We start from the raw sequence: 288,358 nt of genomic DNA on the forward strand, positions 1-288,358 counted from the left end.
GAACTCACCATTTTTGGCAGCTGCTGTAGAATCCCAACCACCCCTCCCACCCCCACATCAGTAATCGATCAGGTTCCCATGCATTTGCTTCAAGTGCTATTCTTTTCTGTTTGGCCCACTGAATGGAGACCAACACTGTACAGAGACACCAGATGAGGTCTCACAAAGGTCTCACAAACTTGAACGGAAAAGATTTGAATGAAAAATCACCAGTAGCCTGGTTTTAAGCGGATGTCACAGTGTTCAAGACACCTCACCCGAAAATAGGTTCCTCTACTGTGATGTTCCTTATTAACAAAATTATACTGTCCATGTTGGGGGAAGGGAATGCTTGACGGAAGTGTTCTGGAGAGTGGATTATTCAATGGAGTTCATTCAGAAGGTCTTCTGGCCACACAAATGGCATAGATTACAAAAATAAACTCTTTATATCAATTTTCCAGCATGTAGCAATATGGGGCAAGTCGATCTTACTAATCACCAATATAGCAAAATGTCTGCAAACTTCCAATGGTTGTGAAAGAATCTATATTTGCTGGAAAGGTCACCCTTCAGTTGACAACCTAATCTATCTCCCATTTCGCTTTCCGACCTCAGCCTTAATTTTTATATTGATAGTACTATTTAATGTTCTCCCTCACATATCAAGTTAACCATGGGTTTGACTGGGAGATAATTGTTGGCTTGTTAAGAGCAATTTCCAATTAGCAATGTAAATAGCAGGTACACAGCGTGGAGAAATCTAATCTATACTCAAACTTTGATTAATGAGCCCCTTCCAAGTATGTGATTAAGTTTGGGAGGACTCTGCTCAAGCCATATGTTTCACTAAACTGCAACAGGCATTTGCACATCACACACAAACTCAGGGACGTGTAATGTCCTAAGCTGCATTCAGCCAAGAGACAATAAAAATATCTGGAAGTAAACCTTGACCTCGAGTAGCAACAAGAGAAACGTTGTGAACTCTGTGGTCTGGGATTGTTTTCATCGCTGGAGGAGCAAGGAAGGGAGGAAGGGGCTGGAATCAAAGGATGAAGATTTATAGTAATGGCCTTTTACACTTTGTCTACCTCAGTTAACATTGGGGAAGTTGAAATTCGTTACTATTGTAATCCTAATACTTTTACACCTCTCTGAGATTTTTCTGTCTCTAGATGATTGTGTGGGGATCTATTTTACATTTCCTACAATGTAAATGCCCCTTTTTGTCTTTAAGTTCAATTTATAAGGCCTCATTTGAGGAACCTTTTAAGATACCATCCCTCCTGCTGCAGTAGTGACTCCTTCATCAATATTGTGACATCACTTTTTTTATAACTCCTCCATATCGTGCCTGAAGTCTGGTTACACTGGAATATTGAACTTCTAGTTCTGTCCCTCCCTTGACCATGTCTTTGTGACTATAATCATATCACATTCCCATGCACTAATCAACATTCACACACATCTACCTAATTTGTTAGACGCTTTGCAATAAAATGACACCCTGCCTTGCCTTGCTTCTTTGTGCCAGAAATTGATCACATACATTCGGTCTTCCAAATTGATTTGTGCTCTTGTTTGTGCATTACCCCTTGCTGCACCTCTATTCTGCAACCCATTCCACTATCAAATTTAGTTATACCCCATCAACCAAATTAGCGAACCACTCCATGACGGTGTTAGTCCTATTCAAGTTCAAGTGTAACCTGTTGAACTTGTACAGGTCCCATACTTTTCCCAGAAATGAACCCAATGATCCAGGAATCTAAAGCCCTTCTCATCGCCCCAACTCCTCAGCCACACATCTACTCACCGAATCTGACACTCACTCACATGCATTGGGAATAATCCAGAGATTACAGTCTTTGAGATCCTGCTTTTTAATCTGTTTCCCAGCTCCCTAGTTTCTTGTTGCATCCCTCTTTCTACCTATGTCATTAGTCCCAGTGTGAACCACGATCTCTGTATATTCGCTCTCTCCCTTCAGAATGCCCTACAGCCATTCAGTGAGATCCTTGACCCTGGTCCCAGGGAGGTAACACACCCTCTGGAGTCACACCTGTAGCCATAGAAATAATCTTACAAACCCTTTGTATTTACCCATAGATAGATACTTGGCTGCCAAATTAAAATGGAGTTTGTGACTTAGATATTGTGGAGCTCAATTCTGTGAACATAAGGTTATCAAGTGCTGTGTAGTTTAGCAAGATATTGCCTTACTCTCAGTTCATTATTGGAATGTGCATAGGACATATGCACCAATTTGTCAGTAAATACTTCAAAATTTTCAATCAGCTTGAATCTGAATGAAGAGGGACTGTTCAGAATGGGGTTGTTTTCCTTGAGGCAGAGAAGGCTGGGGTTGGGGCTGTGGTTGATATCTAAATGAGGTTTCACTTTACAAATTGTCACAAAGTTATCATGCCTCAAAGGGAAGTCATTTGGTCCATTAAATCTATCTTGGCTTTTGTAGAGGAGTCAAAAAGTGTGGCATTGGAAAAACACAGCAGTTCAGGCAGCATCCTAGGAGCAGGAGAGTCGACATTTTGGGCATACGCCCTTCCAATGGCTCTCCTTCTCCTCAGATGCTGCCTGACCTGCTGCACTTTTCCAGCGCCACACTTTTCAACTCTGACTCTCCAGCATCTGCAGTTTTCACTTGTTCTCAGTCTCTTTGTAGAGGTGTCTAGTCTGTTTCATTATCCTACTCTACCCCTGTAGATGGAAGTTTATTTCCCTCATGTTTGTCTGATTTTCCTTTGTAAACATTCAAATCTTTCATCTTCTCTCCATCCAATGTCCCAAACCTCCCACCCCAAAGTTGAAGGCAGCAAGATCTAGATTATTCCTTCTTAAAAGTTAGTACACATGAATGAACAGATTCATGAACACCTTCTTCATTGCTGTTATTAATGAACACCTCAAATTTTAAATTTAATGTTGATCTCACACTATGTGCATCTTCTCTGCAGCAGTAACAATGTATTCTTTGTTCTGTTCTATTACCCTACACTTTGTATAGTATAATCTGCCCATACTGCATGCAAAACAAAACTGTACTTAGGTATATATGGTAATAATAAATCGAATTAAAACTCACTGCATAAGGTTCTTTATCACAAGCCCCCTATTTCTCTGCCTTAAATCAGTAAAACTGAGTGCCACAGTAATTTACTGATGAGTTAATGGGAGCATATTCATTTTGGCTATTCTAACCTGTCATAACCTGGTGGGCGGCACGGTGGTACAGTGGTTAGCACTGCTGCCTCACAGCACCAGAGACCTGGGTTCAATTCCCGCCTCAGGCGACTGACTGTGTGGAGTTTGCATGTTCTCCCTGTGCCTGCGTGGGTTTCCTCCAGGTGCTCCGGTTTCCTCCCACAGTCCAAAGATGTGCAGGTCAGGTGAATTGGCCATGCTAAATTGCCCGTAGTGTTAGGTAAGGGGTAAATGTAGGGGTATGGGTGGGTTGCGCTTCGGCGGGTCGGTATGGACTTGTTGGGCCGAAGGGCCTGTTTCCACACTCTAATGTAATCTAATCTAAACTTGTACATCTCTATAAAAACCTCCTTTGCTCCAGGAAGGACTCCAGCTTCTCCGGCCTAACCTTGTGGTTAAAATAACCCATCCCTGGGAACATTCTGGTCAATCTCTTCGACACCTTTTCCAAGGCTCTCATAATGGATGCAATATTCCCACTGTCACCTAACCAGAGCTTGATAATGTTTAGCCTAGCATCCTTGCTTTTTTCCTCTGTTTATGAAGCCCAAGATTACAAGTGCTTTGCTCACAACTCTCTCAATATGTCCTGCCACCATCAAAGATCAATACTTATGCACTGTCAGGTTCCTCTAACCCAGCACTTTCTTTAGAATCGTACCACTAAATATACATTGCCTGTCCTATCCCTTTTGCCAAATGCATCACCTCACAATTTATGTATTAAATACTATCTGCCACATGCCCACCCATTTTGCACTGTTGCAATTGACAAGCATCATCTTCCCTGTCTGCTATGTTTCCAAGTTTGGTATCATCAGCACCTTTCCCAATTCCACAGGATGTCTTAAAATAACATACTGCCAATGAATTGGTTTTGAAAATGCTGTCAGTGTTAATATGTTGGCAGAGAATACTGGTTAAAATTATGGTAATGACAAATAATTGTCAGTGGATTAGTGGTTAGCACTGCTGCCTAACAGCACCAGGGACCCATGTTTCCAGCAGGCATTCTGTTTTCTTCACAGTCCAATGATGTACAGGTTAGATGAATTGGCCATGTTAAATTGCACCATAACATCCAAGGATGTGCAGTTTAGGTGGATTAGCAATGGGAAATGCAGAGTTACAGGGATGGGATGGATCAGTGCAGACTCATGGAGTCATAGAGTTATACAGCATGGAAACAGACTTTTCAATCCAACCAATCCACACTGATCATGTTCCCAAACTAAACTAACCCTGCATGATCACTTTTTGCACTGTGGGGATTCTGTGTTTCTATAGCCTCCTATAAAAAAAGTCACATTCATTCCAAGATGAATGGTAGAAGGATATTTAATTTCAGCCTTGAAAAAGAAACTGGACACACATTTGGAACATTTGAATAGCTGTGAGGCTACATTTTTTCCTAGCTGCTGTGCAGGCCTCTGACTTCCATGCACAGCAGCAGGTTCTGGAATTGGACATCATTGTGTTGGCATGTTGAGTAGTATGCACAGAATCTCTGAGCACCTGTATGGCCGCAGGGGCAGGAGGGTCAATTGAATAGCTGTTTCCCAAAGCACAGGCACAGTGAATGGCCACCTTCTGAACTGCATGATGTTACAGTCCAAATAAATCTTGATTCCTGCCATTTCAGTTAATGGTTCCACTCTGTTATACTGACGATGTTTAGCCTTAGTGATTGGCAATCACGAATATCTTAAACAATATTAGAGTTATGAGAAACACATTCTCCACGAGAGATGTGAGTGCTATTACATTCGTCCCCACCACCATCTAGAAAGTGAGGTACCAAAACATTAGTATCAAATACATAATAATTACACGCAATGCCAACTGAAGAATTGTCATTGGGTAACATTAGGATTGATGAGATTTAACTGCTTCTCAAAACATTGCCATATTATCTTTACTTATTTTCTGTCTGTACAAACACTACACACACTTGGTAGTGAATGAGGACTGGCCCTATGAAAACAGAAGCAAATGTACAGTTTGCTCAGAAATTAAGTGAAAAACTGAAAAGCTGCCAATATAAATGTCCTAAAGTTCAAACATAGAGAAAGCAGGTAAAACCACTGGCTATTTCATATCCAGCTGGAGGCTCACATTTTTCTTCTCACATTTCGGAGAACTTGCAAACATTTTAGGATTGAAATAAAACGTTCCTTCAAGACTGATTGCTTCAATTAGAATGGGAACCAACAGATTGTCAAAGCAAAGATTACATAAACTGTCCATGTTCAGTGACATACACCCATGTTCGACCTAATGAGAGTGAAAATTAGCATGTCTGTGGAACGTACAATAAATTAACCTAAGAATGTGCTAAAGTCATTGCTGTAGTAATGCTGACTTGGGCCTATTTTCACACTGATGATTAATGAAACTTCTTGATCCAGAATTTGCACCATCGATATATCAATAAACATAAATTAAGTTGGAACTTTAAACTGTGCTTTGAAACAGGAGGATACCCATATGAAAAGCTTTAGTTTTACATTGTTAAATATTTTTTTAAAAAATTGCTATAATCATGGCTACACCTAATTCAGTAATTGGTTTTCTGCAGATCATGTTCAAATAGAGTAAGCAAGTACTAAATTTAGTTTTTACTGCTTTAAGTGCTTAAGCTGTGAATTTGCAAAATTAAAAGAATTTAAACTACTCTTGAAAAACATTCTCCATTTCCAAAAGACAAAGCACCTCCTTTGATTATTTTTGATACCACAGAAATTAGAATGGTGCTCTAATCCTTTGCAGCTGTAAATACAACTGTGCGAGTGACAGATCAGATAGCCTGGCTAAACTGGCTAGATTTTGTTTTATTATTTTTGTTTGCTGTTCCTACATTATTTCTGAAATTACTTTATGATGTTCATATGTTCATATGAACACACATAACCACTTCGAACGACAAGGAGTTAAACATAGAATTTTGTTTTTCTCAGAACACTATAAACACAGGGGAGATGCATATACAGTGGTAATGTGACTGGGCTCGTAATCCAAAGGCGGTTAATGCTCTGGGAATACGGGTTCATATCCCATCATTACAGATGATAAAATTTGAATTCAACACAAACTTGGAATTAATAGCTACCCTATTGGTGATGAGGTTGATTGGCATCGATGTCTGCCTGGTTCACAAACGCCCATTAGGGAAAGAAATCTGCCATTCCTACCTGGTCTGGCCTACATGTGACTCCAGATGCACAGTAATGTGACTGACTCCTATCTGCCTTCTGGTAATTTGCACTCTATAGACAAACAGAATGAATCAATATAATTTACTCGCCCTTTGAAACCTTTTCATTCATTCGTCTGCCCAATTTAATCCTGAAATGACAGCATACACTGCTAGAAAGTAAGGAAGATATTGCAATTCTGAAGATGTCATCATAGTTTCTGCCTCAACCAAAGGTCTGAAATGTGAGTTGACACAATGACAAAATTCGATGCTGCTCCTCCCAGGATTGGGAAATGAGATGATGAAGGCATGTCATTGTACAAGAGGTGAAAAGTCATCTTCCTGAATTTGGACAGTGAAAGTGATGCAAATATGAAGAGATGGAAGTGTGTAGGCAAGTGATGATTGAAAGTGAAGAGAAGCTGAAATGGGCATGTAGGTAATATGGCTGCAATTGTTCTGGTTTCAGAAGAGAGTAATTAAGGTGACAAGAATTAAAGTAATTAAACTTCTTCAGCATTACCATCATTCTGGGAGCAAAGCCCCTACCACTGATCTTCTGTTCGACATCTTCCCATTGCCAGTGGCTGTGGTACTAGAATTACTTGCTGACCTTGAATACAATCAGATCATCGTCCTCCTGTCCACCACCTAGACCAGGCTATCCTGCAATGAATCATTGCTCTTAATATGACTGCTTGCCTTTTTCAGAGGAAATTGCCTCATGGTATTTGCCCTATTAAATCTCTTCACATTTTAAATCCCTTAATCTTTTATATTCAAAGGAATTCTGGCCAATTGCTTTTGAAAAGCAGTTCAAGATTGGCCACATCCAATCAATAAAGAAAAAAAAAAATCATCATCATGTCATGCCTCACTGGGGAAGCCTGCTGGAAATCGAGTCCTACTATTTATCCTCAGTGTCATCACAAAAATTAAATATTTTATAAAGGCACACAAAATTTTACAATTTACCTGATCTTCAGATGCAGATTGATAGAAAGCATGGACCAGCTTTCTGTACTGAACAAGTATTCCCATTTATTGCAGCTAAGTAGATCCTACCGAGAAGTAAACAATTATGAACCTTTAGCAAATCAATGTTCTTATTAAAACTTTTGCTTATAATCTCACCCTTACACAACACACACATGAAACAAAAGAGTGTTATGGACAAATGGAAAACTAGAAAAGTAGTTCAATGGTGTCTTCACAGATTTGCTGAAACAGTTTTAGTGCTAATCAGAACATTGTTTCTTGATCTTCCTTCACTGGATGTTATCACTTGTTGCAGATGGCACAAGGCTGGTTCATACTTAAAAACATTCTCTGACTGATTCATTAAAAGTCCCTGTTTGCAGAAATGGCAGAAGGAAAATTAAATTTATTCCCTTCAGACTTCAAGTGGCTTTTACTGCGGAGAACAGAGACACCTTCCAAGCTGGTGGAGGTCTGAGTGGTCACATTATCTTATTCATAGCCTCAAGCTGTTCTGCTACCTTAGAACCAATCACAAAGCTGTTTACAGGCAAAAGGGCTTTGCCATCATAACTGGTCATCTATCCACAGACCAATCAGGTACTTGTTATTGGCTGAATCTCAATTTTAACACAATCCTTCAGCTCCAGCTCAGCTGCAAACTACACTGGCTACTGCTGGAGCCAGGATCTGTGAATTTTTTTATTCATTCTGTGACATGGGCCAGAATTCATTGCCTGTCTTTGGTGGTCCTTTAGAAAGTGGTGGTGAGCTGCCTCCTTGCTGCAGTCCATGTGCTGTAGGCATACCCACAACGCCATTAGAGAGCTCCTGGATATTTACCCAGTCACAGTGAAGGGAATATATTTCCAAGTCAGGATGGTGAGTTACTTGGAGGTAACTTGAAGATAGTAGTGTCCTAGATGAAAGTGGCCGTAGGCTTGGAATGAGCTGCCTTTGAGGGCTTGGTGAATTTCTGCAGTGCAGCTTGTGAGTAGCATGCATTATGCCACTGAGTGCAGTTGGTGAAAGGAATGAATGTTTGCAGATTTGGTGTCAATCAGCAGGCTGCTTTATGCCATATGGTGTGGTGTCTACAGTTGTGCTACAGTCATTCAGGCAAGTGGATTTCACTGGCCTTAGAAGTTGGGTCAGGTGACTCTGGGGATATAGAGTCATAGAGTCATAGAGATGTACAGCATGGAAACAGACCCTTCGGTCCAACCCATCCATGCCGACCAGATATCCCAATCCAATCTAGTCCCACCTGCCAGCACTCGGCCCATATCCCTCCAAACCCTTCCTATTCATATACCCATCCAAATGCCTCTTAAATGTTGCAATTGTACCAGCCTCCACCATATCCTCTGGCATATCTTGATGATTCAGACATGCTGAGGGACTCGTGCCAGAGACAAATGATTCGTCCTTGGTTTGAACTTCGAAGAGGGACAGGGATTTTAACTTCCTCTATACTAATTGGGACAGAGGCTTGGATCGGAGAGGGAGGTGGATTTGTAAATTGGGTCCAGGATTGTTTTTTTTTAAACTATATGCAAGTACTCCAATTAGGCAAGGAGCCAAACTATTGGGCAATGAGCCTGGCCAGGTGATTGAAACCTCAGTGGGGGAGCATTTCAGAAACAGTAATTCTGTAAAATTTTAAGTTACTTGTGGATCAAGACAAGAGTAGTTCTCGGCTGAAAGTTTTAAACTGGGGGAAGGCTCACTATCACAATATTAGACAGGAACCGGGGAACATAGATTAAGTGCAGCTGTTTGAGGGTAAATCCTTACCTGGCACGTGAGAATCTTTTAAAGATCAGTTCATTAGACCAGCATGTTCCAGTCAAAATATTAGAAGTATAGCAAGATTTGGGAACCTTGAATGACGAGAAATTGACAGCCCAGGCAAAAAGAAAAAGGGAGGCATCTGTAAGGTTTAAGAAACTGAAGGCAAATAGAACCTTCGAAGAGTGCAAAGATAGCAGGAAAGAACTCAAACAAGGAATTAGGATGGCTAAAAGGGGGCATGAAATGTCATTGGCAAATAGGATTTAAAAAAATTCAAGATATTTTGTACATACATAAGGAGCAAGAGGGTAGCCAGGGAAAGGGTAGGTCCATTAAGGACAAAGGAGGGAATTTATGCATACATCTGAGGAAGTTGGTGAAGCCTTTAATTAATACTTTGCGTCAGTATTCACAAAGAAGGAGGACATGGTGTGTGTGTGTGTGTGTGTGTATGTGTGTGTGTGTGTGTGGGGGGGGGGGGGGGGGGGGTGAGTCTCAGGAGGGATAGCGTTAATCCTGTAAGGCATGTCAACATAAAAAATGTGTTTGGTGTACAAAAAAGCATTAAGGTGGACAAGTCTCCAGAATCTGATAGATCTGTCCCAGAATGCTGAGGGAAGCAGGTGAGGAAATTGCTCAGACCTTGTGCAAAATCTTTGTATCATCTTTAGTCATAGAGAATGTCCCAGAGGACTGGAAGATAGCCAGCATTGTTCTTTTGTTTAAGAAGAACACCAAGGGTAATCCAGGAAATTACAGGCTAGTGAGTCTTATGTCAGTAGTAGGGAAATCATTGGAGAAGAATCTTAGGGATAAAATTTACTCACACTTGGAAAAATATGGATTTATTAGCAATAGGCAGCATGGCTTTGTGCAGGGAAGGTCATGTCTCACAAACTTGAGTTTTTTGAGCAAGTGACAAAATGATTAATGAGGCCAGGGCAGATGTTGTCAATTTGGACTTTAGTAAGGTTCTTGACAGGGTCCCTCAAGGTGAGCTGATCATGGAATCCACGGTGATCTGATAACTGGCTTAGCTATGAAAGACAGACAGTAGTGGTGGAAGGTTGTTTTTCAGACTGTAGATCTGTGATCAGTGGTGTTCTGCAGGTTTCACTGCTGGGATCCATGTTGTTTGTAATGCACATAAATGATTTGGAGGAGAATGGAGGTGGCTTCATTAGTAGATTTGTGGACAACACAAAGATTGGTGGACCTGAAGACAGTGAGGAGGTTTACTAGAGAACATAATAGGATATAGGTCGGTTGCAGACTTGGGCATTAATCCAGATAAATGCAAGGAAGATCTAATGCAGGAGGGAAGAGTACAGTAAATAGCAGAACCCTTAGTAGTATCAACATACAGAATGATCTAGGCATACAGGTCCACAGTTTCCAGAAAGTGGCAACATAAATGGATAAGGTTGTCAAGAAGGTGTATGGTATACTTAACTTCATTGTTTGGGTATAGAGTATAAACATTGGAAAAGCATGTTGCAGTCGAACCAATCTTTAATTCGGCCGCATTTGGAATATTGTGTATAATTCTGGTCACTTCTCTACCAGAAGGATGTTGAGGCTTTGGAGAATGTAAGGAAATAATTTACCTGGATGTTGCCTGGATTGGAGGGTATGAGCTATGAGGAGCTTTGTTTGTTTGTTTTCACTTGAACATGAAAGGATGTGGGGCAACCTGCAAGAATCATAGAGGAAAGAATCATGGAATCCCTTCAGTGTGAAAACAGGCCATTTGGCCCAAAAAGCCCACACCAGCCCTCCGAAGAGTAATCCACCCAGACTCATTTCCCTACCCCATTATTCTACATTTCCCCTGACTAATGCACCTAACTAGAAGTTTACAAAGTTATGAGAGACAACAGATAGAATGGATAGCCAGAGTCTTTTTTTCCCAGAGTAGAAATGTCAATTACTCGGGAACACAGGTTTAAGATAATAGGGTGTAAGTTTAAAGAAGGCCTGAGTGGCAGTTGTTTTATACAGAGGGTGGTAAGTATTTGAATCTGCTGCCAGAGGAGGTAGTGGAGGTGGATACAATAGCAACGTTTAAGAGGAACCTTGACATATATAAGAATATGAAATAGAGGGATACGGACCACAGAGAGGCAAAATGTTTTCAGTTTAGAAAAGCGCATTGGAGATTGGGTGCAGACGTGATGAGCTAAATGATCACCTTCTGTGCCATATAAATTTTATAACTTTAATCTAACTTAAACATTTGATCTTACAACTCTGCATTAATGTATATACTCTCTTTCTTTGAATTTACTATCTGAATAATTTTGTTTATCTTTTGGATCAAACATTTTGCTTCGGACTTGAGAAATAAAAGCAGTTCCTGGTTAAATGGATTAATTTGAATTGGGCATCTACATAGGAAAAGCTAACATCTGCTTCCTGAACAAAACATGCAACACCATTTTGATACTGTTATAGAGTCAAAATAAAAAGAAATTTCACACAGATCCATCACTTGAGAATTTTGATGTATAGTTTAGGATGACCATCACTTGCAGTGCTATAGGATACCAGCATAATTAAAATCACATTTGAAATAATTCCAAACAGACTGGTGTTCTGTCACCAAATGACCCTTTATTTACATTTGGAGAGTTTTTGAACTGATCCAGCTCCATTAGAGGCAGTCTCAGAGTGAACAGCACCTTTGACACTCTTGTTTGTATCTATCAGCCAGGGCTCTCTGATTGGACTAGGTTAACAGCCTGAATCAGGGAACTCATATTCTATGACATCCATCTGGCTGACTTCCTTACAATCGCTATATCTCTGCCCCTCTGAGTCTGATGACTTAGGATGGTTCATTTTTTCATAGCTCCTCTTCAGGTGTTTTAGCATCGGGTCAGGTTCCTCAACACTACCTCAGGCAGTGTGAAACGTGCAGTATCTCTCCTCTTGCACCCTGAGTGTCTCAGAAGAAATTAATTCTCTTCATCAGATGGCGACATCCGCTGTGTCCATTTCAGATTCTGAGATATTTCCAACACTTGATGGAGTTGCAGAAGCCATGGGCTCCAGGACAGCCAGGGCGGCATGGTGGTTCAGTGGTTAGCACTACTGCCTCACAATGCCAGGGACCCGGGTTTGATTCCCACCTTGGGTGTCTGTGTGGAGTTTGCATGTTGTCCCTGTGTCTGTGTGGGTTTCCTCCGGGTGCTCTGGTCTCCTCCCACAATCCAAAGATGTGAAGGTTAGGTGAATTGGCCATGCTAAATTACCCATTGTGTCAGGTACATTAGTCAGGGGTAAATGGGTCTGGGTGGTTTCTTTTTGGAGGGTCAGTGTGGACTTGTTGGGCTGAAGGGCCTGTTTCCACACTACAGGGAATCTAATCTAAATACCATCAAGGAGCCAGGCACATTTTGCACTCGCACCTTTTTGTGAGTTTGCGGCTTCCATATGGTCCACTTGTTCATTCAGGACCATCGCAGCTACCTGAACTTCATATGTCACTGGACCTGACCTGGCATCAACCATACCTCTTACCCATGCAGAGCTATTCCCATGGTTCCAACATCAAATTTCATCCTTGAAATAAACTTCCCCACTCACTTAAATGAATTTTGTGCCTGGCATTCATGTTCCGAATGCTGTTTCACCCTCTCCCCACCAGGTCAGGGAAGATCAGATTTAACCTTGTGCAGGGACTTCTCCCTGTTAGTAATTCTGCTGGAGCCAACTCTGTAGTTGCATGAGGAGTGGTCCGATAATCAAATCGGAACCGGAACAGTTTGGTATCTAGTGAAGCTCTAGACTGTTTGTTTAAACCTGCCCTCAAAGTTTGGATTGCTTTATCTCCCATATAATTGGATGATGGATGGTATGGAGCTCTCCTTATAAGTCGAATACCATTTAAATTTAGGAAATACTCAAATTCCCTGCTAGTAAACGATGGCCGATTATTTGTGACAACACTTCAGGGAGTCTGTGAATTGCAAAAGATGCGGACAGTTTTTCTATCGTTTCCCATGTTTGACAAATAAATTCTATGCACGTCCAGCCACTTTGAGTGGGCATCCACAATGATGAAGAACATTGGGCACATGAAAGGACCTACATAGTTAATGTGTAACTAAGTCCAGGGTTTACCTTGTCATTCCCATGAATGTGGGGTCAGTAATTTTTTATCTTGTTTGCACTCTGGGCACTGCCCAACCTATGTGGGGACATCTGCATTCAATCCTGGCCACCAGTCATTTCTTCATTTTGGAAACCCCTGGATGACTCCCGTGGTGCTTAGTCTGTATCTGGTTCAGGACAATCACTCTTGCTCTCCATTTTAATATGCCATCTTCACCTATGATCTGGTCTGTCAGGGACCAAAAAGATTTCAATTCTGGTTGTAACTGCCCTTTCATAGAATCCCTACCATGTGGAAACAGGACATTTGGCCCAAATTCACACCGACCCTCCAAAGAGTAACACACCCAGACCCATTCTCCTTCCCTATTACTCTACATTTCCCCTGACTAATGCACCTAATCTACACACCCCTGAACACTATGGGCAATTTAGCTTAGCCAATCCACCTAACCTGCACGTCTCTGGATTGTGAGAGGAAACCGGAGCACCCGACGAAAACCCACACAGACATGGGGACAATGTGCAAACTCCACACAGACAATCACCCAAGACTGGAATCAAAGCCAGGTCCCTGGCACTGTGAGGCAGCAGTGCTAACCAGAGAGCCACTGTGCCACCCCTTTGGTTTCCCCAATCACCCCCAGCTGTTTGTTTTGCCAGAACCAAACCTTTCTGCACCCAAAGTCTGGTGTTGTCAGATGTGATTGGAAGTGTGTCCAAAAAATGTAAAACCATTACGGATTCTTCCAGCAGCAGTACCACTGGCTCTGTATTGGCCGGCGGGAGGGAACTCAATGCATCCACATTTGCTACTTGGCCTCCTGGACAGTATTGCAACTTGTAATTATATGCATTTAGCATTACAGCTCACCACTAAATTCAGCCTGAAGTTACAGGCGGCACTACCTTGTCCTCTTTAAGTAAACCTAACAGAGTTTGTGGTCCGTTATTAATACAAATTTATGTCCGTAAAGGTTTTAGTGAAACTTCCTGATTCTGAATATGACTGCCAAATCTTCCTTCTCTATCTTGGTGTATTTATGCTCGACATTAATCAAAGTCCTGGAGGCATACATTACTCTCCATTGGGCCACCTGTGAGGTAATACAATCCTGATGCCATAATGGGAGGCATCGCATAGCAATACCAGATATTATTTGGGATCACAGTATGTCAGCACTTAGAGGATGATAGCTGGTTCTTCACTTCCAATAAGGCTATGGCTTGGCTACGCAACAATTTCCAAGGCTGACCCTTTTTTAAGGGTTGAGGCAAAGATGCCAGGATGGAGGCCAGGTTGTGTATGAACATTCTTTAATAATTCATGTGGGAGCCAGGGCACCTTTGATTGCCCTTACTTTATCTTCCGATCGGTGTCACCCAGTCTCTGTAGCCTACTTAGGTCACTCTATGGTGCCCAGAACACATATTTCCACCTTCTAAGGCATACACCTGTCTGAGAGAAACATTTAAGGATTGTGTCCAAGTTCTCTAAGTGCTCCTTATTGGTCTTCCCTGTTATTAGGACATCATCTAGATAAATAATTAACTTGGGTAGACCTTGTTAAATGACCTCCACCGTCCACTAAAAAAAATTGCATCGGCTGACGATACCCTAAATCGCAGTCTAATATATTGGCACAAACCTTTATGGGTATTAATTGTAGCATACTCCTGGGAATCCTCATCTATTCACAATTACAGGTATGCATGGTGCATGTCCAGCTTCGTGAAGGACAGCCCCTCTATTATCTTTGCATATATATCAACTATGTGAGGGATTGGGTATATAATCCAGCAGTGAAAAACAGTTTACTGGTGTTTAAAATACCCACGAATGCAAATCAACTCTGCAGGCCTTGCAATTTGTATGACAGATGCTGCCCATTCTGCAAATTGAATCTGTTTGACGATTCCTTCACTTTCCAGCCTTCTTATTTCTGCCTCTACTTTTACCCATAAGGCAAATGGCACTAGACAAGTCTTGCAGAATTGCTTTCTGGCCAACATGCAAGGTGGCCTACAGTCCTTCAACTTTCCTGAAAAACTTCCAGGTATTTAATTAGGACTTCACTCAGGCAGCCATTTTCTAAATAGAAATATTGAATCAATGTAGGTGAATCTTTCTCAATCAATTTCATCCCATCAAGTCTGGGACTAAATCTTTCACTACAATCAGTGGGAACTCAACATAGAACATAGAACATAGAACAATACAGCACAGAACAGGCCCTTCGGCCCACGATGTTGTGCCGAACTTCTAACCTAGATTAAGTACCCATCCATGTACCTATCCAAATGCCGCTTAAAGGTCGCCAATGATTCCGACTCTACCACTCCCACGGGCAGCGCATTCCATGCCCCCACCACTCTCTGGGTAAAGAACCCACCCCTGACATCTCCCCTATACCTTCCACCCTTCACCTTAAATTTATGTCCCCTTGTAACACTCTGTTGTACCCGGGGAAAAAGTTTCTGACTGTCTACTCTATCTATTCCTCTGATCATCTTATAAACCTCTATCAAGTCACCCCTCATCCTTCGCCGTTCCAACGAGAAAAGGCCGAGAACTCTCAACCTATCCTCGTACGACTTCCTCTCCATTCCAGGCAACATCCTGGTAAATCTTCTCTGCACCCTCTCCAAAGCTTCCACATCTTTCCTAAAGTGAGGCGACCAGAACTGCACACAGTACTCCAACTGTGGCCTAACCAAAGTCCTGTACAGCTGCAACATCACTTCACGACTCTTGAATTCAATCCCTCTGCTAATGAACGATAATACTCCATAGGCCTTCTTACAAACTCTATCCACCTGAGTGGCAACCTTCAAAGATCTATGTACATAGACCCCAAGATCCCTCTGTTCCTCCACCTGACTAAGAACCCTACCATTAACCCTGTATTCCGCATTCTTATTTGTTCTTCCAAAATGGACAACCTCACACTTGGCAGGGTTGAACTCCATCTGCCACTCCTCAGCCCAGCTCTGCATCATATCTAAGTCCCTCTGCAGCCGACAACAGCCCTCCTCACTGTCCACAACTCCACCTATCTTCATATCATCTGCAACTAGCTACTTCTCATAAGAGACAGGAACCAAAGTTGTACTCTTAATCTCTAAAGGTTCCCTGGTATGGTTCTGTCCAGCTGAGGTCTTGCGCAAAAATAGGGCTGGAGTCCCTAGGGACTTTTGTTAAATACTGGTTCTACAATCACTGAAACGATCACATCAATATCGACCTCCATTAGAGCCAGGTGACCATTTAACCAGATACTTATGTTGATTGGCTCAGACTTGGATGTTGCTGAGCAATTTAACTGTTCCAAACCAGATGTAGGTGGACTTTTCAGAGTGTATTCTCCCAGGTACAGGCCGATGAGTTATCTTATGCAATTTAGGTCTAATGGGACTCTTCTGTATACTAGCAGCAGGTACAATGGCTTGTTGACCTGGATCCTGAAGAAAATCTTAACCGTTTGGCTGAGGCTTGGCTTTATTTTAGGGTTTTGCTGTGGGCTGTCCTAGAGTCCCTCTGTTCAGGATATGTCCTGAGTGAAGTTATGCAATTGCCTTTAAATGGTGTTCCCCAGTTTCAGTCAGACTGGCGAGGGTGTCTACTTTTATCAGAATACTTTACAACTCATATATTCCACTTGCTGCATTTTCTAATGATAAATGCCAATTGTATTGCCTGTTTGAAGTTCAGTTGCGCTTCAGCTAGTAGACATTTTTGCATCATTACATCATTAATCCTACATACCAAAGTCTCTCTCTCTCTCTCTCTCATCCTCTCATTAAGGGTTAAACCACAGTCACATGCCTCTGCCAATCATTTTAACCTAGTACCAAATCCCAATACGAATTCTCTTAGTTCTCAAATTGCTGAGTAAAACTGACAGCATCTCAGAATTAGAGGCGGATTGGAGTCATAATATTCCTTAACTAAATCCATCAACTCTTGAAAAGTTTTAGTATTTGGTGCCTCGGGAAAGTTTGGTGCCTAATAACCGAAAAAGCTGTGGGTCCACAAGCTGTCAGGAGAATTACTCATTGAATTGCTTTTCATCTGCCCCAATATTATTTGCCTGGAAAAAAAAGTGTTCTTTCCACATACTGTGCCCAGTCTTCAACAACAGGATCAAACAAGTCAAACTTCTCAAATAACGGCATGATGCCAGAAATACATACCGAACTCAAAGATAGGCTGATAGGTGTAGGGAATGCTGGACGACTAGAGAAACTCAGGTTTTGATCAAGGAAAAGGAGGAAGCATATGTCAGGTATAGACAGCACAGTTCGAGTGAATCCTTAGAAGAGTATAAAGGAATAGGAGTATACTTAAGAAGGAAATCAGGAGGTCAAAAATGGGACATGAGATAGCTTTGGCAATAGAGTTAAGCAGAATCCAAAGGGATTTTATAAATATATTAAGGACAAATGGTAACTAGGGATAGAATAGGGCCCCTCAAAGACCAGCAAGGCAGCCAATGTCAGGAAACACAGGAGATGGGGGAGATACTAAACGTGTATTTTGCATCGGTATTTACTGTGGAGAAAGACATGGAAAGTACAGAATGTGGGGAATAGATGGTACATCTTGAAAAATGTCCATAATCACAGAGGAGGTGGTGCTGGATGTCTTAAAACACATAAAAGTGGATAAATCCCCAGGACCTGATCAGGTGTACCCTCGACCCGCGAACTCTGTGGAAAGCTAGGGAAATGATTGCTGTGTCACTTGCTGAGGTATTTGTATCAACGATAGTCACAGGTGAGGTGCCGGAAGATTGGAGGTTGGCTAACATGGTGCTACTATTTAAGAAAGGTCATAAGGAAAAGCCTGGGAACTACAGACCAGTGAGCCTGACATTTGTGGTGGGCAAGTTGTTGGAGGGAATCCGAAGGGACAGGATTTACATGCATTTGGAAAGGCAAGAACTGATTAGGCTTTGTGCGTGGGAAATCACGTCTCACGAACTTGATATAATTGTTTTAAGAAATAATGAAGAGGATTGCTGAGGGCAGTGGGGTGGATGTGACCTATATGGACTTCAGTAAGGAGTTCAAAAAGGGTCCTCATGATAGACTAGTTAGCAAAGTGAGATTTCACAGAATACAAGGAGAACTAGCCATTTGGTTACAGAACTGGCTTGAAGGTAGAAGACAGAGGGTGGTGATGGAGGTTTGACTTTCAGACTGGACACCTGTGACCAGTGGAGTGCCTCAAGGATCGGTGCTGGATCCACTGCCTCTTGTCATTTATATGCGTGATTTGGATGTGAATATAGGAGATATAGTTAGTAAGTTTGCAGATGACACCAAAATTGGAGGAATAGTGGACAGCGAAGAAAGTTACCTCAGAGTACAATGGGATTTGATCAGATGGGCCAATGGGCTGAGGAGTGGCAGATGGAGTTTACTTTAGATAAATGAGGTGCTGCATTTTAGAAAAGCAAATCAGAGAAGGACTTATATACTTAATGGCCAGGTCCTGGGGAAGTGTTGGTGAATAAAGGGACCTGGGAATGCAGGTCCATGGTTCCTTGAAAGTGGAGTCGCAGGTAGATAGGAGAGTGAAGGAGGCATTTGGTATGCTTTCCTTTATTGGACAGAGCATTGAGTATAGGAATTTGGAGGTCCTGTTGCAGTTGTACAGGACATTAGGCCACTTTTGGAATACTGTGTGCAATTCTGGTCTCCCTCTGGATGTTGCCAGGATTGGAGGATTTGAGCTATAGAGAGAAGCTGAATAGGCTGCGGCTGTTTTCCCTGGAGTGTCAGAGGCTGAGGGGTGACCTTATAGAGGTTTATAACATCATGAGGGTCATGGATAGCGTAAATAGACAAGGTCTTTTCCCTGGGGTGGGGGAGTCCAGAACTAGAGGGCATAGGTTTCGGGTGAGAGGGGTAAAATTTAAAAGGGACCTAACAGGCAACTTTTTCCCGCAGAGGGTGGTGTGTATATGGAAGAACTGCCAGAGGAAGTGGTGGAGGCTGGTACACTTACTACATTTAAAAGGAATCTGGATGGGTATATGAATAGGAAGGGTTTAGAGTGATAGGGGCCAAGGGATGGCAAATAGGACTCGATTAATTCTGGATATCTCAGCATGGATGAGTTGGTCCAAAGGGTCTATTTCCCTGCTGTACATCTCTATGACGTTGTGAACAAATTTCTTCAAGAGCATGCTTTCCTCTCATTGTCACTGAAACAATTCCACAGAGGCTGGTACTCTGTCACCAAATCACCCTTTATTTACATGTGGAGAGTCTTTGACACTGATTCAGCTCCCTCAGAGCCAGCTCTCAGAGTGAACAGAATGTCTGATACTTATCTGTCAGCCAGGGAACTCATATTCTATGAGGTCCACCTGGCTGGCCTCATTACAATCACTACAGCAATCATGATGAAGTGACTGTTTTCTTTAATAGGTATAGCTTCTATGATACTGTAGTTCACTAATTTGCTAGTAGCTAAAGTGTTGCCTGTGTGTTCTGCCAACTTTTTATCTTTCCTGCAACAGTTGCAAGCTATGACTTTTAATTGATTGGGCAGTCTTTTATAAGTGAACTGGCCACCTTGTGTCACTTACCAACCAGTGGAAATATCTGGAGAAAGATGCCAAGGTTGGAGGATTTGAGCTATAGGGAGAGGCTGAATATGCTAGGGGTTTTTTCCCTGGAGGGTCAGAGGCTGAGGAGTGATTTTATAAAATCATGATGGGTATGGATAGGGTAAGTAGATATAGTATTTTCCCTGGACTGGGGGAGTCCAGAATGAGAGGGCATAGGGTTAGAGGGGAAAAATTTTAAAGGGACCTAAGGGGCAAATGTTTCCCGCAGAGGCTGGTGTGAGTATGGAATGAGCTGCCAGAGGAAGTGGCAGAGGCTGGTAAAATTTACAACATTTAAAAGGCATCTGGATGGGTATATGAATAGAAAGGGTTCAGAGAGATATGGGCCAAGTGCTGGCAAATGGACTAGATTACATTAGGATATCTAGTTGGCATGGACGATTGGACCAAAGGGTCTGTCTCTGTGTTGTGCATCTCTAAAACAAGGAACAATTCTCATGGTACCCTCAGGATAGATATAGCAGCCTGCTCGAGAAGACTCAAGCCTGGCTGGACCTTATCATTGGGCCTCTAAGAGTTAACTACTTCAGAGCCACAAAACCAAAAACACTGCACAAACTCAGTAAGCAGCATTTGAGGAGATGGTGGTATACTGATAATGTAACTGGACTGGTAATGCAGAGATTTAGAGTAATGCCCTAGGGGCACAGATTCAAATCACACATAGCAGCTCATGGGAGATATATTCACTTAGCAAATCTGGAATACTAAACTAGCCTCGGTCATGGTGACCATGATAACTATATCATCAATTGTTATAATAACCTAGAAGTGGGGTTCATTAGGTTAGGAAAGGAAATTCTACTCTACTTACCTGCTTGTGATTTCAGAGCCACAGCAATATGGTTGACTCTGAACAATCTTCTGATATGGTCTCACCAGCTTTTCTCTGTATAATAACCTACAGCTTTATACCACTACTAATCTCACCTCTTCTGTAACTCAGTGTGGTCTCCTCTACATCAGGGAGACAGGATGGCTTCTTGCAGATCATTTCAGAGACCATCTCTGGGTCACCTGCACCCACCAACCCCACCGCCCCTGGCTGAACACTTCAACTCCCCCTCCAACTCAGTCAAGGACATGCAGGTTCTGGGCCGCCTCCTTGCCAAATCGTTATCACCTGACGCCTGGAGGAGGAATGCCTCATATTCCACCTTGGGACCCTGCAACCGCACGGGATAAATGTGGATTTCAACAGCTTCCTCATTTCCCCTCCTCCCACATTATCCCAGTCCCAAGCCTCCAACTAAGTACTGCCCTCAAAGACCCATCCATCACTGCCCCCTCTGACCTATCACCTTCTCCCTCACCTTCATCCACCTATCACTGTCCTAGCTACCTCCCCACAAACCCACCCCCTCCCATTTATCTCTCAGCCTGGACCCACAAGCCTCATTTCTGATGAAGGGCTTATGCCTGAAACGTCAATTCTCCTGCTTCTCGGATGCTGCCTGACCTGCTGTGCTTTTCCAACACCACACTCTTGACTCTTCTGTAACCTACTCTCCTTTTTTTCTTACCATTGGCTGCTGTATCACAATCCCACAATTTGAATTTTCTTACAAATGCTTCCACCAGTTTTATAAAAACTCTTAAAATCCACCTTCTTGACTATGGTTTCGGTCACACCCTGCTGCTTTGGTCTGGTATTCATTTTTGTCTGATTACATTTCGTTGATGCGACTTATTGTACTTTTCTCTGCATTAACGATGCTGTGCAAATTCAAGCTTTTAATTACTGATATGATCGATCATTCATTTCCGAATCATCCTCCCCCTTTAAACTTACCGTTTGCTTCACTTTAAAACTAAATCTAACAATGCTTCAATCGGTAAGTTCTAGTGACTTGAAGAACAGACTCAGTCATTTCATAAAAAAAGGTTTCCTTTGTCGCTTCCAATAACAATTCAATAATATACTAAGACAGGAGTAAAGAGAAATTATGACCTTTTCATTCCTGCATAAAGTTTTCCATCCAAGGGTTTGCATAGACAATATTTAAAAAAATATTTGTTGGTGGTGCAACTATTCATTTTTAAACTAGCAGCACATTATGTTTAAACTCATTAATTGTTTTCTTTGATAATAATAGAAACTAACAATATGATATCAATTGAGTAGCAACTCTTACACCACCAGGCTATTCCAAATAATTCCTGTTTTGAAATGTCGTCAACTGTCATTACATAGCAGCAAACTTGTGAGCCCAGTAGTGAGATAAACAAATTTACTGATGTTGGTTGAGGGATCAATGTTAGCTAGGGCACCAGATCAATTTGAAATACAGTTATGGGGTCTTTCACACCCACCTGAAAAGGCAAGTACAGCCTCCTTTTTAAGATCAAATGCTGCACAGAGAGCATTACCACTGAGCAAAGGCTGAAACTAATTAAGTGAAAAAAAAATTGTTTGAGTTTCTTAATGGTTAAGGTTAAATTTGTTTGTTTCCACTTCTGTATGTTGCTAGCAGATAAGACTACTGTAAAGTCTTCCATTTGATCAATAGTTAATCAAAACTTCTAATGCAAATATCAAGCAAAGAGGAGACAACACAAAAGGGGAAATAAAAGGCAACACTACATTGTGAAGGAAAAAAAGTTAATCTGTAGTTCATTACTTCTGGTTGTGTAATAATTGAATACCAAATGGTGCCAGCTATACATGATGTTCATGGTACAAAAACATAACCTACACATATTGAAATATAATCTTTATTCATATCAGATAATTTTGAAAAGTTTAAACATTTAATCTCTTCACATTGCTTGTCCTTAACACAGACATAAGCTGTTGCAACTTCTGATAGTTTGGAATTACCCCTCTACAACAGTATTACAAATACTTAGTTCATAAGAATTTCAGTGTTGGTGAAGAAGCTAAACATTCAACTACATTAAAATATTGCAAAAATATACTCTCATTTTTATCACTACAAATACTATAATTTATAAACAAAACTGACAAAACAGTGATCGGCACCATTATTGATGAAAACTCATGGACCTGAAACTTGAATCTTTATCTTTTTTGACAGATGTTGCCGGGGCCTGCCGATCCTTTTCAACTTTCATCTTTATTACAGATTTCCAGCATCTGCAGTACTTTGTCTTTGTGATAGAAAACAACCTGGCATATTAGTGTCAGCTGAACCTTCCGTACACTTAAGTAATTCTGTAGTTTCTTCAATCCTGAAGGATAATAAATATGATCAATTATTAACTTTTATCTGCTACTCTTGAGATTCTGGATACTTTAAAATATGATGAGCTCAAATTATTTTTGAAACAAACAAAACTACAAGTATTTAACAAGGAATGACGGAAGGAATGAACAAGTTGCATCTATACAAAGCATTCACAATCTCAGAATGTCCCAAAGCACTTTAAAGTAATGGAAGCAGTTTTAAAATTTACGGGCTGTTGCCATGTAGGAAACACAACAGTATAATAATCTCTCACAAACAGCAAGGTGATAACAACAAGATCATTTGTTTCTGTAATGCTGGTTGTGGGATAATTCCCTGCTCTTTATAAGTGTGTCGTGAGATCTGTTACTTCCATCTGAAGGGGCAGATAGGGCCTTTGTTTAATTTATCATCTGAGAGAACGCAGTCCTGACAGTGGATTGCTCCCATTACTGGATGTCACCTCAATTTTTGTGGTAGACAAGCAGGATGCTGAAAGAACTCAGCAAGCCAGACAGCATCAGAAGGTGGAGAAGTCAACGTTTTGGGTGTAACCCTTCTTCAGCAATTTTTGTGCTCAAACTCTGGAGTGGGATTTGAACACACAACCAATTGACTTATAGGCAACAATACCATGTTGACACTTATTTACTACTATTTTTAACAAATAGCTCATAAGTCAGCAAGAATCAAATTCTGTAGTTATAGAACATTATTTATCTTGAAGGTTCCAAAACGTACATCGTTCAAATTTTATCACAAAAGTCTAGGAAAATGGTTGACGATTATCCTGGGTGCTATAAAAGGTCAATCGTTAATGCAGTTGCACGATTTTACAATGCCAATTCTTTCTTCTCATAACCACTCACTTAATCAATGACCCATCCATAAACTGATCAAAAACTGCACTCAGTTTACTCAAGTTACAAACAATTACTGTTGTAGTTTTCAGTTTCTTCCACAGTGCGGTGCTGTGCTGAAACAAATCATGCAGTAACATCACATGTCAATCTGGAAATCTGTGCCACCCGGTAGCTGGAAACAGATTTACAAAATTGTACCTGACATTTTCTATATGCTTCAAAGTAATTTTATTTACATTGAAAATACAAAAAGAAAGAAAAGTGGAAAAAAACAAAAGTGCCCTTTTTTTGTTAAAGTGATATACCTTGGAACATTTTTGTCTGTTAGATTAGATTAGATACCTACAGTGTGGAAGCAGGCCCTTCGACCCAACAAGTCCACACCGACCCTCTGAAGAGAAACCCACCCCCTTTATTTACCCCTGACTAATCCATCTAACACTACGGACAATTTAGCATGGCCACTTCGCCTAACCTGCCCATCTTTGGACTATGGGAGGAAACCGGAGGAAACCCACGCAGACACGGGGAGAATGTGCAAACTCCACACAGACAGTTGCCCGAAGTGGGAATTGAACACAGGTCCTTGGTGCTGTGAGGCAGTGAGCCACCGTGCCACCCACTGTTAAAAGTATTGTTTAACAGTACGTCATATATGATTACAGACATTGGCTAGCCAGGTTTCTCTGATACCCAGATGATATAGTTAGCAACTCCCTGAATTCAGGATTACATGACGTGTGGTTGTATTCATGGTGAGAGTTAAACTGCTGGAGTTAATTCTACTAAAACAGGTTAGCAGTCAAATGGCACCATTGAAAAGGAATGAGAAATTTGTGGAATAAGAGCAAAGAAAATGCTGAAAAAAGTTTGTTATAACCTATTTCATAAATCCCCAGAGAAGGATTTCAAATCTGTAACAACACATCTGATCAAAAATGACCACTTTTTTATTGATGTGAGATTTGAGAGCAATAATTACCAATTAGAAAAATGGAGAAGATGCCCCAGAAAATAAACTCAGCAATCAGGCTTCTCCCACAAATCACTGCAATAAGGGGCAGTGACGTAAATAATCTTCCCTGATGGAATGACTATCATTTATTTATCCATTAAAGCTAAGAATTTGATTTTAACTCAATACACTTTTTGATAGAAAGGCAGAGAAGAAACAAAATAAAGAAAGGAGGTAGAGTGAAAAAAAAAGTTGGGAACATAAGGAAATAACAAAGTAGAAAGAAATAAGTTACATTTATATAGTTTGGCCTCAAAAAATCCCAAAAACTAATTCAGCCTTTCGAAGTGTGGCTTTTATAATATAGGGAAAATATGATGATAACATTTCATAATTGCTATAATATTTTCTAAAATATGTGAACAAACTTATGATGGTATAGATGTTGAATACAATATAAAATCAGCGTCTTTAATTATTTCAGTAACAAAAGGAAAACACTCACATTTTGCTTATCCTTTCAACCTTATGTTTCATTGTCTGTGTCTGTAAAATGCAAGATATCCTCAAATAATTAAATGCAAATATTTGTCATAAACATATATAAATGACAGACACAAATAGATCAAACAAATATCGTGTGTTTTATGGTGATACAAAATTAGCTTTATCATGTTCAATAATATATAACATATTAGAATTAGAAATAGAGGTAAGCAGGGATTAGACACTTTAGCAAGACGCCTGAGTGTTATATATCAGGAGAGTGCCTGCATTGCTCAATTCCCAATTGTATGATAGTGCAACACAGAGATATAAAAATAGGAGACTTTCACCTTACCCACCACTCCCCCACAACCTTACTTGTGATCAGAACTTGATATCCCTTTTGTATATGCTCTCATATGTACATTTCCATTTTTGGGAGCTAAACAGAAATATTTGGTGAGGCAAGGTCATTAAGCAGTTTTACTTCACTGATAGAAAATAAAAGTAAACATCAAAGCAATTCCACTTACTGGCCTAAAATTCCCTTTCCTTCTTGAAAACATAGGAAAATAATAATAAATTATATGCCTCATCCCTTTCATAGACTAACTCACTTGCTTTTGTAATTATCTTTTCTTCAGACTACTTATAACTGCTTTTTGAGCTATCAGTTCATGGCCTTAAGCTCACAGCTAAACAGTATCGCCTTTAAAATATGACCGTACCCCAAAAAATCCTCCAGGTTTCCATTCCTTTTACTAATAACTTTGATACATAAAAGGAGGAATGGTTCTAATACTTTTCTATGCAGAGATTCTCCAGCATGCCTTGCAACAAAATCCAAGTCTCCCAGGATTGCATTCTCTTGAGGAATCTCCTGTTGTTTTTGAGTGAATAGAACTTTCCATTTCACAATGGGTGTGTTCATTTGTTGGTCATTAGGGATGAGATGATGAACTAGTTAATGTTCCTTGACATCCTCTATACATATCTGAATTAGGTTGAATTACAATAATCAAAGAGGTTAAATGCTGGAGGCAGCATTTACACTGCTGGTCACCTCCTCCCAAGCCCTCAATAAGGCAGCCCTCTAGATCATGTGGAATTGCCTCCATTACTACATCAACAGAAATGGAAACTTTTATTTGAGGGCTCCATATATTAGAAAAACAGAAAATTGCTTTCACCTACTGTAGCTTATTTTCCAGTAAAACTCTATTCCATTTTGAAAATGTAATAGGGCCTGGAAATTCTTCTCAGGTTAATGAAGCTCTCAAAGGCAGTTTACTGGGTAGCGCAACAAATCAATTGCAAAAGTGTTAGCTCAAGCAGAAATACCCAAATGAGTTTACTAATGTGCATTTTCCATCTAGAGGTTGCATAGATTGACATACATCTGAAGATTCTTGTTTATAACAACTTTCCATTTGGTGCAACAACAAAAGCATCTGCAATTGATAGGAACCCTTTGATATTGGTAGGGATTGAGACAGAGAATAGGATAACTGGAGTGTATTCAAATTGACTCGTTGTGTCTATTAATGTCCTCTAGGAATGTGTATTGGAGTCCCAGCCTTTCAATGTATTTTTATACGAATTATTAAGGGACAGAGATACAGGTTTGTTAATTATACTAAGGTGGCAGAGTAGTGTAGCAAGAAAGAGAAAATTGTAAAGGAACACTGCTACATAGGAGCATGCAAAGCAATGCCAGGTAAACTTCAACGTGGAGAAATGTAAGTTCATCCACTTTGGGCCTAATATTGAATGGATTATTATCTAAACTATGAGAAATAGGAAGTGTAAAGGGTCAGAGAGATTTAGAGGAAATCACTAAGAGTTGGTGGCAAAGTATTAACTGCTTGAGGAGAGTGCAAATGATACGTTTGTAATGTTCTTCATAACATGTAGGAGCAGAACAAGGCCGTTCGGCCTATTTGGTTTGCTCCCCCATTCAATAAAATCATGGCTGATTTGATAATCCTCAAATCACTTTCCTGCCTTTTCTCTAAACTATTGATTCCCTTACTTATTAAAAGTGCATCTATATTTTAATGTGTTTAATGATCCTGTTTTAACAGCTCTCTCAGTTCTTTGTGGTTTTCGTGCACATTACAAACAGTCTTCTTTAAACCGAGATGAGATAAGCATGAAAAGATGGCCTTTCAAAGGCTGATTGAGTCATATCTTGAACGTATTGAGAATTTTTAAAACAGGGATAAGTAAGTTGTTCATATCAAATAAATAACTTTTCTTTTTCTTTGCCAGAGAAATACTGCTGAAAGCTGATACACTGTAACTTGGAATGAGACAGGCCACTTTGACTTTGAAGTAGCACTTAACACTCAATATGGAATACACAATAAATAAACAACATCTGACATACTGCATTACAAAGAATGTCCAGTTTTTTAATAATTATAACATGAGATTCACTTAAGGTTGAGGGTGTTTAGAGAAATAAAAAGGGAAGGCTAAAAACAGCCAAAGAACATGTACTTAACATCTGTCAGGATTATCGTCTCCAACTATTACACATCAACCAATGTGACGCTCACTTGAGAAAGGCCAACTACCAGTAAGAATTGTGATGTAATAGTTCTCACTAACACATTCAACACAGAAATTTCACTGTTAAACCTCATGTTACTTTACTTGAAACAATCTGTGAAACTCAAACATGCACACAAACATAGGAAGATTTTTTTTTACTATCTGTCAATCAGCAGTTGAACTACTTTATGTAGGTCAAAGTAACAGAACAAGGAAGTCAAGTTCGGGGCTTTCTATCCAGACTTAATTTCTGACGTGGCTGATATCGACCCAGTGGCAACCCAATCAAATCTCCCCCCCCTCCTGCCACCTTCCCTTCTGGTTCTTGGGATGGAAAGATTTGATCGCAAGTGTATGGTGCTGTAAGAATTTTCCTAAATTCTGCTCCTAGAAAACTACGATTCAAAAAGGTACCAAAGAGAAGAAAAAGATGCAAAGTTCAAATCTCTCCCTCTATCACAGGCATGAGATATCCTGGTGTGAACACAGCAGTGGTGGCACAGGACAGTTAGGTAATCAGACAATTATATTGAACTGACGTCATAAGGGACTGTCTGAGCTTGATGTGAAAACATATTAAGAGCCCAAAATCAGAAATACTGACAATTCTGGTAACTGCAAATCAAGAGTATGGGCACAAGACTGTTTCAGCAGTGCAAGGGTGATCAAGTCAGGATCTTTCTCAACAGCTTTGGCAACAAGAAGTGGCAGTAGGAGTGGGGAAGATCCAGCTTTATCGGGCTAAGGGATTGCTCCTGCCAGCTCTGAGGAAAGGATTTGAGAGACATTTGTAGTTAGAACCGGAAAGGTTCAGAGTACAGCAAACAGCTTTAATTTAACTATGACAAAGATTATTGATATATGAAGATGTTGTGACATTTACAACAAACCTACATTGCAACACTATTTGGGCCCTTGCAAAGCACGTACACTGGACATAAACATCACTTTTTAACTAATCCAAGGCTCCAACCATTCTAGTCCCTTAGAGCCATTGAGATATACAAGGAAATGGACTCTTCGGTCCAACTTGTCCACGCCGTACAAATATCCTAAATAAATCTCGTCCCATTTGCCAGTCTTAGGCCCACATCACTCCAATCCTTTCCTATTCATATACCCATTCAGATGCCTTTTAATGCTGTAATTGTACCAGTCTCCACCACTTCCTCTGGTAGCTCATTCCATACACACACCATCCTGTGAGAAAAAGTTGCCCTCTTTTAAAACTTTCCCCTTCACCTCAAATCTATGCCCTTTAGTTTTGGACTCCCTTACCCCAGGAAAAAGACCTTGCCTATTTACCCTATCCATGCCCCTCATGATTTTATAAACCTTTTTCAGGTCACCCCTTCGCCTCCAATACTCCATTCCCATTTCACTTATTAATCATTAATCCTCTCTAATTTTTCCCCTTGATGTTTTTTCCTCTTCCTTTTCTATCTTCATTTTTCATGCATTCTCTGTGCATTCTTTATCTCAGTGTTACTCCTTTCCGTTCTTCACTTTACTATCTCCTGTTCCCTCATCCCATTCAGTCTACCTCCTTCCTCTCCAAACTACTTACCCTGTTATTCTTCCTGTCTGTCCTCCTAACTGTCTTCTCTTCTCTCCACCACCTTGGTTCAATTATCTTGCTGTACTTTAACCCTTACTGACCTAAACGTGTCCTTGGTCTTGACTACTTGTGTGCAGTGTCACAGGAAATGATATTTTACCTTTATTTATGTCTGTGTCAAACTGAGCTGTCAAATTGAATTGTCCAGCAACTTCTTTCCCTTTATGTTGAAAAGGCAAGGCTGAATGAAAATGCATTAAGCACTTTTCTCACCCTTCTCATCCTGATCATTCATTTTAGGCTCTTGTATCTTAGTGCTGGTTGCACTTAGAACATAACTGCCTGAATTAAAGTGCATGTAATATTAGCATGTTTCCCAGACCTTATAAAGATTTGAAGGAAACCTTTGCCAATCTTTCTTACCTTCGTAACTTCTGTCAGATATAATGAATTGCTACTCATTGCTTTGGGCGATTCGTCTGCTGATAGCAGTGAGTTGTATCCAGATGACTGATGGCTAAGACTCTCTGGCGTCTCAACTCTCGTTTCTTTATCTGCAAAGACGTATTCATCCTTGGTCAACCTCTGTCTTTCGGCATGCTATGCAAGGTCAGATACCAGACATTGTGATTTACAGTGCACAGAAAAAAGTGTGGCAGGCATTGTTTAGAACTCCAGACGTTGCTGGTTCAGCTCCAAAATGGGATGCCTTATTCCTCTTGCCAATATTTACAGGAAAACTTTGGTTGACAACTCCTGAACAGTAATGTAAAATAGGATTACCTCCAGAATTCTAACTTTATCATGGTTTGACAAATGAATGACACTTCAAAGTAGTATGAATATCTAAATATGTTGGTACAATGCAAACAAGTACTGCAAGCAGGAGGACAACTATTATAATTACAAATGCATCTTTTGATGTAAACCACAATTCTTTCCATACATTGTGTAGAAATTGATAATGACTATTTTTAGGATAAAATCAAATTATTCTTGCAATTACTAGCTAAAAACTGAACTTAATGATAACAAGTTTATATTTCCTTAAGCTTCAGGTTAAAAAAAATTCAATAAGAGATGCAAAATTTTAATAAGCTATAATCACCTTCAACTTAGATGTGAAAAAATGTGAATTACGATATTGATGGCATTCTTATTGTATGTGGTTAACGTTCTCCTGGCGATCAGAGACGGCAGCAGCAAGGACACTCCCCAGGCAATAAGAGGCTGGAGGCTGCGAGTGCATTTCTCCTGCCATTTGGGGCCTGTGGCAGCAAAAGCAAGGTTATTCTCCCAGCGCTTGCGCAGTGGTAGCAGCAGAGAGGTCGTTCAGGGCTTGATGCAGCAGCGCTCCTTCAGTGATCAGAGACGGCAACCTCTTCAGGATGACAGTGCTGACAAGATGACATCTGCAACCAAGATGGGACTCGAGGCCCGGTGGTGGTCTGGCCTGCCAGTGTAGCCAGGAACTCTTGGTTGTGAGGTGAGTATTTGTTCAGCAGCGTCAGCAAAGTGGGCCCAGTGGTGAAGAGATAGTGCCTAAAGTGAGGTGACTCCTACGTTGGTGGGTTCAGTGCAGGTGGCAGCCTCCCTTGAGGCTAGCTGCCAGCAGGGATTGGGTCGGATATTCTATACTTTTTCACTTTTTTATTTTTCCAATTTATTCCTTTGACGTATAATGCTGAACTAATTATTTCTTTACGTTTCTAATTTTTTTCTGGTTTCCTAAGTATTTGATCATATGTATCTGTACCAAGGTACCTTTGTACCCAAAATGGCACTGTAATGCAGTGAATATAAACTTTTCACTGTAGGTACATGTGACAATAAAGCTAATTCGATTCAATTCAGTAAGTGTATTACATGGAGTGATTGTAAACACAGATGTTCAGGAAATTCCAAGTCCATTGCTTAAACCTATATAATACTTGTGGACCTCAGCATATCTAAAGGGAGAGAGGATAGGTCCCACTAGGCACATCGACCATTATTAGCTTTAAGGCTCGGAAAAGAAGAGAAAAACTAATAAGGGTCACCACTCCTAGTTTGCCTCTTGGTAGAACTGCAGTTGAGGTGAGGTTTGGATAAAAACACAATTAGACTTAAATCCTGAATGTTCTACTCTCGTACTTCTTTTCTGCTTCTCTGCACATGCTCAGTTTTACCTCCTGTTTTATTTTCAATATTGCAAATCAGCATAGCAAGGAACACACGAACAATACCAAATGCAACAGTGAGTATTGTGTCCTGATTTTGGATTCAGTGAAACACACTACTATAATTTGTATGCACATTGCCATTTATTTCTATATTTTATTTTGTACTTGGTACTTCCCATTTTCAGCCACTATATTCAATAAAAAGGGGAAGAAAATCAAAACCAGATGCCAGACAACATTCCATTGGATTTGACTTACGGAAGATGTATAAGAATCTTCTTTCTGAAGGGGAACAATATCCTCTACTCAGTGACTCCTAATACAACATCCTTTGCACAGCATTATATAGTACAACTTCTAAAACAATAATGTATTGTGAAAAACAACCGGGTGCAAAGTTAATTGCACACTTCAAACTAGAACGAGTTTACCTGAAGAATTGCAACTTGTCTTTGGGCAGAAGGTATATTCTTCGTTCCTACTGATGGAATCAGAAGACATATCGTTCTAAAGATGAAAAGCATGGGATATAAAAAGCATTGTGTATCGCATATATCACAACATTTCATTCACTTTATGGTTTTCCATTATATAGATTCATAAAGCACACAAGGAGGCCATTCAGTCAATTGGGCATGTCAATTCTCGAAAGAGCCATGAATTAGTCTCATCCTTCTCAAATAATGCATATTATTTGATAATCTCTGAAAAAGGTGAGGAACAGAGAGTGAGTAGAGAGGAGCCCCAGCTGAACACCCTCGGTGAAAGTGCAGAATCACGGATATCAACCTTCAGATTCCCACATTTAACAACTTATTAGCTTAAAAAAAGGTATTGGTGGGTGAAAACAGATTAATTTTTGCTCATAGTAGCAGTTGTTTTAAAATACATCATCACAACTCCATTAAGTCCCCTCAACAAAAGTAAATACAATTATTACCATATCAATGTACCAGGAAAAAGATAGCCTCTTATTTCATCAGTGCTTCAACTCAGATAGCTGCTACAATAATAGTGCATGTCAAAAATCATATCTTACAACTATTACAGCCAGTATAATTCATATTGACATTGTTAATGTGGAAAAACGACGACGCCAGAGGCGTAATGATGGCAATCTGGATAAATGGTGCTGGAAGGGCACAGCAGTTCAGGAAGCATCCAAGGACCAGCGAAATCGACGTTTCGGGCAAAAGCCCTTCATCAGGTATAAAGGCAGAGAGCCTGAAGCGTGGAGAGATAAGCTAGAGGAGGGTGGGGGGTGGGGAGAAAGTAGCATAGAGTACAATAGGTGAGTGGGGGAGGGGATGAAGGTGACCGGTCAGGGAGGAGAGGGTGGAGTGGATAGGTGGAAAAGGAGATAGGCAGGTAGGACAAGTCCGGACAAGTCATGGGGACAGTGCTGAGCTGGAAATTTGGAACTAGGGTGAGGTGGGGGAAGGGGAAATGAGGAAACTGTTGAAGTCCACATTGATGCCCGGGGGTTGACATGTTCCGAGGCGGAAGATGAGGCGTTGTTCCTCCAGCATCTGTTGGTGAGGGAGTGGCGGTGAAGGAGGCCCAGGACCTCCATGTCATTGGCAGAGTGGGAGGGGGAGTTGAAATGTTGGGCCACGGGGTGGTGTGGTTGATTGGTGCGGGTGTCCCGGAGATGTTCCCTAAAGTGCTCTGCTAGGAGGCGCCCAGTCTCCCCAATGTAGAGGAGACCGCTTCAGGAGCAACGGATACAATAAATGATATTAATGGATGTGCAGGTAAACCTTTGATGGATGTGGAAGGCTCCTTTAGGGCCTTGGATAGAAGTGAGGGAGGAGGTGTGGGCGCAGGTTTTACAGTTCCTGCAGTGGCAGGGGAAGGTGCCAGGATGGGAGGGTGGGTTGTAGTGGGGCATGGTCCTGACGAGGTAGTCAAGGAGAGAACGGTCTTTGCGGAAAGGGGTGGAGAGAGAAATATATCCCTGGTGGTGGGGTCTTTTTGGAGGTGGCAGAAATGTCAGCGGATGATTTGGTTTATGCGAAGGTTGCTAGGGTGGAAGGTGAGCACCAGGGCATTCTGTCCTTGTTACGGTTGGAGGGGTGGGGTCTGAGGACAGAGGTGCGGGATGTGGACGAGATGCGTTGGAGGGCATCTTTAACCACGTAGAAGGGAAATTGCGGTCTCTAAAGAAGGAGGTCATCTGGTGTGTTCTGTGGTGGAACTGGTCCTCCTGGGAGCAGATACGGCGGAGGCGGAGGAATTGGGAATACAGGATGGCATTTTTGCAAGAGGTAGGGTGGGAAGAGGTGTAATCCAGGTAGCTGTGGGAGTCGGTGAGTTTGTAAAAAATGTCAGTGTCAAGTCGGTCGTCATTAATGGAGATGGAGAGGTCCAGGAAGGGGAGGGAGATGTAAGAGATGGTCCAGGTAAATTTAAGGTCAGTGTGGAATGTGTTGGTGAAGTTGATGAATTGCTCAACCTCCTCGCGGGAGCACGAGATGGCGCCAATGCAGTCGTCAATGTAGCGGAGGAAGAGGTGGGAATGGTGCCGGTGTAATTATGGAAGATCAACTGTTCTACGTAGAGACAGGCATAGCTGGGGCCCATATGTGTGCCCATGGCTACCCCTTTGGTCTGGAGGAAGTGGGATGATTCAAAGGAGAAAATGTTAAGGGTGAGGACCAGTTCGGCCAAACGAATGAGAGGGTCGGTGGAAGGGTACTGTTGGGGACGTCTGGAGAAGAAAAAACGGAGTGCTTGGAGATCCTGGTCATGGCGGATGGGGGTGTAGAGGGATTGGATGTCCATGGTGAAGATGAGGCGTTGGGGGCCGGGGAAACGGAAGTCTTGGAGGAGGTGAAGGGTGTGGGTGGTGTCTCGAACGTATGTGGGGAGTTCCTGGACTAGGGGGGATAGGACAGTGTCGAGGTAGGTAGAGATGAGTTCAGTGGGGCAGGAGCATGCTGAGACAATGGGTCGGCCAGGGTGGTCAGGCTTGTGGATCTTGGGAAGGAGGTAGAACCGGGCAGTTACCCCATAATGATGGTAATGTTGACTGTTTTACTGCTATTGCTACCATAAAATCTGAGTCATTACTTAATCTGAAATGAATTGAACATTGGTTTGAAAAGCCATACTAAAGTAGTAAATACATCAGATTGCTTTCCCTTAATAAATACTTTATTCCAGAAAATTATACTGCATATTTAATGTCAGTGTTGACATTTAGTGGTTCGTTTTATTTGCCCTTTAAAAAAAGCTGTTTGTTCTATTCCAAGAAAAAGTGAAGAAATTTGTAACAAGAACATACAAAAGAAGCAGCAGTTGTAATGAATAACAGCAACAGCACACAGTGCTGATCTTCCTGAATCTGTATGGTGAGTACAGGATTCCTCCATTCAAAATTTAGAACAACAAACTTCAGAGATGCTGGTGGAAGAGGGGCTACAGTAACAGTACAAAGTGGGATACAAGAGGATTGAAATTCAATGGAAATATTTTGAAAAAAGGAAAGAAATTGTAAGGTCAGAAATAACTATTTTAAGGAGGCCTCTTGGTGTGGCTTAATTTGCTTCCACAGGGAGAAGTGAAACCATAGCCGATGCTTCCTAGGTTTGATTTTTTGGTCGCTGTTCAGCAAGCTTAATTCATCGGGCCTCAATGAGTCTATGACTCAGTCCCGAAGGACTAGGAAAGGTGGGGTGAGGATGGGAGACTAGAGATTCTCACGCCTGATTATGAACCATTAAGCACTGTTAGAGTATTCACGCAGGAAAAGAACAGGATCAGGCTTGCTTCTGATGCTGCCTGTAATTGAGTCGTGAGTTTATTGTTTAGCAAACTAAGTACGTCAAAAAAAACTCTAGCTTACCTTTCTGGAATGAAGCAACAGCTGAGTTTCTAGCAGCACAACACGGCTCAGCAGGTTATTCCAGTCCTTCTCATCTATAATTACTTTTCCAGCTGTCGCACATTCTAAAGCGTGCAACCTACTCTGTACTACATCCAGTTCCAGGAGCTTCTCTTGACATTTGGCAATCTGACTCTTAAGCATTTTCATCTCTTCTGTCTGTGACTGTAAAGCAATAAACAACTCTTTAGCTTAAAAAAAGTTCTTGGTGGGTGAAAACAGATTAATCTTTGCTCATAGTAGCAATTGTTTTAAAATACATCATCACAACTCCATTAAGTCCCCTCAACAAAAGTAAATACAATTATTACCATATCACAAATGTACCAGCAAAAAGATAGCCTCTTATTTCACCTGTGCTTCAACTCAGATAGCTGCTACAATAATAGTGCATGTCAAAAATCACAGATTTGAATAAGTTTCATATCTTACAACTATTACAGCCAGTATAATTCATATTGACATTGTTAATGTGGAAAAACATTCAATGGTCTATCTGAAGGGAAAAAATGTTGAGTCAAAGAATAAGATATTAGAAGGACATCAAAAATGGTCACAAATCAAAGACATTCACACCAAATTACGTGGATTATACGAAAAACCATGTATTTTGATGTTTGGAAAAAGGACTGCTTTGTTGAAAAATTGTTGCACTTTTTAAAATTGTAACTTTATTGTAAATGTTGTTACACATATGCTTGTTCATGCAATAATGAAAGCCTAGTTCTCGATCAGTTAGAGCCAAGGAATTATGAACAAATGGAGTTTTGGCTGGCGACAAGTAGCTGATTGATCTATGAACTATTAACCAGATAGTAATGACAAAAGCCTTCTGCCAACCAACAACTATGCGATTGACTCCCAGATAACTGAACAGCTTGGGGTGTGAACAAGATAGGCAAAAGCAATTGGATCTCTGAAATGGAGCTATATTTCTGCTCTGCATTAAAAATCACTTTAAGCCTCTGCAGTTGCTGTAAGCTGTGGTCTTAACCAGAGACTATATAATTGTGAACCAGCCATCCTAAGCGTTCTACAAGCAAGTGAAAGCATCTGGAGAGGGAGAATCAAGGACCACCATGTCCTCCCGGTCCAAAAGGACCATTTGACTTTCTTCCCAGTCTTCCCCTCTGCCCATTACACTCCTGATTTTCTTCCTGTCAGTGTCTGTCTGTACATGTGTGTATGGGTGAGCTTGATTTCCAGTGCACTACCACAGTGGGGGGAAGCAACGTATCATGGGAACAGGCTGACCAGTCCAACCACCCGATGTTAGTGGTTGCGTTCAACATAAGTAGCTCAGGTCCATGCTGTTTATGTATCCCTTTGTTTATCTTTCCTTCAAGTACTTGTCTAACCTATTGTTGGATGTCGATGTTTAAGTCAATCATTTACTCCAATATAAACCTTCCACATGAAGACAATACTCCTATTCACTGTGCTAAATCTCTTACACTTTCTCTCATGCCCATGTTCTTTCATTCCTTCTAGTCCTATCCATATACTCCCATTTCCTATTTTATGTTTTGATGTTTCATCAAACTACCATGTAATTGTCCCTCTTGAAAAAAATCACAAGCCCAAGCTTAGAACATTTATTATTCTTGACATCAGGCAGCATCTTCATAAAAGCATTTAAATACTGTGGCCAGAAGATCGGAGTCAGAGATTTGGAATTCTACAGTCAGTAACTCACTTCCTATCTTCTGTTCACCATCTACAAGGCACAAGTCAGGAATGTGATTGAATACTCTTCTTGCCTGAAGGAACACAGCTCCAGCAACACTCATGAGGCTTGACAACATGGGGACAAAGTTGCCAATTTGATGCTGCAAATTGAGTTCCTCCACTATTGTGCACCGAAAGCAGTAGGCACTATCTACACAATAGAATATAGAACATTACAGCGCAGAACAGGTCTTTCGGCCTTCGATGTTATGCTGACCTGTGGAACCAATCTGAAGCCCATTAACTCGGAGAAAGTGAGGACTACAGATGCTGGAGATCAGAGCTGAAAAATGTGTTGCTGGAAAAGCGCAGCAGGTCAGGCAGCGTCCAAGGAACAGGAGAATCGACGTTTCGGACATAAGCCTGAAGAAGGGCTTATGCCCGAAACGTCGATTCTCCTGCTCCTTGGATGCTGTCTGACCTGCTGCGCTTTTCCAGCAACACATTTTTCAGCTCTGAAGCCCATCAAACCTATACTATTCCATTTTCATCTATATGTTTATCCAATGACCATTTAAATGCCCTTAAAGTTGCCTACTACTATTGCAGGCAGTGTGTTCCACGCCCCTACTATTCTCCAACTAAAGAAACTACCTCTGACATCTATCCTATATCTATCACCCCTCAATTTAAAGCTATGTCTCCTCAGGCTAGCCGTCACCATCCGAAGAAAACGTCTCTCATTGTCCACTCTAGCTAACCCTCTGATTATCTTATATGACTCAATAAGTCACCTCTCAACCTTCTCTCTAATGAAAACAGCCTCAAGTCCCTCAGCCTTTCCTCATAAGACCTTCCCTCCATATCAGGTAACATCTTACTAAATTACCTCTGAACTCTTTCCAAAGCTTTCACATCCTTATACTGCAGTGATCAGAACTGTACACAATACTCCAAGTGCAGACGCACCAGAGTTTTGTACAGCTGTAGCTCCGAAACTCAATCCCCCTACCAATAAAAGCTAACACACCATATGCCTTCTTAACAACCTATCAATCTGGGTGGCAACTTTCAGGGATCTATGAACATGGACACCTCTCTGCTCATCTACACTACCAAGAAACTTTTAGTTCCAAAACTAGAATAGTTAAATCATTTTACAAATAACCTTCTTTGTGCTTAGGATATTGACGTACTCACAAAATGATCAACTAGGATTGTAAACACCAACATTTGTTGCCTTCTCCTTCTGAATTAAGTTCTGAGAGGGAAGGTCCATTGTCAGCCTTGCTTTCAATGCCAATTGAAGTTCTTAGGTGGCCACTTAAGAACAACTTTAGTGATTCAGCCCACAACTGCTGGGATTAACCTAGCTGCAAGCAGGACTGTCGCCATGATAAATGCCCAATAGGTCAAATTCTGCAGACCAACTGTCACTTCAGAGAGAGGATTGAGGTGGATGAAACTGGACAGAGACAGGGATGTGTTTGCTGACAGCTCCCACCCTACCCCTTGCTCTGAACCCTCTTCCTGTACATGGGTTATTTGTGAATAGAAGATTGCTACTACCATTTCCCTTTCTTTCACTGTGTTTAAAGGCTTATTTGGTTTAGAAGTGTAGAAAAACAACTATTCATGAGTCATAATAAGAGGTTCTTATCACATACAATTTACTACATGAAAGCAACTACACATAAATTTCACAAGCATGTTAGATGATTAATAATCATAATTTTCGGGGTCTTCTGGAATTGTGGTATTGTTGTTATGTAAAGTTGAGCAAAAGTCTCGATCATTTTGAGAAGATTCCCTACCATCTAAAATTACTGGACTTCTATCAGAATTAAAAATCACACAACACCAGGTTATATTCCAACAGGTTTACATGGAAGCACTAGCAGCGCTCCGAAAGCTAATGCTTCCAAATAAACCTGTTGGACTATAACCTGGTGTTGTGTGATTTTTAACTTTGTACCACAATACCACAGGGATGTGTTTGCTGACAGCTCCCACCCTACCCCTTGCTCTGAACCCTCTTCCTGTACATGGGTTATTTGTGAATAGAAGATTGCTACTACCATTTCCCTTTCTTTCACTGTGTTTAAAGGCTTATTTGGTTTAGAAGTGTAGAAAAACAACTATTCATGAGTCATAATAAGAGGTTCTTATCACATACAATTTACTACATGAAAGCAACTACACATAAATTTCACAAGCATGTTAGATGATTAATAATCATAATTTTCGGGGTCTTCTGGAATTGTGGTATTGTTGTTATGTAAAGTTGAGCAAAAGTCTCGATCATTTTGAGAAGATTCCCTACCATCTAAAATTACTGGACTTCTATCAGAATTAAAAATCACACAACACCAGGTTATATTCCAACAGGTTTACATGGAAGCACTAGCAGCGCTCCGAAAGCTAATGCTTCCAAATAAACCTGTTGGACTATAACCTGGTGTTGTGTGATTTTTAACTTTGTACACCCCAGTCCAACACCGACACCTCCAAATCATTCTATCAGAATGTTGGAGTTTCCTTTCGAAGTAATGGGCTTGGATGCAGTGTCTCCAGCAGCTGAGCTATGCTGGAATGTACAGTCACAGGGACAGTTTGTCTGGAAGCTGGGGAAACCTTTTCAAACCTGAGCCCTACAAGAACAAAGTACCCGTCTGCACAAGTTCCAAGAACTTCAACTTCAATCACATAAACACAGGACATTTGCTCCTACTTTAATAATCAGGAAGACCAATTCATCTCGAAAGAAACAACAAAGAGACTATTGTAGGAACAACAGATTTTGCGTCAAGATAAGGAACCAGTGATCAGTGTAATTACAGGCCCTCATCTCAGCAGAGTTAAAGTATCCTTGCAGCTACCCCAAGGAGAGGGATCTGAAAGAGTGTTAATTCTCCCAGAGAGTTATTCCCCAGAGCTTTCATCCGGAGAAGAATCCCAGATAGTTTTCGACCACCAGAAGAGGGATCCCAGAAAGCTACCACCCAGAGAGTGTGTGTTTAGTTTTAATAGTGTATTTAATCATGGTCCTGTACAACTGTATAATTCACTGCTTGTTGCCTTTCATTTCTTGCAATATACTTACTTCTTTTTGTATTTGATAAATGCAGAGATTCTTCTGCTCCTGAAACACCTATCTACTGCCTTCTTCTGTTCACATTCCTAAATAAGTCGTGTCAGAACCAGGGATCTGGGGGTGATTCAAACCACCTAAATATCAGCAAATTACTGATCGCAAAACAGATACCCTACAGCTACTTGTAAGTCAGAAGGTTCAGTTTCAAGTCCCACCTACCCTACCTGTGTTATAAAATGCCTTAACAGGTTGTATAAAAATAATTTACATTAGCTGGCAGGACACTGTTATAAGACTACAAGGAAACAGTGATGACATGTCTGTTCCCTCAGAGCTTTCTTGTGATTTGCCCACTGAAGATTGAATATCATCACATTGTATGTAGCTTAATTCAATCTTCAACATTAACTCTTTTAGGACCATGACCATGTATCATACCCCTTCTTCTGTGATCCCCAATCCAAGAACCCTCATTAATTTTGTGACTAAGCTGTCGCAGGCCACTCATCCTCTCCCAGGAGTTGTTAACCCAACCTGCAGGCCGGCAAGTCAGGAGGCTAGGAATGGTGGTGAATTTTGAGACAGAGTCTGGGAGACTGTCTGCAGCCTGCACTCATCTGGTGCAGTGTGGAATTGGGGGCTGGGGAGGGATGCAGTTTGATTCAGGCTTACCAAAAATGCCAATGGCATAATGAAATGAGCCTTAATAGGACAGCATTTATCATGTAGTAGATTCAACATGCCCCCATTTCCACTCTCCCACCACCCTCTTCAAATTTGCCATTCTATCTCATACAGGCTGAGAAAATTCATCCCAAAGTCTAACTCACTGTGCTGTAATTTTAAGGAACTAATGAAGTTGCCTAAGGATTACTTGCAATCATCTCCAATACCATTTACAAACAAAAAGAAAAGATTTAAATGAGGTTACAGCAATCATACATTATGTGCTTGTTATACTTCCAAGTCAAATATTCCCGTTCAAGTTATCCAGATTTCTTACAACCTACAGTCTTTTAAAAACGCAGGTTTGGCATGAGTTAAGCATGACTAACTGGACTTTCTTACTTATTAATTTTTTCCTGGATGTTGCATCAGATTACTTTTAGGTTCAATAGAAACAACACTTACTTCATAGGAAGTGGGCAGTTCTGTATATTCTTTAACAGGTTTATCTTCTATAAATTCATTTTCAGGACTGGATGAAATGTAAATTATTTTCATATCATCTTTGGGTAAATGCCGTTCTACGAAAGGTTTCATCTGGAAAGAAAATTGAGAAACTTATTCCTGTTCATTTTCTTTTGAATACAAGCATGGAAATGCATACACACACAAACACACACACACACACATTATTGCGCTACTTCAAAAGGCTGATCCATTGATGGATACTCTCAGTGTAGAACAGCACTTGCAGTGAGTGCTTTTAGAGAAATCACAGGCCTGCATAGCCGGAGTTATTTGTTCACTAATTTAAGCTGATGGAAAATCAGGCATTTCAGCACACAATTTCCTGAGCTGCCCATCTTCAGAGCAGCTTTCTGAACTGGAAACAGCCATAAATGAAACCTACCCTAGTGTTCTTGAGTAATATGCAATTGAAATATAGTTATTTATTTAAAATTCAATAGTTTGCTACAGAATTTGGTTTACTTTTCCTAATTTGAGCAGAAATTATTTCATCCTAAAACATTATGTTAAAAGCATCCGCGAAAGACCTGAAGAATGAATGTGAGTACAGGACATCAGAATAAAAAGACTGATGACTGATTCTTATGAATATAAGAGACAATATATGAACTAAGATCATCTATACATGTATAAAAAGTTTCGCATCTGGCATGTGTCTGTCATATATCTTTCAAATGAGACCAACCATAAGGACATTGAGGGTAGATTTATAGCTGCTTCCTGATTTTAAAATGACCTTTTCTGTCAAGGTCATGTCCCATAGGAATGTAAGAATTGAGTGGAGTAGGCCATTTGGCCCCTCCAGCCACCTTTCATGGTTGATCACACTGTTCCCATATAACCCTTGATTCCCAGATCTGTTCCCAAAAATTGAGTCAGTCCTTATGAAGTCTAACTTGTTCTCCACTCAATGTGTACTGATTGAACCCTACTGTGTAGTGTGGACTGCTTTTTTTTACTAATCTAACCAGAAATATTATCTTAATAATTTTAGTATAGAAATGGATTAGCTTTAACTGAGGAAACAGTCTCATTAACAAACACAATTGGCTCAAAGGTAGAAGACAGAGGGTGATGGTGGAGGGTTGTTTTTCCAGACTGGAGGCCTGTGACCAGTGGAGTGCCACAAGGATCGGTGCTGGGCCTTCTACTTTTTGTCATTTACATAAATAATTTGGATGCGAGCATAAGAGGTACAGTTAGTAACTTTGCAGATGACACCAAAATTGGAGGTGTAGTGGACAGCGAAGAGGGTTACCTCAGATTACAACAGGATCTGGACCAGATGGGCCAATGGGCTGAGAAGTGGCAGATGGAGTTTAATTCTGATAAATGCGAGGTGCTGCATTTTGGGAAAGCAAATCTTAGCAGGACCTATACACTTAATAGTAAGGTCCTAGGGAGTGTTGCTGAACAAAGAGACCTTGGAGCGCAGGTTCATTGCTCCTTGAAAGTAGAGTTGCAGGTAGATAGGATAGTGAAGAAGGCATTTGATATGCTTTCCTTTATTGGTCAGAATATTGAGTACGGGAGTTGGGAGGTCATGTTGTGGCTGGACAGGACATTGGTTAGGCCCCTGTTGGAATATTGCGTGCAATTCTGGTCTCCTTCCTTTTGGAAAGATGTTGTGAAACTTGAAAGGGTTCAGAAAAGATTTACAAGGATGTTGCCAGAGTTGGAGGATCTGAGCTACAGGGAGAGGCTGAACAGACTGGGGCTGTTTTCCCTAGAGCGTCAGAGGCTGAAGGGTGATCTTATAGAAGTTTACAAAATTATGAGGGGCATAGATAGGATAAATAGACAAAGTCTTTTCCCTGGGGTCGGGGAGTCCAGAACTAGAGGGCATAGTTTTAGGGTGAGAGGGGAAAGATATAAAAGAGACCTAAGGGGCAACCTTTTCACACAGAGGGTAGTACGTGTATGGAATGAGCTGCCAGAGGATGTGGTGGAGGCTGGTACAACTGCAACATTTAAGAGGCACTTGGATGGGTATATGAATAGGAAGGGTTTGGAGGGATATGGGCCGGGTGCTGGCAGGTGGGACTAGATTGGGTTGGGATATCTGGTCGACATGGATGGGTTGGACCGAAGGGTCTGCTTCCATGCTGTACATCTCTATGACTCTATGACTGATGAAGATAGGGCAATGAATGTTTCTGCATAGATTTTACTAAAGCATTTGACAAGGGCCCCCATGGTAGGTTAGTCTAGAAGATTATGTCACATGGGATTTACAGTGAGTTTGTAAATTGGATACAAAAAAATTGGCTTGGCCATTAAAATAGTTGTGGAAGAGTGCTTTTCTGACTCAAGAGTCTGTGACCGGTGGTGTTCTTTAAGGATCAGAGCTGGGACCCATATTATGTGTAATTTATATAAATTATTTTATATAAATCTCTTCATGTACAGGCATAACAATGGCATCTATCCAACAATGTGGAAAATTGCCCAGCTTTGCCCTGTGCATAAAAAGCAGGACAAATCCAAACTGGTCAATTATTGCCCCATCAGTTTACTCTCAATCATCAGTAAAGGTTTGGAGGTGTAAACAAGCCGCACATGCTCAGCTCACTCATGCCTAATTTGGCTTCCCCAGGGCCACACATCTCCTGACCTCATTACAGCCTTGGTTCAAACATGGACAAAAAAGTGGAATTATAGAGGGGAGGTAAGAATGACAGCCCTTGACATCAAGGCTGCATTCACCAAAGTGTGGCATCAAGGAGCACCATCAAAACTGGAATCAATGGGTACCAGAGCGCAAACTTGGAATCATACCAGCACGCAGGAAAATGGTTAAGGTTGTCAGTCATTTCAGCTCCTTCACATCTCTGCAGGCTGTCTTCAGGGTAGTATCTTAGGCCTAAGCATCTCATGCTGCTTCATTCAATGACCTTCCCTCCATCATAAGGTTAGAATTGGGGATATTTGCTGATGATTGCACAATGTTCCTCCTCAGATATTGAAGCAGTCCAGGTTCAAATGGACAATATCCAGGCTGGTAATACTTGCACCACAGAAATGCCAGGCTATGACCATCACCAATAAGAAACAATCTAACGACCACTCTTTGACATTCAATAGTGTTACCATCACTGAATCCTTCACTATCAACATTGTTGGGGTTACCATTGATTAGAAACTCAGCTGGATCCATCAAATAAACACAGTGGCTCCAAGAGGAAGTCAGAGACTAAGAATACTGTGGTGAGTAACTCATCTTCTGACTCCCCAAAGCCTTTCCATCATCTACAAGCCACAAAGTCGAGAGTGTGATGGAATACTGCCCACATACTCGAGGGGTGTAGCTCCAACAATACTCAAGAAGTTTGACACCATCCAAGACAAAGCAGCCAGCTTGACTTGCACCACATTCATAAACACCTACTCCCTCCACCAGTAGTAGCAGTGTGTACTATTTATAAGATGCACTGCAGAACTTCACCAAAGATCCTCAGACAGAACCTTCCAAACACACATCCAGTTCCATCTAGAAGGACAAGGGCAGCAGATACATGGAGTGATCCAGCCTTGAAAATATATTGCCGCTCCTTCACTTGCGCTGGGTCAAAGTACTGGAATTCCTTCCTGAACAGCACTGTGGATCAACACAGCAATTCAACACAACCTGTTTGAGGGCAACTCGGAATAGGCAATAAATTGGACAAGCATATGGATATACATGGAATAGTGTAGGTTAGATGGGCTTCAGATTGGTATGACAGGTCGGCGCAACATTGAGGGTCGAAGGGCCTGTACTGCGCTATAATGTTCTATGTTCTAAATCCTGGCCAGCCAGTGGTGCCCATAGTACACAATTGAACTTTTAAATATTTGCATGAAAATATAGATGGTCTGATTAATAAGTCTGCAGACATAAAAATTGGTGGAATTATGGACAGCGGGTAAGGTTGTCAAATGATACAGCAGGTGATAGATCAATTGGAAAGTTGGGTGAAGAAATGACAAATGGAGTTAAATCCGGACAATTGTGAAGTAACGTTTTTTGGGAGGTTAAATGCATGAGGAAAGTATACCGTAAATGTCAGGAGCCATAGAATCATTGATTTACAAAGAGATCTTCAGCTCCCTCATAGCAGCAATAGAAGAGCATAATGTGGTAAAGAAGGACTATGGCATACTCATCTTCATTGGTCAGGACACTGAAAATAAAAAATAAGAAGTCATGTTGCAGATGTATAAAACTTTAGTTTGGCCATCCTGGATTATTATGTGCTGTTATGATCACCTCACTAAAGGAAGGAAGTGGAGGCTTTGGAGAGGGTGCAAAAGAGTTTTACCATGAAATTGCCTAGACTGGAGTGTATTAGCTATAAGGAGAAAGTTAGGACTGCAGATGCTGAAGATCAGAGTCTAGAATGTGGTGCTGGAAAATCACAGCAGGTCAGGCAGCATCCAAGGAGCAAGAGAATTGACGTTTCTGGCAAGAGCCATTCATCAGGAATTCCTGATGAAGGGCTCTTGCCCGAAACGTCGATTCTCCTACTCCTCGGATGCTGCCTGACCTGTTTTGCGTTTCCAGCACCACACTCGCGACTCTGTATTAGCTATAAGGAGAGGTTGGACAAACTTGGATTGGTTTTGCGAGAGCTCCAAAAGCTAAGGAATGACCTAACAGAAGTATATCAAACTACGAAAGGCAAGTATTTTTCGCCAGTGTGGAAGTGTCAAATATTAGGGGGCATAGGTTTAAAGTGAAAGGGGTGAAGTTTAAAGGAAATAGGAGAGGCACATACAGATACAAAGAGGGTGGTAGGCATATGGAATGTGCTGCCAAGGGAGGTGGTTGAAGCAAGTACAGTAGCAAAGTTTAAGAGCCATTTAGAGAAACACAGGAACAGGCAGGGAATAGAGGGATATGGGGCATGTGCAGGTGGATTAGATTAGTTTGAAATGGCATCATGGTCACTATAGACAGGGTAGGCTGAAAGGCCTATTCCCGTGCTGTTGCACGTTCTAGTTCTATGTTTTCAATATCCTGTTCCCATTTCTTTCCTTTAGCCTTAAGAACTATATCTAACTTTTTCTTGAAAATATTCAGTGTTTTGCCTCAATTGCTTTCTGTAACTGAGAATTCCAGAGGCTCACCAGTCTTTTCATAAATAAATTTTCCTTGAGCTTAGCAGTAAATGGACAACCCTACAACCATAAACTGTGACCCCTGGTTCTGGACTCTCTGATTATTGGGAGCATGCATCCTGTGTTTATCCTATCTAGTCCTGTTAGAATTTTATAAGTTTCTATGAAACTCTCCTCTCATTCTGCTAAAGTCCATTGAATATAGTCCTAATGATCAAACTCTTGTCATACAGCTGGTCAATTCTACCTTGATGTCACTGGCAGTCATTTTCACCTCACCTCGAGAATCCACCCCTTGTATCCATGTTGGAATCAAAGTTGTACTAAAGTCAGGCCCTGGTGGAACCCAAACTGAGCAACTGTGAACAGATTAATGCTAAACAAGTGTTGCTTAATAACACTACCCTACATCGTTGTACTGATGCTTGAGATTAGACAGATGGGGCAGTAAATGGCCAGATTAGAATTGTCATAAGAGTCATAGAGATATACAGCATGGAAATAGACCCTTCGGTCCAACTCACCCATGTCGATCAGATATCCTAAATTAATCTAGTCCCATTTGCCAGCACTCAGTCCACATCCCTCTAAACTTTCCTACTCATGTACCCATCCAGATATCTTTTAAATGCTGTAATTGTACCAGCCTCCACCATTTCTGCTGACAAGTCATTCCACACCACTATTTGGAGTGAAAAAGTTTTCCTTTAGCTCCTTCTTAAATCTTTGCACTCTCACGCTAAACCTATGCCCTCTAGTTTTGGACTCCTCTAACCCAGGGAAAAAAACTTTGTCTATTTACCCTATCCATGCCCCTCATGATTTTATACACCTCTAGAAGGTCACCCCTCAGCCAATGTCGCTTCAGGAAAAACAGCCCCAGCCTATTCAGCCTTTCCCTATAGCTCAAGCCCTCCAAACTTGGCACCATCCTTGTAAATCTTTTCTGAATACTTTCAAGTTTCATAACATCCTTCCAACAGGAAGGAGACCAGAATTGCACACAGCATTCCAAAAGTGGCCTAAACCAATGTCCTGTACAGCCCCAACATGACCTCCAAACTCCTATTCTCAATGCTCTGACCAATAAAGGAAAGCATACTAAACTCCTTCTTCACTATCCTATCTACTGGAGACTCAAGAAACTATGAACCTGCACTCCAAGGTCTCTTTCTTTAGCAACACTCTCCAGGACCTTACCATTATGTGTATAAGTGCTGCCCTGATTTGCCTTTCCAAAATGCAGCATCGCACATTTATCTAAATTAAACTCCATGTGCCACTCCTCAGCCCATTAGCCCATCTGATCAAGATCCTGTTGTAGTCTTGTCCATGCTATATGTGAATGGAAAACAACTGGACAATTTCCCAAATTGTTGGATCAATGCCAGTGTTGCCACTCTACTGGAAACGTTTGACAGGAGCAGGATAATTCTGGAGAACATGTCCTCAGTACAATGTTAACAGGGCATTGCAGTATCCCATGCCTCCAGCCATTTCTTGTTATGACATGGAGTTAATTGCACTGGCTTTGATGCTGAGGAGCTCTGTAGGTGGCCGACATGGATCGTCCCACTTGGCTTGTCTGCTTTAAGATTGGTGCAAAAGTTCAGCTTCTGTGATTCTGTCTATTGATCATTGTTTTCTTTGCAATACCGAGGTGTTTTCTGCTGGATCAGAACAAACTTAATACTGCTAATTTATAAGCATTAATTGCTCATTTTCTGTGTACTTAGGCATTCCTCTATGTGTAAAAATTTAATATACTTTGAATAATACATTATCAATTAAAATTTTATTCAAAAATATGTTTTATATATGCTCTGATAATCTGTTCCTCAGTCATTCAAGTTCTGAATAGCAAGATTATACAGTGATGTTTATGAATTGATTTTAGTGCTGAATTGTGATTTCGAGCTGTGATACAATTATCAGCCACAGCTCTACTTTGCCTGCAGATTGCACTTGGTCTTAATTCTCTTTGTGCAACACCACAGGAGATTAATTATTATAATATTTTGGGTAATACAAGTTGGATCGGATTTCTGATACAAGCAGGCCAACAAAGCATTTGGAAACACTTTGGCTCTCACACTTCCCCAGTAGGCAGCACTCAGTGCTTTTTAACTTTCATGGTGTCTGTCCTTGACATAGCCACAACAAATGCATTGCAAAAAGGAAAAATCAATGGCAAAGAAAAAAAAAAGCCAGCAGCAATTTCAGCAGAATTTACCTTACTTGGTCAGCTTTCGTGATTTGGAATGCATTACACAAAAAGGTGAATGCAGGCAATTTGAAAGCAACTTACAAAAAGGAAACCTATATAAATATAATATACATATAGGAAAAATGTGCAGGCTACAAGGAACAGCAGTGGAATGAATTTAATTGCTGATTCTTTTAAAAAAACCTGTCCAACGAACTGATAGGCAAATTGCCACCCTGTATGTTGAATGAATGGCCACCCTCTGTCAACAAAGGATGCTGGTGAAAAGCAACTGAACAGGATTCTGGAAGAAATCGGTTCAGTCACCATGATTGAGAAGGAGATCGCAGAGAACCTGATGCTCTTCAGGAGGTGGCACATTCAACAGAGGGTGCTGGTGAGAAGTGACTGCGGAGATTCTGGGAAAAGTCTGCTCAGTCACAACTGAAATGGGGATCATAAACATAGGCTTGACTGCTCAGGAAACAGGTTTTCATGCTGAGTGAATAGTGCCTGAAAAGATACTTACTTGGCAGGGGATATCAGTGGTCAGCATATAGCGTTCTCGAGACCCTGTGGGAAAAGGAGAAGATAGATCCTGTCGCATGGTTCCCTTATAGAAGCAAAGATTTATACTTCCAATATATAAATTTAGCATGGCCAATCCACCTAACCTCCACACCTTTGTGACTGTGGGAGGAAACCCATACAGACATAGGGAGAATGTGCACATTCCACACAGATAGTCACCTGAGGCTGGAACTGAACTTAAGTCACTGGCGCTGTGAAGCAGCAGTTCTAACCACTGAGCCACTGTGCTGCCTTCTAGAGCCACAGATTGTCAAAGTCATTTGGCAGAATGCCTCATCACCAGAGCTTTCCAACAAGCACCAAGAGATTGCCTAGCTGGTGGTGAGAAAGGAACTACCTATGAGATCCTTTCTGTATGCCCAGTCAGTCTGTGCCATCGCATGCTGACCTCGAAGCGGCTGCAGAGGGGATGAGAATGTCACACATCTCCTTCTGGAATGTGCCTTTGCAAAGGAAGTCTGAAGAAAGTTAAGGTTGGCTCGAGCAGCTATATGACGCAGGACTTTGTGCTCTGTGGTTTGTTCTTTGGGATGCACACGGAGACAAACATCAACTGCGTCTGGAGGACCATCCACTTAGTGAAAGACACTCTTTGGTTTGCCCGAAATCTGCTGGACTAGGGTGGACAAAGTTAAAAATCATACAACACCAGATTATAGTCAATTTGGAAGTACAAGCTTTTGGAGTGTGGCTCCTTCACTAGGTAGCTAGTAGGCAGGATCACAGGACACAGAATTTATAGTAAAAGGTCAAAGTGCCATATAACTGATGCAATGTATTGAACAAACCTAGATGGTTGTTAAGTCTTTAAACACTTAGAATGGGTTGCAGGTTTTGATTCATTAATATGTAATTGCATCTGCAGTCCTCACTTTCAACCAGGGAAAAAGCCAAAGTAGACCTGATATTAGGGAATGAGTCTGGCCAGGTGATCAAAATTTCAATGGAGGAGCAGTTTGGGAACAGTGACCATAATTACAAAAGTTTTAAGTTACTTAGAGATAAGTACAAGAGTCGTCTTCGGCCGACCTTATTAAATTGAGGAAGGCTAACTGCGACAATATTAAGCAGGAACTTAGGAATGTAGGTTGGGAGCAGTTATTTGAGGGAAAATTCATACCTGGCATGTGAGGATCTTTTAAAGGCCAATTGATAAGAGTCCAAAAATATGCAGGTTAGGTTGATTGGCCATGCTAAATTATCCATAGCATTCAAGGATGTGTAGGTTAGGTGCATTAGCCATGGGAAATGCAAGGTGGGGTCTGGGTGTACTGCTCTTCAGTGTCAGTGTGAACTTGTTCAGCGGAATGGCCTGTTTCCACATTGTAGGGATTCCATGGCGTTCACGACCAACATGTTCCTGTGAAAATGAAGGATAAGGATGGCAAGATTCAGGAACCTTAGATGACAAAAGAAATTGAGAGTCCAGTCAAAAAGAAAAAGGAGGCATTGGAGAAGAATGTAGGTGAACTCATTAGTATGTTTGCAGATGATTCAAAGATCAGGACAGTTGCAGACAGCAAGGATGACTGCCAGAGGATATAGACAGGCTGGAGACTTGGATGGAGAAATGGCAAATGGAGTTTCATCCAAACAAATGTTAGGTGATGCATTTTGAGAGATGTAATCCAAGAGAGAAGTATACAATAAATGGCAGAACCCTTAGTAGAAATCAACATGGATAGGGATTGAGGCGTATAGATCCACAGATCCCTGGAAGCAGCAACACAAGTTCCATCTGCCATGACCAGGGCCTCCAAGCCCTCAGTTTCTTCCTCTCCAGACGTCCCCAACAGTACCCTTCCACCGACACTCTCATTCGTTTGGCCGAACTGGTCCTCACCCTTAACAATTTCTCCTTTGAATCCTCCCACCTCCTCCAGACCAAAGGGGTAGCCATGGGCACACGTATGGGCCCCAACTATGCCTGTCTCTTTGTTGGCTATGTAGAACAGTTGATCTTCCATAATTACACTGGCACCACTCCCCACCTCTTCCTCATCGACATTGATGACTGCATTGGCGCCACCTCGTGCTCCTGCGAGGAGGTTGAGCAATTCATCAACTTCACCAGCACATTCCACCCTGACCTTAAATTTACCTGGACCATCTCTGACACCTCCCACCCCTTCATGGACCTCTCTATCTCCATTAATGACGACCAACTTGACACTGACATTTTTTACAGACCCACCGACTCCCACAGCTACCTGGATTACACCTCTTCCCACCCTACCTCTTGCAAAAATGCCATCCCCTATTCCCAATTCCTCCGCCTCTGCCGTATCTGCTCCCAGGAGGACCAGTTCCACCACAGAACACACCAGATGGCCTCCTTCTTTAGAGACTGCAATTTCCCTTCCCACGTGGTTAAAGATGCACTCCAACGCATCTCGTCCACATCCCGCACCTCCGCCCTCAGACCCCACCCCTCCAACCGTAACAAGGACAGAATGCCCCGGTCCTCACCTTCCACTCTACTAACCTTCGCATAAACCAAATCATCCGCTGACATTTCCGCCACCTCCAAAAAGACCCCACCACCAGGGATATATTTCCCTCCCCACCCCTTTCCGCAAAGACCGTTCCCTCCGTGACTACCTGGTCAGGTCCACTCCCCACTACAACCCACCCTCCCATCCTGGCACCTTCCCCTGCCACCGCAGGAACTGTAAAACCTGCGCCCACACCTCCTCCCTCACCTCTATCCAAGACCCTAAAGGAGCCTTCCACATCCATCAAATTTTACCTGCATATCCATCCATATCATTTATTGTAACTGTTGCTCCTGATGCGGTCTCCTTTACATTGGGGAGACTGGGCGCCTCCTAGCAGAGCGCTTTAGGGAACATCTCCTGGACACCCGCACCAATCAACCACACCGCCCCGTGGCCCAACATTTCAACTCCCCCTCCCATTCTGCCGAGGATATGGAGGTCCTGGGTCTGCTTCACCGCCGCTCCCTCACCACCAGATGTCTGGAGGAACAACCCCTCATCTTCCGCCTCAGAACACTTCAACCCCAGGGCATCAATGTAGACTTCAACAGTTTCCTCATTTCCCCTTCCCACACCTCACCCTCGTTCCAAACTTCCAGCTCAGAACTGTCCCCATGACTTGTCCGGACTTGTCCTACCTATCTATCTCCTTTTTCACCTATCCACTCCACCCTCTCCTCCCTGACCTATCACCTTCATCCCCTCCCCCACTCACCCATTGTACTCCATGCTACTTTCTCCCCATCCCCACCCTCCTCTAGTTTATCTCTCCACGCTTCAGGCTCTCTGTCTTTATTCCTGATGAAAGGCTTTTGCCCGAAACGTCGATTTCGCTGGTCCTTGGATGCTGCCTGAACTGCTGTGCTCTTCCAGCACCACTAATTCAGAATCTGGTTTCCAGCATCTGCAGTCATTGTTTTTACCTAAATATGAATTGGCAGGAAATAGAGGGAGACAGATACCGTACACGCAAAGGGTTTTTAGTTTAGAAAGGCGTGTGTCCACACAGACTTGGTGGGCTGAAAGGTCAGTTCCTGCACTGTACTGTTCTTTCTTTTTCATATGATTCTATATCTTAAATACAATGAAGCAAATTTCTACTAAAAAGTTTGATTTTCGTGAACCTGTCTTTATAAAATTATTTAATGTGAATAATGCTACTTATATTTTAAAATATATACAGTACATTACATGCACTGAAAGAAAATCAGATTATTTGCCTACATTTCATTTTTCATAGCATGCATTGCAAAGTACAATAGCAAGAAACAGATTTAAATAGACTGGGGCTGTAAGAATAAAAAGCAAGAAAGTCTAGAAATCACCAGTAAGATTTATTAAGGGCTGTAAACAAAGTGTTCATGAGGTTAAACAGCATTTGTGAAAGGAGAAACAGAGTTAACATTTTAGGTTGTGACATTTCATCAGAACTGTTGTAAATGCTACAAATATAACTTGGTAGTTTGCACTGCTGCCTCATAGCGCCAGAGACCCGGGTTCAATTCCCGACTCAGGCGACTGATTGTGTGAAGTTTGCACATTCTCCCCGTGTCTGCATGGGTTTCCTCCGGGTGCTCCAGTTTCCTCCCACAGTCCAAAGCTGTGCAGGTCAGGTGAATTGGCCATGCTAAATTGTCCGTAGTGTTAGGTAAAAAGGGGTACATGTAGGGGTATGGGTGGGTTGCGCTTCGGCGGGTCGGTGTGGACTTGTTGGGCCGAAGGGCCTGTTTCCACACTGTAAGTAATCTAATCTTTAACTGGTTTTAAATGAATCAAGAGAGACGGGAAGAATGAAGGAGAGGAAAGAAACAAGAGAATTGAAGAGTTTTAATAGGTCTTGTGAAGAAACAGAAGATGTATTTAACAGAAGCACTATTAGTACTTTACCTGTTGCCTGAAAACAAAGGGGAAACAGGTAATGATCTGAAAATGTCGATGTTGAATTCAGAAAACTAAAGTAAGTGCAAAGAAAGTTGCTGTTCCTCCAGCTTCATTGGAACAATGTGGAAGGTCAAATAAAGAGAAATCAGAGTGAGACTGAGGCAGAAAATTAAAATTAAAAAATAACCTGAAGCTCATGCTTCCAGACTCAGTAGAAATGTTCAATAAAACAAACAATCACACAATCTGCATTTGATCTCCACAAGGCATGGGAGTCCCCAAGATGTAAAGTGAATATCTTATGCTATCAACTGAAAGGAATACAAGTAAATTAATGTCTAATCTAAAATGTTTTTGCAGCCCTGTAAGGTGGAAAGGGACAAGATGAAAGGACTATTGATGGACTTAAATAGAAAGGGACTATAGGAATGGAACTAGGTGCTTGGGTGATGGAAGAGTGGATAATGATTTTGTGAATTTTTACAATGGTATTTTACAAAAAGATTAAACAGTCCAGGAAAACATAATATGATAGAAATGATAAGGTGCACCATCCAGAAGCATGCAAAATACTTCGCAAAAATAGTGTGCTAGCTGTTTACTGTCTATGCCCTAACCCACCTCAAGTCTGTCGCCTATACACTCTAATTAGAGTTCATAACATTAAATAAAGTAAAAATTACACATTTTCTTACAGTGATCAAACAAACACAAAAGTTTTTATGTCCAAGTATTTTTTGTCACCGAGGTCTTAAACTTCCAAAAATGCACTGACTCATAAATTTATCCAAAACAGTTCTGTTGCTAAACTGAGGTGACAGGATGATCAGAATATTTTTCAGTATGTGTGGCATTCTGTCATTCTCACTTATGAGATTTTGTTTTAAAAATAATTTGAAAATAACTAAAATACAAATTTAGCATGTTTGCACTGTAAGGATCACAAAAACTATATTCAACTTTGAACTTTTCATAATATACAAGTCTCGCAAAAGGGAGGCACAGATTGTCTACGCTTTGGGGGTGTAGACTTGACATTCTAAAATGTTTATAGTTAATGTAAATATTTAATTAGATGGCTGTACTAGCTACTTCATCCCATTCTACATCTCCTTCTTTTGAATATTATTGTCTGCTAAAACATTATAACAATTTTTCAGTGTTGACACATCAAACTGCGCTAACAAGATCAATACTGGCGGAATTTACAATCTACCTAACATCATGCATTTATAAAGTACCTTTAAAGTAGTTCATCACAGGGACTTCAATCAACAAAATTTAACAGCAAGGCCACAGAGAATAAGGTTTTTTTTTCACCATGCATTTGCTCCTTTTGTCAAACACTTTAAATGTGTCTGACAGTATGGTGGTGGAAAAGCACCATTCCTGCTGAAGGGCTTATGTCCGAAATGTTGATTTTCCTGCTCCTGTTCCCCAACTGGGGGGGAACACTCCTGTCTGTTGATTGTTGTGCAGTGCCCATTCATCCACTGTCATAGCCTTTGCTCAGTTTCCCCAACGTACCATGCCTCAGGACATCCTTGCCTACAACGTATAAGATAGACAACGTTGGCTGAGTCACATGAGTACCTGCCATGTACAAGGTGGGAGGTGTCCCCTTGCGTAATGGTGGTATCTACGTCCACACTCTGACACGTCTTGCAGCGCCTACCATGACAGGATTGTATGGAGTTGTCCTGAGAGCTGGGCAGCTTGCTACGAACAATGATCTGTTTGAGGTTTGGCAGTTGTTTAAAGGCAAGTAGTGGAGGTCTGGGGAAGGTCTTGGTGAGGTGCTCATCCTCATTGATAATATGTTGCAGGTTACGAAGAACATGGCGCAGTTTTCAGCTCCTGGGAAATACTGAACAACGAAGGGTACCCTGTCGGTTGCAGCACGTGTCTGTCTCATGAGGAAGTCATTACGGTTCATTGCTGTGGCACATCGGAACCAGCAGTTGATGAGTTGGGCATCGTACCCTGTTCTTGTGAGGGCATCCCTGAGTACTTCCAGGTGTCCGTCACGTTTCTCCTCATCTGAGCAGATCCGGTATACACGTAGGGTTTGTACATAGGGGATGGCTGTTTTAATATGTTTTGGGTGGAAGCTGGAGAAGTGTAGCATTGTGAGGTTGTCTGTGGGTTTGCGGTAGAGTGTGGTGCTGAGGTGTCCATCCTTGATGGAGATGCAGGTGTCCAAGAATGAGACAGATAGTCGAGAGTAGTCCATGGTGAGCTTGATGGTGGGATGAAACTTGTTGATGTCACTGTGTAGTTTTATCAGTGACTCCTCACCATGGGTCCAGAGGAAGAAAATGTCGTCAATGTACCTGGTGCATAATGTTGGTTGGAGATCCTGCAGAGACAAGAAGTCTTGTTTGAACCTGTGCATAAAAATGTTGGCATATTGGGGTGCAAATTTGGTCCACATGGCTGTTCCCTGTGTCTGGATGAAGAACTGGTTGTCAAAGGTGAAGATGTTGTGATCAAGGATAAAGCGGATCAGTTGTAGGATGGTGTTTGGAGAGTGGCAGTTGTTGATGTTGAGTACTGAGGCTGTTGCCGTGATGCCATCATTGTGGGGGGATGCTGGTGTAGAGTGCGGAAATGTCCATTGTGACGAGGAATGCTCCCGTTTCGACTGGTCCGTGGGTGCTGAGTTTCTGTAAGAAATCCGTAGTGTCGCGACAGAAGATGGGGTTCCCCTGTACAATAGGTTTCAAGATGCCTTCAACATAGCTAGAGAGATTCTCACATAGGGTCCCACGTCCTGGTGTGTTGGCTTTGTGTACCTTTGGAAGGCAGTAAAAGTCACCTACACGAGAAGTACATGGGATGAGGGCATGTAGGGAACTCTGAAGGATTGGATTCAAAGTTCTGATCAATGTGTTTAATTCACAGGCGTGTTCTTTGGTCGGTTCAGCTGGTAGTTGCCTGTAGTGTTCCTGGTTGTTCAGTTGTCGGTACACTTCCTTGCAGTAATCTGTTCTATTTTGAATGACAATGGCTCCTCCTTTATCTGCTAGTTTGGTGACAATGTTGTGATTGGTTTTGAGAGCCTGGATGGCATTGCGTTGTGAAGAGATGATGTTTTGCTCTACCTTGTGGTTATGGCTGATGAATCTGGCATTTATATATCTCCTGACAGTTTGAGCATATATGTTAAGCCCAGGGCAAAGGCCCTCCTGTGGGGTCCAAGTTGACACCTTCTTTGGTCGCTCCTCTACAGATCCCTGTGATGACTGTTCCAGTTCATCAGTGGACTCATTGGGATCACTGCTGGCACCTTGAAAGAATTCCCACAGTCTCATTCACCTGATGAACTCCTCCATGTCTGTTGCCAGAACCAACGGGTCCTTTTTGGTGGTGGGGCAGAAGTTGAGACCCCTACTCAGGACTTCAGTCTCTTCCGGTCGAAGGGTATGGTCCGATAAGTTGAGTAGTTGGTTAGGCTGACATTCATTGCCTGTTCTAATTGCCCAGAGGGCAGTTGAGAGTGAACCACATTACTACAGGACTGGAGTCACATGGAGTTCAGACCAGGTATGGATGGCAGTTTCCTTCTCAAAAGGACATTAGTGAACCAGATGGTTTTTCCTGGTATTCAACAATGGTTTCATGGTCATCATGAGACTTCCAGATTAAAATTTCAGATTTGTAATGAATTCAAATTCCACCATGGTAGGATTTGAACCCAGATCCCCAGAACATTACCTGTGTCTCCAGAATATTACTCTAGCAGTAATACCACTAGGCCATCACCTCCCCTTTATTCTTACTGTACAAAATTGTTCATTGTCATTTTTCACCATCATCCTAAACCTTGTGACACATTTCTCCATGGACACTTGTTCTGCCTTGACCCATCTCATTCCCAAGAATCAGGTCAACAGCATCTTATTTCTTGCTGGAATTGACAAATACTACAGGAGAAAATTCTCCTGAACACAATCTAAGAATGTTTGTCCTAAGCTGTTGTTTATACTACCATCATTTCAGTCTGTATTCAGGTAATTAAAATCCCCTATTATAACTATTTTAAGATGGGTGCACCTAATTATACTTTTATTGTAGATTCGTTCCGCTCTATCGTTTCCACTAACAGATGGTCTATGGATTACATAGAGTAATTTAATTGCACCCTTTGTGTTCTTTCACTCCAGCCAATTTGATTTTGTCCTTGGAACCTTTGGGACACCCTCATTGTCCATCACTGTTATGCTCTCCTTACCCAAAGGCACCATCCCTCCTTCTTTCTTCCCTTATCTTTTTGAGCACCTTATAACCAGGATTAATTGAAGCTCTTCCTTGAGCCAGATTTCTGTTATATCCATAATATTATAATTCCACAGGGCAATCTGAGCCGGTAACTCATCAATCGCATTAACTGTAATTTATGCATTCACATAAATGCAGCCCTAGTTTTATTCTCCAATATTATTCCTGGGTTCCCACACCCCTGCTGAGCTACCTTAAATGCACTTTCTGAGCTGAGATGGCACCTTTTGTTAGAAAACCTTGAAGTATCTTGAGGATGTGACTTATAAGTAGTTCTGGGATTTACATATTAAAGAACCGAAACGAACAAACCCATTCTAAAAGATGAAAGACTTTACCTAAGTTTCTTCAATATATCATTTCAGCTGCATAACACTGTCATCTTTTGCTATAAATTCTCGTTTTGAGAAGCAGCGCTTCAGAAGCTGGAGTCTCCAACTAAACCTGTTGAACTATAACCTGGTGTGTGATTTTTAACTTTGTTCACATATATAACTCAGTGATTCCAGCTGCTGAAACAAGTTCTGAAACTTGTAGCTCCTGGGAGCTGCTGACACTTCCTGCACAGCAATATGTCTAGGACAGCCAAGTGTTCACAATTCTCAAATGCCACAGGATATGCATTCTGTCAAGATGCCCTGCCTACTTTTAACTTAGCTGACATTAACCTTTTGTATTGTTTACTATAAACTAAAAGTTAGTAGAAAATGGATATTTCTCACTCTTAACACTGATCAGCTCGTTCTCAAGTGTCTAAATTGCCAGCATAGTTCAGCAAATATGGAGGCAAAAGGTGAAGAGGGTCTTGACATAAATTAGTTATGAGCTCTCTGGATGAATTTAAGTTGATAAATTGTAAAAGGTGAAAGACCAGCAAAGAATACAAAACTCTGGAGGTAACAAAAGCATGCTATGAAGTTCCTTCATTTTCAGTTTCAAAATCCCCAAAATCCTCTTCCACAATGTTGCTAAAACATAATGTAATGCTACTGTTTTATTGTAACTTCTAACTCACAACTAGCAAGACCACTGAATGTGTGCATGAAAAATCATATAGAGAAAGTTCAATTTGCATTGATTTAAAGAAGACCACAAAACACAGGATTCTGCTTTTCAATGTCATCTATACTCATTGACAGATCAAAAAGGCTGTACCAATACAAATAAAGTATGTCAAAAAATGTTTGGTCTTATTTATTTTAATGCAATAAAATAAAGTAAAAAGCTATGAATTAAATTGGCTATAAATTATTATAAATCTGTTAAAATCATGCTTTTCTTCAAGCTGGTAGTTTCAAAACCCTAAAACTAGAATTTCAATTTTTAATCATATCTCAAACATTCTGTCACATGTACTAGTAAGCTTATTTTTTTGTTTGAACAATCATTGCCTCAGACCCATCTTCAACAATGCCTAGATTTATTTATATAGTTTAATAACTGTTCTTAAATGTAAAATAAAACATTATAAATGCAAACAATGTAATTATGCCACAAATAATTGATAAAATTATTAGACATACTAATTACAGACAAGGTGAGGCGCTTTCAGATGAAGACTGAAAATCAAGGACTCTGAATATATCAGTACCAAATAAGTGGAAACCAATATTTGTACTACATAATTGGTGATTTCCCCTTATATTAATGTTCTTCTGAATTGTCCTCTTCAGTGATAAGCAAAAAGTTTTAAGAAAATGTAATTATTTTTCAGCAATACTTATGTTCAGTACTATAATTCAAGTTACATTCATTCTATTAGGTACAGAGATAATAAAGGGAGCACATAAGTTTCAGTTAACAAAAAGACTTAAAGGGAAGGATTGAAATAGTTTCTTTCCAGTGTAATAAAGATATGAAATTCCCTGGCACAAATCATTGCTGAAACAGTCCATGAACTGTTTTTAAGGAAAGTGTATTGCTAGAAAAAAAAACTGTGAAAATAGATAAGATTCTTCATGTTTCATTAAGCACAAAATGGATTTGAAGGAACAAATGCTATTTCCATACTGTAGAGTTGTTTGCCTCTAAGTAAAATGCTGGCTTTGCCTACACTCTATGAAAGGATACATTTAAAAATGCAGTTAGGTACTTACTGGTACACTTGATTCAGATGGTAAGTTTTCAGGAATAAGTGATGCACATTTAAATCGTGACTGAATTTTTACAGGATAATTTGAATTCTTATTTGGTTCTGCCTTGATCTGAATTCAACAAAATAAGAAAATCAAATTACTTTCTAATGGTTATCATCATGCTATTGTAAAATTACTGCTCCACATATAAATGCATTTATATTTTAACAGGATTGTTAATATTATAAAATTAAACTGAAACTGAAGTACTTGCTAAATAAAATTATTGGCTTAATCTTGATTTGACCCATCCTGATCTTCCTCCAGAAACTGAGAACAATTCTTCAGCGCAAGAAAAATTGTTGGTTATATAACACATTCTATTTCCTAATAGGCCACAACATGGTTATGTTTTCAGAACAGCTCAGTCATAATTGAAGAGTTCAAACTATTTTGTTCAAACTGTCACTAAATGCAGCAAAGTTTCACATGTTAGTCTGCTGAACACATGATATGTGCTCATCTTATCTCCAAGCAAAACAATCATCTAATACAAATGTTGAAGATGATGGCCACAATTTTAAATCCTCTGGTTGCCAGAAATGAGATAAAGGGACAAGTATACAATCAAACAGGAAAAATATTTTTTCACTAAAATATATTTTATTCATAAAAATTATACAAGTACAATATCGGGTTGGGGGCGGAATAGGACCAGGTTGGGGGAGATGATGGGGGGGGGGGGGGGGGGGGGGCGGGGCGGGGCAGAGTCCCAGAGGAAAGGCATTTAATCGATTTTCCAAATAATTGATTATCCGAACAAAATAGTACCCGCCCATCTCGTTCAGATTATCAAGTTTGCACTGTATACATATTACCTATCAGGCATATAGCCCAAGTTTCCAGTCCTCCAGCACATAATAGGTGAAAGACCTTACACAGTGACCTTTCCCTATTGCATCTCTATAGTGGCTGTCTCAAGCTTCACTTCACGCCGCAGCATGTAGTCTGACCTTGGAATGTGCCAGTGTGCAAGACTCAGTTCAGGACAACTCTTTGGACTGGAAAGTTAGCAAGTATTACACAATCCAAAGGGCATATTTCACTAAATTGATGGTCCTCCAGAGGTGCAGTATTAAGTCCCACATCACGAATATGCTCAAGACATAGCCACTCCTTCCTCAGCCCAATCTAACTATATTGCGCACATAAATTACTGGCTACAAATACACCCAGCCCAAGCCTGGAAAATCCCCTTTAAATACACATCAGTTTCAGATTACACCATCAGAAACCAATCTACTATTTTAAGCAAGAGCCCAATTAGGGAAGCAGTGATGGTTTCCCTGTCAGGCCCCATTTGTCCTTTCTCATCTAGGAGGAGCCAGAATTAATTCTGCATACTTTAGGGAGATTTTGTTATCAGCCAGTGCAACTCTATTGCGAAATAAATGACATTTAGCTACACCAACAATGTAAGAGAAAATTAAATACAAATCTTGAAATGTTATCCTGTACAGCACAGCAGATAAAACAAGGACTTTGCCACTACTACTTAGTTCAACAATTTCCACTTCCTGACACAAATTTTGTAATTTACTTAAATACCTTCTTCAATGACAGTTCAGCTGCTTAAAAAAATGAGCAGATGAGCTGTACAGACCAGGATGTCTCCGGCTTGTTCCTCAGTTTATCATAAATAAAACAAAATCAGTTAGGGTGGTGATCAAGATGTTCATATTGGCTTCAGTCTGCATTGGTTAAAGAATGAGCAAAATAAACACCTAGAACTTCTGCTCCTCATGGCAAAAACAATAACTTGCATACATATGTACATTTTAAAAATTCATTACTTTGAAATTCTTGCTTGCCAAATACCTTGTTGAGGCTGCTCAGCTCCTTATGCCTTTTCATTACCAAGTTTATTATATCGCAGGAAAACTGCATCTTTCTTTCTGCAAACCCATAGTGAAGAAACTGATCCTTTAACAGTAATGGTTTATACTGGAACTGGTCTCGTAGAACCTATAAAAAGGCATAATAACAACAGATGGTAAGCACCACACATTGAAGTAAATTATTATCCAGTTTGCTATTTTCAACAGAGAATGGGGGCTTAAATTAGAATTTTAGGACTTCATTCAGCTATATTTATGCATGTTAAAGAAATAAATTTAAAATCCTTGCAGTTTAAACTTGTTATTCAAGTATTTTTTTAAATACACCAGCATTAATCTAAGCCACGAAAATGCATATGAAAGACTGCAATTCTAAAACTAAATGTGATTAAGTAATTGTTCCAGATTACATATTTAATGCCTTTGGCGCATAATTTCAATCATTAGATTTCATGTTTTACAAACATGCATTTAGGACTTACATGAGATATTTATCAGAACAAGGCTATTCTATTTTTAAAAAATGTTTAATGTCAAACATCCATTCTGACAAAAACAGATTAGTTTCTGGAAATATGCATCAGAAAAGTGAAGTACTACTTTACTCTGCAAACGTTAGATATATTTTGCAAAATAGTTCAAATGACCTGATACTAAAGAAATTTAATTTTAGTTTGAAAAATAATATGCAGTTTTATCATTCTAGACTGTAGAATCTGCTACTGTGGCATGACATCAACATTTTGTTTCCATTTAGGAATACTTAAAAGAGATAAATCTTTACAATAAATGCAAGCTATTATACAGGTTGATTTAGAGTTATTTAATAAAAAGACCACAAATCAAAAATAAATGCAAATGAAATATTTTGACTAAATCTGTAATTGAACGAAAGATAGTACTTCTTGACTTACATACTGTAGACATTGGATCCTGTACCAGCTCAGTGGTGTATGCTTTCAACCACCATTTAAAGCTTATAATTCATGCTTGAACTGAAGCTACAGAACTCAAAAAGACGGAACTCAATGGAAGATTATGTTCACCTTGCCACGGAGCCTTTTATCACAATTTAATAAAGATAATTTGAACATAGAGAAAATGTAATATATGCTGATTGATAGTAAATTTAAAATCATTGAAAACTAAGAAGTAAATACATAGCAGATGCAGTTTAATGTACATATGATGGAGGAAAGCAAAATATGAAAATGTGTTCTAGAGGATAGACAAAAATGTGGAGGAAGAAATATGTAAAGTTAGGGATATGGATGAATCCATTTTAACTTTGGGTTGCAATCAAAATAAGGCTGTTTCTTCAACCAGTAGAAACATTTATCTTAATTGTTTACAATCTAAGTCTCTCATAATTTTTAAATCTTATGTTAGATTCACCTTGTGAGCTTCTCCGTTACTGCGTAAAACAGCCAAAAAGTTGTAACCTGATTGCAGGAGGATAGGTAACTTGAGGACAATTAGGAAAAGAAGCTGAGGGGAGATGAGAGTATTTTACACAGCAAGTCATGATGCACTGTTTGAAAAGGATAGTAGAAGTAATGGTAATCTTCAAAGGGAATTGAACAAGTACTTGAGGGGGACAATTTACAAGCTGTTATGGATCAGACCAGACCCATCAAAATATTTTAAGAAGGTAGCCGAGACCCTATTTTATCTTATTTTAAAAGTAAATGTGAAGTGCTATGTTCCACATGCAATGCAACTGGCCAAACTACTCGACAAAGCAAAATACAATTTATTTAAACACTACAGTTAAAGTGCAATGAAAGAAAGGAATTTAGATTAACAACTCTATTGGAAAATTTAACTGAGCAATACTTACAGTAAGTATTATTAACTGTTCCAATAAAGTAACACTCCATAAACACACCACTTGGAAAAAAGGCAAATTCCCAAAAAAGCACCAAGAGAAAATTCAGAGGGTAGCAGCCAGGAGACATTTATAGAAACCCCCAACTCTATTATGACTCCAACAGCTTCTGATGCTACTGAAAATACAAAATCCAGAGACTTTGATCTGTGAGAGCTGGCCACACCCATTCAGGCTGTTTAATATTTTTTAAATGACCTATCAAGTTGTTTACTCAAGTGATCCTCACTAACCAGCTCAGCACCTCACGTTCAATCTCTCTCTTAAAAGATACCAGGACAAAATAACCTCTCAAAGACACAGCATCATCACAAAGGCCACAGAGAAAAGTAGGGGAGTGGGACTATTTGGATTGCTGTTTCAAATGGCTGAATGGCTTCTTTTTGCATTGTCTGTATTCTACAATCTGAGGATGAAACCAAATCAAGCTAGTTTAGAGTACATAGAAGGGGCTGAGATTTCTACAACTAATTTTCTTGACTGTTGTTTGATTTTCAGATTGGGCAATGAATCAAAAGTATTGTTGAAGATTGATGTCAACATTCATAATTAGTTGGATAATTGCATGGAGAAAAATGTTTAAAGGAGTAAGGGGATGGTTTGGATAAATGTGATGAAAACTACTTTCAATTAAATGGTCAACATAAACACAAACTAATAAGTCTAAATAGCCAATTAACATGTTATAGTTTTTATATATTTTTGCACATTTGTAACAAGGTATAAACTGCAAGCAGTCTATTTCTGAGATGTTTTCATATAATATGTAATTTAAAAAAAACAAAAGAACAGTGGATGCTGGAAATCTGAAGCAAAAGCAGATATCACTGGGAAAAACTCAGTAGTTCTGGCGATACCTGCAGAAAAATCAGAGTTAACATTTCAGATCCAGTGATCCTTCTTCAGAACAAAACAGACCTCCTTCTGAAGGAGGGTCAATGGTCCCAGTACATTAATTCTGATTTCTCTCCACAGATGTTGGCAGAACTGCTGAGATTTTCCAGCATTCTCTGTTTTTGTTATAGAATATTTAGCCATTGGTCATGAAGGAACTTCACTGAGCTTTTTGAAGTTGTAATGAAGAGGACTGATGAGGGCAGAGCGAAGGACGTGGTCTATATGGACTACAGTAAGGCTACCAACAAGGATCCTCATGGTAGACTGGTCAGCAAAGTGAGATCTCACTGAATACAGGGAGAACTAGCCATTTGGATACAGAACTGGCTCAAAGATAGAAGACAGAGGACAGTGGTGGAGGGTTGACTTTCAGACTGGAGACCTGTGACCAGTGGTGTGCCACAAGGATCAGTGTTGGGTCCACTGCTTTTCGTCATTTATATAGATGATTTGGATGTGAACATAGGAGGCATATCTACCAATCCTGGTAAGCATTGCTGAACAAAAAGATCTTGGAGTGCAGGTTCATAGTTCCTTGAAAGTAGAGTTGCAGGTAGATAGAGTAGTGAAGGCGGCATTTGGTATGCCTTCCTTTATTGGTCAGAGCACTGAGTGTAGGAGTTTGGAGGTCATGCTGCAGCTGTACAGGATATTGGTTAGGCCCCTGTTGGAATGTTGTGTGCAATTGTGGTCTCCCTTCTATGAGAAAGAAGTTGTGAATCTTGGAAGGGTTCAGACAATATTTACAAGGATGTTGCCAGGGTTGGAGAATTTGAGCTGTAGGGAGAGGCTGAATAGGCTGGGGGTGTTTTTCCTTGAGCATCGAAGACTGAGGGGTGACCTTGTAGAGGATTATAAAACCATGAGGGTTTTGGATTGGATAAACAGACAAGGTCTTTTCCCTGGGGTGGGGGAGTCCACAACTAGAGGGTATAGGTTCAGGTTGAAAGGGGAAAGATATAAAAAGGATATAAGGGGCAACCTTTTCCCGCAGAGGGTGGTCCGTGTATGGAATGAGCTGCCAGAGGAAGTGATGGAAACTGGTATAATTACACCATTTAAAAGGCATCTAGATGGGTTAATGAATAGGAAGGGTTTAAAGGCATATGAGCCATGTAACAACAAATGGAACTAGATTAGGTTCGGATATCTGGTCGAAGGTGAGGGAAGAGGTGTGGGCGCAGGTTTTGCACTTCCTGCAATGGCAGGGGAAGGTGCCGGGGGTTAGGTGAGGGCTGGTGGGAATGGACAATTCCCTTTGTGACTCCCTTGTCAGATCCATGCCTCCCACCAGCCCTCACCCCTTTCCCGGCATCTTCCCCTGCAAAACCTGCAGCCACATCTACCCCCTCACCTCTGTCCAAGGCCCCAAAGGATCCTTCCACATCCAACAGAAATTTACCTGTACCTTCACAAATGTCAGCTTCTGTTTCCAATGCATCCAATGTGGTCTCCTCTACACTTGGGAGATGGGACACCAACTTGCAGATCGTTTCAGAGAACATCTCTGGGACACCCATACAAACCAATCCCACTGCTCCATGGCTAAACACTTCAACTCCCCCTGCACTCCACCAAGGACATGCAGGTCCTGGGCCTCCTCCATCGCCAAATCCTAACCACCCAACGCCTCGAGGAAGAATGCCTCATCTTCTGCCTTGGGACCCTGCAACCACACAGGATTAATGTGGATTTCACCAATTTCCCCATTTCCCCTCCCCTACCTTATCCAGGTCCCAAGCCTCCCACTCGGCACCACCCTCTTGACCTGTCCATCGTCTTTACCATCTATCCGCTCAACCCTCCTCTCCGATCTATCACCTTCTCCCCCTCTCTCATCTACCTATTGTATTCTCACCTCCCTTTTCCCCAGCCCCATCCCCTTCCCATTTAGCTCACAGCTCCCCAGCCCAGAAGCTTCATTCCAGATGAAGGGCTTATGCCCAAAATGTCGATTCTTCTGTTCCTCGGACTGATTGACCTGCTGTGCTTTTCCAGCACCACACTCTCGACTAAGATGAGAAGACAGGCAACCATGAATCACGACAGCCCATTGATTTCACAATATGTAAATACAAGATATGTGCAGCTGCAAGAGCAGGTCAGGAATCATGCAGTGAGGAACTCACCTCCTGACTCCCCAAAGCTGGTCCACCATCTACAAGGCAAAAGTCAGGAGTGTGATGGAATATTCCCCACTTGCCTGGATGGGTGCAGCTCCAATAACACTCAAGAAGCTTGATATCATCCAGGACATATCTTCAAGAAATGCCTCCCTCCACAAGCAAAGGACACAAGCAGCAGTGTAAACCACCTACAAGATGCACTGCATAAATTCATCAAGGCTCCTTCCAAACAGACAACTACTACCATCTACAAGGGGAAGGCAACAGATATATGGGAACACTATCACAAGTATTCCCAAGCTACTCACCATTCTGACTTGGAAGTATATCACCATTTCTTCATTGTTACCAGATCAAAATCATTGAACTCCCCTCTCTAACAGCATTGTGGGCATAGCAGTATCAAATGGACTGCAGCAGTTCAGAAAGGTAGCTCACCATCAAATTCTCAAGGACAACTAAGGCTGGCTCAGCGAGTAAAGCTTACATCCCATGAATGAATACTTTTTAAAAAAGTATGAAAACTAACTGATTAAAAAAAATCACAGATTACATTTATATAACATCTTTATCATAATGAATTATTCCAAAGAATTTACTAGGAGCACTAGTGTATCACCAAACAGCTCTCAAAGGCTCCATGACAACACTTAAACACCACTTCCAAACCCACAACCATTAACCTACGTCAAAGTCCTGAAACTTCCTCCTAATACATGGACTGCAGCAGTTCAAGATGGCTCACCATCAACCACTCGAGCGCATTTCGTGATGGCAATAATTTATGGCCTTGCCAATTATACTCATATTACAAGAATGAATAAAATAAAAAAAACTGAGTCTTAACACTGAAGAGATACCAGAGTAGATGAATGAAAACCTGGTCAAAGATGGGTTTCAAGTACTGTGTTAAACATGGGTGATATAGTAATACTGTCACTTGACTAGGAGACCAGAGACCCAGAATAGTTCTCTTGGATCACCAGATTAAATCCCAATTTGGAATTTGAATTCACGTAATTAAATCTGAAATTGAAAAGTGAATCTCAGTATGTTGCCATGAGACAATTGTTGTAAAACCTCATTTCATTCACAAATCCTTTAGTCAAGGAAACCTGCCATTCTTATCCAGTCTGACCGACATGTGATTCCATACCCACAGCAATGTGATTCACTCTTTTCTGCCCTTTGAAATTGCCTAGCAAGCCACCTACTTCAAGGGAAATTAGGTATGGATTGACAACCATATTCCATCAAAGTTGAATAGTTGAACTATTTCTAATATTAATTATTTTTTATTTTGTACATCAATTAATGACTTGCATTTAGTTCTAAGACAAATACATATTCAATAGGGCAGAAACATTGAAAGAAAGAAAGCTGTTTTATGTAACTCTGTGTAAATTGAAGAACCCTGAGAGGAACCATTCTGCATAAATGACCCTTCACAACTGAAAGTTTAAAAGCTTGCACTGGTGGCAGCACAATTTTGTCATTTCATATTAAAGTAATGGATGACTCAAAGTTAAAAGCAATACAGTATCTTACTAATTCAGCATGTTTTGACAAATTGCTCTGTATTACTCTGAGAAATAGCTTTCCTTGGAAGGGATAAATGCAATAGCCTTTGTAAATGTATTTAACTTAAACAAGAGTCTCAGACTTGGACACTCATAAGAGCATTCTGTTCTGAAACAGCATTCATTACTAATCAAAAGAAAAACATTTGCATTCAGTTCAACGCAAATACATGAAACATGCAAGAAAGATGAAAGCATGCTTCTCCCAAGGATGCTGTTCATCTTATTGAAATATTCAATGTTTGTTTACAACTATTCCCGAATCAAATTAAAAGAAATATAAAATGATATTGATTTGGTCAGATGGTACTAATTCCAAAATACTCAAATGCTAAATTACAGCAGAATTAGAAACTCTAAACAACTACTGAATTATCAGCTGATTCTTGACATTCCATCAGCTAAAAAACTGCATTCTACCAGCACAGCACTACAGATTAGCTCTGCATAATTTACTATTTCAACCCATTTAACCTGCTTACTTGATCCACTTTGATAAAAAAAGTGACTTTAGAACAAGATACACAACAGAAATAAGTAGCTTCTATTTAGTAAAGCTGTCACAATCCTCCAGTACCCTGGAAAGTCTTAGATGATTTATTGAAGTAGTTATACAGGATGTTAATGATGAAAGGGATTAATTCACATGCAACTCATACTCTATATTTAACAACAAGTACAGCAGGGGAAATAGTTCAATAAACAAGGCAGTTTAACTCTGTGAATTTACAGCATTCTAAAATTATGAAAATAATTTTTTGTCAAATAAAAATACAAGTGACAATTTGCAGAAAGTTATGACAGAAAAACATCTAATTCTTACTTATAATTTAGTAAAAACCTTAGAACTGCGCATGCCCCATCATTACAAATCCCTATGTCTACTTGTGTAATGAAACAGCCTTTATAAACAGCCACATCATATTTGCACCTTCCTCTAAGTGGTGATTCTACAACACAGTTAACAGGAAGACGGAATTATAGTGGAACAGGTTAGTAGAATCTGTTCCCATTATAAATGTAAACAGAGGAATTTATTATGGTATTATAAAAAGAGATGACATGATCGTAAAATTTAAACTGTACAATATCTGCATGCCCTTGTTATCATCCTCCAGCTTTACTTCCCTTGAAAACTGAATTCAACTATGGACAAGAGATAAAATAGCTTGCTCATCCAGTCCCAAAGGCATGTCCAAAGTGAATTGAGCCATCAGCTTATTTCAATACAGGTCATTCTGCTATAATGTGCTTTTCATTACTGCAAAGTTGCTCTCATGCAATTGACGAATTGGAAACATCGTTTCTAAAGCACCTAACTTTTAAGGCATGCATTGGTTATAATGCAATTCTGACCCCATTAGTTTAAACAGTGCTGCTATTACATGATTTTTTTTAATAACACTTGGTTGCACAAGAACGGAACTACTGTGTTATAGTAGAAACAACTGTATCCTGATCAGGAGCCAAAATAGTTTCAGTTTAAGCTGTTAATCAGGATTATTTTAAGGCAATAAACTTGTACTGTTTAGTGGGATTGTTTCAGTGGGATGCTAAATCAAGATCTGCTTTCTGTGATTTGAGTAAACTTAATAATTTGAAGGAGGACCAACAGTAACCCAGATTAACTGTCTATGCATCTGACTATTTGTGTAACGTTGTTGTTGCATGTACAAAATGGCTGCCACATTTGTCTACAAAATCTTCAAAGGAATTAATTATACAAAGTACCTCACAAGAGTTCCAGAAAACAGGATACTATGTAAAGATAAAATATGTTGCATTTACCCAGCTTCACATAATCTGATTGCCATGAACCATATATGGATAATTTGAGTCATGTTATATTCACCTCTACTGTTAGATTGACATTTCACGCTTTGTATACAATGTGTTTGGCAAGCGACTTCAGAGACAATTAACTTCTTGCCCCAGCAAGTGGATAGCTCACCAGATTCTGAACCACTTAAAAACTTCAGTTCTATCCGATGATTTTCTTGTCTAACCAGGAAGCTTGGCACTGAAATCCCACCCGACCAGAGGCTGCCAACTAATTACAGGTTGAAGAGCCTTACTGGAGATTCAGGCTGTTCAGCTGTGAAGAACTTCTAAGTGTTTCTTGGCCTCTGGCAGCTCATTCCATACACGTACCACCCTCTGCGTGAAAACGTTGCCTTTTAGGTCTCTTTTATATTTTTCCCCTCTCACCCTAAACCTATGCCCTCTAGTTCTGCACTCCCCGACCCCAGGGAAAAGACTTTGCCTATTTATCCTATCCATGCCCCTCATAATTTTGTAAACCTCTATAAGGTCACCCCTCAGCCTTCGACGCTCCAGGGAAAACAGACCCAGGCTGTTCAGCCTCTCTCTGTAGCTCAGATCCTCCAACTCTGGCAACATCCTTGTAAATCTTTTCTGAACGCTTTCAAGTTTCACAACATCGTTCCGATAGGAAGGAGACCAGAATTGCGCACAATATTCCAACAGTGGCCTAACCAATGTCTATACAGCCGTAACATGACCTCCCAACACCTGTACTCAATACTCAATACCAATAAAGGAAAGCATACCAAACGCCTTCTTCACTATCCTATCTACGTGTGACTCCACTTTCAAGGAGCTATGAACCTGCACCCCAAGGTCTCTTTGTTCAGCAACACTACCTAGGACCTTACCATTAAGTGTATAAGTCCTGCTAAAATTTGCTTTCTCAAAATGCGGCACCTCGCATTTATCTGAATTAAACTCCCATCTGCCACTTCTCAGCCCATTGGCCCATCTGGTCCAGATCCTGTTGTAATCTGAGGTAACCTCTTCGCTGTCCACTACACCTCCAATTTTGGTGTCATCTGCAAACTTACTAACTGTACCTCTTATGCTTGCATCCAAATCATTTATGTAAATGACAAAAAGTAGAGGACCCAGCACCGATCCTTGTGGCACTCACTGGTCACAGGCCTCCAGTCTGAAAAACAACCCTCCACCACCACCACCCGCTGTCTTCTACCTTTGAGCCAGTTCTGTATCCAAATGGCTAGTTCTCCCTGTATTCCGTGAGATCTAACCTTGCTCATCAGTCTCCCATGGGGAACCTTGTCGAACGCCTTACTGAAGTCCATATAGATCACATCTACTGCTCTGCCCTCATCAATCTTCTTTGTTACTTCTTCAAAAAACATAATCAAGTTTGTGAGACATGATTTCCCATGCACAAAGCAATGTTGAATATCCCGAATCAGTCCTTGCCTTTCTAAATACATGTACATCTTGTCCCTCAGGATTCCCTCCAACAACTTGCCCACCACCGAGGTCAGGCTCACCGGTCTATAGTTCCCTGGCTTGTCTTTACCGCCCTTCTTAAACAGTGGCACCATGTTTGCCAACCTCCAGTCTTCCGGTACCTCACCTGTGACTAGCGATGATACAAATATCTCAGCAAGAGGCCCAGTAATCCCTTCTCTAGCTTCCCACAGAGTTCTCGGGTACTCCTGATCAGGTCCTGGGGATTTATCCACCTTTAACCGTTTCAAGATATCCAGTACTTCCTCCTCTGTAATCTGGACATTTTGCAAGATGTCACCATCTATTTCCCTACAGTCTATATCTTCCATATCCTTTTCCACAGTAAATACTGATGCAAAATGGCTAGTATCATTTAGTATCTCCCCCATTTTCTGTGGCTCCACGCAAAGGCCGCTTTGCTGATCTTTGAGGGGCCCTATTCTCTCCCTAGTTACCCTTTTGTCCTTAATATATTTGTAAAAACCCTTTGGATTCTCCTTAATTCTATTTGCCAAAGCTATCTCATGTCCCCATTTTGCCCTCCTGATTTCCCTCTTAAGTATACTCCTACTTCCTTTATACTCTTCTAAGGATTCACTTGATCTATCCTGTCTATACCTGACATATGCTTCCTTTTTCTTAACCAAACCCTCAATTTCTTTAGTCATCCAGCATTCCCTATACCTACGAGCCTTCCCTTTCACCCTGACGGGAATATACTTTCTCTGGATTCTTGTTATCTCATTTCTGAAGGCTTCCCATTTTCCAGCCGTCCCTTTACCTGCGAACATCTGCCTCCACTCAGCTTTCGAAAGTTCTTGCCTAATACTGTCAAAATTGGCCTTTCTCCAATTTAGAACTTCAACTTTTAGATCTGGTCTATCCTTTTCCATCACTATTTTAAAACGAATAGAATTATGTTCGTTGGCCCCAAAGTGCTCCCCCACTGACACCTCAGTCACCTGCCCTGCCTTATTTCCCAAGAGTAGGTATAGAAGCAAAGAGGTCTTTCTGCAGCTGTACAGGGCCCTGAGACCTCACCTGGAATATTGTGCGCAGTTTTGGTCTCCAAATTTGAGGAAAGACATTCTGGCTATTGAGGGAGTGTCGCGTAGGTTCACGAGGTCAATTCCCGGAATGGCGAGACTATCTTATGCTGAAAGATTGGAGTGACTGGGCTTGTATACCCTTGAGTTTAGAAGGCTGAGAGGGGACCTGATTGAGACGTATAAGATTATTAGAGGATTGGACACTCTGGAGGCAGGAAGCATGTTTCTGCTGATGGGTGAGTCCCGAACCAGAGGACACAGTTTAAAAATAAGGGGTAGGCCACTTAGAACAGAGTTGAGGAGAAACTTCTTCACCCAGAGAGTGGTGGTGTATGGAATGCTCTGCCCCAGAGGGCTGTGGGAGGCCAAGTCTCTGGATACTTGCAAGAAGGAGTTGGATGGAGCTCTTAAGGATAGTGGAATCAAGGGTTATGGGGATAAGGCAGGAACATGATATTGATTGAGGATGATCAGCCATGATCATAATGAATGGTGGCGCTGGCTCGAAGGGCAGAATGGCCTACTCCTGCACGTATTGTCTATTAATTGCTGTTATAGCGGATATGGTAGCTCCCCATAGTCCACCCATGCAATTATTTGCCTTCCACATAACCTTCCTTGCCATTTCTAAAGAAGGAAAATCATAACAGAAGTAGACCATCAGCCAATTGAAGATAAAAAGTTTATGAATGATCATATTCATGAATGACAATAATGATAAAACACACTCAAGGCACGTTTTAGGAGATAAAATGTGACGCTAAATTTTTCACTTCCAAACTATACTAATTTATGCTTTTCAAGAAGTGACAGATAAGATGGGAGTAAAGGGAAGAAGTAGTGAAGGAATGAAAGAGAAAGACAGTATGAGTGTCCATCGAAAATCATTTAAATGAACTTGTGAACAGTTCATTTGGGAGAACTCCCACTAACTCAGTGAAAGCGTGCACAAGCCAGGAAGATCACAGGTTTGCTCCTGGATTTGGACACTATATTAAGCTTAAATTTAAATGTTTTAAGCCAAGGTTGCAGTACAGATATTTTAAAACTAAATTAGTATTACCAAGCTAGGGAAGGATCAAAATAAAATAAAATAAAATTGGATGCATTCATTCACTGAACCTTTAGGATTCAGGACACCTTTGGTCACACAGGACAAAAGACTATTTGGAAGGAAATAACATAGACTGCAGATGACTTACTGACAAAAGAAGCAAGGTAAAGAAAAGAAAATCAAAGGAGTAAAGTCAAGAGTAAACAAAAATTACTGGATGTAATGTACACTTGTACATCTCGCCACATGAAGTTTCAACTTATCTCAATAACTTAAGCTTAGAAATTTACAGGCTAAACATACAGACAAAAGTTAATTTACAAAAAGACGAAACAAATTGTATTTCTTCCACTTTTTAAATCTAGCATGCAGAAGCTTCAGTGTTTAGCATGGCTCACCAACAAAAACAGTTGTACCTTATAAATGGCATCGAGAAAGCGTGAGTCATTCTTTCCCGTAAGTTCTACTCCAGATGTTAGTAGCTGCTCGGTCACATATGTGGAGTATGAGGTGAAGGCAAAACTGATGATTGGCAGAAAGGCAGCAGGATCACCCTTAGCAAGACTACAAAACATAAAATTAAATCTTAAACTGTTTAGTCCTACTATCATCATTAGCTAACTTCCTACATTAAGCTTACTAAATGCAACCAACAGCTGGACCTAAACTGTCTATTAATTTGCACTTTATTTAGAAATGACAATTTACATAATCTGGTGTTGTAGCTATATTGAGCCAAAGGTCTGTGTACTCAAATGCACTGAGTGAGTCTGGACCTGATCATGTTAAAGCATTCAGGTCTGGAGAGAAAATGTACATGACTACTCATTAAATATCAAGTCAGATTTCTGCCACTGTTGTCATTTACTATGTCTTATAAATTTACATTAGAGACATGTACATTTTTCTCATTGTAGATTTATATTAATAGAATGCTTTTCTGTATTTGGATATTGGTTCGAAAATAACACTGCAACTACGCAAATTAGTAAAGGTGCAAATTGTTTCTTTTTACACTTTTTTCTTTTCAGCATAGATCTGTCTCATCATATTATCTCAAGACTCAAGAATTCAAGCTCAAGACAGTACAAGTTAGAGTTTTGAAGCATCTTCATTAGTATTACACCAGAAAAAAATAATTTTATAAAGGCAAAATACTGCAGATGCTGGAAATCTGAAATAAAAGAATGCTGGAGAAACTCAGCAAGTATGTAGCATTTGTGGAGAGAGAAAAACAGAGTTAACGGAGCCCGTTATGACTCTTTTTCAATAAAAATAAAAGATTAATTTTATCTTAGGGAACTAAATTTTAATTGGAATAGAACAATTTTGGGCATTAATAAAAGACCATGCACGCTGTTCAAAAAATAATCTAAATTGACGTACAATTATAGCTCAATGCCTCAACATAAACAGAAAGCAAACCATAACAGGTTGACCAGAATGGATGATAATCCAAAAGGTTATACTCTAGTTCAGTTGAATTTATTTTGTTGTTGGATATCTTGACATTTTAATATAATTGTTCCCATACATTGGCAATGGTTGTCTTATAAACCTGGTCTCCAATTAAAAAATTACCAACTCTTTTCCTGAAGTCCAACATTTGCTACTGTGGTTGGCCTTTCGTTCAATCTGAAGATCCTGTTATTGAGCAATAAATTTCTACTCTGCAGTCATTAACTATGCGTATAAAAGCAAAATCAACTTCAAATGATATGAACTTCAAAAGCATTTGATAGTTGATGTTTAATTCTGTCTATTTTATTTGTAGTGCTGGTTAATGTAATCCTGAACTTATTTACAAAATCTACCCAATAATTATCAGTGGCCGTAATCCTTCCCCCTTCCTCAACCAAAACATTCTGGGGCTAAGCGATGAAAGTTGTCAGCGAAGTTTTGGCTTTGTCTAGCTTGAATGATACCAGCTGACATTTTCCTTACTGGAGCCAAACAGAAAGCATCTGCCATAAATAGGCTACAGGGACATATCTTTAACAGAACAAGCCAGGACTCAAATGATTAACCCATTATTGTCCAGTCTCTACATCTGCTCCAGCTGCTAAGTAATAACATGCAACAGCAAGATGTTTTCAAAAAATAAAATTAAAAGCTCTCTGTTCTGGCTAAATGCATTGATTCTACTAATGAAACCACGCAGAGCAGGAAATCGGAGGTTTGATCTGTCAACATTCACTGTCTATACACATGAATCTAGGTTGGGTTTCTAGATGACCTACTGGAAGCTGTCAGCACAGATTATTGGCTTCAAAAGATGATGGGAAAAAAACTGGAATAAGAAATGTTTCTGATTTATCTAAGAGCTGATACATAAAGGGTTAGCACATTTTCCATCAGCAACTATGGTATCAGAATCTTAACACAGGCTATACAACCAGTGAAGACTTACTTTTTATGGGCCACATATCTCAGACGTGTACAAATGCTTTTTGTTGCAAAGATGGTTGACAAAAACTACACATATATAACTACCATCATTATTTAAGCCTAACTGGTTGGCTTTCAGAGATGAAAATTTAATCACAAATATTTTATGACCTCAAACATCTTTACAACCTTCCAAGCACATAAGGAGAGCGATATAAAACTAAACCAAATTAACAACGACAAATTTGATCAATACATTGACTAGATTTGAGTTAGAGCACGGAGGTTTTTTGGCAGTCGCAATATAGAAGCACATAAAAACTGTACCAGAGTGAAAGTTATAATTGTAAGGAGTAGTGGAATATTACTATTAGTTTTAGTGGAACAAAGGCTTCAAAGAAAGTTAACAAGAAAAAAAGAATCGTGCATTTAAATGGTGCCTGTCACAACCATAAGAACAGGAGCAGACCATGCAACCCCTCAAACCTGTTCTGCCATTCAATGAGATCTGTGGCTGAACTCCTTCCACCTGCCATTCTTTAGTACCTTTGAGTGATAAAGTCATACAGCACAGAGACAGACCCCTCAGTCCAACTCATCCATGCTGACCAGGTTTCTCAACTAAACTAGCCCAATTTGCCTGCATTTAACCCATATCACAAACCCTTTCTTTCCTATTCTGGACATATCTAAATGTCTTTTAATGGTGTAACTGCACCTGCCTCTACCACTTCCTCTGACAGTTGTTTCCATGTATGCACCACCTTCTGCGTGGAAAAGTAGACCCAAAGGTCCCTTTTAGATCTTTTTCCTCTCAACTTAAACCTATAACCTCTAATTTTGATCTCCCCTATCCTAGGGAAAAGACCTTTGCTATTCACCTTATTTATGTCTCTCATGGTTTTATGAACCTCTACAAAGGTCATCCCTGAACCTCCTACGCTTCAGGGAAAAAAGTCCCAGCCTACTTATAACTCCTTATAAGTCAAACCCTCCAGTCCCAGCAACATCCTTGTAAATCTTTTCTGCACCCTTTCAAATTTAATAATATCCTTCCTAGAACAGAGCAACCAGAACTGTACTCCAAAAATGACCTCCAAAACCACAGTGGCAACATGACAACTGAACTCCTAAACTCAATGCACTGACCAACAAAGGCAAGCGTGCCAAATGCCTTCTTCATCACCTTGTCTACCTGTGACGTCACTTTCAAGGAACAATGTACCTGAACCCCTGTTCAACAACACTCCCCTGAGCCTTACCATTAACTATGCAAGCCCTGCCATGGTTTGTCTTACCAAAATGCAACACCTCATATTTATCTAAATTAAATTCCATTTGCCACTCCTTCGTCCATGGGCCCAGCTGATTAAGATTCCATTGTACTCGGAGCTAATTTTCGTCATTGCCCACTATATCACCAAATTTTGGTGTTCATTCACAAACTTACAAAACACGTTTCCTATATTCTCATCCAAATTGTTTATATAAATGACAAACAACAGTGAACATTGCACCAATCCCTGCAAAATACTACAGGTCAGAAGCATGCAGTCCAAAAAACAACCTTCTACCACCGCACTTTATCTCCTGCCGTCAAGCTAATTTTTTATCCAATGCTTAACAACTAATCTAGCATCAACTTTTGTGTGTAGAAGTCGTCCTAACATCTCTCCTGAACAATTTGGCCCTAATTAAGCAAACTACCCACACCACTATAGTCCGGAGTATCATTCAAGTTGGGGCAGAAAAGAGGAATATAGCAGTAATACTGATAGATAGCACAGTTAAAGGAACGAATACTGTTCTCTGCAGCGAAGACAGAGATTCCTGAAGGCTCTGCTGCCTACCTGACGACAAGGTTCAGGACACTTTCTGGGTTGGGGAGGAAGATGGGGTCAGAAGCACAAGATCCTGTAGTCCATGTACGTACCAATGATACAAGTAAGATTAGGAAAGAGGTTTTGCTAAGGAATTATGAGCAGCTTGAAGCTAAATTAAAAAGCAGAACTACAATTACAAAGGTAGTAATTTCCAGATTACTACTGGAATCACATGCAAATTAGCATAGGGAACTATGTTTGCAAAGGTAAATGCATGGCTCAAAGACTGGAGTGGGAGAAATGGCTTCCAATTCAAGGAGCATTGATGCTAGTGCGAGGGAAACAAATAGAGAGCTGATCTATTGTGATAGGCATTGTGAGAGTCATATTACAACCTGTGTCTGGCAAATTGTGGAACTAGGTTTATAGAAACAGCTTTAAATGGCTTAGTGGGAAGAGTGGGTTCAATTGAAAGGAAATTTGGAATGTAAAAAAGAAATGAGAGAGTTGAGTTGCAGGGTAGTGGAAAGGTGACTGCTAATAAAAGTGTGACAAGAAAATGTAGGAAGTATACATAGAGTGTAGCAGAAATTAAAACAAGTAATAATGGTAAAAAGTCAAAGTTTAAGATTCTTCATCTGAAAACATGCAGCTTTTGTAACAAGAGATAATGGCACAAACAGAAATAAATGAATATGACTTGATGCAATCATGTATCTATAATAGCTGAGTGACCAAGATTAGAAACTCAATATTCAAAGGCATTTAACATTCCAGAAGACTAGGTGAAAAGGAAAAAAAAGGTAGGGTAGCTTATTAAGGGGTGTTATCAGTCCAATGGGAGTAATGATGAAGGTACAATGCATCCAGATGCAGAATCAGTTTGGATGGAAATAAGGGATAGCAAGGGTAGAAAGTCATGGGTGAGAATGGTAGGCCTCACTGTAGGACAAAGTATAAAGCAGAATATAAGATGAGCAAGAAGGTCGTTACAATTGTCATTGTGATACTAATCTGCATATCAAACCTTCTGGACAAGGCTGCATGGAAGATGAAATTGTAGAGTGCATCAGAAATTGTTTTTTACTGTAGGACATTGCAGAACCTAGCCAGAAACAGGCTATTTTTAATTTAGTAATGTCATTTGAGGTAGGATTAACAACAGGGTTACACAGGGAGAAAGTGAGGACTGCAGATGCTGGAGATCAGAGTTGAAATTAGAGTGGTGCTGGAAAAACACAGCAGGTCAGGCAGCATCTGAGGAGCAGGAAAATCGACGTTTCGGGCAAAAGCTCTTCGTCAGGAATGACGGGAACCTTCCCGATGAAGGGTTTTGCCCGAAACGTTGATTTTCCTGCTCCTCAGATGCTGCCCGAACAGGGTTACACAGTTAAGGATCCTTTAACTTGTAGCAATCACAACATGGTACAATCTCAATTTCAGTTTGAGGGAAAGTAACTCAGGTGTCAAACCAGAGTCTTCAAGTTAAGTAAGGCCAATTACAGAGTTATTAAGAAAGATCTGTGCTGAGGAAGGATATTCCTGGAAATATATCCAGGGAAGTTACTTGGGTGGAACTGAGAAATAAGAAAGGAATGATCACCTTATTGGGATTGAATTATAGACCCCCCCTAATAGTCAGAAGGAAATTGAGAAACAAATTTGTAAGGAGATCACAGCTATCTGTAAGAATAATAGGGTAATTATGGTCGGGGATTTTAACTTTCCGAACATAGACTGGGACTGCCATAGTGTTATAGGTTTAGATGGAGAGGAATTTGTTAAGTGCGTACAAGAAAATTTTCTGATTCAGTATGTTATCAATTCATTATGGATGTACCTACTTGAGAAGGTGCCAAACTTGACCTACTCTTGGGAAATAAGGCAGGGCAGGTGACTGAGGTGTCAGTGGGAGAGCACTTTGGGGTCAGCGACCATAATTCTATTAGATTTGAAATAGTGATGGAAAAGGAAAGATCAGATCTAAAAGTTGAAGTTCTAAATTGGAGAAAGGCCAATTTTGACATTATTAGACAAGAACTTTCAAAAGCTGATTGGGGGCAGATGTTCGCAGGTAAAGGGACGACTGGAAAATGGGAAGCGTTCAAATTGAGATAACGAGAATCCAGAGAAAGTATAATTCTGTCAGGGTGAAAGGAAAGGCTGGTAGGTAGAGGGAATGCTGGATGACGAAAGAAATTGAGGGGTTGGTTAAGAAAAAGAAGGAAACATACGTAAGGTATAGACAGGATAGATCGAGTGAATCCTTAGAAGAGTACAAAGGCAGTAGGAGTATACTTAAGAGGGAAATCAGGAGGGCAAAAAGGGGATATGAGATAGCTTTGGCAAATAGAATTAAGGAGAATCCAAAGGGTTTTTACAAATACGTTAAGGACAAAAGGGTAACCAGGGAGAAAACTGAGCCCCTCAAAGATCAGCAAGGTTAGAGTTAAGAAGAGCAAAAAGAGGACACGAGCAGTCTTTAGCAAATAGAATAAAGGAGAACCCTAAAGCTTTCTATAGGTATGTGAGGAATAAAAGGATGATTAGGGTTGGAATAGGCCAGTCAAAGACAGAAGTGGGAAGTTGAGTGTGGACCGTGTAGAGATCGGAGAGGTGCTAAATGAACATTTCTCATCGGTGTTTACTCAGGAAAAGGAGAATATTGTAGAGGAGAAAAATGAGGTACGAGATATTAGACTAGAAAGGATTGAGGTTAGTTACACACAGGTGTTATCAATTCCAAAAGGAGTGAAAGTAGACAAACCCCCTGGGCCGGATGGGATCTATCCGAGGATTCTCTGCGAAGCTAGGGAGGAGATAGCAGAGCCTTTGGCTTTGTCATTTGAGCCTTACTTCTGTTGTAGGAAAGGTTTTGGAAAGGCTTATAAGAGATAAGATTTATAATCATCTAGCAAGCAACAATTTGATTTCAGATAGTCAACGTGGTTTTGTCAAGGGCAGGTCGTGTCTCACAAACCTCTGAGTTTTTTGAGAAGGTGACCAAGCATGTAGATGAGGGTAGGGCAGTTGATGTGGTATACTTGGACTTCAGTAAAGCCTTTGATAAGGTTCCACATGGTAGGGTAATGGAGAAAATGCAGAGGCATGGAATTGAGGGTGATTTAGCAGTTTGGATTAGAAACTGGCTCTCTGGAAGAAGGCAGCGAGTGGTGGTTGATGGAAAATATTCAGTCTGGAGTCCAGTTACTAATGGTGTTCCACAAGGATCTGTTTTGGGACCACTGTTGATTGTCATTTCTATAAATGACTTAGACGCAGGCACAGATGGATGGATTAGTATATTTGCAGACGACACTAAAGTCAGTGGAGTAGTGGACAGTTTGGAAGAATGTTACAGGTTGCAGGGGGATTTGGATAAACTGCAGAATTGGGCTGAGAAGTGGCAAATGAAGTTCAATTCAGCTAAATGTAAGGTGATGCACTTTGGGAAGAATAACAGGAAGGCAGAGTACTTGGTCAATGGAAAGATTCTTGGTAGTGTGGATGTGCAGAGGGATCTTGGAGTCCATGTGCATAGATCCCTGAAAGTTGCCACACAGGTGGACAGTGCTGTTAAGAAGGCAAACGGTGTGTTAGGTTTCATTGGTGGAGGAATTGAGTTCCAGAACCGCAATATCATTCTGCAACTATACAAAACGCTGGTGCGGCCACACTTGGAATATTGTGTACAGTTCTAGTCTCCCCATTACAAAAAGGATGTGGAAGTATTGGAAAAGGTGCAGAGGAGATTTACCAGGATGTTGCCTGGTCTGGAGGGAAGGTCTTATGAGGAAAGGCTGAGAGACTTGGGTTTTTTCTCATTGGAAAGAAGAAGGCTAAGGGGGGATTTGATAGAGATATACAAGATGATCAGAGGATTAGATAGGGTAGACAGAGAAAGACTTTTTCCGAGGATGATGTCAGCTTGTACGAGAGGGCATAACTACAAATTGAGGGGTGATAGATTTAAGACTGATGTCAGAGGCAAGTTCTTTACACAGAGAGTGGTAAGGGTGTGGAATGCCCTACCTACTAAGGTAGTCAACTCAGCCACATTAGGGAGATTTGAACAATCCTTAGATAAGCTCATGGATAATTTTGGGATAGTGTAGGGGGACGAGCTGAGAAATGTCCACAGGTCAGCACAGTATTGAGGGCCGAAGGGCCTGTTTTGCGCTGTACTGTTCTATGTTCTAAGGTGGCCTTTGTGTGGAGCCGCAGAAATTGGGGGAGATACTAAACGAGTATTTTGCATCAGTATTTACTATGGAAAAGGACATGGAAGATATAGACTGTAGGGAAATAGATGGTGACACCTTGCAAAATTCCCTAATTACAGAGGGGGAAGTGCTCAATGTCTTGAGACACATAAAGGTGGATAAATTCCCAGGACCTGATCAGGTGTACCCTAGAACTCTGTGGGAAGCTAGAGAAGTGATTACTGGGCCTCTTGCTGAGATATTTGTATCATCGATTGTCACAGGTGAGGTGCCGGAAGACTGGAGTTTGGCTAATGTGATGCCACTGTTTAGGAAGGGTGGTAAGGACAAGCCAGGGAACTATAGACCAGTGAGCCTGACGTCAGTGGTGGGCAAATTGTTGGAGGCAATCCTGAGGGTCAGGATGTACATGTATTTGGAAAGGCAAGGACTGATTAAGGATGGTCAACATGGCTTTGTGCGTGGGAAATCATGTCTCACAAACTTGATTGAGTTTTTTTGAGGAAATAACAAAGAGGATTGATGAGGGCAGAGCGGTAGATGTGATCTATATGGACTTCAGTAAGGTGTTCGACAAGGTTCCCCATGGGAGACTGATTAACAAGGTTAGATCTCATGAAATACAGGGAGAACTAGCCATTTGGATACAGAACTGGCTCAAAGGTAAAAGACTGAGGGTGGTGGTGGAAGGTTGTTTTTCAGAGTGGAGGCCTGTGACCAGTTGAGTGTCACAAGGATTGGTGCTGGGTCCTCTACTTTTTGTCATTTACATAAATGATTTGGATGCGAGCATAAGAGGTACAGTTAGTAAGTTTGCAGATGACACCAAAATTGGAGGTGTAGTGGACAGCAAAGAGGGCTACCTCAGATTATAACAGGATCTGAACCAGATGGGCCAATGGGCTGAGAAGTGGCAGATGGAATTTAATTCAGATAAATGCGAGGTGCCGCATTTTGAGAAAGCAAATCTTAGCAGGACTTATACACTTATGTAAGTCCTAGGGTGTGTTGCTGAACAAAGAGACCTTGGAGTGCAGGTTCATTGCTCCTTGAAAGTAGAGTCGCAGGTCAATAGGATAGTGAAGAAAGCATTTCTTTTGCTTTCCTTTATTGGTATTGAGTACAGGAGTTGAGAGGTCATGTTGTGGCTGTTGCCAGGGTTGGAGGATTTGAGCTATAGGGAGAGGCTGAACAGGCTGGGGCTGTTTTCCCTGGTGCATCAGAGCCGGAGGGGTAGCCTTACAGAGGTTTACAAAATTATGAGGACCATGGATAGGGTAAATAGGCAAAGTCTTTTCCCTGGGGTTGGGGAGTCCAGAACTAGAGGACATAGGTTTCGGGTGAAGGGGAAAAGGTATAAAAGAGACCTACAGGCAACTTTTTCACGCAGAGGGTGGTACATGGATGGAATGAGCTGCCAGAAGAAGTGGTGGAAGCTGGTACAATTGCAACATTTAAGAGGCATTTGGATGGGTACATGAATAGGAAGGGTTTGGAGGGATATGAGCCGGGTGCTGGTAGGTGGGACTAGATTTGGTTGGACCAAAGGGTCTGTTTCCATGCTGTATATCTCTATGACTCTATGATACTGGCAAAGCCAACATTCACTGCTCTTCCATAATTGTCCTTGATTCTTTGTAGAAATTTGATGGAATAAGATCATTTTCCAGGACAAGAATGAGGTCTTACCCATGTTCATCACATATGGGCCTCATGGTAAAGCAGTTTAATTTTTTTAGTCATTTTTTTTGTGGGATGTGCGTGTCACTGGCTGGGCCAGCATTATTTCTCATCCATCGTTGCCCTTGAGAAGGTGGTGGTGAGCTGCCTTCTTGAACCACTGCAGTCCACCTCTCTGTGGGTTGATCTGCAATGCCACTGGAGAGGAAATTCCAGGATTTTGATCCAGCAACAGTGAAGGAACAGCAATATATTTCCAAGTCAGGATGTTGAGTGGCTTGGAGAAGAATTTGAAGGTGCTGGTGTTCCCATATATCTGCTGCCCATGTCCTTCTAGATGGAAGTGGTCGTGGGTTTGGAAGGTGCTGTCTGAGGATCTTTGGTGAATTTCTGCAGTGCATCTTGTAGATAGTACACACTGCTGCTACTGAGCGTCAGCGGTGGAGGGAGTGGATGCTCATGGATGCAGTACCAAACAAGCAGGCTGCTCTTTCCTGGATGGTGGTCAACCTCCTTGAATGTTGTTGGGTCTGCAATCATCCAGGCAAGTGAGGAGTATTCCATCCTGATTGCGTCTTGCAGATGGTGGACAGGCTTTCAGGAGTAAGGAGGAAGTAACTCGCTGCATCTTACCTGCTCTTGTAGCCATTGTGCTTTTGTGGCAAGTCCAGTTAAGCTTCTGATCAATGATAACTCCCAGGCTGTTGATAGTAGGGGATTCAATGATGGTAACACCATTGAATGTCAAGAGGTGGTGGTTAGACTGTCTCGTATTGGTGATAGTCATAGCCTTGCATTTGTATGGCACGAATGTTACTTGCCACTTGTCAACCCAAGCCTGGATAATGTTCAGATCTTGTGGTGTTTGGACACAGAACGCTTCAGTGTCTGAGGAGTCGTGAATGGTGCTGAACATTATGCAATCATCAGCACACACCCCCACTTCTGACATTACGACGGAGGGAAAGTTACTGATGAAGTGTCTGGGACACTACCCTGAGGAACTTGTACAGAGATGTCCTGGAGCTGAGATGACTCACCTCCAACTACAACAACGATTTTCCTATTGTCAGATATGACTCTAATCAGGTAGGTAAAAACAATGACTGCAGATGCTGGAAACCAGATTCTGGATAAGTGGTGCTGGAAGAGTACAGCAGTTCAGACAGCATCCGAGGAGCAGTAAGATCGATGTTTCGGGCAAAAGCCCTTCACAGAGAGATTGCCCCCTTGATGCTACACTCGGTCGAATGCAGCCTTGCTGTCAAGGGCTGTCACTTTCACCTCATCTCTTTCGTCCATTTTTGAACCAAGGCTGTAATGAGTCAGGAGCTGAATAGCCCTCATGGAATGCAATCAGGGCGTCACTGAGCAGGATATTGCTGAGTAATAGCAATGTTGATGACACCTTCAATCACTTTACTGATGATCAAGATTAGACTGATGTGGTGGTAATTGGCCGGGTTGGATTGGTGCTGCTTTTTATGTACAGGACATACTTGGGCATTTTTCCACATTGTCAGGTAGATGCCAATGTTGTAACTGTACTGGAACAGCTTGGTTCCGAGAGCGGCACGTTCTGGAGCACAAGTCTTCAGTACTATTGCTGGAATGTTGTCAGAGTCTGTAGCCTCTGCCATAGCCAGTGCCTCCAACCGTTTCTTAATATCATGTCGAGTGACTCGAATTGGCTGAAGACTGGTATCTGTAATGCTGGGAACCACTGGAGGAGGATGAGCTGAATCGTTCACTCAGCACTCTGGCTGAAGATTGCTGCGAATATATCAACCTTATCTTTTGCACTGTTGTGCTTGGCTCTTTCATCATGGAGGATGAATATATTTGTGGAGCCTCCTCCTCCAGTAGGTTGTTTAATAGTCCACCACCACTCACAACAGGATGTGGCAGAACTGCAGAGCTTAGATCTGATCTTTTGGTTATAGGATCACTTAGTCTATCACTTGCTATTTATGCTTGTTAGCATCTAAGTAGTCCTATTTGGTGGCTTCACCAGGTTGACACCTTATCTTCAGGTACTGCTTTTGGCATCCCCTCCTGCACTGTCAATTGAACTAGGACTGATCCCCTGGCTTGACGGTAATGATTGGGTGGGAGATATGGTAGGCCTTCAGGTGACAAATTGTGCTGGAATACAATTCTGCTGCTGTTGATGGCCTACAGTGCCTCATGGATGCCTAGTCTTGAGTTGCTAGATCTGTTCGAAATCCATCCCATTTAGCATGGTGATAGTGCCACACAACACAATAGAGGTTATTCTCAATATGCAGGCAGGACACATGTCCAAAAGGACGGTGCAGTGGCTGCTCTTACCAATACTGTTATGGACAGATGCATCTGCAGTTGGCAGATTAGTAAGGATGAGGTCAAGTATGTTTTTTCTCTGTTGTTGGTTCCCTCACCATCCGCTGCAGACCAAGTCTAGCAGCTACATCCCAAGTTTTCATTCCCAAGAAAACATAAGAGAACTTTTGCTTATATTAGCTTTATGTTTCCAGATTTCTTTCTAAATTAAATTCAAACAATCAAACCAAACTGTGATATCTAAACTTTGTTCGATTGTAAAATACCCATTGCATGACCTGCTTGCCACAAGCAGTCTCTCTATTGGAGCAAAACATAAGGAATGTTAACTTGAATCTAACGCATAGCAAGTTAAGAGTTTAAATAAACCACTTTAGAAATTTGAAAGCATGTCCTGTCTGACATATTAGTGCACCTGATGCAATATTGCACAGTCAGAAGGGCCATCATTCAAATGCTGTGTTAAACTGGGCTTCATTTGCCCTTTCAGGTGATCACGAGAAATCCACAGACTACAATTCCAAGGGCAGTAATAGTGTCATCCAATGGCCTGCCAAATTTATGCACAAAAGAAATTACCAGGTCATTGTCTCTTTGCTGTCAGTAGAATATGATTCCTTTCAAGTTTTTGCCACATTTCAAGAGATTAAACTTCAAAACTGTTCAACTGGATGCAAAATGCTACATGACAGATTAGTGAAAGATCTTACATAAATTTAAAAATGGATCACTTTCTTTTACACTTTTAGCCCATTGAAATGATAACAGTGCTGCATTTTAGCTTCTTACCCATTATAATCAATATCTTGAGGATAATTCAGTGAACGAAGTCCTTGTTCTAATTTTCGAAGTGATCCCTTCAAATCACCGGTTGTCATCTTACACCTATAACATGAGCAACAGGATCATGTAAATAGTCAAAAATGTATGTGGGCTTATCTTATGTCATTGTAATTTACTAAATGGTGCTCAAAGGTTTCTTCATTTTAGCTAACCAGTAAACTGCCAGCAGTGTTGATAAGCAGAACAGAAATACAAAGGATGAGCCCAATGACGCTTCAAAGCATTTCACCCAGTAACTTCCTTTGGAAAGCAGTGACTATTCTGCAGGAAAACAGTAGTTCATGCAAAAAAAATCCCACAAATAGCACTGAGACATACAACCAAGAACTCTATATTTGCTTAGAGGAGCAGGAATGAGGATGCAAGGAGACTTCAAAGTGATTTAGACAAGCTGAGTGTGTTGGTAAACACATGGCAGATTGCAGTGCTACATGGCTAAACACTTCAGTGTGAAAAACAGAAGGCAGAATAATTATTTAAATGGTGATATATTGAGAAGTGTAGATGTAAAAAGGGATCTGTCTGTCCTTGTACACTAGTCAATGAAAGTAGACAGGTAGGCACAGCAAGCAGTTAGAAAGACAAATAGCATACTGGCTTTCGTTGTGAGAGGATTTGAGTTCAGAAGTAAGGATGTCTTGTTGCAGTTGTACAGGGCCTTGGCAAGACCACTTGGAGTATTGTGTACAGTTTTGGACTCCCTATCTAAGTAAGGATCTACTTGCTCTGGAGGGAGTGCAGTGGAGGTCACAAGGCTGATCAGGGTATAGCAGGACTATCATATAAGGACAAATTGCTTCAACTGGACATGTATTCACTAGAGTTAAGAGGATGAGAGGACATCAGACTGAAATATACAAAATTCTAAGCGAGACGGACAGACAACGTACAAGGAGGACGTTTCCTCTGCTGTAGAATCTAGAACTACATGGATACAGTCTCAGGATACATGGTAGCCAATTAAGATTGAGTGCAGGGTACATTTGTTTGCTAAAAGGGGAATGAACCTGTGGAATTCTCTGCCACCCATTGATGTAAAACTCAAGTCACTGAATATATTCAAAAAAGTGAGGTTTTTGTTTTAGATATTAAAAGATATCAAGTAGTATGGAGAGAAAGCAGGAATCTAGCATTGAGATAGAGGATCAGCCATGATCATATTGAATGGCAAAGCAGACTTGAAATACTTAATTCCCTAATCTTGCTCCTAATTTCTATGTTTCTATGAATAGAACCTCTGAAACATAATATCCACCACACTACTATAACAATCCTGTATATGTCCTGTCTCACTGTCAGGACATTCCTGCTAGAAATGATAGAACAGTGGTATACAACTGGGACGGAGTTGCCCTGAAAGTCCTCAATTTAACTTTTATTCACTCACAGAATGGGCCATGAGAAGGTAATGGTGAGATGTCTTCTTGAACCATTGCATTTGGTGTGGATATACCATAATGTCTTTAAAAAGGGAGTTCCAAGGTTTTGAAGCAACAAAACTGAGGGATTGATTATATAATTTCAATCTGATGCTAAGTGGCTTGGAGGGGAACTTGCAGGTAGTAATTTTCCCATGTATCTACAGCCTTTGTTCTTCTAGATGGTAGTGGTTGTGGGTTTGAAACACACTGAATTAGGGGCCTTGGTGAATTACTGCAGTACATTTTATAAATGGTGTTACTAAGCATCAGAGATGGAGGGACTGAATGTTTGTGATTGTGGTGCCAATTGAGTAGGTTGCTTTGTTCTGGATGGTGTCAAGTTTCTTGAGTGTTGTTTGTGCTGCCCCCATCCAGACAAGTAGGAGCATTCCATCACACTCTTCATTTGTGCCCGAAAATGGCGGCCAGGCTTTGGGAAGTCAGAATCAAAAAGTGTGCCGCTGGAAAAGCACAGGTCAGGCAGCATTCGAGGAGCAGGAGAGTCAATGTTTCAGGCATAAGTCCTTCATCAGGAATATGGAGGGTGAAGGGTGCAGACAGATAAACAGGTAGGTGGGGGTGGGGCTGGCAGGAAGGTTGGTGGGAAGGTGATAGGTGGATGCAGGTGGGAGATAATTGTGATAGGTCAGTGGGGAAGGTACAGCAGATAAGTGGGAAGGAAGTTGGACAAGTAGGACAGGACAAGAGGGTCATGCCGAATTGGAGGGTTGGTCTGGGATGAGGTTGGAGGGAAGTCAGAAGATGAGTTACTTGCTGCAAGATTCCTAGCCTCTGGACAGTTCTGGAAGCCATAGTATTTATACACCTTGTCCAGTATAGTTCACTGGTCAATGGAAAGCCACAGGGTGTTGATAGTGGGCGATTCAGTGGTAGGAATACCATAGAATGTCAAGGGATGATAGTCAGATTCTCTCTTTTGTTGAAAATGGTCATTGCCTTGCATTTGTGTGGCATAAATTTTAATTGTCACCTGTCAGGCTGAGCCTGGTAATTGTCCAGATCTTGTCGCATTTGGGCATGAACAGTTCAGTGATTGAGGAATCACGAACAGTGTGAACATTGTTCCCTGATGATTGTTGTCACAAAGCTGGTTTCATTTTTCTAAAAGCTGTTCCTTTTCTCAAGGATACTATGCCCTTGGTTTCTTTCATTGGGGTAATAAACCACTGTCAGTGCCTATTAGTCTGGTTTGGTACAGAAATTAAAGGGTATTGAGAGGCCTTTTGTTGATATGCAAACAGATGAGACTTCAGGCCAAAGTGATCATGGTTTAGAAGTGACCTGTATAATGAAAGGGGAGTGGTCAGCTCTCTAGATGAGCAGTTCAGTTCATCCAGAACTAGTTGGGAATTAACAGTGAGCTGTGTCGAAACAAACTCTCTCTCTCTGCCCTTCTAACTCCAACCTGCAAGCATCTGTTCCATTCATTTATACTGGTTTCTAAGGGGGCTTGCTTATTGGGACTGTTTTATGTATTCAGAACAGCATAATTAAGTCTAGTTTGGATAGACTGAGTTCTGTAGGGGTTCTGTTTAATTTTGTGAATAAATTTTTGTCTGTTATTAACCTGGTAGTCAACCTCACTAACTTACTCTGGATAATTTTCGCTGTACACTTTCCAAAACAAATTGCAAAGTTATAGTCTGGGCTGTCTGCTTAAGAATGTTCTCAGTGGTCTGGCCTAACCCATAACATTGTACAACAACACTTCTGACATTATGATGGAGAGAACGTTATTGATGAAGCAGCTGAAGATGGCTGAGCCAAGGACACTACTTTGAGGAACTCCTGCAAAGATGTTCTGGAGCTAAGATGTCTGACCTCCAACTGCTACAATTATTTTCATTTGTGCCAGATATGACTCCAACCAGCGAAGTTTTCCCCTGATTCCCATTGACTACATCTTTGCTAGAGCTTCTTGATGCCACACTCATTTAAATGTGGTGTTGATGTCAAGGGCAGTCACTCTCACCTCACCTCTTGAATTCAGGTCTTTTGTTCATGTTTGAATAAAGGCTGTACTGAGGTCAGGGGAGCTGAGTGGGCCTGACAGAACCCGAACTGGACATCAGGAAGTAGGTTATTGCTAAGCAATTGCTGCTTGATAGCACTGTTCCTGAAGTCTTCTATCACTTTACTAATGATTAAGAGGAGACCAGATTGAATCTGAACTACTTTTTGTGTACAGGACATATCGGGGCAGTTTTTCACATGGTCAGGTGGTTGGCAGATGCCAGTGTTGTGCAGTCCCAGAAAGGTTTGGCTAGGGATGCAGCAGGTTCTGGAGAACACATCTTCAGAACTATTGCCAGGATGTTTCCAAGGCCCTTAACCTTTGCAGTATCCAGTGCATCCAATGTGTTATCATGTGGAGTGAATCCAATCGGCTACTGACTGTCACCTGTGATGCTGAGGACCTCTGCAGATTGCCAAGAATGATCAGCACTCTGACTAAAGATTGTTGCCAATGCTTCAGACTTACGTTTTGCACAATAATGGCTCCCACATGATTTGAGGATAGGGATGGTTTTGGAGTGTTCTCCTCCAATTCGTTGTTAAATTCTCTATGATCATTCACAGCTAGATATGACAGGATTATAGAGACTAGGTCGGATCCATTGGTCATGAAATTGGTTCTGTCTATCATTTGCAGCTTTTGCTGTTGGCATGACTGCAGTCTTGTTCTGTAACTTCACTAGGTTGGTACCTTTTATTTTTAAAGAATGCCTGGTATTGTTACTGGCATGCACTCTTCATTGAACGAGGACTTATCTCCTGCCTTGATGATAATGGTTGATCAGGAGATATGATAGGTCATGAGATTGTATTGCAGCACAATATTTTTTTAATTCACTCATGGGATGTGGGTGTTGCTGGCTGTCCAGCATTTATTGCCCATCTCTATTTGCCCTTGAGAAGGTAGTGGTGAGCTGCTTCTTGAACTGCTGCAGATCAAGGATCAAGATGCACTCACAATGCCCTTAGAGAGGGAATTCCAGGATTTTGATCCAGTAACAGTGAAGCAACTGTCCAAATCAGAATGGTGAGTGGCTTGAAGGGGAACTTAGAGATGGTGGTGTTCCCATGTATTTGTTGCCCTTGTTCTTCTAGATGGAAGTGATCATGGGTTTGGAACATGCTATATTTCTTTGCTGAAATTCCTGCAGACTACCTTGTAGATAGTATGCACTACTGCTACACAGCGCCATTGCTGGAGGAAGTGGATGCTTGAGGATGTGGCGCCAAACAAGCAGTTTACTGATGGTACCTGCATTGAATGTCAAGGAGCATGGTTAGGTTGCCTTTTATTGGAGATATAGTCTTTGCCTGGCATTTGTTTGGTGTAAATGCTTCTTGCCACTTGCCGTTGGAAGATATTCTTAATATGAAGAGTGACTGTACAACGACATAGGGACTGTGCAGCGGTACTCTTAGTGATACCATCATGAGCAGATTTCTGAAACAAGCAGATTGGCAAGGACGAAGTTTAAGCATGATTCCTCCTTTTATTGATTCCAACATCACAAACCCAGTCCAGCAGCTACATATTTTACAATTCGACTAGCTCAGTCTGTGGTGGAGCTACCAAGTAAATTTTGGTGGTGGAATTGAAATCCCTATCCAGAATACATTCTTCACACTTGCCACCTTCAATGCTTCTTCCAAGTGCTTCAACATGGAGGAGTACTCATTCATCAGCTGGGAGATTACATGGTAACGAACAGGTTTCTTTGTCCATGTTTGACCTGATACCATGAGCCTTCATGGAGTCCAGAATCAGTCAATGCTGAGTACTGCTAGGGAAGCTCCCTCACAACTAGATATCATTATGCTGCTCCTCTGCTCGGTCTGTCTTGCCAGTGACACAGGACATGTCCAGGTTCGGTTATGGTGTTGCCTTGGACATTGCCTGTAATGTAAGATTCCATGAGTACGACTATGTCAGTCTGTTTCTTGACCAAAATGACAGACAGTTCTCTCAATTTTGGCATTAGCACCCAGTTGTTAGTGAGAAAGACTTTACAGGGTTAGAGGGTTGTGTTATTGTGTTTCTGGTCTTAGTCAGTGCCAGGCGGTCATCCATTTTCATTATTTTTTTCCTTTCTAGCAGTTGATACAATTGAATGGTTTACTAGGCAATTTCAGAGTGCAGTTAAGATTCAAACATATTGCTTCAATATGGACTCCCATATTAAGGCAAACATGGGCAAGGAAAGCTCCTGTTGATTAACATGTACAGTCTTCCTTTAGTTGCTGAATTAGCACTCCTTTATGGTGAACATCAATTGGAAAAAGTAGTGTCAAAGTCTCAAAAGCTATTCTCTGTGTGAGACTTCAATGTCCATTACCAAGAACGGCAAAATGAACACCAGTGTTGACCAAGCAGTTGGGTCCTGAAAGAAATAATAGCAAAGTACTGCACATGTTGGAAATCTGTTTGAAGAAGTCATTTGAACTCGAAATATCAACTCCATTTCTCTCTCCACAGATGATTTCTCCAGCATTTTCTGTGTTTGCTTGAGTCCTGAACAGCACGTATGCCACGCAGTTAATGACATAACCAAGAGGGAAATCTACCTTTTCCTTACCAATTCACCTGTTGGAAATACATCTTCCATGGCAGTATTACTTGTGGAAGAGGGATGGGGTTCTCAACTTCATAGAGGATATGATCTATCGTTTTATCTAGCACTACCATAGTGCTAAATGGAATAGATTTAGCACAGATTAACAACTCAAAACTGGAGATCCATAAGGCAATGTAGAACATAGAACATAGAAGAATACAGCGCAATACAGGCCCTTCGGCCCTCGATGTTGCGCCGATCCAAGCCCACCTAACCTACACTAGCCCACTATCCTCCATATGCCTATCCAATGCCCGCTTAAATGCCCATGAGGGAGAGTCCACCACTGCTACTGGCAGGGCATTCCATGAACTCACGACTCGCTGAGTAAAGAACCTACCCCTAACATCTGTCCTATACCTACCTCCCCTTAATTTAAAGCTATGCCCCCTTGTAATAGCTGACTCCACACGTGGAAAAAGATTCTCACTGTCGACCCTATCTAAACCCCTGTAGATCTCCAGCAGGAGCAGAATTAAATCACAATGTGCAATCGCATGATCTGGCATAGCCTTCACTCTGTCATTACCATCAAGAATGTTAGAATTGTTACAGCATAACAGGAAGCCAATCAGACCATTGAGCTTCTCAGCCAGTGCCAATATAGAGGTCCACAGCACAGGAAAAAGGCCCTATGGGTCTGTGCGGTCAAAAACAACTGCTTAACTATTCTGAAGCCATTTTTCTGCACTTGGTTCATTATCTTATATGCCTTGACAATGCAAATGCAAACCTAAATTCTTTTAAATGTTATGAAAATTTATGCCTTTACCACCTTTACAGGCAGTGAGTTCTAGATTTCCAGTACATTAACTTTTTCCCCTCAAATTCCCTCTAAATCTCCTTCCCCTTACGTTAAATCTATGCCGCTGGTCAATGATCCCTCCACCAAGGTGACAAGTTTCTTCTTATTTTGATGTGTGTCACCTCGCAAGCAATTGATGAATCAATGAAATAATTTCTCTTTAGATACGGCCCTTTGCGCTTTCAGGGGTTTCTAAACTGTTCACAGACAAAAACTACTTTTGAAGTCCACTTGCACAAAGTAAAAAATCCACAAGTAGCAATAACATAGTGACCAGTTAGTGATGTTGTATGAATTGACAGCTGGATTCTCTGCAGTTGTACATAAATTTACTATCTTCTAACTTACAGGCCAAGCGTACCATTGGCCAAACCATCACAAACCAATTCTGACATGGAAATATCAAATGCCTGCCTAAAATCAGACCAAATGAATTTACTGTCTCATTATGCAATTGTTCTGTAAACTCCTAAACAAAAAAAAAATCTGTAAAACATGACCTGTCCCTTCTGATGTCATATTCGAACTTGCTATCTTTCTGTATGTTGCCGTACATTATCTTTCAAAGAATCAATATATTTATCTATCTATATTTTCTCAACCACTCTAGGTCAACTCTCTATAGTTCTGTTATAGGCAATTTGAGATTCAAACATGTTGCTATTATAATGGACTCCCATGGCACTATGACAAACAATACTCTCTACAGCTTCATGGTCACTATTATTGAAACTATCTTTCAATTCCAGATTTTATTAATTAATTGAATTTATTTTAAATCTCACCTACTGTCATGGTGTGACTTGAAGCAGTGTCCTCATTGCTTTGTGTCACGAGTGTAATGACAATAACAATACACTACTTTCACCCTGATATCTTCATAACAAATTCCTGATCGTTGGAACCATTCTCATAAACCTCATACAAATTCTCTCCAATGCCTGCACATGCTTCCAAAAGTGAGATGTCCAGACAACTGCATTACGTCAGGTGTGACCAAAGTAGAGTCTCACCTACTTGGTTTCTAAGAACGGAGCATAAAGGCATCTCAAGAGCAGCACCAGACATACCTAAAATTAGATTTCAACCTGGTGAAGCTACATCCATTAAAACGTAGATGATGGGAGCAGGAGTAGGCCATCGACGCTGAGAGCCATCTCTGCCATTTATTATGATCATGGCAAATTATCGAGCTCAATACCCTAATCCCGTCTTCTCCCTATCCGATCCTTTTACCCAGAACAGCAATATCAACCTCCTTGATCCTTTTAGCCACATGAGCTGTATCAAGCTCCTTCTTTGCGCAATCTTTGCGCCTCAAACACTTTCTGTGATCGTGAATTTCACAGGCTCACCACTCTGTGGGTGAAGAAATTTCTCCTCACCTCAGTCCTAAAAGGTTTATCCTTTATCTTTAAACTATGACCCATTGTTCTGGATTCCCCAACATCAGTAACATACTTCCTGCATGTAATGTGTCTAGTCCTGTTAGAATTTTATATGTTTCTGAGATCCCTTCCATCCTACCAATCGTTGAAGCTCTGGAGAACATAAGCCAACTGACTCAATTTCTCCTCATGTCAGCCCTGCCATCCCAAGCATCAATTTGGTAAACCTTCACTGCACTCCCTCTACAGCAAGAACATGTTTCCTCAGATATGGAGACCAAAATAGCACACAATATTTCAGGTGTGGCCTTACCAATTTCTTGTACAATGACAGCAAGATATCCTTGTTCATGCACTTGAATCTTCTTCAATATACAGTTTGCTTTCTTTACTGCCTACTACACCTGTACACTTACTTTTAGCAACTGGTGCACAATGACACCCAGCACATACTTTGTGACAGAACTTTGGCCGGGGGAGGGGGGTGGAATAGATTGAAAACAAACGAAAACAGGGCTCTAACCGAATGATATGAGGAAGTTGAATCAGAGAGCAGGACTCTGACCCAGGGACCTAGAAATAGAGGTCAGAGTCCGAAAGGGGTCAGGGGGACCCTCCATATTGGAAGAGAGGAAATTATGTTAGAGGACAAGACTGATAGAGGAACAATGGAGAATGTGACAGAGGAGGAAATGGGGTTAGAGAACAGGGTCCTGCCCTGGGAATGGAGAAATGGGGTCAGAGGTCAGGGATTTAACCTTGGAAGATGGAGTCACGGGGGCAGGATTCTATCATTGGGAGATGGGGAGGGAGTCAGGGAAGCAATGCTAATGATGGACAGGGGGCTAGAGGGCACACTCTCACCTTGATTGGTAGGGTCAGAAAGCAGGGCTCTCACTCTGGGCAGTGGAGCTAGGGGGCAGGACTTCACCCTGAACAATGGAGCCAGGGCTCTCACCTTGGAGGGTGGTGGGGTCAGAGGGCAGGGCTCTCACACTGGGCAGTGGGGTCAAAGGGCAGGGCTCTAATCCTGGAGTGCAGTGGGGTCAGAGGTTAGGGCTCTCACCCTGGGAGGTGGGGTCAGAGGGCAGGGTCCTAACTCTGGAGGATGGTGGGATCAGAGGGCAGGGCTCTCACCCTGGGAAGTGGGGTCAGAGGGCAGGGTCTCGCCCTGGAGGGCGGTGGGGTAAAAATAGGTTATGGTCAGTCTGATGGGGGCGTGGGTTATAGGAAGTCGGGACAGGACGATGGGTGGCGTGGATAATCTGAACCGGTGCTGGGGTTATCAGTTTGTGTTGAACTGACCAAACTCCCTCACCTGCGTGCCCGGCTTTGGTATTCCTCGACCCGACTCTGAAGTTGTTAACGAACCGTCTACAGTTTGATGGATCGGTCCGGCGGGCGCCTCGCGCGGTGTTTGAATTTGATTGACAGGTTTCCCCCCCACTCTCCGAGTCTCCGCAGGTCTGCAGCGGGCGCCTCGCGCGGTGTTTGAATTTGATTGACAGGTTTCCCTCTAACGGCTGCCCTCCTCCGTCTCTTTCTCAGTTTGCCGTCGGATCCAGCAGCTCGCCGTTCCGCCCTGCACATTCGCCAGCAAAAGAACACGTCTGTCTTGCTAGTAGACACACAACCATTCTTAATCTTTTGAACACGGTTCTTCCTCCCTCTACGCAATAATTTTTAAAAATCGATCTGTAATTTTCCCCGATATTGTTAGAATGCGTTTTCTGTTTCATTGATCGAATCTGCCCCTACAGCTGCAAAAATAGGGATCTCACTATGGCAACAAAGTTGATTTATATTAAAAGACGAAGTTGCTGGAAAGGCTCCGCTGGTCTGGCAGCAGCTGTGAAGAGCAATCAAAGTTAACTTTTCGGGTCCAGTGACCCTTCCTCAGAACTGGATCCGAAACGTTACCACTCGATTTCTCTGCGCATATAGAGCTAGACCTGGTGAGCTTTTCCAGCAACTTCTGTTTTCGTTTCTGATTTACAGCAGCCGCAGTTCCTTGGGTTTTTACTTGAATTCATACTTAGGAGAATAAATATTGTCAAAAAGATCATTCTGAAGGAGATGTGGAAACAGAAGGACCTGGCATATAAATACACAAATCATTGAAGGTGGATTGAGAAAAATGGTCAATAAAGCACAGGAGATCCTTAACCGTTTACCTCACTGACCAATTTATTTGGACAGCTGCCCTGTTTAATGGGGGAAAAATAAAGCTGCAGGTGCTGGAGACAAGAAACAAAAAGAAAATTTGCTGGGAAAAACTCAGCAGGTCAGTCAGCATTCATGGGAAGAAAGCACAGTAAATATTTCAGGCACAATACTTGCATTTTTATGGCACCATCCACAATTTGTCAAGATTGTTTTAAAGCCAATGAAGTTCTTTTTGGAGTGGAGTCATGATGGTAATTTCAGGAATGTGGCAAGTAATTTGTTCACAATAGTTCTACAAATAGCAATATAAAAATAAAGTCATAGAGCTGTAAAGCATGGAAACAGACCCTTCGATCCAACTCATCTATGCCAGCCAGATATCTTAAATTAATCTAGTCCTATTTGCCAATATTTGGCCCCTAACCTTTTAAACTCTTCCTGTTCATATGCCCATCCAGATGCCTTTGAAATGTTGCAATTATACTCACTTCCACTATCTCCTCTGGGAGCTCATTCAATACACACACCACTCTCTGCATGAAAACATTGCTCCTTAGGTCCCTTTTAAACCTTTCTCCTCTCACCCTAAACCTGTGCCTTCTAGTTTTGGACTCTGCTACCCTGGGGAAAAGACCTTGGCTATTTATCCTATCTAGGACCCTCATGATTTTATAAACTTCTATAAGGTCACCTCTCCTCAGCCTCCAATGCTCAAGGGAAAATAGACCCATCCTATTCAGCCTCACCCTCCAACCCTGGCAACATCCTTGTAAATCTTTACTGAACCCTTTCAAGTTTCACAACACCCTTCTTATAAAAGGGAGACCAGAATTGAACGCAGTATTCTAAAAGTGGCCTAACTGATGTTCTGTACAGCCGTAACATGACCTCCCATCTCCAATACTCAATGCACTGACCAATAAAGGCAAGCATACCAAATGCTTTCTTCGCTATCCTGTCTACCTATGACTCTACTTTCAAGGAACTATGAACCTGCACTCCAAGATCTCTTTGCTCAGGAACACTCCCTAGGTCCTTACCATTAAGTATGGAAGACCTGTCCTGCTTTGCCTTTCCAAAATGCAGAACCTCACATTTATCTATATTAAACTCTGTCTGCCACTCCTAGGCCCATCTGTTCAAGGTCCCATTGTAATCTGAGGTAGCCTTCTGGCCAAATAATCTTTTTGGTGATGTTTATTTTGGATACAAATGGCTGAGACACCAGGAATAACTTCCATGCTTCTTTTCAAAATACTGTTAATACTTTAAAAAAACACAATCTTTTACGTCAATCGCAAAAGAATCATACAGGACAGAAAAGATCCTTTGGCCCATCGAGTTTGCACTGACAAAGGCAATACATAGAACATAGAACATAGAAGAATACAGCGCAGTACAGGCCCTTGGGCCCTCGATGTTGCGCCGATCCAAGCCCACCTAAACTACACTAACCCACTATCCTCCATATACCTATCCAATGCCCTCTTAAATGCCCATAAAGAGGGAGAGTCCACCACTGTTACTGGCAGGGCATTCCATGAACTAACGACTCGCTGAGTGAAGAACCTACCCCTAACATCAGTCCTATATCTACCCCCCCTTAATTTAAAGCTATGCCCCCTTGTAATACCCGACTCAATACGCGGGAAAAGGTTCATACTGTCGACCCTATCTAACCCCCTAATCATCTTGTACACCTCAATCAAGTCACCCCTAAACCTTCTTTTCTCTAGTGAAAACAGCCCCAAGTGCCTCAGTCTTTCCTCATACGATTTTCCTTCCATACCAGGCAACATCCTGGTAAACCTCCTCTGCACCCGTTCCAATGCCTCCACATCCTTCCTATAGTATGGCGACCAAAACTGCACACAATATTCCAGATGCGGCCGTACCAGAGTCTTATACAACTGCATCATGACCTCAGGACTCCGGAACTCAATTCCTCTACCAATAAAAGCCAGTACGCCATATGCCTTCCTCACCGCACTATTTACCTGGGTGGCAACTTTCAGAGATCTGTGTACATGGACACCAAGATCCCTCTGCTCATCCACACTACCAAGTATCCGACCATTAGCCCAGTACCCCATCTTTTTGTTATTCTTCCCAAAGTGAATCACCTCGCACTTAGCTACATTGAATTCCATCTGCCACCTTTCTGCCCAGCTCTGCAGCTTCTCTATATCCTGCTGTAACCTGCCACATGCTTCCTCACTGTCAACAACTCCTCCGACTTTCGTATCATCCGCAAACTTGCTCACCCAACCTTCTAACCCCTCTTCCAGGTCATTTATAAAAATGACAAACAGCAATGGTCCCAAAACAGATCCTTGCGGAACACCGCTAGTGACGGCACTCCATGAAGAAACTTTGCCATCAACTACTACCCTCTGTCTTCTTCCATCCAGCCAATTCCTAATCCAAACCTCCAACTCACCCTCAATGCCATATCTCCGTATTTTCTGCAGTAGCCTACCATGGGGAACCTTATCAAACGCCTTACTAAAATCCATATATACCACATCTACCGCTTTCCCCTCATCAACCTCCTTCGTCACCTTTTCAAAGAATTCAATAAGGTTTGTGAGGCACGACTTGCCCTTCACAAAACCATGCTGACTATCCTTGATCACATTATTCCTATCTAGATGTGCATAAATCCTATCCCTTACAATTCTCTCTAAGACTTTGCCCACAACAGAAGTGAGACTCACCGGCCTATAGTTACTAGGGCTATCCCTACTCCCCTTTTTGAACAAGGGAACCACATTTGCTATCCTCCAGTCTTCTGGGACTACTCCTGTAGACAAAGAGGACATAAAAATCAAGGCCAATGGATGCAAATCTTAGTTAAAAATGCAGTCCCTGATTTTTTTTTTACACAAGCTCGAATAAATCTTTAATTTTTCAATTCATATGTATCAAGCTTCAAGATCATAATTCAGAACAAGATGAAGTGAGGACACCAGGACACCACTTTATTTTACCTTGAGTTCCTACCTACAGATGATGCAGGCCTGATTTCAATTAGGTTAATCCATTGGGGGCAAACTGAGATGCTAAGTTAGTCCTTAATTATCCATTGTACGTTCCTCAATTGGCGACAGTCTGGACAAGTACACCATGGACATTCCCACCCTGAACTTAACCCTAATGAAGGAACATGGAGTTTGTGTAAGGCAACATACAACTAAACTAAATGGTCTCCCCATCTCCAAACTCACCACTTGCGAATGACAAGATTCTATCTAATGTTTATGGTTTGTGCCTTGAAACATTTTCACTCCACAGTCATAGCTAGACTTGCTAGGTATTTCCAACATTTTTTTTCTGTGTTCTGCATTTACAGTACCTGTTTAGAATTGGTGGTCATTTACTTTCAATTATTGCACAATTACAGTATAAATGCGCCCAGAGGGAGTAGGAAGTAGGCTGCATAATGAAAAAAGTACAGAGAACCATATAACCAGAAAATTATTTAAGAACAGTATGTGTGTATTGGCAAGCCCAACATTTATTGTCCCTCCCTTATTGCTCCTCAGAAGATGACGATGATTTACCTTCTTAAATTGCTACAGTCCATGCGAGTTGCCAGGATTTTAACCCAGTGACAGTGAAGTAATGGCAATATATCATTCATGAGCTTTTATGGTAATCTCAAATACTCATCCTTTTTGATCTCATGTTTGATTCAGCATTCTCCCATTGCAAATGTGTAAACTTCTGTATGATGATTAACTAATTATCACAGTGTACAAGATAAGGATCCAGCATTTCAATTGCCATGCCATGTCTTATGTACCTGTATTTTTTTCTCTCCCTCCAGAAGATTACATCTTCAAGCTAATGCTTATGATCTCCTTTCATACAAATGTATAACAACAATGGATAGGGCTGATGTGTTTGAATCTTGCAATTATCAGAGATGCTGTGATTATGATTGTTTGTGTTATGTATGAATTGCGTGGAAATAAATATATTTCTGTACCAAGCTATGTAACCAGCCACACATCTTGGAAATGAACCAGTTTCCATGCTGCCCTTCTCCTTCCCGGTTGTAGAGAACACATGTTTGTGAGGTGGTCTTGAAGAAGTCTTGGCCACTAGTTAATTAAATGCAAGACCTTACTACATTATAAGCAAATTAACTTGTATTTATATGTGTACAATTCATGTCTGCACTACATACCAAAATAGTTTGAATGTTAACTTATTGATGCTCAAATTCAATAGTCAATAACATAGCATGATTAGCAATGACCAGATTTGTTTATTTATGTTAGTTGAATTATACGTATTGGCCATGACAAGAGGGAAATGTCTGCTGCTTGATTGTGAAGCAGCAGCCACAGGAGGCCCTCCACCTAAAGGGTTGGGCATGCAGAAGGAACATAATATTTTAAAGCAGAAAACACTGGGGAAACTCAACAGGTATGGCATCAGCACCCTCTCCACAGATGTTGCCATGACCCACTGAGATTCTCCAACACTTTGTTTTTGTTTCAAATCTCTTAAGGGACTTGGCAGGGTAAATGCTGAGTCAATGGTTTTCCTCATAGGACAGTTTCAGACCAGTGGGCATAATTTCAAAATAAAGGGGTGCCATTTTACGACTGAGGTGAGGAGGAATTTATTCTCTGAGCGTTGGAGCCTTCAAAATGCCTTACCAGAGAAAGCTGTGGGAGCGGAATCCTTCTGTATACTGAGGCTGAGATAAATAGATTCTGATCAATAGGACAATCAAGGATTACAGTGAAAACAAGTGGATGTGAATCAGCCATGATCCTATTAAAAGGTGGAGCAGGCTCAAGGGGCTGAACGGCCTACTTGTCTTCCTATTTGTGATGGTGTTATCTCCAGCAGTTGCACTGTTGTGTTATTTAATATCTAGAAGCAGTGGTACATAGCCCCTCTTTAAGTAGTCATGATTTGGAGGTGCCAGTTGTGTAATTAAAAATCACACAACATCAGATTATAGTCCTATATGTTTATCTGGAAGCAATAGCTGTCAAAGCACTGCTCCTTCATCAGATAGTTAGTGGGGCACTCTGAAAGCTTCCAAATAAACCTGGTTGGGCTATAACCTGCTGTTATGTGATTTTTAACCTAAGATGCTGAACTGGCGGTGAATACAACCAAGAAGGACCTGATGTGGACTGGGATGGACGAATTCAGAAGTCACAAGACACCAAGTTACAGTCCAACAGGTTTATTTGAAATCACAAGGACCTGGACTTCAGGTTACTTCCCAGAGACCCTCCAGAGGGAGAACCACCAGAACCACGTGACACTCCGCGGCCCCGCCCCAATAGCTGGCGAGCCATTACGTCACTTCCACCAGCAACAAACATCCGGCGTCATTGCGTCACTGGATCATGTCCACTCATGCAAGCGGCTTACGAGAGAGGGAAAACAAAGTTAATTAGACGGAGGAGGGGTTCAAAGTAGAAGCGTCGCGGCGCGTTTATTTTTTTCAAGTGATTTATTATGTTCCTTCCATCTCAATGCACCGCTCGAGGAAAACTCTGAGCGCAGACCTTCGTGAGCCGAACTGATTTTTGGTCGAACCAGTGCAAGCATTATCATCTGTTCGTTGCCTCCTCTATCTCTCTCGATTTTTTTCGCGTGAGGAGGACTGGGGGCACCTACCGTGGACATTGGTTGGACCAAGTGTGGGCTCCGACAGGTAGGTGTGATGGGGCTCCCCCAAGCGGCACTGGCTGGTAGACTCAACCAAAGCCGTGACTGCTGCCTGGACCCGATCCTTTAGGGCCGATTGACAGCACACCTCAGCCAATCATCATCCACGCCAGTCAATGGGCGACCAATGGTCGACGCCAAAAGGTGGGGCATTGTTTCTGACCAATAGGTTTGCTTGCAGCGGGTGGCTTGTTGGGGGAATGGGAGAGAGGGTTCAGTGAGGAGCAGTGCAGGGTACCCTTCCAAACTTCTTTCAAGGAGAATGCTGCTTGACATCAGCCCTGAATCACATTTGTATGTGCATGTCTTTCTTAAAAACTCACAAAATGCACCCTTCTCTGCAACTATTCAGTTGCAAGCTATGTTTTCTGGTGGCTGAAGTATTAGGAATCTGGAGGCTGATGCTTAACCAGTTTCTGGCCGAGGGCAATTCACCTGTAGGAGCAAGGGTATATGTCCATTGTATGGTCAATAGTACACCACGGTGGGCAAATGTACATTGCTAGCATCAGAGAAAAGAGTAAACAAAACTATGGATTACTTTTTCTCTACCCCCCTCCCTCCCTCCCATAATACTTTTCTAATAATATATTTTTAGTAATTTAGGGTTTTTTTTTCAGTTTAGATGCAGGTAAAATTCAAAAATGTAAACTCTTCTCTTTACACAGTTGATGGTATGAATTGTATTCATGATCCAAAATGGCATCCAATACACATTGTTGTGAATTGCCATCTTAGTGAGGGTTTTGGAGCACATGAACAGTATGGAAAGCAGAATGCTCAAGATTTTGATCAATGTGCAATATCATTTTGAAGCCAGCAATAGCATTTTTGGAGCTCAAAGCTTGAATGAATTAATCAGGATGACATACCCTAGTGGTGCTATTTAAATTATTATCATTGATTTGTTGGGGCTGGTTGATTTATTTTGGCTATTGGTATGGTTGTGCAAGTTTTTGGTTGTTTCTCTCCAGTTGTAAAGGTCTAGAGGGATTGAGTAAGATGGTACTTTGTTGTGTTGAAACCTTTTCTGCACAAATTTCATGCTCTCAATACGATTGCAATATTTGATCTTTCTCTCGGAATACAGCATAAATAAGTGTGCTTTGCAATTCAACGAAATGTTGAGATCAAAGATGTACGTGTAAGAAAGAGGCCAAATCGTTCTATGTTGTTCAGGAAATGATAAGTCCCTGTTTTAAGGATGGTCTTGCTGCATCTACAAAACAGGGCAAGGACATTCTTTGAATGTGAAGGTGACCGTGGGGATGTGTTTTTGTATGTCTGGATCCTTCATTAAACTAAAGTTATGATATGGAGGTGCCGATGTTGGACTGGGTTGGAAAAAATTACAAATCACACAACGCCAGGTTATTGTCCAGCAAGTTTATTTTAAAGTACAAGCTTTCAGAGCGTGATTCCTTTGTCAGGTAGCTAGTGGGGCAGGATCATCGGACTCAGAATTTATAGTAAAAGATCAAAGTGTCATACAACTGATGTGATGTATTGAACAAACCTGGATTTTAATCTTTAATCTTTAATCACGTGGAATGAGGTTGCAAGTTTTGATTGATTAATGTGTAAATCCCAGAACTTCTCTCAAGTCACAGCCCCGAGATAACTTAATGTTTTATCAGTTTTTTAAAAAAGGTTGACCCCTCAGCTCAGACAATGCATTCAAGGTGTGAGGTTAGAGTCTGTCTGTATCTCAACCTTGAGTCAGACTATTTCTATTACCAAAGTAAGAATTTATAAAATGTCATATGAAATGACTGCTACAGATTGTGTCTTTTTGAACAAAATAAAATGTATCTGCAAATAAAAATGTGCAAATGCAAATTCACCCATAGACTTGTGTGTGTGAGAGAGAGAGAGCAACCATGCAACAATTACCAGACAGGGATGTTCCTTTCCAGCAGGGGAGCACTTATCTTCTGGATGACTGTCTTCCAAGGTAGACTTCGGGATACGGAACAATGCAGATTTGCTGAGCAGAGGCTAATAGTCAAATTAGGTACCCATGAGGATAGTCTCAACCGGGATCTTGGTGACGACAAGTAACTCCACCACACTATACACTCTCTTGCATACACACATGGTATCTAATGCAAAGTGGCACGTTGGATCCACAATTGGCTGTGGTGCAGGAAGCAGACTATGATGGTAGAGGGATATTTCTGTGTCTGAAAGTCTGTTTCTAGTGGGTTCCATAGCTTCAACATTAAGACCCTTGCTGTTTTGTGCTGTACGTGAATGATTTGGACTTAAAGTTTGAGAGAAGATTTGTAGCTCGGGTGCTCGTTGTTGTGGTTCTGTTCGCCGAGCTGGGAATTTGTGTTGCAGACGTTTCGTCCCCTGTCTAGGTGACATCCTCAGTGCTTGGGAGCCTCCTGTTAAGCGCTTCTGTGATGTTTCCTCCGGCATTTATAGTGGTTTGAATCTGCCGCTTCTGGTTGTCAGTTCCAGCTGTCCGTTGCAGTGGTCGGTATATAGGGTCCAGGTTGATGTGCTTATTGATTTGAACCTGTGGATGAGTGCCATGCCTCTAGGAATTCCATGGCTGTTCTCTGTTTGGCTTGTCCTATAATAGTAGTGTTGTCTCAGTCGAATTCATGTTGCTTGTCATCTGCGTGTGTGGCTACTCAGGATAGCTGGTCGTGTCGTTTCGTGGCTAGTTGGTGTTCATGGATGCGGATCGTTAGCTGTCTTCCTGTTTGTCCTATGTAGTGTTTTGTGCAGTCCTTGCATGGGATTTTGTACATTACATTGGTTTTGCTCATGCTGGGTATCGGGTCCTTCGTTCTGGTGAGTTATTGTCTGAGAGTGGCTGTTGGTTTGTGTGCTGTTATGAGTTCTAGTGGTCATAGTAGTCTGGCTGTCAGTTCGGAAATGCTCTTGATGTATGGTAGTGTGGCTAGTCCTTTGGGTTGCAGCATGTCCTCGTTCCGTTGTCTTTCCCTTAGGCATCTGTTGATGAAATTACGCGGGTATCCGTTTTTGGCGAATACATTGTATAGGAGCTGAAAATGTGTTACTGGAAAAGCGCAGCAGGTCAGGCAGCATCCAAGGAACAGGAGAATCGACGTTTCTGGCATAAGCCCTTCTTCAGGAATCCATTGTATAGGTGGTGTTCTTCCTGTTTTTGCAGTTCTGGTGTACTGCAGTGTGTTGTGGCCCTTTTGAATCGTGTCTTGATGCAATTTCTTGTATGTTTTGGGGTGGTTGCTTGGTCTGTGTGTGTGGCTTTCCTGTATACAGGAAGACAGCTAACGATCCGCTTCCATGAACACCAACTAGCCACGAAACGACACGACCAGCTATCCTTAGTAGCGCCACACACAGATGACAAGCAACATGAATTTGACTGGGACAACACTACTATTATAGGACAAGCCAAACAGAGAACAGCCATGGAATTCCTAGAGGCATGGCACTCATCCACAGGTTCAAATCAATAAGCACATCGACCTGGACCCTATATACCGACCACTGCAACGGACAGCTGGAACTGACAACCAGAAGCGGCAGATTCAAACCACTATAAATGCCGGAGGAAACATCACAGAAGCGCTTCACAGGAGGCTCCCAAGCACTGAGGATGTCACCTAGACAGGGGATGAAAAGTCTGCAACACAAATTCCCAGCTCGGTGAACAGAACCACAACAACGATTTGGACTTAAGTGTTGGGGTATCATGAATGACCTGAAAATTGATAGCTTCCTCACTAATTTACCACACTATCTGGAAACTGCAGGAGGATATCAATGGTTTGATCAGGTGGTAGAGCAGTGAAAGATTACATTCAAAACAGAAAAGTTTGAGATAAATGCATTTTCTCAGTGCTAATAAAGCAAGGGAATATGCTGTGAATGGTAGGACCCAGGAGCAATTGATAGTCAAAGGGACTTTAGTCTGTAAATGCCCAGATCCCTGAAGGTAGCAGGGCAGGTTGATAAACAGGTTAAGGCAAATGAGATGCTTGTCTTCATGAGCCATGATGTTGAATACAAGAGCCTGGAAACTATGCTGGAACTGTAGAAAACGCTCATTTGGAAACAACCATAGTATATGGCAATTCTGTTCACCACATCATAAGAAGGATGTGAATGCACTATAAAGGGTCCCGAGGAGATTTATCAAGATGCTGATTGCATTGGAGGGCCTAATTTAGGAGGAAGGACTGGATAAGCTTTTCATGGAGCATCAAAGATTGAGAGTGAACCTGATAGAAATCTATAAGTTAGGGGATAGATAAGGTGAATAAGAAAGCACTTTTTTTTCATTAGTAGAGCAGTCAGTAACCATGCATAATTTTAAGATTGGAGATAGAAGGCGAAGAAGCGAGTTAAGCGTTTTTCACTCCGATGGGAGTCTGGAATTCCCTGCCTGAAAGAGTGCTTGAGTCAGAAAGTCTTGTAACATTGAGCAGTATTTAGATATTCACTTGTGTCACTGTGGCTTCCACGACCCATGAGCAAAAAACTGAAAAATGGTATTAGTATAGTCTAATGTTTGGAGGCCAGTGCGATTACAGTGGTTTGAATTTACTCCTTCTGTCCTGTAAATGTCTGTGAGCCGATGAGATTGAGTCCCTGCTTAGTCAAAAATCTAAGATTATCAGGGTACTCTGATGTGGGTTTGTTTTTGCCATCAGATCAACAATGATCTTATTAAATTGCAAAACAGAATAGAAGGTACTAAATGATTCTTCATATAGTTATATGCTATTGCCAGTGTCATTTTCAATGAATGCAGTGATGAATGTGTTGTACCAGAGTGTGAAGACAGCAAATTTGATTGGTTGTAAGATGCATTCATTGTGGTTAAAAGTATCTTTGTGTAATTAATTATTCACTAAACCTTGCCACGTAAATTTTATATAGATTGCTGATGTTACATTTTCATTTACATTTCAAAATCATGGCCACCCATACCAATGCTTCACATTTTCCATTTCACAAACAAGTCAACCCTCTTTGGAGGGCTCAATAGTTGACTTGTCTACCAATGTATACAATAGTTTGTGCATGACCTCCTGGGATGATCAAATATGTGGTTGTGACTATTTCAGTTACAGAATCTCCTTTCCATAATCACTCACTCCCATCAGCATTACTACTTCTGTCTCAATTTACAGTAAATTGGATTGAATCATTGATAGCAACCTGCGCTGGGATGACAGTGATTCTTTAGTTTATAGTTTTCACACCCCTTTTGCTCCCATTTTGGCAAATCCCTTGGTGCTATAACATAAAACATTTTTGCTTTGAAACATAAGCTAACACCTGTCTTACGTAATAATATGGTGGTTATGTGTTTCGCCACTCAATAAAATGTTAGTAAAGACAATTAACAAAAAAAGAGTGTTGAGGACTTTTGTTTGTACAGTGCATTGCCCTGATCTTTAACGCACAGTATGAAAGAATGGTGAATTCTAATTCAATAGATGTTTTCAATGCAGAGGCAAATAAATGTGCTTGAAATCAAAATCAAAAATTCAGAGCATTTTGGGGGCAGACAGGGAAATGGAACTGACTGCAAAATGAAATTGCTGACGGACACAATGGACTAACTGGACTACTGTGCCGGTTTGTTCCTTTTATATGTGATAGCTCCTTGGAAAATAATTTGCTAAAATGCTTCTCCTAATTCACATTTCTGCTGCCTTAGTAGCATTTTTGATGTGTATGCCTTTGTAGGCTGAAGCAAGACTGGAATTTTGCTCCTGCAAGTTTTGTGATTCACTTGTACTTTTTGTACTACTTGTACTTCTGTCTCCTGTGAAGAACTCTGACAGATGTAATGTGTTTGCTGTACTAGAAAGTTGAAAATCACACAACACCAGGTTATAGTCCAACAGGTTTAATTGGAAGCACTCTAGCTTTTGGAGCGCCACTCCTTCATTAGGTGGTTGTGGAGGCCACAATTGTAAGGCACAGAATTTATAGCAAAAATTTACAGTGTGATGCAACTGAAATTATACATTGGAAAATACCTTGATTGTCTGTCGAGTCTTTCATCTGTTCGATTACCATGATAGTTTCACTTCTTTAATGTGTAAATGACAAAACCTTTTTTAAAAGTTGCATTCTCAGGTTAATTGTAACAATTGCTGTTAGCTAAACAATATGTTGAAGGTGTTAGCCCCCTGTGTTCTCTGTCTATGCCATGATGTTTAGATTGATTCTAATCTAAAAAGTGAGATAAGAGTTTTACATGAATTCATGCAGCTTTTGAGCAAAGTACAATGTAACTCTAAGTACAAATTCACCCCACAAACGTATACGTGTGTGTGTGTGTGCGTGGGTCTGTCTGTCTGGTTTGGGGGATTGTGAGTATGAGAGTGTGTAGAGTGTCTTAAGTGTGTGTGTGTTGTGTGTGTGTGTCTCTGTGTGAGAGAGAGTGTATAAATGTGAGTGTAGCGTGGTCGAAGTCTCTCTCAGTAATTTCCATAAAGTGCTGTGTTGTGCAACAGGAATAGATTCAGTGTTTGAATTGGCCTCAAAATTGTACTTCACCTTTAGGACAGAGGCTTGAATTCATTACTGATTGATAGGATTAAAGTTTTTGTTGCTGGCTGTAATGATCTGCAGTGACTAGAACTCAGGCAGTATCAAGCCAGTTCATGGTAAAACTGGATTTGATCTGAGATAGATTGTTATTCACTGTGAATGACCACATGGTATTTGGTACACTAAGTAGAAGGTGTCACTCTGACACATTAGGAATTATCCTTCTGCAATCAGATCAGAATAAGCAGAGTTCCACTGTTCAATTGCACTTGACTTTGGTCATGTATTGTCAAAATAAAAAAATTGTGTGTCGTTTTTAGTTCCCCAACACTAACATTCCTTATCATTGTATGTTGAATTGAAGGGAATTGTCGTCTCATGGAGTTAACTTGGAAAGTCCACTTTATTATTGATTGTTTTAATTCCTCAGTAAGGTGGTGGCATTTTCCAAACTGTCAGGACAAAGAGGAAAACCAGCAATTTTATTTTTGCACAAATGTGCACAGAGTAAATTAGCCATCGGGGATTTGGAGGTTGGATAAGCAAAGCTGATAGGTTAGATGAAAGTTGAATGTTGCAGTTTAGGTAGTGAATGCATAAGGTGCACAACAGATGGAGAGGATTACAGAGCTTTAATCTGATTAAGGTGTTCAAATAATATTACAAGATACAACACACTCTTTGCTATGAGATTGAATTATTGTATTGTTTATTATTTCGACCGATTTAATATTTTTATAATTTGATTTTGTTAAAGCAATTCATAGTAATGAATGGATTTATACAGCACCTTGTATTAAAGCAGGAAAATATCTCTGTGGTCCTTTGAAGCACAATCAGAAAATCTGACATCAAGCCACTTAAGGAAATATTGCAGCAAGTGACCTAAGGCTTGGTCAAAGAGGTGAGTTTCAGGGATATCTGAAAGGGGTGAAGGATGGAAAGCACAACAAGGTTTACAGAAAGAAATTCAGCTGAGAATTCACAGATAAAGCATGACTGCAAATGATATTGTGATGAAAATTGGAAATCTGTAAGAGACCACAGTTGGATGAATTAGGGAGTTTTGGAGAGTTGTGTGGATTGAGGTCTTTCAGAACTATGGATGGGTTTGAGAATAAAAGGGTTTGAAAATAAAAATTAGAATTTTAAAGTAGAAATATTGTCAGATGAGAGTTAATGTAGTTCAGCAAGCACAATGGCAAAGGAGAGTGGATGTGATTGGGATAAGGTCAGCAGACATGTTGAAACATGTACAGGTTGCAAGGTGGGAGGTTAGTTCAAATTGTGTTAAAACAGTTCAGTCTAGAGGTAACAGATATGTGGATTAGGGTCTTTTTGATACAATGGGTATAAGTATTTCCTATCAACGTCTCAATTTCTCTACTGTACCCTGCAATATATTCACAGAATGCCAAAATGCAAACAAAGGTTAACTTGGCAATATCGGAATATTTCATCGCTACTTAGACTGTGACTGTCAAAGAAGATTTGTTTTTTTTATTAGTTTGGGCTTGATTGTTTACCTTAGTGAAACTATGCACAGAAAAATGCAGATGTTTAATTGTACCACCAGAGAATTTATTTAATGAAGTAATTGGAATTAATGCATGTAAATTGAAAAAAAAATAAACTGAATTGCTAATTTATAATAAATTGTAGATTATCACCTGTTAAACTTGCATTGATCATGTCACAATTTTTTGTAACTGAATAAACATTATCTCTTTTGAATTGTATTAAGGTCACTGATGATTTGAAGTGTAAGTTTATGATTGAATCTCACTGATCATCCTTATGCTCCTGCTGTATCACTGTGGTTGTTCTATTCAAATCTCAAATGACATCTTGCATAACTATATCCATGATGCATTGCTCCTCTTTATTGTTCTAAACGTTTGACATCATCCTTTTCCTCTATTCTCCATTGAAATGTGACTACTTTGCAATAGCACCCCTTTTGGCTATCCATTTGTAACCAGCCAAATCCTTTGGCTTTTCTTCCAGCTCTTGTGCTGTTCCCTTCAGAAACCCCACCAGGATCGATCCTTGCCCTCTTCCTGTTTCTCATTTACATGTTTCCTCTCAGTGACATTATCCAAAAACATGAGACTGAATCGTAATTCCCAAAAAAAAACGAGAACTGGGTTCAGTTGAAATATTTTTCAAACAAAAAGTACCCTCAAGCTGCTGGCTTCTGGATTTTTCAGAGATGGGTCAAGAAAGGTCACCCACACTCATCCAGGAGATAGCTTGCTCAGATCAATATTCTTGCGAGGCTGGTAGCCCTGATTTTCATTCACTGTCTGGGTCTAAATGACTGGTCAGGTTTCACAGACCTCGAGCGGTTAGCAAGTGTGGGAAGTCCAGGATGAGCTTAGTATCAGATTTACGGTAAGCAGTCTCCCTCTCATCTCTTCATCCATCTACATCATTTGCAGTCTGTGGACCTCTCAATCCCTGAAATGCTCCACCCACCTTCCCAAGCTCTCCCAAGTGACAGCAAGCATCTTACTCAACTGAATGTGAGGTGTTTGGTGTTTTTTGGAGAGAAATGCTAACCCGCCCCCAATCCCACACCCTTCAAAGGAATCGGGACTCAGTTTTGTCTTCGAGGGTGGTTCGCCATTAGCTTCTTGAGGGCAAAACGTGCTAGTTTTGCCAGCACTGCCAAAAGCCCATAAATGAATCAGAAGAAAGCCATTTCTCTGACATTCCACTGTCAAGCCACTGTTTTCTAAACTTGCAATCCCCAATCTTTCACCAGTACCAAATCCATCCCCACTTGGCCACTATCTCACACTGAGATTTGTGATTTGTGCTTTTCAATGTCCTATTTGATCCTGACCTGACCTTCCTGACCCCATGTTCTCTTAATCACAAAAATGTTTAATTCCACCTCCAAAGTATCACTTGTCTCTACCTCAGCCCAATTGCTATTGAAACTCCCATCATGTTTTGGTCCTTTTGGATTTGACTATTCAGTCATACTTCTGGTGCCTTCCATCTCCCATCCTCATTTAAATATGAACTTAATTAAAATTCAGTTACTTAGATTAATTAGTGCAGGTTAGCATATATCACACCTTTTCTCACTGAGTTATCTTGGCTACCTGTCCATCAAAATCCTGATTTTTAAAATCCCTCATTCTCACAGCCTGGTCCCATCTACTTTTTAACCACCTATTGCCCTAATTCCTGTTTATACAGCCCATTTAATGTAATTAACTGTCCCAAAGTGATTCATAAGAGCATCGTAACGCCAAGTCTGACACTAAGTAAATAAGACTTTAGGTCAGTGAAATTTTGTTAAATTCTAAATTTTCACAAGATCCTGGTGTTACTGGAAATGTCAACGTTTATCGCCCATTCCGAATTACCCTTGAAGTTGGCAACAAATCATGTTCTTGAATGACTGACTGTAGATCTTTAAGTGTGTGTGAACTATCTATTGTGGATCTTGACCCAACAACTGTGAAGGAACGACCAGATAATTCCAAGTCAGGGAGGTGTATGGTTTGGAGCGGAACTTGCAGTATTTGAGGAGCAGGAGAATCGACGTTTTGAGCATAAGCTCTTCATCAGGAATGAGGCTGTATTTAACACTACAACTTGCATTTTACAACATTTTCTATAACAGCAACACAAAGCCTCACTGTTGATGAAAGGCTTATGCTCGAAACACCGATTTTCCTGCTACTCGGATGCTGCCTGACTCGCTGTGCTTTTCCAGCACCATGCTCTTCGTCTCTAATCTCCAACATCTGCCGTCATCAGTTTCACCTTGGAGCGGAACTTGTAGTTGATAATAATCCTGTGCATCTGTAACTTTAGTCCTTTTTAGGTGTAATCGTTATGGATTTGGAAGATGCTGTCAAATGAGCCTTTAAGTTGTTGTAGTGCATCTTGTAGATGGTACAAACTGGGGTCACTATATATTAATGTTGGGATTAATGTTTAGGTGGTGGATGGAATGCTAGATAAGTGGTCTGTTTTTCTCCTGGTGGTATTGAGCTACTTGAATGTTCGACCTGCAGTCAACCAGGCAAATGGAAAGCATTCCAACACACTCCTGACTTAAGCATTATAGGTGAGGGACAAGGCTTGCTCAAAGGAAGGTTTTAAAGGGGTGTCCTAAAGGAAGATTGTGAGATAAAGATATGTAAAGAAGGAATGCCAAAGCTTGGGACCTAGGCGACTTCAATCCATCTATAAGTCAGCCAGGAGGTGATGCTAGCCATTTCTGTACAGAGCATTCAAGTCATGTTAAGATAACGCATGTTTGTACCTTTGTGAATGTTTGCACGCCCTCCCTGAGTTCCTCATTCGACTCTTAGTGCCAGATTTTTTTTTAGTTTATTAAATTCAAATTTCATGGTGGCATTTGAACCCAGGTCCCCAGAATATTAACAAAAACAGAAATCACTGGAAAACCTCAGCAGGGTTGACTGCATCTGTGGAGAGAAATCAGAGATAGCTTTTCAGGTCCAGTGACCTTTCTTCAGAAACTCTAGAATGTTACCAGGGTCTCTGGATTAATTAGTAAATTGGATATGGATTCTGGAATGTAGAATGTCGACGAAGGACCATCTTGTGAATTGATTAAATGAATTATGTGCTCATCTTACTTAGTTTGTACGAAGTGGAATCTAAATTCTGATTCAGCTTTTATTTACTTATGTAAACAGAAGGAAGAACGTATGATTGAGCTTCTTTTGGTGCTTTGTCATTGCAAATTTTCAAAAGTGCTTCCTTGTACAGATGAACTTGTTCTATCTGCATCTCATGATGTGACTTGCCACAGTATATCTTATTCACTTGACAACGTTTTTTAAAAAAAGAGCCACTTTTATTTTCTGAAATAATTTTGCGTACCAGCATACTGATGAACTAACCTTAAAATAAAAAGCTAACGCATGTTGGAAGAAGACAAGTGGATTATTATCCCTAGTTTATGTTCTCCTTTGCTGCTGTACTGTTGCTTTCTATACTCTGGTTAGGTGTGATCAAAACATACAACCAGGTAGGTTGACTTGTAATGGTTCTGTACACACTTTCCAATGTGACAATGTAGTGTAAACTCAGAGCTGCTGAGGGTCTGGATATTGCCATCTGCATTCTATTAACGCAAGATTCTTGCTCCGTTTCAGTACAATAAATCATACTGAGGGTCAGAAAACAACATCGCAGTAGAAGAAGGCCAAGTTTGATCTCCTAAAGCTGTAGTTTATTTTGTTCAATATTATCTGTGCAGAGTTCACCTCTTCCTACCCGTGCCCTCCACCCCCCCTCAAAAAATACCATGAGAAGCATTTTGTCATGAAAACAACATTTTGCTATCTAAAATGCATTGGTCACATCTGCCAGATTGAGCATTATTTGACTGTGTAAACCCATATTTTCCCATGCCTGTTAGGTGCAAAGTACTTGTTTCAACAGTAATTAAGAACAGCAAAAAGGAATGTGGTCTTTGTGTTGCTGTTATGGAAAATGTTGTAAAATGCAAGTTGTAGTGTTAAATACCACTAAACATGAAATCACTTTATGATATTATGGACTTCTACATCAGTTTCTTAGGTATCCCAATTTTTATGAACTTTCATACAAAGGTAATAAGTCCAGATAATTAAGTGCTAAATACTGCTATTCTTTTTACTACTAGTGTGTCCCATAATAATTGTTATAAGAAATCAATTTTTTAGGCTTTGACAATTACTGACACTCCAATGTTAACACTAAAGCAGTAGTTGCGAGACCAGCTGGTGGGCAGTTTAGGCACTACTTTAGATTTTTACTTGATATAGTGTGACTTCAGCCCTGAAGCAAAGGCAAATTGTAAAAAAGCAGTTCTCAAAACATTACTTATTTTTCAGTTGTTTTAATGTTGGTACAGATTGAACAGTGCCACCCACGCTGTCTTAACTTTAAACTTCACTGTCCTGAGAGGAGAAGTAGGACATGCACATGTAGGACACAGCTATTGAATAGTTTCCTGCCTAGTTGGAAAGTGACATTGACAATCTGCTGTACTGCTTTAGTGTGAATATAGCCTAACCTGATATTACAGGACGATGAGCATGCATGCACTGAATCCATTAAATCTTGTCTTTCATTTTTCAAAATATAATTGGTAATGTATGTAAAGGTCCCTTTTAACCTATTCCAACTTATTTATCCAGTTTCCCCACACACCATTACATCATCCAAAAATTAAGTGATTCAGTAGTTTGCTCCAGCTAGTATATTCATTAGTTCATTTCAGTTGTGAAACATTCTTTGTGTGATAAGTAGAGTTCTGGCTTTGGTCTTAATTTTATTTAATCCTTTTAATTTTCTTCATAAATTGAGGTAATGTAGGTTGGGAGGAGTTTTGTGTAGAGATTAAACGCTGGTGTGGACCAGTGCTGCCAAATAGAACTTAAAAAACAGAGAAAGGCTATGTAATTCAAAAATCTACGCCTGCTAAATATAACTAGACCTATGTGTGTTTTTATGTTTGCACAGAATTATTTTAATCTGGTAAAGTGATGGAAGGGCAATCAAATTCCCAGCACCATACAGCAGTTACACGACATTTACATTCATATTTGAACCAAAATAAACTGTTTGTCAGAATTCTTCTAGCCTTTTGAGAGCCTAGTATTTACCTTGTTTGTTCTTTTCAAACAAACATAGAGCATGTTGGAGAAATTCAGCAGGTCTGGCAGTACCTATGGAAAGAGGAACAGTTAACATTTTGAGTCTGGTATGACTGTTCTTCAGAACTTAAAAGTTCTGAATCAAAGAGGTGCCATACATCATCATAGAGGATACAAGTTACAATCCAGAAATAACTGTAGATTAGAGGATGGAATGGAGAAATTTAGCAATGCAATCACCCCAGGGTAGTGGCACTAAGCAAATTGTTGAAGCTGCGGGCTGGCAAGTTGCAGGGTTCTGATGAACCTCACCCTGGTGCCATAAAAGAAATGGCTCATTGTAACAGATGCATTGGTTTTAATCTTTGAAAACTCCCTACGTTTTGGGAAAGCTTTTTTATTAGTTTGAAGAATAGCAAATGCAAGTGCTTTATTCAAAAGGAACACGTCTGAAAGCAGGAAACTACACGCAAGTTTGCTTAACATCATCTAAAGAAGATATTAAAAGCTGTTATAGCTGGGTACTTAGAAAAATTCATTGTAATCAAACAGCATTCTCATGGTTTTATTAAAGGGAAATCATTTAACCAATTTATTGGAGTTCTTTGGGAAAGTAAGCCGTGGATAAAGGCAAACCTATGGACCAACTGTACATGGATTTCCAGAAAGATTTGATAAGATGCCATCTTGAAGATTATTGCAGAAAATAAAATCTCAAGATAAAGGGTAGCATATTGTATGGAGAGAAGATTGGCTGGCTGACAAGAAACAGACTGGATATCAATGGGTTGTTTTCTGATTGGCAATATATATGACAAGTAGTGTGCCACAGGGATCAGTGCTGGGGCCTCAACTTCTTACAATTCATGTAAGTAAGATGGATGAAAGCAATGAAGATACTGTTGCTAACTTTGATGACATAAAGTTAAGTAGGAAAGTAAGTTGTAAAGAGATTACAAAGCCAATGAGATTGATAAGTTTACAGTTAAGTGAGTAGGTAAAGATCTGGCCACATCTGGAAAATGCGATATGGTCTATTTAGCAGGAAGATTTTAAAAAAATATTATCGCAAGTGGAGTGTGAGATTGCAAAACTGGATGTCCTAGTGCATGAATCATCGTATTGGTTGGCAGGTGCAACATGTAATTAGGAAAGCTAATAGAATGATATTGCTTATTGTATGAGGAGTTAAATACAAAATGAAGGTGACTATACTTAAATTATGTGGGACATTGGTGAGACCACATCTGGAATACTGTGCCCAGTATTGGTTTCCTAATTTACAGAAGGAAGTAACTGCATAGAAAGCAGTTCAGAGAAGGTTTACTAAACTAATAGAAACAATGAACCTTACGAGGAAAATATCAGACAGACTAGTCTTGTACTCGCTGGACTTAAATAGAAATTATTTGATTGAAAGACAAGATCTTTCAGAGCCTTAACACACTCGATGTGGAAAGAATGTTTCCTCTTGTGTGAGAATTTAGAACTAGGAGTCACTATTTCAAAATAATTGCCCATTTAATTAAGCTGAGGAGAATTTTATTTTCTTTCCAAGTCATGAATCTTTGGCACACTTTTCCTCAAAAGCCAATGGAACAAGTGTTCTTCAATATTTCTAACCAACAGTAAAGAGATTGAAATTTCTTTCACCTCTTTCCTCATCAAAGTGTGTGGAATAATCTGATCCACTGTGATCTTATTGAATGGTGGAGTAGATTCAGGGACCAAGTGCCTACTCCTGATTCTAATTCATTTGTTTGTATGCTGTTTTAAAAAATTCTCAAGGTCAGGTTCGTAGGAGAGTAGTCTGACACAGAACAAACGACCAAGAGGCGAGTCTGCTAGAATATGAGCATTTTATTCCCCGCAGCGTCGCCACAACCAGGTCTCATACTTACAACGGGTCTGGCTTATACTCACTCTACATGTTACCGGAACTGGGAGCCGTCAGTTCTCGTAGAGCGGTTGCCAACTACCCACGCTCGGCGGTTAAACGTAACCCCGGAGCAGACTCACCGAACTGGAGACTTCTCCAGCTGATATACTCTTTTCCAGATATAAACATTCATGTGAACAGCAGAGCAAGGCTAAAAAACACATTCCATTCTGGTTACATACAGATAAGAAGATTCACACGGGGAGGTGTGTAATAAGATTCACACGGGACTAAGCAACACCTCCATTCCGGTTAGATTCACACATGTATTGGGACATAATTTTTAACCGTTTCACCACATTCCACTGCTTGGCCCAATACATGTGTTACATTATGATTCACACATGTATTGGGACATAATTTTACACCACATTTGCATATATTAAAATAATACTTTTTGAGAGTTTTTGTAGGTGGGTGCTCAGTGGTGTACATGATAGCAACACTTGAGATGCATATGTCAAAAAGTGCTGCATTGGCTTTGAGACTGGCAATAGAATCCAGGCAGGATCTTGGATCCGTTATTTGGACACTTGGGACAGTGTGACCAACTAATCTGAATTTTCCAGGATTGTTCCATAATGAGATACAGTTAGTAAGTTTGCAGATGACACCAAAATTGGAGGTGTAGTGGACAGTGAAGAGGGTTACCTCCGATGACAACAGGATCTTGACCAGATGAGCCAATGGACCAGGAAGTGGCAGGTGGAGTTTAATTCAGATAAATGTGAGGTGCTGCATTTTGGGAAAGCAAATCTTAGCGGGACTTATACACTGAATGGTAAGGTCCTAGGGATATTGCTGAACAGAGAGATCTTGGAGTGCAGGTTCATAGCTCCTTGAAAGTGGAGTCGCAGGTAGATAGGATAGTGAAGAAGGCGTTTGGTATGCTTTCTTTTATTGGTCAGAGTATTGAGTACAGGACATTGGTTAGGCCACTTTTGGAACATTGTATGAGATTCTGGTCTCCTTCCTATTGGAAAGATGTTGTGAATCTTGAAAGGGTTCAGAAAAGATTTACAAGGATGTTGCCAGGGTTGGAGGATTTGAGCTACAGGGAGAGGCTGAATAGGCTGAGGCTTTTTTCCCTGGAGCGTCAGAGGCTGAGGGGTGACCTTAGAGGTTTACAAAATTATGAGGGGCATGGATAGGATAAATAGGCACTCCCCTGGGGTGGGGGAGTCCAGAGCTAGAGGGCATAGGTTTAGGGTGAGAGGGTAAAGAGACCTAAGGGGCAATGTTTTCACACAGAGGGTGGTCCATGTATGGAATGAGCTGCCAGAGGAAGTGGTGGAGGTGGTACAATTGCAACATTTAAAAGGCATTTGGATGGGTATATGAATAGAAGGGTTAGGAAGGATATGGGCCGGGTGCTGGCAGGTGGGACTAGATTGGGTTGGGATATCTGGTTGGCATGGACGGATTGGGCGGAAGGGTCTGTTTCCGTGCTGTACATCTCTCTGATTCTATTTGAGGCCTGTATTCTGGGTTCAGTTTTGCCAGTGGAATTCCCACCCTCACCCCCAACTCTAACAGCTCCTGCATAACCCCCTACTTGCTCTGACAGGCACAGCTATTTCCACCACCACCCCTCAAACAAAAAAGAAAATTCCCACTTTTCCAATTCTAACAGGAAAACACCTCTCTCCACTGGTCAGATCTCCCTTAAATTGATTACCCAAGAGTTGGTCTCTCTTGGGATAGAGATTTGTCTGGGCCATTCTTTGGCTGTGGAGAGACCTCTGCAACTCGTTTCGATAGGCATTAGTTAATCTGCAAGCCAGAATAAATTGCCATCCCCTCTAAACCTTTCACTTCTCCAGTTCATTAAAAGCTACCTTGGAATCGGTGACCAAAAGTGTAGTTACCCATCCTGCTTGCTCAGCGATCTCCTTTATTTATTGGGTCTACTTTTAAAGGTTCTGTGTTAATGTAAATTATTTTTGATATTTGGTATGGATTATGAAATAAAACACTTGGATAACACAATAGATACATTGTGTGACAGCAGCCTTTTGGGAATATTTCATGTGAACTAATACAAATTGCTGAACTTCCTTGGTCATTAGTCTCTGTATAGGTGGTCTTGCACATTAGCTTCACTATAAAGTAAACTTGGGTGGTACCATTTTATTCCACAGGTATATTTGTGTCCGTTGTTTTTTGTATTTGAGTTGAATTATAGGAGCATTTCTAATGCTAATGAAATTAAATCCTACCTGCCTCCTACAAACTCTTCCTGCTGCAATTTTTGCCTTAAGTAATGATTTCTTTTGTAGGACTTTTGAAGCCAGGATTTCGGCTTCAGTTTCAATGAGGCCTTGAGGCTCTGAGACTGTTGCAGCCTATTAGTCCTATTTGTACTTTGAACTTGGTATTCAGCAAGGCCTGACATTCTCTAATTGGCTTCCTAGGCAGAACTTCACAATGATGATGAAGTGCTATGTGGAAATTCTTAGCAGATGGGGAGAGGTATACAAAGTTTTGAACTAACCTCAGCAGTAAGTTTGCAAACTTAATTGAAACTAACTACTTATGACATCACAATTAACTTATGGATTTTTATTGATTTTGCAATGGGTAAACTATTGCAATTTTTAGTTTTCCAACAATTTCTATTTAATACTAACAATCGCTTCTTCAGAATCTATTTCTGTGCAATTTCAGCTATTAAATGAACTTGTATGCCAGAAACTTAAGTTTTCAAGTAGCTGTTTCGCACTGTCCATGTAAGTAAGCCCTGATTACCATAGAGGGAACATTTGCAGCTTTGTCCCCAGATCACTGTCATGTTAATTGCTCTTGGTAAAAATTACAGACAAATCTCACCATTTTGTATATGTTTGAAATGACTTAATTTCTCTGCCCCCACCAGCAACCTCCACATCAAAGTATTAAATACAAATGCACAACCGTTCTGTTTAATTTCTTGTAAAAAGAGGTTTTCTCTTTAAAAGTTCACCTAATTATACAAGTTTCCTCTAGGATTGCATGGTGCTGTGATGTTTTGTAAGAGGCAGGCCTACTTTTGTAATTTAAGAAACAACAAGTTTCTGATGTCACTGTTAAATTAGGAAAAGATCCCAGTAGAAGGTGGGAAAATCTCATCAAATTAGATTTCACATTTAGCTTTAAAATCCAAACTCGCCCCCTGATTAAAGTGTCTTAGTCTCTTGTAAATTCCAAGGTCTAACAGAGATCATCTAAGCCAACAGTTCATTACAATACTGAGTACTGTGCTGTTGGAAATGCCATCTTTCAGCTGAGCTGTTACATCAAGCCTCCAGCCCCCACAAGTGGCTATAAATGATCCCGTGCCAGTACTTTATAGAGCTGAGGAGTTCTTACTGTTTTTTGGTCAATATTCATCTCTCATACAATATTATTTGGTTATTAGAAATAATATTCCACCCATCTTTCTGTATCTCTTTGAATCCATTTATCTTACCCCTCTACGTTAGTCAGGTTATTCATATCCAAATTTTCTGACTTGCATCTTCTTCAGTTTCATTCTTAACCTTTTGCAGATTTTCACTATTAGCTTTGATCTTCTGCCTTTTGAAAAATGAAGAGAACTATAAGTCTTTTATTCCACAATTTGAGCTGGACAAGAGTATTGACTGAAGAGCTTATGGCACATTGCCTGGACACACAAAGCATAGATGAAAAACTCCAATATTAAGAAGATGAGGGATAAAACCTTTTAATGCAATTGGCTACACTGTAAAATGGAAACAGGGGTTCCAGATATCTGAAGCACAAATTGCTTTTCTGATATAATTGTTTCTCAAGTTTGATTTCTGATATTTGATACCATGAACTAAAGGTAGACATTAAATATTCCAAATATTAATTTGCATTAACTAAAAATTATAATGGATAAAAGCTGAAAATCTGCTGATCTGTGGGATATTATGTAATGTTATACCTGTGATCAATCTGATCTATTAGGTAGTATCAATGTTTCAATATTGTAACTTATCATAAAGGTTAGAAATCCTGAATCTCTTCATTTATATATACTCATGTAAAAGTCAAATTTTTAGACTATTTTAAAGGGTCGATTAATACACGGGCACTAGTTTTGAGGGGCTGAAATTAATGCTGCTGTTTGAAATACTGTATTATTAGCAAAAATCGATTTGATTGCTCAACTAATCCCAGGTAAAGAAGAAAAACAATGACGTTAAAGGTAATTACCAGATAAAAGCAAGAGAAACAAGAATGAATTGCAGTAGATAAATTTTATTTATACATACCGGTACGAAAATTTAATATGTCAAAGAATCATTGAAATCCTGCAAAATCATGCTATTCAATATCGTCATGGCCTGGTGTAATGGCACACTTAAAATGAAACATTTATTAAATTCCAAACGTGTAACCGTCTTGAACTCTCCCGCCAAACTCTTCTGTTTCCCTTCCATTTACTCTTGTATGTTATGAACCTCAGTAGCATTAACAAATTTGTCAAAGAATTCAAGGTTTACGTAGCTACTATATCTCTTTTTTTTTCAGGTATAATGGCACAATTAAAATGATTAACTTTTAACTTTTGGACGTATAGTGAACAAAGTGTGATAAGTACCCATAGATTTAGTACCAGTCTAAATGTACGAATGACTCAATCAATCAAAACATGCTGTAGTAAACCAAGTGGGCTACCGGTAAGTAGAGTTATGAATGAATGAACAGAGATGCAGTATAGTAAACAAAGAGCAATGAGTAGAGTTACGGGTATGAATGAATAAATGTGATTTTGTTTAAGTGGGTTAATGGGAAGAGGTTTATAATGCATTATAGTAGGGTTGACTTTGACACGAAATATATGGAAAATACAAGATTTTGTGACCAAAAATAAGGGGTCGACTTTTACATGAGATCAATCTTTTACATGAGTACATACGGTACTCCTACTGCAATTCTTGTACTCTGAAACATATTTCCTGCAGTGTTGGCACACATTTAATGAATTCCTTAAACACAGCAGAATGCAAAGTTGAATTTGAGCACATTATGCCATCACTCTATTGTTCACCCCACAATTTATTTGTATGCATGTATATAACACAATACACTGAGCAAGAGGCATCGGCTGAGCTAGCAGAACGATTCCACAGAGGAACTGCAAAACAATCAACAACAATTTTAATTAATCTGAAAGGTTTAAAGCCAACATAAGGTCAGAACATTTTGAAGAAATGAGGCACAGGAGCTTTACATTGTTGAAGGATTTGTGCCCTTTCCAGATGTGCTGGTTAATACAATTTTCTTGCCTCGTGGAACAAAATTGCCTGTGTATTAGCTGTAGTTCATACTTTTGATTCATGAAGAGGTAGCAATGAATTAATTAACTTGTGCTGCATTTTTATTTGATTGTAATTCAAGACAATTTTCCTTCTACTATTTGAGATTCTATCCCAACACAAAGAAAAATTGAGGGCACAGTTGTCAGCAAGTGAATTTTAATGCCTAGAAAATTGAACCATTGCAGCAGAACTAATGTCTGAGGTGTTTTATTTCCGAGTCCCCATTCAGGTCCCACTGTCCAACTTCCCACTTTTTTTTGAAAATGGATAATCAGTTCAATTTGAGCCCCAATAGATCTATTACATGTTGGACATGCATACTGTTTGGTGTAGAAGAGGTGTTAGTAGCTCTGGACAGGTGAAGGTCACATTTCCAGCTTGTTATTGTGAATCTGATTTATTCAATCGCTTCAAATACCCTGGAGAGGTTTCAGACGGACTCTCTGCATCATTTGGGAAAACAGGCATACCAACATCCACATCCTTAGAAGAGCCAGTAGCACCAACATGAAGACCATGACCATCCAAAACCAACTGTACCGGGGCACCTGTGTGCTTAGGATGTCTGGGTTCCAACTGCCTAAGCAAATCTTCTTCGCTTAATTCACAAGGCACTCAAATGACAGGAGGACCAAGGCTTATCTAAAACGAAGAAATTGACTTGAAGGAATTTCCTATGAAGAGATGCAATCCTTCAGGAATCCCCATTGGCAAGAGGATGTACAGAAAAGAATTTGAGAGAGGAATATCAGCAACCTTGAGTCAAAGGACTGGTTCCACCTCCCAAAAACACCTGTCAAAAACAGCTGCAGGATCTGGCTCATCAACCACGCAAGGACCCAGAAAACCCATGGCCAGTGACCAGGCATTTCATAGGTGGGCAGTCATACTTGTTAGCAAGGGATTGCCAGTGAATCTATTCAGAGGACATGGTGCCTTTTTGATGAGACTCTATCATATAGAGCAGTCCTGTGTGAGTTCTCTCCTGCCTCATGAGCATTATTGAAACTCTTCAGTAAAATCTCTAATTGAGGAGAAATAGTCATGTGTTTACTAAAAAACATTTGTTTCACTCGAGAAGCAATGTCATGCTCAGAAAATTAGTCAGTATAAAATATTTTATGAAAAACATAACGAATGTTTTAAATATAAGGCAGTACTATCAGAAAACAATACTTTTCTGCTGACATCACTTCAAATTTGAAATTCTGCAAGGACCTTCCCATGGTCAGAGTATTGAGGACAGGAATTGGGAGGGCATGTTGCAGCTGTACCGGACATTGGTTAGGCTGCTGTTGGAATATTGCATGCAATTCTGGTCTCCTTCCTAACAGAAAGATGTTGTGAAACTTGAAAGGGAGCACTAAAACTGTGCTGAAATATCATTGGAACTCAGCTAAACCATTCTTGTTGTTGACCGTTACAATTTGAGTAAAACAGTATTTTCCTATTAAGTCTGGGTGTTGTCTTGACTGTATACTTCAGTCATTTTTTTTTTTGAAAAAAATCTGTGTTGTAGTGCTTAGGCTTAGTGGTGATACAGCAGGATTTCCCTCCTGTTACCTTGCTATCCTGTTGAATCCTCAATTGCCATTTTTGACTACATTCACAAATCAATGTGGTAACATTCTTATCCCTAGATCATTTACATTAATATTATCCTGCATATTTTCTAATAACCTATCAGGGTTGTTAGGTGAGCCATTTACTTTAGAACAACAAAGAAAACAAACCATGGTTTGCTTACAGAATGAGTCTGGAGTCTTCTCACAGAGCCTGTATAAAATCTGCAGATAGAAAGAGATGAAATTATGGTGTGTATAATAGAATTATGGGTTGAATCTTAACCCAAAATAGGATAAGTGAAGAGTTTCTCTCCGTGAGGCTTAGTGAGGTTTCTCGCTCAGTTATTCCAAACACTCCTCATGTTAACCATTTAACCACACCCTGATTGTCCTCTGTTCCTACTCATAGGTGGAAGTCCTGTCCAGGATTCCTGACACTGTATTTAAAAGGTCATTGTGCACCTGGTCAAGCATTTTTAGTCTCAGCTGCCCTGTTCAATTTATTTGGCTCAGATATGGTAGGTAAGGGAAATTGGACAGATGCAGAGGAGTGACATCCTCTTACTCAAGGACTGGCAGAGGAGTTTAGTGACACCAGTCCCTGCCAGGCTGGTTCAAATCCATAAAGCATGGATTCTGCCCCTATATTTCTTAACAGTTTTATTCTAATTAGGTCTTGCTGTCCTTCAGCTCACTCCGTTATTGTTGACTCTATTACAGCCATCAAGTGTCTTGTCCTATTGCATATTCTTGAGGAAGCTAGGCAATGAGTGTCAATGAGGCAAAAGTGAGGACTGCAGATGCTGGAAACCAGAGTTTGGATTAGAGTGGTGCTGGAAAAGCACAGCAGGTCAGGCAGCATCCGAGGAGCAGGAAAATCGATGTTTCAGGCAAAAGCCCTTCATCAGGAATGGAGGCAGGGAGCCTCCAGGGTGGAGAAATAGGGCGGGGGGGCGGGGGAGGTGGGAGAAGGTAGCAAAGAGTACAATAGGTGAATGGGAGTGGGGATGTTAATTGCCATGCTGTTGGGCTTTACCTGCAAGACTGAATGTGGCCAGCACTCTGGCTTGAGATTGGGCATTACCTTTTGACTGACTGTAGTGGCACCCTCTAACGGAATGTTGTCCCTCTTAATGGACGAAGAATTTCTCCCCTTAGACTTCCAAACATGGTTGTTTACTTAAGCACATGTAGTAGTTAGTAGTTTGCCACGCAGACTGTTGGCATATGCTGTCATGAGCTGCTGATGTAGCACAGTGCCGTACACCAACAGTGTTCACCCTCTTTACTGATCAGTGCTGGCAACCATGACGAGCAGTCTAGATTAGAGTAGTGCTGGAAAAGCACAGCAGGTCAGGCAGCATCCGAGAATCTCACTTTTGCCTAGTTGATTTTAACCTTACTGCGAATCCTCTTGCAAGGATGCCTACCTTGAAGAAGTTCTCCTTCTCTCTCCACAAGAATCTCATTGAGTCTCTCTCTCTCTCTCTCTCTCTCTCACTGAAACCCCCCAGGTCATCTCCTCTGCCCTGAAGCTTTTCAACCATGTACTGAAACAGACCCACTACCACGGCCACATCTGCTTCCTCAGTGCTTGCCTCTGCAGCCAACTGATCCCACATGGACTCCGGACGACATTCAAACCAGCACAGTTTGGACCCGAACATCCTCGGATGCTGCCTGACCTGCGGTGCTTTTCCAGTACCACTCTAAGCTAGACTCTGGTTTCTAGCATCGGCAGTCCTCACTTTTACCAACCATGACAAGCAACCTAGTTTTCTGTGTGTAAAACAGCAAGGGGAGGTTGAGGTGTGACATGTGTTTCAAGTAATTGCAAACTGCAGGAAAACTAAGGACACAAGCTGACAGCTCAGCGATGCTTTTGTTCTCTCAAAGACAGGAGAAAGCATGCCTGTCAGCAGCAGTAAGGTGCCATTGAGCTCCAAAAGGCAGTTTTGAAGTGCTGATTATATTAGAAGTTTGTCCAAGATGTGCCACGATGGTGTGGTGAGACTGGTATTTTGATACTGACTTTGGTGTTTGGAGGTTGCAGATGGTCACTCCCCATGGAATATGCTGTGTGATGTGAGGGAATGAAGTGCCAGATGGAGGCCATGAGAAGGTACTAGTAAATCACAACTGCTAGGTAGCTCCTCTGGTGACTTGGCAGTTGTCACTGCCCAGTTTCTCACCAGTACCTGGGAGGAGCAACCTGTATACAAATAAGGCAAGATTGCATTGTTTACCAATGTTGATACATGCAAAATGGCCTTTAAGCTTATTAGCAAGATTTTCATCGAGCCTTTGAAACCTTAAAGGAAAATTTGGACATTTTTATTTTCTGTTGAAAATATCATTCTTCTTTACTCTATATCCTATCTTTCTTGCCATTGCACACTGTTGAGATGCTAGGAAAACCCAATCCATGGAACCTTTTACATTTGTAGTCCCCACTTAAATATCCAGTAATATCAGGGTTAGGTACAGTTCAAATAAACAAAAAGCAAAGCTTACTCTTTTTTTTTCAGTCCCAGTCTGAGAATAATCATCCCACTACTACTATTTCCTACACCCATGTCATTTTTTTTAGAAGTATATAAATACTATTTTGTTTCTCTTTGGTTTGTCCCCTCACTCTCTGTGCTAGAACAAAACATGGTTTTGTGCAATCCAGAGTTGTTATATTTGCTTGAAGTTGGCTCAATGGGTATGTGCACCACTTTCATGTGTGAGAGGTTGTGACCTGTAATCTTAGTGTCATTTCTAGTTCTGCGGTTGCAATGTTACCCCAGGCAGAAAGTTAAGATTTGGACCCTACTCCAAATAGCTAAGCACAAAATCCAGTGCTACACTGTTATAATGTGTAGCATTCAAGATGTTCAATAGAGGACCCCACTCACGCTCACCCTTGCCCTTTTCCATGAACCTGTTTCAGCAAGAGGCAGTGGAGTTGTCCCTTGTGCTCTGGTCAGTATTATCCCTTGTGCTCTGTATGTATCCCTCAACAAACTTCCACAAAACAGATGATTTAGTCAAAATTGCAATGCTGGTTTGCATCTTGTGTACAAATTGGCTGCTGCAAATCCTGCTTAACTATAGAATTGCTATATTGAATTTGCTGTAAAGCACTTTGCAACATCCTGTCACTGAAAGGCACTGTACAAATGCATCATTCATTTTGATGCATTTTCCTTCATTTTCCTGTTCCAGTGCTTGAAAGACCTCCTCATTAAGTGGCAGTTGTGATACTGAGCATGAATATAAATTCCAGCATGACAGTTTATAGTTGAGTTCACTAACTCCGCTAACACCAGGAAAATGCCATTAAAAGCTTACTAGCTTGTCATATAAACTCAACTCTGTTTCTTTCCAGCATGGGGGCCTGCTATTCCTTTATGCTTTTGCCCACACATGCCTTTAGCTTCAAAATATGATATTGACTTTTCTGAAACTAGTAAAACATTCTGTTGAAAAAGAAAATTCAAGGAAGCTGCTAATATCAGCTCTCACAGCTAGGCAATGTCAAGAAATGTAGCTTTTGCAGAATTGTTCACAAGAACCAATTTAGAAGAAGAATGGTCACATGGACAAGATATTAGGGCACTGCCCCCATATGAGTAATATCCCAAAAATTAAAGGGTGTCACGGGGCTGAGTTGAGTATGGTTGCCATTACGAAAGAGATAGTGCTAGAAAAGTTAAAAAGTCTTAAAATTGATAAATCTCCTGGCCCCAATGGGATACACCCTAGAGTTCTGAGAGAGGTGGCTGAGGAAATTGGTTGAGATCTTTCAAGAGTCACTGGAGTCAGGAAAGGTCCCGGATGATTGGAAGATGGCTGTTGTAACCCCCTTGTTCAAGAAAGGATCAAGGCAAAAGATGGAAAATTATAGGCCAATCAGCTTAACCTCGGTTGTTGGTAAAATTCTAGAATCCATCATTTAAGGATGAGGTTTCTAAATTCTTAGAAGAGCAGAGTCTGATTAGAACAAGTCAACATGGATTTAGTAAAGGGAGGTCATGCCTGACAAACCTGTTGGAATTTTTTGAAGAGGTAACAAGTAGGTTAGACCAGGGAGACCCAGTGGATGTGGTCTATCTAGACTTTCAAAAGGCCTTTGATAAGGTGCCACACGGGAGGCTGCTGAGCAAGGTGAGGGCCCATGGTGTTCGAGGTGAGCTGCTGGGATGGATTGAGGATTGGCTGTCTAACAGAAGGCAGAGAGTTGGGATAAAAGGTTCTTTTTCAGAATGGCAGCCGGTGACGAGCGGTGTCCCGCAGGGTTCGGTGCTGGGGCCACAGCTGTTCGCATTATATATTAATGATTTGGATGAGGGAACCGGGGGCATTCTAGCGAAGTTTGCCGATGATACGAAGTTAGGTGGACAGGCAGGTAGTACTGAGGAAGTGGGGAGGCTACAGAAGGATCTAGACAGGTTGGGAAAGTGGTCCAGGAAATGGCTGATGGAATTTAACGTGAGCAAGTGCGAGGTCTTGCACTTTGGCAAAAAGAATAAAAGCATAGACTACTTTCTAAATGGTGAGAAAATTAATAAAGCCAAAGCACAAAGGGATCTGGGAGTGCTAGTCGAGGATTCTCTAAAGGTAAACATGCAGGTTGAGTCCGTGATTAAGAAAGCGAATGCAATGTTGTCTCTTATCTCAAGAGGGTTGGAATATAAAAGCAGAGATGTACTACTAAGACTTTGTAAAGCTCTGGTTAGGCCCCATTTGGAGTACTGTGTCCAGTTTTGGTCCCCACACCTCAGGAAGGACATACTGGCACTGGAACGTGTCCAGCGGAGATTCACACGGATGATCCCTGGAATGACAGGTCTAACATATGAGGAACGGTTGAGGATACTGGGATTGTATTCGTTGGAGTTTAGAAGATTAAGGGGAGACTTAATAGAGACATACAAAATAATACATGGCTTGGAAAAGGTGGATGCTAGGAAATTGTTTCAGTTAGACGAGGAGACTAGGACCCGTGGACACAGCCTTAGAATTAGAGGGGGTCATTTCAGAACAGAAATGCGGAGACATTTCTTCAGCCAGAGAGTGGTGGGCCTGTGGAATTCATTGCCACGGAGTGCAGTGGAAGCCGGGACGCTAAATGTCTTCAAGGCCGAGATTGATAGATTCTTGTTGTCTAGAGGAATTAAGGGCTACGGGGAGAACGCTGGTAAGTGGAGCTGAAATGCGCATCAGCCATGATTGAATGGCGGAGTGGACTCGATGGGCCGAATGGCCTTACTTCCACTCCTATGTCTTATGGTCTTATGGTCTTATAGGTCTAACTCTACCCAAAAAGAGGAATCAGCGGAGAAAAATAAAAAATCAGGGCAAAGCAACAAGATCCAAGGCAATATATGGTCTTGGAACTGAATTTGTAACATTTTATGAGTGAAATTGCGTTAAAGTTTGCATGAATTGTTTGAGTTTATAACAACTTCAAGTAAGAATGATTTTCAGCAAAAAGTTACTCTAGACATTCATGTGCAGCAATTGTGGCAAATTGACCTTTTTCTTTTCCCGTACAGTGGTGTTATCATAATCCTTTGTACCAACCCAGAACTACACTTCTATTCTGTTTCCATCAAGAAAACAGTAATCTGTTTCAGGTGGTGCCCTGAAGAGATAGAGTCATACTACACACTCAATTCAACATGTCCATTCCATGCACTGTAGTGCGCAGACTTCCCTCTCTGTGCATGCTCTCCATTTAGTTTCCTACATGTTTCTTGTCTTCTTTCATGTCTTCCACCACATGTATGTTAATCCAAGTTCTTACTGAATAAAGATGGCAAGATCTGCCTCCTCCCAACACCCCAGCATTTGCACCTTTTACTAGCATGTTAGTGATGTTAACTCTTCTAATTTCCGTTACAATCAAAAACATTAGATATTGTAGTTACAATAAAGTTTGCAAGCTCTGACTCATCTTCCTTTTTAACTATTCATTAGTCTTCTCTTTCAGGATGTATAGTCTTATACTTTTTTTATGGCTTCTAGCCCACCACTGTCATGAACCTGTGTGGTTGCAAATGTATCATTATGCTTGACTTGCCTTTTAAATAGAAATAGACATCAAACCTTTGTCACTAGGATTGCATGCAGAATGTGTTGCCATTACCAATGTAAACACCCATTATTCCCTATTTATTAGCATGTTCAAAGTGGACTTTAATTGTGACAGATTCTGTATTGCTGTTAATACAGCAATATGTCACAGAATTCTAGAATTTTGACTAAAATCACGCCATTGTAATCTACTAAAACAGTGCTTCCCAAACCTTTTCCCATAATACCCCACTTGAAGGCTTGAACATTATCGCTGCCCCTTAGTTTTCACAAAGGGGTTGTGGGGGGAGTGAATGTCTGAGAGTTGGGAGGAAATGGTGATGGTGCTCTGAAAACGATTGCTACTTCAAATCACAACAGCAAAATGTCAGCGCTTAATTCCACTTGAGATTCTAGGCCTCACTTTGGAAAGCCTTGCACTAGAATTCACAGGAGAAAGTGAGGACTGCAGATGCTGGAGATCAGAGCTGAAAATGTGTTGCTGGAAAAGTGCAGCAGGTCAGGCAGCATCCAAGGAACAGGAGAATTGAAGTTTCGGGCATAAGCGGGATTCTCCTGTTCCTTGGATGCTGCCTGACCTGCTGCGCTTTTCCAGCAACACACTAGAATTCACAGTAAACCCATGTAGAATATTGGTTAGACAAGACCTAAGTCTACTGTAGGAGCAAGTTACTGTAGATGCTGGAATCTACTGAAAACAACAAATGTTGGATTCAAAAAACATTAGCTTGCTCTCTTTCCATGGATGCTGTCTGACACACTTGTGATCTCCAGCATTTGCTGTTTTCACTAAGACTAACATGATCAGTTCGGGACCTTCATGTTACAAAAAGGCATTGTAAACACTAGAGAAGTAGCAAAAAATATTTGCCAAAAAGGTACCAGAACTAAGAAGTTATAACAATCAGAAAAGACTGAACTCAAAAAGAGAGTTTTGTGAAAGGATTTGTAGGGTAGATGCAGAGATGATGTTTAGAAGGTGTCTAAAACGAGGTATTATGTATACAATGGTTTCAATTTAAAAAAAAAAGTTCCTTTATGCGGAGTGTGCTGAGAACATTGAACTTGCTATACTGTGGAATGGGTGATGTGAGCATATTACAGGGTAGACATAATTATTGTAGAGATGAATACTGGGGTGGGTATCAAGAATGATGCTGGGCCTTATATAATTGCAGCTTTGAGGAAGAATTGGATAGGCTAAGGTTACAACAGAAGGGACTGAGGGGTGACTTAATTAAGGTTTACAAATTAACAAGGGGCTCGTAATGAGTCAACAGACAATATCTATTTCCTCTAATAGAGAGGTTAATTAACAAGAGGCACAGACGATTAGTGGGCCATGAAAAAACATTTTTTTTCATCCAGAGAATGCTGGGTAACTGGAATTCACTGCCCAGTTTGGTGTTGAGGTGGAAATCCTCACTCATGTAAAAGGAATATGCACAACTATGGACACATCCTGGAACGTGCAATTGGAATGGCTTATTCTGCCAATCAGATTTGGCCTCATTGCTGAATTGCTATGTTCTATGCTCTAACTTTTCTATGTATGATTTATAATTTATAGATGTGTTTGAGAAGGTCCATTAGTACATGAAGGAGAAAGGAATAGAAGAATATGTTGGTATTTTGCAATTCAGTAATTTGAAATGAGCCTCATATGAAACATTAACACTGGCTTGAGCCAAGTGACCTATTTTTGTTTAGTAAGTAATCCTCACATTTACTGATCAAGATAAGAAGTCCTAATAAATAAAGGGCCCACTTGCCTTCCTCAAAATTTTTCTGAGTAATCCTCTAATAGAGGTTTCATCATGTCTGACCCTGCGGGACTTCTCCGAGGGAGCAATACAAGAGAATACAAACAGTAAGCACACATCCCTTTTATGGCAAAGGCTGCTGTATTTTGAGTGTAAAGTTGTATTGTGATTAGATTAGATTACTTAGTGTGGAAACAGGCCCTTCGGCCCAACAAGTCCACACCGACCCTCCAAAGAGCAATCCACCCAGACCCATTCCCCTACATCTAACACTACAGGCAATTTAGCATGGCCAATTCACCTAACCTGCACATTTTTGGACTGTGGGATGAAACCGGCGCACCCGGAGGAAACCCACGCAGACACGAGGAGAATGTGCAAACTCCACACACAGCTGCCTGAGGCAGGAATTGAACCTGGGTCTCTGGCGCTGTGAGGCAGCAGTGCTAACCACTGTGCCACCATGCCATATTAGGATGAGTGTGTGCATGGATGAATGGGTGAATATATAGTTGTGTAAATTTGTAGGTTGAGTGAAATAAGTGGGTAAAGAGGAAGAGTGATGGGATGGTTTTGGGTGTCCTGGTAAGTAAAATGGTGAGGTTGCGTTAGGTCAGGAGACTGGGGAAGTGTTTTAGATGTTAATGGGGAGTCGGTGAGGTGTCACGTTTGGTCTTGTTACCCAGGAAATTTCGACCAATCTAACATTTCTTGGGTTACAAACCAGGTAAGTAAAATGGGAAATATCTGAGAAGTCCATCTTCTCAGGTACCAGACTGGTTAATGGCCCAGTGACAGTTTAAACATCCCAAGGAATCCGCACATATTGATTGTGTCAGGTCTTGATGTGTATATTGGGGACCTCATCCAGTCTCCGGTTATACACATTTGAAGCTAATAACTGCCAGTTTTCATCCAAAATTCTCTTCATATCCATAAATGCTCATTATACAATTCTAAAATGCATAAAAGAACACACCTTAGGGACTTTAAATATAATTTACTGTAGCTCATCCGGTCAAAGAAATTGCATTTTTGACCATTCATATTTTTACTTTACATTTTTCTGATGGTGCACTGGTCTTTTATTCTTTTTACGCTCTAAGACTGTGTATTTCTCTTTTTTTGTGTACAGTAATAACCATGGTGGGGTTAAACAGTTTAAAGAGTGAATAGCAGAATTTTATTGGTGGTGACAGTGTCTTTTAGATGGAACTATAAAACACTATCTCTCCTTTTGGATGTACATAATGATCTCACGGCAATATCACAACATCTAGCATGGAGATGATCCCTGAACTGAAGTTACGAAAGCGCATCTGATCATTGTCATTTGATTCTCAAGGAGCTTGCTGTATGCAAATTAGTTGCAATGTTGATTGCACTTCACAAAGTACGTGATTGGCTTTGAACTTGGGACATGCTGAGCTAATGGAAAGCAGTATATAATTGCAAGTCTGGGACTCTTGTGACAAAGTGGGAGTATCCCACCTCTCAGCCAGGATGCCCAGTTAGAGAACCACCTGCTCCATAGATGTATAATAACATTTCTGAACAGGTGGTTTACAAAATATCAAAACCGTAAACAAACGCAGGCCATTCGGCCCATCAAATCTGCTCCACCGTTCTCGTGAAATCATGGCTAATGTGATAATCCTTAATTCCATTTAAGAGTCTTGTGTGGCACAGTGATAGTGTCCCTACCTTTGAGCTAGGAGATTCAAGTCCCATCAGTTCCAGAGGCGTGTTGCCACATATCTGGGAAGGTTGGTTTAAATAACTGGAACTGGTTGATTGTTCATAGCTGACCCTATCACTTTCCAAATGTTCCAGGAAACATCACTGGATAACTTGAAAAAGTTAGCATATGTTGATGATTTCTTTTTCTCCCAACCACCAATTCCCCCCAACCAGCACAGCTCATGGAGAATGCAAGTTCAAACCAAGAATTTGGTTTTCTGTGGTTGCAGTAGTGTTCTGTGTGGTTTGTTTATCTATCAGGCTATAAGGGATGCTCTTGTTTTAGTTTATTTACTTTAATCGATAAATTCCAGTCACTGGTGCCAGGGGAAGTTTTTGTTTTTAAGTGAAATGTACAATGGAACACAACATCTGATCATAATATGAATTCCTTAATAAATTTGTGATGATTTTCAAAGTGAAAACATATGTTGTAAACAAATGACAGCCAGCCCCTCATCTGATAATTATCAAGCTTATGCTGTGCTCCAGAACAAACAGTATGTAACAGTTTTACCTCCAATTAAATTACTTGAATACTACGCTTTCTCCCCCAACCTGTGGTGCAACTGAGGCAGTTTCTTGTCTGTCGACCACTATTTGCTTTCATTTGTGCTGTTTGTTTTACATTTACAGATGGGTCAGGGGCTGTGGAGAGTTGTAAGGAATCAGCAGCTGCAACACAGAAGATACAGGGAGGAAGGTTATTATCATGGGGGACATGACCGGAGACTCGCTGCAAGCCGCAAGCAGGCCCAGATTGGTATTGACATCTACCACATTCTGAGAGTTGGCAGATCGAAAGAAGAGCATGGATTTCCAGACCTGGAGCTATTGCCCCCAGAGCTTAGTTTAACCATTCTATCGTACTTGAATGCAACTGATCTTTGTCTAGCGTCATGTGTCTGGCAAGATTTGGCTAATGATGATGTCCTTTGGCAAGGGTAAGCACCATTTTTATTGTTACTCATCCGTAGCTCTAGCCATATGAAAATTTAAAGCTTTGTTGCCAAAAAGTGAACACTGTGTGAAGTGCTGTACAGCAGATTAGAGTCTGCTTAATGCTTATAGTCCAAACAAGGTAAAATCTAGAAAATATCTTTGTTAACCAAAAAAAAGGTTTCTTTTTAAGTTCTGAGGCGTCCTTAAAAGTAAGTAACATTGATTGCTGAGTTGTAATTGATGGATCCTAGCTACCATATATACCAAGTCTACACAACAATTTTACAACTCATAAAAATAATTAGACCATCCCAGTCATTTTAGAGGAATTTTAGCTTGAGAATTGTAATCTCATAATGTGCCAATTGCAATGTTATATCTGCCACTTAACTGTATCTCTTGCTATTTCAGATTAATCTTTCTCATATTTAGTGAAACTGTCTTCTGTCAAAAGGGTTAGCAGTATAAACAGGCATATATTATAATTGAATGTAATAGAATGCTACTTTCTCAAACTGTTCCTACAGTTGCCATAGAAATTATTAAAAATAGAAATGATGAAAAGGGTTATTTCCTCAATCCAAAGATTCATTAATTGCAAACAGAAGTGCAACAGATGGTTCATGCCTAATCAGATTTAAGCTCCACAGTGCCGGAAGGTTTGCAGTTGTCCATCTGATATACTCAATTTAATATTTGTGTCAAACAGGTAGTCACAACATCTATAAAGCATTCAGGTTTCTACTATATCTAAATAGGTCTCACTGCCCCTGAAACACTCAGGTATCTACCTTGAGTCTGAACACACAGATTTCTTTGTAGAATGTACTTTTCTGGATATTGAAGAAGGACAGGATTATGCTCTGAGACAAAGACCCCAAAAGGCTCCAGAGATTGAATCTTTGGCCTGAAAGTGGAAAGTAATACAAAGTACCAGAGGGAAGCAATCCTTTTCTTTTTAAAACAACAACACAGCACAACTAATTCTAGAATATTTTAATTCAATATGTAACTTAGACCTTAAAACAATAAGATAGAGGAGCAGAATTTGACCATTCAGCCCATCGTGTCTGCTCCACCATTCAATCAAGGCTGATTATGTTTCTCAACCCTATTCTTCTGCCTTATCCCCGTAACTCTTAATCCCCATACTAATCAGGAACCTACCTATCTCTGTCTTAAATACACTCAATGACTTGGTCTTCTCAGCAGCAATGAGGTCCTCCAAATAACCACGCTCTGCCTGAAGAAAATCCTCTTCCCCACAGTTCTAAACGGTTGTCCCTTCACTTGGAATTTGTACCCCCTGGTTCTACTCTGTCCTTCCATTGGAAACACCTCCATGTCCCCTCTATCCAGGGCTCTCTGTATTCTGTAAATTCCAATGAGATGCCGCCCACCCATACATCTATACTCCATTAAGTGCAGATCCAAAGTCCTCAACTGCTCGTCATATGAAAAACCCTTCATCTCTGGAATCATTCTTATGAGCCACCTCTGGACCCCCTACAACGCAGCACATCGTTCTTTGCTGTCTGTATCCAAATGTACTCTGACCAGAGCCTATACAGCTTCAACAGTACATTTCTGCTCTTGTATTCTAAGGTGAGGAAAAAATAAGAATAACTACTGGAAATAAAGCTACTCAGCAGGAACAATGCCTTGTTAGGCTAGCTTGCTGTTGATACCCAAGCAAACTCTAATAAGTAAGGCTGCTGGTACAATAGAATAACAGACGCTTACTACACAGAAGAAGGCAATTCAAAAGACACTTGATAAGATGCAGATAAAGCTAAACCCAAGTGGCTGAAGAACACATGTCAGGAATGATGATTTCCTGTTGAAGTTAATAGCAGAGCCTGATCTGCACCTTGTAGATCCTCAGCTGCTCTATAGCCGATATTTAGAAGGAGAAACCAGCGGGAGGCAGCAATCGGTAACCTTGGAGGTGTCTCCTGGTGATGGAAACAGGAGAGCCCCCTGATTTGAGCTGAAGTAAGGTGTTAGCATGACTCCTATGAGCAAATCATCAGTCGAGGCTGAGAAGTGTGGTGGGATTCTGGGATGACAAAGGCTTTCTTGGGGGTTGTTGACGACGATTTCTGACCGTCCTGGTTTCAAGAAGTGCTCATGGAGCCACTTCATTTGGAAATTCAGAAGCTCTCACCTTGCGTCCCTGCTACTCTCCCCTGGAGGCTTATGTAACAGTAATGGTAAATATCAAGAATTGGACACCTAATTGTGCTATGATTTGGAGATGCCGGTGTTGGACTGACGTGTACCAAGTTAAAAATCGCACAACACCAGGTTATAGTCCAACAGGTTAATTGGAAGCACACTAGCCTTCGGAGCGACGCTCCTTCATCAGGTGATAGTGGAGGGCTCAAACCTAACACACAGATTTTGCTATAAATTCTGTGTGTTAGGATTGAGCCCTCCACTATCACCTGATAAAGGAGCGTCGCTCCGAAAGCTAGTGTGCTTCCAATTAAACCTGTTGGACTAAAACCTGGTGTTGTATGATTTTTAACTAATTGCGCTATGAAAGCATAGAATCCTTACAATGTGAAAACAGGCCATTCTGCCCACCGGGCCCACACCAATCCTGGAAAGAGTATCCCACCCAGACCCACTGCATTGCTATAACTTTGCATTTCCCATGGCTAATCTACCCAAACTACACATTCCTGGATGCTATTGACAATTTTTAGCATGGCCAGTTCACCTAACCTGCACATCTTTGGACTGTGGGAGGAAACTGGAGTACCCAGAAGAAACCCACGCAGACACAGGAAGAATGGGCAAACTCCCCACAGTTGCCCAAAGTTGGAATCAAACCCAAGTCACTGGCACTGTGAGACTGCAGTGCTAACCACTATTCCAGTAACTAATTATCACTCTAATCTTAACCTCATGCTCTGATATCTGCCATTGGAATAAAAGGCTTTGGATACATGGCGGGTTGGATCATATTGCAGGTATTTCACTTTTTAAATGTTCCTGACATATGCCATGGAGGCAATAATATCAAGGCCATTTGTTTGCATGCTAACCCATTCAAAACCTATCCTCTGTTGCATAATTAAAATTGGACGCAGTCTGTTCTGGCTTCAGTGAAGTGGTCCAAAACTGATCTCATTGTCCTGCTGTTTACCATGCTATTAAATTTTAAAAGTCCATGTTACTGAACATGTGATGTAAAGTTTCACACTTTGAGGATTTTCTTCAATAATTTGAAATGCACAAATTAAAATTCATGAATTGAAAATTAAGCATTTCAAACAATCTATTTGATTTAGACTGCACTTTTGATATTCACAAGTAAGGCAAATAATTTCGTACAAACAGATAAGCTTTGCAGATAATTTAAAGTTTCACTCACATTTTTATTTTGGCACATTACGTTTGTAGTATTCCTAAAATGATACAACCAGAATTGTTATGTTTCCATTTTTAATCCAAAGTTGCTGTAAGCAGAATTCAGTGGTTTGTATGTCAAATATTATGCATTGTGGTTATGAAAAATTTTTCATGAAACCTATGAATATTACATAGATTTCTATCAAATTTTAATGAAGATCCATTAAATTGTTGTTTCTATATATTAGCATTTAATCTGTGCAAATTATGAGAGAACTGTTTCATAAAACAAAATAATAATGATTACTGAAAGTGAAGTGTTGATAGTTTATCAACAGATGGCATGGATTTTGTTTCAGGTTGTGTAAATCCACCTGGGGTCACTGTTCCATTTACTATAGAGACCATCCTTCAAATTTTAGCTACAGGAAACTCTACATGCAACTTGATGAAGGCAGCCTTACGTTCAACGCCAATCCTCATGAGGTAATTTAATGTTGCATGCTTTTGTTGCAAGGTAATGTAAAACTTCAACTGTGTTATTTGTAAAGATATCTATCTTTAGTTGTGGACACGATGAATCATCAGGGCTTCACTGGTTCCCAGCTAATCTGCTATCTAAGCATTAAATAGCTGCACACATGCATTCCCTGTCATCCAAAAAATCTTGCCCAGGATCTGCATATGTTCTGACAAGTGGTCTGTGGACCCTTCTGGTGGTTGGCATCAAAAGGTAGTGAATTGGTAAGTGGAGCCAGGGGATGCATGAATACTCCTCCTTTAATTCATTGCAGTGTGAAATACTGTTGTGCTGCACTCCCACTCAACCCCATCTCGTTCAAGTATTCTGATTGTGCCCCTGAAATGTATTTAAGCTCTTTTAAAAATATATAAATATTCCCCAATTATGCAGTTTAGAGCTTAAAATTCTCATTTCTTCAAATGAGGAATAGAGCAAAATAGTGTTCTTGGGATTTAAAAAGCATTCATTAACACCATATGGAGCTTTCAGATATTCATAATATTTTACCTCAGGAATAGTGAAAAATAGAATTGTTATAACGCATTACATATCTGGATAAATTGAGCTGATTGGCCAAAAGGTAAAAGATGTTGGACTTTTGGTGCGTCCTCTCTGTGCTGTATATGTATTGCTCCCTCTATAGGTGAGAAGCATGCATTTGGTGCCATAACCCTCAGTAAACTTGTGCTCGTGAGGATGCTTGTGGCACAGCAATAGTGTCCCTACCTCTAAATTAGAAGACCCAGGTTCAAGTCTCACCTGCTCCAAGGTGTGTCATAATATCCCTGTACAGGCTAATTTAAAAATACGTAGACTTGTGCAGGTCTCAGTTTGAAATCAGTGTTGACTAAACAATAGCTTGCTTTAGGCCTACAAGCCATAGTCAGCACTTCACTATCAGCTGCAGTTTTGCACCTTATTTCCATCACACTCTCCAATGTGAAGCAAAAGCAGCTCTTTCAGATTAGGCAAAGTACTAAATAAATAAACATCGAGAATGGTGGACACACTCCGGCCGTGTCAGTGGAGAGCAAAACAGTTAATGTATCAAGTCCAGATCACTCCCCTTCAAAACAAAATAAAGAAAATCCTGTTGAGGTCTACCAAGCCCAATAATTTACACCCTTTCTCAAACACTACCTGCAAACCACACCACCTCATGACAAAAGATAAAACATGAGAAAATTGAAACAGTTGGAAGCGCTGCATTTATAGCCAGTTCAACCACTAGTTGGAGCTTCATATGCTCAATCTTTAAATTGGCATTTCAACTCCCATCCTGTAGCTGTTTTGCATCAGTTTTGATCACAACAAAATTGCTGAACTCACCAAAATCATTCTACAGTGATATAATTTGGCTGATCCTTGTATTGACCAGGCATAAAGAAAGGTGGTTTTTTCATCAGGGCGCTTGTGGCACAATAGTAGTGTCCCTACCTCTGGGTCAGGAAGCTCATGATAATCCGAACAGTTGCAATGAGTGACTCAACTATGTGGGAATCAAGCAGAGGGGTGGTGAAGAGACAGGATACTCTCCATTGGTTAGACTCTTTTCAACACAAAGAAAGATGGTTATGTTTGTTGGAGGTCAATTTGTTTCAAAAGCAGGATATAGATCAATTACATTATGATCACTGAATCTCCCACTACGAAATCCTGGAGGTTATCACTGACTAAAAACTGAAATGGAGAAAAATTAATTCAGCAGACAAAGTTATAAAAATTGCCTATTCAACTGTTTCATCAAGAGGAACAGTGAAATAATGGGAAACTCCAGAAATTCTGGAATAGCATAAGTAATAATGTTACTAACTCCATAACTTACTTCGACTTTCTAATCAGGTCTTTTGAAGTTGGAGGTCAGTGCAACATTAGTGGTGCAAATTTCTAATCCACAATTATGAGATACTTTTAGTAAGCCCAACGTCTGTAACTGCATAGGGCGGATAGATTACAAAAGCTATTTATAAAGCTAGCACCATGTCTCCAACAAATTTCCTTGGCTGTGAATTTGGGATTTTCCAGGGCGTCCACATTGCTGTGCAAATTTCCCATCAATGGGAAAAACTTTGAGCTGTGTAAAAGGGTGCAGAAACAGGCTCATTTCACCTTGGTTAATTTCTGTCCAGCTATATCTGGCTCCCACTGCTGCCATAGGAAGTAACTTCTACAGCTAGAAAATGATGCATTGTGCTAATTAATCAGGAAGAATTTAAACTTATCCAATCAGACTGATGAGCCACTTGAATGTGGGTATGCCATTTCCAAAGCGTGGCTGTTGTGACATTGAGGTTTGAGGTTTACTAAAGAGTGTTGAATTAGATTTTCTTCACGTTCCTTATTGCAGTTGTTGATGTAGCAGAGAGCTTTGAACCTAGATTTTCTGGTTTTATTGCTACCACTGCACCAGGTTAAGAGCAGCAAGAAAATTTGTTATTTTGACCAAGTCAGAATTTTATTGTGTGATTTTTATACTAATTTATATTTTGCATTTCTGACTTGGTCTTCCTTGAGAATGATATTTTCATCACTCCCACAGCTTAGAAGCCATCATGGTCCACAGATAATTTGATAAGCTTCTTCATCCACGCATCTGTTTCTGCAGTGTTAAATCTACCAGTAATAATAAATGAACATAGGCTTTTCTTGGGGTTAACTCCAAGGCAACTTGTAAGCTTTCCATAATCTTCTTGATCTGATCATGGAACCTAAAGATGATCAGTATTACAGTTCCAATACATGAGCAAACAGCCATCAGTACATAAACTTGCAGATCCCACCTGTGCACTTTGCTATTTAAATTTGATTTATAGACATTGCTGAAAAATAATATCACTGCTTTTACAGAGTATTTATTGATCATCTTAAGAGAAATATATTTTTATCATGTTTAAATGCATATCACAAAATATCTATTTCCTTATAGGGAATGGACTACATTTTTCGCAAAGGCATACTGGACAATGTTCCGAAGGAAATTGCAAAGTTTATTTTCTACACAAGAACACTAAATTGGAAGAAACTTCGAATTTATTTAGATGACAGGTAACATGATTGTAAATATATCTGATCCCAAACCAGAATTAGGAACAATAACTCATGTTTATACAATGCTTTTTACATAATGAAACTTCTCGAGGAACATTATTAAAGGAAGTATGTCAGTGAGCCACACAAGGAGATCTTAGTTCAGATGATGAAAAGCTTGGTCAAAGAACTAGAATTTAAGGAAGGAAGCAAGCAGATTGAAAGGTATTCCAGAACTAAAATTCTAGGCAGCTGAATACATGACCAACGATTATACTTGGGAATGCATGAGAGGCCACAATTTGAAGAGCATTGGTGGGGCTAGGAGATGTTATGGTGATAGGAAGGGGCAAGACCATTTAGGGATTTGAAAACAAAGCTGACTGCTAAAGTCAAAAGCGAACTGACATATTTAAAGAACATAGGGTGATGGTAAAGTAAGACTGGCTGCAGGTTAAGCCATTGACAACAATGTTTTTGTATGACCTATAATTTGCAACAATTCAATGTAGGAGAATTGCTGGGAGTACATTGGAATTGTGGAGTTTAGAAATGATAATTGCATAATTGATCATTTTAGCAGCTGATGAGCTGAGAAGCAGCAAAATTGGACCATGCACCAGTGGATACAGGTGTAATTAACAATGTAATGAGGAATGGGATTTGCATTTGATCAGGATATATATGTGACTCTTTTACCAAACTGTTCGCTGTTACCTGCTGTCTGAAATGCCCTAGTAAGTCATCCAGTCATAACCAGTACTGCACTGGAGTGGTTCAAGATTGAGGCCCCTCACCACATTCTCAGCAATTTGTGATGAGCAACAAATGGGAATCTTGTAATTTGGGAGTCACGTCCCATAACTAAATCTTTAAAAAGACAAATTGAAGCAGAGCTAATTTTAGAAGATGGAATTATGAGGGAAAAACTGAGAAAGATATGCTGGTCATCCTTCACAGCATTTAAAAGAGCAAGGCGGTGCGATGAATGGCAATGATAGGAAGGGAGAAAAGTCGCAGATACAGTCACTTGGATGCATTAACTCCAGGAAAGGTAAGAGAGGTAGGCAGGCAGTGCAGGAGTTTTCTGTGATTATCCCCATTTCAAACAAGTATGTTGTTTTGGAATATGTAGGGGATGATGGATTCTCAGGGGAATATCACGCGAACAGCCAAGCTTCTCGTATTGAGACTGGCTGTAATGCAATGAGGGGTATGTCAAGTTCCAAGAGATCAATTGCATTAGGGGACTGTCTAGTCCAGATGTTTCTGTGGCCAGCAGTAAAAAAATCAGAATGATGTGTTGCCTCCTTGGTGCAGAATGTTCTCGATGGGGGGGAGGCAGCAGGAGGTCATTGTACATATTGGAACCAATAGTATAGGAAGTGGAAAGGATGAGATTCTGAAGGGAGAATATAGAGAGTTAGGCAGGAATTTAAAAAGGAGGTCCTCGACAGTAGTAATATCTGAATTACTCCTTGTGCTACGGGCTAGTGAGGGTGGGAACAGGAGGATAGAGCAGCTGAATGCATGGTTGAGGAGCTGGTGTATGGGAGAAGGATTCACATTTTTGGATCATTGGAATCTGTTCTGGGGTAGGAGTGACCTTGTATAAGATGGATGGATTGCACCTGAACTGGACATGATTTGGAGATGTCGGTGTTATACAAAGTTAAAAATCACACAACACCAGGTTATAGTCCAACAGGTTTAATTGGAAGCACTAGTTTACGGAGCGCTGCTCCTTCACATCTACCTGATGAAGGGCAGCGCTCAGAAAGCTAGTGCTTCCAACTAAGCCTGTTGGACTATAGCCTGGTGTTGTGTGACTTTTTTAACCTGAATTGGAAGGGGACTAATATACTGGCAGGGAGATTTGCTCGAGCTGCTCTCATGGAATTAGACTAGTAAGGTGGTTGGAGGGGTGGGGGGGTGGGGGGCGCGGTGTGTGGAGCCTGGGGGATAGTGATAATAGAGATCAATCTGAGACTGTACATTTGAGAAAAGAAGCGAGTCAAACAGTCAGGGCAGGCAGGGACAAAGCAGAGAACAAAGTAGGACTGATAAATTGAACTGCATTTATTTCAATGCAAGCGGACTAACAGGGAAGGCAGATGAACTCAGGGCATGATTAGGAATATGGGATTGGAATATCATAGCAATTACAGAAACGTGACTCCGGGATGGACAGGACTGGCAGCTTAATGTTCCAGGATACAAATGCGACCAGAAGGACAGAAAGAGTGGTGGGGGTGCGGGGGCTGGCGTTTTTGCTAAGCGATAGCATTACAGCTGTACTTGGGGAGGATAATCCCAGAAATACATCCAGGGAAAGGTAAATAAAAAACGAGATAACTGCAGATGCTGTAAATCAAGAACAGAAATTGCTGGAAAATCTCAGCAGATCTGGCAGCATCTGTGGAGAGAAATCAGTTAACGTTTCAGGCTGAGTGACCCTCTTCAGAAAAAAAAAAATAAATCTAAGTGTTATGGATGTTTGGACTTGCATTTGCTAAACCAGTCTGAATCACTGTGAGCCAGGTAGCAATCCGAAAACATTTAATTTTATGTGTAAGGTCAGGATAAATAGAATTCTAAGCTGCAAATGTGTTGAACTATTTCCAGGCCGTGGCTTTCGGACATCCATTAATGAGCTGTCCCATGTGTCCATTCAGTCATGTTTTCTGAAGCTCTGATTAAATTGAAAAAAAATCAAAGCAATAGAAAGTGAGGCATAACATAAACCGAGCTTAGTACCAAAGCTGGACATTTGTAATTGTGTTTCAAAAGTGCAGGAAAACATGCACGATCTATTTATTTAACTCCCCTTTTATAGGCCATTTAAAGATAAATTATTCTGTACATTTGCATTAGCTGATTGTAGATCATGAAAATCTCATTTAATTATTGTTTATATCAATTGTTGAAGAAAATATCTTTCATTGACAACTTTCTTGCAAATGATTTCCTGCAATTTCTTCTGAAAATCTACAAGATCTTTTAGTTTTAATCCAATCCTGTTATCAATTTGAGCTAGATTTCTCTATCATTATTATTCAACTTTCTGGACAAACATTCCATCTTTGTTCCATCTCACCAGTTTCTTCACCCACATCTCTTCCTCACTGCTGGCTTTGCTGAGTGTTTAGTTCAATGATTTCTAATTCAATATTTTATCCTAGAATTCTTGTCTAAATGTTATTTTTTAGATTAGATTCCCTACAGTGTGGAAACAGGCCCTTCGGCCCAACAAGTCCACACCGACTCTCCGAAGAGTAATCCACCCAGATCCATTTCCCTCTGACTAATGCACCTAACACTATGGACAATTTAGCATGGCCAATTCACCTAACCTGCACATCTTTGGACTGTGGGAGGAAACCGGAGCACCCGGAGGAAACCCACGCAGACATTGGGAGAATGTGCAAACTCCACACAGACAGTTGCCCAAGGTGGAATTGAACCCGGATCCCTGGCGCTGTGAGGCAGCAGTGCTAACCACTGAGCCACTGTTGATAGTGAATTGGAAATAACTCCATTGCTCTGAGACACTGCATAAAGTTTGATTCTGTTCTTGCCAGTCATACATGTGTGTGCAGATTAACTTAGTTAATTGAACACCAAAAGGGAAAGTAATCCTGATTGGTTTTCAAACTGGACTCTGAGGCGCTTTTGTCACATCCCAACCACTGGCTATCTCTGCACACGGGACTGAATGTGGAAACTTCTTGTATGGTACAGTACTTAACTAGGTAAACTAATTGGAACTTCCATTGGTGATGAATGAACTGATAAGATATACTCTGGGAAGTTATTTGTCTTGCCACATTTTGTTTAGATTTTCAGCTTATTGTGTAATGCTGCTACGCTGATTATAATAAAAGTATTCTAGATTGAATTAAGAAAGATGGGAGTACGAAGATGGGAGTTGAATAAGTAACAGTTCCTTTAATGCGTTTTGTGCTTAAGTTAAATATTACAGGAATACTGAACATAATTGCCACTTCCACAAATGAGTTTCCCATTATTACTGTTCCATTCAAATATTTCCATATACAATTTCATAATTTCAGGTTTTAGCCTCCTACATTATCTTTTCCAAATAAGACCCAACCTCCTGAAAATATTAGTGCTTCGCTATTATAACAACATGTACTGTCATTTCACAATTAATTTAACACTGCTGCTGAATGCTCATCATTCAATCCAACAATATTGATAATTTTCTGGTTTTAGCTGATTTCCAGAAGCTTCCTCTGGTTCTATTCCATAATCATTGTCTAGCTCAGAACTCCATATTGAAGAATTCATTGACATTAGCTTCATTAAGTATCCTTTAATGTGTCTTCCATTCTGGAAAATGATTTTCACAATTTGTAAATAAACAGCAATACCCAAAGCACCTTAATCTCTTTTCTCTTTTTTTTCCACTGCCAGGTTATGCAACCTCTTTTAGTGCCTTCATCACCTTGCCATCATCATCCACTCTTTTTAGTAACCGTTCATTCTTCTGTTATTCTTTAGTGTGTTGAGAGTATTTTGTAATTTCTGAGACCCTTAAAATGTTCTTGTCTTCCTTTTATACCTTTAGTGTCTCAGCTTTCCATGTTCACGAGACAGCAATATTACCCTGGAACTGTATCGTCTTCCCCTTTTCAATCATTGAGATTTTTTGTTTCAGTTAGTTCTTCCGTCATATCAAATCTTCGTTCCCTGAGAAATTAGAACTTTGACTTGGTCAGCTCCAATACAAAGTTCGGTGATATCGGCTTTTTGCCTCACTCTAAAGCATTCCTATAAGATTTACCAACAGTCCATTGACTTTGAATTTCTTACTTTTTATCTCTGTGAGCATCAGCATGTCAACACTGTGCCTTCCTTGCTCGATAGTAAATGTCTTCCCAGGCACCTTAATCATTCATTATTTCTGAATTTTTTTATTGTGCTGCGTATGATGGAGTTATTTCCAACCAGGCTGCAAACCCGCACAATGTTTTTGCAAAATGTTCTAATGAGACTGAGGGACTCTTTAGCACTACAACTTCTGAAAGAGAAACTGTTTCCTCTCCTAGACAAGTCCAGCACATGAAAGCATCATCCTTTAAATTAAAGCTAGGATGTTTGGTGCTGATCTCAGAAAGTACGTCTGCATGTTTACGAAAGGAGGTAAGGATGAGCCAGGGAACTGTAGACCAGTGAGCCTGATGTCGGTAGTAGGTAAGTTGTTGGAGGGAATCCTGAGGGACAGGATGTACATGTATTTGGAAAGGCAGGGACTGATTAGGGACAGTCAGCATGGCTTTGTGTGTGGGATATCATGTCTCACAAACTTGATTGAGTTTTTTGAAGATGGAACAAAGAGGATTGATGAGGGCACAGCAGTAGATGTGATCTATATGGACTTCGTTAAGGTGTTCGACAAAGTTCCCCATGGGAGACTGGTTAGCAAGATTAGACCTCATAGAATACAGGGAAAACTAGCCATTTGGATATAGAACTGGCTCAAAGGTAGAAGATAGAAGGTGGTGGAGGGTTGTTTGTCAGACTGGAGGCCTGTGACCAGTGGAGTGCCACAAGGATCGGTGCTGGGTCCACTTTTTCATTATTTACATAAATGATTTGGATGTGAGCATAAGAGGTACAGTTAGTAAGTTTGCAGATGACACCAAAATTGGAGGTGTAGTAGACAGCAAAGAGGGTTACCTCAGATTACAACGGGGTCTTGATCAGATGGGCCAAAGGGCTGAGAAGTGGTGGATGGAGTTTAATTTAGATAATGTGAGGTGTTGTATTTTGGGAAAGCAAATCTTAGCAGGACTTATACACTTAATGGTAAGGTCCTCGAGTGTTACTGAACAAAGAGACCATGGAATGCAGGTTCATAGCTTCTTGAAAGTGGAGTCACAGTTTGATAGGATAGTGAAGAAGGTTTTTGGTATGCTTTCTTTTATTGGTCAGAGTATTGAGTACAGAAGTTGAGAGGTCATGTTGTGGCTGTGCAGGATATTGTTGGAATGTTGCATGCAATTCTGGAGTCCTTCTTATCGGAAAGATGTTGTGAAACTTGAAAGGGTTCAGAAAAGATTGACAAGGATATTGCCAGGGATGAGAGGATTTGAGCTATCTGGAGAGGTTGAATAGGCTAGGGCTGTTTTCCCTGGAGTATCGGAGGATGAGGGATGACCTTTATAAAGGTTTATAAAATCATGAAGGGCAAGGATAGGATAAATAGACAAAGTTTTATCCCTGGGGTGGGGGAGTCCAGAACTAGAGGGCATAGCTTTAGGGTGAGAGGGGCAAGATATAAAAGGGATCTAAGGGACAACTTTTTCACGCAGAGGGTGTACGTGTATGGAATGAGCTGCCAGAGGAAGTAGCGGAACTCGTACAATTGCAACATTTTAAAAGCATCTTGATGTGTATACGAATAGGAAGGGTTTAGAGGGATATGGGCAGGGTGCTGGCAGTGGGACTAGATTGGGTTGGGATATCATGGACGAGTTGAACTGAAGGGTCTGTTTCTGTGCTGTACATCTCTATGACTCTGACAAAACAGGGAATTGAAATCTGGAACTCCCTCCTTCACAACCTGTTGAGGCTTGGCCAGATAAAAATTTTCCAACTGACAGATTCTTGGTCACAAGAGTATTAAGAGTTGTGAAACCTAAGCAGATAGTTAGAGCTAAAATTCAGCCCAGCCTTAATCAAATCGAATAGTGTAATAAGCTCAAAAAACTGAATAATGTACTCTTACCTCTTCTTGATCTTGCCTTCAGCTACTTCAATAATAAATATGCGCATACTTTTTTTTTCTTCTGTTTCTGCCTCTTCTACTTCTTCCACCTTCTCTTTTCTCACATGGCATCCTTGTTTTTTAGTTTGCTAACTCACCAGCTCACTGCAGTCCTAGTGCTCGCGATTGTCTGAGCTGATGGAAATATGAGTTACTTTTGACCCTAAAAGATATAAGTGTTTCTCTTACAGCTCAAACCTTTACTTTCTCTAGGAGGGACGTGTTAGATGAGCTTGTGACACTGCACAATTTCAGCAACCAGTTCCTACCTAATGCACTCAGAGAGTTCTTTCGGCACATCCATGCTCCTGAAGAACGTGGCGAGTACCTGGAGACTCTAATTACCAAATTTTCGCAACGATTCTGTGCTTGTAACCCGGTCGTTACCAGAGACCTTGGCCTAAGCCCAGGTAATAACCTTTTTTGACCTTTCACAACCAACTTTATTTTGTAGAGCTACACCAGACTTTGCAAAGGCCAGAACCCAAGAATTTGACTTGAATTCCTGCAGAGGTTATATAAACATGATCTCTTCGGCTCTTTGCAGCTGCCGAATGTTTATGGAATTTGGACCATTACTGATTAGATTAGATTCCCTACAGTGTAGAAACAGGCCCTTCGGCCAAACAAGTCCACACCAACCCTCCAGAGAGTAACCCACCCAGACCCATTTCCCTCTGACTAATGCACCTAACACTATGGGCAATTTAGTATGGCCAATTCACCTAACCTGCACATCTTTGGACTGTGGGAGGAAACCGGAGCACCCGAAGGAAAACCATGCAGAACAGTTGCCCAAGCCTGGAATCAAACCTGCGACCCTGGTGCTGTGAGGCTAACCACTGAGCCACCGTGCCACCTGAAAGAAAAGAATGCGCAAGAGTTCAGGATGCAGATGACATTTTGCAATTTCACAATCGAAGAAAAGGCAATTGATCTTGCTGCCTTAGTCTATTAAGTTTTGCTTTATTGGAGAAATTGGGTGGCACGGTAGCACATTGGTTAGCACTGCTGCCTCACAGTGCCAGCGACCTGGGTTCAGTTCCCCCCTCAGGCAACTGTCTGTGTGGAGTTTGCACGTTCTCCCCATGTCTGCGTGGGTTTCCTCCGGAAACTCCGGTTTCCTCCCGCATGTGCAGGTTAGGTGAATTGGCCATGTTAAATTGGCCGTAGTGTTAGGTGAAGGAGTAAATGTAGGGGAATGGGTCTGGGTGGGTTGCTCTTTGGAGGTCGATGTGGACTTATTGGGCCAAAGGACCTGTTTCCACACTGTAAGTAATCTAAAAAATCTAATGATGTATGCATATTATTTTTACACGACAGAATTAGAAAGAATAAGCTTTCTAACCAGTTAATCAGTATTCATTGAAATACAAGGATGTAGGGTGAATCGAGTTGTATGGATGTATTATTGTACCAATAACCGCATAACTCGTACATAACCAGCCATACAGGCAACTCAGATATGTAGCTTGAGAGAAATTAGGGATAATATTAGATCCAACAAAGGGGTATAAAAATTGTCTGTAAACAACAACAGACTTGAGGCTTGAGAGTAGATTAGATTTGAGCAAAGTAGGGTAAAGGGATTGATTTAAGAAGAGAAAAACAGAGTACGGGAGTAGGCTAGCGAGGAACATACCAGCTGATTGTAAAAGCTTCTCTAGATACATGAAGAGAACAAGATTAGTGAAGGCAAATGTAGGTCCTTTGCAGTTAGAAACCAATGGACATAAAGAAATGGCGGATGAATAATTTGGACTGTCTTCTCAGAGGAGAGCACAAATAACATGCCAAAATTGTTCGGGAAAGCTAGGTGTAGTGAGAGGAAGGAAGGAATATCTTCAGGTTTACTCAAAGTAGTCGGGGCATGGAACTCACCAGTTGTGGACTCACCAACTTTGCGGGCATTTAAATGGTCATTGGATAGACATATGGACGAGAATGGAATCGTGTAGGTTAGATGGGCTTCAGATTGGTTTCACAGGGCGGTGCAACATAGAGAGTTGAAGGGCCTGTACAGCACTGTAATGTTCTATGTTCTAACTGAAAGAAATCAAGTATTAGTAGGGAAATGGTGTAAAGGAAATTGATTGGATTAAAGACCAACAAATGGCCAGGATCTGATTAATCTACGTCCCAGAGTACTTTAGGAAGCGGCCCTAGAAATAGTGGATGCATTAGTGGTCGTCTTTCAAAATTCCATAGACTCTGGAACAGTTCCCATGGATTAAGAAACAAAATCAGAAATTGCTCAAAAATCTCAGCAGGTCTGGCAGCATCTGGAGGGAAATCGGGGTTAATGTTTTGGATCCAGTGACCCTCCTTATGAACTGATGAAATCATGGATTGAGGGCAACTAAAGTAACCTCACTATTTTTATTTAAATAGAAAATAGAATTATTGACCAATTATCCTGACAACGGTCATAGGGAAAATGCTGGAGTCCATTGTCAAAGATTTAATAATGGAGTACTTGGAAAAACAGTGACAAGATCAGACAGAGTCTGCTTTCAATAAGGTTCCCGTGTAAGAAATTAGCATGTAAAATTAAAGTACAAGGGATTGAGGGTGGTGTATTGACACGGAAAGAGAACTGGTTTGCAGACAGAAACAAAGAATAGAAATAAGCAAGTTTTATTTTAAATAACATTTAGTAGGGCACCATAGGATTCAGTCTTGGACCCCAGCTGTTCACAGTATATATTAGTAATTTAGATAAAGGAACTAAATATAATATCATCAAGTTTACAAACTAATCAAGATTGAGTGGGATAATGAACTGGACTAGTGACTGAGTGAACAAACGTATGGCAGATGAAATATAATGTAGATAAGTGTGAAGGGATCCACTTGGTAGCAAAATAGGAAGGCAGATTAGTATCTGAATTACAGTCAATTGGGAAATGGATATCTTTGTACGCCAGTCACTAAAAATAAGCGTATAGGTGCAATGAGCAATGAAGAGGACAAGAAGGTGTATTGGCTTCCATAGCCAGACGATTTGAATACAGGAGCAGAGATGCCTTGCTTATTCACACACAGCCTTAGTGAACTCACCTGGAGTGTTGTGTAGAGTTTTGATCTCCTTTATCTGAAGAATGATGTTCTGGCTTTTGAGGGAGTGCACAGAAAATTTACCAGACTAATTTGTGGGATGGCAGGACGCTTGTATGAGGAAAGGTTGAATAGATTAAGATTATGCCTGCATCACTGGAGTTAATAATAATGAGGGGTGACCTCAGTGAAACCTGTAAAATTCTAACAGGACTAGACAGACGCACGAAGGATGTTCCAGATGAACAGGGAGACCAGACCTGGAGTCACAATTTTAGGATATGGGGTGGACCATTTAGGACTAAGATGAGGAGAAATTTCTTAACCCAGAGTGTTAAGCTTGTGGAATTTTCTGTCCCCGAAAGTAGCATTAATGTAGTTAAGAGCAGGGTACTGTGTTGGATGATCATATTGAGTGACCAAGTAAACCTGAAGGGTCAAATGGCGTAATCCTGCTCCTTTTTGCTGTTTCTGTGTCTAGTCTGATTAGAGCCCATTAATCAATCATTTGTGAATGCCAAAATTTCTTTGCATTCTGTCTTCCGCCATCCAGGATGGTCTTCTGTACCTTTTATTGTGTTGAGAACACTCCAATTTGGGAGGAAATCTTCCCCTAGATAAATATTTCATAGTTTGAGTGCAGTTGATACAGGATATTGTGTTTTTTAAAAAATTCTGAAGTGAATTTATTAAGTGCTTGTGAAAGTGCACAACAATTGCACAGTATCGCACAGTATTTATTTAAATTCTAGCACTGCTGCCTCACATCGCCAGGGACCCAAGTTTGATTCCAACCTCGGGCGAATATGTTGAGTTTGCACATTCTTCCCCATGTCTGCGTGGGTTTTCTCCTACAATACAAAGATGTGCAGGTTAGGTGAATTGCCCATGCTAAATCGCCCATAGTGTTCAGGGATGTGTAGGTTAGTTGCATTAGTCAGGGGAAATGTAAAGTAATAGTGTAGGGGAATGGGTCTGGGTGGGATACTCTTCAGAGGGTTGATGTAGACTTGTTGGACCAAATGGCCTGTTTCCACACTGCAGGGATTCTAGATTCTAACTCGTATGAAGGTTTTCACGCTGCGCGGTTAAAGTATATTCTGAAACTAGCCAGAATCCCATCTCATCAGGACAATGTGTCAGTAGCATATTAGGTTGTTTATTATTGCCTTATGAGTAAAATTGAACACCCAAGAGCAGATTAATTAAAGAAATAGCATTTTGATACAAGTGTGCTTCATCAATTTAAGGAGTGAGTATCATTGATCAGTTAAATTCATAGGGATCTACGGGATTTTCTGCTGTCCAGACCACCAGAATTCCTCATAATATGGGTGGCTTATCAGGGAAGTGAGAGCAAAATCCATAGAAAATTCAACACATGTGACAATACCGTATTATTTCATTTTCAGAATATCTCAAACTACCTGATATTGTGAATTAATGAATGTACCATTTAATGCATATCATACAATTTATTCGGTAATTTTTCTTCTAAAGTTTTGATGAGAGAAATATTTAGTGTTTTGAGGTGCATGTTCAGAGGAGAGTGACCAATAGACTTGGCTGTTTCAAGGATCTGAGATAAGACCAGAATGTATGTATGTTTTGCAATATGATTCTATGCTGCTGAATTTGGATAAGCTAACTCCCTTCAGATTTGTAGATGCGTGAGGAAGTTCAACACTAAATTCCCCCATGCTTGCATGGAACAGAGCTCATAAGGAGTTCATCCCAGAAATTAAACTAACATTACGCTATGAACCTTTGATTTTCTACATTTCCCTTCTTATGAGCATTAACTCTGTTAGAAACATTGAACTTGTAATGTAGAGTTTGTTTTAACCCCTTTATCGCACTTTGGAATGTTGTCTTCCGATAGTTGCTCAGTCTTAGGTTTTAGATTTCACCCCCCCCAAATTTATCCATCTCTTGTGCTTTCCTTGAAATCTAGCTTTTGGCTATTCATTTGGTCACTTGTTGTAGTTTTCAAGGCCCCATGTTAAATAGTATTTGACACTCCTTCAATGTAGTGCCTTGGGACTGCATTAAAGCTGATGATGATTTAAATGGTGGTTACTGTGCAATGTACATTAGGATAGAATGGTTTCCTGTCGGATCATTTCTCCCAGAAGATTGCATGATTTGTAACTGATATAAGCAGTGTATTTTTTGTCATGCTCACGACATTGCAGTTGTGTGTGACAGGCTACATGGACCAGACATTTGCCTTCTATATGATGCATTTGTTCTCTAGCCCAGTCAAGAGCAGCTTCATTTTTGTAGGCAATCGGAGTCACATCCACTACTGTATCTAGCAGTGCATTCCAGAGGTCACAAATCCCTGGGAACTGCCTGACATCTAGTCTGGCTCTCCCATAATTTAAATAAAAGTGATGAAAGTTTTTTTTTTGAAGATCAATAGGAAGTTAGTCTTTTAATTAAATGGTGTCAGTAAGATTCATAACTGGAATCTGACTTCCATTGCCAAAGTTATCAGGGATCATCTGTTGGTAAAATGGAAAAATCAGCCTTTGTGTAAAATGCTGCTATAGTGATACTACTGCCCAACATTGTCATTAGCAAGATAACAGTTCAGTATAATTTGGACATCTCATTTAATGATGGATTTTACATAAATTAACAACAAGTTCTGTTTCTATTGTACAGATGCTGTGTATGTACTTTGCTATTCATTGATCCTGCTTTCCATCGATTTGAATAGTCCACATGTAAAGAACAAGATGTCTAAGCGGGAGTTCATCAGGAACACTCGTCGGGCTGCCCACAATATTAGTGAGGATTTTGTAGGACATTTGTATGACAATATCTACCTTGTTGGTCATGTGGCTGCCTAAATGCACCATTAACAAAACCTACAGAACATGAAGGTCAAACCTATAAAGTTGCACAATGATGTATTTGACCTTTTGTAAACACGAGGATTATTTTAGTGCTGGCCATTGTAACCTCTGTGTACAATCAGCTCTTTTTGTGTTTTTCATCCTGCGATTGTTAGCACTTTGGTAACTGACTACCCGTTTGTGTTTAATATTATTTTAGTTATCATGAGTTGGATATTATAGTGCCAATGTCTGATGCAACAGTTTAGAAGTTAAAATAATCTATAACTGGCATAAGAAGTGTAAATTGTGGATGGGTTTACAGATTAAGTGGGGCAATGAACTCCCCACCCCTTTTTTCCTTTTCTTTTTAATGCATGTGATGTGTATAAATGCAAAATGAGAGATTTATAATTATTTTATTGTGAAGTGTTTTAACTAAAAGATTTTCCTCTGTACAAATAAGGTGACTATTTTTTCTCTTTATTGAATTAGAATTTTTATGTTACAGAAGCAGGAACAAAGCACTTTGTTTTGAATTTTTTGACATATGAAATAGTTAGAACACAAATGTTCTTTTTCCTATGGGTTAATCTCCTACCCAGCTTATACTTACGGAAGATGTTTTTTCATTTAATATCCAGTCTTCAAGAACACTATTTAAACTGTTGTCAAAAAAATCATTGAAACAATATCAAGTGTGCTGGTTTAAAGGAATGCTTGAGTGATTACTAACTTCTATAAAATCCTAGTTAAATTTTCTCAAAACACCTCTTTCCTCTGTTTGTTTTCTTTTTAAGCATATTCTTTCATTTATCTTAGTTGTACTTTAGTAGAAAGATATTTTAAGTATTAACTTGCATGCTAGAAAGTAGGAATTTTATTCAAACCGCTCTTGTGATGCTTAAGCCAGTTATTATTCGAGTTGGTTCTTCTTGGATGCAAGATAATCACCACGTTCAATGAGTAGCCTTTATAGGAGTATAGAGGCTTTGACATTAGATGAATAGTTTGTGCTTGGGTAACTGTTCTCAGCCATTATGTGTGAGAGTAATTAAAGTTGGCTTTGGCGAAGTTGGCAAGGAAACAATTATCTAAAGTTTCCATGACTTGTGTCCAGAAACTCTTGAATAATGTGCACCTGAATGCAAGGATAGAGACAGGCTTGATTGTGGTGCACCGTGTAGTTAAATAGCCCTTTGTGCAGCCAGTCGCAAGCCTGTTATGTAAATAATGGCTTCGTGGACAGGGCATCAGCAGGTACCCTACCTTCCCAAAGCCCATACTTGTATGTGGCATCAAACTAAGGTGAGGAGAGACTTGTTTGAAAAAATATAAAACCTAATGTCTAAAAATATTTTTGATTGAAAAACTTGGATCATATTTTATGCAGCAGAAACAAATCTGTATGCCAGTACATCCATTGCTGCTGCATCAGTCTTAATGTGTATTCCGATAGTCACCAAATGGAGGAAAGCAAGAAGTAATTTAGAATTGTACTACCTACATCATAGGTCCACCCAATGTCACTGGTAAATATTCCATCAAGGAGTTATTTATGTAGTGCAGGGCTATTTGATTTAAGAAAAACACAAGCTTGGTGGGATTAGGGTGCAATATGGTAGTATTTTAATTGCTTCTCTATGATGCACTGAAATAGTCTTTTTTTTTCCATGTGATATGTTTCCAGTTCCATAATGTGAATATAATACCATTCAAGCATTCCAATGATCGCTGAACATTTACCATTAGCACACTTTATAGATTAAAGTAGATAAGTTTCATTCAGGTGCATGAAAGGCCGTGCACCAACAAACAAATGAAAAAATAATATTTAAGGTTTGGTATCTTAGGCAAAGACCTATCATACTTTCTCTGGAACTTCAGTTTCTACTTTTCCCAATCCCATGTAGTTCAAGTATTTTGTTTGGATGAAAGACTTCTGTATAAAGTAGATTTTAGCAGCCTCCTCCTTGCACCTCAGTGAGTACAGTTCATAATCCTACAGTACAAAATAGCTGAAACTTGCCTCACATTAGGCAATAGCCTAACAATTAACCCACTTATAAGATTTACTCACTGTTTCAATGTTAGAGAAACAGTTCATCTGGTCTTATTGAGCCATACAGCATGGAAATAGACCCTTCAGTCCAACCAGTCCGTGCCAACCATGTTCCGAAACTAAACTAGTGCCACTTGCCCGTGTTTGGCCAATATCCCTCCAAACTTTTCATATTCATGTATTTTTCCAAATGTCTTTATAGTGTTGATTAACTGTACCTGCAAGCACCACTTCGTCTGGCAGTTCATTCCACGAAACACTGTTTTTAAAAAGGACATGAGGTCAACTTCTGTTTTTAAAAAAAACTTCTCCTCTCACCTTAAAAATATGCTCCCTAATTTTGAACCCCCCACCCAGGAAACAGACCCTTGCTATTCACCTTATCTCTGCCCCTCGTGATTCTGAGCTAAGAGGCCAAACTTTTCTCTGTCTTCAGAATCCCAATGTTTGGACAAATGGTTGCTCCAAACCCTCACCCATCAGCAACAGGACAGGATCAGGAATTTTATCAGAGATCACCAGGCTTGCTCTCCATTTGAAGATGGGTGGCTAGCTGTGAAGTTTAGGCAGACCATGGAGTGGGCTCTGCTTGGGCAGGTCAGGGACTGTGACGGTGCTTCTACTTGCAACTAATTATAACTCCTCACCAGATACATGCATGGATTGGTGGGACCACCCTTTCCATTTATAAACTCAGCATATGTGCAATCAGACTTGGACTCTCCGTGTTTTCTCCAATCCCTTACCCCGGCCCTCAAAGTTGCATCAGCAGTCTTTACACGCAGTGAAGTACTGTTCAACCATTGGCACTGTGCCAACAAAGGTGCAAGATGCCCTTAATCAGGGCATTGATTTTATATATATATTAGATTCCCAGTAGGTGGAAAGCCAATCTTTGAAGGCCACACCAGGGAAAGATCCCCATTAGTGGATGTTCATTTAGTTATCAAATTACCATCATAAACAACTCCCCACCTTTCCAACATTGGAGGAGGAACATCCTGCCTGCATTGCATTTAGCAAACGTTGCAAGAGAAGCATTAGTGCCCTCACCATCATTTTTCCTGTAATTTTCAAAATTTGTTGCACACTTTCCTTGAGCTTCTGATTGCAGCACATGATAATCCTATCCATGTAAGGGCTGAATTAAAAAGGGAAATGGTATAATATATCAAGTGACAATATTATCATCTTACAAAGTAGTGGTAGTAGATGGTTTCTATTTCGTAAGGCCAGCTTTCCTATATAAAAGCAATTTATCTGAGATTCCTCTGTATGAGCCATGAGAGTAGGACTTTGAGGTGAATGACTGACTAAAATCTAGCAATTGAAAATTCATTGTGACTGGTTTTGCCATGCTGCAAAATTGTAGAAGCAAAACAAAAATCAAATCATAACAGAAAATGTTTATTAAATACGCTTTTCAAATTTCAGGTTGCTGTAACTGAAATGTATTTTGAATTGTGAGTTGGTAAATGCTCTTTTGCACAGGTGTTTATTGTAGAATTAATTGAATATTTTATATAAATTTTCTAATCCACATTCATCTGTTGACAATTGCTGCTGTCATGTTTTATAAATGGCAACCTTCTGTAAATCTAGCCCCTGGTTGTAAAATAAAATGGTGAGGGGGAAAATCGCTTTTTAGATTAATTTTAAAATACAATTGTAGTTGGTGGTGAATGAATGTTTTTTACATAATTTTTGTCAATAGATTGTACATACTAGCCTTACATAAGTCTGATTTTATATCAGAACATAGGAATTACTAGACAATAGAGAAGCAGGGTCCATCTATTTCTTCTTCTTCAATACTGATAGCTGTATAATTTAGTGATGAAGAGGTTCTTGACTAATCATTCGCAACCAATCTCTATTAATTAGTCTACAGCATACTGCAAAATGAGGTGGGAAGAACCTTACTGATTAGCTTTGAGAACATAGGACCAAAGTCACCTTGCTTCCATCCAAGCATACTCTTTCACTCAAATGTCAAAATAGTGTTTTGGAGATGATATTGGCCAAAGATATTCACTCTCTGCTTAGTCAACTTCTGATTTTCCATCCATCTGAACAATTCTGAGTACAATTATAGCTTGGTAAAGACAACCTTTTTTATGTGCTAAATATGTAATGAAGTAATAATATGCTTATGAAGAATGCATTCTATATTACTAATGTAACAAATGCGAGTCCTCAAAGTGAAGTGATTGCCTTTGCTGAGCTTAAAGTGACTAGTCCGCCACTTAGTCTGTATTCAGTAGTTGTCACATTGTTTGTTTCTCTCCACAAGTGTAAACAGTTAGTAGTTCGTACTTAAGCCCAGCAGTGGAGGTTGACTGTGCAAGAGCCCTGCCTTGTCCTGAACCTGTTTAGCAAGGGTCATTTTCACAAGAATGTGTTTACAGTTTTTTTTTTTTACAGGCCACATACACAGAAAATCTTCCCTGCACCATTTTGATTTCATGCAGTTGGCTGTAATAAAATTTGAAAGACACTGGCCAATTTATGGGTTTCATTTTGTCAATAATGTAAACAGTGTTTTGCTCTCGTCCAGTGTACCAGTGGTCCAGTTAAGACTGTTAACTGCACTTTGTGCCACACCTTGGAGAAATTTAGCTATTTTGAAATTTGACAAAAAGACACTAGAATTAACTTCCAGTAAGTAAAGTTGAAGATAAGGCACCCCTAATTCAAAACTGCTGGGGAACTGACACACCCAAAGATTACATGCAGTTATTTCATTGATCCCAAAATACTGAGCAAGATATTTACCAGGGAGCCCCATCCATTATTACTGATTCCGTCCTGCCTGCACTTTGAATAGAAACATTGTGATATGCCCTAATGCTGCATGTCCTGGTACCGTATGGCCCAATAGAAATAGTAAACTCATTCACTTCACCACAGTTCGAGTATGGAGTTGAATTTCCTATTTTACAGCTTTGTTTTGCTGCTTAATGCAAGGTTCAGTGATACTGACTACAGTGCGGGGAATGTTCTCTTTTTAACAAGCTTATAAACCCAAGTATACCGATCTCTAATCCTCATTTGAAATGTATTGCTTCTTGGAGAAAAGATTTGAGAAGCAAGCTAAATATCCTGAAAACATCTACATTAATTTAGTTGCATCTGGACCCAATGTTTTATAATTGCAAAAAAGTAAAAAAAAAGTGTTCCCTCTTTCTATAGTATTTTATTTGCAGAGTTTTTTTTTAAATTACATAACCAATCTGATGTTTCATGGTTTTACTGAAAATTACGATAAGAAAAATAGTTTCAAAATGCATCCAGCTGCACGAGAAATCTGATGTTCTGGCACTAGTGAAGTTTACAGATTTTACTGTGGTTCACAGTAAAGGGGTAGTGCTGAAAAACAAAAATTGGCTGTGGTGCAACAAAATCATTTTTAAAATCATACGTATTGTTATGGAACACCACTTCTTGAACAATGTTCTATAAATAGAAAGCTATGTATAAAATACCACTCAAATCTACTTTTTGAAAAATTTGGTTTTATTAAAAAATACAAAGCTACACAGATTTTCATTACTAATTAGTCTTTTGTGTAAACAATTTTATGCTGTATTGTAGTTGTGCAGCAATAAACCATGATTTTTAAAATATTTGATTGGAGGAAATTATTGCATTACAATGATTAGTCACGTGCTAAGAAATGCACTTAGTCACATTTTGTATGCTTCAAGTAATTTTATTTGTACCCTTTTGCAGTTGACATATGAACAGTTCTGAGGAGGATTTCCTCTGTGCACTGGGTAAAGCAGCATCATTGACATTTTATATGCTATGACTTTAGTTACACGCTCACATCCCAGAGAAAACTTTCCTCTAAAGTGGAATATTTTACATCTATTTTCAACACTCCACTTTTCTGTGATTTAAAAGTTGCAATTTTATGGCAGCGAAGATTGAAGTTGTCCGACCCCTGAAGTATCTTCAAATGTGTATTTTCAGTGTAAATCCATTTGTCTCAACTTGCAGACTAACAATCTTTTGAGGTGAAACATTGCATATATAGGATTCTGTTTTAAATGGCTGGAAGGATGTATGGTTTAATGGCACTGAATAGTTATCATTTTTTTTAAACTTGTTAATGACAAATACTTTGAGGTTTATACCTTTTCTTAAAAACAACTTGTCAAATTGGTATTGTTTTTTGTATGGTATTTTAACAAATCTTACATTCAGTAGAAAGTCAATTTATGTACCAACTTTACAATTTTAATTCAGAATGTTTACAAAGGAATTTTGATTAATTTGAACTTGTTTGGCAATTCACTCTGCAGCTCATGCTTTAATTTTGTCAGTTGTACAATAAATGCCTAGGCTAAAGTGAGTACTGTAGATGCTGGAGATTAGAGTCACCACAGTCTTGATTCTAATAAATGCCTCGTTCCATGCTTTGTAGAAATGTTTTTTTTAAATCCCTAAAAGTATGAAGAAGTGATACAGAATTAAATCGTATTATATTCAATTTTATATTTAAACTTGTACATTTTAAATAATTTTAAGATGTGCATTTAAAGTTTACTAGAAAAATACATTTAAATTTAGTACCTCTCCATGCACTTCCTTCAACTAAAAATTAGCACACTAGTGAATAATCTTGATAGAAGGAAAATAGTGCATTGCCTTTCGACAATGAATTGTTAAAATAACTATCATTGAATTTTGGGAATTATGCATGCTACCCATCTACTTATGGTTTTCACAGGGTAACAGCAGTGAAGATGCTTTCTAGTTTCTTGGGTCACGTTTTGTACAGAGCACAATTTGTCAAGTTGTACATAATTAAAGTTGATCTTAAAGTGTTATCCTTGTTTGTGCTTTTTGCTGATAGGATGTTTGCACTCAATTAATTTGATTATAATAAATAAAAAGAACATCATTGAAGAACAGGATACCAAATTATTCAAGAATTGTTCAGAAAAAGATCTTCAGTGTAAAGTTGTTTACTGCCTGACATAATATGTATTTACACTCAAAATGGTCCGTTAGTGAGTTTTCTTAAACTGCGCTAGGGAATTAAAAACTGTTCTTGGTGCCTTTTAACTCCTTTAATAGGGAGACCAATTTAGTTTCTGTCTGGAGCAGGGCTATCTGATCTGTGACCCTAACCTTTGGTAATTCAGCCCTCCCAGGCAACTTATCCTATTTACATTTGCACTATTTTCTAATTTTTTTTCAAGAGTAAGGAACTTTGGAAAGGGTAACACACACAGTTTATCTTCAACCTGTGGTAGACACCCAGGTAACTCTTGAATAGTAAAAGTCTGAGCACTCTAATTAAAAGTGTGTCATAGCTTTAAAGCTTACCAGGGGAATTGCTTCATTTTACAGGAATAATACCATTTCAAATTTTATTTTACGGTGTGCCTAGATTATCTGAATTGAAAGTGCAATTTTCATACTTTGCAACCAATATGCTGTGTGTTATGACTTTTTATCTGGGCTGGGGGAGGTGGCGGGTAGTGTTGTGTATTTATAGTTTGTAGAATAAAAGCCACTTCTTGGATACAATCTTAACTTAGTGATCTATTTAAATTAGACTAAAATGCAGGAGTTTCCTGGCAGGTACGCATACTGCACCCAGTAATTGTAATAAAACTTTCATTTCGTACTGATTTGTCATTGATTCATAGTTACTTCATTTAACATGATTTTATTTCATAAAACTTGAGCAGAAGAGAATATGGAAATCAAAATTATCAGGGAAAAACTGTTGCGCAGCGCAGTTTTCCTTAGAAATCAGTCACTATGTCACAGCACTGCTACACCAATGGCAGTCCCTTTAGAACTCAGCACCACCCCATAACAGCTTAATGGGGGTAGGCGAGAATGTAAAACAGATATGCCATAATCTTATCGAATGGTACAACAGGCTTGAGGGCCTGAGTGGTCTACTCCTACTAATTCGTTGGTTTGTATGAAAATGCTATCTTTCACCTCTCTTCCACCCCTGCCAACCTTATCTATGCATGGCAGTAAATTGAGGGGCGTGTGGGTTAGGTTGATCTTAATCTAAGATCAGCACAACATCGTGGGCCGAAGGGCCTGTACACTTCTATGTTCTATGCTGACAATTCTCAGACTGTCTCTTGCCTGTATTTACTGATCCCACCCAACATTGCTCAATCGCACATTCCAAATCCCTCAGCAGTGCCGTAGCGTACTCAGTACGTTTTGTCTGCTTTTCCTTGCTATTCTGTATTGATTCCTGAAGAAGGGCTCATGCCCGAAACGTCGATTCTCCTGCTCCTTGGATGCTGACTGATCTGCTGCGCTTTTCCAGCAACACTTTTTCATTCTGTATTGAACCGGCCTCCGCAACATAGTGTATTTCACATCCCAAAGGCTGAGAATGTTTCTCCTCCTACGTCTGTTGCTCCTGTTACCAATTAGTTTAAAGCCCTTAAATTCCTAGTTCTTTCTCCAATGGGAACAACTCTTCCCTATCTAATTTTCTGTCAATGCCACTCATGATTTTGAATATTTTAACTTTTTTTTGCAAGGAATACTATCCCAGACTGTCGAATCTACCTTGATAACTTTAGTTCCTCGGCCCTGGGGCCATTTTCAGGAATCTTTTCTCCATTCTGATACCATTCACTTATTTTCCAAACTGTCAAACCCAGAACCGAACACAACTTTGCAGCAAGAATAACCACCTTACTCTTACACTATGTGCCCAACAAAAAGCCCAGGATACTATACACTATTAACTACTCTCAGCCTGTCCTGTAGCCTTCAACGTAGCCAGGAGAGTCAGAGGCTGAGAGGTGACCTTATAGAGGTTGATAAAATCATGAGGAGCACGGATAAGGTGAATAGACAAGGTATTTTCCTTGAAGTGGGGGAGTTCAGATCTAGAGAGCACAGGTTTAGGGGAAAGATCTAAAAGGGACCCAAGAGGCAACTATTTCACGCAGAGGGTGGTGTGTTAGTGGAATGAGCTGCCAGAGGCCGGTACAATTACAGCATATAAAAGGAATCTGGATGGATAGATGAATAGGAAGAGTTTAGAGGGACGTTGGCACATGGAGCTAGATTAATTTAGGATATCTGGTCGGCACAGAAGAGTTGAACCGAAGGGTCTGTTTCAATGTTCATTTATCTGACAGCTTGTTTCTCCAAGTCGCCTGTGTCATTTGGAAATTCCACACTACGTTCCTCGCCATTTATCATGCTTCCGGGTTTGGTATGGTCTGCAATTTTTAAATTTTGAAACGCCTGACTGCTGCCCAAAGGAAGTCAGGAAATTGAGTATTTGTAGTGCGGTGGAATTGGTGAAGTGTGAGCTTCGTACTGGGGTGAGACGTTATGACCGCTCTCTGGGTATCGGGGGAGCATTATTCGGAATGAATATTTGGAATGAGAGGGTTCTGAGATGAAGGGTGAGCCAGGATTTGGAGGTGCCGGTGTTGGATTGGGATGGACAATGTTAAAAATCACACAGCACCAGGTGAGAGTCCAACAGGTTTATTTAGAGGCACTAGCTTTCAAAGTGCTGCTCCTTCATCGGATGGTTGTGGATGAAAGAGCGGCGCTCCGAAAGCTAGTGCTTCCAAATAAACCTGTTGGACTATAACCTGGTGTTGGGTGAGCCAGGAGGATGTGTGGTAGTGAATATTGTCAGGAGATGGCTGGAGAGGAGGGATTGTAGTGGGCAGATGCAGTGCAGAGTGGAGAGTTTACAAGTCCGTTTAAAAACAATGTGAGTGAACGAATTGAGAGAAGCACGGAGACGAGTGTAAAGAGTCCAGGGACTTTAGGTCGAAATTACGTCTAACAAATCTTTGCGCCAGAGATTGGTCTACTTTATTATGCCCTGATTCCTTTTACGCCCCTATATTTGACTCCCTGGGCTCAAATATGAGGGGACAATGACTGAATCAAACTGGAATATGCACAGCCTGCGAGGCGGAACTTCACCAGGAGCTAGGGTCCCATACAGTACAAGAACGCCCGGCCTTCCTGCTTGATGAGTTTGATCGGGCGTCGCCTGAACACGTTTGAATGCGCCAGTTTATCATATCGGTTCCTCCTATCGGGGAATCTTTGGAATGATGCCGAGACTAAATCGTTAGCAGAAAGACCGAGCACAGATTTAATTTCCAGGACAATCCGTCATCCAATTATTCCAGTTCCAGACCCTATCCTCCCAATAGATGTGATAAGGGGCTTTGGGCAGTGTTTATCAGTGAGCATCCAGGTGCATTGTAAATCCCTCCAGTTTTGTAGCATCTGAACGACAAACCTAACTTATATCACCGCTAATGGCTCTGAGTTGTTCTGGGTACCGGCCCGTTCCTGTGCCGCAATATGGTTCAGGGAGATGTTCCCTGTTTCCGTTTTACCCCAAAACGCTGCTGATCGTTTGTGAACGAGAGATGATCGCCGCGAGTGCGCTGTTTAATAACGGCCCCATGACAAAGCAAAGCGCAGGAGGTGTGCCCGTTTCCACATCGCTAGAATCGGGGCATAATGGAAGGCTTTACAAGGTGAAGAAAACGCCCTTCAATTCAACTTCATGTAAGAACACAGGGAGAGGAGCAGGCCATTCAACCCCTCGCGTCTGTTCCGTCATTCAATGGGATCATGGCTGATCTGTGTGTGGCCTATATACCTTAATAGCTTTGCTTAACAAAAAAATCTAACACATTTAAAACCAACAACTGATCAAACATCCACCGTCTTTTGTGGAAGTGTTCCAAATATTTACCATGGTGTGTAGAAGTGCTTCCTAACATTTGTTCTGAAGAGTCGGGCCCTAATTTTCAGACTGCGTGCCCCTCCCACCCCATCTCTCCGTTCTAGAATCCCCAACCTATGGAAATAGCTTATTTACTTGTCTTTTCCTGTTAATTTCTTGAAGACTTTGATCGGGTCACCCCCTAACTTTCTAAATTCTAGTGAAAACAGGTCTAAATTGTATAAACTCTCCCCATAATTTAACCCTGAAGTCCAGGTTTCATGTGTGGAAGTAATCTGATTTTTAAAACATTCCATTCTTCCCGAAACCTGTTGTGATTCGCAAAACGCTGCGAATGTTGGAAATCTGTAATACCCAGGGAGAAAGCTGGAGAAACTCAACAGGTCTGGCAGAATTGGTAGAGGGAGGAAAGCAGAGTGAAGGTTTGACTCCGGTATTCATGATTTGGAGATGCCGGTGTTGGACTGGGGTGTACAAAGTTAAAAATCACACCACACCAGGTTATAGTCCAACAGGTTTAATTGGAAGCACACTAGCTTTCGGAGCGACGCACCTTCTTCATCACCTGACAAAGCTTTGATAAAGGGTCAGTTAGACTCGAAACGTCAGCTCTTTTCTCTCCTTACAGATGCTGCCAGATCTGCTGAGATTTTCCAGCATTTTATCTTATGATTTCTTCAGAAGTGTCGCACCGGATTGGAAACCTTAACTCTGTTTCTCTCTCCCCGGATTTAGACAGACCAGCTGAGTTTCTCCAGCATTCTCTGTGTTTGCTGTTTCAATTTAAATTTCAGATTCTACGTCTTCATATTGGCTGCCTGATTGCAGGGGAAAAATTTGAATTGAACACTATCGCAATCGCGAATTCCACCTTATATACAGTGGGACAATATCGGGAATAGAAAGGTAACATCGGATGCATTTCAATCTACTTTTCACTCTGCTCTTTAAATCACATCACTGGAGGCTTTAAAACAATTCATCTGAGCCAGACTCTTAAATAACAAAGCGTTAAATGCGTTCTCATTGTGACTTTGTTTTGGTTCGAACAAAACACGATACCCCTGCATCGTTGGTTTTAATAATAGGTCGATTGAACTTGGCAATAATTACCTCACGGTAGTTAATATCTCAGCCACCCAACCCCACCCCCACCCCCACCCCGACCCCCCGCACTGACCACAGGACTCTGTCGTTAAAATGACTGCTAACCGCGACCTCTTGTGGGACTCAGTCTCTCACGTTGTCCACATCGCCCCGATAAGGGCGGCTGGGGGGGGGGGGTCACTCACATTCCATTCAGAATGCTGACCTGCAACATTTTTGTTTAAAAAGTCAACAACAAAGAAATGAATTCACAAGTGTTTAATGTCAGCTTTTTGTGGTCATTTTCAAACTGCCACTTAATACCACATGAGGCACCACAAATACAATGGAGGGCAACTTGCTGCATAATAGAAACCAAACCAGTAAACGCGCAAAATATCAAATCAGAATCCGTTTTGGCGACACGATTTTGTGATAATTAATGATATTTATCATATATATTTGGACGCCATCGGCATAAACAGCAGCCTCGAGAAGGTCTGAACCGCAAGGGTTGCTTTCGCTGTTAACGAATGCACGCAGAATTGATTCAAACCTCCCTGCCCTCTCCACAAATCTAATTCGTTGTTCCCTGCTGTGGACAGAGTTTAATTTCGTGTAAATTCTGAAAACTGTCTGCTCCACCCACCTCCGCTGCGCCCCCCCCCCCCCCCCCCACACACACACACCTCCAAGATAAAATAAACAAACTCATTTTGTCTTCCTCGCTGCTAATACATCAGAATCTTGTTTTCTCCAGCGGTCTAGATGCTTCTCAGAAAGAAGTGGTTTGCCTTGATCTCACTCATTGTGTGGAAAGCTTGACCAGCCAAGCCTCAAACAATCCGTTTGCCTTGATTCCTAATGTTTTGCCGTTTGACATATTGAATTAAGCAAAACAAATTGAAAAGCAAGTCAGCAAAATCTCCCGCAGAATTCGCACCCTCAGAGGAGTACACGGTGGGAATGTTGGTGCCTCCTTATCCTATGCCTTTAGAATCAGCATTTCATTATTGGACTGTGACAGAACCTGAAATTACTTTCCTGTTACTGAAATCACATTCCTGATACGATGTGAAGCGAGTGGGGTGGATGCAGGACAAGAGGGGGAGAGGGGGAGTTTCATCTCTCCAGCGCCTGAGGAGAGGCGAGAAGGGAAGGTGGTGATTAATGAGACTCGTGTCCAACTCGCTGACTTGACGCTGCAGTTTGTCAACAGCAGGACTTGGGGAAGTCGCGACGCCATAGTGTCGCCCCGAGCCGCCTCGCTGGGAACAAAAATTGCAAGCACAATAATGATTTGGAGATGCCGGTGTTGGACTGGGGTGTACAAAGTTAAAAATCACACAACACCGAACCTGTTGGACTATAACCTGGTATTGTGTGATTTTTAACTAGGCACAATGATGGCCGCTTAGCACTTTTTTTTTCTGAGCAGCGTTAAGGTTGCAGTGGGGAAGCGTTCAAAGGCGCACTGTGTTGGAATCGAGGTGACCTTGTTATCCCTTTGCCTGTGTACTGTGCGCATCCAAGAAATTACTTTCAAACTAGAGGAAGATTCTGTTGAAAAAGAAACTCAGCAAGAATACAAGTGTTTTGATGCGCCAACACACGTCATATTATTCTTCTGTTATTCAAAAATAATTCTGGGGGATATGTTTGATGCAATATAATTGATGTTACAATCTACAACTTTTGACTCGTCTATCCAACTCTTGCCCGGTTTTCTGTCATTTCACAAAGACGTTCATACCACAGGCTTCCAGTTTAAATAAAATGTTAGTAATGAAAGCGGGAAAAGCGAAAATCCGGATAACAAACGGTGGAGCTGGACACTTTTGATTAGATGAAAATGATTTTAACTTTTTAAAACCAAAATTTTTATTTTTTTTAATAAATGTTAGCTAAAGTCATTAGTGAAAATAGCAAGTATTCGTTTTTTTTTCTGGCTCCAAGGCAGTTTGATTCTGGACAAAAATAGACAACCAAGATGATTCCTCAAGTGCGAGTGACAAGCGATTAGTAAGTGATACAGTCACTGACTGGGTTTGTTACAATGAGCACGGGGCTAACGCACTGTTACAATGAGGCCGCATTGTGGCGCACGGCTTCATTCTCCCTCCCCACACGGAGCAGCTGCATTTAAATAAAATTTAAGTTCAATTAATTAATTACAATCTAGATTTGAACATCAACCTCAGTAATTCTGACCATAGGCTATTGTTCCAACAATCTGGATCATTTTATACCTCTCGAGGAAGGAAGTCTGGCTTATACGTGACTCCAGACCCACAGCAATGTGGTTAACTCTTGATTGCCCTCTGAAACGATCGAACTCAGTTCAAGGAATGGGCAGTAAATGGATTACCGCAACCCGTGCGTTCTTTATACAGTACATATTAAAAGAAAACGCTTAGCTTAGTTTGAACATGGTGGGGTTTTTTTCTCTGTGTCTCTCTAAATATGCCGCGAGTTAAGAAGGACACATATTAAGCACATTCTCGCCTAATTACTGGAAGAAAGCACCTTCTAGCAACTTCCATTGCAGGGAACGTGAAAGTGGGTTTGATAGTGTGGGGTATGAATGACAGAGATGTATCGACCCATCGCTGGGTGTGGGATTTTGACACACCTCTTCTGGGTTGGAGGTCAGGGAGATCGGAGTTTGTGGTGATGCCAACCCCATTCAGTTGAACCACAGGCTCCTCGCTGCACATACTGTGCGCTGGCATACGTTGAAAGCTCAGCCTTCAACTAGAACAAAAAAAAAACCCTAAAAACAACACTTGGTCCAAAGCAGTTTACCCTATTTTTGTCTCTGACGGTAAGAATTAGCAATTTTCATAGAGATTGCCTGGGCAGTATTGTCTCATTTTGAAACTTCTATTGAGAGAGTCGAATTACCATTGAGGAGCTGGCGGGAATGTAGTTGCTAGGTTTCAACTTCTACAAAAGGGGCCAGATGCAACTCTCTATTTTATATGTGTATACATATTAAAGAATTCCCCTCTTTAAACAAGCACGCAATATTAAGCATTGCGAGTATGTAATAATCGGTGCTCACGTTTCCCTGGTACCTGTTTACCAGCAGATTCCAAACCATCGCTGGTAAAACCCATCTGGATCGCATTAAGCGTCTTATTGCATTATTTCATTTCTCATTAAAACCAATTCAAAGGAAGAATTCGTTCACAGATGCGGCAGTTAAAATGGTCGGGAGGAGAGATGGGGAGGCTGCGTGACACACTAGGCGCTGTGGGACCATTTGATGTGACACTGGGTAGGAGCTCCACACCGGCACCCTGTCTCCTCACTGCCTACTGAGGCAGTTCATATTTGGTAGATTACAAAGTCTGGGTGAGGTTGTAGTGGGAATTATGTATTTATTTTGCTGGGGAAAAGATCGGGGCTAAACGAATGACTTTTTTTAAAATTTCAAAATATACTTTATTCATTTTAAAAAATCTATCTGCATGCAGAGTCACAAACGCAGTTCGCATAAAATTACAGTCTGAGTCTATCCAAACGAATGAAAATATATAGAGGACGCACGGCTCCTTTTCAGAACTTGCCCGGGACTGAGGCGATTTTTCTGGTGTACTGGTGAAGCTACTTTTCAGTGCTGTAGTTATCAGTTCGATCCCGCCAACAGTAGAATTACTTACCCTGATTGCTACATTTTAAAAAAACAATCTATATTGACATACCTAAATCTAAACCATTTAATTCTAAGATAATTCTGTGCGAAATCTCGCTTTCAAACAAACACTGGGTGGGAGAGTCAGTCCTGGACAATAAATTTCTCTTTTAAACGAGTTTCCATGTAATTCTGCAATGAATAATGTCTGTATTTTGTTTTTAATATTATCGTTATCAAATTGCCATGTCAATGTTTTTCATACGTGCTGTAGAATAGATAACTTAGTAGTTATCATTGACAATTTAGGTCACACTCTTCTTGGCTGCACACTCATATACCAGGGGACAAAGAGATAAATGAAGTCGATTTGAAATGATTAGATCAGATCTATAATGGGTTAGTGGGATAAAGTAGGATGGGGCATGGGATCGGTGTCCTGGAGTGTTCAGGACGTTCTGTTATAGCGCGCGACTCATCAACGGGGTTTGTTGTAACGCGATTCACGATTTGGGGTTGTTTCTTTTAAAACGCGTGTTGGCTGAGATGACAGCTCGTTTCTAAAGCGCGATTTTCCGAGGGGCTGCGCGAGAACTCGTCCGTCGCGTTATCGAAGAACTGACTATTGGAAAACCCAGCAGCTCAGACAAGTTCAATTACCCGAATATAAAGTAAAACAAAGAACTGCGGATACTGAAAACCTAAGACAAACAGAAATTGGTGGAGAAACTCAGCGGGTCCAGGCAGCATCGGTGGAGAGAAAGCAGAGAGGACGTTTTTCGGTCCTGTACCCCTTCCTCGAGGAGCCGAATCCTGGCTGGCGACAGTGACTTGCCCTCCGAACCACATTGCGGTTTAGCCTCCAAACAAATTCTCTGTCAGAAATACACCCTCCTTACATCCCCTGCCGATTCAGTAGCGTTTGCTGTTCCCTTACTGTCTGCAAATAAAACAATTGCACACTGTCTTTCTGTTTAAACCGTTGGATGGCTACATTTTACTGATTAGGAGCAAATTATTGCAGATGCCCGAATCCGTTCTGAAAACAGCAAATGCTGGAGATCATAGCGGCATTGCTGTCTCTCCATGAATGCTCTCTGACCCGCTGTGATCTCCCGCGTCTGTTGTTTTTTACCGATTAAACAGTGTCATTGCGTTCCATCAGTGATTGTACCTTTAATCAAAGGTGGAAAGTGTTGAAGAAACTCAGCAGGTCTGGCAGCACCTGTGGAGAAGAGCGAAAGACATATAACGTGACAGTAATATTAAATCCAAAATGCTCACTCCTGTTTCTCTCTCCACAACTATACACTTAATGGCAAGGTCCTAGGAGGTGTTGGTGAACAAAGGGACCTTGGAGTGCAGGTTCACAATTCCTTGAAAGCAGAGTCACAGGTAGATAGGATAGTGAAGAAGGTGTTTAGTATGCTTTCCTTTATTGGTCCGAGTATTGAGTACAGGAGTTGGGAGGTCATGTTGCAGCTGTACAGGACATTGGTTAGGCCACTGTTGGAATAATGCGTGCAATTCTGGTCTCCTTCCTATCCGAAGGATGTTGTGAAACTTGAAAGGGTTCAGAAATGATTTACAAGCATGTCACCAGGGCTGGAAGATTTGAGCTGTAGAGAAAGGCTGAATCGGCTGGAGCTGTTTTCCCTGGAGTGTTGGAGGCTGAGAGGTGACCTCATAGAGGTTTATAAAATCATGACAGGCATGGATAGGATAAATAGACAATTTTCCTTGGAGTGGGGGAATCCAAACCAGAGGGCATTGGTTTAGGGTGAGAGAGGAAAGATATAAAAGGAACCTAGGGCGCAACTTATTTCACGCAGAGGGTGGTGTGTGTTTGGAATGAGCTGCAGAGGAAGTGTTGGAGTGTACAATTGCAGCATTTAAAAGGCATCTGAATGGGTACATGAATTGGAGGAGTTTAGGGGGATGTGGGCCAAGTGCTGGCAAATGGGACTAGGATGTCTGGTCAGCATGGACAAGTTGGACTGAAGGGTCTGTTTCTGTGCTGTACATTTCTATGACTCTTAACTGTTGCTGAATTTTTCCAGCATTCTCTGTCTCTGTTTCAGTCTCCCATGGCTCTTGTTTTAGTTTATGCGCCAAAAGCACATTTTTCACCAATGATATCTGATAATATCTTGAAGCATTTATAATTCCAACAAACATTAAAGAGGCACTTATTTCCTCAATCTCCGCTTGCCCCCCCACCTGCCACTAATACCAATCGCTATTCGAGAACAAAACAGTTTTCATTTAAGGAAATGGTTGAAGTAACTCAAAGTGGCAATGAGGGAGGATTTTTATACTGTCTTCCCACAATATGGTATTAACCAGTTGTCTCTCATTTTCAGGCAGTTTATCATTTAACGCAGGAACCAACCCCTTATATTCCAACACATCATGATGTCTAGAATTGAAACATTAGTTTGCTCTCTCTCCATGGCTGCTGCCTGACCCGTCGTAATTTTCAGCATTTTCAGTTGTCAGTTCTACAGACTGATGTCCTCTGTTCGCAAACTAACACTGGTTGACGGAGTGATATAGTGGACAGTGAAGAAGGTTATCAGAAATTGCAGCAGGACCTTGATCAGCTGGGGAAGTGGGCCCAAAAAATGCAAATGGAATTTAATATAGATAAATGTAAAGTCTTGCATTTTTTTGGAAAGTCAAATCAAGGTGGGAGTTTCATGGTGAATGGTAGGGCCTTAAGAAGTGTAGTGGAAGAGAGGGATTTTGGAGTTCTGGTGCACAGTTTTCTGAAAGTGGAGTCAAAGGTAAAAGAAGGGCAGTGAAGAAGGTTTTTGGTACACTGATATTCATCAGTCAGGGCAGTCGTACAGGACATTGTGAGGCCACCTATGGAGTATTGTGTTCAGTTTTGGTCACTTTGCTATAGGAAGGTTGCTATTAAAGTTGAAAAAGTGCAGAAGAAATTTACAAAGTTGTTGCCTGGACTCAATGGTCTGAGTTACAGGGAGAGATTGGACAAGCTAGCACCTTTTTCTTTAGAGCGTAGGAGACTGAGGGGGGGGGGGGGGGGGGGGGAAACAACCTTATAGGATCGTGAGAGGCATGGATAGGGTGATTGCACTCAGTCTTTTTCACAGGGCTGGGGAATTGAGGACTAGAGGGCATCAGTTTAAGGTTAGAGGGAAAAGAATAAAAGGGAAACTGAGGGACAACTTTGTAACAAGAGGTTGGTTTGAATATGGAATGAAATGCTAGTGTAAGTGGTTGGGGCGGGTACATTAACAACATTTAAAAGGCACTTGGACAAAAACATGGATAGGGAAGGATTAGAAGGATATGGGCCAAGTTCAGGGACATGGGGTTAGTGTGGTTGGACATTTTAGTCAGCATGGACCAGTTTGTGTCAAAGGGCCTGTAGAACTCAATGACTGTATAACTCTAACTCCAGTGTAAACCAATGACTGCTCACTGTGCTAGCTGAGGTTTTGAATGAGTACTTTTTATCTGTATTCAACAGAAAGAAGGTATAGAAATGAGGCATATTCTTCAGAACATTCTCCCCATTCAACCCTGTCTGATTTTGCCCCCTCACCTCCCGAATTATTATTCCCCAAATTAATACCAGTTTTTAAAACAACAAAAGAACTGCAGATGTTGTAAATCAGAAACAAAACAGAAATTGCTGGAAAATTGCAGGTCTGGGAGTGTTCATAAAGTCCCTACACTGTGGAAGCAGGCCATTCAGCCCATCAAGTCCTCACCAACCCGCTGAAGAACAACCTGTAACCCTGCATTCCGCAAGGCTAATGCACCTAGCCTGCACATTCCTGGACATTATGTGCAATTTAACATGGGCAATCCACCTAACCTGCACATCTTTGAACTGTGGGAGGAAACACAAGCACCTGGAGGTAACCCATACAGACATGGAGAGAATGTGCAAACTCCACACAGACAGTTACCCGAGGCTGTGCTAACCATTGAGCCAGTGAGCCACTCTCAGAGTTCCTCCGAACTCTAAGGATTTGAGGAAGGGTCAGTTCTGAGAGGGGATTGCTGTACCCGAAGCATCACTTGGAGGTCGCCACTGATGATATTACTTAGCCAGGTAATGAAATGTCTGGATATCAAACCTACAGCTCAGCGAGCAAACCTCTTGTATCTTTTCACATATGCTGCCAGACCTGCTGAGATTTTCCCGCAATTTCCATTTTGATTTGCGTTAATATTAGCTTAGTTTTTGTGTTTTACAAGGGTTTTATTTTAACTGCTTTTCTGTAAAATGTGTGACCATGCAACAGGTAAAATTAAGTTTGGGGAATTGAGTGGCTGCAATTATAAATTTTGACAATAAAACTAGATTTTTTTCACCCAGATCTTCTGCCTGGCTTAAGATGCCTTCCAGAACCAATTAAGGATGAGTTCCGAGAGAGAAAAAAAAATGCATGGATAATGAATTACATTTTAAATTCTCTTTGGATGTCAAGTACATTATTAATATCAATGTTTATTTTGTCCAGAATATAAACAGATGTTCAAATAACAGCAAAAGACTACGGATGCTGGATGCTTGATTCTGAATTGGGGGGAGGTTGATTTTAATCAGGTAAGGCAGGATCTGGTCAAAGTGGACTGGAGCAGCTAATTGCTGGAAAATCAACATCAGGGCAATGGGATACAATCAACAAGTTCAGAGATAGACCACCTGTGAGATCCTCCATGTACACCCAGTCAGATTGTGCCACTGTATCCTGCTTTCGCAGTAGCGAGGGGAGGGGTGGGGCAGAGGGCAGGGTTGAGACTGTCACACAACTCCTTCTGGGATGTACCTTTGCAAAAGAAATTTGGAGGGACATGCAGTGACTTTTGTCCTAGATTCTGCCCGAGCAGCTCTGGGCTGCAGGACTCTTTGCTGTCCAGTCCGTGCCTTGAGACACACACAAAGACAAGCATCGATTGTTCCTGGAGGACCATCAACTCAGTGAAAGAGGCTCGTTGGTCTGCCTGAAACTTGTTGGTTTTCCAGGCCAAGAAGTTGACCCCGACCAAGTGTTGCAGACCAGCAGATTCCGAGGTTCAAGACTGTGAGCTGAGGGCCGCGCTAAAGCTTGGAGCAGCTGCCGCCAAGGCACAGTGTGGAAAGACCACTGTTTGACATCTTCTTGCTGAAGTTCAATTGAGGTCTGTTCAATTATTGGACCCTCCCGGCTCCTCAAATACATGTAAGTAAAGTCTTGTTTAAGTAAACCATGCCTTCACTTTGTTTGGATAGATTCAAACTCCAATGTTTAGAGTCATAGAATCATAGAGATGTACAGCATGGAAACAGACCCTTCAGTCCAACCCGTCCATGCCAACTAGATATCCCAACCCAATCTAATCCCACCTGCCAGCACCGGCCCATATCCCTCCAAACCCTTCCTAGTCATATGCCCATCCAAATGCCTCTTAAATGTTGCAATTGTACCAGCCTCCACCACATCCTCTGGCAGCTCATTCCATACACGTTCTACCCTCTGCGTGAAAAAGTTGCCCCATAGGTCTCTTTTATACCTTTCCCCTCTCATCCTAAACCTATGCCCTCTAGTTCTGGACTCCCTGACCCCAGGGAAAAGACTTTGTCTATTTATCCTATCTATGCCCCTGATAATTTTGTAAACCTCTATAAGGTCACCCCTCAGCCTCTGACGCTCCAGGGAAAACAGACCCAGCCTGTTCAGACTCTCCCTGTAGCTCAGATCCTCCAACCTTGGCAACATCCTTGTAAATCTTTTCTGAACCCTTTCAAGTTTCACAACATCTTTCCGATAGGAAGGAGACCAGAATTGCACGCAATATTCCAACAGTGGCCTAACCAAAGTCCTGTCCAGCAGCAACATGACCTCCCAACTCCTGTACTCAATATTCTGACCTTTCCCCTCTCACCCAAAACTACTACTGCCTTTATACTCTTCTAAGGATTCACTCGATCTATCCTGTCGATACTTTATGTATGCTTCCTTCTTTTTCTTAACCAAACCCTCAATTTCTTTAGTCATCCAGCATACCCTCTACCTACCAGCCTTTCCTTTCACCCTAACAGGAATAAATGCTCTCTGAATTCTCATTATCTCATTTCTGAAAGCTTCCCATTTTCCAGCCATCCCTTTACCTGTGAACATCTGCCTCCAATCAGCTTTCGAAAGTTTAGATTAGATTAGATTAGATTAGTTTAGATTATTTACAGTGTGGAAACAGGCTCTTCAGCCCAAAAAGTCCACACCAACCCTCCGAAGAGTAACCCACCCAGACCTATTCCCCCTGACTAATGTACCTTACACTATGGACAATTTAGCGTGGCCAATTCACCTGACCTGCACATCTTTGGACTGTGGGAGGAAACTGGAGTACCCAGAGGAAACCCACACAGACACGGAGAGAATGTGCAAACTCCGCACAGTCACCCGAGGTGGGAATTGAATCTGGATCCCTGGCGCTGTGAGGCAGCAACGCTAACCACTGAGCCGCCGTGCCGCCCCAACAGTGTACTTGCTTAATACTGGCAAAATTAGCCTTTCTCCAATTTAGAACTTCAACTTTTAAATCTGGTCCATCCTTTCCATTACTGTTTTAAATCTAATAGAATTATGGTCGCTGGCCCCAAAGTGCTCCCCCACTGATACCTCAGTCACCTGCCCTGCCTTATTCCCCAAGAGTAGGTCAAGTTTTGCACCTTCTCTAGTAGGTACATCCACATACTGAATCAGAAAATTGTCTTGTACACACTTAACAAATTGGCAGTCCAGTCTATGTTTGGAAAGTTAAAATCCCCTACCATTACCATCCTATTATTCTTACAGATAGCTGAGATCTCCTTACAAGTTTGTTTCTCAATTTCCCTCTGACTATTAGGGGGCCTATAATACAATCCCAATAAGGTGATCATCCCTTTCTTATTTCTCAGTTCCACACAAATAACTTCCCTGGATGTATTTCCGGGAATATCCTCCCTCAGCACAGCTGTAATGTTATCCCTTATCAAAACGTCACTCCCACTCCTCTCTTGCCTCCCTTTCTATCCTTCCTGTATCATTTGTATCCAGGAATATTAAGCTGCCAGTTCTGCCCATCCCTGAGCCATGTTTCTGTAATTGCTATGATATCCCAGTCCCATGTTCATAACCATGCCCTGAGTTCATCTGCCTTCCCTGTTATGCCCCTTGCATTGAAATAAATGCAGTTTAATTTATTAGTCCTACCTTGTCCCTGCCTGCCCTGACTGTTTGACTCGCTTCTGTTCTCAACTGTATCAGTCTCAGATTGATCTCTTTCCTCACTATCTCCCTGGGTCCCACCCCCCCCCCCCCCCCCCCCCCCCCACGCACCCCTACCTTACTAGTTTAAATCCTCCCAAGCAGCTCTAGCAAATCTCCCTGCCAGTATATTAGTCCCCTTCCAATTTAGGTGCAATCTGTCCTTCTTGTACAGGTCACTTCTACCCCAAAAGAGATTACAATGATCCAAAAATGTGAATCCTTCTCCCATACACCAGCTCCTCAGCCATGCATTCATAGATTCATAGAGATGCACAGCATGGAAACAGACACTTCGGTCCAACCCGTCCATGCCGACCAGATATTCATCTGCTATATCCTCCTATTCCTGCCCTCACTAGCTCGTAGCACCAGGGGTAATCCAAATATTACTACTCTTGAGGACCTCATTTTCAAATTCCTGCCTAACTTTCTGTAATCTCCCTTCAGAATCTCAACCTTTTCCCTTCCTATGTTGTTGGTTCCAATATGGACAATGACATCTTGCTGGCCCCTCTCCCCCTTGAGAACATTCTGCTCCCTCTCTGAGACATCTTTGATCCTGGCACCAGGGAAGCAACACACCATTCTGATTTCTCACCACAGAAACATCTATCTGTACCTTGGACTAGACAGCCCCCGAACATGATTGGTCTCTTGGAACCCAATATACCCCTTGTTGCATTAGAGCCAGTCTCAATACCAGAAACTTGGCTGTTCGTGCTACATTCCCCTGAGAATCCATCACCCCCTACATTTTCCAAAACAGCATACCTGTTTGAAATGGGTATATCCACAAAAGACTCCTGCACTAGCTGTCTACCTCTCTTACCCTTCCTGGAGTTAACCCATCTATGTGACTGTATCTGAGATTTCCCCCCTTCCTATAACTGCCATCCATCACATACCATTGCTGTTGCAAATTCCTCATCCCTTCTAACTGTCTCTCCAACTGATCCATTCAATCTGATAAGATTTGCAACCAACATCATTTATGGCAGATATAATCCACAGTAACCCTTAAACTCTCTTTAAGCTCCCACATCTGACAAGAAGTACATATCACTGTAAAGGCCATTTTTGCTCCTTCACAATCAACAGAACCAGAAAATAACACTGTCTTATTCCTCTACAAAACACTGCCCCAATTTAAATTAGTAGTTATCGCTTACATTTTAAGTTTAATCAAGAGACATAGCTCAAAAAACGTAAAATCAAGAAAGAACCCACTCTGTTCACTACTGTAGACTTTCTGTCGGTCCCCATAAAAACAATAAACTTATCTGCTTCTGTGCTGTGAACTTCGCCCAAACAGTTCCTCTTTTGTTTGATTATTTCCCCATTATGTTACTGCACAGAACTGGACTGCTTTAGTGACTATGCACATAAAGATATTTATATGAATAAAATATATTTTTGAAATTTATAAACACAAGTCCAGGGAACCCTGAAAGTTAAGAAATGTGCAGGATCAGATCAGGGAAAGAAAGCTTACACCAGACTCTGAAGGTTCTAAACAGCAGATCTCCTTATAAGGTGTGTAGAAAGTACAAGGAAAAGAAATGAGGAGAGTGAAGAGAGAACATGAAAAACAAATAACTGATAACATTTTGGAAATTCCAAAGGTGTTTTATAAAGATATTAGAGGCAAGAAAATAAACAGGGAAAAAGTAGGGCCATTAGCAAACAAAGTGATAATCTGTGCGGGGAGGAGCTGGTAGAAATAGCTGAGGTTCTAAATGAACACTTTTCATCTAAATGCAATATAGACAAGCAATGTTGTAGATATAAAAATCAGGGAGGGGAATTGTGATATACTTAGGACCAGGAATAAGCCATTCAGCCCCTCAAACCTGTTCTGCCATACAATGAGATCATTGTTGATCATTGCTGATCTGCAGCCTCACCATATACCTGCATATGGCCCAGTTCCCTTAATACCTTTGCTTAATCAACACACACTTTATTCTTACAACACAGTAAAATGCAAAAAATAATTTGGATAACTTTATTAAAATACCTAACAAGACAGTGTACAATTTAATTATCAACTATTCAATTATCAGCAGCAACCCACTCTTTGGTGAAAATGCAATTCAGCAAAACAGTTCTGGTTTTCATGTGCTGTCTCTCTCTCTCTCTCTCCCTTTCTCGCTCCCCCTCTCTCTCTCTCCAGCCCAGAAGGAAGAAACAACTGCCCCTATTGATTTTTAAAAGTAAACCTCACTGTCTAAGACTTCAGCAGCTACAGAGTTCAGCAGCCACAGAGCTCTGCAGCCAGCAGAAACCGTCAACCATCTGAAAGCAAAACTAAAGGTCTTCTTGGGTCTGAGTGAGCCCTGACTCCAGACCCCACCCCACCCACTCATGATTGTCTTGTCTCATTCTAAAAATAAAACACGTAGGGAAAATTCAAACATTGTTTACCAACTGCCTGTCTGAAGGAGACATTTCGGTAAAATTGTGACAACACCCTCTGCAAGAGAAAAGCACAGAACACTTCGTAAAGCCACAGTATCATTACAATAAAAATGTATTTATCTCAGATTTAAAACTAATAACTGATCCAGCATCCACTGCTATTTGTGGCAGAGAGTCCCAAACATTGACCACCCTTTCTGTGCTTCCTAACATCGCTCCTGAATGGTCTGACCCTAATTTTTAGACTATGTCCCCCCAGTACTAGAATCTCCAACCAGTGGAAATAGTTGATCTTTATCTACCCTCTCTTTTCCTGTTAATAAATTGAAGACTTTGATCAGACCCATCAACTTGTACTTAAATTCTACAAATTAGTAATAAGAGAGAAAGGAGGTATTAGCAATTTTAGCTGTCTTGAAAGTGGATAAATATTCCCAGACACCAGGTGAAATGTAGCCCAGGCTTCTGTGACAAGCAAGGGAGAAGATTGCAGAGGTGCTGACATTAATTTTCAAATCCTCTGTGGTCACAAGAGACATGCTACAGGTCTAGAGGACAGCTAATGTGGTATCATTCAGAAGGGTGATAGGAATAAACCAGAAAATTACAGGTCAATGAGTCTAACATCTGTGGTAGGGAAACGTTTGGAAAAACATTCTGAGGGACAGCATTTATCTCTGCTTCAAGAGGCAAGGACTAAACAGGGATTAATCAAGGATAGTCAGCTTCACTTTGTAAGGGGGAAATGTCTAACAAATTTGATTGAATTTTTTGAGGAGGAGACTATGTGTTTAGATGAGAGTCATGTGGTAGATGTAGTCTATATGGATTTCAGTAAGGCTTTGGACAAGGTCTTATATGGCTTATTGGTTAAGAAGCTAAGAGCCCAAAAGGAAGCCAAGGGTTATGGTCAAACAATGCTTTGTGACTGGAAGCCTGTGACCAATGGTGTATTACATGGTTCAGTGTTGGATCTCTTGATGTTTGTTGTGAACATGAATGATCTAGAAATGAAGTAGGAGATACGATCAGTAAGTTTGTGGATGAGGTGAAAATTAGTGGTGTGGCAAATAGCGAGGAGGAAAATCTTAGACAAGATAGTCAGATTGTGTGTACAGTGGCAAATGAAATTTAATCCTGAAAAATGTGAGGTGATGCATTTTGGGAGTACTAATGATACAAGGGATTTCATATTGAGAACTAAAAAAAGATCAGAGGGACCATGGTGTGTACATCCATAGATCACTGAAGTTAGCAGAATGGGTAGTTAACATGGTCAAGAAGACATACAGGATACTTGTCTTTATTTGTCAAGGCATTGAATTCAAGAGCAAGGAGGTTATGATTAAATTGTTCGGGATGTTAGTTCAGCCATACCTGGAGCACTGTGTGCAGTTTCTGATTGTCAGATGAAAGGAAGTGTGATTGTACAAAAGCAGGTGCAGGGGAGATTCACCAGGATGTTTCTCAAGCTGGAGTAATTCAGCAATGAGGAGGGACTAGATAGGCTCAGATTAGGACAGAGAAAGATGAGAGGAATTTGTTTGACGCGTACAAAGTTCTGAAGATAATAGACAGGTATACATGGGAAGAAACAGTTCTCCTTACTAGGGAGTCAACAACCAAGGTATGCATTTTAAAGGGAGGAGGAGGAAGTTCAGAAAGTTGTGAGTGTTAGGAACTCACTGCCTAAAAGGCCAGTCAAGACATTTAAGGACTATTTAGATGACCACTTGAAATGTTTTGCATACAAGGCTACAGGCCAAATGTTAGACAATGAGATTCGAATAGATGGATGTTTGATGACAGACACAATGGGCTGAAGTGTCTCCTTCCATGCTGTAAAACGCTATCACTCTATGAAATCAAAACAGAAAATGCTGGAGAAATTCAGCAGACATAGCAGAATCTGTGGAGAGAGAAACAAAGTTAGGTTTGAGACAAGTTCCAAGGAATGAGTCATGTTTGACTGAAAATGTTAATTCAGTATCTTTCTCCACAAAGGTGCCAGACTTGCTGGGTTTCTCCAGCATTTTCTGTTTCTCGTATCAACTTTAGTCATTTGGTAGGACAATGAGTATTGCTAGGTAAAAACAATGACTGCAGATGCTGGAAACCAGATTTTGGATTAGAGGTGCTGGAAAAGCACACCTCCTCCCTCACCTCCATCCAAGGCCCTAAAGGAGCCTTCCACATCCATCAAGGTTTTACCTGTACATCCATCAAGATCATTTATTGTATCCGTTGCTTCTGATGCGGTCTCCTCTACATTGGGGAGACTGGACGCCTCCCTGCAGAGCGCTTTAGGGAACATCTCTGGGATGCCTGCACCAATCAACCACACCGCCCTGTGGCCCAACATTTCAACTCCCCCTCCCGCTCTGCTGAGGACATGGAGGTTCTGGGCCTTCTTCACCGCCGCTCCCTCACCACCTGATGCCTGGAGGAAGAATGCCTCATCTTCCGCCTCGGAACACTTCAACCCCAGGACATCAATGTGGACTTCAACAGTTTCCTCATTTCTCCTTCCCCCACCTCACCCCAGTTCCAAACTCCCAGCTCAGCACTGTCCCCATGACTTGTCCTACCTGACTATCTTCTTTTCCACCTATCCACTCCACCCTCCCCCCCGACATATCACCTTCATCCCCTCCCCCACTCACCTATTGTACTCTATGCTATACGAAGATTGGTGGAGTTGTGGATAGTGAGGAGGGCTGTTGTCGGCTGCAAAGAGACTTAGATATGATGCAGAGCTGGGCTGAGGAGTGGCAGATGGAGTTCAACCCTGTCAAATGTGAGGTTGTCCACTTTGGAAGGACAAATAAGAATGCGGAATACAGGGTTAACGGTAGGGTTCTTAGTAAGGTGGAGGAGCAGAGGGATCTTGGGGTCTATGTTCATAAATCTTTGAAAGTTGCCACTCAGGTGGATAGAGCTTGTAAGAAGGCCTTTGGTGTATTAGCGTTCATTAGCAGTGGGATTGAATTCAAGAGTCGTGAAGTGATGTTGCAGCTGTACAGGACCTTAGTTAGACCACATTTGGAGTACTGTGTGCAGTTCTGGTCGCCTCACTTTAGGAAAGATGTGGAAGCTTTGGAGAGGGTGCAGAGAAGATTTACCAGGATGTTGCCTGGAATGGAGAATAGGTCGTACGAGGATAGGTTGAGAGTGCTAGGCCTTTTCTCATTGGAACGGCGAAGGATGAGGGGTGACTTGATAGAGGTTTATAAGATGATCAGAGGAATAGATAGAGTAGACAGTCAGAAACTTTTTCCCCGGGTACAACGGAGTGTTACAAGGGGACATAAATTTAAGGTGAAGGGTGGAAGGTATAGGGGGGATGTCAGGGGTAGGTTCTTTACCCAGAGAGTGGTGGGGGCATGGAATGCGCTACCTGTGGGAGTGGCAGAGTCAGAATCATTGACGACGTTTAAGCGGCAATTGGATAGGCACATGGATGGGTGCTTAAGCTAGGACAAATGTTCGGCAGAACATCGTGGGCCGAAGGGCCTGTTCTGTGCTGTATTGTTCTATGTTCTATGTTCTATGCTACTTTCTCCCCACCCCCACCCTCCTCTCATGTATCTCTCCACCCTTCAGCACTGTACCTTTATTCCTGATGAAGGGCTTTTGCCCGAAACGTCGATTTTACTGCGACTCGGATGCTGCCTGAACTGCTGTGCTTTTCCAGCACCACTAATCCACAATGAGTATTGCTGAAAACTGAGACATTTTGCTGAAACATTGAGCTTGAAGCCTCATCAGGACATTTCACAAGAATGAAAATTTAAAGGGAAAGCCAATGTTCATGTTGCATGAGAGGAGAGTGTTGATTGTTTGGAGAGTGTACATACCATATCATGTTTTGTGGCTACCATTTCAAAAAAGATATTATATATCTATCTTTGAACTTTACAACTTAGGTTAGAAGGACTTGAAAACAATTGAAATTGGATGCCAATACAAGGGGCCAGTACCAAATAATCCTCAAAGCCTTGTTAGAAAAACTTGTGTCCAGTGAGCAATTTAATAAGACAACTAAGGCAGGGAACATATCACCAGGGTGTGTGACTGTGCAGCAGTCTAAAGTGCAGCATTTATAATTCTAAACCAAACTAATTGCTAAAGAAACAGCACATGTGGAAAGCAAACAGAATTAATGTTTCAAGTCTAATGATCTTTTGCCAGAAGAGAAGTAAGGTCACTGGACTCAGAATGTTAACTCTGTTTTCTCTCCATAGATGCTGCCAGTCCTGCTGAGTTTCTTCAGCAATTTCTGTTTTTGTGCATTTATATATCTGTTTGGTTGGGGCCAAATCCACTTGAATGAAATATTTTTTAATAAGAGGATATGATCATAAAGGTAAGGACATTGGTGAGACAATATCTCAAAAACTGTGCATAGTTTTGATGGTCTTTTTATATAAGGCAGGATGTAAATGTATTGGACACAGTTCAGAAGAACTTTACCAGATTGTCACTTGGGATTATGATATACCTGGTAGTCTTATGAGGAAAGGATGGATAGACTGATCTTGTCTTCACTGTGGTTTAGAGTGAGTGGTGACTTGATTGAAGTGAATAAGATTAATTGAATGATCATAACAGGGTGGACATGGAAAGTATGTTTCCTTATGTGGGTGCATCCAAAACCGTGGAGCATGTTTAAAAATTAGAGATTTCCCTATTAGGACAGAGATGTGAGACTTTTGTCTGAGGGTTGTGCGACTTTAAAACCCTGCCTAAGGAGACATTAGAGGTTGGACATCATTAATATTTTTAAGGCGGAAGTGGAGAGATTCTTGTTAGACAAGGGAATCAAAAATTATTGGAGGGTAGATGGGAAAGTGGAATACAGAGCATAAACATGATCTTATTGAATGGTCAAGCAGGCTTGAAGGGTTGAATGACCAACTTTTGTTCCTAATTTGCATGTGCGGATGTAGAGAGATAGATCGGAACAGGAAATAGACCATTCAGCCCATTGAGCCAGCCCAGCCATTCAATCTGATCATGGCTGACCAACCATGTCAATGCCTTTTACCCACACCATCACCATAAACCTGGATACCTTTGATAATTAGAAGTCTATCGAACTCTACAGTAAACATGCTCAAAGACTGAATTAACATGGCCTGCTCTAGTATAGAATTCCAAATACTTGCAACCCTCTGAGTAAACCCTGTCGGACATCTTCAACCTCCTCCTGCAGCAGGAGGTCCCTACCTGTTTCAAGACAGCCAACATCATCCCTGTGCCTCGGAGGGCTCATGCAGCATGTCTCAATGACCACCACCCTGTGGCCCTAACTTCAGTGGTCATGAAATGCTTTGAAAGGCTGGTCATGGTATTAATCAACACCAACCTCCCCACTACTCTTGACTCTTCAATTTGCCTATCAGACCAACTGATCCATATCAGATGCCCTTCACTCCTCTCTGAGAACAACCTAGCTCTCAGTGCTGGCAAAGTTAAGGAACTCATTATTGACTTTCAGCAAGATGTTACTAATGCTCCCCTACACATCAACAGCACGGGGGTGGAACAAGTGGAGAGTGTCAAGCTCCTGGGAGTGGTCATCAACAACAAGCTTTCTTGGACTCTTCATGTGGAAGCACTGCTTACGAAGGCCCAACAATGTCTCTTTGTCCTCAGGCAGCTGAGGAAATTTGGCATGACGGCGAATACCCTTGCCAACTTTTATAGGTGTTCCATCGAGAGATTTCTGTCTGGATGTATCACTACCTGATATGGCAACTGGACCATTCAAGATTGGAGACGGTTACAGAGAGTGGTGAACTCAGCCTGGACAACCACAAAGGCCAACCTCCCATCTATAGAATCCATCTGTCAGGCCCGCTGTCGAGGAAAGGCCGCCAGCATTCTCAAAGATCCATCCCACCCTGGCAATGCTTTTCTATAACCTCTACCATCAGGGAGAAGGTACAGAAACCTGAACACACCCACCAGCCGGTTTTGCAACAGTTTCTACCCTACTGTTGTTAGAATACTGAATGGACTCACAAACTCTTAACATTCGCCTGTACCTGTGTTTTTGTTTTTGCTGCTGTTTACCTATTATTTACTTATCTATGTTACTTAACTCTGTGATCTGTATTGCTCACAAGACAAAGCTTTTCACTGTGCCTCGGGTACACGTGACAATAAATTCAATTCAATTCAATTCAATTCAATTCAACTAAAACAAAATCCTCATGTCAGACCTGAGTGGCATTCCCCTTAGTTTTAAACTGTACCCCCTCAACCTAGACACCCCAGCAAGGGGAAAAATCTGACCTGCAACTACCCTGAATTTCCCTTTAAGTATTTTATACATTTCAATGAGATCACCTCCCACTCTTTGAAACTCTAGAGAATACAGGTCCAATTTGTCCAATTATAGGACAGTCCCACCATCCCTGGAACAATGCACTCCCTCTATGACAATACTGTCTTTCCCGAATTAAGGAGACCAAATCTGCTTATAGTACTCAAGGTGCCGTCTAACCTCGCTCCTGTACAATTAAAGTGAGACTTCACTATTCATATACTGAAATCCTCTTGCAATAAAGGCTAACATTCTATTACCTTTCCTAATGGCATGCTGCACATATATGTTAGCCTTTAGTGACTTATCAACAAGGACTAGGTCTACACTTTCTGCATCTGCACTCACATTTTCCAATCTTTTACCATTTAAGAGCATCTGTTTCACATACCAAAGTGGAAAACTTCATATTTTATCAAATTATATTCCATCTGCCATGCTCTTGCCATTCACTGAGGATGTCCAAATCCCCCTGAAGACACTTTACATCTATATCACAATACACAGCCGCACTTGGCTTTGTATCATCTGCACATTTGGAAATATTGCATTTAGTCCCCAGTTCCAAATCATTAATGTATACTGTGTACAGCTGGGGTCCATGTCCAGATCTTTGCAGATCCCCACTATTTACTCTCTGCTAATGCGAGGATTATCCATTTATTCCTGATCTCTGTTTTCTGTCTGTTAGACAATCATTAATCCATGCTGATATATTACCTCTTATCCCATGTACTTTAACTCTTCTAACCAACCTTCCCAAGCCTTATCAAAAGCCTTCTGAAAAACTGGTTCTATTACGTCCATTGGCCATCCTTATTAATTTTGTTAGTAATATCTTTAAAAACTCGAGCAAGTTCATCCAACATGATTTTCCATTCACAAATCTATGCCAACTATGTGCCATCAGATCATTAGATGAAAGAAATAAACATGTTGAGTCAGTGGTGGGTGCAATTTCTCCATTTTGGAACATAAATTTGGTCAGTTTAAAACAAACTTTGGAATTGACTTTGTAATATCCTTATTTATGCTGGAGTTCTATAGTGGGAACAAACTATAATAAAATATGAAATGTTCCACAGGGCTCCCTCTATTGTTCAGGCATAATCGAGCCCGTCACATCAGCATGGGTTCTCTGAATGAGCAATTCATTTTGTACCATTCTTCCCATTCCTTTTCAGATAACAGTCTAATGTGTGTTCAACCAAACTGGTTCTTCCATAAGTCTAAACTCTGCCTGAGTGGTCCAGGCCATGAATTTACAAAAATCATTTTTGCTTTGAAGTCTCTTTTTATTGGATGGTCTCATCATTTAGCCCCATCCTAGCTGCTGAGTTGAGTTTCTGTCCTTAGGAGATCACAATTATATTTTACAAGTGGATTCTCAATTACCCATGCATGAATCTGAGGCTGACAATTTCTATTCCTATATGCCACAGTTCTGAAGGAGAGTCATATTGGACTGAAAACACAGTTCCTCTCTCTGCAGCCAGACCTGCAGAAGTGAGAGAACCTGCACAGTTACTGCTTTTGCTGTTTTTGAATTCATGTATCGCTGGACATGGGAGTGCGTCTGGGAAACTTAACAAACAGTGAATTTCACAACTAATCTTGGAGGAACCTGTTTGGGTGAAGTTCACAACACAGAATGAGATAAGTTAATCGTTGTTTTAAGTATGTCCAATAGAAAGGCTGCAGTAGTGAGTATAGTGGCTTCTTTCTTGATTATAAGTTTTTGGAGATAAGTCTCTTGATTAAACTTAAAATATAAACCATAACTATTAATTTAACCTGGTGCAGTGTTTGTAGAGGAATAAGACGGTGTTATTTTCTGGGTCTATAGATTGTGAAGGAGCAAAAATGGCCTTTACAGTGATATGTACTTCTTGTCAGATGTGGGAGTTTAAAGGGTTACTGCGGATTATATCTGCAATAAATGCTGTTGGATGCAAATCTTATCAGATCGAATGGATCGATTGGAGAGACAGTTAGAAGCGATGAGGAATTTGCAACAGCAACAGTATGTGATGGATGGCAATTATAGGAGGGGGTGGGGGGTGGGGAGTCTCAGATACAGTCACATAGATGGGTTAACTCCAGGAAAGGTAAAAGAGGTAGGCACCTAGTGCAGGAGTCTTTTGTGGATATACCCATTTCAAACAGGTATGCTGTTTTGGAAAATGTAAGGGGTAATGGATTCTCAGGGGAACGTAGCATGAACAGTCAAGTTTCTGGTATTGAGACTGGCTCTAATGCAACGAGGGGTACGTCGGCTTCCAAGAGATCAATTGTGTTAGGGGATTCTGTAGTCCGAGGTACAGACAGATGTTTCTGTGGCCAGTAGAGAAAAAGCAGAATGGTGTGTTGTTTCCCTGGTGCCAGGATCAAGGATGTCTCAGAGAGAGTGCAGAATGTTCTCATGGGGGAGAGGGGCCAGCAGGAGGTCATTGTCCACATTGGAACCAATGATATCGGAAGGGAAAAGGTTGAGATTCTGAAGGGAGATTACAGAGAGTTAGGCAGAAATTTAAAAAGGAGGTCCTCAAGGGTAGTAATATCTGGATTACTCCCAGTGCTATGAACTAGTGAGGGCAGGAATAGGAGGATAGAGCAGATGAATGCATGACTAAGGAGCTGGTGTATGGGAGAAGGATTCACATTTTTGGATAATTGGAATGTCTTTTGGGGTAGAAGTGACCTGTACAAGAAGAACAGATTGCACCTAAATTGGAAGGGGACTAATATATTGGCAGAGAGATTTGCTAGAATTGCTTGGGAGGATTTAAACTAGTAAGGTGTGTGGGGGGGCGGGGGAGGGGGGGTATGGGGGTTTGGGGGGTGTGGGACCTAGGAAGATAGTGAGGAAAGAGATCAATCTGAGACTGGTACAGTTGAGAACAGAAGTGAGTCAAACAGTCAGGGCAGGCAGGGACAAGGTAGGATGAATACATTAAACTGCATTTATTTCAATGAAAGGGACCTAACAGGGAAGGCAGATGAATTCAGGGCATGGTTATGAACATGGGACTGGGATATCATAGCAATTACAGAAACATGGCTCAGGGATGGGCAGGACTGGCAGATCAATGTTCCAGGATACAAATGCTACAGGAAGGATAGAAAGGGAGGCAAGTGAGGAAGGGGAGTGGCATTTTTGATGAGGGTTGGCATTACAGCTGTGCTGAGGGAGGATATTCTAAGAAATACATCCAAGGAAGTGATTTGGGTGGAACTGAGAAATAAGAAAGGAATGATCACCTTATTGGGATTGTATTGTAGACCCCCTAATCGTCAGAGGGAAATTGAGAAACAAACTTGTAAGGATATCTCAGCTATCTGTAAGAATAATAGGGTAGTTATGGTAGGGGATTTTAACTTTCCAAACATAGACTGGGACTGCCATAGTGTTAAAGGTTTAGATGGAGATGAAGTGCGTATAAGACAATTTTCTGATTCAGTATGCGGATGTACCAACTAGAGAAAGTGCAAAACGTGACCTACTTTTGGGAAATAAGGCAGGGCAGGTGACTGAGATGTCAGTGGGGGAGTACTTTGCAGCCAGCAACCAAAATTCTATTTGTTTTAAAATAGTGATGGAAAAGGATAGACCAGATCTAAAAGATGAAGTTCTAAATTGGAGAAAGGCCAATTTTGACGGTATTAGGCAAGAACTTTTGAAAGCTGATTGGAGGCAGATGTTCGCAGGCAAAGGGACGGCTGGAAAATGGGAAGCCTTCACTAATGAGGTAACAAGAATCCAGAGAAAGTATATTCCTGTCAGGGTGAAAGGGAAGGCTCATAGGTTTGGGAATGCTGGATGATGAAAGAAATTGAGGGTTTGGTTAAGAAAACGAAGGAAGCATATGTAAAGTATCGACAGGATAGAGTGAATCCTTAGAATAGTATAAAGGAAGCAGGAGTATAGTTAAGAGGGAAAAAGGGGACATGAGATAGCTTTGGCAAATAGAATTAAGCAGAATCCAAAGGGGTTTTACAAATATAATAAGGACAAAAGGGCAACTCGGGAGAGAATAGGACCCCTCAAGGATCAGCAAGGTGGCCTTTGTGTGGAGCCACAGAAAATGGGGGAGATACTAAATGAATATTTTGCATCAGTATTTACTGTGGAAAAGAGTATGGAAGATATAAACTGTAGGGAAATAGATGGTGACATCTTGCAAAATGTCCAGATTACAAAGGAGGAAGTGCTGGATGCCTTGAAACGGGTAAAGTTGGACAAATCCCCCAGGACCTGATCAGGTGTACCCTAGAACTCTGTGGGAAGCTAGAGGTGATTGCTGGGCCTCTTGCTGAGATATTTGTATCATCGATAGTCACAGGTGAGATGCCGGAAGACTGGAGGTTGGCAAACGTGATGCCACTGTTTAAGAAGGGCGGTAAAGACAAGCCAGGGAACTATAAACCGGTGAGCCTGATGTCAGTGGTGGGTAAGTTGTTGGAGGGAATCCTAAGGGACAAGATGTACATGTATTTGGAAAGGCAAGGACTGATTCGGGATATTCAACATTGCTTTGTGCGTGGGAAATCATGTCTCACAAACTTGATTGAGTTTTCTGAAGAAGTAACAAAGAGGATTGATGAGGGCAGAGCAGTAGATGTGATCTATATGGACTTCAGTAAGTTGTACGACAAGGTTCCCCATGGGAGACTGATTAGCAAGGTTAGGTCTCATGGAATACAGGGAGAACTAGCCTTTTGGATACAGAACTGGCTCAATGGTAGAAAACAGAGGGTGGTGGTGGACGGTTGTTTTTCAGACTGGAGGCCTGTGACCAGTGGCGTGTCACAAGGATCGGTGCTGGGTCCTCTACTTTTTGTCATTTACATAAATGATTTGGATGTGAGCATAAGAGGTTCAGTTAGTAAGTTTGCAGATGACACCAAAATTGGAGGTATAGTGGACAGCAAAGAGGGTTACTTCAGATTGCAACAAGATCTAGACCAGATGGGCCAATGGGCTGAAAAGTGGCAGATGGAGTTTAATTCAGATAAATGCGAGATGCTGCATTTTGGGAAAGCAAATCTTAGCAGGACTTATACACTTAATGGTAAGGTCCTAGGGAGTGTTGCTGAACAAAGAAACCTTGGAGTGCAGGTTCATAGCTCCTTGAAAGTGGAGTCGCAGGTAGATAGGATAGTGAAGAAGACGTTTGGCATGCTTTCCTTTATTGGTCCAAGTATTGAGGTCATGTTGCGGCTGCACAGGACATTGGTTAGGCCACTGTTAGAAAATTGTGTGCAATTCAGGTTTCCTTCCTGTCCGAAAGATGTTGTGAAACTTGAAAGGGTTCAGAAAAGATTTACAAGGATGTTGCCAGGGTAGGAGGATTTGAGCTATTGGGAGAGTCTAAACAGGCTGGGGCTGTTTTCCCTGAAGCATCGGAGGTTGAGGAGTGACCTTATAGAGGTTTACAAAATTATGAGGGTCATGGATAGTATAAATAGGCAAAGTCTTTTCCCTGGGGTGGGGGAGTCCAGAACTAGAGGGCATAGGTTTAGGGTGAGAGGGGAAAGATATAAAAGAGACCTAAGGGGCAACGTTTTCACGCAGAAGGTGGTACGGGTATGGAATGTGCTGCTGGAGGAAGTGGAGGAGGCTAGTAGAATTGCAACATTTAAGAGGCATTTGGATGGGTATATGAATAGGATGGGTTTGGAGTGATATGGGCCGGGTGCTGGCAGGTGGGACTAGATTGGGTTGGGATATTGATTGGCATGGATGGGTTGGACCGAAGGGTCTGTTTCCATGCCGTACATCTCTATGACTCTATGATATTTTGAGTGTTTATTTGTAATTTCAGATCTCTGAGATCTGCAGTATTTTGTTTTTATCATACTGGCCTTTCTAAAAAAAAGTTTCCAGGATGAGGGCATCGCTGGCTAGGCCAGTTTTTATTGCCCATCCTAGAGGGCAGATAAGAGTGAACCAATTTGCAATGGGCCTGGAGTCACACATATGCCAGATCAGGTAAGGATGGATATTAGTGACCCTGGTGGATTTTTCCCAAAATCCATTCATGGTACCATTAGACTGTTATTTCCAGATTTTTAAAAATTGAATTCACATTCCATCATGTGCCATGGCAGGATTTGAACTCAGGTCCCCAGAACATTACCGCATCTCTGGATTAACAGTCCAGTGATAATACTACAAGGCAATAATCTCCCCTTGATATTTTTGTGAGATATAACAGTTGACATTTACTAAATTTGTTTGATCCGAAGAGTGATCACACACCACATATTGGAAGTGAACACAATGTCACAGGACACAGGTAGCAATGGAGCAACAGTAGCAATGAGTGCAATGTTTCTCCTTCCTTCTGGTCAATCATGCATGGTGTGAAATAAAACATGCAAAACAGAGATAGCTCTTATTAACTTAATGAGAAGCTCCATTCTTACCCCCTCACCCCCCAACCCCCAGATCTACTTGCCTCTGTTGTTACCATCCACCTTTAAGGGATTTCGAGGGAATTTCCACATCAGACATTTCATTTGAGAAGACAGTCGAGATTAGAATGGTGCTGGAAAAGCACAGCAGTTCAGGCAGCATCCGAGGAGCAGTAAAATCGACGTTTCGGGCAAAAGCCCTTCATCAGGAATACAGACAGAGAGCCTGAGGGTGGAGAGATAAGTGAGAGGAGGGCCTATTTCATTTGAGAACCATTATTCTCCTTAACTGGGCAAGCAACTGGATGACAGTGCAAGCTCTGTCATAAATCCCAGAAATAGTATGCAATTTCCTTCTGAATACAATCATTTTTAATTCATTCATCAATGTTTATAATCTGCTAAATGTAGGGGAAGAAGCATGTATCTGGCAGTATAATCCAAGACTTCAAATTCTTTGTTTTTATTGGCACTTCTTGCAGTTCTCTCGAAATCCAATGCCATAAGTTTTAGCGCCAGTCTAAAGTAATAATAACTTATTTCATGGCAATTTGTACATTCCTGAACAATTCAAAGTGGCTCTCAAATTGCTTCTCTCTGGTCATCACAATATTGTTCAAAACATGAATAGAAAACCCAGATTGTTTTTGTCCCATGATATGGGTCTGAGATTATTTACACCCCTTCCCCTCTCCCACCAGCCCTAGATTTATTTTTTTACTTTTGGGACTCTCATGCAAAAGATCAGTGAGTGCAAGCGCTGATCAAATGGCAGAGTTGTAGGGAGTTTTAAGGATTAAAGCATCAGAGACATTCACCCATCTCAACAATTGCCCGGACTCCAAGAACAGGTAGTGAGGGAGTGGTTCAGTGTATTCATTCATTGGCTGCAACACACTAAGGGAACATAACACCTGTTTGGAACAGTAACTGTAACTGCCTGAACACAACATGTGTTAAAACAAACAAGTAATAAAGATTGAGGAAACCAAAAGAACTGTGGATGCTGGAAATCAGAAACAAAAATAGAAAAGCTCAGCAGGTCTGGCAGCATCTGTGGAGGGAAATCAGAGTTAACGTTTCGGTTCATGGAGAATACAACATCCTGCAAATCCATAAATTACATCAATAATTATCTCTATAAAAGAGTAAGAGAGATGCAACAATGGTGAGTTAATTTAAATTCAGAAGAGACCAAATTACTATGGTAATGTTAATGAGTCTTTGTCAGATTTATTACACTCCAAAGAAGATGGGAGACCAGAGAAATGCAGTCAAATGGATCCACACACATCAATCCTAAGGAGATAGATCAAACCAGGCACAAGAGATCTCTGGAATCCATTCCGTGCATAAGCTGCAACACCACAAGTGACTCATGTCATAAATCAATGAGACAGATACAGGACATTACAAACCCTTGCTGAAATAACTCCCATCACCAAATCAAACTTTATTTACACAAGGAGAGCCCTTGTCACTGATCCAGCATCCTCAAAGCCAGCTGTCAGAATGAACAGAATCTCTTGACACTCCTGCCCTTTCTTTTTTTTTAATTTAACCCCCACACTACCACCTAAGTGCGGTAGTGCTTATTTTATCCCCAGCACCCATGGTGTGTGTGTGCAGGTGGGAGACACAGTGAAAGACACAAAGTGCACCAATCTTTATTTAAACTCCACCACCAAGAAGATAGGAAAACACCCAGGTGGCCAGTGACAAACACTGCCCTTCACATCAAAGGACAGTGCTGTGTGATCAAAACAGTGAGGGGGAGGGTAGGGACTAAATCAAAATAGAGTTGGAGGGAGAAATGATGCACTCCACTCCCTGCGGCGCCCACCTCTCCCTGAACAACTCCAGGGTGTTGGTCGACACCGCGTGCTCCTTCTCCAAGGACACCCGGGCTCTAACGTAACCGCGGAAGAGGACCTGTTGATGGCCAGTTTGGCCAGGCCCAGGAGCAGACCCACGAGGAGGTCTTCAGACCTGCCCACACTCCTGCCCTTATCAGTCAACCAAGGCTCTCTGATTGGACCAGATTAACAGCCCCAATCATGGAAGTCCATTTGGCTGACCTCATTACAATTGCTATAATTGCCAAAATTGTGGAACAAAGAAACTTCACAGGTGTGAACTGTGCTGAACTTTTTGAACTCAATGCTTTTATTATAGAACAACAGATCTCTTTCATAAAATGTACCAAAACAAAACATAGTCACCGAAAAGCAAAATAAATGAGAGCCACTAAAAGAAGTGAATGAGCTGGAGCAAGATTCAGTAGAAGATAAATCCAAAATCTCCCTTGTGGAAGTCAGTGAGCCAGAACAAACATTTTGGCAAGTGGATGTCTATGTCATTGGGCACCTCACAAATGTCAAGTTAGATGTGACAGTAAGGGTCACACTATTGTAATGTTGTGAGCCTTGGTTGATAAAAAAAAGCTGACAGAAGTTCAACTACATTATTTGAGGGGCATCATATTTAATATTAAAGGTATGCTACAAACAAAATTCCAACATAGGGGTTACCAAATACTAGAAAGACTACGTACAATTCACAGCTATGAATTCTTACTCTTGAGCAGAAAGGCATGTATTAACCTCATAGAATCATAGAAAACAGGTGCAGGAGTAAGTCATTTGGTCCTTCAAACCTGCATTACCATTCAATATAATCATGGCTGACCATGCAATTTCAGTTTCCCATTCCCACTTTCTCTCCATACCCCTTGATCCCTTTACTGAATGAGCTACACCCATCTATCTCTTGAATGTATCTAATAAACTGGCCCCAAAAGCTTTCTATAGGAGAGAATTCCATAGGTTCACAACTCTGAGTTAAAAAAATTCTTCCTCATCTCAGTCCTGAATGGTTACCTCTTATTCTTAGACTGTGGACAGTCCGAGAATAAAGGGCATGAATAGCATGGTCAGGTATGTGACAAAATTATGTGAAAAGTTCAGTGAGTCCTGCCTCAACATTAGGAATAACTTGCTCCATTTTTGAACAAAGTTCCAGGTATGGAGGTGAGATGCTGACTAAGCAGCGATGACTTGCCAATTATGGGCAATTCTTGTTTGTTAATGACCTTATTAATGGCCCATTTTGTCTCATTAATATGTATTAATATCTTATTAATATCCTCACCTATCACCCATTGCGAGTAACATTGCTGTCAAGAAATCTCAATATGGAGGCGTGACTGGGTACCTGGTGACTTCAGCTCACTACTGGCTTCAAAGAGAGACCATGTTACTCACCACAAAACAGAATCCATGCAACAGGTACTAGCCATGCACACATGTCCACTAAAACCATGAGGGGCATGGATAGGATAAATAGATAAAGTATTTTCTCTGGGATCGGGGAGTCTAGAACTAGAGGGCATAGGTTTAGGGTGAAAGGGGAAAGATATAAAATAGACGTAAGGGGCACCTTTTCCACACAGAGGGTGGTATGTGTATGGAATGAGCTGCCAGAGGAATGGTGGAGGCTGGTACAATTGCAACATTTAAGAGGCATTTGGATGGGTATATGAATAGGAAGGGTTTGGAGGGATATGGGCCGGGTGCTAGCAGGTGGGACTAGATTGTGTTGGGATATCTGGTCGGCATGGATGAGTTGGACCGAAGTTTCTGTGCTGTACATCTCTATGACTCTATGACTCAATGGGCATTGGCATCCAACAATTGCCAACCTCTTAGTATTCTTATGGCACGTCTCCAATCCACTTGCAGTCACTTATGAAGTATTGATTTCCATTGCACAGTGTACTGGCAATGTGCATTGAAAACCACTGCCAAGGACACATTGGATTCAGGGCCAGGTAACCAGGCTGCATCTCAGGAATGCTTGGTTGCTCACTTAGCTCCTTCCTGGATGCTTACAGCATCCATGCCTTTCCTTGTCATTTACCAATTCATTTTTAATCCAACTCTTCATAACAAAACTGGTTTATAACCTCCAAACATGCCTCCGTTTAATAATATCTCCTTCATCAACTGCTTTGAATACCAATAACATCAGTGACTGACGTGTTCTCAGCATCTTTATCAATTTGCCTTCTTGATTTGAATAAGATTAATGCCTCCCCTTTTGAGTTGAAATATTCAAAACCTCCAGCAATATGATTTTCCTTGTCAATCTTTGAAAATGAATTTCATGAGTGTCCTGAGCCGTGTTTCCCTTCTTTGTCACCCTGAGGAACCATGTTACCTTTGTGCCACCGTTACAGTTTAAGGTACAACTTGTTTTCCTTGTACCTCCTTATCTGAGGACTCCTTAGATTTTTCCTATGTCTCCCATTTAACTTACAGCAATTGGCTTTGCTTTTTGAAGTAGTGGTGACATATACTGGGGGCATGTCTTTGAATCCCATGATAGCAAGTGGCAAACTTTGAATTCTGTAAAATTAGGAATTTAAAGCTAGTATCATAGTAACCATGTGTACTTTGCTGTATGTCGTGAAAACCCATTTGGTTCACTAATGTCCTGTGGGGAAGGAAGCTTGGCCACCTTGCCTGGTCAGACCTAGATGTGACTTCAGACCCACAACAACATGATTGGCTCTGAACAACACTCTGAAATGCACAAGCTAGGCAATTAAGATTAGATTACATTGTGGAAACAGGCCCTTCGGCCCAACAAGTCCACACCGACCCGCCGAAGCGAAACCCACCCCTACCCCTACATTTTGCCCCTTACCTAACACTACAGGCAATTTAGTATGGCCAATTCACCTGACCCTGCACATCTTTGGACTGTGGGAGGAAACCGGAGCACCCGGAGGAAACCCACGCAGACACAGGGAGAATGTGCAAACTCCACACAGTTAGTCGCCTGAGGCGGGAATTGAACCCGGGTCTCTGGCGCTGTGAGGCAGCAGTGCTAACCACTGTGCCACCGTGCCGCCCACAAGGTTGGGCAACAAATGCTGGTGACACACGGTTCTCATAAAAGGACAAAGGAAAACATCTTATCAAAATGAAAACAGGTTAATTTCTCTACCATACATCAATTTTCAGTTCCTTTATTACTTTGGCAACCTTTTGTCTGATCCCTGAAATAAATACTTCTTCCATCTGCACATTTTCTATTCCTCTAATTTTCCTTATAGAATTCCATTTGACAATTTTGTCATTTTTAATTGTTTGTGCACGATATCATAGTTATCTGTCGGAACTACTTTTTCTCTGATCTTTAAAACTTGATGTTCCTATAAGTAAGTCATTACCTTTATACAAATGTTACTTCTCAATTCTTACATGACCATAATTTCTCTTACATTTTCAAAATGTTTCTCTAGCTTGAAAGATCCTACACTGGCTTTTTTTCCTCCTTTATAAATTCCATAAATGTCTGATCAGATTTCTTTCTTAAATTACAATTGACAAGCTTCAGGCACAAGCTCAAAAGCGCTGAGTATGTTTTGACAGTTTTATACTCTGTAGATTGTTCTTCTGATAATCTGGTGTACACAGCCACAGCTGTCTCTGTCAACATGCTGTGTAATATTGAATTCCAAACCTCTTTGGCCACTTCAGCTGTTTAGTTATCCCTTCTCAAATGAGGTAGAATGCTTTTTGACTCATCCTCTTAACTATTAAGTATAAATTTTTGGTTAAAACAAATCCATATTGGAATCAGAATAATTGTTCAAGCTACTATCTTTTCTTTACTTCTTAACTTGAGGCTTTTCTCTTGCTGTCTTACGATCTTCAATTTCCTTATCTCTTTGGAGCTCAAGATTTCTTAATTACATTTTTCTCAGCGTTTCTGTCTTCTCTCTCACCATTATTTGTTTTTCTTTCTTCTCTTATTCCAATATTCTCCCCTTTTTGGTTGCTTCTTTTTCTAATTCATGTCATTTCATGTCTTTTTTTCCACCTAAGTCATTTTTTCTAAACATATAATAGTTAATTTAATATAGTTTCAATATAGTTTTAAATGTTGCATAAAATCGATTGAAGTATCTCATCTTTATGAGATCTTGTTTTTACTTCTACCTTCAATGTGTCTGCCAAATCCCTTAGTTTGTCTTTCATCAAAGATTTTAAATAATCCACTGCTATATCTCACACTTTTAGAAAAAACTGTGAGCAATATCTGAAACGATTTTCAAATTGTGTTATGCTCAGAACCACTCTGTAGCTGTTATTTTAACAAGGAAGTCAAAGATCCCTCTTAAATCCAATGAATTCAAAAATCCCTGCAAGAACTCACATTTGCAATGATTCCAGCTGATGTTATTACCTGACAAATTCGACCTGGGCTGATAGATCAAATTTTGATTTGTTTTAGTTTTAACAAAGCAGCCTGTCACTGAAGTGTAAGCACACAATGCTATAGATTTTGCTTTAACAATAAAACAGATACATAGTAATAAAATACTGAAGATAAAATACAATAATTCAAACTGCTTACTTTTCATACAAATTCAAAGCTTTTTAAAAACATACCATGAAAGTGTACTCCAATTAATCCCTAAACACTCCAATATAAATTGAAAAATCAAAGCAGCTTATGTTTAGTATCCAAACACCATTCATATAATACTCACACCAGAGTCCCTGCCTCCAACACCTCAGCAGATTTAAATCACTTGTGATGTCAACTTTTAAATTGAAATTCTCGAAGGCATCTTCCTGGAGGTGTCACACACTTGTGCTTCAAGTAACCTCTTTAGGGTTTAATCCCAATGCTTCTGGTCTGACACTAACTTTTCACTGTAAGGTAACATGTACTTTTTTCTTTTTCAGAAGCACAGGCCTATACAGCATACTGGTCCAAGGACTTCACAGGATTGATCTACTCAAAGTAAAAATTGAAAATCAAGTATGTCCCTGTCTAGGCGATGTGTATTTCACTTAAGCTTAAGAAAAAGCGAGTCTCAGAACCCGTGAACAAACCTTGAGTCCTCATGGTTTGCCTTTCTGAATTGCAAAACAATCTAAATTAACAGAAGTTCATTAGTAGTGCACTAAACCAATCACTCTAAAGACCAGTGTCAGAAATTGTTTTAAAAAGAAATCGTCAGGATGACAGAAGTATTTACAAATTAATTATTAATTTCAGACATGTAGAAGACTCATGGCTAGCAGCTCAAAAAAACCACAAACTCAAATTTACCCAAAATAATATGAAAGAAAAGATGTGTGGACATATCACACTCTCAACCCCCTACCCAGACAGACAGAGAGATAGACACACACACACACACACATATGCACACATATACATATACTTTTGTGGGGTGAATTTGTATTTGCAGAGTTACATTGTACTTTGCTCAAAAACTGCATGAATTCATGTAAAACTCTGTTATTGCACTTTTAAGATTCGAATCGATCTGAACATCATGACACAGACAGAGAACACAGGGGGCCAACACCTTCAACATATTGTCTAGCTAACACCAATTGTTACAGTTAACCTAAGAAAGCAACTTTTAAAAAAAAGTTTTGTCATTTACACATGAAAGAAGTGAAACTATCGTGGTATTTGAAGAGATGAAAGACTCAACAGACAATCAAGGTATTTTTCAATGTATAATTTCAGTTACATCACACTGTAAACTTTTGCTATAAATTCTGTGCCTTACAATTGTGCCCTCCACAACCACCTGATGAAGGAGCGGCGCTCCGAAAGCTAGTGCTTCCAATTAAACCTGTTGGACTAGAACCTGGTGTTGTGTGATTTTTAACTTTGTACATCCCAGTCCAACACTGGCATCTCCAAATCATGTGTGGATATATGGTTCCGTTCTTAATGACAAATGTGAATTCTCTAAATAATTCATTTGGTTTTTCACATTGTTAACAAAGAAGGAATAATGGTTGATCCTCAAAAAGACTAAAGCAGTTGTGGAATTTCTTCACTCCAAAGTCAGTTCAAGGTCTTCAAAGATTCTTCAAAGGTTTGGACAATCAATTGGTAAAATGTTTCCTAACCTTGTCACCATTGCAGGATGCCCAATATAACTTCTCAAGCCACCTATTTGCAGCTTAAAAGAATATGCTGTACATTACAGCAAAAATAGTTGGGAGGACTTAGCCTCAGGTCTGTCTCCCATGAAAACCTGCTCAGTTCAAAGGCAGTAAGGATGGGCAACAAATGCAACCTTGCGGTAGTGCCTACAATTTATGATAGAATTTTTTAAAAAATCATGTTCAATTTTGGCACCAATTTGCAGATACTAGAGAGGAGGATTTTGCAGGATCATTTGAGCAGGTTGGTCATTTTCGGTGCTTGGGTCAATGCCGCATGCTCCCTCTGATTTTATTCTTCAGTTTCATTCCAGTAGTTTGATACAACTTCCCAGGCCATTTCAGAACGCAGTTCAGAATCAAACTTATTGCTCTGAGTTTGGCGTAACACCTCGGCCACAACAGTTAAAGAGAGGATATTTTTAGCAATTGTAAAAACTTTAGTGAATCAGAGAGGTTTTTTTATTATAATCCTGTTCCACACTCTGAATGAATAAATGTCACTATTTATTCTAGGGATTGGTGAGCCTGTGGAATTCATTACCACAGAAGGTAGTCAAAACACTGAATGATTTTCAGAAGGAGCTGAGTAAAACACTGAAGGCTAAAGGGATCAAAGGATGTGGGAGAAAAGTGGGAAGAGGATGTTGAGTTGGATGACCAGCCATGATTATAATCAATGGTGGACCAGGCTAGAAGGTCTACTCCTGCTCTTATTTTCTCTGTTTCTATTTAGAGTCATAGAGTCATAGTGATGTACAGCTTGGAAACAGACCCTTCGGTCCAACCCATCCATGCCGATCAGATATCCCGACCCAATCTAATCCCACCTGCCAGCACCCGGCCCATAACCCTTCCTATTCATATACCCATCCAACTGCCTCTTAAATGTTGCAATTGTAACAGCCTCCACCACATCCTCTGGCAGCTCATTCCATTCACGTACCACGCTCTGCGTGAAAAGGTTGCCTCTTAGGTGTCTTTTATATCTTTCCCCTCTCACCCTAAAACTATGCTCTCTAGTTCTGGACTCCCTGACCCCAGGGAAAAGACTTTGTCTATTTATCCTATCCATGTCCCTAATAATTTTGTAAACCTCTATAAGGTCACCCCTCAGCCTCTGACGCTCCAGGGAAAACAGACCCAGCCTGTTCAGACTCTCCCTGTAGCTCAGATCCTCCAACCTTGGCAACATCCTTGTAAATCTTTTCTGAACCCTTTCAAGTTTCACAACATCTTTCCAATAGGAAGGAGACCAGAATTGCATGCAATATTCCAACAGTGGCCTCACCAATGTCCTGTCCAGCTGCAACATGACCTCCCAACTCCTGTACTCAATACTCTGACCAATAAAGGAAAGCGTACCAAACGCCTTCTTCACTATCCTATCTATGTGCGATTCCACTTTCAAAGAGCTATGAACCTGCACTCCAAGGTATCTTTGTTCAGCAACACTCCCTAGGTTCATACCATTAAGTGTATAAGTCCTGCTAAGATTTGCTTTCCCAAAATGCAGCACCTCGCATTTATCTGAATTAAACTCCATCTGCCATTTCTCAGCTCATTGGCCCATCTGGTCCAGATCCTGTTGTAATCTGAGGTAACCCTCTTCGCTGTCCACTATACCTCCAATTTTGGTGTCATCTGCAAACTTACTAACTGTACCTCTTATGCTCGCATCCAAATCATTTCTGTGAATGACAAAAGGTAGAGGGCCCAGCACCAATCCTTGTGGCAGTCCACTGGTCACAGGCCTCCAGTCTGAAAAACAACCCTCTGTCTTCCACCTTTGAGCCAGTTCTGTATCCAAATGGCTAGTTCTCCCTGTATTCCATGAGATCTAACCTGCTTATCAGTCTCCCATGGGGAACCTTGTCGAACGCCTTACTGAAGTCCATATAGGTCACATCTACTGCTCTGCCCTCATCAATCTTCTTTGTTACTTCTTCAAAAAACTCAATCAAGTTTGTGAGACATGATTTCACATGCACAAAGCCATGTTGACTATCCCCAATCAGTCCTTTCCTTTCCAAATACATGTACATCCTGTCCCTCAGGATTCCCTCCAACAACTTGCCCACCACTGAGGTCAGGCTCACTGGTCTTTAGGTCTCTGGCTTGTCTTTACCGCCCTTCTTAAACAGTGGCATCATGTTTGCCAACCTCCAGTCTTCCAGCACCTCACCTGTGACTAACGATGATACAAATATCGCAGCAAGAGGCCCAACAATCACTTCTCCAGCTTCCCACAGAGTTCTCGGGTACACCTGATCAGGTCCTGGGAATTTATCCATCTTTAACCGTTTCAAGGCATCCAGCACTTCCTCCTCTGTAATCTGGACTTTTTGCAAGATGTCACCATCTATTTCCCTACAGTCTATATCTTCCATATCCTTTTCCACAGTAAATACTGATGCAAAATATTCATTTAGTATCTCCCCCATTTTCTGTGGCTCCACACAAAGGTCACCTTGCTGATCTTTGAGGGGTGCTATTCTCTCCCCAGTTACCCTTTTGTCCTTATTATATTTGTAAAAACCCTTTGGATTCTCCTTAATTGTATTTGCCAACGCTATCTCATGTCCCCGTTTTGCCCTCCTGATTTCCCTCTTAAGTATACCCCTACTTTTTTTATACACTTCTAAGGATTCACTCGATCTACCCTGTCTATACCTGACATATGCTTCCTTCTTTCTCTTAGCCAAACCCTCAATTTCTTTAGTCATCCAACATTCCCTTTCACCCTGACAGGAATATATTTTTTCTGGATTCTTGTTATCTCATTTCTGAAGGCTTAATTAACTGATTTTAGATGAATTGGTTTTGCAGAGCTATTGGATCCCTATGTAAGGGATTACGTTTGATTGTAGCCCTCTGGTTGATTCTGATGCCTGATGTACCCCTGGGAATCTTTACAAACATAAATCAGCATTCTAGGGCTTGCAGGACTCGGAACCGTTGCTGATGGTCTACTGGACTTGTGTTCAGTACTTTTTTTTGCTGGCATGAGTTGATTGGATCAGACACACATTGGGTCAGTGGATAAGCACATTGAGTTCACCCAGTTCCATTGCACATTCTTCTTGCTTAATCACTTTCTGAGGCTCCAACATGAAACAGAGTGGAGCAGCCCCACTGTAGTGTTATCTGTGTAACCTCCTGGTGATATGCCACCAGGTTGGTGCCACATTAACACTGATACCAACATAAATCCAACACCAAATCACTAATGTAACAACGATCATAAAAGCAAAATCAGGGCAGCACGTATATTGTCCCCATAAATCCACTGCTTTATTTGCTTTCTTGTATAAATCAGAAAATGAAGCTGTTTTATCTGCTGAAGTGATTTTGCTACATACTTAGAGGCAAATCTTTGAACTGCCGTCTTCCTTTATTAAAAATTGCTACGAGAGATTGTCCAGGTGCTTGGTGAGAGTCTAGGGATATTAATAAAAATGGCTTTTCTTTAATATGTTTAATACATGCAATCCAAAGTATATTTAAAAGGCATAATGATGCAGGCTGTCAGAGATAATATTACTTCTGTATCACAGGAAGGCGATGTTTAAAAGGCATTCAAAGGGAAAGGTACAAAGGGTGACGTCCCAGTTGTGTTCCTGGCTCTGTGAGCTCTTTTTAATGTCATTGCCAATTTTCAATCAAACAGCCACAATAAAAAACAGGTAAGAATCAAGTCACCTTTTCTTTCTCAGAAGACGTATTGAAGTTCTCAGTTGATTCATTAGCCCGCTTCCAAATTCAGTTTCCCGTCTCTGTGCTACACTGTCAGAGCAATGCAATCAATGTATGGACAAATCTTTAAGCTTTAAAAATGATCAGTGCAGTTATGTAAGTAAGACTTGCAACACGCAGCACCAACTTCCTTCCAACCTGAACAATTTTTTTTCCCCGCTCCAGTTTCCAATCAAGTTTAATCGATATCGATTAACAGAAACTGAATTCAGAATCTGTATAGGTCGTTAAATTGGATGTCTAATTTCACTAAGGGATTGTCTGCACAATGTGTGGGGAAGAACACTTCACCAGCAGCGCAGTATTTAAATTCCTTTCTTTCCAGTGGTTGCTGGAACGTGAGGCAAAAACAAATTGAGATATCACGGCAAGCATCAAATCAAAACCCTTGCTGTATCTAAACCTCCGAGTATATACACTTGTTCAAAACGTTAAGGATATGAAACTCCGATTTCTGCTCTTCTTGGGGCCAGAGTTTAAAAGTAAGGGGTCGCTCATCTAAAACAGAGGTGAAGAAGTTTATTTCAGTGTCATTAGTCTTTGGAATTCCATTCTTTGAAAAGCTGTCAATGCCGAATCTTTAAGTATTTTTAAGGCAAAAGTCGACAAATAGCCAAGGGGATGAAAGATTTTTGGAAAGATGCAGGAATATAGAATTGAGATTAAAATCAAACCAGCCTTGATCTTATTGAGTGGTAGAGTTGGTTCGAAGGCTGGGAGGCACACTTCCTGATGAAAGGCTTTTGCCCGAAACGTCGATTTTCCTGCTTCTCGGATGCTGCCTGAACTGCTGTGCTTTTCCAGCACCACTCTAATCTAGGCACTTCTTTGAATGTTCTACATGGAGGGATATCAGCCGACCTTAACGAGCAAAAGAAGGTTTTGGCGGGTTTCTCCAAAACAGGGTGTTTGGACTCGAAATGTTGACTCTGTTTGTCTCCCTACAGATGCAGCCAGACCTGCTGAGTTTCTGCAGCATTTACTCCTTTGATTTAACGTGAATGATCCAAAGTGAAATGATTACAGTATTGAGATTTAGGTGTAATGCAAAAAATGGACACTCTATTTGTGCCAACATTTCCTTGATCCTTTACACTGAAAATAAGTATAATATTGTGCTTGCACTGTAAGTTATAAGGAAATCTTGTGCTTACATAACACTGATTCGTAAAGTTTAATCAATTGGTGCAAAGATGTTTCATTTGGTGATATTGACTGAGAGAAGCATATTGGTCAGAATGCTGACAGATCTTTCTTTCATCTTTGAATAATGCTTGATTTTTTTTTAACAGTCACCCAAGTAACTGGAATAAACAAATACAACTTAATTGAACATTTCATCTATTTGTCAGTCTCCATGCAATGGGAACCCCTCTTGCAAAGGATTTTTAAAAGTTCATTAATGGGATGTGGGTATCGCTGGCTGGCCAGCATTTATTGCCCATCCCTAGTTGCCCTCCAGCAGCCTTCTTGAACAGCTGCTGTCCACATGCTGTGGGTTGACTCACAATTAATGAGGGCATTCCAGGATTTTGACCCAGCAACAGTGAATGAAGGCTCTGCCTTTAACACCATTATCCCCTCCAGGCTAATCTCAAAATTCCGAGATCTAGATCTTGGCTCTGCCCTCTGCAACTGGATCCTCAACTTCCTGACCCACAATCAATGAAGATAGACAACCACTCCTTATTCATGATAATCCTCAACATTGGCACACCCCAAGAACGTGTCATCAGCCCCTTACTTTAACTCCTCATACACCCACGAATGTGTAGCCAAATTCTGAATGAATGCCATCTACAAGTTTGCTGATGACACCACTGTCAGAATACAGAAAGGAGATAGAGGATTTGGTGACCTGGCGCAATGATAACAACCTCTCTCTCAATATTGGCAAAACTCAAGAACTGATAATTGATTTCAGTAAGATTGAAGGAGAGCACACACCTCCTCCCACCCCCTCATCTACATCAATGGAGCTGAGGTGGAGAGAGTCGAGAGCGTCAGGTTCCTAGGAGTAAAGATAACCAACAACTTGTCCTGGACTTCCTACATAGATGTGATGATCAAGAAAGCACAACGATGCCTCTTTTTCCCCAGGCAGCTTAGGAAATTCTGGATAACCTTTACAGATGCAGCATAAAAGCATTTTATCTGGGTGTACAATGGTCTGGTATGGCAACAGCTCTGCCCAGGACCATAAGAATCTACAGATGGTTGTGTGCACAGCCCAGAATATCACAGAAGCCAACCTATCATCCATGCACTCCATATACCCATCTCATTGCCAGGGAAAGACTGCCAATGTCATCAAAGACCCCTCCCACCCTAAAAATGCTCAACTACAACCTCCTCCATCAGGCAGAAAATACAAAAGCTTGAACACATGCACCAACAGGTTCAAGAACAGCTTCTGCCCTGCTGTTATTAGACTGATGAACAGACTCTCGAACTTCAAACAATGGTGATCTTGTTTTATGCACTTCATGTGTAGCTGTAACCTTGTATGCCTCTCTCTGCCTAAGCACTCTATGATCCATATGGCCTTGTTGCTATGATCTGCCTGTACTGCTTGCAAAACAAAGCTTTTCACTGTGCTTAGGTACATGTGACTACAATAAACCAAATCAAATATATTTCCAAGTCAAGATGGTGAGTGGCTTGAAGGGAACTTGCAGGTGGTGGTGTTCCCATGTATCTGCTGCCCTCGTCCATCCAGGTGAAGTAGTCATGGGTTTGGAAGTTGCTGTGTGAGGATCGTTGGTGAATTTCTGCAGTGCATCTTGGAGATAGTACTGTTACGACATGGCAGTGAACCCTTTTGTTAATTAAACTAAACACCCAGAAAAGATCACCTAGCCTTGTAATGTGTTAAAATATGAATGAGAGAACTCCCAAATTCCACTATTTAAAGAAAATAATATCAATTTATTCTTTAACTCTAAAGTGGACATTAAACAACAACCATTTACAACTCTAAGCTTACTTTCTCTGAACTACATATTATCTGCCTCCAATTCTATAACAATATACTGTTATCATTGGATCCAATCATGTTTAGGAACTAACACAATCAGCAAACTCCACTCATTCTGACTTAGCTCAATGATATCTTCTTTGAGCATCATATCCACTTCCTTCTGGACCTGTGTGGCTTTGAAAGGATTAAGTCTGTAGGGGTGTTATTTTATTGGAATAGCGTTCCCTACTTCCACCTCATGCACAATAATATTAGTCCTCCACATTTTATTCCTGCATATGTCCTCATACTGCTGCAACAAACCTTTCAACTGGGTTCTTTGTTACAGAGACAGTTAGTTCACTAACCTCTCCCACACCTCAAGGACTTCCTTATTGTTTAATGTATTTTGAGGCACATCAAACTCCACTACATCTGGATTTGATTCCTCACTCAGCAGGGCAGTAACTAACACCTGTTTTTCTAGTTTCTTTTCTCTATTATAATATGGTTTCAACATATTCACATAACATACCTGATACAGTTTTTTTCCTATCCAGCATCTTTACCAGATAGTTTACCAGACTCAACTTTTCTCAATTTGATAGGGACGACTAAATCTGGCTTTGAAGAGATCTTCTACCACTGGTAACTATACTATTATATCATCCCCACTGGAAAATGCCCAAATTTCAGAGTTGTTATCTGCTGCCTGCTTCGTTCTATGCTGTGACCTTTTCAGGTGCTGTTTAGCTTACTCACCTACACGACTTAATCTTTCCCTCACTTCAGATGCATAACGTGAGATCTTCGAATTCGGTCCTGTCAATTTTTCTTTAATTAATTTCAAAGGCCCTCTCACTTCATGTCCAAATAATAACTCAAAGTGAGTAAACTGATTCATTTGGGGCATCTCTAATGGCAAACAATATGAATGGGATACTTATCCCAATCATTCGGGGAATTCTGACAGTATGCTCTTAACATGGTCTTCAGGGTCTGATGCCACCTTTCTAAAGCTCCCTGAGATTCGGGATGGTATGCACTTAATTCAAAGTGCTGTATGCCCAAGCTATCCATGACTTCCTTAAACAACCTAGCAGTAAAATTAGACCTATGGTCTGACTGAATCTCTCTGGGTAGGCCATACCACATGAAAAAAGCTACTAACTCCTCTACCACCTTTTTTGTCTTAACACTGCAGAATGGAATTGCCTCTGGAAATCTGGTAGAGACATCCATTATGGTTAGCAAGTACTGGTGCCCACTTTTAGTTGTCAGGAGGGGACCTACACAATCAAGTACAACCCATGTGAAAAGTTCTTCAAATGTGGGAATTGACAACACAGGTGCTGGTTTTATTACCGCCTGTGACTTACCTACCATTTGGCGTGTATGACATATACGGCAAAAGTTAACCACATCCTTGTGCATTCCTGGCCAATAGAAATGATTTTGTACATTTGCCTGAGTCTTCATTACACCGAGGTGACGTCCTGTTGGTAGTTCATGTGCTACCTATAACAATTCCCGTCTATATGCTACTGGCAATACAATCTTGTGCACTTCTGCCCATTTCTCCTCTGCACTAACCTGCTATGGTCTCCATTGTTGTCTTAGGATTCTATCATAGAGCATAGAGATGTACAGCATGGAAACAGGCCCTTCGGTCCAACACGTCTATGCTGACCAGATATCCCAACCCAATCTAGTCCCACCTGCCAGCACCCGGCCCATATCCCTCCAACCCTTCCTATTCATATACCCATCCAAATGCCTCTTAAATGTTGAAATTGTTCCAGCCTCCACCACTGCTTCTGGCAGCTCATTCCATACACGTACCACCCTCTGCGAGAAAAAGTTGCCCCTTAGGTATCTTTTATGTCTTTCCCCTCTCACCCTAAACCTGTGCCCTCTAGTTCTGGATTTCCCCACCCTAGGGAAAAGACTCTGCCTATTTATCCTATCCATGCCCCTCATAATATGTAAACCTCTATAAGTCACCCCTCAGCCTCCGATGCTCCAGGGAAAACAGCCCCAGCCTGTCCAGCCTCTCCCTGTAGCTCAAATCCTCCAACCCTGGCAAAATCTTTGTAAATCTTTTCTGAACCCTTTCAAGTTTCACAACATCTTTCCAGTAGGAAGGAGACCAGAATTGCATGCAATATTCCAACAGTGGCCTAACCAATGTCCTGTACAGCTGCAACATGAACTCCGAACTCCTATACTCAATATTTTGACCAATAAAGGAAAGCATACCAAAAGATTCACTATCCTTTCTGTACGCAATCAGGTCCCGGACCTTCCCGTGGCTTGCCACTTCAACACACAATCCTGCTCCCATGCCCACATGTCTGTCCTTGGCCTGCTGCAATGTCCCAGTGAAGCTCAACGCAAACTGGAGGAACAGCATCTCATCGTCCGACTCGGCACGTTACAGCCTGCCGGTCTCAACATTGAATTCAACAACTTCAGATAATTTTATTTCATTTATTTTATTTATTTTTGTCTACTTTTTTCACTTCTGTACCTCTTATTTCTTGATTGTCTCTCTTTCTCTCGCTCCCCACTCTCTCATCACCTTTTTTCTCTCCTCTCCCCCCTTTGCTACCCTTCTCCCCTGTTTTCCATTTTGCCTCTGCTTCACCCATCCCCCCCATCCCCCACATATTTTGTCACATAGCACTGGCTTCAGCCTTGGTCATTCACAGCTCCTAATCTCCCTATAATCTCTCTATGCACTGTCATTATCATCTCTTTATTGCTACCTTTGCTTCTGGAGCCACTACCTTCTCTCTTCATTCCCATCTTGTTAACTTGGCTTTCCTGACTAATTTGCAACTTCTGAAGTTCAAATTGTCTTTCCGTTTCTCTTTCTTCTCTCTCTCTCTCTCTCTTACTTCTCTTATGGCTCTTTCTTCCCTTTCTTTATCTTCTAACTTCATTGTAATCCTCAATTGTAATTTAAGTTTTTCTAACTCTACTGTACTTGCCTGTTTCTCTGACACGTCTAAGTCCCTTACAATTTCAGCCTTCCTTTTGTCCCTGGTTAGAACCAATATTAACCTATTTGCTAATTCAAGAAGTATGGCCTTCTTCTGTCCTTCTAAACTTTCTTGGCAAATTTGCGAATCACCTTCAAACCCCAGAACCTCTTTAGCAACCTTAAGAGCCATTTCTCTCACGTTTAATTTAACCAACCACAAATAACTGAAATTAAGTAAATTGTCTCACCTATGTTTTATGTAAAGACTGAGGACACTAATAGGCAAGTATTTAAATCTGCTGGGATCTTTCGTACCCCAAATCTTTTCAAGTCTGTCCAAATCTCAGGCTGGATCTGTCTGAACCTGTCCAAATCCCAGACCTGAGCCCCCAAATTGTTACATTATGGCGGTGAAGCCTTTTTCCAATTAAACCAAAAACCCAGTAAAGCTCACCTCACCTTGCAATCTGTTAAATTATAAATGACAGAGAATTCCCAAATTCCACTATTTAAAGAAAATAATATCAATTTATTCTTTAACTCTAAAAGTGAACATTAAACAACAACTATTTACAACTCTAAGCCTCCTTTCTCTTAACTGCTTAATATCTGCTTCCAACTCTAGTTGGAGTAGTAGTCGCGGCGTGGAACGCCCTGCCTGCAACAGGAGGAGACTCGCCAACTTTAAGAGTATTTAAATGGTCATTGGATAGGCATATGGACGATAATGGAATAGTGTAGGTTAGATGGGCTTCGGATTGGTTCCACAGGTCAGTGCAACATCGAGGGCTGAAGGGCCTGTACGGTGCTGTAATGTTCAATGTTCTATGTTCCATAACAATATACTGTTCCAATTAAAAAAAACCTTATTAAAATTACATTAACTTAATTTCAAAACAATACAGCGGCTGTCATCATCGGTGTCTGTCCTCTTTCAGCTAAATATCTCCTTGGGTCATCTCCTGTCTCCCACTAAGAAGATGCTTCATATGAGAAAGGCACCTTTGATACAGAGTGTTTTTGAATGGCAGTCTTTCTTGATGGCAGTTATTTTCTCGATGGCAGTTGGTCTGTCTGACTTTCAAAATGCCTGCCTTTTTAATATGCCAAACATCAGATCTTCTCATTGGTTTGAGGTTGGCAAAAATAATAAATTCAAACTCAATTGGGTTTTAGTATCCTGGGACATAATTTAAACTGTATGGCTAAATTTGAATTGTTGTCAAAACAGCACTTCAGGTATCTATTCCACGGCTAAATGTTGCATATTTTCAATTTTCCAGTACACTCTGAGATTTCTAGCTAGTCATATGATAGCGTGTGTAAGGGCTCAGTGCAAGACAGCATTCACTCTCTCTTAAACTTCACAACAGTACACACTGCTGCCACTGAATGTTGGTAATGGAGGGAGTAGATGTTTGTGGATGGTGTCAAGCTTCTTGAGTATTGTTAGAGCTGCACCCATCCAGGAAAGTGGATAATATTCCATCATGCTCTGACTTGTGACTTTTAAATGGTGTACAGGCTTTGGGGAAGCAAGAAATGAGTTACTCTGAGACACTGACCTGCTCTTGTAGCTCTTGCATTTGTATGGTGTGTTCAGTTGAATTTCTGGTCAATGATGACCCCCAGCAAGTTGATAGTAAGGGATTCAGTGATGGTAACACCATTGAATGTCAAGGACTGGTGGTTAGATTGTCTCTTATTAGTGATTGTCACAACCTGGCATTTGTGTGGCTCAATTATTACTTGCCACCTGTCAGCCAAAGCCTGGATATTGTCAAGATCTTATTACATTTGAACATGGACTGCTTCAGTATCTAAGGAATTATACATGGTGTTGATCATTGTGCAATCATTGGCAAGCTTCTCTACTTCTGACCTTATGATGGAAGAAAGGTCATTGATGAAGCAGCTGAAGGTGGTTGGGCCGAGGACACTACCCTATGAAACTCCTGCAAAGACTTCTTGGAGCTGAGTTGACTGACCTCCAACAACCACGACCATCTTTCTATGTGCCAGGTATGACTCCAATCCCTGGGGACTTTGGTCCCTGATACCCATAGATTCCAATTTTGCGAGGGCTCCTTGATGCCACACTTGGTCAAATGCAAACTTGATGTCAAGGGCTGTCACTCTCACCTCACCTGTACTAAAACTAGATACTTTCAGAATACTTCAAATAGTGATGTTATAACATTAGATCTCTCACATATTAGCAATTTTGTGTCATTCTACCAGAATAGAGTCAACGGTGTTAGCTACGCTAAAAAAAAGCCCTGAAAGTTTTGTCATGAGGAAGATTGAGTGATGAAGATGGAAAATAATCTACATTTGAAATCTGAATCAATCTGAATCTGAACTTGGACATAAAGGAAATTAGTTATTTGAAAGTCTTTAAATTAAGTTCATTTGTAAGGTCTTTTAGCTGTAATCATCGTAGCTGCTGGTATTACTGGACAAGTCAGATTTCAGGGTGAAATCTGAAGTGATAGGATATACTTTCTTAATATATTTCTTTACCATGATGACGAGCCAGTGAACATGAAGCTGCCAATGTACTTTTAACAAAAGAGCATCAAAGATGTGTATATGACAATTTTGAAAGGTCTTGGCAAATCATCAAAATGTGTGTCAACCCTTTTATTTTCCTACCAGTATTATTAGTAGGCACTCAACCTCAATTAAATTACAGATTCATAGAATCATGCAATATAGCAGAGGCCCTTCGGCCCATCAGGTCCACACCCCAAAGCTACAATAAATCTACACTAGTCTCATTTTCCAGCATAAGGCCCATATAGCCTTGAAAATTTGACATTTCAAGTACTCTTTAATGGTTGTGAGGTTTCCTGCCTCAACTACCATCCAGGCACTGTATTTCAGAGCTCCACCAACTCTGGGTGAAATGAGATTTCCTTAAACCTCTTGCCTTTCAACTTAGAATTCCGCCCACTTGTGCCAGCACCATTCTATGCTTCACTTTAAGCTTTCTTACTAGCCTGAGGAGAGTTTCTGCTTGGTGATTTTCTGCACGTTCACCCAGATGTGATTTCCTCCATCCCTTCCTGAGACTTAAAGACAAGCTAACTTGCTGACCTTTCCTCATTGAACTCCAAGAAAAGATAAGAGACTTTTTTTAGCCCTAACTATTCGGACTGTCAAAGCAGGTCTTTTCAGAACCCGTCAAAAGCTAAACTGTCCTTGCTGCTGCAAAGGAACTTCTCTTTGAAATTCTGCCTGCCTGTGACCTCTGGCTTCCATCTTCTCTGGTTGCAAAAACTCATGCCCATAATAAAAAGAAATGATCTCAACTGGCGGCTTGTTGAGTCATTTAGCTTAAGTCACATAATTTCTTGGAAAGACTGTCTTTAACCCACTGTTGGAAGTGCCTTTCCTACAAAAAGATCAGACCTTCACAGCAATAAAACCAAATAATCCATCTATGTCTACTTTAGAATCTAAGGTCCCAAATAATAATCTTCATATGTTATAACTTTCATTACACAACCCAGTATTTAACAAAAATTAGACTCCAAGACTCTTTCATGTAGGCATTAATGATGATGGCAGCATTTGTTACCCATCCATAACTGCTCATGAACTGAATAGTTTGCTATGGCCATTACAGATAAAAGGGTACATTTCAATAGTTAACTTTGTTGCTTTTGGTCTGGTATCACATATCGACCAGACTAGGTAAGGTTGTCAGATTTTCCTTCCTAAAAGGGTATTTGTGAACGTGATAGGGATTTTAATGTGAAAAATACCAATTAATGGTAGTTTTCATAGAATTCCTACAGTGTGGAAACAGGCTATTTGGCCCAACAAGTCCACACTGACACTCCGAAGAGTATCCCACCCAGCCCCATTCTCCTACCCTATTACTCTACATTTCCCTTGACTAATGCACCTAGCCTCCACCTCTTATGGTCAATTTAGCATTGCCAATTCACCTAACCTGCACATCATTGGACTGTGGGAGGAAGCTGGAGCCACCTGGAGGAATCCCACACAAACATGGGGAGAACATGCAAACTCCACACAGCCAGTTGCCGAGACTGGAATTGAACCCCGATTCCTGTTGCTGTGAGGCAGTAGTGCTAACCCCTGAGCCACCATGCCACCCTAAAACAAAAGTAACTATTACTGAAACCAGCTTTTACTTTTCAGATTCAAATATGAGATATGAACCTTTATCCCCAGAATATTAACTCAAGCCTCAGGATTACTCTTCAAATGAAAACAAAATGCTGCAGAAGCTGAAAATCTGAAACAAATACAAGGAATCATTTCCAGAATTGTAGTCATATTGGATTCTAAATGTTCATGCTGTTTCTGTCTCCACAGATGTTGCCAGACCTACTGAGTTGCTCCAGCACTCTCAATGTCTCAGGATTATTCACTGAATACCATAACCATTATATCACTCCCTTGCCTTGCAGTGTATAATTTAATTGATGTACTACCAAAAAGGTTATTGAAGCATATGTGAAAAGATGAACAAGACTGTTCCATATGCTGTGGGAATACAACTATCAGGAATGGTTGTGCAAAATGTGACTGTTTTCTCCAAAAAATGCCAAGAATGAGAGGACTCCTCATGACAGTCATCATGAAAAGAGGTTTTTTGGCCCATTGAATAGAAGTTTTTGAGATGAGGAAGAAATTTGATGAAGTAAATGTGGACAGATACTTTCCATTTGTAAATCCAGATAGGAATATCCAATAATCCCTAAAACTTCAAATAAATGATTTGGAAGAACTATCTTTACACAAAATTATGTGCCAATTGAAATATTTAAATGGAACATTGCACAAGGAAGGGAAAAAGAGAGACTCACATTAGTAGAATGGGAAGAAGTGACTATAATATAAAAATACTTGCGTGGTGGAAAATCACCATCACAAAGTAATTTGCATGAACGGCCTGTTTCTGTGCTGCAAATTCTATGTTGCTTTATTGAAAGAGTAAATACAATTGCAGCCCAAATAAGAGCTTGTCGAAGTTTATCAATCACAGTAGAAAACCTCATTGATGAGAAATATTGTTATTTCTTCAACAATATAAATATTGCTTCCTCCACACATCCTGAATTTGTGTAAAATCAATGAACTCTACTAACCTTGGCACCCACTGGCTGCTGTCATCACAATGTATGAAATTTAAAATGCTTATCCTCATTTTCAATCATTCTGAATGCTCCACCTTACAGCTCTGACTCTAGCCTGTTGTGTAACCATCTCTCTTTATCCCATCACTGCCCACAAGTGTGTTGAGTCTTCCTTCTGAGCTCCCCCTCTCCAATCTCCTTTTTCTACTCAAAGTTAAATATCACACAACACCAGGTTATAGTCCAATAGGTTTATTTGGAAGCACTAGCTTTCGGAGCGCTGCTCCGTCATCTCAAAACACATCTCAAAATCTCAAAGGCAATCTTTTCAATCAAATTAATTATTATCTCACTTTAAGTTCAATTTATTTCTGTTCTCACTACAAATATAGCAACCTAGTCCTCAATTCCACATCCACCCCCACACACAACTCTGAGGCTTGTTGGAAAATTTTGTGAGTTAAAGTCATTAAATAAACATTAGTACATCTGGTATATTTTATACTGAATCCTTAGGCAGTAATTATTTTAATGTGATCTGTTTAAATTTATTTGCATGTATTTATATATCATTTATATGCATAATCTTAGGAAATCCCAAAGCACTCTTTAAATACTTTTGAAATGTAGATACTGCTAAGTAACTTAAGCAGCTATTTCTGCAGTTGTTGGTGAGCTGGAACCAATGGCAATTCTGCATGCAGTTGTTAATATCCATAAATATTACTAAAGCTCAGTTATCATATCTTTAAAATGACATTCTGTAAATATCAGACAATTAATGTTTAATATGTTTATACTAAATTCATCTGCCATTCTCATAACAGTGATGCTAATCCATTCACTTTTAAATGCAACATCACTGATAAGGATTCACAGAGAATAACTTTAAAGTGGACATCTTTGCTCCAAGTATGGATGGAAACACACTGACAAATCTAAATCACAACTTAATTTCTATGATGACAAATCCTTCCAAAGTTTCAATGGTTATTTGAATTGTTTCAGAATGGAGCTGTGCTGGTTTGTTCTATTCTTTAGTGAGTGATGGTACAACTCAGATTCCTTGTCCAAAGTGCTCAATGTACACAAATCGCTTCCAAACGGTAAAATTCACAAGTAACTTGTTCACCACTATGTGCTGTTCTCAACAAAAACTTGCTGCTTGCGTGCCTCTCCTTTCTGGTGTCACATGTCTTGCTTGCATAAAATATGAATTGGTCATCCTATTTTGTGATAATTCTGTCATTGTTGCTTTTACAAACATTAGGTTCAAATGAACTATACTCATTCACCTTCAGGGAAAAAAAAATCTTTGTTTTCTATTTTAAAATACAAGGAGTAAATGAAAAGAAAACAGGGTCAATTGCTACTAAAATAGGTGCAAGTTGATGTCCTGTCTCCAGCACGCTTTGTAACAAAATGCTAGATTTACATCTTTGTTACCCGGCGGAATTTTGTTGGTGTGACTGATGTGTTGAGCCAGTGATGGCATTTTAAAATCTCAGCTTCTGAAAACAAGTAACTCAAGTCTGAAAACTGTTCTGCATAGTGTCATGCCACGAATGCTTAATGCAACCGTATCAATTGTCTTCTGTCAACCATTTTGCGTCCAAATGGTTAATTTGATGTTGAGCGATCGTGAAATAGCATCAAATTTTCAGGCTGGCACAGCATAGAAATACTCGCTGGCATTTGAGACACAAGAATACATTCAGCAGACAGATTTGCAAGCAGCAGCTTGGCAGCCAAATTATTAGCAGTGCATTTAAGTATTAATAACCTGCAAGTTGATGAGTGGATTGTATGTGCTGAGTTACACTTTGTTTCTTAAAAGTACAATAGGATTGAGAACTGAACCATTGCTTAGTACAGCTGTACTTCCTTCCTCTGAGATAAATAGTGGAACGCATGGAAAATACACTGGAGACCCGTCTCTTAGCTTTTAGATCATTCACCAACAAATTTAAATACTAATGATCTAGAACATCGTGGGAAAGGCACATTGAGTCAGCCTCCTTCGATGTTGCATAACAACCCTTAGGATTTCCAAGTGAAGAGGAAGCGCTGAATGCTGGAACTACGAAATTATTGCAGAAAATGTTCCTTAATTATAAGCAGAGCTTTGACTCGATCCAAAATCATAAAGGAGAAGCTGATTCAATTGTGTTTATACTGTCACCAATTTCTAAAACAAACAGCAATGTTGGCAATCAGCAAAAAAAATATGGAATGCAGGATTATGTAGGTGCCAGTTGATGAAAGGAAAATGGTTGATTAAAAAGGTAATCTAAATGTTATTTATGGTGCATATATGCAGCTCCTGAAGCGTAACAGTATATCACCATGACAGGTATGTGCACTTCAAAGCTCACAAGTCAGTTGTACTCACATTAGTCCAATTTAGAATGAGTCCAGTACACTTTTGCAGCATAATAGGGAATGAGTAAAGTCAACCACCCCGAGTGCTCAAAGATTGGGTTATTTCATGTATCGATCTTTAACCCAATGATGATTCGGTGTTTTACAACCTGAAATATTTGAGTTTTGATCTGTGTACCTTGATTCTTAAGCCTGCCATCCACTGCTATGGGCTATATTGGGATCGAATGCCTCAAATTAAATGTTTATGATCCTTGAGAAGGTGAAATCACGCAGTGATTTTCTGGAAAGGTATTTACAATGCAGCACAAAAAGCATCGTGGTGGATCCTGTGTCCAATTACTGACGGCTCTAGCACATCAAGGTACAAAATGGAAGATCAGGCTATTTAATGGGAATGCCTGCAGGAGTAATGGTTCTGAACTGATAACCTGGGATGCATGCAAGGTATGTATGATTGATGAGTTTACGTCAAAACCATATAGGAATTGACAAAGAACCATATGCATTGGACTGTCTACTGAACTTGTGTCAACATATTTCATCCCATTGCACACGCTCAATAAATAGTCATATTGAAATACTGTCAGTATATGGAAAATCAGAATATGATTGGCTGTGGAACTCATCATATTGTGACAGAATTGATGATTAATGTTCCTGGAAAAAGTTTGGATCGGTACCTGGAGGTCACCACCTACAGGGCTGTTATCAAATGCCATAAAGTGGACAGTTTGTTTCTTGGCCAGCACAAACACAATAGATAAAGGTATCTTTAGCAATGCTGTCAAGTTTCTATGGTTTCAGATATCTTTGAATCAAGCGGGTCAGAGATGTTATTCTGCATCTCTGGAGCAGGCAGGACCTGAACCTGGGCCTCCTGGCTCAGGGATATTGTGCATAACACACCCTCTTTGATGATTTTATGTTTGAACTTCAATCAGCTAAGCAACTCAATACTTCACTGAGCCTGAGTCCTTTTGACTCTTTATCTGACTATCCAAATGATAATGATGATAACTGTGAACACAATTCATCAAACACAACTGCACCCTTTAATTTTGAGTGGGATGGAAGAATGGAGAATGAATAACTATTGAAAATGATTTCGGTTGTGTTCTCAGTGGTACGATACAAGAAGGTCGGTAATTTATGATCTGCGGTACAGGTTGGCACCAGATACTGATGCCAACATTCCCTGGAAAGTTTTCATCATAACAACAGCATGCGGTGTGGAAATGCCATCATGATGTTCCAACTTCCAGCAAATTCGGGCCTCATAGTTTATTTGATTGGTGGGTAGATTTTCAGATTCACTGACTACCTGCTTAGCATCGAACCAAATAGGTTTACGTTTCATGAGCTTAGGATAAGAAAAATGACAAATAACTTGGGGCAGCATAGAGGCTCAGTGGTTAGCACTGCTGCTTCTCAGCGTCAAGGACCCGATTTTGATTCCACCCTGAGGTGATTGTCCGTGTGGAGTTTGCATGTCCTTCCTGTGTGGGTTCCCTTCAGGTGCTTGGGTTCATCCCACAGTCCAAAGATGTGCAGGTTAGGTGGATAAGCCATGCTAAATTGCTCCATAGTGTCTAAGGATGGGCAGGCTAGGTGAATTAGCCATGAGAAATACAGAGGAAGCTCAATTAACGAACGACACAGGCGAGGAGTAATCGGATGTTCAGATAATCGAAAGTTCAGATAACACAGTTTAGCTAAGTGTCGGGACCTTGCGATCTTGTTTGGATAATCCAAAATTTGGATAATCGATGTTCAGATAATTGAGATTCCTCTGTACAGAGTCACAGGGATGGGGCTGGAGCTGAGGCTGGGTGGGATGCTGTTCAGAGGGTTGGTGTAGAGTCGATGGGCTAAATGGCCTGTTTCCTCACTGTAGGGATTCCATGATTTTATGAGGGGTTTCACAACAAGTGAGCGATCCATTCTGCCAGATTGCTGCCTGCAATGGATGAACATATATCTCACCATATATGAGATATGTTCAAGGAAATCCATCCTGATTTAATCAGTTTGCTCTTATTTCAGGCAGTTTAAGTCTTGAAAAGAATTTGAGTGAGATTTGAAGTTATAGTTTACACGTTCTCCCTCTCATCCTTTCGTGACCAGTTTTTCCAAAATGAATATGGTTACAAACATTATTGTTTTGCATAATTCCCAAGAAATATGGAAAGATTATGTTAAACTCGGACCTGAATGGCAATTGAGACTCTATTCGTCTGTTAATGCTTTCAGTGTCCGTTCCAATAATGGTTGACAGTACCAATGTGCACCAAGCAATGAGTTAATGCTGTGTTTAACTCCCAGAGGAAACTATTGTTGAATTTTCTTTTGGAAATGTGAGCACATTCAGCAAGGCTATAACATAAACTAGTTCTGCCATGTATGTCCATTTTTTCACACAGTACAAACGTTGCACACTTTGGGGAACATTAAATGCGTTCCATATCTGAACACTGCCAAGATGCTGCCTTACAGATGAGAATAAACCCAAAAGAAGACAGGTCATCTGAAAGTTGTTTTTTAAGCAGGCTAAGGTGAACCTCTTGGTGTTAGAGAATACTGTATGGATAACCCAGAGAACGTCCAATTCTGAGGGTTGCAGCCAATCCTTTCCAGTTATTCCTGCTCTCCTTTCAACAAAAAGTTAAAGCAGGGTCAGCCTGTCACCTGACATGAGAAAACATTCCTTGGAGAAATACAACTTCATAGTTATATGAGGACTGCCAACCTGCAATGAATTAGAGATGACTTGGAATTTGGTAAAACAAACAAAGACAAGACTTGTAAAATTAAAAATAGGGCCTTGGGTAGTGTTGTCGAACAAAAAGACCTAGGGATTCAGGTACATAATTCTTTGAAGTTTACATCACATATCGAAGTGGTTAAGAAGGCATTAGCAGACTTGCCTTCAATGCTCAGACCTTTGAGCATTGTAGTTGGGACACTATGTTGAGGTTGTACTGGATATTGGTGAGGCCTCTTCTGGAATACTGTGCCCAGTTCTGGTCACCCTGTTAAGGGAGGGATGTTATTAACTGGAGAGGATTCAGAAAAGATTTACTAGGATGTTGCTGAGAATGGAGGGTTTCAGTTAGAAGGAGAGGCTGGAAAGGCTGGAACTCTTTCACCTGTGTGAAAGAGGCTGAGGGGTGACCTTGTAGAAGTTTATAAAATCATGAGGGGTATAGATAAGGTGAATGGAAGCTGTCTTTTCCCTAGTGTGAGGGATTTCAAGACTGGGGGCATATTTTTAAGATGAGATTTAAAAAAGAGATGAGGGACAGTTTTTTGTTTACACAGAGAGTGCTTCGTGTGTGGAATGAACTTCCAGAGGAAGTGGTGGATACAGGAACAGTTATGACGTTTAAAAGGCATTTCAATAGGTTTTACATGAATAAGGAATATTTGGAAGGATATGGGCCAATGGTAGGCACGTGCGACTAGTTTAAGTTAGGAACATGGTAGACATGGACTGGTTGGACCGATGGGTCTGCTTCCATGCGGTATGCCTCTATGAAATATAATTGAACAAAGAACACATCCTTATTCAATCATTATTTCTTCTCTCCCAACTTAATTACTTCCATGGACTCCAGCACATCACTATAAATCATTGTTAGAATATCTGAAGAAAATAGAAAAAGTCTTGGGAATACTCAACAGTTCAGAGAGTATCAGTGGAGAGAGAATTGGAGTGTATTACCTTTCAACAGATTTTCTGATGAAGTTCTGACAACATGTCACCTTGACCTGAGACGTTAACTCAGTTTCTCTATACAGGTGCTGCCTGACACACTGGGTATTTTAGAGCATAGAGCATAGAAAAGTACAGCATAGAACAGGCCCTTTGACCCACAATGTTGTGCCGAGGTTTAATCCTAGTATAAAATATAATAACTTAACCTACGCACCCCTCAACTCACTGCTATCCATGTGCATGTCCAGCAGTTGCTTAAATGTCCCTAATGACTCTGCTTCCACCAGCACAGCTGGCAACGCATTCCATGCATTCATAACTCTCTGTGTAAAGGACCTTCCTCTGATGTCTCTTCTTTACTTTCCTCCTAATATCTTTAAACAATGAGCCCTTGTACCAGTCAATCCTGCCTTGGGGAAAAGTCTCTGGCTATTGACTTTATCTATTCCTCTCATTATCTTGAATAGCTCAATCAGGTCTCCTCTCTTCCTCCTTCTCTTCAGAGAGAAAAGTCCAAGCTTATTCAACCTTTCTTCATAAGGTAAGCCCTCCAGTCCAGGCAGCATCCTGGTAAACCTTCTTTGCACCCTCTCCAAAGCCTCTGTATCTTTCGTATAGTAGGGCGACCAGAACTGGATACAATATTCCAAGTGTGGTCTCACCAGGGACTTGTAGAGCTGTAGCAAAACCTTGCAGCTCTTAAACTTGATCCCCGGTTAAAGAAAGCTCAAACACCATATGCTTTCTTAACAACCCTACCCACTTGGGTGGCAACTTTGAGGGATCTATGTATTTTCACACCCAGATCCCTCTGCTCCTCTACACTGCCAAGAATCCTGTCTTTAATCCTATATTTAGCATTTGAGCTTGACCTTCCAAAATGCATCACTTCGCATTTATCCAGTTTGAACTCCATTTGCCATTTCTCAGCCCAGCTCTGCATCCTGTATATGGATTTTTTGTTGTTTTCATAATTATGTTAAAACAGTTGGTCTGGTTATGAAATCGCATTTTGATGTAGCGTTTGGTAGTTAATATTGCAATATTTGTTTGCGTTCAGGTTTTGTAAAGGACCCTCAATCTGCAACTCAATTCTCTAGGGTCACAATGAACTGTGTTAAACACAAAAGCCATTATAAGCATCAGCACTGGACTATCTATTGTAAATGCAGGCTCTAAGTTAAACTGTCCTGAGAGCCAGTGCAGACAGAATGGGCTGAATAGCCTCCCGATGCAGCATAGCCATTCTATGACATGAGATTTAGAAGGAGGTTCACCAAGGAAGGCTCAGAAGATGAGTGAGCAAAGCAGAGAAGGAGCAATCAATTATTTGTTGGCTAGAAGACAGTCCTCTGGCCTTCCTCCACCATCGAGATTGGGAGTCAGACCAGATGAGTCATGAATTTACAATAGGTCGCTCCCTGAGTACAAGAGAGTTTATTCGCTCTCCAGGATAATGCCAAATATCCCATAAGTGTGCTGGTGACAATGATGCAGTCCCAAAGCTGTGTTCAGACATGCAATTTCAAAATTGAAAAGTGGTGTCAAAGACTAGCGAACTATGAGGGTGATAGTGTTAATCTTCAAACGTGCAGGTGCATGGCAGATACAATTCAATGCAGAGGAAGGTGAAGTGATTTATTTTGATAGGAATTCAATAGACAGACTACATAAAGGAAAGGACACAACTATAAAGGGATGCAGGAGCAGAGGGATGCATTTGTATATGTACTTAAATCATTCAAAGTGGCAGAACGAATTGAGAGAGCAATTAATAATGTCCACCGTACCCTGTATTTTTATACGGACATGGAGCACAAAAAAGGATTTATGTTAAACCTGTATAATATCTGGTTTGGTGCTCAATGGGTGTCTTGCATCCAGTTCTGAGGACCACACTTTAGAAAGATGTGAAAGCTTCAAAGAGGGCCTGGAAACAATGCATGAGAGTGATTCCAGCAATAAGGAACTATGCACAAAGTTTGAGGAAGTTGGGACTATTCCCCTTGGAGAAGAGTTGGTTAAGGGTTCAAATGTTCAAAATTATGAAGGATGTGGACAGTACAGATGGAGAGAATCTGCTCCCTTTGATGGAAGGATTAAGAACAGATTTAAGACAATTGAGAAACAAAGCAATGACGACAGGAAGTAAACCTGTTTTACCCAGCGTTGTGATTGGGATCTGCCTGAGTAAATGGTGAAGGCAGAAACAATCATGGCCTTCAGAGGGCAATGGAACATCATCTGAAAAGGAAACATTTATAGGGCTACAGGGGAAAAGTGCACGAACAGCTTTAAGCGGGTTACTCTTCCGGGGAGCTAAGACAGACACAATGGGCCAAATGGCTTCCTTCTGCACAGTAATCAATCTATGTTTCATTGATTGTTTGAATGGTAGAAGATGACGAATGTCTCTAGCAGTTGGGAAAGATCTGGCCTTGGTGGATATAGGTAGAGGTGCATCAGGAGTAGTTGATGACACCAGCAAGGAGAGTTTGCAATCAGCAGATCGCTTTCCTTGGCTGAACATTTATTGCCCATCCCTAATTGCCCTGGAGAAGGTTGTGGTGAGCTGCCTTGTTGAAGCATTGTACTCTGTGTCCTGTCGGTGTGGTACTGTAAGGGAGGGAATTCTGGGATCTTGACCCAGTGACAGTGCAGGAACACACTGTCCTTGACTGAGATGCCTGATGGATCAAGGAAAGAACTCTTGTTCATCTCACATGATGAGTCATTAAAAGCATTTACTTTTTGCATCTGACTGCTCCGAACTCCTTTTCCCGGCGGGTTTCTTGAACTGCTAAATTCAAGTTAAAACCATGTTCTCCCTTGCCTGACCTAAATACAGCAAGGTGAGTTACCTAGCCATGGCAAGACATATACACCCTCTCAACTCAAATGAGGGATAAGTCGTGGCCTAGTGGTACTATCACTAGACTTAATTGAGAGACCTGGGATTTAGGTTCAAATCCCACCATGATGGAATCTGCATTCAGTAAAAAAATCTGGATAAAGACTTGAATTATGACTGTGGAACAATTGTTGGGGAAGATTCCATCTGATTTACTAACGTCCTCTGGCGTAGGGCTGGATAATAAATACAAGCCTAACCAGAGATGCCCCCACCTTGTGAATTAATATTGTAAAAATGAAAGGAGGTGATTTGTGTTCCAATTTCTAATGTTTAGTGGTAGGAGAGGGCTGGTGGGCTAACATTGTGTGTTCCACTTTATCTTCTAGTAGAATTAATTCAGATGCATGAACGTTCACTGCATGATAAGAGTTTACTCTCATGAGAGGTAAAAATGCATAAAATGGCACAATCCTGCCCAGTGTTAGCACAAGGGGCTTTGAACTGAAGCAAGTTCTACTGTTGACCTGTTTGTTAAACATCGTGGTTATTTGTCCCACAGCAAAAACCAATGCAGTTACTTAATTATTGCACAAGCCAGTGGCTGGAACACTTAACAACTAACAACAACTAAAAGCTTCACTAATTAAGGTAAATGGTGTGATTCTTATAGTGAGGATGTAAAAGATCCCCTGGTGCTATCCAAAGAGGTGTAGGGCTTTCTATCCAGTGTCCAAGGAAGTATTTATCCATCAAATCCACATGTCTGATATGATCTAGTCATTATCATGTTGGTGTCTGTGGGAGATTGCTGTGTGCAAACAGGTAGCTGCCGTTCCTACATTCTGACAATGAATACACTTCAGAATTAACTTCAGAATGTCTCTCAAAGGGCTTTGGGACAGACTCAAGTCTTGAAAAGAACTTCACAAATCCAATTTCTTTCCTTCTTCTTCTTGTCAATTTAGCAATTAAACTGGAATATGCATAACCTACGAGATGAATTTGACACAGCAAGAAACTTCCACATTTCTGAGCCGCAACAAAGACCATTAATGTCTGTCTTTGTAACCTGAGCAGTTACTGGCCCTGCCTCAGCTCGTCTGCGCTGAGGCCCTCATCCATGCCCTCCGTACCTGCACAATTAACTCCACTGACCTATGTTCCTTCTAATTTCCCCAGTCACTATGCAGATCTCCCCGCCTTTTGGGCAGCAGTAACTGGAGAAACTGGAACTGAATGTGAATGGCAGATAGTGTAATCTGACTTCCATAAAGAATTTGGGATAAAGAGTCTAATGATGATCATGAAACCATTGTTGATTGTCAAGAAAACCTGTATGGTTCATTAATCCCCTTGAGGAAAGGCAACCTGCCTTCCATACCCGGTCCAGCCTACATGTGATTCCACAGCAATGTGACTAACTCTTAACTGTCTTCCTGGCAATTGGGGATGGGTAATAAATGCTGGTCTATCCCTCATCCCAGGCGTGAATACAAGAAAAGTGAATGCATTGATAAACACAGACCCTTGTGGTAGCAGTGCCTGTCACCTTCACCCTGTCACCCCTTACTGATCTACAATGGTGTCCAGTTAAATAATCCCTCAGCTTCAAATATATCATCTGCGCTTTCAGATCCTTCAATAGTCTTGTACCTCCCTACTTCTGCCATTTCCTTCCACACCACAATCTTCTGAGGTACTTCCACTCCGCCATATCTTTAATATGTAGAAATTTATCAATATCTGTCTTGAAAATATTCAATAACTGAGCTTCCAGAGCCCTCAGGGGTACAGAATTCCAAAGATTCATCTGAGAAATTCCATTTCTTCTCAGTCTTAAATGACCTAAGCCTCATTCAATCATTCCTAATTTCCTACCTCCACTCCAGCCAGGCAAAACATCCTCCCTGCATCAGGTTTACATTGAAACACCAAAAATAGGAGAAGGAATAGGCCATTTGGCCCATTAAGCCTGCTCCATTGTTCAACATGGTCATGGCTGATTATCCAACTCCGTGCCCATAGCTCTAAGAACTAAATCTATCTCCTCAGCCACTTTCACACATCAAATTCAAATCTTTTCACCTTATAGTTTAAATGTAACAAGGAGAATAACAAATTACAGGTAAAGCTACAGGTGCAGTTACAAGATGTTGAAAAAAACTCTGTCAGCAGGTAGAGATTTGTTTTGTAATTCACTCTGGCAACAGGCCAGAGCATAGGGAAACAATGGGGAAATGGGTTAGGGAGGCCTGTAGTAACCTGAGGGTTACAACTATGGTTTCACTCCTGCATTTGCTGGCATTTCTGTATAACTACAGCATACTTGTGGAATGCTGAGACTGAAGGCAGGGCAGTGGGTAGATATGAAACCGTTAGGCTGGGGCTGCTTTCCCTGGAGTGTTGGAGGCTGAGGGGTGACCTTATAGAAGTTTATAAAATCAGGAGGGGCATGGATAGGATAAATAGACAAAGTCTTTTCCTTGGGATTGGGGAGTCCAGAACTAGAGGGCATAGTTCATGATTCTACTTCTTGTCTTAGCAGTGGCAGCTTCCCTCATGATGTGCTGGGCTTCGTACAGCCCCACTTAAAAGGGGTCCAGACCCAGGAACATACACTGGTGGATATGGAATGATTCAACCCAACACAAGTGTTCCTCAAAGAGTAGAGTCCACCACTCCCTTCCCAGAACATTCAAGCTATTTTTAAAGACAACATACAACATAGGCGACAGGAGAAAACCATTCAGCAAGTATTTCAACTTCCCTACTTTTCCTCCTTACCCCTTGATACCTACCTCAAGCAAACTATGAGTCATGGAAGCTTCAATGGAACTTAGCATCCACAGCTCTGCAGGGGAGAATGCCAGATTTTCAAGACCCTTCTGTGAGTTTCCTGGCTTCACTCTGGCTCTAATTTGGCAATGGTTCCTCACCTTTTCTTGAAAGACTGCTGCAGTCCTCAAAGGGTTAATGAGAGGCTTTCCATCCAGAAGAATTCGAAGCAGCCTTCTGAAAGTGGACAATGGTCCCAAGTAACATCTGGCAATCTTGTGCGCCCATTAAGGATACAAAGTTTAGCAGTCACGAGATTTGTTTATCGACTCAGGAGTGCAATATTGGAGGGAGCTGCCAAAAAGGTCTCGGATCAAGCTCCAGTCCTTTGACAAAGGCAGGCTCCCAGCACTCTGAGAATAAGTCAGTTCCTCTGGCCTTTGGACTAAAATAATATTCAGTGGCTCCAGCCTCAAGCCTGTTTAATGCATCTGTCCCGAAGTCATAATTACTCGGTCAACATTACCAGGCTAGCTTCCAACAGGCAGAGTCACTTCTTAACTCTCAGGGCCTTTTTTTTTCACTTTGCTGTTTGATCTATAGGTAAAAATGTTCTGAGCTGGGAGACGGGTTTCGGGGAACTCAATATAGAACAACAGTTTGGAAATGTTAATTTAAAATGTTTTATCGTGGAATGGAGGCAGGGCAAAGACATATTTTGCTTCAGTCAGATTAGGATTAAGAGAGAAAGTAATGTAAAAGCTAACACCTGGGAATATTCAAAGATTAGCTACCTAAAGCCTGATTTGAACCGTGTGGTGTTTATCAAATTGTAGCAACCGTGCCTCCCCAGAGAGGTTTACGGTACATTTGTCCGTGCAGCCACGTGGAACATTAAATTCGGTTTCTAGTCTGGAGCAGGCCAGTGCTAGCCATTCTATTTTTAACACAGCCACGGAATTGGGGCTTACACATGTTTGAGGCGGGTGTTCTTCTCAAGCTCTTTCATTGCTTTAGTTACTGCGGCCTGATGAGTTATCCATTTTGTATTTACAGTGGGTCAAAGCCCAGACATTTCCCACAGGCGCCCACAAGGCCATCCTGACCTAACTGACATAGAGCAGGGAATAGACTTCTATTTCATTCCAGGGAACAAGAGGGGAGAGAGAGAGAGAGAGAGAGAGAGAGAATGTGCCTGAGTGAAAAAGGAAAGAAGCCTTATATCGAGTGAAGGAGTCCAGCTCTTTTTCTCTGCTGAGTTGAGTTGCGCCTTAAAAAAAATCTAAGGACACACTGATTGCAAGATGTTTTATAGATTTTGCAACTTTACATTACAAATAGACCTAATTCTTGAACTCAGTGGCTTGGTGAAAATCCCAAGCAAACATGATGAGTTGGGAAGAAATTTTAGACGTAAGCTCGGAACACCACTGATGTGAACTCTGTTGATGGTATCCATAATAAAGATTACATCGAGGAGGTGAATGACATTAGATACAGTGCCGAATTAAACCACGAAAATGCATTATTTACTCCAACCGAAGACCAATGATATCTATATGTCCTTCTGGTTTATTTCTGCATTCTTGCAATTCTGTCCTCCTACACATTCTCAATTTCCTTCACTCTCCCAACGATGGATGTCCTTTCAGCTTTGGAATTCCTTCCTCTCCACTTCTGAATCTCTCCCCTCTAAGCTTAAGACTTGCCAAGTTTATGTGCGCCTGTCCTAGTATGTGACTCAGTGTCAATTTCTATCTGACCACACTCCTGTAAACCATCTTGGGATGTTAAAGGCACTATATAAATGTGAGCTGTTATTTTGGTAGGAATACATGCCCTTGTTTGGCACTAAAGATTTGAGAAAGAGCGTCACATTAATCGGAGATGATAACCTCCCTTAGCTACATCCCTGGAATACCTCTCTTGCTGAGAAGTTATTCCAGGAAACGCAGTCAGCCAAACAGCATCTCCATCCCAGTTGGTCTCCATCAGTAATTGCTGGCAGTGGTTTTGTTTCCTCTCTGACAAATTAATATTGCAGTGTAAACTTCATGAAAGCAGAGATTGCCCAAATGGATAAATACAAGATTTAAAATCAACCATGTGGATTATCGGACTAACATCAGGAAGGAGAACCACAATTAAAATGGCAGAGAAATTGGATAATGACTGACAGAGGTACTTTGGGTGGGGAAATGAGAAAGACTGGACAAGAAATGGATACAATTCAAGTGGCAACACTTGGTAGAGAGAAGGTTTGTAACGTTGCTCCTTCTCCATGCCAAACATAGATAATACACTTGTCATTCACTAAATCATACTCTACATTTACAGTCCAGTGCAGCACTGAGGGGACACTGCAGTGTCTGTGGTGCCATCCATTATATGCTATGTTTAATCAAGAACACATTGTAATGAAAATTTAGTCAATTTAAGGCTGCTATGCACATTCATACCAGCAGAGGGGGTTGAGAAGGCGAACAAAGATGCAAGATTAACTACTTGAAGCAGTTTAGTTTCTTACTGAATCTTATTGTTTCTCCTCAAGATGTTCACAGTGGTGATGAAGGGTACTTTCAAGCATATACCTTTTAGAAGGTGTTTATCTATCTTACAGAGACTGCATTTTAAGAAAAGATGTTGCATCCGTAATCTGTTGTTCAAAACATACAACATGTGGTCTCAACAGTGTCGTGTATAAAAAAGTATAGCCGCACTACCTTTGTATTCAGTTCTCCTCACAACAAACAACAATATTCTATTTTCTTTCTTAACTACTTGCAGTAGCTGCATACTAATGTTTTGCACGTTCATCGGTTCGCGAGTGTTCTCTGATTACTGGAGCTGTTGCCATGACGAATGCAGCAAATAATGACAAATAAATGTTTATTACTGGGCAACATATCTCAGATTTCTCAAATGGGGACAGCTACACTGTGCATTCGCACTGATCTTGCAAAAATAATCAAGAAAATAGAATCAAAATATTCAGACCTACAGAAAAGAGTTTTTTTGGAAGGAATGACTGCATCCTTGAAATAGAATTTTCCTGTATTCCAGAACATTGACATTGCTTATGACCAATCTGCCACCTTTTGGAGTTCTTTGAGGAACATGTTTTGTGTGTAAAAGGGAACCAGTGGATGTTTTGTACTTAGATTTCCAGAAGGCATTTAATAAGGTGCCACATCGAGAAAAGGTAAGATCTGGTAAGATGACAGGCACAAACATGACTGGCTGAAGGGTCTCTTTATGAGGTGCAAAAACTCTATGATTCTCTAAGCCAATTAACCAAAGGGGGATGATGGCCCAGTGGCATTATTGATCAACTATTAATCCAGCGACCCAGACAATGTTTCAGGGGCTGGGTTTGAATCCCACCACGGCAGATGGCAGAATTTGAATTCAATCTGGAATTAAGAATCTAGTTCTGACCATGATAATTGCAGATTGTTCAGAAAATCCCATCTGGTTTGCTAATCTCATTTAGGGATGGAAACTGCCATCCTTACCTGGTCTGTTCTACATGCGACTCCAGACCCACAGCAATGTGGTTGGCTTTTAACTGCCCTATGGGCAATTAGGGATGGGTAATAAATGCTGCCCTAGTCAGCGTTGCCCACAATTTGTGAATAAATAAAAGAAACAATATTATATGGGATTGAGACCACTCCACCAAGCAAATGTAACTTTGGTGATGATGAATAGGTCACATATGAAATCAAACCACAATCTCTCTAGCCAACTATGTCACAAAGCAGACAAGCGAGGCAGAAAATTCTAGAAAAGCTTGGGTTAACATGATTACTACAGATTTATGGTCAGAGCTACTGAAGTTAAGGCTGTCAACACTGCATTTAGAGTTCAACTTCAGTAAATACAGAAAGGTACCACATATACATACACCAAAAATGGTGAAAGAATTTAACCAAACTATAGGTGGATGACCTTGAATATATTTTTATGTTGTCTTTTGGATACAGTTACCAGCCACTTGTGACAGTGACCATTCATGGCTGGGAAGTAGACATTCTCATAGATCTGGGAGCATCTTTTGGTGTCATTGGAGACCAAACGTTTAACTGAGATGGGGAACCTACTTGGAAAATGTGAGTCATTTGCCATTTTCCATTACAAAATCTGATCTGCACACAATTTGCAATTCCACACATAATACACTGCAATGCCTAGAACATTCTCGAATTGAGTACTCATTGCATGGTAGAGCAACCAATCAGTGTTTGCTCAAGCAAATACAATGTCAAATCTTTGTGATTCTCTCAAGATGTCAGACCCAACTCCAAGACTGTGGTTTGAAGTTAGTGCACACTGGTGAATACCTGTTAATTCTTACTGACCACTGCTGTAAATTCCCAAATGTGGAAATCGTTATATCTACTTCAATAAAAGCAAGACTTGAGTAGATTTTTAGTTTGCTTGGGATCCCACAACCAGTAAGAAAATATAATTGATCCTATCTCATCCAATACTAATGAGTTCAGTAAACCTGAGAACAATTTAGGCTTTATCAAAAAATCACATCCCTCTGTCCACTAGCTAAAGGAGAAGTTGAGAGACATTTATGTACCTTGAGATAAGTGTCAAGTCCAACTACAGTTCAGATCAAGAGATTCATCACTTTGCAATTTACTGTAAAGAGTCCATCTACCTTCATTTTGCACACCCTGTGTGCACAGCTGGGGACTGTATGAGAGGGCAGAATGGAACAGAAGGACCAGAGGAAAATAACTACAGAGTGAAATATGAAATTTAGGACTGAAAATGGGAGATAATGTGCTAGTGAAATGCAATGACCATGTTGAAGAACAAACTTATGGCATCCAGCCTTTGTTCTGACTAATGCAAAAAGATTGCTGATCACTGCTAGGTGAGGTTTGCAAATCATCGCATAAATCACTCATTCTCCAACGCCTTGGATGACCATTCATAAGTGTTGAGTCCCATTCCCGTTGAATCAACATCTCTTAAATGACAGGATGAGTTAAAATGACATCACACCTGATATAAGACAATATCCTACTCATGAGAGAAGATGTCTGCTTTTTTTTGACTGAATATATTATATAGCAAAATATTTTGAAACTGGTGAATTTCAGACTATCCTGCCATGTCCAAGTATGGTTGGCCTTCATCTAAAATATTTAATAGCATTTTTTTAGCCTTTGTCATTGAGACAGAATTCCTTGAAACATTTGTGGAAGACAGGTGAACAGCTGCAAATGTGAGAAAATAGTCTTGCATTTTCCCGGAGGCAATTATTAGATGCATTTCTTGTGTGTATTAATGTTTCTACTGCCGCAGGAAGCTAATACTGCTTGATGGAAAGCTCAGAGTCAAGAGTGTGGTGCTGGAAAAGCTCAGCACGTCAGGAAGCATCCGAGGAGCAGGAGAATCAATGTTTTGGGCAAAAGGCCTTCATCAGTTCATTCCTGTTGTAGGCTTATACCCAAACTGTCGATTCTCCTGCTCCTCGGATGCTCCCTGACCTACTGCGCTTTTCCAGCACCACACTCTTCACTCTGATTTCCAGCATTTGCAGACCTCACTTTCTGCTACCTGCTGGAAAGCTCAAACACTGCTCAGAGACTGGCTAGAGCAGATGCCAGATCTTGTTCGTGTAACAGTAAATTCAGGATTAATCAAGAATTACTTTGGGTTAACTTACTGTCTGAAGGGGGATGAAGGAGACTGCTCTTGACTGAGACAACTGTGCAAGGGAAACGAGTCAAACTGCTTCTTCAGTTGCTCTATTGGCTCTTTGTATCTAATGATGTACCATTGATTGTCTCTGTTGAGTTATGAGCAATGTGTGGTCAAGTCGTGACAAATGGAAAAAGGAACAGATCAGCATTTCATTGCTAATTTACACAAGGATTTAGAATAGATTTCCTTACTGGGAAGGAGGAAATGAAAAATACCAGGAAATTGCAGACAAGGGAATGTTCAACGAGTGAAATGAGAACAAGCAGGATGAAATGAGTAACTCGTGTAATAAATAATCAAAAGTAAGGCAACCCACAAAGACACTCTGAAGCTCTCCTTGCAACGTGGCAATCTTGACACTAAGGATTGGGAGGAGCTGGTTACCAAGTATTCAATGTGGCGATAGCCTTTCCTTCAGGCTGCATCATGCTATGAATCCTAATGTCTTAAAGGTAAGGCAGAGAAGGAAATCTCATTGGGCATTTTGCTCCTGGTGATCAAACAGCTGTGGGTTAAAAATCAGCTTGTTCTGTCACATGATATCTCATGACATCATCCTCAAATTGAGGAACAGGCAACAAATATAATTCACAGCAATATGTGCTGAAGGATGTTTGAATGTGTACCTTTTAAGTGTGTTGGCGATCCAACCCAATAAGTTTGACACTCATTTTGACAACTAATAGGCAACCTCATGCAATGAGATACAACTCTTGTTTTCATTATAAGCTGTAGACTTTCAAAGTTATGCCTACAGCACACTTTGAATTTTACAGCCTCTCCAATAGTTTGTTATGGTCCAGGCCAGACACCCTGAACATTTCAAGAAGGTAGCTCAGACCCTAACTTTGCCAGTTATTTTAGGCAGGTGTAAGTGGATATTCCAGGAGAGATGCAGTTGTTCAAACTACTGAGTTTTAAACAAAACAGAATTTATTTACAAGATTACAGAATGAAACACAAACAGAAGAGACCAGAATACTGAATAACTTAACCTATCCAAAAACCCAACAGATTATCCCAACTTAATAATGCTGTTCCAAATACTTGCAACAATCCCCCTAAACACCCCTTGGCACAAAATTTAAAGTTGAACACAGGGTCTGAGAGGAGCGAGAGAGATGGCAGAGGGACTCAGCATGGAACATGTTCTTCCATACAGCTGTTTCTTGGACCAGCAGTCTCGAACTGACTGCCATCTTTCAGTAAATAGCCAGACTGCCAAAACCAAACCCAACCGGAGAAAAGCTGAGCTGGGAGGACTGGCCACTTCCCTTTCATTGTACAAGTGTTTTTTTTAAACTTTAAAAACCTTTTGCCTGAGGCTGTATCTGTTAGCTACAATCAAACTTCCCCAAAAACCCATTCAAGCCAGACGTTTTGGAATCGCTGCTTTTATGACATCGCTGAAAAAAAGCCAAGGGCAACATAACCTTGCTAAAGGAGCAGCATCATCACAAATTGCCTATTGATCTGATTGGCAGAGTTTTCACTTGAAAGTCCTAAGAATCAAATAATTGGGATCCTTTTTTCTTTCACCTAAATGCTGCCCCTTGATAGCCCATTGTTAGTAAACTTGAGGTCCACATGTTCTTTGAAGCCTTCTACTGCCTCTACTGTTTGTTGGATACCCAGTCTTGGAAGAATTGCAAATTTTCTCCAGTTAACGATGAAGAAGAGCAAACCTGTAGTTGCCAATCCCAGCATTATCTCTATGTCCTTGCAATATATACCATCCCCTTTCCACAGCAATGTCTCATGCTGGTCCAGGCTGTTTGTAACTCTGATGACCAATGCAACACTGAGCTATGCTTCTATCATAAAATAAGCTTAATTTCACATTCATATCATTTCCTGTTTCTGCCCCTATATCAGCCTTACTGTTGTTGAAACTTTCTACCATAAGACCATGAGACATAAAAGCAGAATTAGATCATTCGGACCATTGAGTATGCTCCACAATTCAATCATGGCTGATATACTTCTCGACCTCACTCTATTGCCTTCTCCCCATAATTCTTGATCCCCTCACTAATCAAGAACCTTTCTATTTCTGTCTTAAATACACGCAATGACTTGGGCCCCACAGTGTCCTGTGACAATGCGTTCCACAGATTCATTACCCTCTGGGCTGAAAAAGATTCTTCCTCATCTCAGTTCTAAAGGCTCATCCTTTCACTCTTATGCTGTGCCCTTGGGTCCTCGTCTCTCCTACTAATGGAAGTATCTTCTCTCCATGTTTACCTCTTCAGGCCTCTCAGTAATCTGTATCTCAATCAGAACCCCCTTCCTCATCCTTCTAAATTCCACTGAGTAAAGATTGAAAATCCTCAACAGTCCTTCATATGACAGGTCCTGTATTCCAGGGATTATTCTTGTGAATCTCCCATGGACCCACTCTAAGGCCAGCACATCTTTCTGTTAGTGTACACCAAAAGGTGTGGTCTGACCAGAGTGTTATCCAGCCTCAGCAGTATATCTCTGCTGTTGTACTCTCGCCCTCTTGAAATGAATGCTAACATTGCACTTTCCTTCCTAGCTGCCAATGACCTTCCTTCCTAACTGCCAACTGAACCTGCATATTAATCTTAAGAGAATCACGAACTCAGACTCCCTTTGTGCCTCTGATATCTCCAAAGCCTTTCCCCATTTAGAAAATAGGCTCCACAATTTCCCACATTGTATTCCATCCGTCACTTCTTTGCTCTCTCTTCTCTCTAGGTCCTTCATCAACTCTAGACTCAGTTACTCTGATGTTGTCTTGGGCAGTCTTTTATCAAGGAGAAAGTGAGGTCTGCAGATGCTGGAGATCAAAGTTGAAACTTTATTGCTGGAACAGCACAGCAGGTCAGGCAGCATCCAGGGAACAGGAGATTCGACGTTTCGGGCACAGGCCCTTCTTCAGGAATGAGCAGAGAGTGTTCAGCAGGAGAAGATAAAAGGTAGGGAGGAGGGACTTGGAGGAGGGGAGTTGGAAATGTGATAGGTGGAAAGAGGTCAAGGTGAGGGTGATAGGTCGGAGTAGGGTGGAGGCGGAGAGGTCAAGAAGAAGACTGCAGGTCAGGAAGGCGGTGCCGGGCTGGAAGGATCCGGCTGAGACAAGGTGGGGGGAGGGGGGATGAAGAAACTGGTGAAGTCCAAGTTCATCCCCTGCGGTTGGAGGGTTCCCAGTCGGAAGATAAGACGCTCCTCCTCCGACCGTCGGGTTGTTGTGGTTTGGCGGTGGATGAGTCCAATGACCTGCATATCCTCGGTGGAGTGGGAGGGGGAGTTGAAATGCTGTGCCACAGGTTGGTTGGGTTGGTTCGTCCGGGTGGCCCAGAGGTGCTCCCTGAATCGCTCCGCAAGTAGGCGGCCTGTCTCCCCAATATAGAGGAGGCCACACCGGCTGCAGCGGATGCAGTAGATGATGTGGGTGGAGGTGCAGGTGAATCTGTGGCGGATATGGAAGTTTCCCTTGGGGCCTTGGAGAGAAGTGAGGGGGGGAGGTGTGGGCGCAAGTGTTGCACCTCCTGCGGTTGCAAGGGAAGGTGCCGGGAGTGGTGGTTGGGTCGGTGGGGGGTGTGGATCTGACAAGGGAGTCGCGGAGGGAGTGGTCTCTACGGAAAGCTGATAGGGGAGGGGAGGGAAATATATCCTTGGTGCTGGGGTCTGTTTGGAGGTGGCGGAAGTGACGGCGGATGATGCGCTGTACATGGAGATTGGTGGGGTGGTAGGTGAGGACCAGTGGGGTTCTGTCCTGGTGGCGGTTGGAGGGGCGGGGCTCAAGGGCGGAGGAGCGGGAAGTGGAGGAGATGCGGTGGAGGGCACCGTCGACCACGTCGGGGGGGAAATTGCGGTCCTTGAAGAAGGAGGCCATCTGTGTTGTACGTATTTTGAACTGGTCCTCCTGGGAGCAGATGCGGCGGAGACGAAGGAATTGGGAGAATGGGATGGCGTTTTTACAGGGGGCAGGATGGGAGGAGGTGTAGTCCAGGTAGCTGTGGGAGTCGGTAGGTTTGTAGTAGATGTCCGTGTTGATTCGGTCGCCTGAGATAGAAACAGAAAGGTCTAGGAAGGGGAGGGAGGAGTCCGAGACTGTCCAGGTGAATTTGAGGTCGGGGTGGAAGGTGTTGGTGTAGTGGATAAACTGTTCAACCTCCTCGTGGGAGGAGGTTCCATCCAGCTTCCATCGGGATGTGGAGCCTGAGTGACCTTGGTAGATTCCAAACTGATTGCCAATGAGCTGACTGTTGCTGACACCATCACCCACCTCCCCACATCACCAAGCTGCTGTGATGTCGTCGGTATGGTATTGTTTGGTCACGGCCTTTTCTAACTTATAATTTTCTGCCTTGCTAATGTGGTCCAGCATCCCATATCCCTCTAAATCCTTTCTGTTTATGTACCCAACTTTTAAATGTAACTGTACCCAACTCCACCACCTCTGGCAGTCCGTTCTATACACGCACCATTCTCTATGTGAAAAAGTTGCTTCTTAGATCCCTTTGAAATCTTTCCCCTCTCGCCTTAAACTTATGCCTTCTAGTTTTGGACCCTCCTACCCTGAGGGAAAGACCTTGGCTATTCACACTATCCATGCCCCTCATGATTTTACAAATAAGGTCACCCCCTCTGACTCTCCAGGGAAAACAACCCCAGCCTATTCAGCCTCTGCCTCTCCTTATAGCTCAAACCCTCCAATCCTGGCAACATCCTTGTAAATTTTTTGTGAACTTTTGAAGTTTAACAACATCTTTCTTGTAGCAGGGAGACCAGAACTGATATGAAGTATTTGAAGATAATGTATCTGTGAAGGACTTGAGCATGATTTATTAATTTAAAGTGCCATATATATACAAGTTATTGTTATTCTTTTGAATGGTCTAGGGTCAAATCTAATCATTTAATAAAATTTAAAGTTGAATATCCTATACAGTAAGCATGGAATTTCTGTTTGTACTCTTGGACATTGTTGAAATCAGACAATTGTAGTTTATAAGACATTTGAAATGGGCAAAGGGATAAATTTCATCCCGCCAGCTGGTTAGCTCTCAGACCAAGTCATTGACTGAAACCTATTGCATTGGCTGATCTGCTAAATTTCATCTCGACCTTTTATTTAACAAAAGGCATGCTTTTCCTCAATACTACTAAAGTTTATTTTAAGCAGAATGGTCAGGGTTACAGATTTTGCAGTAAGCATTTCCTTGTTTATATAAATACATGATAAGCAAAACTGAGAAAATGCCATTGACACCACAATGAGGTAATTGCTTCTGCCACTAGGAATTTATAATTTTTTTTCCCTCAGGTTTGTTAAAATCTAAGATTAAAAATTCTTTGGATTGATTATAGTTATGCCAACTTGGTGCTTGAGTCACAGGCAACAGGACACTAAAGAACTAAGTCATTAACTACACCAGCTCGGAACTCAAGACTTACACACAGCAGCGGCAAGAAGCATGTCAACTTCAGGGCTAATTTTCTGCAAGCTGTAATAATGATCATTAGCAAAGGTGTTTAAAGATTGCATTTAAGCATTATTTGCTGATTTATGTGAAAAGTCCTATTTTGGTGCATTGGTTTGCTTCCATGTGTTATGTTAAGACCCTGGAGCTATCTCAGAGCTGCTCCTCACTGGACAGAAATAGTACAATGTGGGTGGAGTTAGAAAGAAGTGAGCGAGAAAAAGAAAACAGGGTGGGCTAGGAATAATTCTGAAGTCTAATCAAATGAATGTTGGAAATAATTGCCAGAGCAGCCAGTGGAGTAGACTGAATAGCATTAGACTGGAGAGTTAGTGGAATAGACTTTCAACAATGTAACAGCAAGATTAGAGATAGCTTTATCTCTGTAAAACCTCACACTGTAGTATTTAATCTTAATATGTAATAAACAGTTTTATAAAGAAACCAAAGCTTGAACACAAGTTTTGATCTTGCTTTCCGCTTCGTTAATGTACCTTGGACCCACACTCATAGATGATGACGTAAAGCCACACAGCAAAAGACCATGGCTGCAAACCTGCTTTACTCTGCCCAATGGCATCTGTCTACACTGCACTTCTTGGGGTGCTCTAGCTCCAAAAGCTCTGAGTTTCCTTCACCTGACTCTCCACCTTAATGAAGCGTTACAATTGTCTCATTTTCAGTAGTTCCAATAAACTCTCTAAATGCATTCTATCGATTGCAGCCCTCTTCTTCCATTTCTCTCCTCTCAGAGCCTAGGTTGCATGTGACTGTTGAAATACAGCATTATTAGCATATTCATTTCCCCGTTATGCCACACATATAAAGTCACACAGCACGGAAACAGACTCTTATGTTTAACTAATGCTCACATTTAAGTGCGGAATACAAAGTGATAATCTGATTGGGGAGATTCCGAAAGCTAAGAGCTTGATAGGATAGGTAGAGATTGACTGTTTCCTCTGATAGGGGATCCCAGACCAAAGGATCAGAGTTTGGTCAATTAGGGTGATGTTTGGAAGTACTTAATCACTCAGAGGATAATAGGAATGAGGAAATCTCCCCCTCAAAATTTTGTTGGAACCAAATAAAAATTACAATATTGATTTTAGTTGCTTATTGTTGATTATGCCTTGCTGTTCAGTGGAGTTGAGGTACAGATCAGGCTAAATGGCAGAATAGGCTTGAGGAGCTGAATGATCTATTGTTGTATTCTTTTGGTTTGCATATTAGAGGGAATAATGTCGGATTTGTATGTAAGGAAAGATATGAAAGAATCTAACCTCTTGAGACTGCTCCAACATTTGAAAGGGGCATGGCTAATCTCAACTTGGCTTCAACTGCACTTTCTGCTCATGCTCTATAACCCTTCAATTATTGCACATTAAAAATCTAGATTTGCCAACTTGGTATTTGTCTGATTGGAAACAGGTTTTCTCTGGGCATCAGACTCCTTACCCACATTTCAATTGTTTTGGTCCTATATTTAGAACGGTAATAAGCGCAAGCACTTGCCTTTTGGAAAAAGGAAACTACGCTTTTGTCCAAGATAATTTTTGCATGATGCTGCAATCCAATTATTTAAATATTTACTGTCAGTGGAAACCAAGTGTTTACTCAATTGAAGGGCAGTTCGAAATCTTTCTGTGAGTTTGCCCTCAAACTGCTCTGTGACTGAACACAGGAAAACAGGAGTAAAAACTGTTCTCTGACCCAGGCTGAATAAATAAAACAGCAGGACGACTCATTAAATTGTGAGATGCAAGACACATAATGTAATAATCAGTAACTGAAATAGCCCAGCAAATCACTGCTGTACCAAACTGCTACGCAAAAAGTCAAAAAGAAATGAAACTCTACAGGTTACTGGGTGTTGACCGGAAAGCTGGAAATGATGAGGGTGCTCTGTCAAGATTGTACACAATCCTCCTCACTACTGAGTGTGGGCTTGTGATAAAATTGGGAGAGCTGTCCCACAGATTAGTCAAGGAGCCATGTTTGTTGTATGGGCATGCCAGCTCCCTAAATTCTTTGAGCTGTTGATCATAATGAAGTTGCCATCATCATCCTCTCCAAGGGTAGGAAGCTACAAAGTATTGAAACATAGAAAATAGATGTAAGAATAAGTCATTTGGCCCTTTGAGCCTGCACCACCATTCAATAAGATCATGGATGACCATGCAATCAGGGTATCCCACTCCCACTTTCACCCCATACCCTTTGATCCCTTTAGCCGCAAGGGCCATGTCCAGCTCCCTCTTGAATATATCTAAGGAACTGGCCCCAACAGCTTCCTGTGGGAGAGAATTCCACAGGTTCACAACTCTCTGAGTGAAAAAAGTCTTTCTCATCTCAGTCCTGAAAGGTTTGCCCCTTATTCTTAGACGGTGATCTTTAGTTTTGGACTTCCCCAACATAGGGAATGTTTTTCCCACATCTAGCCTGTCCAGTCCGATCAGGATTTTATGTTTCTCTGAGATTTCCCCTCATTCCTATAAATTCCAGTCAGTACAAGCCCAGTCAATCCAGTCTTTCTTTATATGTCAGTCCTGCCATCCCAGAAATCAGTCTGGTGAACATGGTCTGCTTGATCTAGTGTGATAGAGGGATTTCTCGGTCGAACTGGAAGAGCATTTTCTTGTTCACTCTTAGTGGTTTTGCACATTAGCAACTGGTTGATGTGACATTCATATGATAAGCATTGTTACCGAAACTTTGTGGAGGGCTGTTTCTTAGATCTCAGACCTTCAAGATCCTCAGCTCTTCTGCCCATTGATTGTCAGGACATCCTCAAAGTTGGTGCTTGCAAACATTAACCCTTTCAGACCTATATATAACAATGCTGATTGAATGTTTCCTTAGAGATAATGCCCTGGACACCATCCTAGCCATGCCTAAATATAGTCTGTCCCACGGACAGGACTGACCCAGCACAGATGGTAGTAGAGTGGTATCCAGTCAGTAGGGAGTTGGTCTGGGAGTCTTTAACATTTATGCTGGACCTGATAAAGTCTCATCTCAAAATTGCTGAGTTCTGTATTATCAGAAAACAGACCAAATCTAACTTGGTCAATTACAGTCCCTTCAGCCTACTCTTGATTTTTCTTTTGAAGATATAACTATGAAGATGGACAAGAGAGAGCCAGTGGATGTAGAGTACCTGGACTTTCAGAAATCCTTTGATAAAGTCCCACATAGGAGATAAGTGAGTACAATTAGGGCACAAGGTACTGGGGGCAAAATACCGACTTGGACTGAAAATTGGCTGGCTGACAGGAAGCAAAGAGTAGTGACAAAAAGGGCCCCTTCCGGAATGGCAGGCGGTGACCAGTGGGGTACCACAAGGTTTGGTGCTGGGACCGCAGCTGTTTACAATATACATTAATGATATAGATGAACGAATTAAAAGTAATATTAGCAAATTTACTGATGACTCAAAGCTGGGTGGCAGGGTGAAATGTGAGGAGGATGTTATGAGAATACAGGGTGACCTGGACAGGCTAGGTGAGTGGACAGATGCATGGCAGATGCAGTTTAATGTGAATAAATGTGTGGTTATCTATTTTGGTGGAAAGAACAGGAAGGTAGATTACAATATAAATGGAGTCAAGTTAGGTAAAGGGGCAGTACAACGAGATCCAAGTGTTCTTGTACACCAGTCATTGAAAGCAAGCATGCAGGTACAGCAGGCAATGAAGAAAACTAATGGCATGCTGACCTTCATAACAAGAGGAATTGAATATAGGAGCAAAGAGGTCCTTCTGCAGCTGTACAGGGCCCTGGTGAGACCGTACCTGGAATATTGTGTGATCTTTTGATCTCCAGATTTGAGGAAGGACATTCTGGCTATTGAGGGAGTGCAGCATAGGTCAATTCCCAAAATGGTGGACGATCATATGTTGAAAGATTGGAGTGACTGGGCTTGTATACACTTGAGTTTAGAAGGATTAGAGTGGGCCTGATTGACACGTATGAGATTATTAAAGGATTGGACACTCTGGAGGCAGGGAGCATGTTTCCACTGATGGGCAAGTCCAGAACAGAAGATATAGTTTAAAAATAAGGGGTAGGCCATTTAGAACAGAGTTGAGGAGAAATCTCTTCACCCAGAGAGTGCTCAGCCCCAGAAGGCAGTGGAGGCCAAGTCTCTGGATACTTTCAAGAAAGAGATGGATAGAACTCTTAAGGATAGTGGAATGAAGGGTTATGAAGGATACTGATTGTGGATGATCAGCCATGATCATAATGAATGGTGGTGCTGGTTCGAAGGGCCGAATGACCTGATCCTTCACGTATTGTCTGTTGTCTATTGTCTATTATCAGCTGAATGGAAAAACGTGTCATCAACAGTGCTGTCGAGTAGCAAATGTTCAGAAATAACCTGCTCACTGACCCTATGCTTGGGTTCCACCTGAGCCACTCAGTTCCTGACCTGAGTCTTGGCATGGCCTAAAGAATGGAACTCCAGGGGTGGCATGAGACCACCTTGATCTTTAATCTTAAGGCATTCTTTGACTAAGTGCGGCTTCAAGGAGACCCGGCAAAATCAAAGTCAATTGGCAGCAGGCGAAAGCTGACATGGAGTCATAAGGAAGATGGTTGTGGCTGTTGGAGGTCAATCACCTCAATCCTATGACAGCTCTCTGGGAATTCCTCAGGGTAATGCCCTAGGCCCAACCATCTTCAGCTGCATCATCTATGACCTTCCCTCCATCATAGGGTCTGAAGTGAGGATCTTCACCAAGAAATGCACAATGTTGAGCACCATTGATGACACCTCAAATCTGGAACACTCTGTGTTCATATGCAACAAGTTCTGGATGTCATTCACACTTGAACTGATAAAAGTAACATTTGTGCTACACATAACAGTGTTGTCTGACAGAATAATATTATGTATTGGCATAACGTCGGGCCATGATTGAAGAGAACTGATTTCTTTCAGACGTTGCATGGGTTATGGTCGTTGGTTTTCATTTGACCTGCATTAAAAGAGGAATCCTGTTTAAGTAGTGACAAGGATGTTCCCAGTGGCTTCTGCCTGTTGCAACATATATGGATGAATCCACATTGATCATGAACTAGGAAATGCAAATGTAGGTGATCAACTCTCAGAATCATGTCCTGCTTAGAAGCCTTACCTTTCCTCATAAATGCTTAGACCAATGTAGCACAGGATCTTAGAAATCTTCATAGAAGATGCAAAGAGAAATAATTTGCATTTATATACCACCTTTCACAGCCTCACAGTGTCTCAATGATTTTTGCACAGCAGTCATGACTATAATGTTGAAACAGAGCTGAAAATGTGCAGCAGGTCAGGCAGCATCCAAGGAACAGGAGAATCGACATTTCGGGCATAAGTCCTTAACAGGTGACTTCATCCAGAGAATTTCCCACAGATAATCCAAACATCAGTGATAAGACCATAAGAGATAGGAGCAGAAGTATATCATTTGCTGACCTGATAATCTTCAACTGAACATTCCTACTTTCTCTCCATAACCCTTGATTGACTTACCGGTTAAAATCTACCTATCTCAAACTTGAATATGCGTAATCACCCAGGCTCTGCAACCCTCTTGTGGAAAATAATCTCACAGATTCGCTACCCTCTGAGAAAAGAAATTCCTCACCTCTATCCTGAATGGACAATCCCTTGTTTTGCGATTTTGCTCTCTGTCAACTCTCCCAGAAGGGGAGACAACCTCTCTGCATCAATCCTGCATCATATAAGATTCTGACAAGGGTAGATGTTGAGAGGCAATTCTCCTCTGGTGAGATAGTCTCAAAATAAGAGTTTTGTCTCAAAGACTGAGTGGAGGAGAAAACTCTTCCACTGCGAAGTTTGTGAATCATTACAATCTGTACTGGAGAGCTGTGGGTGCTCAGTCATTGAGTATATTCAGGACAGGGATTGATTGATTTTTATAATTTAAGGGAATCAAGGGATCAGGCAGAGTAGTAAATTTGAGGTCAAGGTTAAGAAATAATCTCGTTACATAACAGAGAAGACATTAAGGGCCTTGAAGCTTACTCCACTGCTATTTCTTTTGTCCATTTCAGCCAGAATAACATAACTATTGAGTAGGAACAGAGATATAGCCTGCAGTCAAAGGCTTACACACTGATGTAGGACATTTAGGAATAGGCAGAATGCAGGTCACTGAGTGCACCACTCTGATCAACTTCCTCTGACAGGGGGAGGTCGCCACAGGATGTGTATCTCATGATCGTTGCTGTATGCGCCAATGCTTTCCTAATCATAAACAGTGAGGGAAAGAAAGTCAGGAGCTGTCTGCCTGCAATTTCTCAGTATGAGCTCCATGTATACAGCAGTCCGCACTGGGCACCAATTTGTATAATCAACTTTATTTTGTATGTGAGTTCAGCTCAGCAGATTGTGCACAGATCTGGGTCAGAAGACAATGGTTTTGACTAAATGTTGAAGTGGAGGAGTGTAATCTATGTTGCAACCACTGAGAGAGAGATGAATTGGTCATTTGCTTTAGAGCAAAACAAAAGGTTAACACCTCATTGCAGTACTCATGGGGTGCTACACTGTCTGAAATGCCATCTTGAGGAAGAGATGGTAAATTAATGTCCTTCTTAAATGATGCAAAAGAGTCCACCTTGAAGGAGAGTAAGGAAATTCTCCCTTGTGCCCTGGTCAGTATTTATTGCTCAATTCACATTGCAAAAACCAAAAGGCTCAAATGTCAAAGATACCCATCTGAATCATTCACAATCCTGCTGCACTGACTATGTGATCATTGCCCGAGCAGTTGAGATTTCGAATAGGAATTTATCTGGTGTCTGGAACTGTCCAAGAAAGTCTCCCTGACGCATCAGAGGGCTTTCACTCATGCACCTGGATAGTTACTGTGGAAATGTTAGAGGAATTCAAACCTGGGGAACTATAAAATTGATCTTCACTTATTCACATCCATCAGACCAGACTCCACTTGCATATGTCTGGACAGCCAATCTGATCGCCCAACCCACAGACAGCTAATAAGACCCCACATCCTCAACCTTGACTTTCCACAGACACCTGACCCCAACCCAACATATATATATATATGTTGGGTTTATGTGAATACTTACCCTCCCTCTGGGACAAGAATATTCTTGTATAATTCCTGCAAAAGCTCTATATAATGCCTGCAGGACTGCATTACTCCTAAACAAAGTTAAAAATCACACAACACCAGGTTATATTCCAACAGGTTTATTCGGAAGTACAAGTTTTCTGAGCACTGCTCCTTCATCAGGCAGCTCGTGAGGCAGGATCATAGGATTCAGAATTTATAGTAAAAGATCAAAGTGTCATACAACTGATGCGATGTGTTGAGTCTTTAATCACTTAGAATGGGGTTGCAGGTTTCGATTCATTGGTATGTAAGTCCCAGAACTTCTTTCAAGTCACAGTCAATACATCGCATCAGTTGTATGACACTTTGATCTTTTATTGTAAGCTCTGTGCCCTATGATCCTGCCCCACTAGCTACCTGACAAAGCAGCAGCACTCTGAAGGCTAGTGTTTCCAAATAAACCTGCTGGACTATAACCTGGTATTGTGCGATTTTTAACTTTGTCCACCCCAGTTCAACATTGGCTCCTCCACATCATTACACTTAGAGATACCATTTGCCTTTCTAATTTGTTCTTTCACCTGCGTATCAGACAAGCTATTCTTGGATTATCCATTTTTTGGAAAAAAGGAAGGGCATAATGACAAGAATGTTCGCAGGAAGAGTCCTGGTGATAAAATTGCAGGTGGTGTATACAAAAGAAAGGCCATTGCCATGGAAGAGAAGTTAAATGTTATAAACCTATATGAGCATAAGGAGAGAAGATGTGATATAGCTCGCTTAACAGGAATGAGGGAGTCTACCTTACGCACCATTGGAGACAACACTGAAAAGATTAAAGCAAGCTGTATTGCTGGCAAAAGTCTGAGTGCCAGTAAATCTGAGAGGTCACAGCCAAAGGAACTTGAGGAGAGGCTTCAAAGTGTTTGGATAGAAAATCAAACAAAAAGGTGATCTGGGATAACTTTTCTCACCATAAAGGAGAAAGACTTATCCATTTATGAAGATCTGAAGAAAAAAGCTCAAAATCCTGCAGATGGCCTGCCTTTAGTGCTAGCAGTGGGTAGTTGGTTGATTTTAAGAGCCGCTATGCATTCCATAACGTAAAGTTAATTGTTGAATATGCCTGTGCAGGTGAGGAGCATTCGCTGTCATTTCTTTCCATAGTAAAAAATATAATAGACGAAGAAGGCTACACCTTTGATCAAATCTTCAGTTTGGATGAGACAGGTTTATAGTGGAAGTGAATGCCAGCACGAACCTACATTTCTAAGAATGAAGCACATGCTCCAGGCTTTAAGGTGGCAAAGGATCATATGACCGTGCTGCTTGCCAATGCCAATGTAGACTTAAAGCTTAAGTGGTGGTGTACCGCTCTGCCAACCCGCGAGCCTTGAAGGGTTACCCCTAAGTCTCCTCTAGGCCCCTACTTCAGGTCAAGCAACAAAGGGTTGGATGACGGGGCAAATATTTTCTGACCTTATTGTTGATGTTTTGGAAGATGTTGTTAGACGGTATTGTAGGCAAACAAAACTTGGATTTCAAGGCTCTCCTCATCCTGGATAATGTGCCAAGCCATTCTGCCACCCTTGGTGACCTTTATGAAAACATCATAGTGTTATTTCTATCTTCAAACACAACCTCTCTCATTCAACCCATGGACCAGGATGCAATAGCAGCTTTTAAAGCTTATTATTATTCATGACACACATTCGAGAAGCTGACTGCAGCTACTGATGAGGATAATGAGGATGGTATTCTTCAATTTTGGAAGAGCTTTAACATCAAGCATGTTATTGACATTATTGTGGAGGCCTTGTGTGATGTCAGTAAGGTCTGCCTGTACGCAGTTTAGTGGCAACTTCCTCTGGATTTTTTTCCAAGATTTTAAAGGATGTGAACCGTCAGAGGAGCTCCAAAAATCAAAGAGCATTATGTTGGTCTTGCAAAGCAGGTTGGCTTTGAAGAAGTTGGAAGTGAGGATACTGAAGAGCTGCTCGAGTCCCACTGTGAAGACCTCTCTACAGCTGATCTACAACAGCTTGCTACTGAGGGAGAAGTGGAAGCTGGAGAAGAAAAACATGAAGTCCAGGATGCAGCACCACGAGAGTTTTCCACTTATCTCTTGTCTTCCATCTTGAGGGAAATTGAGAGGCACTTACAGCTCTTCAAGGGCAATGATCACAGCACAGAACACAGCAGGGTAACAGTTCATTCAATAAGATGTCATCTGGCACCCTATGAGCAGCTTCTTCAAGACAGAAGAAAAAGGCAAAGCAGCAAAAACTGGATGTCTTTTTTAAACCAACCCGCAAGAAACAGCCAGAAGCTAATCAACCCAGCCATCCACTTCTGCAACCATAACTGCACCTGAAGGTGGTGATAATGATGATCTTAGGACCATGCACTAACAATACTTTTTCAATGTAATGAGTTAACTTTGCTTTTATTTCATTAATAAATATGAGTTAAACCTTCATTCAGGCTGTGCTATACTTTGTGTTAGGATTTTGGGTGATTTTTGAACTATCATGACTGATATGTTTTGGTGGTCTACCCCTAACCCCAATGTTCCCAAGGGCCCTTTATTTCTATGAAGCAATTTTCTACTAAGTGAGGTTTCGCTGGAACGCAACTACGGTGTTATAGGAGAACTAGCTCCAAGAAGGCAAAAGTAAGGAAAACAGATGCTGGAGATTAGAGTCAAGAGTATGGTGCTGAAAAAAAACAGCAGGTCAGCCAGCATCCGAGGAGCAGGAAAATCGACGTTTCGGGCAAAAGCCCTCCTCATTTCCTGATGAAGGGCTTTTACCCGAAATGTCGATTTCCCTGCTCCTCGGTTGCTGTCTGATCTGCTGTGCTTTTCCAGCACCACACTCTTACCTGTACCAGGAAGCCTACCCCTGATACATCAGACACTCAAATCTGACCGACATTATACCTGACTATTTGACACTGCCCATCTGCCAACCTAGATATCTGGTCCACCTGGAACCCTACCCCTTCACCCATCCACCTACCCACTGCTTCGCTCCCACTCCCACTCACCATTACTAATACCTACAATAAGTAGCTGTCAAATTAGCATTTGGAATCTTTAAACATTTTACTTCCTGGAATATGGCAGCTAGTGCCATAAAAAGAGGGTGCAATTCAGTTTCTGTGGTGATCCATTTTAGTGCTGCCTATGTTGATTGTATTGTTTTGATGGATCTTGTATTGAAACCTGCTGATAAACTGCTGTGGAGGTAAATGGGCAACTGGTTGTCTGATCTGAATTGAAATAGAGATTCCAACTCTGATCAGAGAATTTGCACCAATATTAGTCCTTATTACTTTGCTGCTTGTAGGAAGGAGCGTGCTGTGCATAAATTGCCTGACACTTTTTCTATGTTACATCAGTGACAACACTTCAAGAATTGTCAATAATGAATTGGCATATCCTGAGGTAGTGAAAGGCACTATACAAATACAGAGATAAAATGCAGATCCAAAGTTCACTCTGTCTGTTCAAATGATTCAGATGGCCTTTAAAGATCTAATAACTATTGGCAAAAGAACAGAAAGCTCTTCAGGCGTCTGTGATAACATTCCCACAACTAATCTTACCAAAGCCACTGATATAACTGGTTATTTATCTAATTTGTAAGTTCAGCGAGAAAGATAGCTGGCACATTGCCTTACAATAAAAGTAAGTATTCCTCTTCATTGAATGTGAAGGACTAAGTAGCACATCTTATTTTTACATTTGTTTATGTGGCACGGACTTTACTATCTCAGCCAGCAGTTATTGCCCATCCCTAATTGCCCAGAGGGCTACAAAGAGTCAAATGTATTTTTGTGGGTCTGGAGTCACATGTAGGCCTGATCAGATTTATTTTCCTTAAAGGGTGCTAATTAACTAGATGGGCTTAATTAACTAGATGGGCTTTTGTATTAATTAACAACAGCTGCATTTAGGCCAATTTTCACTATCTTCCACAGTGGGATTTCCCCAGAGCATTTACCTAGGCATGAGTCCTGTGACATTACCATTACACCACCCACCTCCCTAATCTCTATCTGAAGATGTTAGGACAGTATCGTATTGCAAGCTCCCTGTTCTTCACAACTTCTCAATGATGTTCTTCAAAATTGTGGGAAATATCTGCTGTTGTGCAACAAATTATCAAATAAGTAAGTCCAGCAATTTTTTTTTCAGTCAAAGAGTGGAGTTTGCACATTCTCCCCGTGTCTGCGTGGGTTTCCTCCGGGTGCTCCGGTTTCCTCCCACAGTCCAAAAATGTGCAGGTTAGGTGAATTGGCCATGCTAAATTGCCCGTAGTGTTAGGTGAAGGGGTAAATGTAGGGGAATGGGTCTGGGTGGGTTGCTCTTCGGAGGGTCGGTGTGGACTTGTTGGGCCGAAGGGCCTGTTTCCACACTGTAAGTAATCTAATCTATTATGAATGCTCTGACTAAACAGATGACTCAAAATAATAGCGAACATTGCCTGCGCTCTAGGGCTTCCTGAACTGCATGTGAAATATCCTCATGCACATGTTCTGTGTCATAAGAAATCAGATTTGGCCAAGTCACCCACACTCCATTTATCCTGCTTAGTTCCACAAAAGATTTCCAAAAACATCAGACAATCTAAATCTAGTAGCTGTACTCACAAATCATTGCCAAGATGACAGGCTATGGGTTTTGTTCCTTCAGATGTACATGGTCTGTTCTTCGGCTCAAGAAATGTATAGTCTTTCCTTTGCTGCTATTTTCTGCACTGCTAACTTCAGATTTAAAATAAAAACTGTACTCTTCAAATTGCATGCAGAAAGTCTTGAATGTCAAGCAAAGAGTTTAATGCTGCAAATAGCACAGAATGAGTTTTGAAGCAGTATTGCAGAAATATGTTAATATAGTAATTTAAACAAATGCATTAAGGGCTTCATGCTAGTAATTATGCAAATTGGACTAGTAGATTAAATTAGATTAGATTCCCTACAGTATGGAAACAGGCCCTTAGGCACAACAAGTCCACATCGACCCTCCAAAGAGTAACCCACCCAGACCCTGCCCTATATTTACCCCTGACGAATCCACCTAACAATATGGCTGGGAAAGTGAATAGCTATCAGTGGAAACTGTTAGTGGCTAATGATGGGTTGTGTGTTTTAACAGACTATTTGATAACAAGGCCTGGTGTGTAGGGGTGGGGCTAGGAAATGGGGGAGATCAAGCCCTAAAATTATTGAACTCGATATTGAGTCCGGAGGGCTGGAGGGTCCCCAAGTTCAAAAATGAGATGCTGTCCTTCCAACTTGCGCTAAGCCTCACTGGAGCACTGAAGTAAGCCTGAGACAGAGATGTTGGCCAGGGAACACAATGGTGTGTTAAAGTGGCAGGCAACAGGGAACTCAGGGTCTCTTTTGTGGGCAGAATGTAGATGTTCTATGAAGCAGTCAGCAGTGTATGCTTCGTTTATCCAGTGTAGAGAATACCACATGGTGAGCAGCAAATGCAGTTGATTAGATTGTGTGAAGTGCAGTTAAAGTGCTGCTTCACCTGGAAAGTATGTTTTGACCCTTGGATACCGAGGAGGGAGGAAGTAAATGGGCAGGTGTTACATCTTCGACAGTTGCAGGGATGGTGCCGTGGGACTGTGCAGGGTTATTGGAAGTTAAGAAAGGGTGGACTAGGGTTTACTCCTTATCTTTTGCATAGAAACTGACATTTTCCTAGCTACCATCAGCTCTGAGGAAAGGTCACTGGACCCAAAGTGTAACTTTGATTTCTCTTCACAGATGGTGCCAGATCTGATGAGCTTTTTCAGGAACCCCTGTTTTTACACCTTATGGAAGTAATGGTTCAATCTGTTATGTATCCATGGGCTGCAAGAGAGAAAGGTGTTTCCCCTGTCTAGAGCTCTCAAAGCTACACTACAACATTGAAGACTGTGAGGTGGGCAATGGCCAAATCACGTGTCAATTTACTGTAAATGTGGAGTCGAATGGAGGGAATAGATCTCCATATCGCAGCTCTTACTGCAGGAAGTGTTGTCAAGGAGGATGCTCAGGCACTACGTAGTTATAGTGAAAATCCATTGTATTTTGCAATACTACAGGGTCAGTGAGGGTCTAAGACATAAGGAGCAAGCTTAGAATGTAGGATAGTTAGTCGTATTCACCAGAGAGTGGACTCCCTCATGTGACTCAAATCGCTATGGTTCAGGATCTATTTTTACACAAACATCTGGAAAACGTGTGAAAAATGTTGCCCCTCGTGTCCTTTTTAAAACTTTCTCTTCTCACCTTAAAAAAAATGCCCCCAAGTTTTGAACTCCCTCGCCCCATAGAAAATACCTTTGCTATTCAGCTTATCTATGCCCCTCATGATTTCATAAACCGATATAAGGTCATCCCTCAACCTCTTGTGCTTTAGTGAAAAAAGGTCCCATCCTATCCAGCCTATTTCTATAACTCGAATCCTGCATTTCCGGCAATATCTTGGTCAATCTTTGATGAACTCTGTCCAGTTTACTAATGTCCTTCCTAAAACCGGCTGACCAGAACTGCATTCACTACTCCAGAAGATGCCTCACCAACATCCTGTACAAACACAACATGACATCCCAACTCCTGTACTCAATGGTCTGAGCAATGAAGGTAATGGATGGAAGGCTGGTTTGCATGATGGACTGGACTGTGTCCACAATTTTCTGTGGTTTCTTGCGGTCTTGGGCAGACCAGTTGTCATACCAAGCTGTGATGCATCTAGAAAGGATATTTTCTAAGGTGCATTTTTAAATATTGTTAATAGTCATTGTGAACATGCTGGCTTTCCTTCACTTTCTGAGGAAGTAAGAGGTGTTGGTGTGATTTCTTAACTGTAGTGTTGATGTGAGTGGACAGGACAGATTGTTGATGATATTTACTGCTAGGATCTTGAAGCTCTCGACCATCTCCACCTCAGCATCATTGATACAGAGAAAAGCATGTCCTTCGCTCCATTTCTTGAAGTCAATAACCAGTTCTTTCAATTTGTTGACATTAAGGGAGAGATTGTTGTCTTTATGCAATGCCATTAATCTCTCTATTTCTTTCCTGTACTCTGTCTCATTGTTGTTTATAGTCCGATCCACTATGGTGGTGTCATCAGCAAACTTGTAAAGGGAGTTAGAGCTGAATTTGATTACACAGTCATGAGTGTATAAGGAGTACACAGCCTTACGAGGCACTTGTGTTGAGGATTATCCTGGAGGAAGTGTTGTTGACTATCCTTACTGATTGTGGTCTGTGGGCCAGGAAGTCAAAGATCCAGTTACAGAACAGGAAACAGAGTCCTCGATCTTGGAGTTTGGAGCTGGATTTGGTTGGTATTACGGTATTGAAGGCAGAACTAAAGTCAATAAGTAGGAGTCTGACATAGGTGTCCTTGTGATCCAGATATTCCAGGGATGAATATAAGGCAGGGGCATCAGCCTTGGACCTGTTGAAATGGTAGGCAAATTGTAGTGGATCAAGGTAAATTGGGAGGCTGGAATTACTAAAGCTACTGCTATTAAGCTTTTGATGCATTTGATGGATGTCAGAACCACCAGATGGTAGTCATTAAGGTACGCTGACTGATTTTTTATTTTGCTCCAGGATAATAGCAGCTTCTTCAAGAGGTGGGAAGCTCCCATTGTAGTAAGGAGAGGTTAAATATGTCAGCGAATACTCCCACCAGCTGGTTCATGCAGGATCTCAGTGCACAGCTGGGACCTCCATCCAGGCTGGTCGCATTCTGTGGGTTCACTCTTGAGAAGACCAATCAGACATCTGCAGCGGTGACTGTAGGTACAGTGTACCTCAGGCTGTCGGGGCAGATAACATCATTTCACTGAACTTCTGCTCAAAACGAGCATAGAATCCATTTAGTTCATCATGGAGGAATACATTGCTTCCTTAACTGCAGCATCGTGTCTGAAAGCAGCTCACCACCATGTTCATCAGGACCATTAGAGATGGGCAAAACATTCTTGCCCAGCTAATGATATCCACCTCTCATGAATGAATAAAAAAAGTCATTTCATTTTCGAAGGAGGGAGGAGTGAATGCCAAACTTTCTCTCCACGGTGAGAATCTGATTTTTGGGTTCATGAACAAGACCATCAGAAATAGGCCATTCAGTCCATCGAGTCTGCTCCACCATTCAATAAGATCATGAGTGATCTCACAATCCTCAATTCCACTCTCTCACCTTTTCCCTATAGCCCTTCATTCTCTTGTTGATTAATATCTATCTGTCTCAGCCTTGAATGTACTTAATGACCCAGCCTCTCCAACTGTCTGTGCTAAAGAATTCCACAGACCATCAACTCTCTAAGAGAAGAAATTCCTCCTCATTCCTGTCTTAAATTTTTGACCCCTAATTCTTGGATAATGTTCTCTGGTGAGTGACTCTCCCATAAAAGGAAATAAACTTTCCATAGTTACATTGTCAAGCCTCCTAAGATTACGTCTTATTTTTCTATATCCTATCAAGTACAGCCCAAACCTACTGAACTTCTCCTCATAAGACAATCCCTCCATACGGGGTATCAGCCTAGTGAACCCACTCTGGATTGCCTAAAATCTTTTCTGAGGGTAGACGCCATAACTGTTCGTGGTCCAACTGTGGTCTGATTAGTTTCTTATACAATTTTGGCAAAAAAAACCTGGTAAACTCACCAGTTTTCTCATCTCCTTGGGAAGTGAAAAATTCTGTCCTTAGTAGCATAAGAGCAGAAAAACCAGGAGCAGGAGTAGGCCATCAGATGCTTCGAGCCTGCTCTGCCATTCAATAAGAACATGGCTGATTTTGTTTTGTGGACTCAGCTCCATTTACCTGTGCTCTCACTGTATCCATTAATTCCTTTATCATTCAAAAAATGTCTATCTTAGCTTAAAGAACGTTTACAGAAGTATAGCCCCCTACTTCACAGGGGAAGGAATTCCAGAGACTAACAACCCTCTGGGTGAAGAAGTTCCTTCTCAATTCAATCCTAAATCTGCTCCCTCTAATCTTGAGGCTATGGCCTCTTGTCCACATTTCACTTGCCTGTGGAAACAACCTCTCTACTTTTATCTTATCTATTGCCTTCATAATTTTATATATTTCTACAAGATTCACCCTCATTCTTCTGAATTCCAATGAACATAATCCAAGTCTAGTCGGTCTCTCTTCATAAGCCAACCCCCTCAACTCCAGAATCAACCTCGTGAACCTCCTCTGCAACCCCTCTTGTGCCAGTACATCCTTTCTCAAGTAAGGAGACCCAAAACTTCTCACAGACTCCAAGTGTGGCCTCACCAGCACACGGTACAGCTGCAACATAACCTCCTTGCTTTTAAATACAAATCATTTAGCAATGCAGGACAAAATTTCATTTGCCTTCCTAATCACTTGTTGTACCTGCAGATGAACCCTCTGTGATTCATGCACAAGAACACCCAGGTCCCTCTGCATAGCAGCATGCTTCAACTTTTTAACCATTGAAGTAATAATTCTTTTTACTGTTACTCCTAACAAAATGAATGACTTCACATTTATTAACATTGTATTCCATCTGCCAGACCTTTGCCCACTCAGGTAAAGTCTCTATGTTCCTCTGCAAAGTTTCTCAGTGCTCTGCACACTTTGCTCTGCCGGTCATCTGCCAACTTTGACACACTACATGTGATCCCCAACTCCAAATCATCTATGTAAATTGTGAATAATTGTGGTCCCAACACTGCTCCCTGAGGCACACCACTAGTTACAGATTGTCAATCAGAATAGTACTCATTTATCTCCACTCTTTGCTTACTTTACCCTTAAGCCATGCATCTTTATCTTCGGCAGAAGCCTCTTGTGCAGCAGCTTGTCGAAGGCCTTTTGGAAATCTAGGTACACCATATTCCCCATTGTTCCCATTGTCCACCTTGCTCATAATGTCTTCGTAGAATTTGTTAAGATGTATTAAGGATAACCTGCCCTTCATGAACCCGTGCTGTGTCTGCCCAACGGGATAATTTCTATCTAGATGCCTTGCTATTTCTTCCTTCATCATAGATTCAAGCATCTTCCCCTCTACAGATGTTAGGTTAACTGGTCTCTAATTCCCCATCTTTTGTCTACCTCCCTTTTTAATAACATATTTTTATTAAGAAAAAATAGATTTTTAAATATTACAACAAATACAAAACAATGCAATTCAAAACAGTACAAAAATAGTACAAAACTAAACCTAAATAATAAAAAACATTCCCCAACCCACCCTCCTATACGAATGTATAAACATATATAGAGAAGTATAAAATTTAAAAAAAAATCTAAACTAGCTATATAACTAACTAAATAAATACCCAACAACAAACAAAGAAACAATAATAGCTCAGCCCAGCCAAACAAAACACTCATACATTCACAGCTTCCTCCTCCCTGGATATTGGACTCATGAAACACAATCGTTACAGCCCTTGTTAGTGTGGCAGATAAATCTGTGTCCAGGTATTTCAAAAAGGGTTGCCATGTCGTGTAAAAATTCTCAGTTTTGTGGTCTACCATATTTGTGAGAAAATCCAGGGGAATATGCACCATGACAATCTTCTGCCAACCCGACAGGCCTGGGGGTGGTTTCTGATATCCAACCGAGCAAGATATTCTTCCTTGCATAGAATGTAAGAATATTGAAAAGTTTTTCCTTATGCGAGTCTGCAGGAAATACAATGGGTAGGCCCAAAAGGAGCGAAATAAGGTCCTTCTCCACCCCTACACCTAAAATCCTCTCTATTGCACCCACCACAGCGCTCCAATATGTTTGAAGCCTGTCACAAGACCAAAGACAATGAGTAAGAGTGCCCGTGCAGACCTTGCACTTGGGACATGCTGAAGATACCCCTGGTTTAAATTTTGACAAAGGGTCTGGGGCTAAGTGGACCCTGTAGAGAATCTTCAATTGTAAAGCATGGGTCCTATTGCAAACTGATATCTTCCTTGCATTCTCCCAAATATCCTCCCATGCCTCTGATGAAACTTCAACACCCAGCTCTCTTTCCCACATCTTGCAGAGTCGATCAGACTCATCTGAGGTGGCACCCCCCAATTGGTGATATAGAGTACTGACAGAGAGTGTACTCTTAGCCCTTAGTACCCCTCTTTCTATGTCAGATTTGTAGGGATCAGTCAAAAGTGTGGTCCTTTTTTGAATAAAATCCCTAACTTGAAAAAAACGAAAGAGGCCTCTATTAGATAACTCGTACTTCCGTACTAACTGATGAAAGGATATCATTACATCTCCCTCAAATAAATCACCCATGCAAGATCTACCCCTAGCTGCCCAACATTTAAATCCTGAATCTAGCATACCTGGTTGAAAACTCGGCATACCCACTAAAGATGTAAACAAAGATGTTTTGCCAATATTACCTTCCCTCTGCCGAATTGCCCTCCATGGTTTAACAGTATTATAACTATTGGGTTATGGCAATATTCCTTAACTGTCCTCACCTTGTCCAAAAACAGCAAACTAGTAAGGGGGCACCTTGCCTGGGAGACTTCGATATCTAGCCATATTGAAAGAGGGTCCCTACAAACCCAATCACTTACGTAGGTCAAAAGCGAGCTTAATTGGTAATTTTTAATGTCCGGAAGGTCTACTCCCCCCAATCTGTGAGGCAACTGCAGTTTGGCTAATTTAATGAGGGGCCGTTTACGGTGCCAGATAAAGGAGCTGAACCAACTGTTCAGTCTCCTGAGTGTTTGTTTATTGAAAATCAGGGGGAGCATCCGTATAGGGTATAGCAAACCAGGGAGAATATTTAACTTAATAAGCGCTATCCGACCCAACCATGAGACTGGAAGTGCCTCCCATCTTTGGAGATCTTGTTTAATTTTTTCAAATAATTGAGTAAAATTGGCTTTGAACAGCCAATCCAGAACTGGAGTAATGAATATGCCCAAATACACAAAAACCCACTGTGACCACCTAAATTGGAATTGAAAGTCACTCTCAAGGGCTAACTCTTTTGTAAGACCGCCCATAGGCATAGCCTCTGATTTAGCAAAATTAATCTTATACCCTGAAAAAGCACCAAATGTGTGAATGCATTGTATCAGGCAAGGCACTGAGACTGCTGGATTTGTCAAGAAAATTAGAACATCATCTGCATACAGCGAGATCTTATGTAATTTTGACCCCAATTTTGGAGCTGATATATTGAGATCCCCACAGATGGCCTCTGACAACGGTTCAATCACCAACATAAAAAGTAATGGTGAAAGGGGACAGCCCTGCCGGCTACCCCTAGAAATATTAAAATTGCTTGATCGTACCCCGTTGGTAATGACCGCAGCGAGAGGTACACTGTAGAGAACCTTTACCCATCTTATGAAAACTTCACCCAGATCAAACCGGTCTAGAGTATAGAAAAGGTAAGGCCACTCAACTCGGTCAAATGCCTTCTCTGCATCTAAAGAAATCACCAATCCCTGTATTGACTGCTGTTGGCATGCTTGAATTACGTTAAGCAGCCTCCTAACGTTATTGGAGGATCTGCGACCCTTTATGAAGCCTGTCTGATCCTCTTTAATAATAGAGGGTAACACAGTCTCCAGCCTTAACGCAAGAGCCTTAGAAAGGATCTTAAAGTCCACATTTAAGAGCGAGATGGGCCTGTATGAAGCACAGTCTTCAGGATCCTTCCCTTTTTCAAGGATAAGTGAAATATTGGCCTCTCTCAGAGATGGTGGGAGACAAAGATGACTGTATGAATCATTAAACATATTCAGCATCGGGCCTGACAGTATACTTATAAATCCCTTATAGAATTCACTGGGAAGTCCATCAGGACCGGGCGCCTTTCCACTCTGAAGCTGCCTCACAGCTTCCTGCACTACTTGCTCTGATAATGGGGCATTGAGAAAGGACTGTTGTTCGGGAGTCACACCCGGGAGCTATAAATCTCTAAAAAAGGATTCCAATTTGGCCTGCCCCTCCTCACAATTCTCAGACTGATATAATTTAGAGTAGAATCTCTGGAACACCACATTAATCTTTTTAGAATCACATATTAGGTTCCCAGACCCTTCCCTAATCGCTGTAATAGTTTGTGGCGTACTTCTCTTTCTGGCAAGATATGCTAAGTATTTGCCTGGCTTGTCACCATGCTCGTATAACCTTTGCTTCGCAAAAGCCAGCTCCTTCTTTGCCATCTGCGTGAGCACGGAATTTAGTGTAGACCGCAGTGCCATAACCCTCTGTAGTTTGACCAACGAGGGTCTGTCAAAATAGGCCTTCTCGGCTGCCTTCAACTGTGCTTCAAGGGGACGTTGCTGCTCACCCTTCTGTCGCTTCCTATTTGTGGAATATGAAATAACTAACCCTCTGGCATAAGCTTTGGCAGTTTCCCAGAGAACAGATGAGCTATCAACCGAGCCTATGTTGATGTCTGGGAATGCCCGAAATTCCCTAGAGAAATACTCCACAAACTTACTGTCCATGAGAATAAAGGGGTCCATTCGCCAGTACCTTGAATCCACTGTAACATCCTTAATTTTAATCATGAGGTACACTGGAGCATGATCAGAGATGGCAATATTACCAATCGTACAGGATGCCACCAGATCCAGGGTTACCACAGGGGTCAGAAAAAAAATCAATCCTCGTGTGACATCTATGCGGATTGGAAAAAAACGTGAAATCCCTACATGTAGGGTGGAGACACCTCCAGATGTCCACCAACCCTAATTCCCCACACAAACCCAATAACTGTTTAGTTTGTGCAGAGGGTATCGAGGGACCTTTAGGCAACCTGTCTACTGTGGCATCCATGAGGCAGTTAAAATCTCCCCCTATAATGATGTGCCGAGACTTGAGACTTATCAGTTTAGAAAAAGCATCTACCAAGAATTTAAGAGGATGAGCTGGGGGACAATAAACATTTAAAATGCCATATTCTTCCCCATTTATCAAGGCTTTAAGAATTACAAACCTCCCATATGTGTCTTTAACACATTCCAACAATTTAAATGAGAGATTTTTCCCTACCAGTACAGCCACTCCCCTACTTCTGGTATTAAATGATGAAAAATAAACTCGGTCAAATCCATTCTGCTGTAATTTCAGATGCTCCTTGTCAACCAAATGTGTCTCCTGTAACAAAGCAATATCCACCTTCTCCTTTCTAAGACTCAAGAGTACCTTCTTCCTCTTAATTGGTGAGTGACTTCCCTTGATATTACAGGTACACCATTTAATCAAATCATTAGCCATAATCTTCTGCAATTACATTTAAATTCCAGAGAGGAGGAACCCCAGCCACAAATTGCTGAGCCTTAGTGTCACATGGTCCACCAAATATAAAAACTACATAAACTAAAACCATTACATTTAACAAACATACAAAATTATTAAAAATAAAAAACAACAAAAACCAGAAAACAAACCAACATATAAAGCGCCAATAGCGCTGAGTAGGGGAACTCACCCCCGGCCCGGAGGGGGCAACTACCCGTCCTGAACTGCCCATAAATAGGCATCTAACCATCTCAACCACCTTCACTTCTCCCAGCTAGAGCCGCATCGCAAGCACAAGCTAAAAAGAATAAACATGCCATAGAATATCAATATGAATAAAAAAACATTCTTTTATAAAAAGAAGGGGGAATAAATACCCCACCCATCCTTTGGTATGCCGTAACTTAGAAATTTAAAATGTACATCTTAACCACCGCCAGACATAGTTTGAACAAATTATTATCAATAGAGGGAAAAAAAGGGGAAAAACAAAGCTCCAACCGGATTTCCTCCATTTCTTTTACAGAATGATAAACGCATAACCAAGCAACAATATTTATACATGCTACAATTATTTAAATTAGGTTAGTTTGTCCACAAAGTCTCTTGCCTTCCCTGATGTGTCAAAGAGATGCATGGATCCATCTAAGGTGATCCGAAGCACAGTCGGATATCTCAGGGAGTACTGAAGCCCAAGCTCCTTCAATCTTCTCTTGACACCATCATACGATTTTCGTTTCTGAATCACCGCTGCTGAAAAGTCCTGAAAAAACATGATCTTAGACCCCTCGTAAATTAGGGCCTTTGGATCCTTCCCCTGGAGTCTGGAAGCCTCCATGACTCTCTCCTTATCCCAGTAATGATGGAACCGCACCAGGAAAGGACGAGGGCGTTGACCCAGACCCGACCTCTGTGCTGTGACCCGGTGAGCCCTCTCTATCTTCAATCCTCTCATGCCAGTCTCCAAGTCAAGGAATTTCGGAAAGCCAATCTTCAACAAATTCCGCAGGCCGCTCACCTTCCTTACCCTCAGGCAGACCAATGATCCGAATGTTTTTTCTCCTGCCCCTGTTTTCAAGATCATCCACTTGGTCACGCAAATTACGAACCTGCGTCTTCAGGGCTTGGATCTCTTCCTTGAATGAACTGGCATCAGCTTCCACCACTGTGACCCTGTGCTCCACCTCATCCGTCCTCTTCTCCAGGTCTCCCAGCTGCTGCTCATGCTTCTGCAGCATGAGAGAGACTGGAGCCAGCTTCTCTTCAATCTGTTTCCCCAACATCTCGCGAGATTTCGAGAGCTGGTTCACCAGGTCCTGGAGAGTAATCGGCTCCGAGGCTGCTGCAGGCTGAGCTGCAGGCCCAGCCTCAGATGCTCCTCCTCCCTTTGTAGGCATTTTTGGACAGCTGAAAATACAGGTAAGTCAATTTTTAAATGTTTCTTGGGGCTCCACAATCTTTCCAATGCCACAAGAAATCCTGATGACCTGGGTTGGGTGGGTTAAAGAACCATCCTGCTCCTGCTGCGATGCGAAGCTCTGCAGTGTGATCTTCTCAGATCGCCGCCATCTTAGATCCCCCATCTCGCTTTTTAAACAGTGGCATCACATTTGCTGTTTTCCAATCTGCTGAAACTACCCCAGAGTCCAGTGATTTTTGGAAAATTACCACCAGTGCACCTACTATCTCTCCCACCATCTCTTTTAGTTCCCTGGGATGTATTCCATCAGGACCTGGAGACCTGTCTATCCTTAGCTCCATTTGCTTGCCCAACACTACCTCTTCCGTAATAATGATTGTTTCCAGGTCCTCACCTCCCTTTGTCTCTTTGTCAATTACTGGCACGTTATGAGTGTCCTCCACTGGGAAGACCAACACGAAATATATGTTCAATATCTTGTCCTTTTTCCTCATATCCCATAACTAAATGCCTTCTCATCCTCTAAAGGACCAATATTTACTTTAGACACTCTTTTTCGTTTTGCATATTTATGGAAACTTTTGCTACCCATCTTTATATTCTGTGCTAGTTTTTTTCTCACATTCTATCTTACTTTTCTTAATAGCTCCTTTTGTGGCTTTCTGTTGACCTTTAAAGTTTCCCCAATCATCTAGATCCCTGCTGTTCTTGGCCAATAGACAATAGACAATAGGTGCAGGAGTAGGCCATTCTGCCCTTCGAGTCTGCACCACCATTCAATATGATCATGGCTGATCATCCTTAATCAGTATCCTGTTCCTGCCTTATCTCCATAACCCTTGATTCCACTATCCTTGAGAGCTCTATCCAACTCTTTCTTAAGTGAATCCAGAGACTGGGCCTCCACTGCCCTCTGGGGCAGAGCATTCCACGCAGCCACCACTCTTTGGGTGAAGAAGTTTCTCCTCATCTCTGTCCTAAATGGTCCACCCCGTATTTTTAAGCTATGTCCTCTGGTTCGGCACTCACCCATCAGCGGAAACATGTTTCTTGCCTCCAGAGTATCCAATCCTTTAGTTTGATAGCCTCCCTTATCTTCTGAGACACCCATGACAGATTATCCCTTTCCTTAAAGTTCTTCCTTTTCACTGGAATATACTTTGGCTGAGCACTTTGAAAAATTGCTTTGAAAGTCCTCCACTGCTCATCAACTGTCCCACCACGAAATCTTTGTTTCCAGTATACTTTAGCCAAGTCCTCCCTCATCCTATTGTAGTCTCCCTTGTTTAAGGACAGGACCCTGGTATTGGATTTTACCTTCACACTCTCCATTTGTATTCTAAATTCAACCATACTGTGATCACTCCTTCCAAGAGGATCCCTAACTATGAGGTTATTAATTATTCCTGTCTCACGACACATGACCAGATCTAGGATAGCTTGCTCCCTCATCAGTTCCATTACACTCTGTTCAAGAAAACTATCATGGATACATTCAAAGATCTCATCCTTAATGCTACCCTGACTGAGCTGGTTCGACCAAATGACATGTAGGTTAAAAACCCCTATGATAATTGTTGTACCATTTTTACCAGCATTAGTTATTTCTTTGTTTATTGCCAGCCACAATGTGATGTTACTATTTGGTGGCCTATAGACTGCCTATCAGTGAATCTTTCTTCTTAGAATTTCTAATTTCCACCCAAACGGAGTTAGCCTTATTCTCCATGGAATCTATATCATCTCTCAGCACTGCCCTGATGTTGTCCTTGAATACCAGAGCTACACCACCTTGCTTACCTTCCTGTCTGTTCTGAGCAAGCACAAAAGTTGCTTGAAATTAAGAATAATTTGAAATTGGTAAGTCTTTTTCAGGCATATTATCAGGCATTTTAGCTGTGTTCAACACTGAGGGTGCTTTGCAACAATGTGATCATTTCATTGGACCCTCACAAGCCTCTCTTTGCCAGTAATGAAACATTTGCCTCCTGCGATCTTTCCTTTTTAAGCTCACCAACCCAACACTAAACTATTTCTTTTGTTTTATTGCTCAAGCTCTTGAGTAATGCTGTCAAGTGTCTTCAGAATCATTTTATAGGAATGCGATTGCATTCTTGGACAAAATATGCTCTTTCCTGTGGTTAAGAAACTGTCATTATTGGGGCCAGATAATAGGCTGCCATGACTCAGTTGACAGGGCTTATGATTCGGACTCTTCTGTTTCCAATCTCACTGCAGCAGCTTGCGCTGACATTCCAATGCAGTATTGAGAGAGCACTGTAATGTCAGAAGTGCTGTCTGCTTGGCTGAGGTGCTAAAGTGAAGTACTCCCTTCCTTCTCATTTGTAAGTTCCAATGGCACCATTTCAAAGAAGAGCAAGGGAGCTCTCTCTGCTGTCCCGACCAATAATTATCACTCAACAAACATCTAAAAAGGTGATGAGCTGGTTCTTGTCATGTGAGAGCTTGCTGTGTTCAAATTAGTTGTTTCTTCCTTCACAACAGTAACAACACTTCAAACAGCACATTGTTGACTGTGTAATGCGCTGAGGCATTAGGAACATGGAAACATAGGAATTAGGAGTGGGCGGAGGCAAGTCAGCCCTTCGAGTCTGCTCCGCCATTTGACATGATCATGGTTGATCTTACCCTGGTCTCAACTCCACTTTCCTGCCTGCTCCCCATAGCCCTTTATCTGGCTTTCTATCAGAAACATGTCTACTTCTTTCTAGAATCTGTTGATTGATTCTGCCTCCGCTGCACTTTGGGGCAGTGAGTTCAACAGATCCACAGTCCCCTTTGAGAAGTAGTTTCTCCTCATCTCAGTTTTGAACTTACCTCCTCTCACTCTATGTCTCCGAGCTCTTGTTTGAGACTGTACCACGCAGGGGGAATATCTATTCAACATACACCTTATCAATCCCCTTTGGTATTTTATGTCAGATCCCTTCTCATTCTTCTGTACTCCAGCAAGTAACAAACCCAAGCTATTCAACTGATCCACATAGGACAGCCCTTTCATCCCTGGAATCAAGCTGAACCTCCTCTGAACTGCCTCCAGTGGCACCATATCCTTCGTCAAGAAAGGAGACTAAAACTGGACACAATACTCTTGACACAACACAGTGAGGTGTTGAAAGATACTATAAAAATGCAAGTTCTTCCATTCTTTGCAATCTAACCGACTGGTTGAGACATCCGACTGGGAGGTCAACTCAATTCCATAGGAATGTCTGTGATTGCCACTCCCAAACCCCTCTCAATAGTCATAGAGCCATAGAGTCATAGAGATGTACAGCACGGAAACAGACCCTTCGTTCCAACCCGTCCATGTTGAGCAGATATCTCAACCCAATCTAGTCTCACCTGCCAGCACCCGGCCCATATCCCTCCAAACCCTTCCTATTCATATACCCATCCAAATGCCTCTTAAATGTTGCAATTGTACCAGCCTCCACCACTTCCTCTGGCAGCTCATTCCATGCACGTACCACCCTCTGTGTGAAAACGTTGCCCCATAGGTCTCTTTTATATCTTTCCCCTCTCACCCTAAACCTATGCCCTCTAGTTCTGGACTCCTCAACCCCAGGGAAAAGACTTTGCCTATTTACCATAATCATGCCCCTCATAATTTTGTAAACCTCTATAAGGTCACCCCTCAACCTCCAACGCGCCAGGGAAAACAGCCCCAGCCTGTTCAACCTCTCCCTGTAACTCAAATCCTCCAACCCTGGCAACATCCTTGTAAATCCTTTCTGAACCCTTTCGAAATGGTCTTTTCGATAGGAAGGAGACCAGAATTGCAGATAGTGCTGTACAGTAACCACTGGAAAGGCGCCTTGTGCTTGCTGAAGATATATTTGGGATTGCAGTTGTACATTTTTCCAGTCTGTAATATGCATGAGTTTCCAATAAGTCAGACTGATCCCTTCAGATTTTTCAGATGTTTGTGATGTAAATCTGACATATGCAACTAAAATGGGTAAGGAACAAAGTGATTGGAATACAACTTCAGAGGGTCTCTCAATCTGCTATCGCCCTGGATTTCAAGTATCACTCTGCAAAATCTTGGTTGATATCCCAGTATAGCACAGGGGGAGTGCTGCATTGCTAGAGCTGTTATCTTTTTAGATGAGCCATTACGCAGTTGCTCCTTCTCAGGCGAATATAAAAGACTCTACTTCAAAAAAAAACAGTAGAGTTATCTTTCACAGTGTGCTAGTCAATGTTTATCCATCAATTACTATAAGCAGATGACCTGGACATTATCACGTTGCTGCATGCGGGATATTGCTGTGTGTATATTGGCTATCGTGTTTCCTAGATTATAACAGTAACTGTAAGTGAAAAGTGCTCCGTGAGCTGTGAAGAACATTGGCAATTCTATGATTACGAAAGGCACTGAATAAATGCAAGTCTTTTAATTTTATCTTCCTCATCTTAAACTGGGGCAGTGATGCCAATTGTAGCACTCCATCTTCTTGTCCAGTTCTGTTTTACTACAATCTTTATTTAATGTGCAAACCATCCTGGCAAACAAACTGTGTAATTATCAGATTTAACTTACAAACTCACATGTTAAAGGATTCACTTGAATTTCCTTTGCATTTTATTTTAATGAAGGTGTTAGGCTGTTAAAATCAATTAATGGCTTTGCTAAAATGGTAAAATAAAGGTTTTAATGTTCCATTTACTACTGCAGGTATCTGCATATAATTCAACTTCCAAAGCCTTTAAAAATCCCTTGGAAAAATCTGAGTCAACTCATATGTTGTGTGATTGGGTGGTTGCTGGTTTGTAATATCATTGTTAGCTAATGCAAAGTGTTGGTGTGTTTTAAACTCCCAATTCAGAATGCAGCCTCTGACGGTAGTTGGGTTGCCTGTGCCAATTACCATATAAGGTAAAAGTAAAATAGTAAAGTCACCATAGCCCCAGGACTGTTCTCTTCTTAAAACCTGTTGGATTATAACCCGATGTTGTATGATTTTTAACTGTTCTTAGAGTGTGGTGTACTGTCTGAGGTACTGGTAAGTAAAACATGCATTTGTTGGGTGAAAAATTGAGGTTGTCTTCTAATGTCATGGCTAATAGGGGGAAGTCAACTTAAGCAGTCTGTGTATGCCAAACCATGATATTGGGGATGAAAAATGGTGTCACCTTAGACGTTGTGATGACAGTACTAATATTAAACTGCCTGAGGTAAACCAACTCATCTCCCAACCCTGTTGCTTGAGAAATGATTGGCCAGGTAAATGGATATCACGAAGGGGCATAATTCTCCGAGACACCCGCACCAATCAACCAAACCAATGGCTCAACATTTCAACTCCCTGTCCCACTCTGCTGAGGATATGGAGGTGCTGGGCCTCCTCCACCGCCGCTCCCTCACCACCAGACGCATGGAAGAAGAACGCCTCATCTTCCGCCTCGGAACACTTCAACCCCAGGGCATCAATGTGGATTTCAACAGCTTCCTCATTTCCCCTTCCCCCACCTCATCCTAGTTTCTAACCTCCAGCAAAACTGTCCCCGTGACTTGTCCGGACTTGTCCGACCTGCCTAGCTCCTTTTCCACCTATCCACTCCACCCTCTCCTCCCTCACCTATCACCTTCATCTCCTCCCCCACTGACCTATTGTACTCTATGCCACTCTATCCTCACCCCCACCCTCCTCTAGCTTATCTCTCCATGCTTCAGGCTCTCTGCCTTTATTCCTGATGAAGGGCTTTTGCCCGAAACGTCGATTTCGAAGCTCCTCGGATGCTGCCTGAACTGCTGTGCTCTTCCAGCACCACTGATCCAGAATCTGGTTTCCAGCATCTGCAGTCATTGTTTTTACCTCGATAATTTTAAGGTGATTGGAGGAAGGTTTTGGGGAGATGTCAGAGGTTCGTGGGTGCGTGGAATGCACTGCAAGCAGTGGTAGTAGAGTCAGATACATTAGGGACATTTAAGCAACTCTTGAATAGGCACATGGATGATAGCAAAATGTAGGGTATGTAGGTTAGTTTGATCTTAGAGTAGAACAACAGTATGGCGCAACATTGAGGGCTGAAGGGCTGAAGGGACTGTACTGTACAGTACTGTTCTATGTTCTATATTCTATGTAACATCTAAAGGTGACATTGTGAGAGTTAACCAGCTTGGAAGTTACAAATGGAGAAGAGGACCAAGAGTGTAATTGTGTAGTGACTCTATGGGCTGTTCATCCAGGTATGACTTCTGGAAAGAAAAGATGTGAACTGTACTCTATGGGATTGTTGTTAAAAATCCACCTGGTTCACGAATGCCTCTTAGGGAATGAAGCAAGTTGTCCTTACCCTGTGGCATTCATTCAATTTCAACTGACCTGCCATTAGAAAAATCGTGAGTACTTCGTATTAACCTGGGACATTGGACAATACACCATCAGGTTTATCATGTTCATAATTGAGTAAATATTTCATCATGTTTAATTGGGATGAGAAACAGAAAAGAAAGTATTGGAAATGCTGGGGCCTTAATGATCTTGCAATAATTTAACTCTAAGAGTTTATTGGAAATAGGTCAAGGAATAAGAAAGCTTAATAATAAGAATAAATAACAACTAATAATAAATAAAATAAGAATATAAAAGATTTGATCAAAGTGTGTAAAGAGACTTGGTTTGTTAATAAGAGAGAGCAATTTTGAAGTGACTGGCAAAACAAAAATGGAATCAGCATAAGAAAATAACCCTTTTGAGCAAAAGTGAGTAGGGTTTGGAATGCATTGACCAATCAGGTCTTGGATACATTGCTAATGTTCAAAACAGAACTGGACACATTTTTGAAGCTACTAACTTTGCAGGAAGATTGAGATGGGGCTGAGAAATGGAATTAACCAGGTTGTTTTCAAAAAAGCCAATGCAGCCTCGACAAACTGAGCAAGGACCTCATTGATTTTATTTCTTGGGAATAGATTTCACTATTATTTAGATTTGAGGATTTATTGAAAATTTATCATAGTTTGAATTAATCTTATAAGAATATTTCAATGGCCTTGAAACATTAGACCAGACCTCAAAGCAATGGACAAATTTGGATTAATTTAAATGAATGTTTTGTTCAGATCATCAAATGTTCGGATAATCAAGTGCCAGATAACACAGTTTAGCCTAGCACCAAGACCTTGTGATCTTGTTAGGATGATCTGAAATTCGGATAATCGAATGCCGGATAATTAAGGTTCTCTGTATACATTACGCCAGTACTGAATTAAAATCCATTTAAGGTTCAGGGCTTACATTGCAGCTGAGGGTCAATAGGAGAACATTTGTCATTATTATTTTCATGGGACATGGGTCTCCCCAGCTAGATCAGCATTTATAACCCAGTAGGTAGTTAAGAATCAACCACATTGCTGTGGATCTAGACTCACCAAATTTCCTTCCCTAAAATGCATTATGGAACCAGATGGTTTTTTTTATGATAACGAACTGTGGTTTACATAGTCACCATTCATCTCGCCTTTTATTTCAGATTTTAGTTGGATTCAAATTTCACTTTCCGCCATGATGGGATTTGAACCAATGTCCACAGAATATCAATCTGGAGCTCAATATTGTTAGTTTATTGCCATCACTCTACTGCCTCCCCACACTCAGAGTGTAATTGTTACTCTGGTTGGAATAATTCAGGACCATCCTCCATCACATTACTATTTGACACATTGAGACCAATGTTTATGATCTCCAAATCACCTACCCTTCTTTTCTTGCCCAGTTTTAACACAGACAGATTACAAATAGAGGATACTCCAGAGGCCCCATTTGACTAAGAGAAATCCTGGTAAGTGGACACTAGGATATAATCAATGACATTGAAGCTCTTTGAGTCTCCCCAGTGGTATTCTTTATAAACTACTGATGAGGCATACTAAACATTTGGAAGCACTTTGGAGGGCTGCTCACAACCACCTAAAGAAGGAGCAGCACTCTGAACGCCAGTGCTTCCCAATAAACCTGTTAGACTATAACCTGGTGTTGTGTGATTTTTAACTTTAACTGTGCACACCCCAGTCCAACACCAACACCTCCAAATTACAAAATGTTTCTTCAAATGTGGAGACGAAGGAAGAAGAACTGCAACTAAACTAGAAGTAGCATTGCATCATGCGGACAGCGCTCAATATAAATTAATAAGAATTAGGCTTGCTAGGCCGGCACACAAGACATCATTGACCTCTCCAGTTCATTGATGCTGTACATTATCATCTAAAAAGTGTGAGTCATTACTTGCAAGATGGAAGGAAAAATGAAGAACTGAATGTGTATATCAGCTGACAGGAATCTTTTGGAAACAGAAAATGCAATTAATGCTATGGCAACTTAATCGATCTTGAATTGCTTGCACCTGCCTCCTTGTGTTGAGTGCATTTTAGTTGTGATTGCTGAGGGATTGGAAGCCTGTAGTCCAGGGCTATCATTGAAGAGATTCAGATCAGTTCTGTTCGCAAGCATTTGAGTTGACAACTCTCTAGAGTTGCGCTGGACTTTAAGGGTCAAAGGTTAATCTCCAGATCATTGAAGAAATTTAGGAGAAAAAGCTCTTATAGGGAAATTGTTCATCTCTTGGTTAAGATCAATGTTATGATAATGCAAAATATGGGCTATTCATTTGGAATACAGAGGAACCTCAATTATCCGGCATTCGATTATCCGAATTTCTGATTATCCCAACAAGATCGCAAGCTCTTGGTGCATGGCTAAACTGTGTTATCTGGCATTCGATTATCTGAGCATTCAATTATCCGAACAAAATACTGCCCGCCCATGTCATTCGGATAATTGTACCATCGTCCGATTTGGTATCTGAGACTTTCATGGACTGAAAAGAGAAAGAAAAATACTAACGTAAAATAGCTACAGGCATCACATGACCACAAGTGGACAAGTTTAATATTAATTAGAAAACAGATGACTGAACTGATAAAGCAAACATTTTATCCGAAGGTCATGAAGCCGTTTTTCATCTGTTTGTCATTTGCAACTTCAACAGAATACAACACCTGAAATTATCAAGCTTAGATGCAACAAACTCAGACTGGAAATGCACAAGCAGGCTTGTATTTCATGATGCTGCTTCTGGCAAAGAGATGTTTGGCCTTACTGACGGTTTGGGGAACTCCCTATTTTCCAAGAAGAAAGGACTCCTGTGTCAATGCAGAATGAAAGAATAATCAGAACAGCAAGAACTCATGGGATAGCTGCACTGTTTGCTATTGTTGATGATCCAAGACACCAGGTGAAAAAATACATCTCAAAACACTCTGAGCATGTTGAACCCCATGTTAACCTTATTTTGTACTAGATACTTTCCCTTTTTAACTTTGTACTGATGTGTGTGTGTGCTTAACATCATCACTATTTATTTCTCTTAGAATTAGCATTTGATAATATTTCTTTCACCCAATTAAGTCCTTACTGCTACAATAGAAATTACTTAACTGCATTTTAATTAGAGAGAGATGTGTACTAAAGACAGCACGAATTTATACTGTGGCCAGTTGGGATGTGGAAGGAGGGGAGCTAATTCATCCTTCCTCACCTGATGGTCACATCACCGTAAAGCATTGCTGTTTGGAGGGGCTTGAATGGATGCAAGCTGGCTGCTACATTGTCATAATTACTGTTTCTAAAAGGAAATTCAATGTCTGTCATGTGCTTTGGGATATTGCAAAAGGTGCTACATAAATGCAAGGTACTTTTTCTTGTACCAACTGAGGCAAGAAGGATGGATGGCAAGGTTCCTGTGCTGAGTCTTGGATTGTTGAAAGGAATTCATTGGATGATATGGTTGCATTTTGTGTTTCAATCATCCTTCCCTCTATAGGTTTGAAGGGATTTTCTCTGCTTATTTAATGTTCAAGTTGATTATTCCAGTTTGTGAGTTGTTCGTGTGCAGCATCCTGCCACAATAATTGTCCCACACCATAAAGTAGGATCACCAAGAGCTAAGCTAGTGCATGGGCACTATCTCCTGTTAACTCCTTAAATATATAACAACCTTTATCAAGTACAGTGTCAGCACTTGCTGCTTTGTTTGAAAGAGAGCCTGTCAGCCTTGCAGATCATGGTTTCAAACTTCCTCTAGGTGGCAGGGATTCCTGCAACTGAGAGTTGGCTTGTTCGATGTGGCCTCAGTCATCACAGGGCCAGAGCAATTCTCCTGCTTTAACAGAGGACAAAGCCGTGCCTCAGAGAATCACTTACAACCTCAAGGTGAAGCCTGGCGCAGTCTGGAGCCAATGGCTGGTGTGGACTGGAAGCTGGGTGCCAGTGTGTTCCGGGTTGGATGACTGTTATTCTGAACTTTCATTTCTACAATGCTGGGCTTTTTACTTCTCTATTTTTCTAAAGTCTTGTAACTGAAGAAGCTGTATCTCAGTACCTTTGTACCTACGATAGTTCTGTAAGTGGTGACTTATGAACTTTTCACTGTAGTCATTTGAGTGCATTTGACAATAAAGCTAATTCTAATGAAAAAGGAAACATGATAAAGGGCTCCGGCCCGAAACGTCGATTTTCCAGCTACTCGGATGCTTCCTGACCTGCTTGCCTTTCCAGCAACACACTCTCAACGCCCAGAGGGTTGATGACGGATAATTCAGCAAATGGAAGACAGTAGTTTGATGGGAATGGTCTTTAACTAGTATTTGGAAGGCTCAAACATTTAGATTGTGAATCAACGTAAGTTAATTCCTTCACAAACCACTCAAGTTTTATTTAATATAAAGTGGAGATTTTTAAAATTCATTCACAGTATATGGGCACCACTGCTGGAACAGCACCCATCCCTAATTATCCAAAGGGTAATTAAGGGTTACATAGAACATAGAACATAGAAGAATACAGCGCAGTACAGGCCCTTGGGCCCTCGATGTTGCGCCGATCCAAGCCCACCTAAACTACACTAACCCACTATCCTCCATATACCTATCCAATGCCCTCTTAAATGCCCATAAAGAGGGAGAGTCCACCACTGTTACTGGCAGGGCATTCCATGAACTAACGACTCGCTGAGTGAAGAACCTACCCCTAACATCAGTCCTATATCTACCCCCCCTTAATTTAAAGCTATGCCCCCTTGTAATACCCGACTCCATACGCGGGAAAAGGTTCATACTGTCTACCCTATCTAACCCCCTAATCATCTTGTACACCTCAATCAAGTCACCCCTAAACCTTCTTTTCTCTAGTGAAAACAGCCCCAAGTGCCTCAGTCTTTCCTCATACGATTTTCCTTCCATACCAGGCAACATCCTGGTAAACCTCCTCTGCACCCGTTCCAATGCCTCCACATCCTTCCTATAGTATGGCGACCAAAACTGCACACAATATTCCAGATGCGGCCGTACCAGAGTCTTATACAACTGCATCATGACCTCAGGACTCCGGAACTCAATTCCTCTACCAATAAAAGCCAGTACGCCATATGCCTTCCTCACCGCACTATTTACCTGGGTGGCAACTTTCAGAGATCTGTGTACATGGACACCAAGATCCCTCTGCTCATCCACACGACCAAGTATCCGACCATTAGCCCAGTACCCCATCTTTTTGTTATTCTTCCCAAAGTGAATCACCTCGCACTTAGCTACATTGAATTCCATCTGCCACCTTTCTGCCCAGCTCTGCAGCTTCTCTATATCCTGCTGTAACCTGCCACATGCTTCCTCACTGTCAACAACTCCTCCGACTTTCGTATCATCCGCAAACTTGCTCACCCAACCTTCTAACCCCTCTTCCAGGTCATTTATAAAAATGACAAACAGCAATGGTCCCAAAACAGATCCTTGCGGAACACCGCTAGTGACGGCACTCCATGAAGAAACTTTGCCATCAACTACTACCCTCTGTCTTCTTCCATCCAGCCAATTCCTAATCCAAACCTCCAATTCACCCTCAATGCCATATCTCCGTATTTTCTGCAGTAGCCTACCATGGGGAACCTTATCAAACGCCTTACTAAAATCCATATATACCACATCTACCGCTTTCCCCTCATCAACCTCCTTCGTCACCTTTTCAAAGAATTCAATAAGGTTTGTGAGGCACGACTTGCCCTTCACAAAACCATGCTGACTATCCTTGATCACATTATTCCTATCCAGATGTGCATAAATCCTATCCCTTACAATTCTCTCTAAGACTTTGCCCACAACAGAAGTGAGACTCACCGGCCTATAGTTACTAGGGCTATCCCTACTCCCCTTTTTGAACAAGGGAACCACATTTGCTATCCTCCAGTCTTCTGGGACTACTCCTGTAGACAAAGAGGACATAAAAATCAAGGCCAATGGCTCTGCAATCTCCTCCCTTGCTTCCCAGAGAATCCTAGGATAAATGCCATCAGGCCCAGGGGACTTATCAATTTTCACCTTTTCCAGGATTTCCAACACCTCTTCTCTACATACCTCAAAGCCATCCATTCTACTTATTTGTGACTCAGTATTCTCATCTACAACAATGCCCTGTTCCTGAGTAAATACTGAAGAAAAGTATTCATTCAGTGTCTCCCCAATCTCTTCCGCCTCCACACGCAACTTCCCACTACTATCCTTGACTGGACCTATTCCTACCCTAGTCATTCTTTTATTCCTAACATACCTATAGAAAGCCTTTGGGTTTTCCCTAATCCTATCGACTAAGGACCTTTCATGTCCCCTCCTTGCTGCTTTTAGCTCTCTCTTCAGGTCCTTCCTGGCTACCCTATAACTCTCAATCGCCCCAATTGAACCTTCACGTCTCATCTTGAGATAGGCCGCCCTCTTCCATTTAACAAGGGATTCCAATTCCTTATTAAACCACGGCTCCCTCGCACGACCCTTACCTTCCTGCCTGACAGGTACATAATTATCAAGGACACTCAATAGTTGCCCCTTGAACAAGTTCCACATATCCTTTACACTCTTGCCTTGGAGTCTACTTTTCCAAGCCACACATCCTAAGTCATGCCTCACCGCATCATAATTTCCCTTACCCCAACTGTAACTCTTGCCCTGTAGTACACACTTATCCCTCTCCATCACGAGTGTAAAAATCACCGAATTATGGTCACTATCCCCAAAGTGCTCACCTACCTTTAATTCTAACACCTGGCCTGGTTCGTTACCCAGAACCAAATCCAGTATGGCCTCACCTCTTGTTGGCCTGTCTACATATTGTGTCAGGAAACTCTCCTGCACACATTGAACAAACACTGACCCATCTAACGAACTTGAGCTATAGCTTTCCCAATCAATATCAGGAAAGTTAAAGTCCCCCATAACAACCACCCTATTACTGTCACTCATCTCCTGAATCACCTTCCCAATCCTTTCTTCAATGATTCTAGGACTATTAGGAGGCCTGTAAAAGACTCCTAACAGGGTGACCTCACCTTTCCTATTCCTAACCTCAGCCCAAACTACCTCAGATGGCAAGTCCTCATCCATCGTCCTTTCCACCGCTGTAATACTATCTTTGACAAGCAATGCCACACCTCCCCCTCTTTTACCCCCACCTCTGACCCTACTAAAACATTTAAATCCCGGAACCTGCAACAGCCAATCCTGTCCCTGTTCTAGCCATGTCTCCGTAATAGCCACAACATCGAAGTCCCAGGTACCAACCCACGCTGCAAGTTCACCTACCTTATTTCGTATACTTCTTGCATTGAAGTATACACACTTCAAGCCACTTCCCTGTTTACAGGCACCCTCCTTGGAAATTGATGCCATGTTCCTCACCTCCCTACACTCCAGGCCCTGCACCCTGAAGCTACAATCTGGGTTCCCATGCCCCTGCCGAGTTAGTTTAAACCCCCCCCAAGAGCACTAGCAAACCTCCCCCCAAGGATACTGGTTCCCCTCAGGTTCAGGTGTAGACCATCATGTTTATAGAGGTCCCACCGTCCCCAGAAAGAACCCCAGTTATCCAAAAACTGGAACCCCTCCCTCCTGCACCATCCCTGAAGCCACGTATTTAAGTGTTCTCTCTCCCTATTCCTCGAATCTGTTAACTGTATTGCTGTGGGTCTGGAGTCGCAAGTAGACTAGACCAGGTAAGGACAGCAGAGTGCTCTTCCCTAAGAGCCATTCATGAACCAGATGGGCTTTTCCTCAACAATTAACAGCAGTTTTACATTCATCATCAGACTCTTAATACCAGACTGTTATTCCACTATCTACCATTGCAGGATTCAAACCCAGCTCCCCCGAACGTTGATAATCCAGTGATAATCCTAGTGGGCCATTTCCTCCCCTGACTAGGGAATATTTGCAGATTGTGGGGAAATAGCTGGGAAGTGGGATGAATTAAAATCATTCTTTTAAAGAGCCGGTACAGACATGAGGGACTTATTGCCCTCTTTCTGTGTTGCACAAATCTGTATTGATCAATGTTAAGTGTTGACTGGAATGATGGATAAGGAGGATGAGTGTTATTCCACTGTCACAGTAATATCAAACACATTTTAGGCAAATGTGCATTCAATTTGTTAGGCCACCTTTTTCATGCACTGAACTTTAAAAGAAAATAGGTAAAAACGAGGACTGCAGGTGCTGGAAACCGAGGCTGGATTAGAGTGGTGCTGGAAAAGCACAGCAGGTCTGCCAGCATCCAAGGAGAAGGAAAATCCTTTTTAAAAAAAAGCCTACCATAGCTGAACCAGAGGTGTTGTCAGGCTGTTGACCTATGGGGGTATCAAAAGTCATACTGATCTTGTCCTCCACATCTTTACATTCGCACATCTGTACTTACAGTCAGAGCTGCTGCAAAACAACCAGGTGTATTATCTCCTGCTTACAATGGACAATCATGTCCACTCGATATTTATTCCTGGTCTGTGTTACTCACCTTCCTGATATCATCTGTGGCTCAGTCACAAGGGCAAGTGGAGAGACAGATAGTGGTGAAGAATCAGGGAGACTGCAGAAGGACTTGGACAGATTAGGAGAGTGGGGAATAAGTGGCAGATAGAATCCTTCATGGGGTTATTCACTTTAATAGGAAGAATAGAGGCAGAGACTATTTTCTAAATGGGGAAAGGCTTCAAAACTGAAGCAAAAATGGATTTAGGAGTCCTAAACTTAAGAGAGTCACGATTCTTATAAGGTTCAGTTGTAAGTTAGGAAGGCAAATACATTGATAGCATATATTTCAAGAGAGCTGGGATACTAGAACAGAAATGAACTGCAGAGGCTGTATAAGGCTTTGGTCAGACTGCATTTGGAATATTGTGAGCAGTTTTGGGCCCTGTATCTAGGGAAGGATTTGGTTGGTCTAGGAGGGAATCTAGAGGAGGTTTTCAAGAATGATTCTGAGGATGAAGGTTTCTCATATTGAGGAGTGGGTGAGGACTCTGGGTCTGTACTCTTGAAGGATAATGGGAGGATCAGATTGAAACTTATAGAATAGTGAAAGGCTTAGATAGTTGTTTTCACTAGTAGGAAGCCTAAGACCTGAGGGCACAGCTTTAGACTGAGGAGGATGACCCTTTAGAACTGAAATGAGGAGGAATTTATTCAGCCAAAGGGTAGTGAATCTGTGGAATTCTTCATTGCTGCAGAGGGCCATGGAAGCCAAGTCATTGAGTGTATTTAAGACAGAGATAGGTAAATTTTTGATTAGTAAGGGGATCAAGGGCTACAGAGGGAAGGTAGGAGAATGTGGTTGAGGAAATATCAGCCACGCTGGAAATGTGGAGCACACTCAATAGTCTGAATAGTCTAATTCTGCTCCTATATTTTACAGTCAGTAACACTGTCTGGTCTGAATCTGAAGATTGGGGTTTCAAGTTGCATCCCAAGCCTTGGGCACTGAGCTCTTGATAGCTCAGCACAGGAGGGTATGCAGCAGGCTGGAATAACCAACTTCAGAGTAAACGGGCACCCCTGCCTGGTCGCTCAGACAGATGTCTTGAAGACATTCAGCCAGCAGTTTGCCCCTAACAATGTCTCACAAACAGGTCTATGAAAATGAACAGATCATCTATTGCTTTAACGTTGGTTTAGAGATAATTTTTGTTAAGGGACAACTCTTTGTCATGGTGCATGGACACCCGAAGTGCTAAACTGAATCTATCAATCATGTTTCAAAAAAAAAGTGTAGAAAGACAGACTCATTCATAAAAGATTGTAGCACATCCTATAGTTGAAAATGCCCAGGATGGTTGCCATACCATTACTGTTGAAGGAAATTTCAGGCAGGTTGAAGTCTGAGCAAGACGCAATGGTCCCAATGAGGCTACAATGCTTTTTTAATACCTTACATTCCAGATGATATGAAAGTATAAGCCCTGCTTTAGTTGGAAAACCTTCTTTAGGTGATTTGCTTGTAATCCCAAACTCTGATAATTGATGGATTTGGACTGATTGTGAGAGCCTATATATACACGAAAGGTTTTAATCCAGACTTGATCCAAATAATTGATGAAGAAAAGGAGATTGTAATATAACGTGTGTTAGAATGGATGCACAAAATCGTGGAAGTATGTTTGACTTTTAGAAACAGCAATGAGTCAAGAAATTAAGTAACAAATCAGCCCAGGTTTACCATAAATATCAATACATGATATAGTCCAAGGATGCATTTTGGATCTGCACTTTTAGGTTGTGAAGGTGACTGTATAAACTGTTCATGGCCTGGATGAGAAATAAGCAATGAAGGACTCAGAAGCTTGAAAATGGGTTAGTGATAATCTGTAACCCCAAAAGAGTTTTCAGGCAGACACAGGTTTTGGCAAATCTCTTGACATACCATTATTTCCCAACACGTGATTATCCTGAACATTGCTTCTCATAAGCTATTATCCTGTATAATGATCCCAACGCACTGTAATCATTCACATTCCCCAATAGGTTCTTCCCTTCAAGCTTCAAGTTTCTAGGAGTGAATATCACCAACGATTTGTCCTGGTCCATCCATGTCAATGCTGCAATCAAGGAAGCACACCAATGCATCTTCTTCCTTCGGAGGTTAAGAAAATTCAGCATGTCCACAATGACTTTTACCATTTTTTATAGATGCACCATAGAGAGCACCTTATCTGGATTCATCACAGCTTGGTATGATGATTGCTCTGCCCAAGACGCGAGAAATAACAGAGAGTTGTGAACGCAGCCCAATCCATCATGAAAACCAGCCTTCCTTCCATTGACTCCACCTATATTTCCTGCCGCCTCAAGAAAGCAGCCACCACAGACAAAGAACCCTCCCATCTCAAATAATACTCTCTTCCACTCTCTTCCATCTGGCAGAAGATACAAAACTTTGAAAACACATATGAACAGCTTGTTCTCCATTGTTATCAGGCTTATGAACGAACCTCTCATATATGAGAGTTGATTCTGCATTCTGTTCTATTACCCTGATGCACTTACGTAAGGTATGATTTGCCTGGTTAGCATGGAAAGCAATACTTTTCACTGTATCGCTGTACATGTGACAATAATAAATCAAATGAAATCAGATCAAAACAAATCATATCAAATCAACACACTATTATCCTGCATAAGGATCTCAGTAAACTATTATCCTGCACACTACTCCCATAAGCAGCTATGCACTGGAATATGGAAGAGTACAAGGTGAATGAAATATATAAGACCTTGAGGATTCTTAACAAAGTGAATATTGAAAAGGTGTTTCCTCTTGTGGAAGAATTTAGAAGAGAATAGCAATTTATTGTCACTTTTATTGATGAAAATGCAGTGGGATGTGGGTATGTCATCACAATCTGGCACCATTTTAATTACAGAAATTATAAAAAGAAATAATTGAGACAAAATCAGGCCAAAGTTCATCTTTTGTTCCCTCCACAGTTCCTGGGACACAGTGCCAAAGCAAGGATTTCCACCACATTGCCACTGCTGAAGCCGCTGTATCGCCGCCATTGCCAGAATGGACAGAGTGGGCCCATCGGGTGCTGATGCCGCTGCCATCGCCCAAACCATCGCCACTTCAGTCGCTGTCTGAAGCTGCCGCATTGCTGCCATAGCCACACGGAATGAACCAGAACCACTGCGCTGCCATTGTTACAGCCACTTGGGGTCATGGTTGAAAACTAGGGGCTTGCCCATTTTCGACAGAGATGAGGAGAATTTATCTTTCCCCTAAGATTGTGGGTCTTTAGAACTCTGTTCCTCAAAAATGACGAGAATCAGAGCCCGGAAATGTTTTCAAGGCAGGCATGGATAAATTTGTGAGAAACAAAAGGGTGAAGTGTGGCATGTGAAGTGAGTGGGAATGTAGAGTAATCAGATCAGCCATGATCCTATCGAATGGGGGAGCAGATTTGAGGGACCTACTCCTGCTCCTAATTTGGATGTTCATATTCTAACACACTGTTATCCTGCGCGATGATCAGAGCATACTGTTAGCACGCACACTGCCACTTCTACAATGTCATCCTATGTGTGCCTGCCAACACAAAATCAAGCTGCTTTCTTTTCCCAACACACTATTGTCCTGCACATCTGCTAGTACTAATTCAGGGCCTAAAATGTTTAATCAGGGGATTCAAAGATGCATGCACATGTGATTGGCCAGCGTGATTGGCCAGCATTATTGCTGCGCCCACCCTCTCCCTTGCCCTTTTGAATGGATCTACATTGCCCATGAGATGCCGCAGTCTCCTACGATTAGAAGCTGTGATGTTAAAAGTTCAAATTCTGTGGTCTGGCTTTCAGAGCTGGTTCTTTGTAGTTCTGCATTCACAGCCCTACACTGCATTCCATTGTAATGATCAGCTTCAATCGCGTGTTTTGATCCTGTTTCCCCACCCGTCCCGCAAAACCATGGATAGCCTGAAAGAATTAAGAGCAGGAATTAGCAGTAAGCATGTGCCGAGATGTCGTTCTTTGAGGTCGTCACTTAAGTGGACAGTTGCTGTTTACCTCCAGTGCTGAATGCCACCGCATGCCCTGTGTTCAGTTACTCTCAGAATGAAACTTTGAAGAAATTCGAACCCCCACAAAAATCCTGTTCAATTGATTTTATTTAATTAGCCATCTCCTGTGGCCTTTCCAATTGCCACTGTTCCGGTGCAACTTCCTCTCCTGACAGATGTGGGGCTAAGCCAATGCCAATTCTCTGCTCCTTCCTGACAATGCCTCTTTTTCTCTCTCCTCCATATGCCACCCTGCCATCCTCCCAGCCCATACGTTCCCCTCCAACTGTTAGCAGAAGATGCACTGTTTCGGTTCATAAGACTTTTATGAAGGGCCCATGGCTGCAAACTCGGTGGTACACCTACAAGAAGTGTGGGACCCAAATTAAGCTAAGGTATTATCTGCCTTTCTGAATCCAAACTTCACTGCCTGTCTTGCCTTGGCCTTTTTCCTCTCTTGAGCCTCTTAGGCATATGTTTTGTGAATCACCAGGGCCAAATGTAGCATTTGTTTCAATATCCCCATTAATTATCTAATTGTAAGATGATACAGCCCACAAGGAGGCCTTTTGGTCTGCTGTGCCTATGCTAGCCCTTTGAAAATGCTCTCTATTACATCCCAATTCCCTATTCTTTCGCCACAGCTCCATACATTTAGATGTATTTACTCAAATTATCTTCTGAAAGTTATTATCCAGTCTATTTCCATCACCCATTATGGTTCTCTCTTTTTAGAAGCTCAATCTCCTTCCTCTTTGAACCTTCTGTCATCACCCCTCACAAAGCTCAAATGCCATTGAGCCCTCCAACCATCTCCAACCATCCTTCCCTTTCCAAATCACTTGAGCATGTGATGTTTCCCGGGTTCATATCCAGCCTTTCTGAAATTCCATCCTTCAAGTCCTCCAATTGGGTTTCCACCCCTGTTACAGTCATTAAGCTGCTCTTATCAAAATTCCAAATGAAGTCCTTTGTGAATAAGCTAACTGTTCCCTCTTCATCTTTTTGATCTGTCTGTAGTATTTCGCATAGTTAACCACTTTCAAACTATCTCCACTACCCAGCTGGCTGGGTCTCCCATTTTCTGGATTAGTGGTGCTGGAAGAGCACAGCAGTTCAGGCAGTCTCCCTTTGTCTGTTTTCTAAACTTATCTAGATAATCATTGACCAAGCTTATGTCCATCAGGCCTAATATCTTCTTAAGTGATGCATTGTCATATTTTGTTTTATAATACAGATCTGAAGTGTCTTATGACTTTCCATTACATCAAAGATACTATCAGAATTGGATTGTTATTGTTTTAGATAGTGTATTCCAGATCATGACAACTTGGATAAAAATATACTCCCCACCACCCTTTAGTTCTATTGGTAAGTAGCTTACTTCTGTGGCCCTCTGGTTACAAGGCCTGCTGATACTGAAAGCAATTTCTCCTTACTCATAAATCTCCATAATTTTGATCCTCTTTAATCATAGATCACTTTGATCTTTTCTACTCTGAGGAGATCAAATGCATTATCTCTGGGCTCACCGCATGACAGAAGTCTTTCATCCTTTCTACCCTCCTCTGCTCTCTCTTGAAGGACTTGTCATCAGTCTGAAAGTATGGTGCCAAGAATTGGCCACCACATCAGAACTGGGACCTAAACATTGCTTTAAAAGTTGTCAGGATAGTTTACTTGCATAGTTCGTGTCTATATTTATAAAGTCAAGAATCCCATATGTCTTGTTAACATTCTTCTCAACTTATGTTGCCTCTTCAAAGTCCTTTGCTGTTCTTGTGCCCACACTCTACCCTGAAGATTGAACCTTTTAGTTTGCATCCTTCCTACCAAAACCAATGTTAATGTGTCTGAAACGGATCTTAGGAGTTCTGATTTAGGATTGAAATACTTACAAGGCAACAGACCAAACCTCAGCTGTCTTAAAGCCCATAAGTTTAAACAGGGATACATCGTGAAGTAACAGGAATGAGCAGAAGGGGTTATGAGTGGTACAGGGATCAAGGCATGATTGCTTGGGGCTTGCTGGTGGTCAAGAGGCTTGCAATTCAAATATCTGTTAGGTGTCAAACAGAGTGTTCTTGCTTGTTTATCGGAAGGTCACCAGTTCAGATTCCACTACAGAGACTTCAGCAGCAAGTTTCAGCTGCCACTCGTGTGCTGCTGAGGATGCCATCTTCTGCATGTTGCATTACCAGGGCTCAATTATTCTTCTCCAGTGATTGTTGAAGATACCATGGCACTGCGTTTTGAACAGCTCCGGCTACTATTGGTCTTACAAATATCACCATTAATCATGTACACATTGCCCTTTGTGGGAGCTTGCTGTCTGCATGTTAGCTACTGCAATTCTGGTGACCTGCCATCTAAAACCACAGCAGTCTTTGGGTCATAAATACTACAGTGTTGAGAAGCATCGCTTCTGGACATTTTATTTAAAATAAGGACGATCATCATTAAAATGAGCTACCAGAAAAAGCAGGCTTCTAGAATTACCTGTAGGAGTTGGGCTTACCAATGTTTGGTACAAGTGATACATTTCCCTGAATGTCTTTGATATGGCTCATCTCATGGGGTAGGAGGGAAAGTAGCAGCATGGATGTGAAATTGTCTGCAAGATGGAAAACAGACAGTAATGGTCAATGGATGCTTTTCAGGCCTGGTATAGGTTTATCATGGAGTTCCGCAGTCTGGGACCCTTGCTTTTCCTGATTGACATTAATGTTCTGGAACCTTTATACACAGGCACAGCTTTAAAGGTTGTAGACAATATGAAACTTGGAGCTATTGTAAACTGTGGGGAGGGTGGTGTAGAACTACAGAAGAATGTGGACTCATTGGTGGAATGGGAGTCCAATGCGGAAAAATGTGAAAAGATTCATTCAGATAGAAAAAACTATGGAGAGCTACAGTGAGGAAAAGGGTACCAATCCAATAGGAGAGTCCAAGAGCAGAGGGACCTGGGTGTAAATGTTGCAGGGCAGGTTGAGAACATATTGCATTAAGCATAGTTGGTTATCTCTGTTGGCTGGATGGCTGGTTTGCAATGCAAAGTGATACTAACAGCGTGGATTCCATTCCTATGCTAGATGAAGTTACCATAAAGGGCTCGCATTCTCACCTGAAGTGTGATGACGCTTGGGTTAAACAACCAGTGGCCATCCCTCAAATCAATGAGGGAGTTTGCTCAGATTATAAAGGCTTTATCTTTATTAAAGACATTATTAATAGGAGCACAGAGAATAGGAGCAAGGAAATTATGTTGAACTTGTTTAAATACTTGTTCTGCGGAAGTATTATATTCAGTTCTGGGCACCAACTCTTAGGAAATATGGGGATTAATTGGAATGGGTGCAGAAAAATGTCATAGAAATGGATTCATGGATTATGAATTTCAGTTATGAAGATAAATTTTGAGACTGTTTTCATTGAAGAAGGCAGATTGAGAACAGATTTGTTAGAACTATTCAAAACCATAATGGATCTTGACAAAATAAATATGGAAAATTTTGCCAACACATGAAAGGATTGAGAATGGGATGGGAAAGTTTAAATTAATTAGCTAATGAAACAATTTTGACATGAGGCGAAATTTATTCACACAGCGAGTGATTAGGATCTGGAATACACTATGTGGAAGTCCGGTGCAGGTGGGTTCCACTCAGATGTTGAAAATGGAGCTAGATTGTTATTTGAAATAGAAAATTGTGCAGGTTTACAGGGAGAAGGTGAATGAATGGTACTAGATGAATGGGTCATTTAGAGAACCAGTGCAGTCATGATGGACAGAGTGGCCTCTTTCTGCAATGTAACAATGTGCAATTTTGTGAAGTGAGATTTTTTGTCCAAATTATGGCCATATATCAGGGAAACTCCACACCTCACACCAGAAACTCCACCTGATCTATATGCTGTTGGGTGCTAGTCAGATGGAATGGCAGCCACAATCATCTGCTTCTTCCCATTTTATCCATATTCAAGTTTTGAGATTTATGGACAAGAATTGTATTTAATTGCCTATGCATTTTTAGCCTGAGAAGGTCAACTGGGTGCTTGGCTGGGCTACATCAAAGGGTAGCCGGTCAGGCAGGATCCGAGGAGCAGGAGAATCAATATTTCATGCATAAGCTTTTTATCAGGAATTAGGTTTATGAAGGGCTTATGCCTGAAATGTCGATTCTCCTGCTCCTTGGATGCTGCCTGGGCTACATCCAGCATCTGCAGTCCTCAGTTTCTCCTACTTCAAAGGGTAGTTAACTTCATCAATATTGTGATGAAGGCCTGATCTGTTGAGGACAATGTTTATCTACATTGAGCATTCAATGTAACGCAAGACTCCCATGGAGCCTCTTAGAAGCTTTCCAAAACAATAGGTGACTCTGAGCCAAATAACGAGATATTATCAGATCACCAAATGCATGGTCAATTATTTAAGTTTAAAGTATATCTTAAAAGAGGAAAGTGAGGTGGAGCAGGGAGAAGCGTAGGGAGGGAGTTCCAGAGTTTAGGACCTAGGCAACTAAAAACATGGCCACGTCAGAGTGATTGAAATTGTTGGTGCTCAAAAGGCCAGAATGAAGTAAATGCAGATGACTCAGAATGTTGTGAGGCTGGAAATGGAAATACTGAGGGATGATACAGGGATTTGAAAACTAGACTTAGAATTGTAAAATCCAAAGATTTCTGGAGAGGATGTCACTATAGACAGCAGGAGCAATGGTGAAAGGAGCCTTGCTGCCAGTTAAGACATGGGTAACAGAGTTTTCGATGATCTCGAGTGTACAAATGGTAGAATGTGAAGGTCAACGATGACTGTGTTGGAATAGTCAAGTCTGGGGTGACCAAGACATGAGTGAGGAGTGCAGCAATAGATGAGCTGAGACAAGAGTGAAGTCAGCAATGTCAGAGGGGTAAGTGGACAGTGTTGGTAATCATGAATATGTGGTAGGAAGCTCATCTCAGTGTGAAATATATGGCAGCAAACACAGCAGGTTTCACTCCTATAGGACAATCAAGAACTTTATAGTTTTTCCAACAATCTAACTTCTCAAAAATTTCAGAGCTGAATTTAAGGAGAAAGTGAGGACTGCAGATGCTGGAGATCAGAGCTGAAAATGTGTTGCTGGAAAAGCGCAGCAGGTCAGGCAGCATCCAAGGAGCAGGAGAATCACCGTTTCGGGCATGAGCCCTCTCCTCATTCGATTCTCCTGCTCTTTGGATGCTGCCTGACCTGCTGCGCTTTTCCAGCAACACATTTTCAGGGCTGAACTTAACTCCTGTTCTACTTCGGTAGAATTAGTCCTAAAACATCGCATCTTGCTTTCATGGCCAGCCAGTTGATGAGGGACTTTCTGATTGCTTTAGAAGGAGGTTGTTGATAAACAAAGAGAAACTCCACCTGGGATTATGAAGATAACTTCTCTATGGTTTCTCTAGCAGGAAGATAGAGATTAAGATGACACACCAGGAGAAGGTGGGGAGACAATATTGTCACACGAGTTGACAATTCCCAGGTTTGATGGTTTTCATCCTCGGGTCTTAAAAGAAGTAGTCAGTGTGATAGTTGATTCATTGGTTTTTAATTTTCTAATACTCATTGGATTCAAGGAAAGTTCCTTTAGTTTGGAAAAAAACTAACATTATTTAACTCTTATTAAGGGACAGAGGCAGCAATTAGGAAGCTACAGGCAAGGTAACTTATTATCTGTCAGAAGGAAATGTTAGAAGCTATTATTAAAGGCATTATAACAGGGTACTTGGATACATTCAAGGTAATCAGTAGAGTCAAAATGGTTTTGTCAAAAAGAAATCGTAAATTTTTGGAATTCTTTGAAAAAGTAAAATATGCTGTAGATACAAGGAGCCAATGAATGTATTGTACTTAAATTTCCAGAAAACATTTGACAATGTGCTACATCAAAGGTTATTATAGAAAATGAGCCCATGGTGAGGAGGTAAAGATATTGGCCTCGATAGAAGATTAACAGGCTAACAGGAAGTTGTAAGTAGGGATAAATGGATCTTTTTCATGTTTGCAGAATGTCACACATGGTGTGTCTTAGGTGCCAGTGTTGAGGCCTTAATTCTGTAATTTATACAAATTATTTTGATGAAGGGATTAAAGGTACAGCAGGTAAATTTGCTGATTTCATGTAGATAGGTAGCAAAGTGAATTGTGAAGAGGATATAAAAATTCTACAAAGAATATAGTTAGGTTAAGTAAGTGGGCAAAGCTCTGACAAATGCAGTACAATGTAGACATTGCAAAATTCTCCATTACAGCAGAAAGAAAAAAGGAAGCTTATAGTTGAAATGATGAGAGGTTCCATAGCTGTGAGATATAGAGAGTTCTAGTGAACAAATTGCAGAAGGTCAGTATGCAGATACAGCAAGTATTCAGGAAAGCTATTAGAATGCTATGGTTCATTGTGAGAGGAATTGGATGCAGGAAAAGGGAGGTTATGGGAAGGTTGTGTAGGGTATTGGTAAGACCACTATTTACTGTCTGGCGTGTTGTGTACCCTACCAGTTGTATGGAAGGATGTCAATGCATTGGAAACAGTTCCAAGAAAGGTTACTGGACCTGAATAAGCAGATTGCCTTATAAGAAAAGGCTAGACAGGCAAGGCCTGAATTCACAGGAATTGCGAAGATCAGAGGTAACTTAATTGAAACATATAGGATCCTGAGGGAACTTGACAGAGTGCATGTCAGAAGGCTGTTTCCTCATGTGGAAGAATCTCGAACTAAGGGTCATTGTTTCACTGTAAGAGGTCATCCATTTAAGACTGAGAAGAGGAAATTTCTTTTCTCTTGGAGGGTTGTGAGTCATTGGAATTCCTTTCTTCGGAAGGCAATGGATGCAGAATCTTTTCAATATTTTCATGTAGAGGTACAGGGATTCTTCCTTAACGAGGGGATGAAACATTATTGGGGATATGCAGAAATGTGGACATGAGTTTGGAAACAGATCAGTTGTGATTTTATTGAATGGCCCCCTACTCTTGTTCCTTTTAATTATATTAGATTCCCTACAGTGTGGAAACAGGCCCTTCAGCCCAACAAGTCCATACTGACCCTCTGAAGAGCAACACACCTAGACTCATCTCTCTTTGACTAATGCACCTAACACAATGAGCAATTTAGCATAACCAATCCACCTGACCTGCACATCTTTGGACTGTGGGAGGAAACCGGAGCACCCAGAGGAAACCCACACAGAGACAAGGAGAATGTGCAAACTCCACACAGTCACCCAAGGCTGGAATCAAACCCGGGTGCCTGACACTATGGAGCTGCAGTGCTAATCACTGAGCCACCGTGCCGCCTTGTTTGCATGTCTGTGTTTTCACATGGAAGAAGTGAGACAGATGACAGCATAACATCTGGAGTTTGTCAGAAGACATTACAGCATCACACCTGGACAGAGTAAGAGCAAGAGGTGTTCCAGCAATTTGTTTTTGTCGGGAGTTACACTGCCACCATCTGGAAGAGGTAAGAGTAACAAGCACAACCTTTGCCGATTTTAGGCATTGGAATTGTGTG

At 41.1% G+C, this 288,358-nt stretch overlaps 2 protein-coding genes and 1 pseudogene across 4 annotated transcripts; 2 read left to right on the forward strand and 1 right to left on the reverse strand.

Moving 5' to 3' along the window:
• Positions 1–22,628: 22,628 nt before the first annotated feature.
• cep44 (centrosomal protein 44) lies at positions 22,629–96,996 on the reverse strand. 2 transcript variants are annotated; one of them, XM_043704568.2, is made up of 11 exons: positions 96,806–96,996; positions 87,171–87,266; positions 74,362–74,509; positions 62,050–62,196; positions 60,193–60,300; positions 41,477–41,608; positions 35,545–35,748; positions 32,129–32,204; positions 29,959–30,089; positions 25,441–25,481; positions 22,629–23,121 (listed from the first exon to the last, which is right to left on the reverse strand). In XM_043704568.2, exons 2-11 carry the CDS (start codon positions 87,257–87,259, stop codon positions 23,010–23,012), a joined length of 1,188 nt encoding a protein of 395 aa, XP_043560503.1. In that variant the 5' UTR covers positions 87,260–87,266; positions 96,806–96,996; the 3' UTR covers positions 22,629–23,009. The 2 variants fall into 2 exon arrangements, with proteins under 2 accessions (XP_043560503.1, XP_087829985.1); XM_087973859.1 differs by lacking the exons at positions 22,629–23,121; positions 25,441–25,481; positions 29,959–30,089 and adding an exon at positions 30,144–30,291.
• A 5,875-nt stretch (positions 96,997–102,871) lies between these two features.
• fbxo8 (F-box protein 8) lies at positions 102,872–162,349 on the forward strand. 2 transcript variants are annotated; one of them, XM_043704544.2, is made up of 6 exons: positions 102,872–103,342; positions 135,544–135,851; positions 139,569–139,695; positions 142,659–142,777; positions 149,766–149,962; positions 155,280–162,349. In XM_043704544.2, exons 2-6 carry the CDS (start codon positions 135,544–135,546, stop codon positions 155,465–155,467), a joined length of 939 nt encoding a protein of 312 aa, XP_043560479.1. In that variant the 5' UTR covers positions 102,872–103,342; the 3' UTR covers positions 155,468–162,349. The 2 variants fall into 2 exon arrangements, with proteins under 2 accessions (XP_043560479.1, XP_043560470.1); XM_043704535.2 differs by lacking the exon at positions 102,872–103,342 and adding an exon at positions 103,350–103,500.
• An 81,369-nt stretch (positions 162,350–243,718) lies between these two features.
• On the forward strand, positions 243,719–248,581 carry LOC148152004 (uncharacterized; annotated as a pseudogene).
• Positions 248,582–288,358: the final 39,777 nt, after the last annotated feature.

Source organism: Chiloscyllium plagiosum, unplaced genomic scaffold, assembly GCF_037043375.1.
Source record: "Chiloscyllium plagiosum isolate Xiang-an unplaced genomic scaffold, Cpla_swu_hap1 HiC_scaffold_2, whole genome shotgun sequence".
Classification (NCBI taxonomy): Eukaryota; Metazoa; Chordata; class Chondrichthyes; order Orectolobiformes; family Hemiscylliidae; genus Chiloscyllium; species Chiloscyllium plagiosum.

Excerpts from the sequence above, each read along its gene's own strand:
- cep44 (XM_043704568.2), bottom strand. The coding sequence starts at position 87,259 with ATGACAACCGGTGATTTGAAGGGATCACTTCGAAAATTAGAACAAGGA. Across the intron at positions 74,510-87,170 it reads CAAGATATTGATTATAATGG|TCTTGCTAAGGGTGATCCTG; the intron begins GTAAGAAGCTAA and ends TATGTTTTGTAG. Across the intron at positions 23,122-25,440 it reads GTTGAAAGGATAAGCAAAAT|GATTGAAGAAACTACAGAAT; the intron begins GTGAGTGTTTTC and ends ATTATCCTTCAG.
- fbxo8 (XM_043704544.2), top strand. The coding sequence starts at position 135,544 with ATGGGTCAGGGGCTGTGGAGAGTTGTAAGGAATCAGCAGCTGCAACAC. Across the intron at positions 135,852-139,568 it reads GATGATGTCCTTTGGCAAGG|GTTGTGTAAATCCACCTGGG; the intron begins GTAAGCACCATT and ends ATTTTGTTTCAG. Across the intron at positions 142,778-149,765 it reads CGAATTTATTTAGATGACAG|GAGGGACGTGTTAGATGAGC; the intron begins GTAACATGATTG and ends TACTTTCTCTAG.